Source organism: Dreissena polymorpha, chromosome 2 (assembly GCF_020536995.1).
Source record: "Dreissena polymorpha isolate Duluth1 chromosome 2, UMN_Dpol_1.0, whole genome shotgun sequence".
Classification (NCBI taxonomy): Eukaryota; Metazoa; Mollusca; class Bivalvia; order Myida; family Dreissenidae; genus Dreissena; species Dreissena polymorpha.
In genome coordinates, this window is record NC_068356.1 from 94,732,153 (window position 1) to 94,987,316 (window position 255,164).

General features: G+C 34.9%; 2 protein-coding genes across 5 annotated transcripts; both read left to right on the forward strand.

Moving 5' to 3' along the window:
• The first annotated feature begins 29,939 nt into the window (after nt 1-29,939).
• On the forward strand, nt 29,940-192,950 carry LOC127868113 (BAI1-associated protein 3-like). Of its 4 annotated transcripts, XM_052409723.1 has the most exons (30): nt 29,940-30,354; nt 33,288-34,975; nt 51,052-51,139; nt 74,676-74,730; nt 80,939-81,022; nt 81,620-81,787; nt 111,009-111,075; nt 132,729-132,990; nt 134,482-134,698; nt 142,197-142,400; nt 146,814-146,917; nt 148,336-148,453; nt 162,472-162,687; nt 165,740-165,900; nt 166,720-166,771; nt 168,212-168,247; nt 168,849-168,869; nt 172,203-172,372; nt 173,672-173,795; nt 176,792-176,860; nt 177,561-177,737; nt 178,987-179,202; nt 179,973-180,041; nt 180,339-180,485; nt 181,965-182,078; nt 183,142-183,225; nt 183,605-183,686; nt 185,029-185,191; nt 187,572-187,774; nt 190,095-192,950. In XM_052409723.1, exons 3-30 carry the CDS (start codon nt 51,066-51,068, stop codon nt 190,190-190,192), a joined length of 3,555 nt encoding a protein of 1,184 aa, XP_052265683.1. In that variant the 5' UTR covers nt 29,940-30,354; nt 33,288-34,975; nt 51,052-51,065; the 3' UTR covers nt 190,193-192,950. The 4 variants fall into 4 exon arrangements, with proteins under 4 accessions (XP_052265683.1, XP_052265684.1, XP_052265686.1 ...); XM_052409724.1 differs by lacking the exon at nt 168,849-168,869; XM_052409726.1 differs by lacking the exons at nt 168,212-168,247; nt 168,849-168,869.
• Nucleotides 192,951-203,808: 10,858 nt separating this feature from the next.
• On the forward strand, nt 203,809-239,641 carry LOC127868120 (A disintegrin and metalloproteinase with thrombospondin motifs 13-like). Its single transcript, XM_052409736.1, has 16 exons — nt 203,809-203,868; nt 214,360-214,439; nt 221,036-221,265; nt 221,585-221,674; nt 223,497-223,653; nt 225,546-225,604; nt 226,982-227,064; nt 227,500-227,593; nt 228,483-228,560; nt 228,896-229,053; nt 229,292-229,447; nt 230,403-230,594; nt 237,366-237,498; nt 237,904-238,014; nt 238,331-238,370; nt 239,506-239,641. Exons 2-15 carry the CDS (start codon nt 214,367-214,369, stop codon nt 238,367-238,369), a joined length of 1,653 nt encoding a protein of 550 aa, XP_052265696.1. The 5' UTR covers nt 203,809-203,868; nt 214,360-214,366; the 3' UTR covers nt 238,370; nt 239,506-239,641.
• Nucleotides 239,642-255,164: the final 15,523 nt, after the last annotated feature.

Below are 255,164 nucleotides of genomic sequence, written 5' to 3' on the forward strand. Positions count from 1 at the left end.
CTCTGGACTTGTCCGTCAACTATGAGTTCAAGCAACAGCTGAAGCAGTGTTTCCATGACTGGAACTGTAAGCAGGTTGTGTTCCATCTGGAAAAGAAGGACGGCGATCCATCTTCTTGTGCAAACGTGGACCTGAGGACATCCACATTGAAGCCAAATCACGCTGAGTGGCTCATCTTCACCCATGACAAGATGTCCGAGCGTCGGGACTTGATACAGGCGGGTTTCCGATAAGCTGGACTGACCATTAGTGCTTAAATACTATTAATCTGCACGTGTTTGTGGGTATAATGGTGCTTGAGAAGAACTATTCTGGGATAAAGTTCATGCGTGTAAATGCATATGTATGTGCAATGAATAATATATTTAACTGTAAGTACCAATATGACTTGTATTTTTGTTTAATGCTATGCATTTCATTTATTAACCATGATGAATTAAACGTATATTTACGATGATGAATAAAAAAGAAAAACTCACACGACTTTAGTGTTTTATGTATGCACTGGATTGCGAACAAATTGATATTTTATATAAACAAACTACTTATTATTCATACTGATTAATCATTAACATCGTAGTTCTTATCATACTAAGTAATCATAAACATCTTAGTTCAAACATATTTAATTTACGTCAAATAAGTGGAAAATAACAACAACATTTACAATTCGGAAATATTTTAATTAGTTGAGATAAAGTGTAATGACATTCGAAAGGTCATAATACACCAAATAGTTTCCCTATATAATTCAATGTAAAAGCGACAACTTTGAGCGAAAATAAATGCAATATTTTGCACATAGAGACCCCCATAACTATACCTTTTCTTAAAGGCCATTCTAAGCGGAATCGATTTATGCAATAAAAAAGATATGTCATGTACAATGCAAGAAAGAACTTGACACAAATCAAAATCGACTGTTTTTGCAACTTTTTTTTTCGGCCGTTTCTTAGTGGAATGTAACCTTTTCTAGTGCAATGGTTTACTATAGTCTTCAAGTGTATCATATTTCAGGGATTCAGTAGTGAACACCTATTCATGCCCTACCATTATATCCGCAAGATAACACCTGAATAATGGTAAAAAGTGTAAAACATGCCTTCCTGTCAACTTTGATATTTTTTTAGAGAGTACAGCCCTACATGAAGCGATCATTTAGTGTATTGTAACCAAAACGACCGATTTCGGATTAAAATGTATCAAAAATCGTTGGTACTTGAATTCGTGGTTGGGCGGAACAACGAAATCCACAAAAATTAATACCACACGAACTTTAATGATTTTACAGTAATTGGTAATCACCACTAATTACCAAAGCACACATTCTGACAAATAGTGTGTTGTATCGCTGCATATTGTGTGAAAATGTTTAATAAAATGAATCAAAGATTATCGCAGCTCCATGGACACTGTATATATCGTAGTGAAGTATGCAGACACATTTATTATCTGCAAGAAATACATGCAATGAAAGAAATTCAAAATTTTGTTATCGATTTTGTTACAATTTCGCACTTCCTCGTACAAGACGATTTATTGAAGCTTCGGTACAAAATAACCCTTTATATCGTTTGGATATTGGCTCACTACATTGATTTTGTGTTATCAGTAATTGAATTCTAAACAGGTTTTAAATAGTTTACTGTAAGTGATGCTTAATCATCTGGTTTGAGAAAACGGTGTTTGCTTCATTGTATTTAAGACAAAGACACTTTAAAGGTGCCTTTTCACGTTTGGGTAAATTGACAAAATTGTAAAAAGTTGTTTCAGATTCGCAAATTTTCGTTTAGATATGATATTTGTGAGGAAACAGTAATACTGAACATTTACCATGCTCTAAAATAGCCATTATTTGCCTCTTTTGGTGATTTAAAAACCTGAAAATTATAAAGCCTTGCAACGCGAAACGAATGAATAATTTGGATAGTTCTGTTGTTGTCGTTATATTTTGTGAAACTACGAGGATTACTTATATAAAGTAAAAAATACATCTGTCATTGTATCAGGAAGGATGGCCGATTGGTCTAAGTGGTAGACTTTTTACGCCAGGACTCTAGGGCTCAGTGGTTCGAGCCCTGATGAGGGTTACTTTTTTTCTTATTGTAATTTTATTCTTGATTTTTTCCTGGAGCTTTTTAGATCCAATAATTACATTTATCAATATAAAGCATTAAATGACAAACTTCAAAATACACCTAATCTGTAAAAAAGCCCCTTTAAAAAATAAAAAGGCAACCGATTCTCATCAGCTTTTCTTTTGTATAGCGTTTCGAAATATGCCTCTTTGGTAAAAGACGATACATATTGCACAAAATAATGGTCAAAGTCGCACCATTATTTTCTATCATAATATAACTTATATGGTGCAAACTAACGTACATGTTTCGGTCGTTGTTATCACTGTTTTTTACTTTTTTATGTTACTAAACCGATATAAACACATTTTTATCGAATTTTAATTGCATTCGCTTTAGGCGAATATGCTGATATTATACTGTATTATATTCGTGAAACATATATTGATTTTCATGGTTTGTCAGCGGTATGAATTTAATGACAAATACCGGATATGAGAAACATCCTTTTGCAACGGCACGACAATATTATGTTGCTTGATTTACCAAATTGGTCGTATAAAACATGTACATCCTCACGTTCATAAGCAAAAAAACGAGATGTGCACGTTGAAAAACTTAATGGCGTTTACCCAAAAGTGTTTGTCTATTGTCTATTGATATTGCATACTAAAATGCATATTTAAATCGCAAAATATAACTCTTATAGTATGTCTTAATATATACATATTTACTTGAATGAATTTACTTTTGTCACGCAAGATAATTAATTTTCATAAAACTTAATACATGTCATAACGATTTAAAATCAAAGCAAACGTTATATAATCAAGTTATGCAGTTTCAAAGCAAAGTCACAACCCAAGATCGTAATTTAAACAGTAATGAAATATAATCAGGCCTGTCGATGGAAGCCAAGTCAGACATTTCCCTCGAGGTACTGTGTCGGGTTACTTTAATTAATTAAATACACTATGCAAGATGGAATATAAAGCATTTAGGTCGCAAACATTCCTATCCTCAAATTACGTGCCTGTACTACGACTACTACAACCCCTACTACTACTACTACTACTACTACTACTACTGCTGCTGCTACTACTACTACTACTACTACTACTACTACTACTACTACTACTACTACTACTACTACTACTACTACTACTACTACTACTACTACTACTACTACTACTACTACTACTACTACTACTACTACTACTACTAATACTACTACTACTACTACTACTTCGTCTTCTTCTTCTTTTGTCCTTTCGATTACCGCTACATTTTGAATCTGGAGTCACGGATAAAACACGTGTGATCTTCTGCAGAACATCCACCTGTCCTTACAGCTTCTCTTGCAGATCACATGTTTCGGCCATACATTTTTCCTCAGTGGTTGATGGTATCTGCATTCCTGAAGGATGTGTTCAGCCGTTTTGGTCGGCTTCTCCTTTAATGCGCTTTGAGACGAATCAATGTGGAATGTCAGGTCGTGTATTAGGTCGTGTCTGCCAAAGTTAGAATTCCACAATAGGTATTGTATATAACGCCTACTCTGCTAATTTTTAAACGTTTTGGCTTTGCTAAATACAATCAACGCTTTTAATGGCATTCATCGAGTTGGTATGAAACAAGAAAAAAGGTTGTGTCGAGCTGCACAGCTCATTTATTGTTTGTGGTACAAACATTATTTTCCTATTTCTTTGTGAAATATAAACACAATTTCTGGGAGCAAAAATAGCGAAACACAAGCTTTATTGGCCTTTCATCATTTACAGCAGATGAAGGTTTTCGAAATTCCTCGTGAAATTAGCTGCACAATTTATTCAGGTCTCGAATCCGGAGAAGCGTTCATATATCATTTGGATATTGGTAGTAAGAACTACTTTAGACGATGTTACTATTGTATCGATAATCGGATCTCATACATAAGGTTTGTATTCGTTTATCTACAGCGGTGTATATGGAACATCTTTTTAAGGTACAAATCACATAGGGCTTGCAGATTTGCATTCTTTTAAATGATGTCGGATAAAAATAATTAAGAGCACAACGGTCTATGCATTAACGAACTTGTGAAGGCGGAAGAATTTACTAACAAACTATTACTGCAATCAAATTTGGTTTGGTATTTAGTGTCTTATTTGCGTTTTAATATTTCCATGAAGAAAACTTCCCGGAATTAATAAAATACGTATGGATCACAAGCTATAACGAACATTACACAATGCATTAATGAAGCATCCTTATCAAAGTTTAACTAATAGTAACTAAGACGTAAGGTTCTAAGATTTCATGAAGAGTAAACGATCAGTGTTATACACTACGTTTCCACGTTTATCAACTCTGCATGTGTCAAAGATCTTGCATAGACAATACAATTGTTAAATTGAACATCCAATAAATAACAGATCGATACTTTGAAAGTTGTCAGTTTCCACTTACCTGATCGATCGCAATTTTTATGCAAACAGGGATACTATAAACACGTTTATCGTTAGTGCATCCACACACAATCGTTGCTTTAACGTTTAGTATGTATGGATTATTGTGAAAATAATAATTAAAACATACCGGCACGCATGTATGTAGTTCATTTTGTTGCTTCAGTTCTGTCAATAAATATATAAAACGTGTACATCGCATGTCTACCAATACGTAAGCAATTGTGTGTCTTAAATATGGTATTTTATTGAATGCAAGTGTGCATGAATTATTTTAATTTACGAAAATAACTAAATTTGTATATTTATTTATTTCTTTATTTATTTATTTTTATTTATATATTTATATATATTTATTTATGTATTGGGAAGGTTGTGTCATTTATTCAGACCAAAACTAATGGCATAACATCTTAGCAGATCAATGTAATCTTATCTAACGATTTACAGCCAATTTACACCATCAAGGTCGAAAAGGAAACTGTATAACATTTATCAATGTAAGCCTTTGAAGACATCTAGAATGTGGCCAGAGGGTAAATACGCCACGGACACTAATCAAAATTGCCATGCCAACTGGAATACCACATTTAATAATGTGTGTCATTGGATAAACTAGCAATCAGACCGCGTTAGCATATCAAAACAAGAAAGGTTATGCGTTTAGCCTGTTTTTTCCGTAAAATTCATAAGCATTTTAAGTAGCAATTGAAATTTGTTCAGAAGAATACGACGACAAATGATCAGAAACCTTTCCTTCAAGCGATTTTGACGTCCATATTCGGTTGCAATGGATGAGAATTGCATACATGTGTAACTACGATTCTCCGTAAGCTCCGTATATATGTTGATAATGGGTGCATTTGTGTGTAGCTAAAATTACAGATTAAGATGTTGATTTGAAGCAGACAGTGCTTCGAAAACGTTGATCTTATTCACGATTTTTTAATGTGTTAAGTTAAATGGACCTTTTCACTTTTTGGTTAATTGACAAATTAAAAGAAAATTGTTTCAGATTCGCAAATTTTCGTTTTAGTTATGATATGTGTGAGGAAACAGTAATACTGAACATTTACCATGCTCTAAAATATCCATTATATGCATCTTTTGACGATGTATAAAACTGAAAATTATAAAGCGTTGGTACGCGAAACGATTGAATAATTTGGAGAGTTCTGTTGTTGTCGTTATATTTTGTGACATTACGAGGATTGCTTATATAATTATAAAACACATCCCTCTTTGTATGAGCACGGATGGCCGAGTGGCCTAAGCGTTGGACTTTTACTCCAGTGGTCAGTGGTTCGAGCCCAGTTGAGGGTTACTTTTTTCTTTAAGTTTATTCTAGTTTTTTACTGGAGCTTTTTAGATCCAATGTTCACATTATCAATATAAAGCATTAATGACAAACTTCAATAAATACCCAAATCTGCGAAATGGTCCATTAAACTCTAGTTCAAACCATTTTATTTAAGCTCCAATACCGGAAATCAATTCCACGATTCTCTTATTGAAATTTACCAAAACGTTAAAAGGTCCCTTTTACTTGCATATAAAGTAATTTTTTGGTAAGGCGACATAAATAAACTTCTGGAATATATCGTACTATTCATATTTCTATTTATCACATGCCATACCCTGTTTCCCATGTAATATAACCATTACGAATATTTTTATCTTACACATGTGTAATATACTTTTTAAGCGTTTTCATTGGCTTAGTTTTCGTTCGATTGACCAATCGCATTTTGTTATTTTGCTGAAATGACGTTGCAACGTCAAATGATGTCACGAAATGTAAACTACATTCGGTATTTATCATTATGATTGCGTAAATATTTGTTTAATTTGCATATGTTTTTATTTCTACAAATAAAAAGCAATATCAAAATCAATAACAATGTAGTGCCAAGTCAATGCAATAATCACGATGTGCGCAAAAGCAGGCCTTGTTTGTATTGGCATTCAAATTTAACCGGCTACTGGCATTGTACAGACACAGAAAACGATAATTACAAATATGATTCTTAAATATGAATGTTGAATGCATTGGTTTCAGGAAATTGGTGCATAAATAATAAAAATTAAAACTATCGCTTTATCAAAATTATAATAAAATATCAGTGAAGATAATTGTGCGGGACTTAAGATCTCTCTGTAAATGGCATTTGCACTTTTTAGGTATCGCCGAAAGATAAGACATTGACGCCATACTATGTAGGAATTTTGGATGATCAATCATATTAAGCCATAATATGCATTCTGTATATCGTATCTGACAAGAATTGACGCATTTTAAATCTCCAGAGACCGTCTTGCCTAGTCTAGCAATGTCAAGCGAGTCTTTAATTTTTATAACGAACAGAGATTTATTCTTGGCATTTACGAAACAGTCAGACGTGGTTAAAAGAACGTCGGAAAATAGTTTCTGAAGTCAAAAGAAATTGATAAGTTCAGTTCACGATTTGTGCACGTAAAATATTAAGATTGGCAAGCACAAATCAAGTTAAGAACCTTTGACCGTTTCTTTTCTTTTAAAACCACAGTAATTTTTTTAAGTAAAGTAGTCTTCTTAAATGTCTGCTTAATACCACTGCACGTTTTTTACATGACGTCATATTCATTTAATTATTTATTGGACGCGACTTGATATGAATGCAAACCATTTCAAATATCACATTTGCATCTCAAATGATCTTTTAATATCGTTTATTATTGATTTACGTCGATTTAATGTGGTATGTTTCCAAAACAAATTATAATTGTGTAGCAATTGTCAACTTGAATTTGATTTGAACTTGTTGAGTTTTTCAATTTGTTAACTAAAACCATTTGCTTGGGTCGCTTTTCATGATATAAATTTTTTTTACCTTCACATGTATAATATTTTGCCGTATGTTTCATTTGTCGTAGTTAACGTGGACACAGAAGGTTGCACATTAAATCCACAGAAAGCCTGCTTTAGATCCTCTACTATATTTGCACAAGAAAATTGCAAATACAAGTTGACATCTGTTTAAATGTGACACGTTTATGCAAGCCATCCGTGCGTTTGAGTTACTTAAAGATTATTTATTTGATGATTTCAACGACTTCGACAAAATATTGAGCTTGAAACAAATGCTTAATAACTTGTCTTTCGTGTTTCGTTAATGTAATTTATTGACTAGGCTGGTTATATGACTAAATTGTTAGATCGAATCTCATAACATGAGTTTGTACTCCAAATTAATTGCAAGTGATTTTGATGTGATGTTGTTGAGTGTACTTGCCATTGATTGTTTAACTACATAGTTAAGTTCTTGAATTTTTTCAATGACTTGTATGTGTTGCACACATATAACAAACAGTATTGAAGAATAACGTTTTGGTACATTTTGTTGGAATGATTTGAATCAAATGCTGATTTAGTTTTAAAGATTAAATATATTATCCGTTTTAAGTATATACAATATTTGGCACTTTATCTTCAAACCGTTAACGTCTTTGAAACATATTTCATTAATTGTCTCCTAGCTATTTTGCAAAGAGCTCTGCCATTCTATAGCTTGGCCTCGTTTTGCCTTCACATTATCTTTCCTACGAAGAATCCGTGCATAATTACTCCGATGGGATCACATCTTGATTGATCGGTTTAGTTATATGATAATTCCATGTCTGTCTCAATGAATAAATTATTATTGGTTGACGATTTCGATGGTTGACATATGCGAGCTGTTGCTTCTCAACTGGGAGTCGTTGCGTATTGATAACCACCATAAGAGGTTGTTATCACCACGCACTATACACCAACCAGAACAACTGACGGCGATTATGAAAAGCATTCATCGGTAAATTCGTATCGCCTCTCCTAGAATTTTCACAATTCTTCCTGTATACAACCACAAAATTGTTTATCAGACTTCGTTTTATTATTCAATCCAATCCAAAGCACCTCTTTATGTATTCATTGCATCTCTTCGCAAAACCAATTTCGGTAATTGTATAGACCGGATATTAAACGATGTTGTTGACAGTAGGACAGTCTTAAACTATGCCCATTTTACAGTTGATTTCTTCGAACTGACGCCTCGTGTAATTAATCTAGCTCAGTTATTTCACGCATATTCATAGATGCATTTAGGCGAACGGCTTACGTATGGATGCTAACAGAAGTGATTTAATTCTACAATCACTAAGCGTTGTCTTGATGACTTTGTGTTTTGCATATAAACGAACAAACTTCATAAACATTATCAGAATATATATTCTTGTTACCATTTACTTGCATACATATAAAGAAATAAGAGCTTTACTGCTAAAAAGCCTCGGCAATATAAATAAGCATTTAGTGCGGCTACGTTCAACTAAACCCGAAAGGCACTAATACTAAAACGGTGGCCATTAACTGCATCAGCAGCAGAACATCCTTAAATAACGCTAGGTCCATATATAATTGCACCAAAAACATTGCAAAAAACTGTCCGAGAGTCAGTGGACTTAACGCACACCAAACAGAGCAAACAAAATGAATAAAACTGTCTAAATTGCCTTGCAACGGTGCAATACCAAGCAGTCTATGTGTTGCAGTACTTTATAATTAGCTCTATAACATGTTCAGAATATGATTGTCATAAGTCGTGTTTCTCATACCACAACCATAAGTCCTACTATTTAAAAACCTGGGAAGACTGAGTAATGACAACATTGAAACCACGTATGTGGATACTTTGTCTGGTTTCAACAAGACACAGAGAGCGTAATCACGTGATAGTCAAGATGGCTGCGTCCATGCAAAGACAGTTTTTTTCGCCGATTTATACCTTTAATTACTTTAATTATTAGCGGGATCGCAAAATTACAGCTCCCGCTACAAGAATCGTCGCGAGTAAAGTCGAGATATACAGCGAATATAATTCTAAATAATCTTTTATCACTTTCTTACTGAGATTGCTGGAAAGTAAGCGGCAAAAAATAAACAAAATTGATCGTCACGTGAGTGCCTCCTCTGGCAATGCCTATAGAAATAATGCAAATCAAAACATATTATCAGGTATGAAATTATACTTACGATTCCCTTTCGCAAAAACATATATATATATATATATATATATATATATATATATATATATATATATATATATATATATATATATATATATATATATATATATATAATAGCATTATGCTTATGAGTTGTTGTTCGTGCGAATTTCTTAAATATTTCATTGCAATGTCATTCATTGTGATAAAAAGTTTTATATTATGCCTTTGTTGCTTTGAACTTAAGGCTAGAACCAAACTGAATTGTGCTAAAACCTTAAATGAAAAAAAAACGTCTTAAATATATCATAATATTTATGTATGAAACTTTTAGTGTATGTCTGAAGGTTAACACTGTTACAGAAGGTTACATCATATTCGACACGAAACCTTATTTTCATCACCTATTTTTTACCTACACAATTTCAAATACAAAGTTAGAGGTGTTTTTTTCCTAAGTATTACTACAAAAATTGTTAATATGTATACAGTTTGTCAGCCACACATCGTCAGTGATTCGTTGATGTAACCGGTTAATTTTTTAGTTTCGTTACCAGTTTATGCTGTCTTTTGTAAACTGTCAAGATTGACAAAACTATGTTAACTGTTTGTCCTACAACTCAAATAATGTTTATCATGACATTAAATTCCACGTTTATATAAAAGTGGTTAAATAGGTGTTTAGCTTATAAAACAACATTGATATGATACATTTTTTAATGAGTCAACCAGTGCGATATACCGTTGAATCGCCTTCGTTGTACTTATTTTAAGAATAACGTTTGGTTATTCGGAAACAAATCTATACATGTATTTTGTTTAAATTAAAGTGATATTATGGGCATCTAACAGTTTATAGGTTTCTATCGCAACCGTTGTTTATTTTTGGTGTTTTCACTTCATATACACTTATATTTATTAATGCAGCATCAACATACGAAAACAATAGCCCGGAAAGAGAAAAATAATGCATTTAAATTTCAACCGTACTTTCGTTTGACAACTGATCATGCATGTACGATGTGAACCTAAATTTAGTTTAAGTGCAGATTCGTTCATTCGACACAAAGGCACAATTTTGTTTTACGGATCATTTCGGCTTAGAGGACTGGGTGAGTCACGTAAGAATATCGAATATATAATATATTTTATTAACAACTGGTAGCAAGATGAGTTGCAGATAATTGGTCAGTAACCACATTCTAACTAACTTTTTTGACCTGCTAATTCTTTTCAGCTCAATTCAACAGTGCAAAATGCCCGAAATATCACTTTAACTTAATGTTAAATTTATACGCATGTGTGGCAACACAGTTGTTTTAAACTCATTTTAGTTTTGCAAAGGATCGTCTTAAATCATCTTTTGATCCATTTATTATCCCATGAGGTCGCTTCTTTCGTTTAAAAAGTCAAGAATAATTCATGCTCTCTTGATTGAATGTTTGTGTAATGTATATGTGCTCTCGGTTGGTATGTGCTCTCGGTTGGTAGTTATTATTTCTCAAAACTGGGATTCACGTGTGCACTCCCAACAAATTCAAATATCGTTTGCCAGGATTTATCAAATAATCAGAATGTAGTTTCAATTTACATGTGTATAAAATATGCACATTGATTTGTTTTGGTGGTGCGCAAATCAGCATGTCATGTTGTCATGGAAACGTGAAAGTAGGTTACATGTCAGAGATAGTTATAAAAAAATAACAGGTCACCCATCTCCCTAAACACTAACTAATTGTATTTGCTATATTAACAAAAAATAATTGAAAACTATATTCTGAATTTTGCTATTACTTAAATGTACTCAGGCAGGGTTAGTTGACACTCGGAGTTCGGATAGAGGGTCGAATGGTGAATATGCACGTTATTTTCATTTTTTTGTAATAAAAAATGAGTTTGCTATGGGTGAAAACTTACTTTTAATAAAACTCTCAAAGTACTTTAGCTAGGTGGTTGAAGCTTGATGTGTATATAGAAACACATATCATGAGTATGCACGTATGGCATCTGTGTTTACTGAACTTGTGGTTGCTATGTTTTCAGTAATAATAAATAAAAACAATAATCTGAATCCCCAGTTTTAACAAAAACAGAACTGAAGATTTTTATGAAGTTCTTATCCCGACCCGTTGAGAAATCTTTTTTTTTCTTAAAAAGGCAATATCAAATTCTCAAGGCGCCTGTTTACGGACAATAAACCCGGGGCGGAGAATATACTGCATGTGACAGTCTTGTATTGTGTGTTGCTTCGTCAACATATATGCAAATATTATGAAACAGTCGATATTGTTAAATTAAGTTAGAGTGTCTCCACTATCATTCTGCTCTTTATTAGCTATTGTGAAAGCTTCCCATATAATATAATTCACAGATATGTATGCAATTTAACAAATACATCTATCATATATTTTTAGTGATTGATTCGATAAAGATGAACGATCGGTACTACCCTGTTCATGATTTACATTTGTGGAGCAGTTTATGTATAAATATATATATATATATCGCAATATAGGAACGGTAAAAAAAATCAGAATGCATTAGGCTTAAAGCCTATGAGTACACATACATATAACACACAATCTAGTCAACAATGGTGCATATGCATGTATGTAAACTATTTCATTCATGCGATGTTCGGCGTCGTAAGAGAACAGATCGATGTACGTTTATGATAAATGTCCTGTGTTCCACCAAGGATGTGCTTTGATAATTATTTACACTGCATTAACGACCATACTTTCTGCAAGTGTAGGTCGAAATACTTGCTTCGTTTGTTTGAAATGACGCCCAGATGACATGAATTCCAAAGGTCGATTTTATTAATTTAAGATATCCCTTTAATCTATTGGTTTTACGATACACGATACACATGCAACGTATTTCCGTTAATTAGTTCCACCACTACAGTGTTTCTGAGAAAGAATATCGCCTAGTCAATCCGTTTACGCAACATTTTTTATAGATGGACAAAGAGAACTTTTATGTCTGCCCCGAACAAGGGATAATGCTATGTTGATCCATTTGTTGTTTGGGTTTCCGAGAACTGCCAATTAATTCTTATGCGCGGACTTCGTCGAATAATAATGAATTCTTATAGTGCGTTGAAATCAAAGAATCATCAAGACGTCATACGATTTGTTTAAAAATGTTAAGGTCAAATGAGGGAAATTAACGATATACCTCATTAAAGAGAGGATGTAGTTTAATATTTCAAAGGTCAACTGGGGGAAATGAGCGATTTACCTTAGTCAAAAGAGAATATATTTAAGTATTTCTCTTGCAATGTTCGATCGAATAAGGTTCGCACAAAGCTTTGCCTATTGAGTTATGGTGAGACAAAAAAGTCACAACCATGCAAATGAATACTATGGCAACCAGTTTATACTGCTTTTATATAGGAAATTATTTTTTTTTATAAATAATGTGTATTTGAATGTCAGACAGGCACCTCGAATATGATATAATTTAGCTTACAGCATTTAAATTTAAAACACTCATTTTCAAACGAACTGAAAGAGACAAAAAATTACGCATTTCCTTGCTCAATCCAAAAGTGATATCTGATTTTACGACAACGTTGAATCTCACATTATTTAGAGAGATATTTCAATGCAGTACCGTTTTAAAAGCACATGAGGTACCGATTTCAGTTGTTTTTCGAATTGAATAAATTCATTTTGAGGTTTATGCGTTAACTTTGCGAGTTTAAGATTAATCTTAAATGTTCAGACACAGTTAGTTTAATATTGTTTATAAAGCACGGTGGCATTCAATTTACGTCTCGTGAAACCATGAAGAAGAACCGAAATAATTAAATGAATGTTCACGAGAAACATTATTTATTGTTCTGTCAAGGTATTAGAGATGAATGTAGTGACTGCATGTGTCAAGGTACCCCGATAGCCCCAATGACTTGTCTAAAAGCATATGGCACACTCATTAACGCTTCTGAAGTTTCTATGAGCGTGCGTCCATGGTTGTTCTGTCACATACGTTTATTGAACTGTTCAAATGAGAGAGTCATTAGTAAAACCACTCATTACCAAAGCACACAACATGACAGCTATTTTGTTGTTTCGCTGTGAAGTGTGTGAAAATAATTAATAAAAATGAATAAAAGATTACCTCAGCTCCATGTACAGTGAATATATCTTATTGAATTATGCAGACACATTCATTATCTGCAAAAAATACATGCAATAACATAAATATCAAATTATGTTATTAAGGACAAGGGACGTTAAGGGGTGTTATTTGCCTAAAAAAAATATTCATATTTGTTAAAGTTAATTATTGCATCCATTAAAGATCACATTTTGAAGAATACGACATGCGCTTTACGTTTTCATAGTTATTGCATCGTACATCGCATAGATGACGTCACATTGAACGTTTCAAACACGCGCGTTTCTTCGAATAACACGAATTTCGAGCATTTTTAATGTTTATCACTATTTTATGACAACAGCGCACACCAACTTGATTCTTTAAAAAAATAAAATGCAATACATTTTCGTTATTTGTTCGTCGATATCTTTTTATTTTTGGTAAACGAGTGCGCTGTATGTGGACAATACATGTATTTTCTTCTAAATCGATATTTGATTGAACAGTTAATAATTTATCACCATGAACGGTTGTTTCAATGCAATATTGCGTAAGCAAACAAGTTGCTTTTTAACATCTTAACTTAGAAAAAGGTAGTGTTCCGTATAATTCACGGGAGACCATTCCATTAACTTATTTAGGCATGTAATAACGATTTAAAATCAAAGCAAACGTTATATAATCAACTTATGCAGTTTCAAAGCAAAGTCACAACCCAAGGTCGTAATTTAAACAGTAATGAAATATAATCAGGCCTGTCGATGGAAGCCAAGTCAGACCTTTTCCTCGAGGTACTGTGTCGGGTTACTTTAAATAATTAAATACACTATGCAAAATGGAGTATAAAACATTTAGGCTGCAAACATTCGAATCCTTAAATTTCTACTACTACTACTACTACTACTACTACTACTACTACTACTACTACTACTACTACTACTACTACTACTACTACTTCTACTACTACTACTACTACTACTACTACTACTACTACTACTACTACTACTACTACTACTATACTACTACTACTACTACTACTACTACTACTACTACTACTACTACTACTACTACTACTACTACTACTACTACTACTACTACTACTACTACTACTACTACTACTACTACTACTACTACTATTACTATTACTACTACTTCTACTTCTACTTCTACTACTACTACTACTACTACTACTACTACTACTAGTACTACTACTACTACTACTACTACTACTACTACTACTACTACTACTACTACTACTTCTACTACTACTTCTACTTCTACTACTACTTCTACTTCTACTACTACCTCTACTACTACTTCTACTACTACTTCTACTACTTCGTCTCTTCTTTTGTCCTTTCGATTACCGCTACTTTTTGAATCTGGAGTCACGGATAAAACACGTGTGATCTTCTGTAGAACATCCACCTGTCCTTACAGCTTCTCTTGCAGATAACATGTTTCGGCCATACATTTTCCCTCAGTGGTTGATGGTATCTGCATTCCTGAAGGATGTGTTCAACCGTTTTGGTCGGCTTCTCTTTTAATGCGCTTTGAGACGAATCAATGTGAAATGTCAGGTCGTGGATCAGGTCGTGTCTGCCAAAGTTAGAACTCGACAATGGGTATTGTTTATAACGCCTACTCTGCTAATTTTACTCTTTAACCCTTTTAATGGCATTTATTGTGTTGGTATGAAACAAGAAAAAAGGCTTTGTCGAACTGTACATGTCATTCATTGTTTCAACAGTTGTTTGTGGTATAAACATTATTTTCCTATTTCTTTGTGAAATATAAACACAATTTCTGGGAGCAAAAATAGCAAAACACAAGCTTTATTGGCCCTTTCATCGTTTACAGCAGATGAAGATTTTCGAACTTCCTCGTGAAATTAGCTGCACAATTTATTCAGGTCTCGCATCCGGAGAAGCGTCCATATATCACTTTGGATATTAGTAGTAAGAACTACTTTAGACGATGTTACTATTGCATCGGCAATCGGATCTCATACATAAGGTTTGTATTCGTTTTCTACAGCGATGTATATGGAACATCTTTTTAAGGTACAAATCACATGGGCTTGCAAGTTTGCATACATTAAAATGATGTCGGATAAAAAATAATTAGGAGCTCAACGGTCTATGCATTAACGAACTTGTGAAGGCGGAAGAATTTACTAACAAAATATTACTGCAATCAAATTTGGTTTGGTATTTAGTGTCTTATTTGCGTTTTAATATTTACATAAAGAAATCGTCCCGGATTGATAAAATACGTATGGATCACAAACTATAACGAACATAACCCAATGCTTTAATAAAGCATCCTTATCAAAGTTTAACTGATAGTAACTAAGAAGTAAAGTGCTAAGATTTCATGAAGGGTAAACGATGAGTATTATACACTTCTTTACCGGGCATATTGCATATGAAGTCAATCTTTTGTAAGGCGACATAAATAAACGTCTAGAATGTATCTTACTATGCATACTTCTATGTCTGTCTCAGGGTTACAAGCGGCAACAGAATGTTACAAAATAACTCATCCCGAATCCTGCTGTTCAACACCTGTATTGTAACCACAATTTGCAAAAACAAATTAAGAGTTGTTTTGAATATTTCCAAAATCTTGCAACTAAGATTATCTGTGTCATCATCTTATTGTTCGTGAAGAGGAAACCAGTTTCGAAGTTGGTCAGCAACACTTCCTTCGTGATACGTTAATTTTAACGAAAATGGTTCTGTTCTCATAAAGTATTGCTCGCCGTGTTGAGACCATCATGTTAAGGTTGTAAGTCGATATACATGTTTATTTTTCGGCTGCATTATGATACGTTGGTGCCAGGTAATATACTAATTTATCATTTGATATTGATATGAACCGTCTATTGATGCGAGTGGAGAGCAAAATAAATGATGAAGTGCATCAAAACCTCCAGCTTTCATTTTCCATGGTCAGTAACCAAATTTGACAAAAATGAAATAATTCAACGTAAAACGTAACATATAACACTTCTTTTGCCAGGATTCACGAGGGAATCAGAGGGTAGTTTCAATATATATTCGTATAAGAGTATTCACAATCTAGTTTTTGTGGTGCTAAGCTCGGCTTTACTTGTCAATGAAACGTATTCGTAGGTTACATGTCAGAAATAGTAATACAAATGACAAGTATCCTATCTCCCTTAACACTTGCGTCATTTCCAAATAGGTAAACCCAATTATTGTACAAACAAGTGTTTGTTTTAAATGTCGATTTGCCTATGCAGGTATTATTTTCTCCCCCTTATGTACAGTGTTGTTGTTGTGTTGTTTGTTGTTGTGTTTTTTTTAAGTTGTTATTATACAATTTTGCCAATCTGTGATTAAGTTCTTGTAGACTGATTATGGAAATGGAGGTTAGGTGATAAATGATGATAATTTGAGAATGACAAATTTATACAGCGTGATACACGTGCAATGATTGAATAACATAGAATGGTTTCTGTTGTTTACCTTAAATATTGTAAAAACAAGTGGATCACTTATATAAAGAATAAAACACTCTCATTTTGCATTAGTCCGCATGACCGATCGGCTGTTGCACTAACCCTTTCAACAAAAGGACACTGTTTAATGGCCCAAAAAGGACATTATTATCTTTTTTCTATTACATTCTTGATATTGTAATGGAGCTTTATCGATGTATAAGGCATTCAATGACAAACTTCAAATAAATTATCAATCTGTACATAAGTCCCTTTCGTTTAGGTTGAAGAAGTACTTATTTAGAACGCATAAACTCGATGGTCAAGCTCATGTTTTTCTAAAAATCTTTAAAACTCTATCGCAAAAGTCTTGCAACATGTCAGATGTTGCGGTGGATATACTGACTGTGACAGTTTATGGTAATTATAATGTGTGCAAGTCAGAGTTTATTTACATGACCCGCAGCGTGATTTGATTTATATGCGGACCTGCCCATATGACCTTTCAGGATGACGATTTCAATTTGTTGTGCCAAAAAAGGACATGTTTACCACGTCGGTCCGGGTCTTCGCAGCATATATAATTTTGAGAAAAGGACAAATGATACCTAAATGTTCACTAGTAGTCTCTTTCACACCTCTGGCTCATAAGATAAGTAATCCAGAGGTCAAAAGATAACGGAGCCATAAACTATTATTTTTAATAAAGAATAGCCTTGCTTTGTTATGTAGTAATTAAGATGACAAATGTGTGATTGGTATTTTGGTTTGCTGTGAGGAAATATGTGTTATAAACATATTATATTGTTATTATTTTTCCGAACGAAGTTAGTTAAATAGGCACATGGACCATTAACGGATGGACTAACAAAAACTGCTTACCGAGAAAGGAAATACTTTTCAGATTAAATGCGGATATAATATGCCTGACAGAAACAAAGCTAAGAAAAAATGAAGTTCTTCATTTAGAAAATTACTCGACTTACTTATTCAACCGAGAATCAGTGAAACAAAAAGCTACGTGTAGTTCGGGTGGGGTTGCTATACTCCTGAAAGATACCTTTATGAATGATTACTATGCTGACGTGTTTAAACAAGTCTTTTGAATGTATTCTCAGTTTAAAACTAATAGATAAAATATCGTCTAATGAAACCATCGTAACTGTGTGCTACTTACCTCCGGAAGGCTCAGAGCGGGGCCAACATGTTGATGAATTTTTTGACCACCATATAAGCCGTGTATATCTGAATTCTAATGCAGATTGTCTTGTGTTCTGTGAAGATATTAATAGTAGAATTTCGGACTCAAACGACACCATGAATAACGTAGACAGCATACCTCATAGAAGAGCAATTGATCTTACAAAAAATAAACATGGCGAGTCATTTCTGGAATTCCTACGCGAGACAAAACGGTGTGTACAAAATGGACGAATTACACCAGCAAGTGACAATTATACCTCTATCTCAACAAAGGGCAAGGCGGTTGTGGATTATGTATTTACCCCACACTCAAGCATTGGCTTGTTTAAAACATTTGAAGTACACACTGTTAAGGAAATGTGTGTGAAGTTCTCTATAAAACCGTAATGCTCCATGCCTGACCATTCGGTAATCTATTGTCAACTTGAACGCAAATTAAACATGCCTGCGAACGCCAGGAGTCAAACTATGCATGAAAAGAACGATAATCCGATTAGCGGCAAACGGTTTAAATATGAATCGATTCCGCCTGAATTCATAGACAGTAACAGATTAGCAATTATGATAGATCAAATACAATGCTGCATTGATAATCAAAATGATGTGGACTCATTATACCGTTCTTTATGAAACCTATATTACAACGAACTTATCGAAAAGGTGGACTATAAGTGCACATCAAAAACGCTGAAAAAATCATTTCGAAATGAATCAAAACCGTGGTGGGATAACACTCTCGACGACCTATTCAAACAAGTGAGTGAACGTGAACGTGACCTTTTGAACTGCTCTGGAACTAAACGCGAGAAACACAGACATAGGCAGTTATATAAGGACAAACAAAAGCAGCTTGATAGGGAGATCAAAAAGCGCAAACGACAATACGAACGACATCAGCAAACTGAACTCGAGGAGATCTGCACAGAGAATCCCAAAGAATTTTAGCGTCACATAAAATCACTGGGCCCAAAACAAAGCTCCACAATTCCCATGGAGACACTTGACGAAAACTGCGACATTGTATATGACAGAACAAGTGTACTTAAAAGGTGGGAGATTGATTTTAAAAACCTTTTTAACAAAGTAAAGGCCTGTGAAGGATAAAACTTTGACGAACAATTTTATAATGATGTCAAACAATGCAAAAACCGATCTGGAAAAAAACTGTATTGAGAACCAGGAGGACAACTCGTGTTCAATTTTTAACGCTAACATTTCCATTGCTGAAAAAAGAAAGGCTGTTCTGAATTGTAAAAATGGCAAGGAATGTGGTGCAGACCTACTTCCATATGAAGTGTTTAAGAATGAATTTGACAAATGTTTTATCACCGGGATAACGCCCTCGTTATGGTCCATCGCCCATCCATTAAGCCAACACCGAAAAGCAGCACAAGCGACCGCCGTATACCGCTCAACTACCGTGGAATAAGCCTACTTCCGGCGGTAAGCAAAATTTTCTCAAGTGTTTTTAACAGCCGACTGACAAAATATCTGGACTCGAACGATATAATAGTAGATGAACAAAACAGTTTCGGGAAACTGCGCTCCTGTACAGGCCATCTATTTACACTATGTTCTATCATCCGAAATAGAAAATCGCAAGGCTTACCGACATATGCGTGCTTTATCGACATGATATAGGCCTTCGACCTGGTTGACAGAGACTGCTTGCTGGCAAAACTATTATCCGTCGGCGTCCACGGGACTATTCTATAATATACTGCGACATATGTATAGCACTTCTCGTGCAAGGATTGATATTAATGGACACCTAACGGACTACTTTGACATAGAATGCTCCGTAGAACAGGTAAATAAAATTTCGCCTACCCTATTCGGATTATACATAAACGATTTAGCTATAAAATTGAAGTGCATTAACTTGGGGATCATGATTAACGGTTAAAATATATGCATACTTCTTTACGCGGACGACATTGTTAACCTGAGTGAAAACGAGGAAAATTGACAGAACATGCTGAATAAAGTGAGTGACTGGTGTAAAAACTGGCGCATGAAATTTAATCCGACAAAAACGACGATCGTGCAATTTAGAAAACAAAGCCAAAATAAAACTGATTACCTCTTTAAAATAGGAAACGATATCATTAATGTTGCACCGAGTTATAAATACTTGAGCTGTATATTGACCGATACGCTTGACTTAACAGGAGACAGCATCTATATTAGCGGAATCGGCTGGTAGCGCACTTGGTGGCTTGTTAAACAAGGCTTAGGCATTAGATGGACTTACATTTAACGTCTTCACAAAACTCTACGACACCAGTGTAATCCCGGTGATGGACTACAGCTCTGGGGTCTGGGGTTATAAAATATACGCACAATGTGATACGATACAGAACAGGGCCATCCGGTCGTTTCTAGGCGTCCATAAACATGCGTCGAACTAGGCGATAAATGGCGATACTGGATGACAAGCGCCCACAATGCGACATCTCCTGAACATGCTCCGCCTATGGGACCGTCTCGTCGAAATGCCAGATGACAGAATTACGAAGAAAGTATTTTTGTGGGATTACGCACACAGCCACGGATGGTGTTCGGACGTGAAACGAGTTTTTGAACAATTAAATTTACTTGACCTGCACACTACTAAATCCATGAGCAACCTGTCGCTGGACAATTTGCTGTGCCATGCTAAAGAGACATTAACACCTATATATGCTGACCAATGGCAACAAGATCTCGTATCCCAACCCAAGCTCAGGACTTAATTAAACACGAACTTGGATGTGAAAATTATGTGTCTATGCAACTACCAAAGCATATGAGATCTTACATTGCTCAAATAAGAACAGGTACCTTACCGCTGCGGATTGAAACCGGGCGGTTTAGAAACTTAAAGATCGAAGAAAGACTATGCCTTTTGTGTAAAGAACCCAATAAGGTCGAAACAGAATGCCATTTCTTATTTGAATGTCCTTTCTACCTTTTTTAAAGATTATCATTTTATAACTATATCAAATATTAAACCAAACATAACTACCATCCCGTAAAGCGAGAGGCTATCATGTATGCTGACTAATAAACGACTTATTTATAAATCTGCATTGTTTATTCAAGATTGCTATATGAAACGATCGGAAGCATATATGTATCCGATATAAATTAAAACAAACCATTATGTAAATTATATAACCTATGTAAATAATATTAGTTATTTCTACATGATCTTGCAATACTAAGATTTTAAGTACACCTGTTTATAATGAACTGAAGTTATTGGTATAAACTATTCATGTTTATACTTTAAACAATTTAACTTTGTTTATTATCGTGATCTTTCCTGCACTAGTTTGATGTGATTTTATGACTTCATCGATAACATGTCAACTCAGTGACTCGTAAGCCATTTATATGGCTGGGTAGTACAATGTTTGTACATATATTTGTTTATAATAATATTGATCGTATTATTGCTGTAAATACCAATAATTATTTATGAACTATGCGTCACTTTAATAAAATATACAACTACTAGGCATATGATGGACGCCTGGTACGTGTTGTTTGCAGTGCAAAACAAACATATAAACTTTTGAGCCGCGCTCTGTGAAAATGAGGTTTAATGTTTGTGCGTAAAGTGTTCCGCTTTTAGGATATTTTTCGTTTCAAGGAAGTCTCTTCGTAGCAAACATAACATTTAGGCGGAAAGTGTCGTCCCTGATTAACCTGTGCGGACTGCACCGGCGTAGCTGGGATAACACTATACGCACATGCATTAATTCCCCTTTGCACAGTGCGCAGCTCATATTCAACATGGATGCATTAGAAAAAAAATACTTAAACTTAAGCTGAGTGTTCCCCATATCATTCAGCTGTATAAGCTATTGTGAAAACATGGTTTCGATAGAGATCAAAGTACTTTAACTACTACCTTGCGTAGGATTTACATGTGTGGAGAAGTTTATGTCCCTGCGCATTAATTTAATGTACGTGTGCATTTATATATGTGCAATATTGGAATTAAGCAATTCAAGGTCAATCAATCGCAGTATAGCAACGGTAAATATGCATGCATGCAAACTCTTTAATGTATGCCGAGCTCGGCTTCGTAAGAGAAACTATCGATATGATTGTTATGCATGAAGCAAAAGCAACTTTGTACGGTAATGATTAATGTCATGTTCTCCTCAAATCACATGCTTCGATAATTATTCACACCGTATTAACGACCATACATGTACATTCTACAAGCAAATGTAGCATTACTCGTCTCCTTTGTTTGGAATGACGCCCTAAATGACATGGATTTCAAATTTCGATTAAATCAAGTAACTCTATCACATAATCAATCTTTTTTACGATACACAATACACATTCAACCTATTTCCGTTCATTAGTTTCGCCTCTTTCTCGTTTCTCAGAAGAATAATCGCCTAGTAAAACCGTTTAGACCACAGTGTACAGATGGAGATATCGCAATTCTGCGTCTGCCCCCAACAATATTAAAAGCTTTGTGGGCCCATTTGATTTTCCGGCGTAATTGAACTGTCGAATAGTTTAGTGGCCAAATTAGGAATCTTTAACAAAGAGTCCGTTAAAAAATGAATCGCGAAGACGTTATAAACATGTGAAGGCCAACTAAAGGAAATTACGAAGTAACTGCTATCAAAAAGAGGATATAATTTCAGATTTCAAATGTCAACTGATGAAAATTAGCAATTTGCTTCGGTCTAAAAGAGGATTACTGCTATATTGCTCTTGCAATTCTCCATATAATCAGAATCGCACACAGCGTCTACTTTGCATCAGCGATGAAATAAATACTGTGGAAATTAGTTCGTATTCGTTCTCTAAAAGGATCACAATAATAATTTGATTTTTTTTTAATGTTAGACAGGTAAATCGAATGTTGTAACTTTTTGCTAGCAAAATTTGAATATTAAGCAAGTATTTTCAAAAGAAAAAAACACGAACTTTTTATAATAGGGGCAAAACTATGCATTTCCTTGCACATTCCAATTTTGTTATCTTATTTTACGAAAACTCTCAATCTAATTTTTCTCTTTTCAATACTTATTATGCATACTTGGTGATATATCTTTTCGTTTGTAAGTTTGATGTGCATATGTGTACATATTTATCATGTCTGACAATAATAAATCAATACGGCAAGGTTCTAAGAGCAATTGAATAAATGCATTCTGAGGTCTTTAAGTTAACAAGGACATTTCTAGATTTGTATTGCAAGTTCATACAGAGTTAGTGTAATATTGTTCTTTAAGGTGTTATGTCATGAATGCCTTCACGAGGTGACAGAATGATAAAGAACCTAAGTAATACCTTTTCTATATATTGCACTGGGTGGTCATGAAAAGGTCATAGACCGGACGGACTCGTATGTCGTGAAGGAAAAAAAACGACCACAATATTGTCGATTGAAAAGGGGCATTATATAAAATGCCATTGATAGGTCTCAAAAGGTGTTTAACCGATCGTATCTCTCGATAGGCCATTTTAAAACCAACTCGACTGATACACGGTATCATAACACAATACTTGTGTATTTTTTCGTTTATTATATACTTTTTCAACGTATTATTGTTGTTTAACAGTTACAACAAATCGGCAACTGATGTTAAGTATTCAACGTAGTTTATGAATACGGATTCTTGTTATTGATTGTTGTATACGACGAGCTTTGATTACAGACTAGTGATATGTATATAATAAAAGAAACCATAGGTTATTTCAACATTAAATTTTATTGTTCCTATGTAATGACACACTTTAATTAATGGTCTTTAATAAGAGATCAGACAATATTTGGTTCTTGTTATGTGTGTATGTTTTGTTCTTATATTTCTGTACAGAGCTCTAAACCCCATTCACTATAGTACGTTTTAAATATTTTGCATGAAAAATAATAGCTTGAGTACATATCGGGGTTTGTATTATGCATCGCATGTATTCAGATTATTTCTCTGATTATCCTGTCGTGCAAGAAATGCCTTGTTGTCTATTCATATCTCGCATAGTTTGCCATCAGGTACATTAGCCGGAATGTTACTATTGATACGACTGGGCGTCGTGGTTATTTGTAACCAGGATTTTACAACGTTTTTCAATTGCGATTAAAACGAAATCGTATGAGTGATGGTTGGTACTCACAAAAGCTGTCATTGGGAAATATGTACTACACTGCATAAATTAGTATCATTTAAGTCTCAACTGAATACGGAAAGTGTGATAACGTCTATATAACATATCGAAACCAACGCATTATACTTACATGATTGTGCAACGCGTTAAAATCACCGACAAGGAAACTGCCGTAAATGTGTTCATGCCAATCATTGAAAAAAGCAATTTTGGAAAATGAGGAGGTCGGATATGTAAAAGATGCGTCCTTTAATGAGAAAATCTATAATGATAGCATGATGCCGTTTTATTTCGGACAATTTAGCTGGTTCATTGAATTATGCTGTACAGGTCCAAGTGTATTCGTCCAATTGTATTCTGCTGTTTTCTGCTTCTATGGCAGAAGTTTGTTGTTGTTGTTGTTTGTATTGATTTTGAATTATTCAATTTATACTGCAGAGGTCTATTTTAACGATTTAAATGGGTCATGTTATACATTGCACAACCTTAATGAGTGTGTTACATGTTGCACTTAAGGAAGACATAGATATAAAACCATTGCGAAATCTGAGCCTGTCTACAATATAAATAATATGATGTTAGGTTCCTTTATCAAATAAATTGAGGAAACGTTCATGAGAAACGTGTTTCACTGTTTAGGGATGCATTTCATGATTAAATTTTGAAAAACATTTATACTTCGAAAAAGTGTCACGCTTAAAGGTTAATCATTATTTACCAGGGGCACCGCGTTGCACACATGAAATGAATGGCTCAAACGACCGGAATTCGATCGTCACATATTTTCATTAGATATTCAACAATATGCGTTTGTTGCCAACAGTAAATTTCAGTAATACTGTTTATTAATTTATTCGACACATTCATATCAATTCGGATGTCGGATACGGGATTGTAATGATTGAACAAATAAACTGAACATGTTATAGTGCCCCATTACTTGTTGAAAGGCAATTTTCCACTCAAGGGAATTAATCTTTGTTCAATTATTTATTGAATAACAATTAAACATCTAGTAAAAACAAACAATTTAATCAACTAATGTGGTTTTTCAAGCAATTTCAAAACCCAATGTCGTGAATGAGCATTAATGCATTATTAACCATGGCTGTCCAATGTCCCTCGAGGTACCGTGTCAGGTAATTATAATTAATTAAATGTTCTATGACTACTGGAATATGAATAATGTAAGCCTGACTCTTCTATGTCGTTAAATTACGTTGAAAAAAAAACACAAATAAAGAAACGGTATTCGAACAAAATAGAAGACATACTGATCGAGGTTGCAATATTGTTTTTTATTTCCTTTTCTACTACTACTACTGCTCCTGTTTCTTCTTCTTCTTTTTCTTCATCTTTGACTTCTCGATGCCTGCTAAACTTGGATCCGAAGGTAAGGGTGAGGTGAAACGGGTGTTCTTCTGTAGAGCATTTCACCTGCGTCCGATCTTAATACCATGGTTCATTCAAAACTTTCTTTGTGTAGCAGGCCAGTATGAAAGCCGTAAATTCAATTCATTCATTTTGACATATGTATGCCGTCTATTCGGTATTGTTATGAAGTCTGCTTTACGCTTTTTTATCAATTATATATGGGCCGTGCTCTGTGAAAAGGGGGTTTAATGCATTTGCGTAAAGTATCGTCCCAGATTAGCCTGTACAGGCTATTCAGGGACGACACTTTTCGCTTTTATGATTTTTTCGTTTGAAGATAGTCTCTTCTTAGCAATAATCCAGTTAAGGCGGAAAGTGTCGTCCCTGATTAGCCTGTGCAAACTGCACATGCATTAAATCTCATTTCAACAGAGCACGGCTCATATAATGAAGACAAATATTAATGCTCGCACTTGCATTTAATTAACGCCAATTTTATGACAATAACCGGAAATTAATATTGTTTGTAACAGCATGACAGAGTGTAATCCTATGTTATCGATGAGCACCGCTTGTCAAGACGTTTCCTAAAAGGTCATATCGATATGGATTTGTTGCAGGCTATACAAAAACATCTGAATATTCTTATTTGAAAACGAATTCGATGTGAACGTGTATGCTTGGTGTATCGAGACACAATCGATACTTCAACGTTTTTTATTATTGTTATACATAAACATTTGCAATTTAAAATTACAGCTAATAATAACAAATGCACGCGTGTACTTCACCGTGCTTCTTTAGTTCTAAACACAAATCCACAATAATGGTGTCTTACATGTCTGCAAACACTTGGAAAAGTGTGTTTCATATATATTTTCTTCTTATATATGTTCTTGTATTCAATAATTTGATGCCTACATTGCATAGGAAAATGGCTTAGTTTGGTCACAGAACATTTGTTTTCGTGTTTATTGAAATAAGGTTGTAAATATAATTGATGATTGCAATCTTCCCAAAGGTAAATGTCACATTTGTATCATTTATTCAGGCAACAACCTATGGCGAAACATTTTAGCAGATCAATATAGTCTAATATTACGATTTACAGCCAATTTACACCACTCAATGTCGTTTTGGAAACTGTACAATATTTCTCAATGTTAGCCTTTGAAGACATCTAGAATGTGGCCAGAGGGTAAACAAAAGGATAAGTCGACTCATTATCAGAAACTATTTCTTGGAGCGATTTTTCGAACATTTTTGAATGAAATAGATGACATTTTCACGATTTTACATTTACGATGCTGTGTGTTTTATTTTGGTTAACGTTTCCATGCGTTTGTCGTAAAATCATATTTATGAACATGCGAACCCGTCACTAAAATTTGCACTTTATGGGTTATATTTAAACTAATGCAGCGGTAACGTTCACGTTATTCACAATCGGGCATGTATGAAGTTTAACTTATTTCATACCTATTAATATTTTATCGAATACCGGAGCATGATTCTCTGATATATGGTCCAGCGTTTGTGTGTTAATTTCAAAACAGTTTGAACAGTTTACATACATATGTAACTAAACATTGTAATGTATTGTTAAATTCCATCTTACCCTTTATTAATTCATTATTTATTTGTGTACACAATTAGGAACTGATCGAAAATTTCATCCAACCCCACGTATGTAGCTTTAACAGGGTGAAGGATCAACGGGGTTCACAGCTGTTTAAACACGGGCTGGACAGAATGTAAACACACTGTTAAGAACTTCACTCTGCAAATATATCAAGAGTTTGTTATACATTTGCAAAAATCGTTAGGGCATAAAGGACCATTGTTCTTGCAGTGGGTGCCGATATCTTAAGATTTAAGAATAAATCCTTTGAAAACATTTAAAATCGGTGCCAAAATGTCACGTTGCGTGCAGCATAACCGTGTAAATGAATGCGGTACACTTCCAAAGTTTGACCAAGACCACAGACTTATTAAATAAAGTAATTATTATGTACTTCACATTGCCATAAGCAGCATAAAAAATGTCTTTTGTGTCCTACTTGAAATTCTTAAGAAAAATTGTTAAAAAAAGTTATTTGAAAAACAAAATCTGCACTTACCGAAGTGTTTACATCCATTAACGTTTTATTGTAAACTCCACAAAGCCACGTGATCCTGGACCCTGTTTATAGGCATAATGATTGGATTTGTCACCTTTTACGAGAAAATATGGGCAACGATACGGAACTGAATGACGCAACTTAATTGACGCTGCCGGAACGAGTATCTTTGTAAAGAATAAAGTTGTATGTTTCCACTAACTCGTCCGTACCTTACTTATGGTTGGTACTTCAGACTGAGTTTTGGATCAGTATTTTAGATGCTGAAAACATACTTTATATTTTGGCTTTATCAGACAAAACGATGCCTAATTTGTGTAAAAAAAATCATTTTATTAACATATACATAATTGTCTTTCCGTTGATGAATTTCTACAATCATACCATTCACTGTTGCTGTTAATGTTTGTATCGTTTGTCACATTCACGTCCGAATGGGGCGATATTTGTCTTTCGATATTGTTAAAGTGTTTCAATGCAGTACTCGTCTGTTAAATAAAGTTCAATGTTTGCCTACGCAAAAACATTTTATTTCTTTTTATACTCCAACTTCAATCCAACAAGCACCAGCGACTTTTATTACACCGTTGAACTTCACTATCGATAAATAAAACTATCCTATAACATTATGATCCGACAGCTATGTTTCGTAAATACAAAATTAATCAAAACAAATAACTTTATTTCTAGTGCACATGGCGTACCTTCAAATCCCGAGCAAGAAAGGGCGGGCTCACCACCGGAAGAACGAGGGCGGTGACGCGGACGCAGGCGACAAGGCCACGTGCAGGGTGCTTAACGTCGCCCCGGACCCAAACGGTTCCCGGTATAAACCTCTGCCCGAAGAGCACCAGAATCTCAAGTAAGTTTTGCCATCCCCGATTTTCTTACTGACTAAGCCACAAGACATCGACCATTTTTTCAGCTTGGTCTGCGTCATAAGTTTATATTTAAAATTGCCGTTTTAACATCGATTTTATAGGAATTGATGTTTCTCAGTTTTACTTATATGTTTAGTTTCTATAAATGATGGTCTTATAAGTGTGGTTTAGGGTAAGATATGTTCAAACGCGATGAAGTTAGGTACGGCTCCTGTTCAAATGATGTGTAAAACAACATTGATTATCAGACAAATTAATTGAAAACGTATGCTGGTGTGCTAAAACCTGCGAGGTGTGGATATGGGTGGGTGTCGCTTTTTTCTTTGGTCAGTTAGACCACTCGAACTGTTTAAGTTTATTTGGTATCTAGCTGGTTTTTACCCATTTTCTCATTTATATGATTAACGACTAACGCATTATCTATGTTCACGGTTTTATATATGAAAAGATGGTTGCACCAATGAGAGTTAACATATACGACTGCATTTCTATATATAACATACTGCGATGACAATTTCATTATTTTGAACAAACATAATATTATGCATATTCACAAATGTCAAACTATGTACAATGAGTAACTTTACAGATTTACTCTGTTACAAACGTACGCATGAGGTTGAATATTTTAGGAAGCAGTTACTAGATTTTGCCACCGTGTTCATAGAACAGACCAAACAGAATGTTTACAACAAACAAATAAACTGTATATATATATATATATATATATATATATATATATATATATATATATATATATATATATATATATATATATATATAGGTAATGCCAAAATTGTAACGACTCTTAAAGCAATTGAACGAATCTATAGCAGATATGCGATGTTATCACATGTTTTCTTTGCCGCTCAAATATAGTAGTTCCAACACAGAAAAACGATTGTTTTATAATTAAATAATATTCGTTTTATTAGCGCGTACTTCAAATGCATTGTCGGTACTTATGTGTGTTCCCCCTGTCGCATGCGAGGTTCCATGTGATTTAATATTAATGACGTAAAATGACGTCTATGACGTTTTGTCATAACGACGAAAGTGAACAATGCAAACAAAAATTGAAATTAATGCAGCAGAAGAGGACCATCGACATACAGTCAGCATTTTTGGCGTCCAACGGAAAAATGATGAACTAACCGAGTATTTAAATACGTAGTGTTGGTACTAATTTATCTGTTCACATGTCGCGTGTGAGGTTCAACTTGAGTTGACGTCTATGACGTCTATAATGTATATGACGTCGTTGTTCATAACAACGTTAGTGAACATAAAGTCGATGAAAACTGCAAACATGATAAATTGCCGCAAGAAGTGAAAAAATGCAAGCAGAAATCGAAATAGACGCCGCGGGAGAAGGCAATATAGAAGTGGACATCAAATCAGAATTTTTGGCGGCCGAACGGGAAAAGAATGAACTAACTGTGTCAACAAAGGCCCGCCTGCGCGACGATATTGAACCAGATTATTTGAAAAAATGGGATGATATGGTTAAAGAGTTCCAATTAGAAGGTAAGCGTTTTATAAATTGTGTATGTGTTTTTAAAATAATGCTGGAGATTTTCCTTTTGTAACATCACGGTCTAGATTTATTATTTGTATCAATAATCTTATGGTAGATAACCAGCTTCCAATATAGACCATTGTATGACAATTAAGTCAATATGTGTACTTTCTATTTAATACCACAATCAGTACCATATATAAGGCATGTATACCTTATAGGTGTACGCTATTTTCTTGTCCAAGGGCTTTTAATATTCGTCGTTCTCTTTTGAATTCCGATTTATACCGAATACATTTTAAACAATGAAATTATACAATCTAATACGTGATATTACAAACTCAAAATTAAATTGTTCATAATTATATTGAGGTGTTTTTTTTTCAGTTAAAAATAGCGAAAACAGTTGTTTGTTTTCGTTATTTTTATTAAATGCATATAATAACGATTTTTTACTTTATTTTTTATCCTCATAACATTTGGTGGTTCTGTGAACAAACATAGAATTTTTGGTAATAATGTAACTTTAGAAGATCATTCGACTCATGGAAAGGATATTGTTACTCCGTTCTTAAAGGGGATTTTTGTTTACAGGCTTCTTATTTTTGAAAAAAAAGTCATTTGTGTATTTAGTTATAGCATTATATTAAATAATAATTGCAAGGATAGATAAAATATTGCCTCTGGACGCAAAACCCTACTCTGTATGATTGCGCCATTCAGGCTTTTGAAATACATTTAACATTTTAACGCCGTTTTAACAATACGTTTATTTGACAAATTTATATATATATATAATAAAAGTAAAAACACGTGTCTGGGATTTTAAATATATATTGATTAAGCCAACGCGTTTCGCATAGCTCATCAGGGCATAATACAATATATAACAACGTCAAAATGTCATGGAGATAACGTCATATCAATTATGACGTCATAACGTCAATAACTATTAAATGAAATTTAATTTGGGTTTAAATACATGTATAAAATGTTGTTCTTTTGCTAACCTAGCTGAAATATTGTTCGAAAATAGCTTATAAAATGGAAATATTTTAAATTTTGGTTCATTATGTGAACATTCATCTAAATATTTACTTAAAGGCATCTGTCTTGTTGAGGGGTCTCGCATTTGTTGTTCATGGACAGATCGCCTATTTCTAAGTTTATCGCCAGTTTGGCCTATATAATATTGTTTGCATCCATTGCATACTAATACATAAATCACATTTTGTATATCACATGACATATTAGTTTTTATTTTGAACATTTTGCCATTAAAATCAAAAGAATTCCCTTCAATAATATAACCACACAGGGCGCATCTAGGGTCATTACATTTGGATACTCTTGGTTCTTGAGATGAAAAGTAAGATTTGGTTAACAGACGTTTTAAATTCGGTGGCTGTCGCTTACATTTTATTATCTTCTGATTTGAAATTATTTTATTCATAACCGGGTCTGTTTGTAAAATGTCAATGTTGTTTTTTAATACGCCAAACAGTTCTTTATTTTTTGGATTTTGTGTTGAAATAAATGGAATTATATTACTCTTGTCTTTTTGTGTTGATTTTGAAAGTAATTCATGTTTAGTGATGGAAAGTGCTTTTTTAATACCTGTATTTATAATAGATTGTGGATATTTTCTTTGAATAAGGGAATGCTTAAGTTCATTTAAACGTTTTAGTTTAAGTTTATCATTCGAAACTATGGTGCAGATCCGTTTCGCTAAAGTGAAAGGAATATTTATCTTTGTGTGTTTATTATGACACGAGGTAAAATTAAGATATTGTTTAGAATCAGTTTCTTTGTAATATATATCAGAATTAATTTCAGTATTGTTTTTTATAATCAATATATATGGATGCAAACAATATTATATAGGCCAAACTGGCGATAAACTTAGAAATAGGCGATCTGTCCATGAACAACAAATGCGAGACCCCTCAACAAGACAGATGCCTTTAAGTAAACATTTAGATGAATGTTCACATAATGAACCAAAATTTAAAATATTTCCATTTTATAAGCTATTTTCGAACAATATTTAAGCTAGGTTAGCAAAAGAACAACATTTTATACATGTATTTAAACCCAAATTAAATTTCATTTAATATTTATTGACGTGATGACGTCATAATTGATATGACGTTATCTCCATGACATTTTGACGTTGTAATATATTGTATTATGCCCTGATGAGCTATGCGAAACGCGTTGGCTAATTCAATATATATTTAAAATCCCAGACACGTGTTTTTACTTTTATTATATAATATTCACAATCTGGATTATTACATTTTACTTATATAACTATATATATATATAGGTAATGACAAAATTGTAACGACTCTTAAAGCAATTGAACGAATTTTACAAATAATCACTGAAAAGCATTGCACACGCTTAAACAAATATTGATATTAAGGATGATTAACTTAACGAGCTGATATGTTGTATCATTTTTCTTAGTCATTTGTTTTGTTTCACGTGTTTGATTATAATGGATACACTATTGTTAGAATTAACGACGTTTTTATATCATTTTCTTAAACCAAAATCAAATCCTTTCCGAGTGTGAATCTTATTCCGAGATTAAGTGTCGATATGCTATTTAGACCATAAGATACTTATAAGATTGTCTAGAAGCAGTAAAGACGACAAAAGCCGACTTTCGCTTTACTAATCAACACATTAACGTTCCAAAATTATGTTTTTCTAGCGTAGACGCATTACGTTATCTTTGCCATTGTATATGGATTCAACAATGTACTACCCTGTCAGAAAAAGATGTATCTTATAAACAAGAGTTTCGAGTTTGAAAAGCTGGTTTTAACTCATTATATGGATGTAAACAACGTTTAAGTATGTGATTATTTGGCCAACTAATACAATTCCGTTCCAGCATTAACTGACTTACATGTATCCACTGTTTTTTCAGCTTGGCAAAGTGTGAGCCATCTCCCGTTGTCACAGTTCCGACACTCAGAGTACACGTACTGGGGATGCGATGGTCCTTTCCTTATCGACGATGACGTCACTTCCTTGGAAACGTCATCGTCACAACTTAATGCCTTCCAGCGACGCCCGACACTTGCTTCTTCGCCATATGTACATAAGAATAAGCCGGCGAGCGTTGACGGGGGCCATTTTAGTTTAACATTAGATGCATTATTGATGGAGTCGCTTGGAAGCCCATCGCCATCTCTTCTTCATACCGCGTCGCCTGCCCCTAGCAAAGGAAGCGATGTTTCCTTGGAAGGCCTGCTTTACTGCACTATACATGAGGGGAGGTTCGTCCAGCTGAACATTTCTAGCAGCTCCGATATGGATCGTCGTCTGTTTGTTGACACTTTCGGTAACGCAGTTACTGATGAAGGCATCTTTTGCCACGATTCATTTAAGAAACGGAAGGGCGGATTTGGATCCCGAATGCTTAGGCGACTTTTCGGATGCGCGGATAATCCCGCTACTGTGTGATAACTGTTATATATTGTTTTGATACACAGGTGGTTAGCGTGTGGCTATGATGTGTATTAGTGAAAACATCATTTTGATTGATAAATTATCAAATTATAACGATAAATCAACTTTTCTGGGGGAAAAATCACAATCAAATGTATATATAACAAGGTATCCAACTCAAGATCAGGATGCATCGCTTTTAACAGCCATATCTTCATCAATTGTGCAGCGATTTCCATTAACCCGGTCTTATTCATTGCAGAAATTTATTTCCTTTCTGGAAATGTACGTATCTTGTATATTTCTACAAATTCTAGGTCGAAACTTAAGAAATAGCACGATACACCATTCGCGTTACCTACTTAACAACGGTCAGACCCGATTTATGAATGAAATATTTGCAGGGAAAACACCATTTACTCCGTCAAGATTTCAGTCTTAGATCGGGTCTGATCGACAACGAGTAGGTCACACGAGTTGTGTATCATGTTATTTCTTAAAAATTGACCATCCATTTGTAGAAATCTTGCAAGATATGTACATTTCCAGAAACGAAATTCATTTCTGCGTTGAATAAGGCCGAGTTCGTGAAAATCGCCGCACAACTGATTATCTATAAGTCTTTGATAAAGGGATCAAGATTTATATCATAGTTATTTTAAGTTTGTGCGTTTATTTTGTCACGTTTTTTTATTCAATAAGAAAATAATCGATTCAGCAAAGAACGTTGATAGATATTTTGATAAAATAACATTCAGTAAAACTTTAAACGAAACATGGAATAAAAATTTAACCAATATATTATAAAAAGAGCATACAGTTATATACTTAATGCTTTCCATAGATGCATAGCCCTTATCTTAAGAGAACTTATACAAGCAACAACGCACTGGAAGATTAAATTCAGGAGTCTAAATGAAAACGACCGCAAATGATTGGTAGGACCTGCGATAGTCTTGAATTCACCAATCAGAAGGGGGAACAACGCCGGTTTGCTACTTTCTGCATTTGCTTACATTAGTCCCTCTTGCTATACGATTTTTTATGTTCGAAGAAGGGAAATCACTCTGAATCATTTGTTATCACATTTCAATGAGATTATCTCCCTGTTTAATAAATTTGCCACTTTTAGGCCGCCTCGCAAATTGCAGAATTTATTATTTGGTGTGTGCTATTTATTTGTCGATTTCGTTTTTCCTTTTTTGATTGTAGAACATTTATCACAAACAATGTGTGAATATTTGAGTAGACTCTAGTTCATCCAATTTTATTAAACAAGATCTCCATAGATACAGAGTTACCGTAAAACTTTGCCAGTCATATGGTAGCCAGTTTTTTCGGCATAGCTGTTTAACCAATCTCTTTCACGACGGTATGTGAGAGCAAGGAACGACAACTCTGCGTTAAGATTGCTGTTTAACGTCACTTTTGACCTAACCTGACCTTTGTATGTGTCTAAAAAAATTCAAATAAAATTTCCCGCGACTACCAGGGTTCTCAAAAACCGCCGGTCCTGACGGGCAAATTTTTCTGATGACCGACAAGTGATTTAAGATAATCAGTCCTACTCACTGACACTTTCGGATGAAAAATGGTTTCAAATGTGGCCGGTTGACTCATATGTTTTAATTTCACTTCCATTCTTCTTTTGGTTTTCTGTTTTGTATCTATAGGTTTATGACCAGCAATATGTAAAAATGTAAAATAAGCAGCGAAAACTCCGCGTAACATCCCATACTGCGTGTGATGCATCTAAGAACTGCACAGAAAAAGACATTCGCTATCTTTTATCTCATTCATTGAACTTTTTACCTTTCACCAAATCTTGTTGTTAGATTCTAATAAAGCAACAATGATAGAAATCTCAACCTTTAATAGCAATACAAAAGTTATGGGTTGGAACAAAACATACTGTAGGGTCGGTCGGGTTATAGAGTAAACAAGTAACTTTTTCATGTATGCCCAAATCATCCTGAAAAGACCATAAGTGCAATGGCTCATACGCGCCCATACAAGCAGACAGTCATGCTAAATTCAGAAGGACATTTTCTTGTTTTACAACTTTTATAAAACTAGATCTGATCATGCCTGCAGTTGCAATAATTCAACTTGTAGCTTTATAGCCCAATGGGCTGCTTAGAGTTGCAATGCGCTCTCTTTTGTTGATGGGTGCAAAATGTTATCAACAACGCAAGGGTTAAGGAACGCAGAAACTGCAAGAACTTATTAAAGTTTACCTATTTAAACCACAAACTCACCCAAATGGTACCATTAAAGCAAGAAATAATTGATTTTATTGACTTAGGTTTTGTTTTGTAAGCTGTGTCCGCCATTTTGGAAAATTGACCCAATATTGGTTAGGTCGCAATACACCAATATTTTGCACGACTGGTTATTTGTTCCAGCCTAAAAAGTCGATAACGATGTGGTATTCGATACAGAATACACTGTTTCCAATTTAAACATAAACATGTTAGCGAGAAAAGTGTGTTGAAACATTGTCATGTTTTTATACGGTGCATGCAAAGGATAACATCTGTAGGTTGCCATTCAGGTTAATTTAACATGTTTACAGCGATTTTCCTCCTTCTTTATATTGTACCGGTAAACGGTACTTTCCCAATCAAGCAAAAATTCCAAAATTCCCAAATCGGCATCTGAAAAAATCCCAATCGACGTCCGAATTTTTTCTCAAAACGACCGAAATTTTCGTAACAAAACCCAACTTTCAGCGAGCGAACAAAGAAAATCGTATAGTTGTGTGTAACCACGCGCTCGATTAATTTCGGGTTTTATTATTCAGCGCGTGCAATCAATAGTGTCGTTACTGTTTCCGGTTCTTTTGTCAGGCAGCCAGCGTACTGTTTTATGTCGGTTTGTAACCTTGCCTCTGTGGAAAGGGTGTTCAGTCTAATGAACAATCTTTGCACAAACAATCGGGACCGTCTATCACACGACACATTGACAGCACTTATGATGCTGTGCAGAGAGGGATGCCAGCAACTGATAGATGATCAAACATCAAAGAGTGTTGAAATTTTCAAAAAAATGAAAGACAGAGACATTGCTTAACAAGAGATTAAAACAACTTGTAATTGATTTTGTGTGTTCTTTATAATATTTTGTTATTTATTTCAACTTAATTACTTAATGGTCATTAAGGCATGCCTGCAAATGATTCTTTTAATGGGTATGTTCAATTAAGTATGAACTGTATGATGTATTCAATAAGACCTAAACTTCACGACGCGATTTTCCCAATTTAAGGATTTCACGACTCGATTTTTTCCCAATTTTGAGGTTTTCACGACTCAATTTTTCCCAATTGGACCGGTACGGGTACTTTTCCCAATTGGACAAGGAAAATCGCTGGTTTATGAAGTTTATTCGTTATATTCCTCAATTTGTCTCAAACAACGTCTGTTTAGTCAAGCGCACGGATTTGCTGCGCTGAACTGCAACCATGTTCATGAAGGGGTGCATATGGACTAGCTGCCAGAGCCGCCATAGCAAAAATTATCAAAGGCTCTGGGAGTCCGTTTATATGGACTAATCATGCCTGATGTAAGTTATTGCACCAATGAACTACAACAAATCAAAAATGTTTGACATTTACAATTTGTTGAATTGTTCACTTTCACAACATTATTCACATAATACTTATAGGTCTGCTTCATATCCAGTGATCATTTATATTAGGTAAATAAATTTAAAATGTCTACACTTAGGGACTTGTTTATTGATTTTCGTATTTTATTACTGAATGATATTTTTAAATCTACGTTTTTAAAGTACAGAATTGTATAATCTATAATTATTAAAAAATCAATTTTGAAAAAGGTTGACCATTAAACAAAAAAATTACTTACAATTTTAATAGATCTCTGTTTATGTGTAAGATTGGTTTTTTTAGTCTGCATTACTTTATTTTGCTCTTTTAATTCTATATCATACATGCCATACGTCCCGGATTGTCCGGGACAGTCCCGGAAATGAAGAACTTGTCCCGCTGTCCCGAAAATCTGTCAAATGTCCCGGAAATTACAAAATCCATTTATACATGTACCTTATCTTAGGCTTAACTGCACCTCGAATCTGTGTATATCTGCAGCGTCTCCATGACAATGCCTAACCGAATAGGCAGACTACGCTACGTGTCAAAATCGATCAATTAACAGGGGTCCTGTTATCATATCGATTGTCTCACGTTCGCGGTCAAACCGAAAAGGCGGCATTGTTAAATGTGGTTGTTAATTGACTTTAATCTACTACGTCATTATTTCCCGCTGCGTAAGGGCAAAGGATAGTTGTTCACACATCTGCATGAAGTCCAACATCGCCGAGTAAAAATTAAAAGCAGTTTATGTTCGCACGTTTAACCGACAAAGAAGTTGAGTAAAAAAGTAAGCATATAAAAACGTCATCCTCACTAGGTTTATTATCGTCTTGTTCTAAACCCCCAGCAAACATAACGTTAAAAATGATAAGTGAGTTTGAATTGCGTTCACAATATAAATGTTATACATGAATAAAGGCGTATCAACAACTACGCGTTACACACGGGTCTTAATAACAATAACGCAGTGACGTCACCATCTATGTTTAGAACGCTTACACTGAAAACACGTGGCTTGTATCTAGTAACGGAAGTAGTAATGTTTAATTTGACGTTATTAGATCAAGCGTATTTCGGATAGGCTTTCGAACTTTTGCAATTAACGATGCAAAACCAAAAAACCTACCAAAAATGCATATGTCTATAAATATCGCTACATTTTATACATGTCCCGGAAAATCGGCAAAAGTCCCGGACAATTTAACTCAATGTCCCGGAATTGGTCTGAAAAATTATGGCATGTATGTCTATATTAATGATACATGCATTTTCCAAATTACCTATGAATCACATAAAGCTTCAAAATTAAAATAAATTCCATTTATCAAATAAATAACTCCATTTTTTCATCATAATTCATTGATAATTGAAAAATAATGTACACCCTTTGTTTGGTAAACTAAATGTCATTTTTATGTCCCCCACTATATTATTTTTGCCCTGTCTGTTGGTTGGTTGGTCTGTTGGTTGGTTGGTTTGCGCCAACTTTAACATTTTGCAATAACTTTTGCTATATTGAATATAGCAACTTCATATTTGGCATGCATCTGTATCTCATGGAGCTGCACATTTTGAGTAGTGAAAGGTCAAGGTCATCCTTCAAGGTCAGAGGTCAAATATATGTGGCCAAAATCGCTCATTTTATGAATATTTTTGCAATATTGAAGATAGCAACTTGATATTTGGCATGCATGTGTATCTCATGGAGCTGCACCTTTTGAGTGGTAAAAGGTCAAGGTCAAGGTCATCCTTCAAAGTCAGAGGTCAAATATATGTGGCCCAAAATGCTTATTTTATGAATACTTTTGAAATATTGAAGATAGCAACTTGATATTTGGCATGCATGTGTATCTCATAGAGCTGCACAATTTGAGTGGTGAAAGGTCAAGGTTATCCTTCAAGGTCAGAGGTCAAATATATGTGGCCTGAATTGCTTATTTTATGAATACTTTTGCAATATTGAAGATAGCAACTTGATATTTGGCATGCATGTGTATCTCATGGAGCTGCACATTTTGAGTGGTGAAAGGTCAAGGTCATCCTTCAAGGTTAAATATATGGGTCAAAATTGCTCATGTAATGTCACTTCTGCAATATTGAAGCTAGCAATTTTATATTTGAAATGCATGTGTATCTCATGGAGCTGCACATTTTTAGTGGTGAAGGGACAAGGTCAAGGTCATCTTTCAAGGTCAAACGTCATATAGGGGGACATTTTGTTTCACAAACGCGTCTTGTTGCTAATATATTTATTGATATTGTATTTTTTATTCAATGGACATTACGCTGGAAGAGACTTCCTCAAGGCAATCACATGTTGTATAACTTACAAAGAATAATACTTAAAAGTAGTAATGTTTTCAAAATATTGACATTCCTTTTGGCAAATACCGGTAATTGTTAGTTTTTCATTGATCCTTTCTGCAGTTTTTTAAATCAACAATACTTGCTATACTTATAATGCATACTTCACATTTCTTTTATATTACCATTTATTACAGTTCACATGCCCGCATCAGTTGGTTACCGGTAATTGTTTATCTAAAGGCTAAATTAATACAACTTGAATTATGGAAATCCAGAGTGAACTGAATGTTTAGGGGTGTTTAGGTAAAATATCAAAGTGAATTATTTGTGGAGAAATGCTTGCACTAAAAAGGTTGGTTTAATCATAAATGTAAACAATGTCTAAAGGTGTATAACGTCAACAATGAGTTTGTGTACAATTTAGTGTTTGCATGAACTTGCCATGAAGAAAAGGGGAAAAAATGAAACATATAAATATTTTTTTAATTTTAAATTTTATTTGCTGATTTTGGTATATAAGTTTCTGAAAACAGCAAGATTTTGATTATTTCTTTGTTGATGTTTTTAACTGTTTCTTTACTGGCAGAAAAATGGAAACTCAGAACTTGCAGGCTAAGACAACTTGCTTTCTTATTAACCCATTAATGCCTAGTGGACTCTCCCACCCTTCTAAATTGGATCAATTTATTTCCAAAAGTAGGGGTGTCTGGTATATTTATTTCTATATTTAGAATATTTCTTACAGAAATTTCTTTAAGCAAACAGCGCAGACCCAGATGAGACGCCGCATTATGCAGCGTCTCATCTGGGTCTACGCTGTTTGCAATGTCCCTTTTTCAGGACGCTAGGCATGAATGGGTTAAAAATGTGTCAAAATGAATATAGTGGACTTAACATGATTATATTTATTTGTATTGGCTGTGTCAAAGATTATTGTGTTTTATGAATTGCAAACATGCATAATGTGCTTGTTTTGTTATCATAAAGTGAGCATCATCATGGCATGCACCATCATCAGCAGCAACAGAAACTATAACAGAAGCAGTAGCAAAAATGCATAATAATCATAATGTGATATTAACCCTTAGCATGCTGGGAAATTTGTCGTCTGCTAAAATGTCGTCTGCTGAATTTCTAAAATTGGCATTTTTTTCGATTTTTTTTCCAAGAATACTATTAGAATAGCAAACAGTTTGTGGCGTCTCATCAGGATCCAAACTGTTTGCAAAGGCCTTCAAAATCCGGTTCCCGCACTGAAAGGGTTAACATAATTAGCAACAGCAACTTTCATAGATTGCGTAAAGGAGATTGTTGTCCAAGGAATAACTCAGCAAGTTTAAATCATGATAATACGTTGTATCATGAAACTTTGTTAAAATGTTTTCAACAGTTTTGAAATAAAGCAAACATACTCAGTGTTGTCACGTTATTTATTTACGTGACATCATTCGATGTTTCATCTAATTGTCAGCCATTTCCTTATATTGACTTTCGACATTTAGGGAGATTAAAAAAATGCAAAAATGATGGGATAAATAATAAAGATTACCAGGTAAGTTTTTAGTGCAGATAAGTTTAGATAGAAAACCTAGACCACTTGCCAAGGCTTTGTGGTAGGTTTTTTATGCCTCGCTGAATAAACTTCTGTGTATTCAACACATCTATAAGTCTTCTCTGTAAGTTAATTTTCTTAGAGGGCCGAGTAGGCGTAACAATGTCATGTGTTCTACAGAAGTAATCAATGATTGCCAATCAGTGCTTATTGAATTTGGTAACCACCAATAATTAGCTGTTCATTTATAATGCATCAGTTGTTGGCAAATTGCATAAAGGATATTTGGGCAAGTGACAGAGTTAAATGACAGGCTTTCATTCTGATACAAGGGTTGTTCCAGATATAGTAGATATGTAATAACTATTTATATGAGGGTTGTTCCAGATTAAGTAGATAATAACTACATACGAAATCAGATAGAATATAATATGTGGCAAAATTAATCCTGATATCCTTATGGAATAGTATCCTCATTGAAATTTATTTGATTGTTTAATTTATAAGCACCTATATCCAATTGTCCAAGTTTGTAAATGCCTGAAAAAAAATCATTTATTGTCACAAAGCTTACTATCTTTTGCACCATCTATGCATCCTTGAAGCAGTCATTATTTCAATAACATTATTTTGATTTCATAAGGTTTTTAACATAAATGTTTTTCATTTCAAAATAGTACATACATGCGATATTTGACTCAAGCGAAAATGGGATGATGACATTTGCAATTTTAGCTGTACACTTTGAGAACCCAATTGGTGCAAAAAGGTACCATGTGCCTATGAATTGCAATGTCATATGGTACCTTTTTGCACCAAGATCATTCATATAAATGACTACACTGACCAATCATGGATTGCATGATTTCAAATTAAACTGCATGTTAACTCGTAAAAAATAATCTGTTCTGCAAAAAAGGCATGTAAACAATTAATCCTTTCCCACTCAGAAGCAAAGTGAAAATGACTATGTGCAAACAGCATAAAACCAGAACAGCCTTGGAGTAAATCGCAGTCTTTCAGGTTTTATGCTGTTTGCTGCTCATCAGTATCTAAGGTTTGGAGATGAAGCCATACCAACTTGAATCCAGTAAGAAAGGTCATAAATTAACTATAACTTTCTAAGGGACTGCAAATGCGTGAAAATAAGAATCTAAGTGGTAAAGGGATCAGGAAATTATGCATGTCATCCATGCAGAAAGCATGAAAAGTTTTGCTCATTTATTTCCAAATAACAATTTTGTAGTGCATAGGATAAAGACATCTTAACTTTTGTATAAAGTTTGATTGGGTGTCGTACACAATTATGTATCCTTAGCCCCAATGATTCAAATTCAATATTTCTGTTTAATCAAAGACACTCTGAAATTAAACTGATAACGTAAAAGTTCAGATTTGTCAGTATTTAACTCACAGTGGCATACTGTACACATCATCACATTCTTATGAAAAGTGGGATGTGCCTTTTAGTTTATGTAGAAATGAAATGAATAAGAGATGGCACAGACGTGGGATCAATAAACTATTCGCAGGTGTTTTCATAAGAATCCATTAAGGGATGGTCACTTTTAAGTTAATCATTGCCTTTGATTTTTGTGATTGACCTGATGGAAACAAACTGCATCTCAGCAGGGTGCAAACTGACCCTTTCCTTGCCAAAGACGCTGATACCATCATGTATGCTAATTATCATAAAAATGACAACAGCTTAACTATCACATTATTGACTAATACATGGCAGTTTTCTGCATAAAACTATAATGGGACTTTGAGGTTGTACCAATTTTTATTCTCATGCTGAATAAAATATTTTCTACTAAAATCCAATTTTTTAGCTCACGTGATTGCTCAGGTGAGGTTTTGTGACCGGTCTTTGTCCGTCGTCCGTCTGTCCACATTTGTTCGTAAACACTCATACAGCCATATTTATTGTCAGATCTTCATGAAACTTGCTCAGAAGATTTGTCCCAATGATATCTCAATCGAGTTCGAAACTGGGTCATGCTGGGTCCAAAACTAGGTAACTAGGTAAAAAAAAACAAAAAAAACCTTGTAAACACTGTAGAAGTCACATTTCATGCCCAAACTTCATGTAACTTTGTCAAAATATTTGCCCTTATGATATGTTGGTTGAGTTCAAAAGTGGTTCCGTTCCGTTGAAAAACATGGCCGCCAGTGAGCGGGGTAGTTTTCCTTATTTGGCTATAGAGAAACCTTGTTAACACTCTAGAAGTCACAATTTTTGCCCAATCATCATGAAAGTTGGTCAAAACATTGGTTTTATTGATATCTCGAAGGAGTTCCAAAATGGTCCAGATCGGTGAAAAAACATGGCCGCCAGTGGGCGGGGCATTTTTCTCTATATGTATAGAGTGAAAACATGTGAGCACTCTAGAAGTCACATTTTTGGCCCATTCTTCATGAAGTTTGGTCAAAATGTTTGCCTTAATGATATGTTGGTTGAGATCAAAAGTGGTTCTGGTCCGTTGAAAAACATGGCCGCCAGTGGGCGGGGCAGTTTTCCTTATTTTGCTTTAGAGAAACCTTGTAAACACTCTAGAAGTCACAAATTTTGCCCAATCATCATGAAAGTTGGTCAAAACATTGGTTTTATTGATATCTCAAACGTGATTGAAAATGGTCCAGATCGATGAAAAAACATGGACGCCAGTGGGCGGTGCATTTTTCTCTATATGTACCGGTATATAGTGAAAACATGTGAACACTCTAGAAGTCACATTTTTGGCCCAATTTTAATGAAATTTTGTCAGAACATTTGTTTCCTTGATACAAAAGCTGAGTTTGAAAATGGTTGTGGTCAGTTGAATAACATGGCTGCTGGGGGGGGGGGGGGACAGTGTTCTTATACCATTATAGTAAAAAAAGCTTGTGAACACTCTAGAAGTCACATTATTTGTCCAATCATCATAAAACTTGGAGAAAAGATTGTTTTATATTTATCTCAGATGAGTTCGCAAATGGTCCCGATCGGTCATGAAACATGGCTGCCAGGGGGGTGGGGCAGTTTTCCTTATGTGACTAGAGAGAAACCTTGTGATCGAACACTATAGAAGTCACATTTTTTGCCTAATCATTGTGATACTTAGTCAATACATTATACTATACAAAATCCATGTAAACACTCTAGAGGTCACAATTTTGTTTCAGAATTTATGAATCTTGGTCATATTTATTTTTGTAAGCAAAGTTTGATGTTTGGTTAGAGGGGTCAACTCAAAATATAGGAAACCAGGTCAAATCTTACAAAAATAAAAACACTCCATGCGCCAGAGTTTTGGTTCAATAATGATGAAACTTGACCAGGATGTTTGTATGGACAATATATAGGTAAAGTTTGACATTTGGTAAAGATTGAATGAACCAACTCCTCTCAGGTGAGCGAACTAGGGCCCGCTTGTTTATTGGCATATTGGACATGAAATTTGGCAAGTTTTTTTTTATATTCCAGTATTTTTTCTCATCCCTAATTATAATAAAATAATATTGTCCCATTTAGTGATTAGACAATGCAAAGATATGTATATTATTATTATTTTTGAGCATGTATTGAATTCTTGATTGGCCTAAACTCATTACAGAAGCCTATTATACAGAGAAACTAGTACATACCTCAAAATCTAAAAAACATAGTATGACTAAAATTGTCCTAAGAGATGGTTTTCTGTCATGACATGTCACTGTTTTTCTCACATTCATGAATAATTTAAACAAACAGCCATCTTGAGATTGCCCCACGACATTTTTGTCCTTGATCATTATTGTAATGTCCTACTGCTGATGGCAGCTGTATTTCTGTAATGACCACAAATACGGGAATGCTGGGAAATATGTAACAAACATGGGTGAAACATCAAAAAATATAGTACTGTTCTACTTTCACTTTTATTTCAAACTGGCTGTAACAAAATTTCATTTGCAAAATTTGCAATATCGTTTATCAATAAAACCTTTAAATGCATGAACCTATCATGTTCTATCATCAAACCATATTTGCATTCTTTACTGAAAAATAAATAATACAGTTGATATTACTGTTTGAATCTTAATTGTACATGACTGTACATCAAACTGTTTTTGAAGGTCCCAATAACTATGAACAAAAATATCTTTTAACCCTTTCCCACTCAGAAGCAAAGTAAAAATAGCTATGTGCCTTCAGCATAAAACCAGAACAGCCTGCAAGTAATTCGCGGTCTAGCTGTTCATGTTTATTGCTGTTTGCTGTTCATCAGTATCTAAAGGTTGGAAATGCAGCCTTACTAATAATATTGGTAATCATCACGCTGATGCTTAATAAATTGGTCAATATGATGGAATAATTCTTGTTAAATTAATCAAAAATAGTATTTATCATGGAGTTGTTGAAAATACATTAATGATTAAGAATCTATGATTGACATACCATAATTTTATATCACTGAATATCTTCATCTAATATATTTCTGTTCAAAATAAAATTACAGTTCATGTGTAAATGGGATAAGGTTTATATTATGTAAGGATCCTTTAAATTATTTTAGTACACAGAATGCAGTATGGTAATAATTACTAGATATGAGCACATAGCCTTTAAGTACAAAAGCTCTGGCGCTGTTAATATAAAGGGGCACACTCAAACTGTATTGATGGCAAGAGTTGGGTGTAAAACTGTTTTATGGGCCAAGACTTTTTAAACGAGATTAAACTGTTTTATGCTGAACACGTAACATCCTTGCAAAATGCTCTTTCGCATCCCTTTTCATCTCAGTGCGTGGAAGCATTTGTTCTGAAAGTATTTATGAACTGGGAAGCATAACTCGGCATAATGTTGTGATATTCACCAACTTTCAAGATTCTATTCGCCAGTAATTTGTGCCTTTATATTAATATTTATTTTGTATTGTCATCAAACGCTTCTAGTTTTTGTTTAATTTGTAGAATTAATGCTTAGCTCAGACAATTACATCAAGAAAAAGTTACAATTCACATATATTAACATGATTGTCATTTGATGACTATAGCCACCTGCAAAAAATAATAATTTTACAGATGGGGTAGAATTCTTCAAAGGGTTCCATTCTGGAGGCAACAAGATTTACCACATTGCTACAATCAATGGTGTTTATTTTCTGTTAAAAGTAGATAACAAAAAAAAAAATTGAATTGTCATTTCAGAATTGACGGCAATATATATTTTGAACAGTTCAATGTTTTATATTGCTCTGACTCTTCGATCGGGAAAGAAAAAACTGTTCCCAAAATGTCAATGAAATATAATTATATGATTGCCACATCTACTGATTTTCCAGATGCTTGATGTCACCATACATTTGCAGTTATAACATGAACTCAAACTATGTGTTCCTTAAGTTCATCATTGGTTCATGAACCACAACAAGTCTAATTCATGAACTTGTTCCTGAACAGTTCATGAGCAACAAATGTCCACTTTTGTTAAGAAGTTCTTGCACTGATCAATTTATGAACATGCATATGGACCGGTTCTTGAATAAGACCTGTCAAGGTTCCAGATCCAATAATGAATCTTAAGTTCATGAACTCATGCACTTAAAGGGACCTTTTCACAGATTTTTGCATGTATTGAAGTTTGTAATTTAATGTTTTTAATTGATATAATTAAACATTGGAACTAAATAGCTCCAGTAAAAAACAAGAATTACGTTTTAAAAATAATAAAAAAGTCATCCTCAACTAGGCCTGAACCACTGACCTTTGGAGTAAAGTCTAGCATCTAAACAACTTGGCCATCAGTGCTCATACAGTCTCAGAGCTGCGTCATTCCGTGTTTGTACTGCTTTATAATTTTCAGGTCTTTAAATTGTTTAAAGATGCATATAATGGATAGTTTAGACTGGCATGGAAAACATCCGTTATTACTGTTAATTAGCAAGTATCATAAGTACAAAAAAAAATGAAACTGAAACATTTTTTTTCAGTTTTGTCAGTTTACCAAAACGTGAAAAGTTCCCTTTAAGTTTATGAACAAAGCAACCATGTGTTGGTCATGAACATTTCACTAAAGTTTTGCAGTGGAGCTGCAAGTTATGAAAAATTCAATTTTGATACTAATATAATAGTCTTTTCTATCAAGAATTACGTGTGGGGATACTAAAGAGGGATATGCAGCGAGCATATGTGACTCTCATGGGCAACATTGGAAAACGAAACATTGACTCACTGCAGCTTACTATCTGGAGTCATTCTTGCCTTGTTGGTCAAAGTGTTATTGGTATCATAGTTGTTTGTACCAGTTGACTTGACATAATGTGATGGTAGAATGAACACATGTTGAACCAGGCAGGATCAATGAAACTCACATTGTGACAGGTTTATCATGTGGAAAATTGAGTTTTCCTAAGTTTGCTGGCAGAGAATTAATCTTGCTTGGAGTAAATGTGTTCTTAAATTTTATCAACGATTATGTCTTGATATAATAGTTATGATATAAATAAAATTATTTTTATTTATGTTAGTGTAAATATTTTTTTTTAAAGAAATTATTGTTTGATGAATTTGAAATCTCCAAAGGGAATAGAAAGATTTGAATGATGCATGGAGTTAATAATTCTTGTGGTTAAAGATCTGCTTCTGTGTCTCCAATAAAATGAAACGTTATATAGTGGAACTGTTGCACAAATAATTCAATTAAAAGTCTTGTTATTTGTGTGCTTTCAATTGTCTGAGGATCTTTTATGTAATCCTTGTAATACATACATTAACCTTTGCATCAAACTGGCATTTGCCTGGTATATACTGCCCAGGAATTGCATTGACAGTTGCATAACATAATGCAGATCTGACATACAAATTATTTCTGGATTACTTTCAATTGGATTGCAGCATGAACTTGAGAGGGTAAACTGATTCTTTTGTTCTTCAAATATAGAATTTAATTTTGTAAGACTTGAAGCCCCAATATACTTTTTTTAAACATGGCAGAGGTGCTTTAGTACACTATATAGCAGGGTATAATTACCCTTACATGGACAGTTTTATGCAATGTGTAATTGTAAGTAATACAAAATTATTTATCAATTACAAGAACAATGTAAACGGTGTTCGTAAACCTCAAACATTTTAAGGCTAAATTTTTCCTAATTAATAATAATGCAAATATCCTGAAATCAAAATGATTTAGTTTGGAAAATTATCAGCTTTGCCCAAAATTGATAATTCCCTCAATTTTGATTGGCTTAAATACACAAAACTCTTTAAATAAATCATTCCAATTATGAGTTTGGTTTAAATAAAAAGAAATGTGCAATTGAATCTACATAATTATGTTTCTACAAATATCATTTTATTGTGTCTTGGAATTCAGTAACCTTTTGTGTATGCCAACTGAATGCAAATGTCCAATACAAATGTAACAAAATGCAAACAGTAGTTCTGTTAATGTATAGTCTCTCAATTTAAAAGATGGTTGGAATCACTTGGATGGTTTCAGTTGGTTTGTTCCTCTGCATAAAATGCTTTAAATTTGTGTAGTAAAGTACTTTTTAAGTTCTCATGCAATTTAATTGAAACTTGAAAAATGCCATTACCCTTAAGTGCGGATGTTCAAGACACTTCATCAGTCCATTGATGCACATTTTCTGCGTTATTTTCCCTTGTTTCATGACTGACAAAGTTGTGCAGGGGTACTAGTAAAGCTTGTGCCAAAGATCTAATTTTGGTGTATTGTATGAATGAACCCTTTGCCACTTAGATTCGTTTTTTGACACATTTGTAGTACTTCAGAGAGTTGCATTTAATGAAAGACCTTTCTTACTAGATTCAAGTTTTAAAGGCTCAATTTCAAACCCTTAGATACTGATGAGCAGCAAACTGCATAAAACCTGAACAGACTGCGAATCTTGCAGGTAAATTGTTCTGGTTGTATGCTGGTTGCAAAAGCGATTTTCACTATGCTTCTTATTGGGGAAAAGGGTTAACCCTTACAGTGCTGGAACCGAATTTTGAAGGCCTTTGCAAACAGTTTGGATCCAGATGAGACGCCACAAAACGTGGCGTCTCATCTGGATCCAAACTGTTTGCTATTCTGATAGTATTCTTTGAAAAAAATCGAAGAAAATGTTAATTTTAGAAATTCAGCAGACAACATTTTAGCAGATGACAAATTACCCAGCATGCAAAGGGTTAAATAATGTTTAAATATTACATCAATGGGAATAATAATAGCCAATAAAGAACTGATTTGTACTACAGTATTCATCAGGTTTACTGCTTGGGTTAAATTGTCACAGTAAGTACATAATTTAGTGTTTCCTTATGGACTTGTCTCAGAAATTCTATAAAATATTCAAAGGTTCTACACAATGATTGCCTTCTATGTAAGTCAGGTCCTGCGCATCAATTCTCTTCACATTGAATTTTTCATGCATAATTTACTCTATATTGATCAAAATTTTTCAGAATCAATAATGAAGTGTGTCACATTATTAGAATAGCCATCATAAACCTATGATATTGTCCTATTTGTGTCTTTATATAACAATGTAACATTTGAATTAAATGTTCATGTCAATAAACAAGTTGTCAAGAGACCTAACAAACAATACATGTACACCCCCCCCCCTTCCCCCTAAAACAAATTTCTATTATTTATTAAAAATAAATTGACAAAACAATGAATCTGTAAGTCCAAAGAAAAGAACATTATTAAAAGTAGGCCATAGTTATTTGTTAACTTAGCTGAAAAAAATGGGTAAAAAATTTAGCAAAAGCCAAAGAGTATATATACTTTCATTAAAAATTTTAGACCTTTTTATTTAGGTGAACATAACTAAAAATGCTATTGGCTTGCCTGGTAGCTTATTGAAAGCTTTATGTGTGGTGGAAGATGAAGAAATAAGGTTGTAATATTCCTTAAAAGGGGCTTTTTCACGTTTTGGTAAATTGACAAAATAAAAAAAAATTGTTTCAGATTCGCATATTTTTTTTGAAGTTATGATATTTGTAAGGAAACAGTAATACTGAACATTTAACATGCTCTTAAATATCCATCATATGCATCTTTTGACGATTTAAAAATCTGAAAATTATAAAGCGTTGCAACGTGAAACGATTGAATAATTTGGAGAATTCTGTTGTTGGCGTTATATTTTGTAACACTACGAAGATTGCCTATATAAAGTATAAAATACATCACTCAAACTATGAGCACGGACGGCCAAGTGGTCTAAGCGTTTTACTCCAGGGGTCAGAGGTTCGAGCCAAGTTGAGGGTTACTTGTTTTTATTTCTTCAATTACATTCTTGTTTTTTACTGGAGCTTTTTAGATAAATTGTTTACATTTATCAATATAAAGCATTTACTGTAATGTAAAACTTCAATACATGGCAAAATCTGTAAAAAGGTCCGTTTAAAGCTTAACAGCAATTACAAGAATACTCGGCAAGGGCAAAAGGCATAAAACATACAAAACAGAAATATTGGTGCAGAGAGCAATAATAAAATTGTGATTTGTGAATGGCTTTAAACCTATTTATTGCAGCTTGATTGTATCAAATGTCTAAGGCTTATTGAAATAATATTGAGTCCCTCTCCTGGGTAGAACCAGTACTGAGTCTATTTTTGGGGAGATCATAAAGAAAGCTGCAACAGTTAGCATTGAATTGTAACCTCCCAGTTGTTAGGCAAACACTATATCAACTACACTACAGCCCCCTTAATAATGTTAATTGTTATAAAAAAAAGAAAAGTTTATGTTGATTTTAATTTTTTAAATGTTTATATTTTCAGAGTGCAAGAATCTGATGGAAACTTCTTTGAGAACTTCACAGCGTTGTCATGGAGGCAGGAAAATAAGCGATTGCGAGCAACAAACGAGGTAATCTTGACAAACATTTGAAAGATCCGCTTTTTAGTATGGTGTGGGTGATTGGCATTTAGAGTTGTTGACATTGTTAGGCATGGATGATATTTGGCTGAAATTTGCTGATCATGTTTTTTACAGCGCAAAAGGTGTTACTTTATAAGTTTAACGCCAATCATTATGCAAATTGATGACATAAATGTTTCATCCAGATCATTTCATTAAGAAATCATATTTTTATGCATACTACACAGTCATGAATGTCATTGTTATTGCATCACTATTTTCTAGGGATGGGAACGAATACTGAAAATAAAATTTGAATATTTGTTTGTCATTATTGGAATATATTTGAATATTCGATTTTTAAACCTTATTTTAAAATGTCCGAACTTATTGCTGTCCGGAGCAACGTACTATTTTATATTGCCACTAATACCAATATAAATCGTATCATATGTGCAGCTTTGAAAAACTTGATAAGAGTTATAACATTTTATAAAAAAAAAATATTGAATATTATGTTCTTTGTAAATAAATGCTGTTTATTTTCATTTCAGGAAAACACATTACCGTTATTCTAATTTATTTTTATACTTCTAATTGATTTGGATTACTTCCCATCGATAATATTTATGCTTTTCTTTCGCAATTCCGGAATTAAGAACAATGACGATTTAATTGGTTAATATTTGACTGAGTAAATTCTGATTAAATAAACATTGATCTAATATTATGAATAAATCATTCAAAACAAACAAATTGCCATACGCCCTGATCTTGGTGGGACGGTCCCGCTTCTGGGATATTTGGCCCAGCGTCCTGATATGAGACAATTATGTCCCGACATAAGTAAAACACGACGTACATTCTATAAATTTACAATAAATTTCAGTAGTCAAGGTCTGTCTTGCCAAAACTAACTATCACTAATCCCTTTATTGCCCCTTATTACCATTTATGTCTAGTAGACGAGTGCACCAGTGTAGTGTTTGATACCTTATCAGCGATTTATCGGCAAATTATTGGCTATCAGGCATTCACACAATGGTCAGTTTTATGATATGGGTCGCTTATTGCTATTGAAAAATGTGTCGCACTGCAATAAAAGCCAACTGCGGCCCAATCAAGTCAAAAGATTCTGTGTACCACCTGAGGATAAAAGACCTGTCAAAACACAGATATTGTGTAACAAACAAATTGAATGTTTATCGATACACAATGCTGTTTCACATAAATAAATTAAATTTCAGTAAATTCGTGATTGGTCCTTATACCCTACTGTTTGCCAATTATCATCTCGTTCATTGATTGCAGCTGATATCAAAACAATGACTTATATTGGAAAGTCGTCTGCACTAAACCCTAATTGTGACTTTGTACATGTACTTATAACTTTTGTAGAAGTATCTTTGCATACAAATAGAATATTCAAATATGAATTTTGGATTCGAATATTCGATCGGTCGATTTTCTAATATTCTGATATTCAGTCCCATTACTATTTTCTATCCTGATAACTGTAGTGACTACTAAAATGGCTGGATAAAAGTCTTTATTCAGATAGGTCTAAATAAATCTTAAAGTCATAAATCACTCAACAAATGTTTAGATTATTGAAATAGTGACAGGTCATATAAAATGAAATGTCTTTATTTGAAAATCTAGCCTGCCATAAACAATGTAGATCCAATCTTACAAAACATTGCTTTTGAAAAATTAAAGCTTCCTAAAAATCCTTGATATTGGCACAAATGTTGTCTACTGACAAGGCATCAACTGGGGCAAACGTTTTATTGGAGCAGCATCTTGTTTGACATATTATTAACCCTTTGCATGCTGGGAAATTTGTCATCTGCTAAAATGTTGTCTGATGAATTTCTAAAATTAGCATTTTCTTCGATTTTTTTCAAAGAATATTATCAGAATAGCAAACAGTTTGGATCCTGATGAGACGCCACATTCTGTGGCGTCTCATCAGGATCCAAACTGTTTGCAAAGACCTTCAAAATTCGGTTCCCGCACTGAAAGGGTTAACATTAATTGATTCCTCAGTAAAAAAAACATTAATATACATTCATTCATTCATTTATTGTCCACAGTTAGTTATTCAGTCAGGCTGTTCCACTTGCTTAGATTTGTATTATGTTACACGGAATTGAAAATAAAAAGAATGTTCAGCTCATTTACTTCAAGCATTATTATATAACATAAGGATCACATAATATCATAAATAAATCATGATCAAGCATAACAAGTCTTTATTTCACGAGTTTTGCCAGTCTTGCTCTCCCAATTAAAAAAAAAATTCCCCTGCATGTTGGTCCAGATTTGTTTTTTGTTTTCCAGATTTAGGCAGATATTAAAATATTTTTTATTTCTCTAAAATATGCATTCCTTATTTACAGCATTATAGACTTATTAAGTTAATGCTTTCCTAACCCAATTATCCATGAAAATATTATATTCATTTCACAGCAGGTCGACTTAAAATTTGCTTGGGAAATGACCATTTCATCCGTTAGTAGTTGCAGAACACTGTTTTGGTTGTGTTCTGAGAAAACTGGGCATAATGCATGTGCCTAAAGTGTCGTCCCAGATTAGCCAGTGCAGTCTGCACAGGCTTATCAAGGACAACACTTTCCACTTTTAAAACATTTTTCGTTTTAATGAAGTCTCTTCTTAGCAAAAATCCAATTAAGGTGGAAAGTTTTGTCCCTGATTAGCCTGTGCAGGGACAACACTTTATGCACATGCATTATGCCCAGTTTTCTCAGAATGTGCCTCATTTTGTTATAGGACTGAAGAAAATCTTGTTATGAGATGCTTATGCTCTACAAATTACAAAGATGATTGAGTGTTACATAAACAAATCAATGCCAATAATGAATATCATTGATGTCAAAGGGTTAGTTTACATCCAATCTCCTGAAAGAGTGTTTACTTTGCAGAATCATCCCACAGCACTATCTATTGTCCTGTGGGAATTTCGCAGTAATGGAGTATTAATTGAAAATCGAATATTGAGTTCATAAACAGTTGATGAAGAGGAATTCTTTTTCACCTTACACTGATTTGGAATTTTTTAACCCAGCAAACAATTTATATTGGAGTCTTTTTGTTTGCTGGTCAGGCCACATAAAACATGATACATTTTTATTTAGCAAACTTTTTCAAAATTTATTCAAGAAATTAAATTGAAACTAAACAAAATTCATCACCATGCTAAAACCTTTCATGCTCAGATGTGCATTTTGACACTCTTGTAGCCCCATAGAAATTCATACTAAAATAAAGACCCTTCTTACTAGATTTAAATTATAAAGATTTCAATTTTAAACTTAATGACAATTTACGTTCACCTTTATGTATTATAAAAATATATTTTTTTGATTTAAATATTAATATTTTATAGATTGCATTGACAATCTTGGGCTTACATAGACAAAATAAAGTCCTTTTTCTGAATTCTCTTAAACTTCAGAACAACATCAAATACAGAATTTCCAAAGAACTTAGCTCTCCTCTCTTTTAAGTGCAGATTGACCCATGGTCAACTGTGTCGTAAGGTGGACAACATATCCATTACTCTAGCGTCACTGTTATTTAATTGGGCAATACAAACTTTGGCCCCCTGAGTTTTTGTTTTACTTTAAAATCCTTCTTCTCCTATTCATACTGTTATAAAATAAGCTGAATTTTATAGAGGATATTTGTTGGTTTCGGTGGATTATCGATTTTAATTCACGAGTGATCATAGAAAATAGCCACTAGTGAAAATATTTATTTTCTTTGATGACGAGTGAATTAAAATCGAAATTCCATCAAATCCAAATTTTATTAATTTTTTTATGCTTTTGTTCACAGTTTATATACATTGATAAAGTGTTTACTTAAGGATTTCGCTGGGATAATGACGTCATTTCGTCAAAAAAATGACGTCATTTCACAGTAAACAATGAAAATTATCGATAATTTTCACTGATAGTTTTCATTGTTTGAAACAGTGAAATTATCAGTTTTAATTCAATGATATTTAAGAAATAATCAACGGGTTACCGTTGGTTATTGCGGTAATAACCAACCATATGGAGTTCCTATGCGTAGGAATTAAACCTCGAGGGTGTAGCCCGAGTGGTTTGATAACAAGCATTGGAACGACATACCGTTGGTTATTCCGGCAATAACCAACGGTTACCCGTCAATTATTTCAATTCTAACACGATTTCATTTATAAGTTATCCGCAATTTAAAGTTTATAAATAAGAATTATATTAACCGAATGTCCTCCACTTTTCCGCGAAAACGTGACGTCACCACAACAAATAAAATCAAATGATGTCATCTTCATTTATAAATAGTGCGCGGACAATCAAAGTGATGTCACTTTAAACAACTGTTGGTATATCGGGGTAATAACCAACAGTAGTTTTCCTTCTTTGTATATAGGAAACAAGTCACGTGCCATGGTAGATTCTCTATAAACCACCGGAAAGCATAAAATAAAAGTAAATAAATCTCACGATATGTGCAATACAGCTAAACAAGAAAGCTACAGGAAAATCTTCCATTCCTTAGAAACATCTGGTTATTGTTTTTCTTATATTTCTTGGTAAACTACATGTATGTATGTTCCATTATCCAAATTGATTGTTTTTAAAGCCAAAATCATTTGACAATATCTCGGCAATACAGAAAATCGATAACTTCATGTTATATTGACGTTATATTACATGTATATATCAGAGTTCTCTAAGCATTTAACCCTTTCAGTGGGGGAACCGAATTTTGAAGGCCTTTGCAAACAGTTAGGATCCAGATGAGACGCCACAGAACGTGGTGCTCATCAGGATCCAAACTGTTTGCTATTCTGATAGTATTCTTTGAAAAAAAGCGAAGAAAATGCTTATTTTATAAATTCAGCAGACGACATTTTAGCAGAAGACAAATTTCCCAGTATGCAAAGGGTTAATGTTCAGCAATTCTAGAAGATGTAATGTGATAGTATTAAGTGAGTTAAGTGAGGTTCCTTTTAGATGGCAATAGATATTGATAAAGTTGCTTTTGCTTATCAGTTTTTTGTTTTCTTTTATTTTCATATTTTTGTGTACTATTTAAATACTTTTACCATTTATTCCATCAATTTTTTATGTAATAGATAAACAATTTACATAAATTGCCCATGGTAAAAAGTTAAAATCTTCTGTGAAATCAATGCAATAATTAATCATAAATCACAAGACAATTTTTTTAGCATTATGCAGCGATTGTCTAAGCAAAGAATGAAGTTTATTTACAAATGAACAAATAATGGACATAAAGATGAAAAATATACTAAATGTTGCTGTAAACCATCAGAAATTATCATTTCTCATTTCTGGCACTTCCTTATTTGACCTGTTAGTTTTCCCAGTGCAGTAGTGAGGGGTGGGGGCTCAAGGTAAACAAAGTCCATAAATGTATTATCCATTTATTTGTAGATGTGGACTTATATTGTCAATTGACTGGAAGACCTATACAATGACAATACTAATGATTTTACAAAAAGAACCAAATATGTAATTCTATGAAATGTGAATGAAACGAATATCAATTAATTTCAAAATACAATACAATAACAAGTTCAAATAATATAAACAATATTTTAACCCTTTCCCACTCAGAAGCCAGGTGTAACTCGCAGTCTGTTTAGGTTTTATGCTGTTTGCTGCTTATCAGTATCTAAAGGTTGGAAGTGAAACCTTGAAAATGTGAATCTAGTAAGAAAGTTCTTTAACTAAATTTAACTTTCTGACGGACTACAAATGCGTCAAAATACGTATCTAAGTTGTAAAGTGATAAATCACCAGATTGACCTTGAGAGTGAATTTGCATTCATCAAACAATCTTGGCAAATGCTAGTTTAGTCAGTAAATTTCTTTCAAGTTTGTAAACACAGGTTTTCAATTGCTGACCAAGGAGAATGTTGCATCGGGGGAAGCCTCGATGGGTAAAATAATAAATGAACATTAGACAGAATGCCCACAAACATTAAATTGATATTGTATTAAAAGGAAAAAAATTGATTGAACTGAACTACACGCACTAAAAAGATGAAAATAATACGGAGATTGTAAAAGTTACGATTATTTATCACGCAAAGCTTTACTTCCTCTCATGATAGTGTAATTGAAGTCACAATCTCAGAAATGCACATGTGGTTGTGAGATGTGGGGACTGATCAGATTTTATAATGATTAAAAATCCTTGGCGGTTATGTCTGCCATAATTGGATCATAACATCAATAGGAAATGAAATTATACCAGTAATATGAGACAAAGAATGAAACATGGTACAAATTAATGCACGGCTATATTAGTAAAAAGATTATGCCTATAAGCGATTTTGCCTGTAAGACCTCGAGTTGTCTATAACGGTTTGAATTAAACCTTTCCAAATGTCATATAATGATGATTAATATTTTTTGGTGCATTTGATCATATTCTCAATTTTTATGCCCCCCTTCGAAGAAGAGGGGGTATATTGTTTTACACATGTTGGTCCGTCCACGGAGTGGTTTCCAGACGATAACTCAAGAACACAAGCACGCTAAGGATTATGACACTTCATAGGTACATTGATCATGACTCACAGATGACCCCTATTGATTTTCAGGTCACTAGCTCAAAGGTCTAGGTCACTTTGACTAGAACCAGTAAAATGGTTTCCGGATGATAACTCAAGAACGCTTACGCCTAGGATCATGAAACTTCCTAGGTACATTGATCATGACTTGCAGATGACCCCTATTGATTTTCAGGTCACTAGGTCAAAGGTCAAGGTCACGGTGACTCTACACAGAAAAAAGGTTACCGGATGATAACTCAAGAACGCTTAAGCCTAGGATCATGAAACTTCCTAGGTACATTGATCATGACTCGCAGATGACCCCTATAGATTTTTAGGTCACTAGGTCAAAGGTCAAGGTCACGGTGACTCGAACCAGTAAAAAGGTTTCCAGATGATAACTCAAGAACGCTTACTCCGAGGATCATGAAACTTCAAAGGTACATTGATCATGACCCGCAGATGACACCTTTTGATTTTCAGGTCACTAGCTGAAAGGTCTAGGTCACTTTGACTAGAACCAGTAAAACACATGATAACTCAAGAACGCTTACGCCTAGGATCATGAAACTTCATAGGTACATTGATCATGGCTTGCAGATGACCCCTATAGATTTTCAGGTCACTAGGTCAAAGGTCAAGGTCACAGTAACTCAATCCAGTAAAATGGTTTCTAGCTGATAACTCAAGAATAATTAGGCCAAGGATCATGAAACTTCATAGGTACATTGATCATGACTCACAGATGACCCCTATTGCTTTTCAGGTCACTAGGTCAAAGGTCAAGGTCGCGGTGACTTGACACAGTAAAAAGGTTTCAGGATGATAACTCAAGAAAGCTAATGCCTAGGATCATGAAACATTATAGGTACATTGATCATGACTCACAGATGACCCCTATCGATTTTCAGGTCACTAGGTCAAAGGTCAAGGTCACAGTGACAAAAAACGTATTCACACAATGGCTAACACTACAACTGACAGCCCATATGGGGGGGGGGGGGGGCATGCATGTTTTATTGTTTTTTAGGTCATGATTTTCATGCTCCCAAATGTTGTAAACAAAATAAAGCATGTAAACATGTGTTTAAAAAAAAAAGCAACATGGTTCATTTATTCTAACCTTTTTTGTGACATAATTCTATGTTGTAAGAGCATTGTGAATTTACTTTTCACTAAATTGTATTTATTTAAACATTTGTTGTTTACATGTATTTTCTTGTATCACTGTGCATTTGATCTTTTATAGATCAAGGAATCGTGGTCAATAAAATACCAACTAAATCTTTGAAGTGTGAAAAAGATCATTACATACCATCTCTTTTATCAGATTTTAATTGACAAAGCCAGTCGTCACAGTTGTATACACAGTTTTGCCTGACATTAATAGCTTTGTCTTTCCAATTTATAGCAAAATACTATAGTGATACTTGCAATAAATAATCAAGAACGATATTGACTTTTGCGTTTAATTTCTGATCATTTTTCATTGTAGTTGAAAAAGTAATTTGAAATCAATGATAGTTATTAGCTGAACACAACAATCCACTTCATTAATGTCCTTCTCCCTGTCCAAATGGCCCTGCTCAGTGTGGCATCTGGTCTTGGTAAGATAATGAATTGAAAGTTTGTCGAGAATTGAGAATTTCAGATAGTTGCCAATAAATACTAATATTCAAACGCCAATCTTTTTTAATCACAATTTCAGTACATGATATATTTAACCCTTTACCACTTAGATACGTATTTTGATGCATATATAGTCACATCAAAAGTTAAATTCAATTAAATACCTTTATTACTAAATTCAAGTGTTTAAGGCGTCAGTTCCAACCCTTAGATACTGATGAGCAGCAAACAGCATAAAACCTGAACAGACTGCGAGTTACTCGCAGGCTGTTCTGGTTTTATGCTGGTTGCAAAGGCCATTTTCACTTTGCTTCGTATATGTGAGAGGGTTAATATTTCATGATTTATAAAATATATAACACATGCTATATTGAAAACATGCCAATCCAGCAATAATACGACAGAGTATGCTTAATTGCCCTTAAGAGCAACCTGCGTTTTTCAAATTATAGCTGACCACTGTGCTTCTGTCAGTATTACAGCCCAGCTCCTTAAGGTAGCGCACCCATAATGGGCATCATTCCAAATATAATCTAATGTATTATTTTCTTAATCAGCATCATTTCACTGAACTACATGCACATTTTTTGGTAGGTTTTCCATGCTTTAAAAAAAAATATACTGATTTTCCCAAAACCACCCCCAAGGTCGGCCTTTGTCCAGTTTATTTGCACCCCTGGGGTATATGAAAGTTCTATAATTCATCCTTCTATAATTCATCCAGATTTCCAAATGTGGTCATGCAGTTGGTGTGTACAGCTACAGTAAAGGTCATAAAAGTTTAAACAAGATGAAATATTATTCTTTTACAGACATTTATTGTCCCCTAACGGTGAGACCGAGGGGACTTATGGTTTTCACACTGTGTGTCGGTGAGTATAATGTCAGTCAGTCAGTCAGTCAGTCAGTCAGTCACACTTTTCTGGATCCTGCGATTACTTTAAAAGTTCTTAATATTTGTTCATGAAACATGGATAGATGGCAATATGGAGATTATGCACGTCATTTCAATTTGTTCCTATGTCAAAAATTCTGGTTGCTATGGCAACAAAAAAAAAAAATAATTTAAAAAAAAATCTGACAATGGGGAAGTTTCACTGGTAGGGGACCATATTGCTTGACGATAGTCTTGTTTTTAGCTCGGCTGTTTTCGGAGAAAAACCCAATGAATTGTCATAGCCAGCTCCTCGTGTCGTGTCCGTCGTCGTGTCGTCCGCCGTCCGCTTCGTGCTAAAACCTTAATATTTTGTCAAGGTTTTTAACATTGGCTCTCAAATCAAAGTGCTTCCACCTACAACTTTGAAACTTCATATGTAGCTGCACCTTGATGAGTTCTACGCCCACCCATATTTGGATCACTAGGTCAAAGGTCAAGGTCATTGTGACCTGTAAAAAAAATGAATAAATTCTGACAACCTTTTTTTTCTTCAAAAGAAACCCGCAGCCGAGCATGGCACCCGTTATGCGGTGCTCTTGTTTATAACTTGTTATCTATGGATGAGCGCCATGAAATGTAAGTGGTTTCAGCCAAATAGAAATTGGGTTGGTTAAAAACAAAGTGCCATAAAATTCAAAAAAGTATCATTTAAGTAATACATGTATTTTGAACTTAGTTTTTTATAGATACACGATATACAGCAAAAATACCAAGAAATAGACAGATTTAACGTTTACTTTTTAAAATAAAAATGCAACATGCATGATTCGTATTTTCAGCAGTATATCACTCAATTTAGCCGTAACTTTGTTTTGATTGTAACAATTGAAGAATGTGCATAAAAATTGCATTATATTTAACAATAAACATAGCTTATATGCTATATTAAATCAAATTTATGTTAGAAAAGAAATTAAACGCGTCGCCAAAAAGTATGAGATGTCAGCAGGATTCCAACCTGCGCGGGAAGATCCCAAAAGATTTCTAGTCCATCACTCGGCAACGATAACTTCACATTAGAAAGGCTTAAATAAGATATCCATAAGTAAACAGGTATAAAGGCTCTTCGAATTTTGAAGAAATCGCGAAATCGTAATTTTCAGATGTTATTTGAATCAAAGTCAATATTTATTGTGAAAATACTGTGTTATAAAGGAATTACGTAAACATATATTTGTGTACTATTTAAATACTTTTACCATTTATTCCATCAATTTTTGATGTAATAGATAAACAATTTACATAAATTGTCCATGTTAAAAATTTAAAATCTGTGAAATCAAGGCAATAATAAATCATAAATCACCAAGACATTTTTTTTAGCATTATGCAGCGATTGTCTAAGCAAAGAATGAAGTTTATTTACAAATGAACAAATAATGGACATAAAGATGAAAATTATACTAAATGTTGCTGTAAACCATCAGAAATTATCATTTCTCATTTCTGGCACTTTATTTATTTGACCTGTTCGTTTTCCCAGTGCAGTAGTGAGGGGTGGGGGCTCAAGGTAAACAAAGTCCATAAATGTATTATCCATTTATTTGTAGATGTGGACTAATATTGTCAATTGACTGGAAGACCTATACAATGACAATACTAATGATTTTACAAAAAGAACGAAATATGTAATTCTATGAAATGTGAATGAAACGAATATCAATTAATTTCAAAATACAATACAATTACAGGTTCAAATAATATAAACAATATTTTAACCCTTTCCCACTCAGAAGCCAGGTGTAACTCGCAGTCTGTTCAGGTTTTATGCTGTTTGCTGCTTATCAGTATCTAAAGGTTGGAAGTGAAACCTTGAAAATGTGAATCTAGTAAGAAAGTTCTTTAACTAAATTTAACTTTCTGACGGACTACAAATGCGTCAAAATACGTATCTAAGTTGTAAAGAGATAAATCACCAGATTGACCTTGAGAGTGGATTTGCATTCATCAAACAATATTGGCAAATGCTAGTGTAGTCAGTAAATTTCTTTCAAGTTTGTAAACACAGGTTTTCAATTACTGACCAAGAAGAATGTTGCAGCGGAAGCCTCGATGGGTAAAATAATAAATATACATTAGACAGAATGCCCACAAACATTAAATTGATATTGTATTAAAAGGAAAAAAATTGATTGACCTGAACTATACACGCTAAAAAGATGAAAATAATACGGAGATTGTAAAAGTTACGATTATTTATCACGCAAAGCTTTTCTTCCTCTCATGGTAGTGTAATTGAAGTCACAATCTCAGAAATGCACATGTGGTTGTGAGACGTGGGGACTGATCAGATTTTGTAATGATTAAAAATCCTTGGCTGCCATAATTGGATCATAACATCAATAGGAAATGAAATTATACCAGTAATATGAGACAAAGAATGAAACATGGTACAAATTAATGCACGGCTATATTAGTAAAAAGATTATGCCTGTAAGTGATTTTGCCTGTAAGACCTTCAGTTGTCTATAACGGTTTGAATTAAACCTTTCCAAATGTCATATAATGATGATTAATATTTTTGGTGCATTTGATCATATTATCAATTTTTATGCCCCCCTTCGAAGAAGAGGGGGTATATTGTTTTACACATGTCAGTCCGTTTGTCGGTCCGTCCACCGAATGGTTTCCGGATGATAACTCAAGAACACAAGCACGCTTAGGATTATGACACTTCATAGGTACATTGATCATGACTCACAGACTATTGATTTAGGTCACTAGCTCAAAGGTCAAGGTCACGGTGACTAGAACCAGTAAAATGGTTTCCGGATGATAACTCAAGAACGCTTACGCCTAGGATCATGAAACTTCTTAGGTACATTGATCATGACTTGCAGATGACCCCTATTGATTTTCGGGGTACTAGGTCAAAGGTCAAGGTCACGGTGACTCTACACAGAAAAATGGTTTCCGGATAATAACTCAAGAACGCTTAAGCCTAGGATCATGAAACTTCATAGGTACATTGATCATGATTCGCAGATGACCCCTATACATCTTTAGGTCACTAGGTCAATGGTCAAGGTCACGGTGACTCGAACCAGTAAAAAGGTTTCCGGATGATATCTCAAGAACGCTTACTCCTAGGATCATGAAACTTCAAAGGTACATTGATCATGACCCGCAGATGACACCTTTTGATTTTCAGGTCACTAGGTGAAAGGTCAAAGTCGTGGTGACTCGAACCAGTAAAACGCATGATAACTCAAGAACGCTTACGCCTAGGATCATGAAACTTCATAGGTACATTGATCATGGCTTGCAGATGACCCCTATTGATTTTCAGGTCTCTAGGTCAAAGGTCAAGGTCACAGTAACTCAATCCAGTAAAATGGTTTCCAGCTGATAACTCAAGAATAATTAGGCCAAGGATCATGAAACTTCATAGGTACATTGATCATGACTCACAGATGACCCCTATACATCTTTAGGTCACTAGGTCAACGGTCAAGGTCACGGTGACTCGAACCAGTAAAAAGGTTTCCGGATGATAACTCAAGAACGCTTACTCCTAGGATCATGAAACTTCAAAGGCACATTGATCATGACCCGCAGATGACACCTTTTGGTTTTCAGGTCACTAGGTGAAAGGTCAAAGTCGTGGTGACTCGAACCAGTAAAACGCATGATAACTCAAGAACGCTTACGCCTAGGATCATGAAACTTCATAGGTACATTGATCATGGCTTGCAGATGACCCCTATTGATTTTCAGGTCACTAGGTCAAAGGTCAAGGTCACAGTAACTCAATCCAGTAAAATGGTTTCCAGCTGATAACTCAAGAATAATTAGGCCAAGGATCATGAAACTTCATAGGTACATTGATCATGACTCGCAGATGACCCCTATTGCTTTTCAGATCACTAGGTCAAAGGTCAAGGTCGCGGTGACTTGACACAGTAAAAAGGTTTCCGGATGATAACTCAAGAAAGCTAACGCCTAGGATCATGAAACATTATAGGTACATTGATCATGACTCACAGATGACCCCTATCGATTTTCAGGTCACTAGGTCAAAGGTCAAGGTCACAGTGACAAAAATCGTATTCACACAATGGCTGCCACTAAAACTGACAGCCCATATGGGGGGCATGCATGTTTATTGTTTTTTTGGTCATGATTTTCATGCTCCCAAATGTTGTAAACAAAATAAAGCATGTAAACATGTGTGGCAAAAAAAAGCAACATGGTTCATTTATTCTAACCTTTTTTGTGACATAATTCTATGTTGTAAGAGCATTGTGAATTTACTTTTCACTAAATTGTATTTATTTAAACATTTGTTGTTGACATGTATTTTCTTGTATCACTGTGCATTTGATCTTTTATAGATCAAGGAATCGTGGTCAATAAAATACCAACTAAATCTTTGAAGTGTGAAAAAGATCATTACATACCATCTCTTTTATCAGATTTTAATTGACAAAGCCAGTCGTCACAGTTGTATACACAGTTTTGCCTGACATTAATAGCTTTGTCTTTCCAATTTATAGCAAAATACTATAGTGATACTTGCAATAAATAATCAAGAACGATATTGACTTTTGCGTTTAATTTCTGATCATTTTTCATTGTAGTTGAAAAAGTAATTTGAAATCAATGATAGTTATTAGCTGAACACAACAATCCACTTCATTAATGTCCTTCTCCCTGTCCAAATGGCCCTGCTCAGTGTGGCATCTGGTCTTGGTAAGATAATGAATTGAAAGTTTGTCGAGAATTGAGAATTTCAGATAGTTGCCAATAAATACTAATATTCAAACGCCAATCTTTTTTAATCACAATTTCAGTACATGATATATTTAACCCTTTACCACTTAGATACGTATTTTGATGCATATATAGTCACATCAAAAGTTAAATTCAATTAAATACCTTTATTACTAAATTCAAGTGTTTAAGGCTTCAGTTCCAACCCTTAGATACGGATGAGCAGCAAACAGCATAAAACCTGAACAGACTGCGAGTTACTCGCAGGCTGTTCTGGTTTTATGCTGGTTGCAAAGGCCATTTTCACTTTGCTTCTTATATGGGAGAGGGTTAATATTTCATGATTTATAAAATATATAACACATGCTATATTGAAAACATGCCAATCCAGCAATAATACGACAGAGTATGCTTAATTGCCCTTAAGAGCAACCTGCGTTTTTCAAATTATAGCTGACCACTGTGCTTCTGTCAGTATTACAGCCCAGCTCCTTAAGGTAGCGCACCCGTAATGGGCATCATTCCAAATATAATCTAATGTATTATTTTCTTAATCAGCATCATTTCACTGAACTACATGCACATTTTTTGGTAGGTTTTCCATGCTTTAAAAAAAAATATACTGATTTTCCCAAAACAACCCCCAAGGTCGGCTTTTGTCCAGTTTATTTGCACCCCTGGGGTATATGAAAGTTCTATAATTCATCCAGATTTCCAAATGTGGTCATGCAGTTGGTGTGTACAGCTACAGTAAAGGTCATAAAAGTTTAAACAAGATGAAATAAGTATTCTTTTACAGACATTTATTGTCCCCTACCGGTGAGACCGAGGAGACTTATGGTTTGCACTCTGTGTGTCGGTGAGTATAATGTCAGTCAGTCAGTCAGTCAGTCAGTCAGTCAGTCAGTCAGTCAGTCAGTCAGTCAGTCAGTCAGTCAGTCAGTCAGTCAGTCAGTCAGTCTGTCAGTCAGTCAGTCAGTCAGTCAGTCAGTCAGTCAGTCACACTTTTCTGGATCCTGCGATTACTTTAAAAGTTCTTAATATTTGTTCATGAAACATGGATAGATGGCAATATGGAGATTATGCACGTCATATCAATTTGTTCCTATGTCAAAAATTCTGGTTGCTATGGCAACAAAGAAAAAAAATAATTTAAAAAAAAATCTGACAATGGGGAAGTTTCACGGGTAGGGGACCATATTGCTTGACGATAGTCTTGTTTTTAGCTGGGCTGTTTTCGGAGAAAAACCCAATGAATTGTCATAGCCAGCTCCTAGTGTCGTGTCCGTCGTCGTGTCGTCCGTCGTCGTGTCGTCCGCGTCGTGCTAAAACCTTAATATTTTGTCAAGGTTTTTATACGCCCGTCTATGACGGGACGTATTATGGTATACCCCGCGTCTGTCCGTCCGTCCGTCCGTCTGTCCGTCCGTCCGTCTGTTCGTCCGTCCATCCGTCTGTTAATGTCGTACGCTACGTCAAATATCCTTCGATGGATTTTTTTCAAATTTTAACACAATCTTAATATTGATAAACCCTGATCCCCTTTCGTTTTTGACGGAATTCTGAATTGTCGTTCCAGAGTTATGGGACTTTGTTCGTCAAAATTTCGTGATTTCATTGAATGTCCTACTGTAGCTCAAATATCCTTCGATGGATTTTTTTCAAATTTCAACACAATCTTAATATTGATAAACCCTGATCCCCTTTCGTTTTTGACGGAATTCTGAATTGTCGTTCCAGAGTTATGGGACTTTGTTCGTCAAAATTTCGTGATTTCATTGAATGTCCTACCGTAGCTCAAATATCCTTCGATGGATTTTTTTCAAATTTCAACACAATCTTAATATTGATGGTATGAATGTCAAGGAGACGGCGCTCCATGCTCATGTACTTATAAAATAAACCATGTATTCAAATACAAATAAACTGAAGTAAAAAAATGATTCAAAGGGTTATTTATTACCTTACTACTTCATTGGCGAACGACGGGCGTATCATGCGCTCATGGCGCAGCTCCTCAGTTAACATTGGCTCTCAAATCAAAGTGCTTCCACCTACAACTTTTAAACTTCATATGTAGCTGCACCTTGATGAGTTCTATGCCCACCCATATTTGGATCATTAGGTCAAAGGTCAAGGTCATTGTGACCTGTAAAAAAAAAAGAATATATTTTGACAACCTTTTTTTTCTTCAAAAGAAACCCGCAGCCGAGCATGGCACCAGTTATGCGGTGCTCTTGTTTATAACTTGTTATCTATGGATGAGCGCCATGAAATATAAGTGGTTTCAGCCAAATAGAAATTGGGTTGGTTAAAAACACAGTGCCATAAAATTCAAAATAGTATCATTTAAGTAATATTTTGAACTTAGTTTTTTATAGATACACAATATACAGCAAAAAAAAAAGAAATTGACAGATTTAACGTTTACTTTTTAAAATAAAAATAAAAATGCAACATGCATGATTCGTATTTTCAGCAGTATATCACTCAATTTAGCCGTAACGTTGTTTTGATTGTAACAATTGAATAATGTGCATAAAAATTGCATTATATTTAACAATAAACATAGCTTATATGCTATATTAAATCAAATTACATTAGAAAAGAAATAAAATGCGTCGCCAAAAAGTATGAGATGTCAGCAGGATTCAAACCTGCGCGGGAAGATCCCAAAAGATTTCTAGTCTATCACTTGGCAACGATAACTTCACATTAGAAAGGCTTAAATAAGATATCCATAAGTAAACAGGTATAAAGGCTCTTCGAATTATGAAGAAATGGCGAAATCGTAATTTTCAGATGATATTCAAATCAAAGTCAATATTTATTGTGAAAATACTGTGTTATAAAGGAATTAAGTAAACATATATTTGTGTTCTATTTAAATACTTTTACCATTTATTCCATCAATTTTTGATGTAATAGATAAACAATTTACATAAATTGTCCATGTTAAAAATTTAAAATCTTCTGTGAAATCAAGGCAATAATAAATCATAAATCACCAAGACATTTTTTTTAAGCATTATGCAGCGATTGTCTAAGCAAAGAATGAAGTTTATTTACAAATGAACAAATAATGGACATAAAGATGAAAAATATACTAAATGTTGCTGTAAACCATCAGAAATTATCATTTCTCATTTCTGGCACTTTATTAATTTGACCTGTTCGTTTTCCCAGTGCAGTAGTGAGGGGTGGGGGCTCAAGGTAAACAAAGTCCATAAATGTATTATCCATTTATTTGTAGATGTGGACTAATATTGTCAATTGACTGGAAGACCTATTCAATGACAATACTAATGATTTTACAAAAAGAACCAAATATGTAAAACTATGAAATGTGAATGAAACGAATATCAATTAATTTCAAAATACAAGACAATAACAGGTTCAAATAATATAAACAATATTTTAACCCTTTCCCACTCAGAAGCCAGGTGTAACTCGCAGTCTGTTTAGGTTTTATGCTGTTTGCTGCTTATCAGTATCTAAAGGTTGGAAGTGAAACCTTGAAAATGTGAATCTAGTAAGAAAGTTCTTTAACTAAATTTAACTTTCTGACGGACTACAAATGCGTCAAAATACGTATCTAAGTTGTAAAGGGATATATCACCAGGTTGACCTTGATAGTGGATTTGCATTTATCAAACGGTCTTGGCAAATGCTAGCGTAGTCAGTTAATTTCTTTCAAGTTTGTAAACAAAGGTTTTCAATCGCTGACCAAGGCGAATGTTGCATCGGAAGCCTCGATGGGTAAAATAATAAATATACATTAGACAGAGAACAGAATGCCCACAAACATTAAATTGATATTGTATTAAAAGGAAAAAAATTGATTGACCTGAACTACACGCACAAAAAAGACGAAAATAATACGGAGATTGAAAAAGTTACGATTATTTATCACACATATTTTTTCTTCCTCTCATGATAGTATAATTGAAGTCACGATCTCAGAAATGCACATGTGTTTGTGAGATGTGGGGACTGATCAGATTCCGTAATGATTAAAAATCCTTGGCAGTTATGTCTGCCATAATTGGATCATAACATCAATAGGAAATGAAATTATACCAGTAATATGAGACAAAGAATGAAACATGGTACAAATTAATGCACGGCTATATTAGTAAAAAGATTATGCCTGTAAGCGATTTTGCCTGTAAGACCTTCAGTTGTCTATAACGTTTTTTAATTAAACCTTTCCAAATGTTATATATTGATGATTAATATTTTTGGTGCATTTGATCATATTATCAATTTTTATGCCCCCCTTCGAAGAAGAGGGGCTATATTGTTATACACATGTCGGTCCGTCCGTCGGTCCCTCCACTGAATGGTTTCCTGATGATAACTCAAGAACACAAGTACGCCTAGGATCATGAAACTTCATAGGTACATTGATCATGACTCACAGATGACCCTTATTGATTTTCAGGTCACTAGCTCAAAGGTCAAGGTCACGGTGACTAGAACCAGCAAAATGGTTTCCGGATGATAACTTAAGAACGCTTACGCCTAGGATCATGAAACTTCCTAGGTACATTGATCATGACTTGCAGATGACCCCTATTGATTTTCAGGTCACTAGGTCAAAGGTCAAGGGCACGGTGACTCTACACAGAAAAATGGTTTTAGGATGATAACTCATTTATTAGATTGCTTAAGCCTAGGATCATGAAACTTCATAGGTAAATTGATCATGACTCGCAGATGACCCCTATTGATTTTTAGGTTACTAGGTCAAAGGTCAAGGTCACGGTGACTTGAACCAGTAAAAAGGTTTCCGGATGATAAATCAAGAAAGCTTACGCCTAGGATAATGAAATTTCATAGGAACATTGATCGTGACTCGCAGATGACACCTTTTGATTTTCAGGTCACTAGGTCAAATGTCAAAGGTAAAAGTCACGGTGACTTGAACCAGCAAAACGGATGATAAATCAAGAACGCTTACGCCTAGGATCATGAAACTTCATAGGTACATTGATCATGACTTGCAGATGACCCCTATTGCTTTTCAGGTCACTAGGTCAAAGGTCAAGGTCGCGGTGACTTGACACAGAAAAATGGTTTCTGGATGATAACTAAAGAAAGCTAACGCCTAGGATCATGAAACGTCATAGGTACATTGATCATGACTCACAGATGACCCCTATTAATTTTCAGGTCACTAGGACAAAGGTCAAGGTCACAGTGACAAAAAACGTATTCACACAATGGCTGCCACTACAACTGACAGCCCATATGGGGGGCATGCATGTTTTATATTTATTTAGGTCATGATTTTCATGCTCCCAAATGTTGTAAACAAAATAAAGCATGTTAACATGTGTTGCAAAAAAAAGCAAAATGGTTCATTTATTCAAACCTTTTTTGTGACATAATTCTATGTTGTAAGAGCATTGTGAATTTACTTTTCACTAAATTGTATTTATTTAAACATTTGTTGTTGACATGTATTTTCTTGTATCACTGTGCATTTAATCTTTTATAGATCAAGGAATCGTGGTCAATAAAATACCATCTAAATCTTTAAAGTGTGAAAAAGATCATTACATACAATCTCTTATATCAGATTTTAATTGACAAAGCCAGTCGTCACAGTTGTATACACATTTTTGCCTGACATTAATAGCTTTGTCTTTCCAATTTATAGCAAAATACTAAAGTGATACTTGCAATAAATAATCAAGAAAAAAAATGACTTTTGCGTTTAATTTCTGATCATTTTTCATTGTAGTTGAAAAAGTAATTTGAAATCAATGATAGTTATTAGCTGAACACAACAATCCACTTCATTAATGTCCTTCTCCCTGTCCAAATGGCCCTGCTCAGTGTGGCATCTGGTCTTGGTAAGAGAATGAATTGAAAGTTTGTTGAGAATTGAGAATTAAATCTGATCGTAGCCAATTAAATACTAATATTCAAACGCCCATCTTTTTTAAACACAATTTCAGTTCATGATATGTTTAACCCTTTACCACTTAGATATGTATTTTGATGCATTTATAGTCCCATCTAAAGTTAAATTCAATTAAATACCTTTATACTAAATTCAAGTGTTTAAGGCTTCAGTTCCAACCCTTAGATACTGATACGCAGCAAACAGCATAAAACCTGAACAGACTGTGAGTTACTCGCAGGCTGTTCTGGTTTTATTCTGGTTGCAAAGGCCATTTTCGCTTTGCATTTTATATGTGAAAGGGTTAATATTTCATGATTTATAAAATATATAACACATGCTATATTGAAAACATACCAATCCAGCAATAATACGACATAGTATGCTTAATTGCCCTTTTGATCAAAGAGCAATCTGCGCTTTTCAAATTATAGCCAACCACTGTGCTTCTGTCAGTATTATAGCCCAGCTCCTTAAGGTAGCGCACCGTAATGGGCATCTTTCCAAATATAAGCTTTCCATGCTTAAAAAAAATATACTGATTTTCCCAAAACCACCCCCACCCTCGGCTTTTGTCCAGTTTATTTGCACCCCTGGGGTATATGAAAGTTCCATAATTCATCCAGATTTCCAAATATGGTCATGCAGTTGGTGTATACAGATACAGTAAAGGTCATAAAAGTTTAAACAAGATGAAATAAGTATTCTTTTACAGACATTTATTGTCCCCTACCGGTGAGACCGAGGGGACTTATGGTTTGCGCTCTGTGTGTCCGTCAGTATATTGTTAGTCAGTCAGTCAGTTTGTCACACTTTTCTGGATCCTGCGATAACTTTAAAAGTCCTTAATATTTGTTCATGAAACATGGATAGATGGCAATATGGAGATTATGCACGTCATTTCAATTTGTTCCTATGTCAAAAATTCTGGTTGCTATGGCAACAAAGAAAAAAATAATAATTAAAAAAAAAATCTGACAATGGGGAAGTTTCACGGGTAGGGGACCATATTGCTTGACGATAGTCTTGTTTTTAGCTCGGCTGTTTACGGAGAAAACCCGAGGTATTGTCATTGCCAGCTGGTCATGTCGTGTCCGTCGTCGTGTCGTCCGCCGTCCGCATCGTGTTAAAACCTTAACATTTTTTCAAAGTTTTGAACATTGGCTCTCAAATCAAAGTACTTCCTCCTACAACTTCATATGTAGCTGCACCCTGATGAGTTCTACACGCCCACCCATATTTGGATCACTAGGTCAAAGGTCAAGGTCACTGTGACCTGTAAAAAAAAACAAAAAAACATTCTGACAAGCTTTTATTTCTTTTTAAAAAAACGCAGCGAGCATGGCACCCGTTATGCGGTGCTCTTGTTTATAACTTGTTATCTATATGGATGAGCGCCATGAAATGTAACTGGTTTCAGCCAAATAGAAATTGGGTTGGTTAAAAACAAAGTGCCATAAAATTCAAAATAGTGTCATTTAAGTAATATTTTGAACTTAGTTTTTTATAGATACACAATATACAGCAGAAATACCAAGAAATTGACAGATTTAACGTTTACTTTTTAAAATAAAAATAAAAATGCAACATGCATGATTCGTATTTTCAGCAGTATATCACTCAATTTAGCCATAACGTTGTTTTGATTGTAACAATTGAAGAATGTGTATAAAAATTGCATTATATTTAACAATAAAAATAGCTTATATGCTATATTAAATCAAATTATGTTAGAAAAGAAATAAAACGCATCGCCAAAAAGTATGCTATGTCGGCAGGATTCGAACCTGCGCAGGAAGATCCCAAAAGATTTCTAGTCTATCGCCTTAACCTGTGACTCGGCCACGATAACTTCACATTAGAAAGGCTTAAATTAGATATTCACAAGTAAACAGGTAAAAAGGCTCTTTGATTTTTGAAGAAATTGCGAAATCGTAATTTTCAGATGATATTTGAATCAAAGTCAATATTTACTGTGTTATAAAGGAATTACGTAAACATATATCAAAATTCAAAGTTTGAAAAAAATAAAATTCATCTCTCGGAAATAACCAATCATTGAAGATCGGCAATGATCGTAAAATAAATCGTGTGAAATCATTGCGGGTGCGCTACCTTAAAAGTTTAATAATGAAGTTTTGATGACATGTTAAATAACCAGACATGTTAAATATTGTTTATAAGCAATTAACTTTTCGATTCACAATAACAATATGGTATTTTCCTAATTACTTTCTATCACTAAGCTTGGTTCTAATCAAATGCAATCAATACTTGATTTGATGCTGTCAGGAGATAATGAAAGAAGCCTTTCTATTCCTTTCTATGCATTAAAGATGGCGTTTTTATTTCACCTGTGGACTTGACATATATGAATATGAGATTTCATAGCAAACTTTTAGACTATAAAATATGTGACAGTATTGACCCCAAAACAGTATTTTGTGTAATTTGGAAACATAATGCTTCTTCTTTGCGTTAATAAGAACTCTAAAACTTCAAAAAATATTTGTCAAAATGACAATTTTCCAACTTGTTCTTACATATTTCAAACATAAAAGAGTCTTGAGGGAGAAAAATAATAATGATGTAGACTCAAACTAAATATATGCATATGTTTATGTAAGATCATCATTTGAAAGGGTAAAACTTATTAAGTGTTACACACATTAAATGATTGAATAATATGAAGAGTTTCAGTGACAACACATGGATCCAAGCACTTATATCAAGCATTAAATGCAACTTAAAATGTAACTGTCCAGTTAAAAGTCAAGTGGCTTGATCGAGCAATAGCATTTTAATCCGAAGGTCACAGGTTGAAGCCTCGATTTTTTAACCAGGTTTTCAGAAGGAAAAAACTGGTTATTAGATTGGCAAATGTCTGCGGGCGGGCGGAGCAAGCTTGTCCAGGCCATAACTTTGTCGTTCATAGTGAGATTTTAAAATAATTTAGTACATTTGTTTAGACAGTGTGTCGCGTGATCAATTACGTCGATATCTCCAAGATCAAGGTCACACTTTGAGTTCAAAAGTCAAAAATGGCCAAAATGAGCTTGTCCGGGCCATAATTATGTCATTCATTGTAAGATTTTAAAATCATTTGGGGCATTTGTTTACTATCATTGGACAGTGTGTCGCGCAAAAGAATTACATGATATATCCAAGTTCAAGGTCACACTTTGAGGTCAAAGGTCAAAAATGGCCATATCTGAGCTTGTCCGGGCCATAACTATGTGGTTTATTGTGAGATTTTTAAATCATTTGGCTCTTTTATTCACCATCATTGGACGGTGTGTCGCGAGAAAGAATTACGTAGATACTACAAGGTCAAGGTCATAGTTTTAGTTCAAAGGTCAAAAATGGCAATAAATGATCTTGTCTGGACCATAACTATGTCATTCATTGTGAGATTTTAAAATGACTCTGTACATTAATTTTGTTCAAAGTCATTGGACGGCGTGTTATGGGAAAAATTCAAGAGTTCAAAGGTCAAAATGGCTGTAAATAATATTGGCATATAAATTCTTAAAAAATTGCCATAAATTACATTCTCTTGTTTTGTGATGACAGCATGCAAAATAGTCTGTGTCAACGCGGCACGTGGGGGTATACGTCACGTCTGTGACAAAGCTCTAGTTCATGAATATAATTATAAAAAATGGCTATTATTTATGTATGCAAACACCAAAATAGCTTCGAACTCTTTCTTAACTGAATGTTTTTAGACAACAATTTTAATATTTTGTTCTAGTTCTTCCAGTGATCAAGCATCCGATGAAGAAGAAATTAGCTCAATAACCGAGGGGGTATACTCTCATTATAAAAGTTAAACAGTTAAATTGTTATTTGGTTAGTTCTTCATCTGAATACAAAGTGTGCATGCCACCTCTTTTTTTAGATGCATTAATAAATTAGCAAATGCAACTTCCTAGGTCAGCGCTCAATCTAAGGCCCGAATGATTTTAAATTTCATGGATAATTTGACAGGGTGATTAGGTTTTATATGTTTTTTTCAACATATTTCGCAATATATTTCGCTTAAAAATTATCTGTTAAATTTCAAAACATCTGGGCCTGAGTGCCACCTCGAAAGTAGGATTGGCTCATTTATTAATGCATCTCCAAAAAGAGGTGGAGCGCGTGAGTAACGTCTGTGAATGTTGGGCTACTGCCATCAGTCACTGTCTGTAGATTCTTTTAAACAATTTTTTAAACAACAATAAACTTCGGATCTCAAAGGCCAGAGAGAAAAAAACTGACATGTGTGCAGAAATTTTATAGTTAGTGTTTTGTAACCAGCAAAATAAAAGTCAAGCAGTATATTTTTATGCCCCCCTTCGAAGAAGAGGGGGTATATTGCTTTGCTCATGTCGGTCGGTCGGTCCGTCCACCAGGTGGTTGTCAGACAATAACTCAAGAACGCTTGGGCCTAGGATCATGAAACTTCATAGGTACATTGATCATGACTTGCAGATGACCCCTATTGATTTTGAGGTCACTAGGTCAAAGGTCAAGGTCACGGTGACCCGAAATAGTAAAATGGTTTTTGGATGATAACTCAAGAACGCTTATGCCTAGGATCATGAAACTTGATAGGTAGATTGATCATGACTAGCAGATGACCCCTATTGATTTTCAGGTCACTAGGTCAAAGGTCAAGGTCATGGTGACCCGAAATAGTAAAATGGTTTCCGGATGATAACTCAAGAACGCTTATGCCTAGGATCATGAAACTTGATAGGTACATTGATCATGACTGGCAGATGACCCCTATTGATTTTGAGGTCACTAGATCAAAGGTCAAGGTCACTGTGACCCGAAATAGAAAAATGGTTTCCGGATGATAACTCAAGAACGCTTATGCCTAGGATCATGAAACTTGATAGGTACATTGATCACGACTGGCAGATGACCCCTATAGATTTTCAGGTCACTAGGTCAAAGGTCAAGGTCACAGTGACTCAAAATAGTAAAATGGTTTCCTGATGATAACTCAAGAAAGCTTATGGCTAGGATCATGAAACTTCATAAGTACATTGATCATGACTCGCAGAAGACCCCTATTGATTTTCAGGTCACTAGGTCAAAGGTCAAGGTCACAGTGACAAAAACATATTTACAAAATGGCTGTCACTACAACTGAGAGCCCATATGGGGGGCATGCATGTTTTACAAACAGCCCTTGTTTTTTTTAATCTCCCATCTTCATCTTCACCAGTTTTGACAGAAATTACCATTATTACAGTATACGGTAATAGTTCCAGCATTTTTACAGTATACGGTAATAGATCCAGAATTATTACAGTATATGGTAATAGTTCCAGCATTATTACAGTATAAGGTAATAGTTCCAGCATTATTACAGTATATGGTAATAGTTCCAGCATTATTACAGTATATGGTAATAGTTCCAGCATTATTACAGTATATGGTAATAGTTCCAGCATTATTACAGTATATGGTAATAGTTCCAGCATTATTACAGTATATGGTAATAGTTCCAGCATTATTACAGTATATGGTAATAGTTCCAGCATTATTACAGTATATGGTAATAGTTCCAGCATTAATACAGTATACGTTAATAGTTCCAGCATTATTACAGTATATGGTAATAGTTCCAGCATTATTACAGTATACGGTAATAGTTCCAGCATTATTACAGTATATGGTAATAGTTCAAGCATTATTACTGTATATGGTAATAGTTCCAGCATTATTACAGTATACGTTAATAGTTCCAGCATTATTACAGTATATGGTAATAGTTCCAGCATTATTACAGTATATGGTAATAGTTCCAGCATTAATACAGTATACGGTAATAGTTCCAGCATTATTACAGTATACGTTAATAGTTCCAGCATTATTACAGTATACGGTAATAGTTCCAGCATTATTACAGTATACGGTAATAGTTCCAGCATTATTACAGTGTATGGTAATAGTTCCAGCATTATTACAGTATATGGTAATAGTTCCAGCATTATTACAGTATATGGTAATAGTTCCAGCATTATTACAGTATATGGTAATAGTTCCAGCAATATTACAGTATATGGTAATAGTTCCAGCATTATTACAGTATACGGTAATAGTTCCAGCATTATTACAGTATACGGTAATAGTTCCAGCATTATTACAGTATACCGTAATAGTTCCAGCATTATTACAGTATACGGTAATAGTTCCAGCATTATTACAGTATACGGTAATAGTTCAAGCATTATTACAGTATATGGTAATAGTTCCAGCAATATTACAGTATACGGTAATAGTTCCAGCATTATTACAGTATATGGTAATAGTTCCAGCATTATTACAGTATATGGTAATAGTTCCAGCATTATTACAGTATATGGTAATAGTTCCAGCATTGTTACAGTATACGGTAATAGTTCCAGCATTATTACAGTATATGGTAATAGTTCCAGCATTATTACAGTATATGGTAATAGTTCCAGCATTAATACAGTATACGTTAATAGTTCCAGCATTATTACAGTATATGGTAATAGTTCCAGCATTATTACAGTATACGGTAATAGTTCCAGCATTATTACAGTATATGGTAATAGTTCCAGCATTATTACAGTATACGGTAATAGTTCCAGCATTATTACAGTATATGGTAATAGTTCCAGCATTATTACAGTATATGGTAATAGTTCCAGCATTAATACAGTATATGGTAATAGTTTCAGCATTAATACAGTATATGGTAATAGTTCCAGCATTATTACAGTATACAGTCTTTTGAACAAGCCATATGGGGATATGAGCCAGAGGAATATTTCATTATTTGTGACAGATTTTGGTACCTTCTGGAACAAAAATGTCAGGGCCTATGTCAGTGGTTGGAAAGGTAGCTGATTTATGGTAAAAAAGCACAAATGGTTGACTGTGGGTGTGTGGAAAGTGGATTGATCCAAAAGCATGAACCTATATATCAGTATTCTGTGGGTTATACAGATAAATGTTGCAATTACAACAGCCTGTCTTATACAAACCTTCATCTTGTGATACGTTTTAGCAGCCTTTCAAGACAATTGTTTTAATAAGGATCCATGAACAAGAAAAAATATTTTGCATGGGATATCAATTAAAAAAATTTGCTTGTTTTCAGACATTTTCTAGTGGAATTTAACCCTTTTCATTGCAATGTTTTACTATGGTCTCTAACTAAATCATATTTTTATAGTGATCGGCTGTCCGTCTGTCTGTCCATCTGTCTGTCTGTCCATCTTTCCGTAACACTTTGCGTTAAGGATTCGAAAAATGCTCATAACTTCTACCGGTATATGGACAAGGCCTTTCCATACGCAAAATTTTTTTTACCCCTGTGACCTTGACCTTGAACTTAGGGTCGAAAAATGCTCATAACTTCTATGTCCCTTGAAATATAACCTTCATATTTTATGCATGTGTATATGGACAAAGCCTTTCCATAGGCAAATTTTTTTTTACCCCTGTGACCTTGAACTTGAACTTAGGGTCCGCGTTTAGGTTTCAAAAACTGCGTTTAGGTTTTGAAAAATGCTCATAACTTCTATGTCCCTTGAGACATAACCTTCATATTTGGTATGCATGTGTATATGGACAAGGCCTTTCCATACGCTCAAAAAAATTTACCCCTGTGACCTTGAACTTGAACTAAGGGTCCGCGTTTAGGTTTTGAAATATGCATTTAGGTTTCGAAAAATGCTTATAACTTCTATGTCCCTTGAGATATAACCTTTAAATTTGGTATGCATGTGTATATAAACAAGGCCTTTCCATACGCACAACAAAATTTACCCCTGTGACCTTGAACTTGAACTTAGAGTCTGCATTTAGGTTTCAAAATCTGCATTTAGGTTTTGAAAAATGCTCATAACTTCTATGTCCCTTGAGATATAACCTTCATATTTGGTATGCATGTGTATATGGACAAGGCCTTTCCATAAGCACATAAATTTTGACCCCTGTGACCTTGACCTTGAACTTAGGGTCCGCGTTTGGGTTTCAAAATCTGCGTTTTGGTTTCGAAAAAAGCTCATAACTTCTATCAAGCGTTTATAGGGGGCATAAGTCATCCTATGGTGACAGCTCTTGTTCAGACATTTAGAAGTGAACGTCTTTGCTTACCATATAATTAAATATCTTCAAAAGATAAAAGCATGACATCTGTCTAAAGTGTAAAACATGCCTTGAAATAGGTTCATTATTTAGAGAGTGTAACAGCCCTATACACCTACATGATATGATTATTTAATATAATGTAACCTTACACTGGGTATAATGTTACAATCAATGAATCTTATCATTTCTAGGATTGCGTATAGAATTGAGTGTGAAATGATCGATAATCTGCTTTACATCCCTGTATGAGAGATATGATTGTTAAACATTTTACCCGCAACTATTTATCATTTTTCAATTGTCATACATAATTAATTGATGATGTTCAATGAGACATAAAAGAGGAGCCTTCATACATTTTTAATACTGTTTGAAGCAAAGTCTGAAAGGGTATATAAATGCAAGGACAATGTTTTACAACTGTACTGCATTTAATTCTGATAAGGGTGTTAGTAATTAATAAGTACTGTACTGCATTAATTCTGATAAGGGTGTTAGTAATTAATAAGTTTGAGATACTATTAAAAAAAAAATCTTCAATTAAAAGACCCTCAAACAAAAAAGTATAATATGATGCTTAAATTTGTTATTTTGATGTGATGTTTTATATTCATTATTGTAAGGGTGTCACGATACGCTCACGATACGATACGTATCGCAGTACAGTGTGTACGATACAATATAATTGCAATACTTATTGTCAGATGGAAATAACATACAAACCATTTTATACCATTTGTCAATTTTATTTAAAGACCTCTACATATGTGTCATACAATATACAAAATACCATTATAATGTCATGAAAGTACAGGAATTGACAATTAGTTATTATTATTTACAAATCTAAAACTTTTATTAAACATGAACACAAAAGTATGAATATGTTTAAAAAATACCGACTGCTTTATGTTTCTTTTACTTCGATAGATTATTTAACTTAAAAATAAAACGCGTTTACCAGCTAGTTGAACTGGCTATCTTTGCTTGTGCCGTAAAAAACTCCCAGGCAAGCGCAATTCTTAGAACCAGTAAAATATTGCACCTTGCTTCGTGACGTAGTCCACACAGCACATTTTTGAGTGGTTGAAATTTAATTTTAATGGTTTTAAAGAATTTATGAAATTCTCAGCGGAATCACAAAATTACAGCTCCTGCTTAGGAAATTCGTAGCGACTAAAGTCGTGATATAAAGCAAATGTTTATACAAAATAAACGCCTAGCATTTTCTTACTGATAACACAAAAGGCTTCCATATTTTTTATTTGAAGCTTGCTGGAGGTGATTTCAATTCAAATTCCACCATTTTTCTGGGCCAATTACAGTTACTTCCCTTGAAATGCGTGATTGAATATGCCTTACCGTACCGTACGGACTCGGAGGCGTATCGTGAACCGTACAGAGGGAGACTATTACAATATACCGTCCCATGGAGTACCGTTACACCCTTACATTATTGTTTGTTGTTTTTCTTTTCCTATCATATCACATTTTCATATCAGCCCCCAACGGTTCTTAGATGTATGCAAATTCCCATGCAACTTTTGTCAGATACATATCTGTAATAACTTATGTATTTAAATTTGGTTAAACATCTGCATTTTGTGATTCAGTTGTTATTTGGTATGTATGAGATGCCCTATCTTTGGATATCGCTGCAGGAAATTCACATGGAATATATTGTCATACAAAAAAAAAACAAGCTTTTTTTATCTCGTTAAATCTATGCTACCAGAATGCATCCAGCTTTGAAATTTTGGCTATTGCTATAAGGAAGACTGATTTTTTATGTGTTAACTTATTTTTTGAAATATTTTATTAAATATTCCTTGATTTTTAGTGTTTATAGGGATTTAATACATATTTAAAAAAAAATTGTTTCTTTGTTTTCAGGATGACAGAGATACCACAAAACCTCCGCCATTGGAGGTCCAGTTTGCCCCAAAACACAATCTGCCACAGCTCTCGAAAAAGGAGGTAAGAAATGTCATATATTTAGTTGTGAATGTAAGACCCAAAACTTAACTACACTGTACTTAAGATTCTTAATAAAGTACAGGCAAATGGCGGGATAACTACAAATTTGCCAATTGCTTTAAAAAAAAATTCCAATTGAAAGTTCCCCCCTCCCCTCAATTATTTTTTTATAAAATGCAACATTTATTTAGTTTTGTTTAATGCAGCTCTATGGCTTGAACCTAAGTAAATATACTATTGACAACTTTCTAACATGTAGTTATCAATTTTAAAGTATATTTGTGAGCAAAACATCAAATATACCAATTTCCCAAAGTGAATACTTCGCTGTAGGTATTAAACCCTCTACAAATCTATGTACCTCATAGGTCGCCGTGGTGTAGTGGACATGATAACCGCCTAGCGACCGGGAGGTCACAGGTTTGATCCCCGCTGTGGGAGCGTTCTTTAGATCTCCCCAATAGACACCAAGTACTGGTTCTAGTCCCAGGAAACGGACTCGAGAGCGTTTATATAAGCCATAGGCTTCTGATGCAATCAAGCTTAAATAAATAGGTTTAAACTAAATCTATGTACCTCCTTCATATGTCTTTCCAGTTTGAACTCCTCTACGTGGAGGTGCTGTACACAATCAAGCACAAGATAGGGATCACCATAGGGGGCCACCTGTCCTTCATTCAGGACCTCTACCTGTACGCCCAGGAGGCCTTCAATGTCTCGCCAGAGGACCACGCCAGGCTTATGGCCAAAGCCACCAAAGAAAAGGTTAGTTTTACATTATTTAGTGGCACACTGGAAACAAGGCTTAATGCATGTGAGTAATATTGTACCAGACTCGCCTGTGCAGTTCTCACAAGATATTCAGGGACGACTTTCCCGCCATATGGTATTTTCCATTGAGGAAAGTCTCTGTTTAGCTAAAATCCATTTTTCGCTGAAAGTGTCGTCCCTGGTAAGCAGTCTGCTCAGTCTAATCTTAAACAACACTTTACACACATGCAAGTCCCATTTTCACTGAAAGTGTTGTCCCTGGTAAGCAGTTTGCTCAGTCTAATATTAAACAACTCTTTCCACACATGCAAGTCCCATTTTCGCTGAAAGTGTCGTCCCTGGTAAGCAGTCTGCTCAGTCTAATCTTAAACAACACTTTACACACATGCAAGTCCCATTTTCGCTGAAAGTGTCGTTCCTTAGGTAAGCAGTCTGCTCAGTGTAATTTTAAACAACACTATACCCACATGCAAGTCCCATTTTCACTGAAAGTGTCGTCCCTGGTAAGCAGTCTGCTCAGTCTAATCTTAACAACACTTTACCCACATGCAAGTCCCATTTTCCCTGAAAGTGTCATCCCTGGTAAGCAGTCTGCTCAGTCTAATATTAAACAACACTTTACACACATGCAAGTCCCATTTTCGCTGAAGGTGTCGTCCCTGGTAAGCAGTCTGCTCAGTCTAATCTTAAACAACACTTTACCCACATGCAAGTCCCATTTTCCCTGAAAGTGTCGTCCCTGGTAAGCAGTCTGCTCAGTCTAATCTTAAACAACTCTTTACGCACATGCATGTCTCATTTTCACTGAAAGTGTCATCCCTGGTAAGCAGTCTGCTCAGTCTAATCTTTAACAACACTTTACCCACATGCAAGTCCCATTTTCACTGAAAGTGTCGTCCCTGGTAAGCAGTCTGCTCAGTCTAATCTTAAACAACACTTTACACACATGCAAGTCCCATTTTCGCTGAAGGTGTCGTGTCTGGTAAGCAGTCTGCTCAGTCTAATCTTAAACAACACTTTACCCACATGCAAGTCCCATTTTCCCTGAAAGTGTCGTCCCTGGTAAGCAGTCTGCTCAGTCTAATCTTAAACAACACTTTACACATATGCATGTCCCATTTTCGCTGAAAGTGTTGTCCCTGGTAAGCAGTCGTCCCATTTTCACTGAAAGTGTCGTCCCTGGTAAGCAGTCTGCTCAGTCTAATCTTAAACAACAATTTACGCACATGTAAGTCCCATTTTCGCTGAAAGTGTCGTCCCTGGTAAGCAGTCTGCTCAGTCTAATCAAAAACAACACTTTACCCACATGCAAGTCCCATTTTCGTTGAAAGTGTCGTCCCTTAGGTAAGCAGTCTGCTCAGTCTAATCTTAACAACACTTTGCCCACATGCAAGTCCCATTTTCACTGAAAGTGTCATCCCTGGTAAGCAGTCTGCTCAGTCTAATCTTAAACAAATCTTTCCACACTTGCAAGTCCCATTTTCACTGAAAGAGTCGTCCCTGGTAAGCAGTCTGCTCAGTCTAATCTTATACAACACTTTACGCACATGCAAGTCCCATTTTCACTGTAAGTGTTGTCCCTGGTAAGCTGTCTGCTCAGTCTAATCTTAAACAACACTTTACCCACATGCAAGTCCCATTTGTGCTGAAAGTGTCGTCCCTGGTAAGCAGTCTGCTCAGTCTAATCTTAAACAACTCTTTACGAACATGCAAGTCCCATTTTTGCTGAAAGTGTCGTCCCTGGTCAGCAGTCTGCTCAGTCTAATCTTAAACAACACTTTACGCACATGCAAGTCCCATTTTCGCTAAAAGTGTCGTCCCTGGTAAGCAGTCTGCTCAGTCTAATCTTAAACAACACTTTACCCACATGCAAGTCCCATTTTCACTGAAAGTGTCGTCCCTGGTAAGCAGTCTGCTCAGTCTAATCTTCAACAACACTTTACACACATGCAAGTCCCATTTTCGCTAAAAGTGTCGTCCCTGGTAAGCAGTCTGCTCAGTCTAATCTTATACAACACTTTACACACATGCAAGTCCCATTTTCACTGAAAGTGTCATCCCTGGTAAGCAGTCTGCTCAGTCTAATCTTAAACAACACTTTACACACATGCAAGTCCAATTTCCACTGAAAGTGTCGTCCCTGGTAAGCAGTCTGCTCAGTCTAATCTTATACAACACTTTACACACATGCAAGTCCAATTTTCACTGAAAGTGTCGTCCCTGGTAAGCAGTCTGCTCAGTCTAATCTTAAACAACACTTTACACACATGCAAGTCCCATTTTCGCTGAAAGTGTCGTCCCTGGTAAGCAGTCTGCTCAGTCTAATCTTAAACAACACTTTACACACATGCAAGTCCCATTTTTGCTGAAAGTGTCGTTCCTTAGGTAAGCAGTCTGCTCAGTGTAATTTTAAACAACACTTTACCCACATGCAAGTCCCATTTTCACTGAAAGTGTCGTCCCTGGTAAGCAGTCTGCTCAGTCTAATCTTAACAACACTTTACCCACATGCAAGTCCCATTTTCCCTGAAAGTGTCATCCCTGGTAAGCAGTCTGCTCAGTCTAATATTAAACAACACTTTACACACATGCAAGTCCCATTTTCGCTGAAGGTGTCGTCCCTGGTAAGCAGTCTGCTCAGTCTAATCTTAAACAACACTTTACCCACATGCAAGTCCCATTTTCCCTGAAAGTGTCGTCCCTGGTAAGCAGTCTGCTCAGTCTAATCTTAAACAACTCTTTACGCACATGCATGTCTCATTTTCACTGAAAGTGTCATCCCTGGTAAGCAGTCTGCTCAGTCTAATCTTTAACAACACTTTACCCACATGCAAGTCCCATTTTCACTGAAAGTGTCGTCCCTGGTAAGCAGTCTGCTCAGTCTAATCTTAAACAACACTTTACACACATGCAAGTCCCATTTTCGCTGAAGGTGTCGTCCCTGGTAAGCAGTCTGCTCAGTCTAATCTTAAACAACACTTTACCCACATGCAAGTCCCATTTTCCCTGAAAGTGTCGTCCCTGGTAAGCAGTCTGCTCAGTCTAATCTTAAACAACACTTTACACATATGCATGTCCCATTTTCGCTGAAAGTGTTGTCCCTGGTAAGCAGTCGTCCCATTTTCGCTGAAAGTGTCGTCCCTGGTAAGCAGTCTGCTCAGTCTAATCTTAAACAACAATTTACGCACATGTAAGTCCCATTTTCGCTGAAAGTGTCGTCCCTGGTAAGCAGTCTGCTCAGTCTAATCAAAAACAACACTTTACCTACATGCAAGTCCCATTTTCGTTGAAAGTGTCGTCCCTTAGGTAAGCAGTCTGCTCAGTCTAATCTTAACAACACTTTACCCACATGCAAGTCCCATTTTCACTGAAAGTGTCATCCCTGGTAAGCAGTCTGCTCAGTCTAATCTTAAACAAATCTTTCCACACTTGCAAGTCCCATTTTCACTGAAAGAGTCGTCCCTGGTAAGCAGTCTGCTCAGTCTAATCTTATACAACACTTTACGCACATGCAAGTCCCATTTTCACTGTAAGTGTTGTCCCTGGTAAGCTGTCTGCTCAGTCTAATCTTAAACAACACTTTACCCACATGCAAGTCCCATTTGTGCTGAAAGTGTCGTCCCTGGTAAGCAGTCTGCTCAGTCTAATCTTAAACAACTCTTTACGAACATGCAAGTCCCATTTTTGCTGAAAGTGTCGTCCCTGGTCAGCAGTCTGCTCAGTCTAATCTTAAACAACACTTTACGCACATGCAAGTCCCATTTTCGCTAAAAGTGTCGTCCCTGGTAAGCAGTCTGCTCAGTCTAATCTTAAACAACACTTTACCCACATGCAAGTCCCATTTTCACTGAAAGTGTCGTCCCTGGTAAGCAGTCTGCTCAGTCTAATCTTCAACAACACTTTACACACATGCAAGTCCCATTTTCGCTAAAAGTGTCGTCCCTGGTAAGCAGTCTGCTCAGTCTAATCTTATACAACACTTTACTCACATGCAAGTCCCATTTTCGCTGAAAGTGTCATCCCTGGTAAGCAGTCTGCTCAGTCTAATCTTAAACAACACTTTACACACATGCAAGTCCAATTTCCACTGAAAGTGTCGTCCCTGGTAAGCAGTCTGCTCAGTCTAATCTTATACAACACTTTACACACATGCAAGTCCAATTTTCACTGAAAGTGTCGTCCCTGGTAAGCAGTCTGCTCAGTCTAATCTTAAACAACACTTTACACACATGCAAGTCCCATTTTCGCTGAAAGTGTCGTCCCTGGTAAGCAGTCTGCTCAGTCTAATCTTAAACAACACTTTACACACATGCAAGTCCCATTTTCGCTGAAAGTGTCGTCCCTGGTAAGCAGTCTGCTCAGTCTAATCTTATACAACACTTTACACACATGCAAGTCCCATTTTCACTGAAAGTGTCATCCCTGGTAAGCAGTCTGCTCAGTCTAATCTTAAACAACACTTTACACACATGCAAGTCCAATTTCCACTGAAAGTGTCGTCCCTGGTAAGCAGTCTGCTCCGTCTAATCTTAATCAACACTTTATGCACAGGCAAGTCCCATTTTCGCTGAAAGTGTCGTCCCTGGTAAGCAGTCTGCTCAGTCTAATCTTAAACAACACTTTACACACATGCAAGTCCAATTTCCACTGAAAGTGTCGTCCCTGGTAAGCAGTCTGCTCCGTCTAATCTTAAACAACACTTTATGCACAGGCAAGTCCCATTTTCGCTGAAAGTGTCATCTCTGGTAAGCAGTCTGCTCAGTCTAATCTTAAACAAATCTTTCCACACTTGCAAGTCCTATTTTCGCTGAAAGTGTCGTCCCTGGTAAGCAGTCTGCTCAGTCTAATCTTAAACAACACTTTACACACATGCAAGTCCCATTTTCACTGAAAGTGTCGTCCCTGGTAAGCAGTCTGCTCAGTCTAATGTAAAACAACACTTTACCCACATGCAAGTCCCATTTTCGCTTAAAGTGTCGTCCCTGGTAAGCAGTCTGCTCAGTCTAATCTTAAACAACACTTTACCCACATGCAAGTCCCATTTTCACTGAAAGTGTCATCCCTGGTAAGAAGTCTGCTCAGTCTAATCTTAAACAACACTTTACCCACATGCAAGTCCCATTTTCACTGAAAGTGTCATCCCTGGTAAGCAGTCTGCTCAGTCTAATCTTAAACAACACTTTACACATATGCATGTCCCATTTTCGCTGAAAGTGTCGTCCCTGGTAAGCAGTCGTCCAATTTTCGCTGAAAATGTCGTCCCTGGTAAGCAGTCTGCTCAGTCTAATCTTAAACAACGCTTTACACATATGCATGTCCCATTTTCGCTGAAAGTGTCGTCCCTGGTAAGCAGTCGTCCCATTTTCGCTGAAAGTGTCGTCCCTGGTAAGCAGTCTGCTCAGTCTAATCTTATACAACACTTTACACACATGTAAGTCCCATTTTCGCTGAAAGTGTCGTCCCTGGTAAGCAGTCTGCTCAGTCTAATCTTAAACAACACTTTATGCACAGGCAAGTACCATTTTTGCTGAAAGTGTCATCCCTGGTAAGCAGTCTGCTCAGTCTAATCTTAAACAAATCTTTCCACACTTGCAAGTCCTATTTTCGCTGAAAGTGTCGTCCCTGGTAAGCAGTCTGCTCCGTCTAATCTTAAACAACACTTTATGCACAGGCAAGTCCTATTTTCGCTGAAAGTGTCATCCCTGGTAAGCTGTCTGCTCAGTCTAATCTTAAACAACACTTTACCCACATGCAAGTCCCATTTTCGCTGAAAGTGTCGTCCCTGGTAAGCAGTCTGCTCAGTCTAATCTTAAACCACACTTTACACACATGCAAGTCCCATTTTCCCTGAAAGTGTCATCCCTGGTAAGCAGTCTGCTCAGTCTAATCTTAAACCACACTTTACACACATGCAAGTCCCATTTTCCCTGAAAGTGTCGTCCCTGGTAAGCAGTCTGCTCAGTCTAATCTTAAACCACACTTTACACACATGCAAGTCTCATTTTCGCTGAAAGTGTCGTCCCTGGTAAGCAGTCTAATCTTAAACAACACTTAACACACATGCAAGTCCCATTTTCACTGAAAGTGTCGTCCCTGGTAAGCAGTCTGCTCAGTCTAATGTAAAACAACACTTTACCCACATGCAAGTCTCATTTTCGCTTAAAGTGTTGTCCCTGGTAAGCAGTCTGCTCAGTCTAATCTTAAACAACACTTTACCCACATGCATGTCTCATTTTCACTGAAAGTGTCGTCCCTGGTAAGCAGTCTGCTCAGTCTAATCTTAAACAACACTTTACACACATGCAAGTCCCATTTTCCCTGAAAGTGTCGTCCCTGGTAAGCAGTCTGCTCAGTCTAATCTTTAACAACACTTTACACACATGCAAGTCCCATTTTCGCTGAAAGTGTCGTCCCTGGTAAGCAGTCTGCTCAGTCTAATCTTAAACAACACTTTACCCACAGGCAAGTCCCATTTTCGCTGAAAGTGTCGTCCCTGGTAAGCAGTCTGCTCAGTCTAATCTTAAACAACACTTTACACACATGCAAGTCCCATTTTCACTGAAAGTGTCGTCCCTGGTAAGCAGTCTGCTCAGTCTAATCTTTAACAACAATTTTCACACATGCAAGTCCCATTTTCGCTGAAAGTGTCGTCCCTGGTAAGCAGTCTGCTCAGTCTAATCTTAAACAACACTTTACACACATGCAAATCCCATTTTCACTGAAAGTGTCGTCCCTTACGTAAGCAGTCTGCTCAGTCTAATCTTAAACAACAATATACCCACATGCAAGTCCCATTTTCACTGAAAGTGTCGTCCCTGGTAAGCAGTCTGCTCAGTCTAATCTTAAACAACACTTTACCAACATGCAAGTCCCATTTTCACTGAAAGTGTCGTCCCTGGTAAGCAGTCTGCTCAGTCTAATCTTAAACAACACTTTACGCATATGCAAGTCCCATTTTCGCTGAAAGTGTAGTCCCTGGTAAGCAGTCATCCCATTTTCGCTGAAAGTGTCGTCTCTGGTAAGCAGTCTGCTCAGTCTAATCTTAAACAACACTTTACCCACATGCAAGTCCCATTTTCACTGAAAGTGTCGTCTCTGGTAAGCAGTCTGCTCAGTCTAATCTTAAACAACACTTTACACACATGCAAGTCCCATTTTCGCTGAAAGTGTCGTCCCTGGTAAGCAGTCTGCTCAGTCTAATCTTAAACAACACTTTACCCACATGCATGTCCCATTTTCACTGAAAGTGTCGTCCCTGGTAAGCAGTCGTCCCATTTTCGCTGAAAGTGTCGTCTCTGGTAAGCAGTCTGCTCAGTCTAATCTTAAACAACACTTTACCCACATGCAAGTCCCATTTTCACTGAAAGTGTCGTCTCTGGTAAGCAGTCTGCTCAGTCTAATCTTAAACAACACTTTACACACATGCAAGTCCCATTTTCGCTGAAAGTGTCGTCCCTGGTAAGCAGTCTGCTCAGTCTAATCTTAAACAACACTTTACCCACATGCAAGTCCCATTTTCACTGAAAGTGTCGTCCCTTGTAAGCAGTCTGCTCAGTCTAATCTTAATCAACACTTTACACACATGCAAGTCCCATTTTCACTGAAAGTGTCATCCCTGGTAAGAAGTCTGCTCAGTCTAATCTTAATCAACACTTTACCCACATGCAAGTCCCATTTTCACTGAAAGAGTCATCCCTGGTAAGAAGTCTGCTCAGTTTAATCTTAAACAACACTTTACGCACATGCAAGTCCCATTTTTGGTGAAAGTGTCGTTCCTGGTAAGCAGTCTGCTCAGTCTAATCTTAAACAACTCTTTACGAACATGCAAGTCCCATTTTTGCTGAAAGTGTCGTCCCTGGTAAGCAGTCTGCTCAGTCTAATCTTAAACAACACTTTACGCACATGCAAGTGCCATTTTCACTGAAAGTGTCGTCCCTGGTAAGCAGTCTACTTGGTCTAATCTTAAACAACACTTTACGCACATGCAAGTCCCATTTTCGCTGAAAGTGTCATCCCTGGTAAGCAGTCTGCACAGTCTAATCTTAAACAACACTTTATGCACATGCAAGTGCCATTTTCCCTGAAAGTGTCGTCCCTGGTCAGCAGTCTGCTCAGTCTAATCTTAAACAACACTTTACCCACATGCAAGTCCCATTTTCACTGAAAGTGTCGTCCCTGGTAAGCAGTCTGCTCAGTCTAATCTTAAACAACACTTTACACATATGCATGTCCCATTTTCGCTGAAAGTGTCAACCCTGGTAAGCAATCTGCTCTGTCTAATCTTAAACAACACTTTACACACATGCAAGTCCCATTTTCGCTGAAAGTGTCGTCTCTGGTAAGCAGTCTGCTCAGTCTAATCTTAAACAACACTTTACACACATGCAAGTCCCATTTTCCCTGAAAGTGTCATCCCTGGTAAGCAGTCTGCTCAGTCTAATCTTAAACAACACTTTACACACATGCAAGTCCAATTTTCACTGAAAGTGTCGTCCCTGGTAAGCAGTCTGCTCAGTCTAATCTTAAACAACACTTTACACACATGCAAGTCCCATTTTCGCTGAAAGTGTCGTCCCTGGTAAGCAGTCTGCTCAGTCTAATCTTAAACAACACTTTACCCACATGCAAGTCCCATTTTCGCTGAAAGTGTTGTCTCTGGTAAGCAGTCTGCTCAGTCTAATCTCAAACAACACTTTACCCACATGCAAGTCCCATTTTCGCTGAAAGTGTCATCCCTGGTAAGCAGTCTGCTCAGTCTAATCTAAAACAACTCTTTACCCACATGCATGTCCCATTTTCACTGAAAGTGTTGTCCCTGGTAAGCAGTCTGCTCAGTCTAATATTAAACAACTCTTTACCCACATGCAAGTCCCATTTTCCCTGAAAGTGTCGTCCCTTGTAAGCAGTCTGCTCAGTCTAATATTAAACAACTCTTTACCCACATGCAAGTCCCATTTTCGCTGAAAGTGTCGTCCCTTGTAAGCAGTCTGCTCAGTCTAATCTTAAACAACACTTTACACACATGCAAGTCCCATTTTCCCTGAAAGTGTCATCCCTGGTAAGCAGTCTGCTCAGTCTAATCTAAAACAACTCTTTACCCACATGCATGTCCCATTTTCACTGAAAGTGTTGTCCCTGGTAAGCAGTCTGCTCAGTCTAATATTAAACAACTCTTTACCCACATGCAAGTCCCATTTTCCCTGAAAGTGTCGTCCCTTGTAAGCAGTCTGCTCAGTCTAATCTTAAACAACACTTTACCCACATGCAAGTCCCATTTTTGGTGAAAGTGTCATCCCTGGTAAGCAGTCTGCTCAGTCTTATCTAAAACAACTCTTTACCCACATGCAAGTCCCATTTTCCCTGAAAGTGTCATCCCTGGTAAGCAGTCTGCTCAGTCTAATCTTAAACAACACTTTACCCACATGCAAGTCCCATTTTCCCTGAAAGTGTCGTCCCTGGTAAGCAGTCTGCTCAGTCTAATCTTAAACAACACTTTACACATATGCAAGTCCCATTTTTGCTGAAAGTGTCGTCCCTGGTAAGCAGTCTGCTCAGTCTAATCTTAAACAACACTTTACACACATGCAAGTCCAATTTTTGCTGACAGTGTCGTCCCTGGTAAGCAGTCTGCTCAGTCTAATCTTAAACAACACTTTACCCACATGCAAGTCCCAATTTCGCTGAAAGTGTCGTCCCTTGTAAGCAGTCTGCTCAGTCTAATCTTAAACAACTCTTTGCCCACATGCAAGTCCCAATTTCGCTGAAAGTGTCGTCCCTTGTAAGCAGTCTGCTCAGTCTAATCTTAAACAACTCTTTACGCACATGCAAGTCCTATTTTCACTGAAAGTGTCATCCCTGGTTAGCAGTCTGCTCAGTCTAATCTTAAACAACTCTTTACCCACATGCATGTCTCATTTTATCCCAAAGTGAGGCTCATTTGTTTTATCTGGATTGCAATTGAAATCCATGGGCCTACAGAGACATTCTCAAGTATTCTTCCTGGGTAGAATCAGTTCTGTTGTCTTTGGCAAGTTCCAGAGATTGCTGCCCTAGTAAGAATTAAATCATAGCCAAGAACTTCTTGGTTGAAAAGCAGACAATGCAGATGTTGCATCACAGCAAAGTCATCAAGGTTTTCAAGTTTTAAAGGCTTCATTTCCAACCCTTAGTTACTGATGAACAGCAAACAGCATAAAACCATCGGGCTGTTCTGGTTTTATGCTGGTTGTAAAAGCCATTTTAACTTTGCTCCTTAATGGGTACGGTTTATAAGAAAAATTCCATAACAGTGGAAAATATCCATGATGAGACTTTTTTTGACTTCACAGACTTAAAGGGATCTTTTCACGCTTTGGTAAATTGACAAAATTGAAAAAAGTTGTTTCAGATTCGCAAATTTTCGTTTTAGTTATGATATTTGTGAGGAAACAGTAATACTGAACATTTACCATGCTCTAATATAGCCATTATATGCATCTTTTGACGATTATAAAACCTAAAAATTATAAAGCGTTGCAACGCGAAACGATTGAATAATTTGGAGAGTTCTGTTTTTGTCGTTAAATTGTGTATTACTACGAAGATTGCTTATATAAGGTATAAAATGCAAAGCGTATGTGTACTCGGCGGAATAGCTCAGTAGGCTAGAGCGTTTTTACTTCAGAACTCTGGCAGGACTCCAGGGGTTACTGGTTCGAAACCTGCTCCGGGCAATGTTCTTTTCCTTTTTTTAATTTTATTCTTGATTTTTTACTGGAGCTTTTACGATCTAATGTTTACATTTATCAATATAAAGCATTTAATCAATAAGTTAAAAAATGCCAAAATCTGTGAAAAGGCCCCTTTAAGTGGGACAACACTTTACGCACCTTAATATATCCCTATTGTTCTAGAACGTGGCTCAATGATAGTTTACCCATCAAAACCACATGTTATGACATATTATACTTGTATTTCATAACAAGTGTATCATAGCATGTTTATCAAAATCATGATTGAATATGAATCTGGGTCATGTGGGCTTAGAAACTAGGTCACAGGGTCACATGCTTTCACATGACATGTTTTTCTTCAGAAGGCTTGGGATAAGGTTTCAGAGCTTTCAAATAAGTGAGAAAAAAATGTGTGAAAACCGAATTCGCGGATTATTTCTATTATGTAACTACATGTAATCATTTATTTGTGTTAAAGATAGTGATGAGGAATATGAACTTGATGCGCATGATCAAAACTGTTATGTACGGGCCCTCCAATATGTGAACATGAATGCGATCCTGAAAAAAATCAAATATCTATAAATAATTAAAGAAAGTGATGTTCACTACGTTTAGCGCAATTTCTGCCATCCACCACACTCCCACTATGGACAAATTTTCGTGAGCGTGGAAAATCACTGCAATCTGTAGGTGTTTCCATCATGATAGATCAAGTTGATAGTGGCTGAACACAGCGGGCGTTATCCGGATATCGATCTCACGGTGGACCACCGCGATTGCGGTGGACCATCGTGGCCTCGGTGGTTTGCGGTGAAATACAGGTAAATGTTAATGAACATGTATATTTCGATATTGCAGATCGTATAATTTTTACTGATAAGTTCTAGAATGTTTTGTTACATTTGTATGTACATTTGTTTACATTGTAAGTTGATTGTCAACAATCGTCATTATTTTATATTGTTTACCCTCGTTCCAAAATCATTTGACATGTCGTACACCGAGCATGATGTACTTTATGTTTTTTTCTACAGATTCTGCGTGAAGATTTACTTGTTGTTTTACTTAAAGTATTGTTTGTTTTTGTTAAAATTTCCGACATAAGTGAAAAGATGCGTTCACATACCATCTGTTCTGTTATGTGTTAAAGGATGTAAACAACATATTGTCCATTTTATTCGATATAGTAAATTCATGTAGATATCAAATTCTCCTTTTTATTTGATATAGTAAATGGATGTAGACATCACATTCTCCATCATTATTTCATATGAAAACAAGCGTTTTATTCGTATTGTAAATACGACACATGTACAATAAATAGACATACATATACATGTATAAAAAAATCATATTTATAACATTATCAGTATTTAAATGCATATTTATAATATTATCATAAAAACTAATCAGTGTTCTTACTATATGATCTTTTCGCATGACTGTGATATTAAATATTTTGGAATTTAATACTTACTGTGGATGTCTCGAATTTGTACATGTACTTTTCGATATTGCAGACCGTACATTTGTATAATGTTGTTGCTGCACATGTATTTCACTGCGAACCACCTAGACCGTGGTTACATCAATTTCTCACTGACAATGCAATTTGCCATGGCGAAATCATCGTGTTCAAAGGTGAATCGCGGTAGGATAGTAATTGTCCACTTTGGGCTGAATCACGGTGATGAGTGGTGGATGGCAGAAATCTCGTTAGAATAAGCGCAATCATGTAGTGCTCAAATGTTTGGCGTGTATAGGCATGTATAGGCATGTAAAAGTTGTCACTTGATCTGAACTGGTTTTATTTTGGCTTTTCAAATGGCGAGCTATTGTTTTTGTAAAGCAACATTTTAAACAAAGTTAAATTCAAGAATGTATTGCTGTTTAATCAGTTTTAGTTGTCATCCATTGTCGGATCACAACTAAATGGATTGTATTCGTGAAATTGTTTGACAATTCCAGCCTTTAGTGGCAAACTATATATATTGTATACAATAGACTTTCAGTCAGCAGATACACCATTTAATCATCCAGTGAAAATTGTAAAATGTTTCTTTTCTAAATTGATTTAGAAACTCGTTTGCTCTCACGTGTTGACAATTAGATGCTTGTTTTGTGACATTTACAAGATGGAAGAGCTATTGGATTGTGTTTGAGTGATTGAAAGGTTGTACATTTTGTTGAATTTTCAAATGTTTGCATCTCCCCTGGGATGATTCAAAAGTGAAAAGTTTTTTCCTCGTGAGAAAGATCACGGTTTTAATTTTGATTTTGAACTTTCTTGGCTCCTTAACATTGCCTTGTTCATGATAAACATGTTGCCTTTTTGTTGAAAATCTTCGATGTATTGTCTGTAGTGGAAATTAAGGAACTTTGCCATCTTTAAAACATTGTCAATTATGTTTAAAAACCTTGCTTGACCTTAAAGTAAGTAACAGACACATTAGTTATGAGTCAGATATGTGAAATATTTATGATTGACTGGGATTCATCAAATGAAAACTGCTATTGACCTGTAATCAACAAAATCCAGTGGCCATGATTCATTCCCAATCAAAGAAAATCTTTTAAAAAAAGTAGACCAATTCTGTGGAAAATCATTAAAATATAATGTATTGGAGATAAACATAGCACTTGAAGCCTCTATATGCATTGGTAGAGCTAGACTTCAAATTGCTGTGGCGCAGTGGATATGGTGTCCGCCTAGAGATCAGGAGGTCAGAGGTTGGATGCCCACTGTTGGAGCATTCTTTATAATTATATCTCCCCCATAGAAACCAAGACAGTACTGGTTCTAGTTTCAGGAAACTTTAACCATAGTCAAACTTGATTCAAGGTTTACATTTAATTGGGGTAAGTACGTGTTGACCATGATGGAGTAACCGTGATTGGACTATGATTTGACTCATGGTTACCACAGTTGGGCCATAATCAAATTATGACAACCACAGTCAAACGATTGTCTAATCATAGTGATGACATTATAGCGATTATGTACGCGTGCCATAGGTCTTTTTTGTGCACACAATAGCTATGACATGTGCGCATTTGCATGTCACAGCTTTTGTAATCTCAGGTTATAAATATTTCAACCATGTCACTACCATTTTGTTGCATTTTTAGCTCACATGAGCACATAGTGCTCATGGTGAGCTTTTGTGATCGCCTTTTGTCCGTTGTGCATTGTCAACATTTTGCCTTGTGAACACTCTAGAGGCCACATTTATTGTCTGATCCTCATTTAATTTAGTCAGAACATTTGTCCCATTGATACCTCGACTGAGTTCGAAATTGGGTCATGCTGGGTCAAAAACTAGGTCACTAGGTCCAAAAAAAGAAAAACCTTGTGAACACCGTAGTCACATTTGATGCCCAATCTTCATGTAACTTTGTCAAAATGTTTGTCTAAATGATATGTTGGTTGAGTTAAAAAATGGTTTGGGTCTGTTAAAAAACATGGCCACCAGGGGGTGGGGCAGTATTCCTTATATGGCTATAGAGAAACCTTGTGAACACTCTAGAAGTCACAATTTTTGCCCAATCATCATGAAACATGGTCAAAACATTGGTTTCATTGATATCTCGTACGAGTTCGAAAATGGTCAAGATTGGTGAAAAAACATGGCCGACAGGGGGCAGGGCAGTTTTCCTTATATGGCTATAGTAAAACCTTGTTAACACTCTAGAGGCCACATTTATTGTCCAATCTTCATGAAATTTGGTCAGAAAATTGTTCTGTATGATATCTTGGATGAGTTTGAAAATGGTTATGTTTGCTTGCAAAACATGGCTGCCAAGGAGCGGGGCATTTTTCCTTATATGGCTATATGGCTATAGTAAAACCTTGTGAATACTCTAGGTGCCACATATTTATTGTCGTATCTTCATGAAATTTGGTCCAAAGATTGGTCTCAATTATATCTTGGATGAGTTTGAAAATGGTTACGTTTGCTTGAAAAACATGACTGCCAAGGGTGGGGCATTTTTCCTGATATGGCTATAGTAAAATCTTGTTAACACTCTTGAGGCCACATTTATTGTTCGATTCTTCATGAAATTTGGTCAGAAGACTTATTCCAATAATATCTTGGATGAGTTAAAAAAATGATGCCAGTTGATTGAAAAACAAGGCGGCCAGGGGGCGGGGCATTTTTCCTAATATGGCTATAGTAAAACCTTGTTAACACTGTAGAGGCCACATTAATTTTCCGATCTTCATGAAACTTGGTCAGAAGATTTGTCCTAATGATATCTTGGATGAGTTCGAAAATGGTATCGGTTGCTTAAAATACATTGCCACCAGGGGGCAGGGCATTTTTCCTAATATGGCTACATGTATATACATGTGTATCATGCTTTTGTATAGTCTCATTTATAAGACGCGCAAAGAATTTAGAGATACTTTTTATATGGGCTAAATTCTTTGGAACATCTCATCGTTGAAGGACCTTTTTTTGTGTTGTAAACCAGAAAGTTTAAATTTTCATCAATTTGCGTAAATTGCAAAATAACATTACCAACTCATTCAAAACTGTATTTAACGCTGTTTATTCTTCTGCATTTAAACCAGATGCTTTACATCGAGGTCGTGTTATCGTTTTATACCTACACAGCGAGCGAATTGAGAGATATTGAAAAATTGAATAGTGGTTGGATTTAAATTGATCAGGCGTGCAAAATTAAAAGTGTCATTACATAATTTTTATGGAACATTATCGAGAAATGAATTATCTACACAGGTATGTAAATATTATTGCAATCAATTGATATTAAGTGTCTTATATCGGGGCTTGAATGTTGGGCACAAGATCCTTGCGCAACAATATAGACAAAGAAGAAAAATTCCCACCATTAATAGAATGGTTCAGCCGTTGGACGCTTTAAATATTACTAATATAAAAAGCAGCTTAATATTTTAGAGCGTCAACAAGTTGGACTAGCTTTTGTAAAACCTTGTTAACACTCTAGAGGCCACATTTATTGTCCGATCATCATGAAACTTGGTCAGATGATTTGCCCCAATGATATCTTGGATAAGATTGAAAATGGTTCCTGTTGGTGGAAAAACATGGTCGCCAAGGGGGCGTGGCATTTTTCCTTTTATAGCTATAGTTAAACCTTGTTAACACTCTAGAAGCTGTATTTATTGTACGATCATCATGAAACTTTGTCAGAAGATTTGTCCCATTTAAATTTTGGACAAGTTCAAAAATGGTTCCAGTTGCTTGAAAAACATGGCCACCAGTGGGCGGGGCATTTTTCCTTATATGTATTTATGAATCTTCTTGAAACTTTGTCAGTATATTTGTTAATATGATATCTTAGATGTGTATGAAAATGGTTCTGGTCTGTTGAAAAATGTGGCTGCCAGGGTGTTCACTAGTCATGAAAGTTGGTAAGAACATTTTATTCTAATGACATCTTGGGCTGCACAGAACAGGTCAGTTCCTTTGAATCTCAGGTGAGCGACTTTGGGCCTTTCAGGCCCTCTTGTCTAGATTTGTGGGGAGGTTTTAACGCAGCAAAATCTTTAAGTTGTACCATAAATCCAGATGCATCTCATGCTTTTGAACAGTTATTTTACCTTACAGTCATTAGGCACGTCATTTCATTTTAATCCTACGCCAAGAATTCTGGTTGCTATGGCAACAAATATATATAAAAAATATGACAATAGTGGAGTTTCACCGGTAGGGGACCATAATGCTTGGCAATCTCTTGTTTGATATCGAGCTATACATTTGGTTTGGCTTAATGAGTGCTGACAGGTCATTGATATGCTTCTGTATTTATTGTCCACTATACAAAACATAATATTTATAGTCCACAGAAAAGTGCACAACAGAATCCCCCTGGAAGTGAGGTTTTGGCAAGAAACAGATATTTACTGTGTTTATTGTTCTTGTGAAGAGTCTGAATATTCACATTTGAGGTCTTCATAGCATGTCTGGTTAATAAATAATGTATCTCTTTCTGTTTGTAATGGACAATTGGTTGGCAACCAAAGTGAAAGTTGAATGTCAAACTGACCTAAAAATGCTAAGTCGAAAAAACAGTTTCATGTACTTTCCCTGCTATAAAAGAAACTTGCTGCTTTAGCAAATACACTAACGATTATTAAGGTCTGACTTTGTTTTCCAATTTATGACTCTTACAGTGTCTCTTTGGACAGTTATTCTTTCCAATACACTTATATGTTACTTTATCTTGTTTTTACATTTGAGTAAGACCTTAAGGTTTGTTTTGTTAGTGATAGCTTAATAGCCCAGCCTTGCTTGTTCAATATGCCATTGATAGGAAAAAAAGTGTCAGTATTATATAACTTGAACAATTAAATCTCTGCAACTCAAAAAGACCATAGCTCTTTCAGTGCTGGAACCGAATTTTGAAGGCCTTTGCAAACAGTTTGGATCCAAATGAGACGCCACAGTACGTGGCGTCTCATCAGGATCCAAACTGTTTGCTATTCTGATAGTATTCTTTGAAAAAAATCTAAGAAAATGCTAATTTTAGAAATTCCGCAGACGACATTTTAGCAGACAACAAATTTCCCAGCATGCAAAGGGTAAGACTCCAGGCTGTTGTCCACAAGGGATGAACAAATATTCTTGTTGCCAGCATGTCGCAAATAACAGCTGATAATCTATTTTGAGAGTTGTAAAATGGAATGATGAGCATGTTAAATAGGAACTCAAATTGACAGATCTATAATTAACTTGTCAATTTTTTAAAGGCGCTTGTCTAGCCAAAATTGCTAGAATAATTCCTGTAAATCTTACTAAATTCTTTGTTATTCCACCGGTAGGTTGAAATATAGTCTGTCCATTTCTCCTTCCGGCGTTCCATTTTTATGCCCCTTTTCAAAGAAGAGGGGGTGGGGGTATATTGTTTTGCACATGTCGGTCCGTCCGTATGTCCGTCCGTCCACCAGATGGTTTCTGGATGATAACTCAAGAATGCTTACACCTAGGATCATGAAATTTCATAGGTACATTGATCATGACTGGCAGATGACCCCTATTGATTTTGAGGTCACTAGGTCAAAGATCAAGGTCACAGTGACTCGTTCTTGGATGCAGTTTAGGACCACATTTGCAGATTATATTATGTACTGGTGTCATGGGGTCTCCGTCCCCACCAGATGGTTTCCGAATGATAACTCAAGAACGCTTACGCCTAGGATCATGAAACTTCATAGGTACATTGATTATGATTGGCAGATGACCCCTATAGATTTTGAGGTCACTAGGTCAAAGGTCACAGTGACTCGTTCCTGGATGCAGTTTAGGATCACATTTGCAGATTATATTATGTACCGGTGTCGTGAGGTCTCCGTCCCCACCAGTTGGTTTCCAGATGATAACTCAAGAACGCTTACGTCTAGGTTCATGAAACTTTATAGGTACATTAATCATGACTGGCAGATGACCCCTATTGATTTTCAGATCACTAGGTCAAGGTCACAGTGACTTAAAATAGTAAAATGGTTTCTGGATGATAACTCAACAATACTTACGCCTAGGATCATGAAACTTCATAGGTACATCGATCATGACTGGCAGATGACCCCTATTGATTTTCAGGTCACTAGGTCAAAGGTCAAGGTCACAGTGACTTGAAACAGTAAAATGGTTTCCAGATGATAACTCAAGAATGCTTACGCCTAGGATCATAAAACTGCATAGGGATATTGATCATGACTTGCAGATGACTCCTTTAGGTCACTAGGTCAAAGGTCAAGGTCACAGTGACTCGAAAGAGTAAAAATGGTTTCCAGATGATAACTCAAGAATGCGTACGCCTAGGATCATGAAACTTCATAGGTAAATTGATTATGACTGGCAGATGACCCCTATTGATTTTCAGATCACTGGGTCAAAGGTCACAGTGACATAAAACATAATCACACAATGGCTGCTACTACAACTGACAGCCCATTTTGGGGGCATGCATGTTTTACAAACAGCCCTTGTTCAGAGTTTAAAAAAAAATGCTTTCAGATATTTGGCTGATTTTTGTTATGTGAGTCAACCTTTATGACTAACTAATGAACTGTGAGTTTCATTCTGGTCCAGTGATTTTTGGCAAAGTTATGGGCCTTGGACTTGGCAATGTTCTTTATAATAACCGTTTTCCGGAAAAAAATTATGACACACTTTAAAATATTAACCTGGTTTTTGATATGTGAGTCAATCAAAATGACTTACAGATATAGTGTGAGTTTCGTTGTGGTCCTCAGATTTTTGTAGGAGTTATGGGCCATGGATTTTTTCTGTATAACAACTGTTTTCCGGAGTTTTTTTACAAAACGCTTTCAGATATTAAGCTGATTTTTGGTGAGTGAGTCTTCCACGATGACTTACAGAATGAAGTGTGAGTTCTATTGATTTTTCACGAAGTTAAACAGGCCTCGGAATTCTCTTCAAAATAACACGTCTGGATTTTTCTCCAAAATGTGTTTGGATAGGCTTGTAAATTTGTCAAATATCAATGGACTGTAACTTGTTTTCAATTGCAATATAGCTGCTGTTTTACTTTTAAGTGCAGTAGGGGGCATTATGTTTCGCAAACACAGCTCTTGTTCCTAATTCTTTAAGTTTTCATTTCATAAAGTTTGATACTAGAAAAAGAATTAACAGTTGAATGATAATGTTAGATTACATGTTCGTTTCAAAACCAATAGCTTACTAGAATTCATGTAACCATCTTTATCTTCTGAATCAAAGTGATAAATGTTACCCTTGTCGTGATAAATTCTATTTCAAACGATGGAAATCTTACCACAGTATGCATGACGTTCTAAAAAACATGTGGTTGCCTCAAAATATGTTATTTGGCATTTAATAAAGCACACGCTTAGCGACCTCATGATGCGACTTCACTGCCTTCACACTGCATTCTTAGATGTATTCACAGGTTCCCTACATCATTCTCATGGAGGGCAACATTTTGCACACCTGCACGCTTATGGCAAAAACTCGTGTATATGCAGATCATTTGACTTGTAAAAGCCACCCTTTTCAGATACGTCCTTTGTGCAGTGTCCTTCTGGCTTCAATGGTCATGGCGCTTTAGAAGACCTCACGGCAATGCAAACACCATCCCACAGGGTTCTCTGCAACACCGCCACGCAAATGCTTAACTCTGGCGGTGTCTTGAACTTGCGAAATGATATGTTAACATAATACAAAACAATGTGTCATGGCTTAGTGGCAATGGCAGTGTTGGTGGCAATTATACAATATAGACCTTCTGAATAATTTTTAGATGCGTGGGGAGCCTTGTGCGATTGCCAAAACGGTGTGAGGTTAGGGTTTAAGCAGACCACATATTCAGCAACAATTTTGTACAGGATGTTTAGCAAATTTCCCAATTTTGTCTGAAGAAATATTTATACTTCTTGTAAAAGTGAACATAATTTACTTGTCCCACTGGACTAGCTAGTTCTTAGCAAAGCAATTTCAGAACAAATAATGGGTTGTCTGAGACTGTTAAACAACCAATTACTGTCAGCCCTGTGATATAGGATATTACTATTTTATAGGATATACTTAATAGTTTTATAGTGATTGGTACTTTAATATTTCATTTTAGGTGTGAAAGTGGAGATGTATTTCCAAGCTACAAAATATATAATGATCTATTAGGGTGTGGGTGTCTCAAAAGATATTATTCATGCAAATATTGGCCTTTCTGTTTATTCCCTGAATTAAATAATGTTCAGTTGTCTGAAAGAAAATATTTTACTTTTGTTGTTATTGTAATTTATGGAAAGGAACCATTAATTGAGAAAACAAATAGGTGTCAACGTAGTTATTCTTTAGAAGCACTGAAAATTGTATATGACATATGTTTATTAGTGAATTAACAAACCATGATATTCTAGAAAATTAAGATATTTTGTGAGGCAAAAAGAAAATAACCCAAAATTTAATGATGTATGCTGCAAAAAAATCCAAAAGAATCTGCATTTCTGTTTGATTGAAGGTTAAACATTTAAATAACAATTAATTAAGTGCAAAGTAAATTTAACACAGGAAAAAGCAAATATTTCATTGAATTGTCATATAATATTCCGTTTTTGCTATGTACCATTTAAGTTAGAACATACAAATTCTTTAGTTTATCATATTGTTTTAAAATTGTGGCAGTGCAAGCAAATGGACTTTGTTATATAGCGAGTAACTTAATTTCCTTTTTTTCCCTTATAATGTTATAATAATGACAAAGACAAAAAAGCATTGTTGAAAATATAGATTACCTTGGTAATGATGTATGGTCTTGTATGAGGAACATTTTATTAAAACACATAATCACAAGACTTACATTCAACTGTCAAATAAACCTGAAAGGGTGATAAATTATAATGCCAATTGAATATAAATGTGAAGAGTTATTCATATTGCTTAAAACCTACCAAGCAAAGTAAAAAGTATGTCATCTTCTTATGCTTCTTGTTTGATAGAAGTTGTTTTTGAGAAAGCTTGGGTAATATGGACATGTTAAAGTTCAGTTACCCTGACTGGTAAAATGAAGTGAAAATAGGCTATGAACATTGTTTTCCTGTAAAATACCCAAAAAATTTCCTTAGATGTCCATTTATATCTTCATGTTAAGTCGTTTCTGTTTTATTTAAATTATTATTGTAAAAAAAAAAAATATCAATCAACAATAACTGTTTCTCAATAAAAGTAAATTTCACATGTATGGATCATTATTATAATCCCAAATAAGTTTGATAAAGAGGATATATTTGTTGGATTAAGTGGAATATGATATTAATCTACTTGTGATCATATAAAATAATATTTTCACGATCACAAGTGAATTAAAATCGATTTTCCACCCAAATCAACCAATTTGAGATTTATTTTATGCTTACGATTGATTATTTTTGTATTTTTGCCATTTGACAATCAAATTCCTTCCTAGGTGCCCAGAAATGTCATTACATGTATGTTCACTGGAAGCTAATTTGTATATTGTTATAAACGTTTATTGCAGAGTAGTCACCCTTGGTAAGATTGGGGGTCACAACGGGGAAACCAAACAATTTTATCTAAAAAAAAGTTGCGCATAAACAATTTAAATTATTGATAATTTTCACTGTTAATTTTTTTACTGTTTGAAATAGTGAAGACGGTAATCAGTTTTAATTCACAGATATTTCTCTATAAACCACCGGAAAGCATAAAATAAATGTCGTTATTTAATCAAGGACGAATGAAATGTACACATTGAAAGCCAAGAACAAAGTCACAGATGGCTTGAGATAATTTACTGTAATGACTGCGCCATAGCAGATAACTTGTACTTTGTGGTATATTCAATCATCTCACAATATTCCTTAAAGACATATCCTGACATATGTTAGTAATGTTTTTTGTGATGTTTAGTTGCAATGATGCTACTGATCAGAATTGCACAACAGATAAACTTCAATTAAAGGAGCCGAAAACAAAAGCAGACATGGTATTGACAAGTTCTGCAAACAAAATTTGATTACGGGGGCAATGAGTTTTTTCTGATCGAGCAATACCATGAGTGTGTTACTGAGGCTTGACTTGATATCTCATGTGGTTTGGTGTGTTTTGGCAGCATTTGAACATCCCAAAAGTGGTGTAATTTTGGGAGATCACTAACCATTCCCTCAAAATCCAGCTAAAGAAAGACTAGTTCAATTACATGAAGTATGGCCTTGATACTTTTATATCTCCCAGAAGGACAAGAGCCTGTAATTCCGAGGAGTATATAATGATTCTGAGAAATAGAAGCATGCAATAAAGAGTGAGATGTTACAGTAAACAATGCTTTAAATTGCTTTAGTTCTCCAGTAGTTAACTATGTGATGTTGTTTTTTATCAGGAACTAATCAGCCTTATTAAGAAAAAAAACTTCTATCCCAAAAAGCATTTTTGATGAAAAGACAATCAAGCAATATTGAAATGTTAGTCCTTGGACCATTGATTTAATCAAAGCGCTGAAGGCACTGAACATGTTCGCTATTGCATAATTTAACACGCAATTCATTTTTCAACATCAATCGCAAGTTTGAAATAAACACACGCCATTCAACTTTATAAAGTGTGTGTCATAGCGCACCGGTCGAGTTTTGTGTGCACTTTTTATCATCCTTATTATTTCATAGAAATAACTAAGACAAAATAAAAAACAGCATGCTTTTTGGAAGTTCTGAAAGCATAGAAAGTATGATGAAAATGGTAATGAGAACTTAATATAAAGAAAATATGCAGTTACCATCATATTAAAGGAATATTTTTTCTAATATGAAATGACTATCTCACCAAGAAAATAAATTAATAATGAAAGTTCCGTGTACAAAACTTTTGATTTTTTACACCATATACAAATTCAAAATATACAATAATCTTTGTATCTTGTATATGGAGGAATAAAAGTATATAAACATTGCTGTTTATGCTTTACATGTTACCCGAGCAGTTCACACGGTGTCAACAACGCTTACATAAACATAGGTATAGAGGACTAATGCGCTTTTAGGCGAAGCTGTTTCAGTTTTCATCTTAGTGACGTTTACATAACGCCAACAGACACGCATGAATATTTTCGAATATTTAATAAGCTGATTCGAGATACAACCTCTGAATTTTTGCTACATCACTGCGTACCGTAGGTTTCCACGTATAGCGCGCACCCGTGTATAGCGCGCAGGCTGTTTTTTAAATGCAAAAATGGAGAAAAAAATATTTCAAGACAATAAAACCACCAAATCGGACCGAAAATGGCCGCCATTTTACTATTACACAGTCCAATAATCCGGGGCATTGGAAAGCTTAATTAAGCATTCAAAATAGGAAGCGTCATTATGATTAGGAGCAGGGGTTGCATAGCACTATACTTTTCTGACAATTTTATAATTTTCTTGCAAAAGATTAACAGTCCACGTGCATTTCGTGAAAAACGTGAGAAAATAAGAATTAGTGTACATCGTGTGATTTTTCCTCGGGGAAAGCGTGGGCATTACCGGTAAATTTGAATTACGCATAGAAGACAGGGATACAATTGTTGAGGTATGCGGGCGAAGGACGATGTCAATATCTCTCTGTGTTGTAGTTCAGGCGATTGCTAACGATAGTTTGAAACACCACAGTTGAACGTTGAATATTTATACACACAAAATGCAATTGCATATTGTCACAAGTCGTGGCACATATTACTCAATATCATCTGCCAATTACGAAGTGCAAAATGATCCCCTTTCACACCTACCGTTACCCGTAAAAAGACCTCGTTCGCACCTACCTTTGCCTGCTCTCGACAACAATCCCCATCGTAATTCATCGAAAAGGAAGTGTTAAAACACAAACAAAGAAATGTCCGCAAGTTTATTCAAACAAATTTATTTTGACAAAACTTCTTCTACAGCGTTCATACCTACCAGTAGCGACTTATGGTTGTTTCGACAATGGCCCCTCAGTCAGTAAGATTATAGGGTGGTGGTTTTCTGGAAAAAAAACATGGCGGCCATTTTGATTATTTACGATTACACAACATATTTTTACCAATTTAGCAGCCAGGATAGCGTTGTATCAATGTATAACGCGCATCAACTTTTTAATTTGATTTTTGGAGGTAAAAAACTGCGCGCTATACGTGGAAACCTACGGTATGTGCTCAATTCAAAGGATGTAGCACTGTTCAGTGTAAGGAATTCCGGACTAAACTCTGTATGCTCAGACGACACAAATTGTGGCCCTGTTACAATTACGCGTTACAATCCATCTCGCAGAATTTCACTTTCACCTCCAAGATGAGAAAACAATCATTAGCGAAATAGTATAGTGTCACGATAAGAGAAAATCGTTTAATTATGATACCACAATGTTTGCCGTACATGGTCAGCACGTCTGGAAATCATTCCTTTATGTGTGGATAGGCTGCCATTATTAACAAGTTTGCTATTTTGAAATCAATTTTGTATCAAAAAGCATTGTTCGTAAATGTGGCATTTTCAATTCGCAATGAGATTTGTAATGACCTTCGTCATGCGAAAATGGGTCTTATTCCATATGCGCCTATCATATAAATAGCCCATTCAGCTATCCCTCCTTCTGGTAAGGAGAAACATAACATATTGAGTGATTTTAAAGCAAACAGCATCGCCTATGGCCTGACTGCGCAAGAGCACATCTTGGGTTTAACAAACGCTTGCCGAAGACCCATTTTTGCATGACGGCGCTATTGATGTGTGATTTAAATGTGTCGAAAGAAAACTGTGTTTAAATCAAATATAAACATACAATATATTTCGATAGTGAAGAAAGATACTCATAACAAGGCATATGAGGACACATATGAAGTGCTCTCCCGTACTATATTTTTTATTTACTTTTACAATGCTAACACACATTTCATGCGGTGAATATGCAGCTTACAAGTGAAAAACACAACACAATAGTTTAACTTTTGATAAATTGTATTTAATTATTAAGAAAAGTAAATTGCTAACTTTATTTCAAAATCAGCGTATACGCCGACTACATTTTTAAAAGACATTTATTGTTATAAATATATTTAATATAATATATTTAGTTGTTTTCGGTTTTAGCGATTATAAAGCATTTTCGAGGTTGCCTATAGTATGCCTGTAGTAATTGATGAACTCATATCCAACTGTCTATGTATTGAGAACTGTTAATATAAACAAGCTAAACCTTCTACTAACCTTCTACGTACTATTGCGTTGCTAGCACCCGTAAATACAAAAGATCGCCGCTATCTGTTGAGAACCAAAGAATGTTTTCCAGAAATACCCGCTGTAAAAGCATGAACGAGGTTATGAAACAGCTAATTCGTATTATTATTATAAATTGTTTCTTATATTCGGGTTTAGCGATTATGAAACATTTTTTTGTTTTTGTCTATCGTATCGCTGAAGTTATTGTTGAACTTATGTTCAACGTTATATAAATTGAGAATATAAATAAGCGTCAACTTTTTCCCAAATCTCTCAATTTACGACCTGTACTACGTCATTGAGTTGTATGTGAGAGCGTAACCTATCGCGTTGTTATCGCCCGTAAACTTTCCTTTGTTTATCGACAGGCGCATCTATTAATTAATAGCCTCATATCATGAATGCCAAAACACCTGCGAAAAAGAACCACGTGACCAAATAGGACGCTAAATGCAAATACCATGTGACTACGACTTTTATTATGTAAGAACGCTCCGCAATTCCTTTGAAGCCGGGGCCTTGTGATTGCTTTTACGTAAAGAATTGACCTCTAACTGAAGTAAGCAAAGGAAACGCAGCACCTAATTGACCCATTCCTTCTATGTGCGAAGGCAGATTGAATTTTACTAATGTATGGTTTTCCTATTATAACACACATTATAATGCGGTAAATATGCTACTAAAAAGTAAAAAACACTATAACTAAACTTTTGTTTTGAATTAAGTTATTTGGAAACCAAAATTCCAAACCTTATTTCAAAACAGTAAGACTTTAGTTTTTAGAGAATATTCTTGTTATATTTAAATGTTTTTCAACAGTTTCATCGATAATGAAACATTTTTTATGTTGTCTATCGTATCCCTGTAATAATTGTTGAACTCGTGGTCAACATATTATTAAGACCTGTGAATATAAACAAGCGTAACCTTATACTAGTGCGCTATTCTCACTCGGACTCCCCTTTGTTTATCGCCAGCCTCAGATTTATGAGTGAGATGAGGGAAAATACTACGTCACGCAGACGCAGCAGAAAGTGGACTATTTTAATCATTCAAAAACAATCTCCTCCGCGACACTTACAATACGATCATTGTTTTTTTATTCTTTTCTATAAAACACCATTCGAAACTAACGCATTTAACACGATATTAATATAATGTTTCCATTTGTGAATAAACATAATTGGAGAACTCAAACCTCTTGCATAAATTATACAACTCTTTCTTCGTGCCTAGTAAGCGGAAATTGTCATACCTAGGCCGTACCGACCTGAATTTAACACTAAGCACTTTAGACGGTCGCTAAAGTGACCATCTAAAAATGGACCAGTTTCTATGAAAAAGAAAACAGTCTGATTTTGCCCCCCTTCGAGAAGAGGGGGTATATTGTTTTGCACATGTTGGTCCACTCATTGTTTTTTATCAGTAACTTATCAGCCTTATAAAGAATACAAACTTCTATCCCAAAAAGTATTTTTGATGAAAAGAAAATCAAGCAATATTGAAATGTTAGTCCACTGACCATTGATTTAAAATTGGACCTGAGTTTCTATGAAACACAAAACATTTACTAAGTCTTCTTATGCTCCCCTTCGAAGAAGAGGGGGTGTATTGTTTTGCACATGTCTGTCTGTCAGTCCGTCTGTCGGTCGGTCTGTCTTACAGATGGTTTCCGGATTATAACTCTAGAGCGCTTAGGCCTAGGCTCATGAAACTTCATTAGTACATTGATCATGATTGGCAGATGACCCCTATTGATTTTCATGTCACTAGGTCACAGGTCAAGGTCACAGTGACTCGAAATAGTGAAATCATTTCCGGATGATAACTCAAGAATGCTTGCCCCTAGGATCATGAAACTTCATAGGTACATTGGTCATGACCGGCAGATGACCCCTATTGATTTTCAGGTCACTAGGTCAAAGGTCAAGGTCACAATGACTCGAAATAGTGAAATGGTTTCCAGATGATAACTCAAGAATGCTTATGCCTAGGATCATGAAACTTCATAGGTACATTGATCATGACTGGCAGATGACCCCAATATATTTTCAGGTCACTAGGTCAAAAATCAAGGTCACAGTGACTCAAAACAGTAAAATGCAGTAAAATGGTTTCCTGGTGATAACTCAAGAATAATTAGGCCTAGGATCATGAAACTTCATTGGTACATTGATCATGACTGGCAGATGACCCCTATTGATTTTCAGGTCACTGGATCAAAGGTCAAGGTCACAGTGACAAAAAATGTATTCACACAATGGCTGCCACTACAACTGACAGCCCATGGGGGGCATGCATGTTTTACAAACAGCCCATGTTGAAGTTTTTAAAATGCTATAATTACATCATATAAAATGCCTTAATTAAAAATTTCAGAGTAAATTGCATAATGATGTTTATATAAAAGACAATTTTGTCGGATCTTATTTGAATGACAGTTCCATCGGGTAGCACTGATGGTTCTCGTGTTATCAAGTGGGCAATCATATGAGACATGTCATGCAAAAATGGGTCTTATGCTATATGCTGCCAGCTTAGCTTCAGACCAGCCTGCGCAATCATCTCTCTGAACTGTCTTAAAAATAAGACCGCAGATCCTAGCATGAACTTGTGGCAGTCTTGGTAGCTCTTATCAAATTTTGCAAATGGGCAGACCCATTTTTGCATGACGGGTGTTATATATGTCAAGTTTAGGCTAGAACTGGTGAGGACATATTCATTTCTCTATGAATGCTTGAGGACAGATTATTACTGGAGACGGAAAACATTAATTTATATGCTAAACCATTGTGATAGAAATTCAGAAAAAGATTTATTGAGAAACAATGTTTTGTATGCATCATCAATATTATTTAAGGTGAATAAATGCTCGTGTCAACTGCAAGGGTATATTTGTTTACAGTTAACCCTTTCCCTCATAAGAAGCAAAGTGAAAATGGCTTTTGCAAACAGCATAAAACCAGTTACTCGCAGGCTGTTCAGGTTTTATACTGATTGCTGCTCATCAGTATTTAAGGGTAAAAAATGAAACCTTTAAAACTTGATTCTAGTAAGAAAGGTATTCAATTAAATATATCTTTCTAAGGAAACACAAATGGGTCAATATATGTATCTAAGTGGTAAAGGATTCATGTGCAAAACTGGAAAATTGGTTTTATCACAATCACCATAATAGATGTTCAAACCCGCCTAGTTTAGACTACAGGAGAAACAAGCAATAGATCAGTTTGATTACCAAGAAAAAAGCATTTTATTGAGACATTTGATCTTAAAAAGCAACATTAGTTTGTGTTGTTAATTTTACAGCAAATTTATAGAAGTTGGAAAGACCAAGAAGCTGCTATAATTCTGTCTCAGTAATTAAAAGTTTTTGCTTGCAGTAAGAGGGCACTGAGGTAAAACTCTTAAGGCCAAACAATGAAAGGTTCTTTATTGAATCATTACATTTTCTAAATACAATGTACTAGAAAATAGATTATATCCTAAAATGTCTTTAGATACCAGTGCATGCGTATTCCTTAGTAATTTTGCTGAGAATCTTCATACATTCATTGTTACGATTACAATTCCTTTGCAGGGTTAAATTCTTGTGAATGTTTATTTTAGATTTGAATATTTTTAACAAAATAAACGTAGTTACGCACCCTCACATGAATTTAAGGATAAATTGGGTCTGGATGTGAAATCCAACCAACTAATCCAACAAGCAAATCCAAAAAAAAGTGTGTATTCTTTTATGAAATCTTAATAAATTACTTTTCCTTCCTTTCAGCCTCCAATTGTGATCCTCAAAGCCACAGTTCTTAAAGCAAAGAATCTTGAGGCTAAGGATGCCGACGGTAAGTCTAAAATGGGGTAAAAAAACTTAATATATTGTCATTTAAGATTGATATATTTTTATTCCTTGTTTGAAAAAGCTTGGGACAGATATTTTGTTTTTTGCCTGTTCATCTTTAACATGGTCTGTAGGCCATTCTGTTTCAATTACCTATCTATGGAACTCTTTGAGTACCACGATTGTGCTAATTTGTATGGTAACTATTGAGGAAAGAAAGTGAAAAATTTATAGGTCAAGGTCTTTGATAGGCTGCAAATGCATGTTTTATCAACATTCTCTTGATTGTTTTGGCATTTTGTTTTAGATCCAATACAAATGTTCTGTTTCAATTTTATTTTTGTCATTTACTTTGGATGCAAATTAATACAGCAGTATTCATATTGGACAATGGCCTCTTTAAAAATGAGCTTAATCAAAATACACTTATATTTATGCCCCCCTTTGAAGAAGAGGGGGTATATTGTTTTGCTCATGTCGGTCTGTATGTCCGTCCGTCCGTCCACCAGATGGTTTCCGGATGATAACTCAAGAACGCTTCGGCCTAGGATCATGAAACTTCATAGGTACATTGATCATAATTCGCAGATGACCCCTATTGATTTTCAGGTCACTAGGTCAAAGGTCAAGGTCACGGTGACCCGAAATAGTAAAATGGTTTCTGGTTGATAACTCAAGAACAATTATGCCTAGGATCATGTAACTTCATATGTACATTGATCATGCCTCGCAAATGACCCCTATTGATTTCAGGTCACAAGGTCAAAGGTCAAGGTCACGGTGACCAGAAATAGTAAAAAATGGTTTCCGGATAATAACTCAAGAACCCTTATGCCTAGGATCATGAAACTTTTTAGGTACATTGATCGTGACTCGAAGATGACCCCAAATAATTTTCAGGTTACTAGGTCAAAGGTCAAGGTCACGGTGACTCAACTTAGAAAAATGGTTTCCGGATGATAACTCAAGAAATGCTTACGTCTAGGATCATAAAATTTCATAGGTACATTGATCATGACTCGAAGATGACCCCTGTTGACTTTCAGGTCATTAGGTCAAAGGTCAAGTTCACGGCGACTTGACACAGTAAAATGGTTTCTGTATGATAACACAAGAAAGCTTAAGTCTAGGATCATGAAACTTCATCATTGATCATGACTCGCAGATGAACCCTATTGATTTTCAGGTCACTAGGTCAAAGGTCAAGGTCACAGTGACAAAAAACATAATCACACAATGGCTGCCACTACAACTGACAGCCCATGTGGGGGGCATGCATGTTTTACAAACAGCCCTTGTTTTATCATATTTCGACATAAAGTTGTTCAAATTATAGTATATATAAGTAAGTGAAATGTATGTATATTTTATAATTGAAATCTGCTTAAACATATCACAGTTCATTGGCAAAATATTGCACACAATATTGATGTTTTTCTCGTATTCCCCGTATTCACCAAACAATTCTTATACTTGAGTCTAAAAATAAAGAATTTTCTTTAAATTGATATATTCAATAATTGCTTGAATTTTGAGTCAAGCTTGGCATTTAAAACATCTCTATCTATTTAATTCTTCATGTAGAACATTTTGTTAATGACATAATCATTTGTAGAGGCCTGTTTCAATTCAAACACTGAATGCATTTTTCTTGGTTCCAAGTCTTTATTCCTAAGTGTAAGAATGTGTTGGTGAATACGGGCCCTTGTTTACTCAATCCTTTCTCATTAGTTTGATGTTTTTCACACTCAAACTTGTCATGAAAATTAATGTTTGATAAATTACAGATACAAAGCTGGGGTGACATTTTTCTGGATATAAAAGTGATGTTATTGTAAATATTACCCTGATGTTAACATAAATATAGACTGGTTATTTTTAGCTCATCTATTTTTTGAAAAAAAATTATGAGCTATTGACATTACCTTGGCGTTGGCGTCGGTGCCGGCGTCCGGTTAAGTTTTTTGCGTTTAGGTCCACTTTTATCATAAAGTATCAATGCTATTGCATTAAAATTTGGTACACTTACTTACTATCATGAGGGGACTGGGCAGGCAAAGTTAGATAACTCTGGCTTGCATTTTGACAGAATACGGTGCCCTTTTTATACTTATAAAATTGAAAATTTTGGTTAAGTTTCGTGTTTAGGTCCATTTTCAAAGCTATTGCTTTCATACTTGCAACACTTACTAACTATCATAAGGGGACTGTGCAGGCAAAGTTACGAAACTCTGACTGGCATTTTGACAGAATTAGGAGCCCTTTTTATACTTAGAAAATTGAAAATTTTGTTAAGTTTTGTGTTGAGGTCCACTTTTTTTCCTAATGTATCAAAGCTATTGCCTCCATACTTGCAACACTTACTAACTATCGTAAGGGGACTGTGCAGGCAAAGTTATGTAACTCTGACTGGCATTTTGACGGAATTATGGGCCCTTTATACTTGAAAATTTGGTTAAGTTTTGTGTTTTGGTCCACTTTACCCCTAAAGTATCATAGATATTGCTTTCATACTTGGAACCTTCGCAAACTATCATAAGGGGACAGTAAAGGACAAGTTGCACAACTCTGGTTGTCATTTTTACAGAATTATGGCCCTTTTTTGACATATTAAATTTGAAAATATGGTTACATTTTGTGTTAAGATCCATGTTACTTCTAGTGTATCAAGGCTATTGCTTTTAAACTTCAAATACTTTTCATGCTGTCATGAGGGTACTGTACCTGGCAAGTTGAATTTTACCTTGGCCTTTGAATGACCTTGACTCTCAAGGTCAAATTATTAAATTTTGGTAAAATTGCCATAACTTCTTTATTTATGATTAGATTCGATTGATACTTTGACAAAACAACTCTTACCTAACATACCACAATAGACTCCACCCAAACCATCCCCCACGCCCCCCGAATCCCCCCTACCCCGAATCCCCCCCCATTATTTTTTTTTAATTAAAGATCATCTAATAAATTACCACCACACCCTCACACTATACCCCCCCCCCCACCCCCCACCCAAAAAAATATGTTTTATGCCCCCAGTAGAGTGGCATATAGCAGTTGAAATGTCTGTCAGTATGTCAGTCAGTCTGTCTGTCCGAAATGACTTTAACATTGGCTATAACTTTTTCTTTTTTGAAGATAGCAACTTGATATTTGGCATGCATGTGTATCTCATGGAGCTGCACATTTTGAGTGGTGAAAGGTCAAGGTCATTCTTCAAGGTCAAATGTCAAATTTATGGTGTCTGTCTGTCCGAAAACTTTAACATTGGCAATAACTTTTTCAGTATTGAAGATAGCAACTTGATATTTGGCATGCATGTGTATCTCATGGAGCTGAACATTTTGAGTGGTGAAAGGTGAAGGTCAACGTCATCCATCAAGGTCAAATGTCATATATATGGCGTCTGTCCATCTGAAAACTTTAACATTGGCCATAACTTGTTTAATATTGAAGATAGCAACTTCATATTTGGCATGCATGTGTATCTCATGAAGCTGCACATTTTTAGTGGTGGAAGTTCAAGGTCAAGGTCATCCTTCAAGGTCAAGGTCATCCTTCAAGGTCTAAGTCAAAAAAATAAATAAAAAATTTCAAAGCGGCGTTCTTATGAAGCTGCACATTTTGAGTGGTGGAAGTTCAAGGTCAAGGTCATCCTTCAAGGTAAAGGTCATCTTTCAAGGTCAAAGGTCAAAAAAAAATATTTCAAAGCAGCGTTCTCATAAAGCTGCACATTTTGAGTGTTTAAAGTTCAAGGTCAAGGTCATCCTTCAAGGTCAAAAGTATAAAAAAAAAGCGGCGCAATAGGGGGCATTGTGTTTCTGACCAACACATCTCTTGTTTTTTTCAGACATGGTTTAAAAAACACTAATATTTATTTTTATTATTTTATTTTTAAAATACCGTCCAACCATCCCGTCCAAGAATTCCCCCCCCCCAAAAAAAAAATACTATTTTTTGTTGCATTTTTTTTGTGCATTTTTGGAAGATGATTTAATAAATGACCACACCCCCATAATACAACCCTCTCCACTCCACCCCTCTCTCCTTTGTGATTGAAATTGAGATAGGTCCCTACACCTTTAAAAAGAAAAATAGATGAGCAGTCTGCACCGGCAAGGCGATGCTCTTGTTATTATTATGGTAACCACATTATACAGTATCAAACAGTGACATTTTATAAACATGTTGCTACCAAACAAACACCTGTGATGAAATCAAAGTGCTGACTTATCCCATTGAGTATGAGTATTTCAGATTTATAATTTGCCTTTAGCAAAATTAAACTTGCTAATTGGAGCAGGCAAGTGGAATTTAACACCCCTGCAAAATAATGAAGTAACTTTGCCAACCAAGCATTCAACATTTTCCTTGCACTCATTGTTTGGTACATGAATAGCATATGTTCCAAGATTCCATTGGCATAAGCTTATGCATTGATAGATGCAAAGGAATGCAAAAGATTGATTTTACATCATTTTCAAATTGATTTTGATGTTTAATAACATGAGCATCATTGTTAACAGACACAGCTTCCACAGCTTCTCAATACTTTTCGCCCATAAACTCAGGTAGATGGACAAAGAACTGGTGACTATAGTAGTGGTAGATGCATTCATCTCAATTTCAATAGCTTTAGATTCTTTTCCAGAGTTCAAATGGATTGATCAAATTGAAGTCTGGAGGGTGTCGAATTAGTTGATTGTCATGGAATGTTATTAATTATTTTTTATTAAAGGCAAATTCCAGTAAATGGCATTCTTGATAACACAAATTTAACACTAGTGTTAAAAGTGATAACTTACCAAACAGAATCAATTTTTGTTCAACAAATAATTATCGGAAATAGCTAAAAGACTTTCTTGAGAAACACCTCATTAGTGGCTAAAAAAAGGGGCATAAGTCAAACACCTAGCTGTGTCCTTGTCCATTATTAAATTATATTAGCTCTTTTTCATTCACATACAATCTAAAACGAGTTCTCATTTCTTACCATATTTTTTAATTAAGTTCTGGACATGTGTAAGTTTGGCAAGTTAAATACTTATAAATTTCCTGAATAAGTGTAACAAATCATTATATAGTAGTAATGTTTTAAACATATTTCTTTTAGCTTGATTCCATTGAAAGCCTCAGGCTTATTGAATCGCTCTCGAATCTGTTTCCTGGGCCTAGAACCAGTAGGGGGTGTCTTTGTGGGAGGTCTAAGGCACGCTCCCATGGTTGGGATCGAACCTGTGACCTCCCGGTTGCTAGGTGGACACCTTATCCATTACACCATGGCGACCTTTCATGGTATAATGTCACTGTGGTATGTAAGACATTGAGTGTCAGATCTTTTTCTTCATGGCACACTTGTAAACATGGGATGACATCACTTGACATTGTAATGTCATGTAAAAATGTTTGCTTAGTAGTTATTGCATCTTTTTAATATCTGTCCTAGCATGATGAAAGACAGAAAGCAAAGTTTGGCCAAAAGTCAGTGTCACGGTATTTTTAAATTAATAAAAATTGCAGGACATTTAATTACTCAAACTTCCATACTTTCCAAGCAATATTGACTACGAATGACCAGTGTTATTATCAGGCCCCTGGTAACAAGTCAAAATTCCAGTGGTTATTTTAATTTATTAACATTCATTTGACATTTCAAAAATTATGTTAGTCCAACCAGTCGAACAGACATGTATATGATAACAAAGAATAAATTTATGAATTGGAATGAGGAGAATTTAGTTCCATTAAGAGAACCACAATTATGATAAGCTTTTTGCTTGGGCTTATGATTAAAAACTGTATTTTCTTAAAGCTTTTTATTTTGCAACTGATGAAATTGTTATGCCCACAATGTAGTAGGAGACATTTAGCATTGCACTTATCTTACTGTTTTCTTAAACTATTTCGTGAGTCTTGCTCAAACTTTTTTAGTTGAAGGACTTAATGTGGTGATGATCTGAAAGAAAGGCATTTTTGCAAAATCATGTCCCTTGGCCTATTTTTTTCAACAGAGAATATGTAGTTCCACATTTTGTGTATTAGCTCTTCCAGTGCGGGAACCGAATTTTGAAGGCCTTTGCAAACAGTTTGGATCCAGATGAGACGCCACAGAACGTGGCGTCTCATCAGGATCCAAACTGTTTGCTATTCTGATAGTATTCTTTGAAAAAAATGGATGAAAATGCTAATTTTAGAAATTCAGCAGACGACATTTTTACAGACGACAAATTTCCCAGCATGCAAAGGGTTAGACTTCCCTTTAACTTAACTACTGGGTGAATCTATTTAAATCTTTGACAGTTAAACAACCTCATTATGTGTGACTGTCAAGAAAAATAATGCCACAAGTTTTAGCTGAATTATGACCCTTTGTTTTTTTTCCACCATAGAATATATAGTGGCCTTGTCTTTTTTTTAATGTATTGTGTGCATATTTCAAAGTTAAGTGAGGAATAATGAATGGTTGTCAAAGTTTCATAATATTATTTCAGTTCACAAGAATGATAAATGTAGCATATTTCTTAATTTTAAATTCAATAATCATATTTCGTCTTTGAGTGCGGATAAGGTTTCACATTTATCTACTTTAAAAAACAGGTAATCATCTTGGTTCTTAAATGAATGAACACAAGTTGTTTAAAGGATTTATACATGTAAATTTTGACATTTTAGAACAATAAAACATTTATTTATGTTAAATACTAATAAAAATATGCAGTGCATTTCCTAATAATTTGTTTTCTTCAATAAATATTTTTTCCAAAAAAGAAGAGTTTGTCGATGTAAAAAATTCTAAGAAAGTAATTGGATGCAAAAAGCCTTGCAATAACAAAATTCACTTGCTGTCATCTAAAGGGCTTGCCATTTTGATACAAGGTCTATATTTCATGCCACACGGATGTCATTGGAGTGTCCTTTCTGTCCATTAAAATGTCCTTGTTGCTTGATTTAGTGTCTTTGAGTATTGCGTTTTATTGCAACAGTCTCCTCACATCATCCACAGAATCATGTTTTGAGGGGGTTTATTTCCTATTTGTTTGATTTTCTTGAAAAACTGGAAAGCATTGCATACATAAGATCACTCAAGCATTGAGAGCAATCCCTTAGGAAGAGTGTTAATATTGTTTACTTGTGGACATCAATAATAGACAAAAAAGGCATTTACAAAACAAAATTGATTTTAAATCAAAAACATGTGTTTGATTTTATCAGATAATCAAACAGTGAAACATCCATGTTTGCTGCATAAGAATTGTTAAAATAATTGACATAAATTTACATAATCACGCATGGAAATTGTTTTTTAAATTAAAACAGATGTCATTATTGGAAAATCAATGTAAAGAACATATCAGTTTTGTTGTTTTATACAGAGTTTTATTTCTTTCAGATTCTGTATGAATACTACCCTTCTCGAAAAAGTGCACTAAATGCGTATTTAATGCGCATTAAATGCACATTAAATGCGCATTTAATGCGCATGTTATTGGCACCGTATTTTTTGCTTAACAAGTGCATTTTAATCTGTTAAAAAAAAACACTTTTTACTAGTGTGTTTATACATTGAAGTGTATTTTTTTCCACGAAATAATACACTTAAGTGCGTTTATTATGATAATAAGTGCGCTTAAGTTTATTTTTAAGTGCATTTATACACTTGAGTGTATTTTAAGACATACAAATAATACACTTCATGGTCAAAGTAAATTTTTTAAAGCGCATTAATACACTTGAGTGCATTTCCAGTCATTCAAATAATACACATTACAGAATTAAAAGCAAATTATTTAAGCGCATTAATACACTTGAGTGCATTTCCAGTCATACAAATAATACACTTATCAGTAACTAAAGTAATCTTTCAAGTGCATCAATACACTTGAGTGTATTTTAACTCATACAAATAATACACTTCATGGAGTATTCAAAGTGAATTTTTTAAGCGCATTAATACACTTGAGTGCATTTCCAGACTTACAAATAAAACACTTCATTGAGTATTCAAAGTGAATTTTTGTAAGCGCATTAATACACTTGAGTGCATTTCCACTGATACAAATAATACACCTTACAAAATTGAAAGTGAATTTTTTTAAGCGCATTAATACACTTGAGTGCATTCCCGGTCATACAAATAATACACCTAACAATATTAAACGTGAATTTTTAAGCGCATTAATACACTTGAGTGCATTTTCAGTCATACAAATGATACACTTTTTGAAGTGTTGGAAGTGAATTTTTTAAGCGCATTATACGCTCAAGTGTACTTTTCATCACTTCAAATTAATATGCTTAAAAATTAACCAAATTAAAAAAAAAATCCCAGCATTTTGAAGTAAGCATTCATTCTTTAAATGAAAGGTTAGTGTAAACACATACATAAAAAACAAAAAGTACAATTCAATAGATAAATAAACACTTTTATTAGAATGTTAAACCTTAAAAAACAAAAACAAATATTACATATCTACATAAAAGAGAGGATTCAAACGGGCTATTGCCTATCTGGAATTGACAATTGAAAATATCAAGCTCATACCAGTGATTTTTCTCCCCTCTGATTACCGGTAACTGATTAACAGCCAAATACAGGTGGTTTCCACTTCAAAAATATTAAAGTTTTCCCCTCCTTAAGCTGAAATGTTTTCCCTATCATTTACTAGATTTTTATATATTACATAAATTCCAAATCCCTTTTTAATATGGACAAAAGCAGCACATTTAATTCAATCATATTCTGGATCCTAATATATGATAAATGAACAGTATTCATGAAATTTATATAAATCTATACCTTATTTTTAAGATCTTCCTTTTTTGTTCATTATTGCGCTAAAACATGCCCTTCTGAGAGCCAGTACGTACAGGTTGTTTTGAATTTCCAAAGAAAATCACTGCATACATGCTGACAATATTTAGCAGCTTAGCCCCTGTCACTATATTTGTTGTTATACACTGTTCCTTACAAAGAATGCATTCATAAGCAACCCTTTATAGAGCACCTCACCAGCTGATCAGGTCTGGATACTACTGTCATGGTCTGCGAGGCGCTTCTCGTGCATGATCTCATTTGAGATCAGGTCCTGAAAGATATTTTATAATGTAAGTGTTAAATATTGCTGTTATGGTAATCTTGTTCAACAGTTGCTATAAATATCATAAATTTAAATCAAAACAAGTTTGTTGGCTTGTTGTTTTTGTTTGTTTATTTTTGCAATTTTAATCTCGTGATCACATGTGACTTAACGCTTTTCATAAATAATTTAAAGAAATTACGTTTGATAAAAAATACTGTTAATAAATGTACTAATATATGTGGTCTCCTTTGGCTGTGTGGACTGGTCGGAAGTGTGACGTCTTTGAATTGCAATAACCTTTATTATATAGTTTTACCTCTCAACAAATCCATCTTTTCTTGGTCAAGGACAAGCTACAGGGCACGGTTTCCCACTCCTGTTCCCCTCAGGTTGGCCTGCTCGTGCAGGGTAAAACCTGGTATACATGTCCATACATCAGGTAGTCCCCTTTTTGCTCCCTTTTTTGGCAGGCGATGATGCACATTCTGTCAAATCGATCTTCCGATCAATGTAAATTTCACCCTGGAGTTTAACCTTCAAATATAAAATATTAAAGTTCTGATTAAATATGGGGGAAAGAAATCTGTTCATTAATGACAAGAAATAGGTATAAATAAATTTTAAGATGACAATAACCATAAAATACAGCCATAATAATTCAAATGGTGTTTTTTTCCTTAAAATTGCATTACATTTACTCATCCAGTTACATTTCCCGGTATCCGGAGAAGTGCCCCCCCGGAGAACTGCCCCCCGGAGAACTGCCCCCTTATTTTAAAGGTGGCGGAGAGGTGCCCCCCCATCAAATCGGTAGGGGCGGAGAACTGCCCCCCTGTCAGAATTTAGTAGGCGGATATCTGCCCCCCCATCAAATCTGTAGGGGCGGAGAACTGCCCCCCGGTGTCATATTAGTTATTTGTTACGTAGTGAAAACAATACTTACGGGTAATTTTACGTTATCGCCGTACACATTTTATCCGGTAACAATTTAATTTCAGTACAAGTATATTACCATTTATCGAACTGAATAACACAAATTGTCTAGAGGCATGTGATAATACTGTTTAAGGCCCTTGGTACGCATCTGCACCACTCACTATACATGAATGCCTTGTAAATGTCGTGTTTTAATAAGAGCGCGAAACATAGTCGAGATCCACACAGGAAACGCGTGCGTGTTAATACTGGCAATGTGTTGCAACTAATTATAGACGTGCAACTCGGTACTTATGGAGGAAAAGTTACATCGGAATTAATTTACATTATAAAGATAGTATTGACCCATGGAAAAAACGTTAATTGACATATAAAAAAGTAAATTAATAGGCAAGGCAAAGGCAATAATTTAGCTGACTTGAAGAAAAAAGTGAAGTGAAGTTGAATTTATAAGCAATTTATTTATGTTGTTTAGTTAATTCATGTCTTCTAGCACCTTATCCGTCGGTAGCATCGCCAGACCGTCGAGTCGTCCGCAGTTTGCATTTTGAGCAGATCATGTCGACATGCCAAACAAACAAAATCGGTAACAGTTGCTTTAATTAGCAGCTAATAAGGCAGGCAGAGAACTTGTTACCGTTAACGATAAGTACCGCGATCTTTTAATCTTTTAATTGGTAGACCGGACCGACCTTAATTGTTAAGAACTTGTTAGCTCTGAATAAAGCCGCATACGGGTTTATTATATTGAACCGTCCAAATCCGTAATTGGCGAAAACAAACAAATAAATTATTGTTTTCAGCTGGCATAAGGATGGATTAAATTGCATGCTAATTGTTTGTTTTTATTACGGGGAAAATATCAAATAATTCAGCCGCGAAAACTTTTTATTAGCAAAAAGTTATTTGTTTTTCTTTGTTCACATTGACGAAAATCACGTGATTATCAAGTTGGCGACGTGACGACGTCCATGCCGAGGTAGGTATTTTATGCCGTTTTATAACTTTTATTACTTGTACAACTTTATATTACTTTTGAAATTTCACTCAATTTCCATACATAATAGCAAGAAAGTTACTGGCGTTATTGTCATTATAATACTCGCTTTATATATCACCGCTATTTCTTTAATTAGGGGGCACTTCTCCGGGTCATTAATTCTGACAGGGGGGCAGTTCTCCGCCCCTTATTAATCAGCAGGGGGCAGTTCTCCGCCCTATACAAAAACAGTGAGGGGGCAGTTCTCCGCCCAGTGAAAAATCTTTGGGGGGGCAGTTCTCCGGGGGGGCACTTCTCCTAGAACCACATTTCCCAGTGACAATACATAAATATGATAATGATCATAATAAATTTAATTAAAAAGAGATGCAGAAATGAAAATACAAACCTGTTACAGCTGTTCTTCAGCATTCCAAAAAAACAAAACGGCAGTTGTTGATCACTTTAACCACCCACTTTGAATCTTCTTTGCAACAAACTTATTGTTGATTTACACATTGTAGTAAATACACATTGTTTTCATCACACAGTAGTTCATGTGCTGAAAGAATTTCAAGACATTTGACACTAGAATTGATGTTGCTGAATTATACCTAAAAATTTAGCTCAATGTAAGTTGCTGAAACCAAATTGTTTACAAAAATAAATTCCTGTGCTCCAAATAACTTGCTGTGCTCCAACCAATCAAAAGTGGTGTGTTTTCAAATAGATGTTCCCAGAACCAATCAAAATTCTATAAACACCCCTTTGTTTTGGCTAAATGGAGCACTGATAGGGATTAGTGTTTATGATGCTAATTGATCTCTTATCTGATCCTGATCTTATCTGATATTTATTGAATAATACACAGCACACTTAGCATATTATATTTAATTGTGAATATTTCAATATAACATACTGAATGGTGTTAGGAAATAAATATAATATTATAAATAGTATTTAAATTGTCTTTTAAAATGTTTGTTAATAGTAAATGTGGTAGACATAAATTGAATTGGGGTTAAATATCAGTGTAAAAAAGTTCAAATACTTGTTTTTTATGCTGTGGAGATATAATTGATTCTGGCAAGCCCACATAATTTTTTTGACACTTTCAATATTTTTAATTATTTACCCACAGCCTGATTTAGTTGTACTTTTCCCTTTAAAAGCTGCTCAACTGATTCACATATTTTATGAACAGACAAATTGTAATAATAAGACCATAAACATTATGTGAAGATAAAAAAGAATTCAGTACAATCCTCCTATTAAACACTATATCTCTGTCCTTTAACTTCAGTTAGTTGCTATAGTGTTGCTCTTTTTTATGAAGATGCACTAAAACTACACTTGTACAGAAAGAATATTTTTTTTGCAAATCAGAAGATACACTTATATGCACAAAAAATGCACTTCATTAAAAAAATGCACTTATTGCATAAAAAGATGCACTTTGTCTACAGAAGATACACTTTAAGTACAGTAAAATACACTTAAAGATAATGAAAATACCGAAAAAATGCACTTTAGTGCACTTAATTATGAAAAAAATGCAGAAAAAATACACTTTTCGGTAAAAATGCAAAAAAAATACACTTTTTAAAGCGTATTTTGTTAAAAAGTGTATTTTATTTTGAGAAGGGTATGTCTTCAACCAGTGAGAACATTTGCATAAACAATGTTAATAAAATCGATACATGTACGCACAATTCACTTTGTAGTGGAATTTCATAGTTTAAAGATATTGTCGATAAAGATTTATTTAATTTAGTTGCCCTATAAAAAAGAATGTGGCTGCAAATGTTTTTTTAATGATACACCACACTTGTAAGAGATAAGATGGTGCAAATTTGTCAAAAAATAACCCACTTTCATACCAAAACACACTTAAACCAACATAAAACTGTGTTTTTTCTGAGTTTTTCTTAGCGGAAGTTGGCTTTTGCTAATAAAAGTGAGTTTTATGTGCGCTAAACTGTGCTTAACTGAGTTTAAAGTTGGTTATTTTAAAAAGATGTGTGTTTAAGCGAGTTTTTTTCTGTAAGAAGTCGGTTTTTTGTGTGTCAAAAGTGAGCCTTTTTATTTATGAGTTGGTTTATGTGTGTTTAAGTGTGTCTTTTTGTTTTATAAGCGAGTCTTTTACAACAGAAGTTGGTCTTTTTATAAACAGAAGTGGGTTTAAGCGAGTTTAAATTGGTCTTTTGGAAATAAGTTGAGAGCTGCAACGAGGCTTAAAGACTCACTTTAACACACTTTTCAACAAGTTGGTCTTTTGTTTATTAATATAACTCATCAATGAAACAATAATTCTTCAACTGGGTCTTTGTTTGATGTTTATAGCCATAAATAATACAAGTCAATTGTAAAGGGGCTTTTTTACAGCTTGTTTGCCATTGTCCCTATTGTACATTTGTGTGCTCCCCATAATTTTTAGGGAATATTGGATGAAAATGGCTCTTTCAGAACATCACAGGTTCACAGATGGACAACAAGTATCACTGACAAAAGTATAACAATGGTCAAGCTTAGTTTTATACATGAAAATGAAAGAGTTTGTGTTTCACTTTGAATTTTTTCTTTATGTTTGTTTTTATTATAAACAATATCTTATGATTGTGTTATGTCTTAATTATTTTTTTTAAAACAATCTTATATGATTGTTTATATTTGTTTAAAACAGTATTTACTTATTAAATCTGCATATTTAAATAATTATGGTATTGGAAACATTATTTTGGAAATAATCTATTTATTTTTGTACATAAGTTATGCAAGATTTTGATATTTTCATATGATACCATCATATCCTTTTTCTTAATTTGCAATAAAATAATAAAATGCCAAACATGACCTGTGTTACATAAACTGTCAACAAAATAACAAGACAATACCTAAAAACACCCTTATTTCACACCACTAACAATAAACAGATAACAATCTGTCAGGCATTCAGAGCTAAACAGAGTACTGATTATCTAGGGGTAGATAAGGCTACTGATGGGGTTTGCCTAGAGATAAGACTGTGTGGAATGAGATATGAGGCTTTTGATTGGCTAGGAAGAAAACAACAACTTTTGAAAAACAAGCTGGTGTCAGCAATTGAATATTGAGCTAAATTTAATTCAGCAACATTAATATAAAGAAGTGAAAGACTTATAATGGTAGTGTAAAATGTCTTGAAATTCTGTCAGCATGAAGTATTGTGTGATGAAAACAATGTGTTTTTACTGCAATGTGGAAATCAACAATAAGTTGGTTGGAAAGGAGGTTGAACTGCATGTTGTTTTTTTTGGAATACTGAAGAACAGTCTTAACAGGTTTGTATTGTCATTTCTTCATTCCTTTTTTTATTTAGTTTATTGAATTAATTTTGATCATTATCATATTTATGTTTTGTCACTAGGAAATGTAAATGGATAAGTTATTGTATTGCAATTTAAAGGAAAAACAACACAATTTGAAGCAAAAATAGATAAAGTTACACATGAAAAAGTGTAAATGTTGTGTACAGTGAATAATTATGGTTTTGTTTCATGGTTATTGTTATCTTAAATTTTATTTATAGCTATTTCTGGTTATTACTGATCAGATTTCTTTCCCTCATACTTAATTAGAACTTAAATATTTTAATTTTGAAGGTTAAACTCTTGCCACAAGGCAAAATTGACATTGATGGGAAGATCCTTTGGATGAATGTGCATCATCGCCTGCCTGATGTATGGACTTTTATACCTGGTTTTTACCCTGCACAAGCTGGCAAACTTGAGGGGAACAAGAGTGGGAAAACCTCGTCCAGTCCTTGACCAAGAAAGCTCGATTTGTTGAGAGGTAAACTATACAGGTTATTGCATTTACAACAAGATAACCATAACAGCAATATTTCATAGTTAAGTGGAACGAAAACATAACCAATCAACATGTTTGAAGAATGCCTTGCCCTTTTGAAAGTGATATGGTATTAATCCATTGCAGATCAACTGGCGTAAGAGATGCTCAAGAGGAGAAGGACACAAGCAGCATCATTGGTACATGTAGCTCCAGCGCCTGCTTTCCAGGTCTCTCTACCAGCTGCTTTCCAGGTCCCTCCACCCGCCAAGATCAGGTCTAGGTCCCTGCACTGGCTGCTGTCCAGGTCCCCTAGCATTCAAGGTCTCTCCAGTGGCTGCTGTGCAGGTCCCAACACCGTATGCCGTCAAGGTCCCTCCATACGCTGAAATCAAGGTTCCTCGTTCCACTGCGGTTCAGGTACCTCCAACAGCTGAGATCCGGTTACCAGACAACTCGCCCCAAAGCCAACTCGCCCCAGGACAAGTCGCCCCGAAAATCTGGACAAGTCGCCCCAAATATATTGGACAACTCGCCCCAATCGAAAGACAACTCGCCCCAAATAAAAGACAACTCGCCCCAAATTAAATGACAGCGTGCAACGAAATATTTTGTCATATATATAATACTCTTTGTGAAAAAAAATGTATTAAATAACATTTTTGACTTTAAAAGGAATGCTGAATACACAAAACGAATAATACATGGGGAAAAAAATAAAAATAGAAATGTGTTATATTCATAATTTTATTCATAATTTATAACAAATACAGACTCACGATACTAACATTTGTTTTTATTGAAAACATACAAAGCATCAATTTTAGCATATTAAATGAAATAAATAACACAGATTTATGAATGAAAAGACAATTCAAAATATTATCAAACATTTCCATTTATTAACTCATTTTAAAAATAATTTTAAAACACAGTTTGTAATGAGCCCAATATGGGATGAATATTTTATAACAATTGACCTTTCGACAGCCGATTGATTGACAGGCTTATTAACCAATCAGATTACTGCATAGATTAGGCCCGTTTCTATCCGCCATTTTGTCCGTCAAACTCGCCGTTGTTCGTCACATAAGCTTATACGTAATGCTGTGTTTTAAACAAAGAAAATGGTTAAAAGGTGCTGTTATGGCACTTGTTATTCAGACACAATGTATCCAGAACGGTTAAAAGATGGAACTACGTTTTTTCCGTTCCATTAACCGGGTACTAATCTTAAAAAATGCAAACGTTGGATTCGTCTTTGTAGTCGTCTCAACGAACAGCTTAATCTCAACATATTAAGCTATCGCCCGAAAGCAAAACACCTCGACGTTTGTTCTAAGGTCGTCATAATAAGATACTACGCGAAAATAGAATATCTAAGTTTTGCACCGGACACGCTATAGAAAACGAGTATCACTTTTTACTTGTTTTTCCTCTATATAGAGAAATTAGAAAGGAACATTTAAAACCATATTTTCAAAGGTGGCTAACGTTAAATAAATTTGACATTCTAATGCAGTCGGCTAATAAAAAAATATTCTAAACTTTGCTAACTAGATTATTAATGCTAATGAAATGCGTAATAATAAAGACAATCAGTTATAATTTTTAATAATATCACATAAAATAGAGCATTTTTATTTCTTTCGGTTTAAATCTTCCGAATTTAATGTAGCTACTTGTATATCGTTAAAAGTTAAGAAACTATTTTAAAATGCGCATGTAATTATCAATAGTTGCCAATAAATGTCATTTTACACCATATGTGGGCTTTCTACTAATCCGTTATCAAAACAGATGCCGCAAACTGTGAATGACCCTTGACACTTTGATAGCCAGTCTGATTAGCGAGTTTTTTTTTGTACATGAAAATTCTTTCAACTTCTTATATTTTAAACATTGCAAAAAATAGTTTAAGAGGAAATTAATAATATATTGTGTATGTTACTTTTTTGACGACATTGACTATGTTACACGATTATAACAATGCTCATGGGTCATTTTGACCAAACGCATTATAGATATGTGTTATATCGGATTTCAATATAACGTTCTTTGTCTTCTTATATAATAAATTTACTTACCTTTGCCACATTTGCAATATTGCCATCGGTTGCAAAATTAACGGCTTTTAATTAAAAAACTGAAACATCTATTACTCAATGAAAAGTATTGTGACAAACGACAATGCATACTGTATGTGATAATTTGCGATAATTGGCCGACTTTGACTATAGATTAACGACTTTTAAGTAGACTTATAAAAAAGTTATGACTATTTCATAGATATGATAATTATATTCAGCATAACTATTCAATGATAATAAAAATAGTGTATGGCCTTTCTGGTATACCATGAGGCGTTTTTGGTTCACTGATGCGGACTTTTTGGGAAGCCTTTTTGGTAAACGGCCTTTCTGGTACTATATCTTTGAGGGGAGCTAAACACCTATTTGATACATTACATTTAACACATTTTAAATAAAACATGATAGCAATAGAAACATTTCATGTAATTTGGACCGAAATCTTTGTGAATATCTTCCAACGTACCGATTCGCGTAGCCAGTTTTATGACGGACTTCGGCGGAGTGACCTCCCTTGAAATCGGGGGGCGTGGCTTCACTCTCGCTGTCGAAAGGTCAATTATACACATGTGTAAACGTATCTTTAAATGACACATTTTTATTTATATGTTATACATGTTATTAGAGTTAAGCAGTCAAAAGTATATTTTAAAATGCCAATATGGGTGTAAGACTCGCGTTTCTGACTTGTATGTTTACATCTCGGTTACACCATATGTATGACACCTACTGTTTGATGTTATCTATTACAGTAATTGATAGAAAACACTTATTGATTAACACGTCTGTAATTCTCAATTAAAGGTAAAGTGTGGCAATCGTTATTGTTGTAGACAACATCGGCTCATGTTTGTATCTCGGGTACGCCCTATTTATGACACATATTGATTGATGTTATAATTTACACTAATTGACAATAATTGGTAATAAACACTACCGGGATTAATAGAAGATCTATCAATATACAAAGATTCGTGCCAAATCTGAAATTTATACTTTATTAGAACATTTTAATACAGAAAAAGATTTAATTCAAGCACGTACACAGTATATTTAAATAAGAATCCTTAAATGTTAAATGTTCTTTTTATAGGAAAGCTTAATTGTTATTTATCAGTAGTAATAATAATTAACTTAATATATAATTGTTTATTAAAAGTTAGATCTCATATATTAAACTCGCATCGAATATGTTAAGAACATTCTCCGTAAGTAAACTAAATTCTATGAATCATATTTCCTTGACATGCTTTCTAATTGAAATATGTATAATGTTTATATGGCTATGTACTGATTGTATTCGACAATCAAATTGTGTGTCTGTCTGTCTTAACGATTTTTTTTATTATTCCGTTATCAGTTTAAAAATGATGGTATTAAGATGTTACTAAACAGTAAATACCCAACGCGCGGTCCAGCGCAGATTAATGCATCTGTCCGCTCGATAAATAATGTTATACACTAGGTATTCTGTGCATTTATAAACGCGTAAAATTCCTAGCAATACAGGTAAAGTCATTATTTTATGTGGATATCACAGTACAGTTAATAAATTTCTATATCTTCTAATCACAGCATACGAAATTTTATAATTCCGAAGTAATCTTATTTACTGAAATATGATCTACGGTAGCGGTAGCTAGAATGGTATTATAATGGGGTACTATTAAGTTCGCAGTAATATGTTCTTTAAATAGAGATAGTTTAATTAGAGGCGATAATAAAGTGTGAAGGTGGATATTAAGAAATAAGATCCATATTCGCATGACACTGGCAGTATACACGCATTTTCAATAAGAAGAGGCCAGCATAGAGTACGATATTTACAATAACGATTATTATGAAAAAAAGATTAATAAACATTATTGGTGGTAGTATTCGTCTTATTTGATAATATGTTTGTTCTGTTTCAATTTAAAGTTTAGCATATCCCGACAAACGAACCTTTTTGTCAACAGCGATATCTCAATAACCAATAGCGTCAGAATTACCACAACAATTTTAAAAATATGTCACGCACATACACTTAACAAACAATACGATATTTCTTTATTTAGTGTCGAGTTTTCACGCCTTTTTTGACAAATAATATATATATAATATTCAATCATTTCAGCAGATAGTAATGTTCAATACTAAGGATTTATACAAACGTTTAAAATATATTTGTACTGACAAGTAAAAAAAAACTGTAAACACATTCAATATTACACCATGAGCAATAGTTTAAAGCGGTATACATCACCCAAATAACTCAAAGATAACGGTCCAGTGACTTCTGACATTTATCTGAAAGGTTTTATGATCGTTATCAGGTCGTAAAACACATCTGTTATGTGTCACCGGATTAACGGACATTGGTTGATTACCCGATAATATGCAAGTATCCAACAATTTAGATTCATTATTTATGGGGAAACAAAAGCTGCCTGACCTAAAGAATGTAAGACAACAAATAATTATATTATAAGTTTACTTACCAGAATCACAGCCTATGTGTTGCCATCGCTCGCAGGCATCGCAAGAAACAGCACGTTGCCTCTGCCCAACTGTCTTTCCACAATGTATACAATTTGCCACTTCTGCCATTGCAGAAACACAAAACTAACTAACACTAGAAAATTATTGTATCCGACATCAAATAAGCACATATATGTTTGAACACATGGCAGATGCACTGAAACCCACACAACTATATAGCAATCGTATTCCAAGTCACAAATAGTATTGTCCGACACAAACAAAACACATACTTTGGGCTCATTCAGATACCCTCTTTATATATAGTCAGCCCTTATAATTACTTTGCGAACAGCATTGTTGTCTGGTTAAGCGTGTTACCTTATTTATTCTTTAATCACGCCAAACTGTCATACCGTTTGTCTTATTAATAAATCTTTGACCAGAAAATGAAAGCATGCCGGCTTAATTAATTTTCGTCAATTCACACGTTTTCAAAACATAACTAACACAAAGACATTCCATTATTCTTTAATTAAACCAAACTATCATACAAAATGTCTCATTAAACAATCTTTGAACAGAAAATGAAAGCATGCCGTCAAAATAAACGTTTAACATTTCACACGATTTCAAAACAAGACGAACTAAATGGGGCTTATTTTAATAAACACAATCATAAAAAAGCTAATAACAATTTATTACTAAAAGCAATCCGGTATGTAAACAATTATTGAATTACAAAGTTTTACAATATGAAATGAAAAAAAAAACCATCATACAACTACATTTCCTAAAAACAATAATCACGAATAATAATACATTAAACTTAACAAATTTTATATGAACACAATTTCTATAATACTATATATAAGAAACAAAATTGGGGCGAGTTGTCTTTCGATTGGGGCGAGTTGTCCAACATATTTGGGGCGACTTGTCCAGATTTTCGGGGCGACTTGTCCTGGGGCGAGTTGGCTTTGGGGCGAGTTGTCTGGCTCCCCTGAGATCCAGGTCTCTGCAGCAGCTGCGGTCTAAATACTCCACCCGCAGTGGTCCACTGCGGTCAACCTTTTGCTTTAAAATCTTCCATAAATGTCTATTATTGTACAATGTATTGTAAAAATAAACTGTTTGTATTAATTTGCGGTGTACTATTTTTGTAATATAAACATAATTTTCGTACACATTGTGTTTTTTTCCCTTTTAACCACATGGGGCTTATAATGAACTGTTGTAATAGCTTCACAAAAACCATTTTTTCTAGAATATATCAGTCCAAAATTATTTTTTTTCAAACTGCAAAATCCCACAAAAGGCTCACAAAAAACATACTTTCTTAAAAAAAACTCACTTAAACACTGTTAAAACCCACAAAAATCAACTTACCCAAACCCACAAATTGCTTTTGTTTTCTTCACAGATAAAATACTGTTAATAACTAGGTTTAAAGCGAGTTAAAAGCATGTTTTCACTGTGAAAAAAACTAAGAAAGGCGTGCTTTCAGCTCACTTTTTGCTCACTTAAAAACCGTGTTAAGCCTGCTTATAGCTCACATAAAAACACACTTTTTACCCACTTAAAACCAACTCCACAGACAGAAGTTGGTCTAAGCATGTTTAAAAAACCTCAAAAAACCAACTTGTAGAAAATCATACTCACTTTAAACCCACTTGAGATGGTTAAAAAACCCACTATGTTGGTTTAAAGCGAGTTAAACCAAGATTTAACTCAGAAAAAACCAAGTCGGTAAGCTAAAAAACCCAGTCGGTAAGCTAAAAGCGTGTCTGAAAAACCCGCTTTTAGCACAGTGCAAATACCGCAGAGTTAAACACAACTCACTTTAAACCCACTTAAGACGGTTAAAAAACCCACTATGTTGGCTTTAAGCGAGTTAAACCAAGATTCAACTCAGATAAAACCAAGTCGGTAAGCAAAAAGTGTGTTTAAAAGACTCGCTTTTAGCTCGGTGCCAATACCGCAGGGTTAAACCCAGTTTAAAACTGGGTTATAACCGGATTTTGCTCACTTTTTTGACAAGGGTGCAGTAATAAATTTCTGATTTAATATTCATAGTTAACACACTCCTTCATCCCCCTTGGGAGGTGGTAAATCCCTCAAATATAGAATTTCTATCACTTAGGCTCTGGCTGTATTTGTCTCTACAACAATTGACCTACTTTGTTGCTCTTCTGAATGACTGTGGCTGCCTCTTCATTTATGTCACAATACACCTGGCCTCTTCATTTATGTCACACATTGTACCCAACCTCTTTATTTCCAGGGTTCAGTGACCCCTATTGCATGTTGGGTATCATGCCAGTGCGTGGACTCCAGGGCGTGGAAAGCTCCGAAAGCGGCAGCCTGTTGTCGTCCGATGATGAAAACAGCCCAAAAGTCAAGGACAAGAATTCGGGCGCATTCAAGCGGTTCTCGGTGAAAAAGAAATCGTCTGCAGTGCGTGACTTGTTGCCAGCGAAATATATTCAGACTACTAGTGTAATACCCAATTCCCTTAACCCTGTGTGGAATGAGAAATTTCGATTGTGAGTAACTTTTGACATTTATTGCCTCTTCATACATTTATTGTCCTTTACTGGTTTCATAGGAGGGGACATATGGTTTTCGCTCTGTGTGTCCGTCTGTCCGTCAGTCCTTCAGTCTGTCACACTTTTCTGGATCCTGCGATAACTTTAAAAGTTCTTGATATTTTTTCATGAAACTTGCAACATGGATAGATGGCAATATGGACATTATGCACATCATTTCATTTTGTTCCTATGTCAAAAATTCTGGATGCTATGGCAACAAAACCAAAACAAAATTAAAAAATTCTGACAATGGTGGAATTTCTGACAATGGTGGAGCTGGTAGGGGACCATATTGCTTGACAATAGCCTTGTTAATATTGCTTGGTTTCAAGCTTAGTTGTTGGCATACACTGCACTTTTAGCCTGAAAACGAAAATGGCATAAATAAGAAACACTGATTGATTTGTGTGACCTGGAAAGATAAATTGGTGAAGGTTTAGAACCTAGCTATTTTAGACTATTTGATTCCACAAAGATCTGTCATAGTTGATAATCAAGACAAAAATGCCTAACATCTCTTGAGTTTTAAAAGGATGCCAAACATAGATTGTGTCAATAGAATAAATGTATGCGGATGTTATGTTTGAATACAAGTATGACATTCAGCTATTTATCTTGATAATTTTTAACCAGATCTAAATAATAATGCATTTTGACCCTGCATAACTTTACTCGTTCTAGTTTTCTTACTTCCTGACATTGCCTTTTCAGTGAATTTTATATCTGCTTCAATGACCTTGATATCTGTTCTAGTTACTGCAATATCTATTTGAGTGACCTTTGTTTCTATTTCAATGAGCTTGATATCAGCTTAGTGACCTTTATATTTATTCCAGTTACCTTAATATCTATTTCAGTGACCTTGACTATTATTAGGAAAGACCTCTGATGCAGTATCTATTCTAGTTACCTTGAACTCTTTTTGACTGAACTTGATATCTATTTATTTACCTTGAACTCTTTTTGACTCCCCTTTATATCTATTGTTGTGACCTTGAACTCTCTTTGACTGACCTTGATATCTTTTAATTACCTTCAACTCTTTGACTCCCCTTTATATCTATTTTTGTGACCTTGAACTCTTTTTGACTGATCTTGATATCTATTTTAGTTACCTTGAACTCTTTTTGACTCCCTTTTATATCTTTTTTTGTGATCTTGAACTCTTTTTGACTGACCTCAATATCTATTTTAGTGACCTTGAACTCTTTTTGACTGACCTTGATATCTATTCTAGTTACCTTGAACTCTTTTTGACGGACCTTGATATCTATTTTAGTTACCTTGAACTCTTTTTGACTGACCTCAATATCTATTTTAGTTACCTTGAACTCTTTTTGACTGACCTTGATATCTATTTTAGTGACCTTGAACTCTTTTGACTGACCTCAATATCTATTTTAGTGACCTTGAACTCTTTTTGACTGACCTTGATATCTATTTTAGTGACCTTGAGGATGTCAACACTGACCGACTCCACCTGGACATCTGGGACCATGACGATGAGTTCTCCGTAATCGAGGCCGCGAAGAAACTCAATGAGGTGCAAGGAATCAAGGGGCTGGGGCGCTACTTCAAGCAGGTTGCACAGTCTGCGCGCACCAGCCGTACCAGCGGGAATAGCATCGACGATTTTCTGGGTTGCCTCAATGTTCCTCTTGCTGTAAGTGGGTTAGAATTTGGTTAATATGAGGTGTATACTTTTCATCTGTATTTGAGATGTGGGTAACTTCAAGACAAATTTAAGGCAATTGCATTTGACCTGTTATACATTTTCTTAAAAAAATATGCAATTACTTGGATGTTTTCAATAAAGCAATTCTTCTAGAAATGAGCTTCAAACTATTTGGATGTATTTTAGTGCTGAATAAAAGAACACAGGTGGCCTTAAATCCAGTCCAATCTTGTAAACCATTATACATTCTGTAATGTCATCACATCACATACTGTGGGTGAACTGGCTGTTTAAATTGTGTTTCCATGAATATATATGAGCCAGCTAGTGACTATTGAAACTAAAAAACTTTTAGAACTCTTCATACTAAGTCTGGATAGCTATTATTGTTTGCTCATTAAATAGTCAATATGACAAAAGCAAATGAATATCAGAAAATAAATCGGCACAATGTTCACTGACTGTATATAATATTATAATGCTTCAGTTTATTGGTTGAATTTCCGTTTAGAATTCAACACAGCACCAATGAGGAGTCTCATCATAAAATGATTTTCTGCTTTTTTTAATATCCCATGTTCTCTTTAGAAACTTTACGTACTTAAGTGACGGATGATGTTTTTGTGTGAACGTGGCTTCTGATGAGGAATGCAATCAGTTTATTAATAATTCTAGGTAATAATATGAGACAAATGGAATGGTGACGATAATAATTGCCTTTATTTAGTTTTATTTGCATGGCATATTTAGAAATAAAGAATTGTATGATTTATTGTGTTGATAGATTTGTTTTGAAGCTTTTAACTTATATATTTGAAGTGAGAGGAATTTCAGCTTTGAAAATATGCACATAGGAAATTATGAGAGCAAATAAGTTCTGTTTATTTATCCAGTAATTATTTGTGCATTTTATATTGTCAATGTTGAATGTGCATTTGATAGTGTGGTTTTATTGAACATAAAAAAGAAATTGAGGCGCCTGATTTTAAAGTACCAAGATTCTATTGGTATTGCGTTGCATTCTAACATATGTACTTTCACATTTTGCTAAGACATTCAACCTAAAAGAAAGCAATATCTCATTATTATCAGTGTCATAGCAGATAATTATAGTTCCTGATGAAATGACAAGCCATTTTCAAAGCCTACTCAAGAAGGCTTATAAAGTTGCCTGCTATAGTCTTACCAATTCCTCACACATAAAGTCTCATTTCTTTCAGCAGGATGTACCAACTCTAATTTCCATTGAATATGGCAAAAAAATGGATGTAAAAAGTAAAAGGATAAGACAAGATTTTTTATAAGTTTTTATATCTGTTTCCTTGAAGTGATCAGATAACATTTAATCAGATAGTAAGCCTGCATAATAATTGTTTTGGCCCAAGTGGGAAAAGTATCGGTACTGAGTCTGCCAATGGGGAAAAATTAGTGTGAAAAAAATTGCGAATTATGGGTCTTTTTATTTGCTTGGTATAAATTGCTGAAACCAATTCAAGTATTCATTTACATGCATTTTGGCTTGAAATGTTCAGTTCAAGTGCTCATTTTATTTGTTCACAGTGGCACAAAAATGACAAAATTTGCCTTTCTTTCCAGAATTTTTTAGTTTTCCCTTAATTGGAAATATACCTTTTTACAGGGTACAAAGAAGCACAAAAATCGCTTCTTAAGAAATGGTAAAAAGTAGTCTTATAGATTCTGCAAATGATTAGAATCTAGATTCACTTGTTTGAATCTCATTTCTTTAAAGCTTACTTTATCATAAAAAAATAGTTTTAAACCTTATTGATCTAATATAACAAGTTAAAAAACAATAATAATCCTATCGAAAATCTTGTTTAGCCAGGCCAGCCAAGTAAGTTGGTAGAGTGTCAGACTACAAATCTTAGAACCTTAAGTTTGATCCCCTGTCTGGGGATTGTGCATGAAATCCCTTCTATGGCCATTCTCCCTCTATCTCTGATTTAAGTCTGTCCTTTTCCTGACCATTTTGGGAAAAAATGGAATTTCCTGAATGGGAATTATTTCCCACTTATTTGGGAAAAACTATTTTAAAATAAATCTTGATTATAATTAAAATTAGAAGAACAGAAGCAATTAAATTATATTTATAATTTGTTAGATGTAATTAAAATAAAATAGAGATATAATAAGCATTATAATCTCACTATTTTCTAAAAAAATTCATTTTTAGCTCATCTATTTTTTGAAAAAAAAATTATGAGCTATTGTCATCACCTTGGCGTCGGCGTCTGCGTCGGCGTCGGCGTCCGGTTAAGTTTTGCGTTTAGGTCCACTTTTCTCAGAAAGTATCAATGCTATTGCATTCAAACTTGGTACACTTACTTACTATCATGAGGGGACTGGGCAGGCAAAGTAAGATAACTCTGGCGTGCATTTTGACAGAATTATGTGCCCTTTTTATACTTAGAAAATTGAAAATTTTGGTTAAGTTTTGCGTTTAGGTCCACTTTTTTCAAAAAGTATCAATGCTATTGCATTCAAACTTGGTACACTTACTTACTATCATGAGGGGACTGGGCAGGCAAAGTAAGATAACTATGGCGTGCATTTTGACAGAATTATGTGCCCTTTTTATACTTAGAAAATTGGGGAAAAAAAATTGAAAATTTTGGTAAAGTTTTGTGTTTAGGTCCATTTTATTCCTTAAGTATCAAAGCTATTGCTTTCATACTTGCAACACTTACTAATTATCATAAGGGGACTGTGCAGGCAAAGTATTGTAACTCTGACTGGCATTTTGACAGAATTATGTGCCCTTTTTATACTTGGAAAATTGAAAATTTGGTTATGTTTTGTGTTTAGGTCCACTTTATTCCTACAGTATCAAAGCTATTGCTTTCATACTTGCAACACTTATTAACTATCGTAAGAGGACTGTGAAAGCAAAGTTATGTAACTCTGACTGGCATTTAGACGGAATTATGGGCCCTTTATACTTAGAAAATTGAAAGTTTGGTTAAGTTTTGTGTTTTGGTCCACTTTACCCCTAAAGTATCATAGATATTGCTTTCATACTTGGAACACTCGCAAACTATCATAAGGGTACAGTAAAAGGACAAGTTGCATAACTCTGGATGTCATTTTTATGGAATTATGGCCCTTTTTTGACTTAGTAACTTTGAATATATGGTTAAATTTTGTGTTTCGATCCACTTTACTTCTTAAGTATCAAGGCTATTGCTTTCAAACTTCAAATACTTTCATGCTATCATGAGGTTACTGTACCTGGCAAGTTGAATTTTACCTTGACCTTTGAATGACCTTGACTCTCAAGGTCAATTTTTGCTAAAATTGCAATAACTTCTATATTTATGATTAGATTTGATTGATACTTTGACAAAACTACTCTTACCCGACATACCACAATAGACTCCACCCAAACCATCGCCCGAGCCCCCCCCTTCCCCCCCCCCCCCAAATGCCCCCCCCCCCCTATATTTTTTTTAGCTCATCTATTTTTTGAAAAAAAATTATGAGCTATTGTCATCACCTTGGCGTCGGCGTCGGCGTTGGCGTTGGCGTCGGCGTCCGGTTAAGTTTTGCGTTTAGGTCCACTTTTCTCAGAAAGTATCAATGCTATTGCATTCAAACTTGGTACACTTACTTACTATCATGAGGGGACTGGGCAGGCAAAGTTAGATAACTCTGGCGTGCATTTTGACAGAATTATGTGCCCTTTTTATACTTAAAAAATTGAAAATTTTGGTTAAGTTTTGCGTTTTGTTCCACTTTTCTCAGTAAGTATCAATGCTATTGCATTCAAACTTGGTACACTTACTTACTATCATGAGGGGACTGGGCAGGCAAAGTTAGATAACTCTGGCATGCATTTTGACAGAATTATGTGCCCTTTTATACTTAGAAAATTGACAATTTTGGTTAAGTTTTGTGTTTAGGTCCATTTTATTCCTTAAGCATCAAAGCTATTGCTTTCATACTTGCAACACTTACTAACTATCATAAGGGGACTGTGCAGGCAAAGTAATGTAACTCTGACTGGCATTTTGACAGAATTATGTGCCCTTTTTATACTTAGAAAATTGAAAATTTGATTAAGTTTTGTGTTTAGGTCCACTTTATTCCTACAGTATCAAAGCTATTGCTTTCATACTTGCAAGATTTATGAACTATCATAAGGGGACGGTGCAGGCAAAGTTATGTAACTCTGACTGGCATTTGGACGGAATTATGGGCCCTTTATACTTAGAAAATTGAAAATTTGGTTAAGATTTATGTTTTGGTCCACTTTACCCCTAAATTATCATAGATATTGCTTTCATACTTGGAACACTCACAAACTATCATAAGGGTACAGTAAAAGGACAAGTTGCATAACTCTGGTTGTCATTGTTACGGAATTATGGCCCTTTTTTGACTTAGTAACTTTTAATATATGGTTAAATTTTGTGTTTCGATCCACTCGAAGTATCAAGGCTATTGCTTTCAAACTTCAAATACTTACATGCTATCATGAGGTTACTGTACCTGGCAACTTGAATTTTACTTTGACCTTTGAATGACCTTGACTCTCAAGGTCAAATTATTAAATTTTGCTAAAATTGCCATAACTTCTTTATTTATGATTAGATTTGATTGATACTTTGATGAAACTACTCTTACCTGACATACCACAATAGACTTCATTCACCAAACATCCCCCGTGCCCTCCCTCCCCCCCCCCTCCCCCCTCCACCCCCCCCTAATTTTTTTTTTTTTTTTTTTTTAAGATCAGCTCACAAATGACCACCACACCCTCACAACACTATAACCCCACCCCCCACCCCACCCCCCCCCAATTTGTTTTTTGATTTTTTTTTTTTTTTTTTTTTTTTTTAAGATCATCTCCAATTCTCACCACAAACACCCTCACACTATAAAACCACCCCCCCCATTTTTTTTTAAAAACGGTAATGTTTGAAATAACCGTCCAAGCACCATTGCACCCAAACCCCCCCCCCCCCCCCCCCCCCCCCCCCGTTTTTTGTTTTTTTTTGTTTTTTTTTTTTCGCTTGTTTGGAAGATAATGTAATAAATGTCCACAACCCCACACTATACACCCCTCTTCACTCCACTCCTCCCTCCTTTGTGATTGAAAATGAGAGTCCCTTCACCTTTTAAAAAGAAAATAGATGAGCGGTCTGCACCCGCAAGGCGGTGCTCTTGTTTTTTTTTAACATCATCTCACAAATGACCACCACACCCTCACACTATACCCCACCCCACCCCCTCCCCATTTTTTTTTTTCAAACGGTTTAAAAAAACTAAACTATTTATTTTGATTATTTATGTTTGAAATAGAGTCCAACCATCGCACCAAGAATCCCCCCCCACGCCCCCTCCCCCCACGCGAATCCCCCCCCCCCCCCCCTAATTTTTTTTTTTTTTTTTTTTTTTTAAGATCATCTCACAAATTACCACCACACCCTCACCACTATACCCCCCACCTCACCCCCCCCCCCCATTTTTTTTTTAAACGGTTACAAAACACAAATATTTATTTTTATTATTTTATGTTTGAAATACCGTCCAACCATCGCACCCAAGAATCCCCCCCCCCCCCCCCCCCCATTTTGTTTTTCCTTTTTTTCGCATTTTTGGAAGATAATGTAATAAATGTCCACACCCCCACACAATACACCCCTCTTCACTCCACCCCTCCCTCCTTTGTGATTGAAAATGAGAGTCCCTTCACCTTTAAAAAGAAAATAGATGAGCGGTCTGCACCCGCAAGGCGGTGCTCTTGTTTCAATTTATTTTTTGGGGTAAAAGTGGGATTTTTTTTACAAATTCAGTTCAGGAATGGGTCCGTGAAATGGACCCGTAGATACGCCAGGAAAAGGCCTGTAAGTGGGGAAGTTGTGAGTTACTGGCATAAGTATGTGCAATTCTTACTGGTAAACCTTGCAATAAGCATGAACAATGTGAGTTGGTTAACTGACCACCATTATATGACCAAACAAACACACATGCTTCTTCATTTAATAGTCGGTTGGTCTTAAAACTTGCAGATATAAGGATTAGAGGAAGGGACTTTAAATTTTGGCTACACACCACTTGCAATCACTGCAACCAAATTATATTATTCTCTTGATCCGCTTTTTAATCAATTTAGGATTCAATCAATAATATATTCTGATTAAAGTGTAAGCTTTTATTGGTCATCATACCAGCTAGTTTATATTCTATTAATGCTTCGTTCCCACTGATATGCAATCCAACATGTTTTCGCCTGAAATCAAAGACAACTATGTGCCACCAATTGTGCAATTCATATTGAATTGAAGATTTATCTAAACAGACATCTAGTGTTTCCCTACCTTTCAATATTTCAGGGTTATAAGCAATTTGATTCATCCTTACTTGTGAATCTGAAAAAAATGTTTCATTCCAATCAATATTATACAGTATAAAAGTGAAGCATCCCTTTATATATTAGATCTCACAATGTAGCTGCTATGCAAATTGAACTTGAGATTTATCCAGAAAAGTGCAGTTGTCACATAAATTCAGATTACATGAAACTTAAACCCTTTAGAAAACGCAAAACAGCAAATTGATAAAAATGAAAGAGGCTTCTTGTAAAAACTAATCAAGATTTTCTCTGCCTTACGATGTATGGAAACGCGAAGTTTTTTTCAGAGACTGCTTGCTGACAGTTGAAGATAGCAGTAACAATATCTTAGGGTGTGTGTGTGTTGGTCCAAGCTTCTACATACTGATTCTTTGTAAGTGATTGTCCAAAAAAAATTGTATTACTCATCTTATAATTTGCCTTCTTGGTGCAAAAAGGTACCACGTGACATTGAAACTAGAAGGCACATGGTACCGTTTTGCTCCAATGGTGCAAAGTATGTTAACCATTATGAGGTGATGTATCTGGTACCCTCTCCTACCTCAAATGTCAAGGTCACACTTAGAGGTCATAAAACAGCCTGTCTGGCCTTAGACTTTGCCAAACTTCATGCAATTTTTTTTTTTAAACTGGACAGAAATTACCACCATCTTAAGAGGAGGAATGTTGTGGGTAAAATTTGTCTTCCTGCCTCAGAAGCATTGAAGTTGAACCACATGTAAATCAAAAGGTTAAATTTGCCCATAAAACGGCTTGTCAAGACTGTGACTTTGTCAATCATTCATCATGATTTTAAAATTACTAACCACAAATAAAAACCATGGACAAAATATGTATGGCATGAAACAACTCTCTGGCTACCTCAAAGGTCAAGGTCACTCTTAGAGGTCATTTCGGTCAAACTTGACTATCATGAAAACAATCAAAACAGCTAGTCCGGACTGTAACTTGTACCACTCATATCCCTTCCTCAAAGGTCAAGGTCACATTTAGAGGTGAACATTCGTATTCGGCCATAAAACAGGAATGTTGACTCAAAGGTTCTGCCCATTTTCAAGGCAACACCCCTTTACAGGACCATTTTGAACACATATTTTGGCCCACTTTCAGGACATCCCATCGTCTGGCCATGAGAAATGGTATAAGTTGGAGGGCCGCTCGGCCAAGTCCAGCGTGGACGGCGAGATCAAACTGAGGCTGGCCTTGGGGACCAGGGAGGATCGTGGCATCGCCGAGGATGACAACTGGACAGACGTACGCCAGCATGAGGATCTGATGTGCATTTTCATAGATCATGAGGTGCGCAAATGCAAGGTTGGTGAACTTTTTTTAATCCTCTGCCAGTCTTAATTTTTAAATTGTCGGCAAATGCAAAGTTCTGTAAAATCACTTCAATTTGCGAGTTACAGAATATGTGCAAATTTAATTGCAGGAATTTTTGTGCAGGCAAAAAATTTCACATTGTCAACATTGAAACAGAAAAAGCATTGATTTGTGGATATAACGCCTGATCTGGCAAATCTTCAGTGAATTGTCCAATTGCTAAGGTTGTTTATTGGAATAAACATCTTCACATGTTAGTAATGGATTGAGCTCCTAATTGGCTGGGTTCCACATCAAACAGGGAAAGCATAATAAGACTTACCCACAGGTATTTTTTAATCACATCCTGTAACCTGATCACTGTTTTCTTTATTGAATACTGTCTTAAAAAATTAAATCGTTCCAAATGGGACATACACAAATCTTGTCAAAACAAACTGTCAACACTTCTGCCTTTTTGCTGTTCAAAGTTTGTTTCCCAATTTTAAAACGTCCATGCTTTTATTCACAAAAAGTGATGTTATACTTTTTGAAATATTTGCACCCATTCCTAACGTCCCCATGGCAAACACATGCAATAAATGATGTAATGAATTTGAATTTTCAAAAAAGTATTCTTAATGGCAGACCTAGGAAAAGTGCAAAAAATTACTCTTTCTGGAAACAAGTGTCTACAAATAAATGAATATGAATTTTCATGAACACAAAACTGCAAGGCAAGCTGTGAATTCAGACGTTTCACTTTTCAATTTTATCGTCTCACCACATAACGCTTTAAAAGGTCGGTCCATTTTTCCACATATATTTAAAATTCTTGCAAATGATGGTTTCATTCTTTCATATTTTTAGAATGAAATCAATGTCTTTTACAGTTACAGAAAAATAAAAAAGTAAAAACAAATTTCAGCAATCATTTAAAGTCATAGTTTAAAGAATAAGCCATTTCAAATAGTTCATGGCAAATGTCTGAGTTTTCTCTGCTTCCAACTTGTCATGTTGAAATAATATATTTGCAATATCTCCACTGCATTCCTTTCTAGGAAAGAAATGATCAGAAAATAATGAACACAGACAAGTGCATATTAACACTCAATCCCTGGAGGCCTATCCAATTGTATGAGAATTTCTTGTTGCACTGTCATTTCAGACTAAATTATGACCCACTTAGATGTTACCCTACACATTTACTTGCATGTTAAGGTTATATTATAGTGACATGTTTTTTTTAAAGACCTTAACCCTTTCAGTGCCGGAACCGAATTTTGAAGGCCTTTGCAAACAGTTTGGATCCAGATGAGACGCCACAAAACGTGGCGTCTCATCAGGATCCAAACTGTTTGCCATTCGGATAGTATTCTTTGAAAAAAATTGAAGAAAATGCTAATTTTAGAAATTCAGCAGAGTGAGCAGACGACATTTTAGCAGAACACACATTTCCCAGCATGCAAAGGGTTAACTAGCTGGAAGCACCTGCAGTTAGAATGTTTATTTCTCAGGTGATACATTAATGTTTAAATAAAACACTTGATTATGATTCATTGTATGTGAATTACATAAAAACACAGGGAAGACGTATGGTAAGGGCTGAGAAAAAACCAGTGTAAATAATGCTTTAAATGACTGCTGCATGATTTAAACATCTGAGGCAAATCCATATACGGACACTGAAAATGATTGTTTACAATAGACATTTTAAATAAACGTTCTATTATGAAATGTGTTGGATTTAATTTAACAGGCATTTTTACCTATTGGTCAAATTGCTGGTTTGCCATTGCCTACAAATGTACATATATCTATCACTGTATGATGGTTAAGTTGCAAAAGGGAACCTGGCCAGAATACATAAAGTAACATAACAAAATCAACGAATATTTTGCCAAATATTTGGTAAAATGAAGTTTACCTATAAACAAATCAGTGTTCCTTTTAACAATAGCCAAAATTTCAACACTATCATTTGTATGTAGTATTTAACGAGATACAAAATGCTGTTTTTTATGTCCCCCACTATAGTAGTGGGGGACATATTGTTTTTGCCCTGTCTGTTTGTTGGTTGGTCTGTTGGTTGGTTGGTTGGTTGGTTGGTTGGTTGGTTGGTTGGTCTGTTGATTGGTTTGCGCCAACTTTAACATTTTGCAATAACTTTTGCTATTTTGAAGATAGCAACTTCATATTTGGCATGCATGTGTATCTCATGAAGCTGCACATTTTGAGTGGTGAACGGTCAAGGTCATCCTTCAAGGTTAGAGGTCAAATATATGTGGCCAAAATCGCTCATTTTATGAATAGAAGATAGCAACTTGATATTTGGCATGCATGTGTATCTCATGGAGCTGCACATTTTGAGTGGTGAAAGGTCAAGGTCATCCTTCAAGGTCAGAGGTAAAAAATATGTGGCCCAAATTGCTTATTTTATGAATACTTTTGCAATATTGAAGATAGCAACTTGATATTTGGCATGCATGTGTATCTCATGGAGCTGCACATTTTGAGTGGTGAAAGGTCAAGGTCATCCTTCAAGGTCAGAGGTCAAATATATGTGGCCCAAATTGCTTATTTTATTAATACTTTTGCGATATTGAAGATAGCAACTTGATATTTGGCATGCATGTGTATCTCATGGAGCTGCACATTTTGAGTGGGGAAAGGTCCAGGTCAAGGTCATCCTTCAAGGTCAAATATATGGGTCAAAATTGCTTATGAAATGTCACTTCTGCAATATTGAAGCTAGCAATTTTATATTTGAAATGCGTGTGTATCTCAAGGAGCTGCACATTTTGAGTGGTGGAGGGTCAAGGTCAAGGCCATCCTTCAAGGTCAAACGTCATATAGGGGGACATTGTGTTTCACAAACACATCTTGTTATTTTTTGTGGCACAATTTATTCCATTCTAATTTCCTGCAACAATATCTATTCATATGACACAAGAACACTTACTTGGTACTTCAACATGTGTTGCATATATTGTCCTGCAGAAAACAAAACGGAGCATTTTGTATCTTATTAAATCTATATGTTACCAGACCACATCTTGCATTGAAACTTTGGCTATTGCTTTAAGGAACATTGATTTTTTTACGTGTTAAGTTTATGTTTTCAAAATATTGTACGAAATATTTGTTGATTAAGACTACATTTTAGTAAACACACTTTCTTTAAACAAAGAATTACATTGGAAAAAAAAAGTGTTGTCCTTGGCTAATCTGATCTGGGACACTTGACTCATATGAATTAAGCATGGTTTTTCAAGAATACGGCTCATATAGTATAGTGCTAGTTGTCCCCCTACCGGTTTCAACGGAGGGGACTTATGGTTTGTGCTCTGTCTGTCTGTCTGTCTGTCTGTCTGTCTGTCTGTCTGTCTGTCTGTCTGTCTGTCTGTCTGTCTGTCTGTCTGTCTGTCTGTCTGTCTGTCTGTCTGTCTGTCACACTTTTCTGGATCCTGCGATAACTTTTAAAGTTCTTAATATTGTTCCATGAAACTTGTAACATGGATAGATGGCAATATGGACATTAAGCACGTCATTTCATTTTTTTCCTACGTCAAAAATTGTGATTGCTATGGCAACCAAAAATTATTTTTTTTAATCTGAAAATGGTGGAATTTCTGACAATGGTGTAGCCGGTAGGGGAACCATAGTGCTTGACAATAGCCTTGTTGTTTATGAATTTTGGTTCCCAAGTTCTTTGTCAAACAAAAATTACGTAACCTGACTGTATGACATTAACGTCACTTTCTGTGTTAATGTGTAGACATGTTTTTAGTCCCCTACCGGTTTTTACCAGAGGGTACTTATAGTTTTCGCTCCATCTGTCAGTCAGGCAGTCTCACACTTTTCTGGATCCTGCGATAACTTTTAAAGTTCTTAATATTTTTTCATGAAACTTGAAACATGGATAGATGGCAATATGGACATTATGCACGTCATTTCATTTCGTTGCTATGTCAAGAATTCTGGTTTCTATGGCAACAAATAGACTAGAAATACTGCTGAAAATGGTGGTTTTCTGGACCCTGCAATAACCTTTAAAGTTCTTATTATTTTTTTCATTAAACTAGAAACATGGATAGATGGCAATATGGACATTATGCACGTCATTTAATTTTGTTCCTACGTCAAAAATTCGTGTTGCTATGGCAACAAATATATTTAAAAAATGTTGAAAATGGTGGAATTTCTGACAATGGTGGAGCCGGTAGTGGACTTATATTGCTTGGCAATAGTCTTGTTTGTACTGATAAAGGTTATGGCTGAAACATGTTTCATTTCTAAGAAATAATATTAATACCACAACGGCCATCACTTCAACTACTGATGCCACTACTACTATTACTACTACTGCCAATAATAATAGTCAAGTGTTTGTACGAGTTTTTTTATTCATTATTGCGTGTCAAGGAGGGTTCGTATCGCTGGAATGGGGAGCTCCCACAGGCGGCTCAGACCATCATCCACCAGCACGCCATTCAAGGGGATGTCACCCCTACACAGCAGGCCGTCTGGTACGTTACTTGTGCATTAAACAGCTATCTCATTTAAAACTAGTCCTACTCTGCATCTAATAGAACAAATAAAGAAATAGAAGTGTTTTAATACAGAAATATTAAGCAATGAAAAAATGGCCTTGGCGTCAACAGTGGCCATCCAGTGGATCCAATTTAATTATGTTGCAACTGAATTCCATGTATTACTACATGTGCTGTCTAGAGGGAAGTGGGAGTATTCTTCACTACTGGGAGAGGTTCTAATATTCAACATATGAAGAGAACCAATAAAATTGTTTTAATACAGAAATATTATGCAATTAAAAAAATGCCCCTGGTGTCAATATTGGCCATGAAAATAATTCAAATTTGTTATGTTGCAACTTGCCACTTATTACTTCATGTGTTGTCTAGACGGGAGAGGGGCTATTCTTCACTACTGGGAGAGGTTTTAGTATTCTGCTTGTGAACACTCTGAAAGTTCCAACAGTGATGACTTAAAATCATCAATGAGCTGTGATCAAGAATGATCTTAAGTCCATCTTAGTTTTTATGTTTGTAACATTTCTAGTATTTCTGAACTAAATATTCACTGTTTTACTTGGGATATGGTTTAGTATAAAATAGTAAATAATGTACATTTTGCATCAATTATACAAAATGAGTTTAATGTTTTGTATCAATTATAACAAAAATAGTTTAATTTTATAGACATATGGAACAATATGTGAAAAATAATTTTAAACTACAGTTTTAAAATAGGGACTTGAGATGTTTTGATAATACAACCAAAGGCATATGGGAAATGCACAAAACCTATGGCCAAGTTGCATTTCTAAGCAGTTGAATGCTTCCTTAATGAGGACAAAATTGGATTTGGAAAAAAGTCTGAAGTTTCTGGAATCAACTTTACAGTTTAATTTATAGTGTCTTTTATATTAAATTTACAAGCACCAAATGAATAAAAACTGTTCTATTCCAAGACAATTTTTGCATATTGTTGTCTGCGTCGTGTCATGTTTTTTTTCTATAAACCCTTGTTGAGTAAAAACTGTTCAATTTATATGCTTTTTATTGATATTTATTTGATTACAATTACATACTCCTTATGGTTTAAATAATCTTTATCCTTGGAAGGTTTTGTTCAGTTTTCGTATTGGCCTTTAAGGCTATTTCACTAAGCATTACACTTTGATATTCCATTTATTAAAAAACTCTCTAGTAATTATCTCACTGATTGTTAAATGTTAGCTTAATGTCACATTAATAAAGGCAGGCTCTTTGGTTTCAGCCGACTCTTAATACAATTTCGCTTGAAATGCTTACATTATAATGATATTCCAACCCAGTAAAAATAGCCAATAATGATTACAAATGGAGTTTGCTGTATAATTCACCACCTCTGGATAAAATGAGGTGATCTTTATCTTTTACAGTCGTTGGATGGCTTACAGTCGCAAGCACCTAGAGTATCCGCTAGACTATCAGGTGCTGTTGACCCTGCTTCAGGAGCTGGACGCAGTGTGGGAACCGACGTCTCTCTCAAGGGAGGAGGTGGGTGGGGTATAGCACAATTAGTCAGCAATTTAAGGAAATATCTTTTTGGAGGAGGGTGGGATGTTTACAATGAGTCGTCAATAGGGAACCGACTGCATTTTTTTAGGAGGAGGTGGATGGGATAATTAGCACAATTAGTCAACAATTTGTGAAAATATCTGTTTTGAGATGGGTGGGATACACTTCAATGAGTCAGTAATTTTAAGCAGATATTGTAGCTGTTGTCAATGAGTAAGCAATTTAAACAATAATTTTGAGAGGTATTGCATATTGAGTTGGCTTTTTTTTATTCTTGGAGATTGGTATGGTGTTGTACAATGAGTCAACACAGAGAGAAAACTTGTTGAAGATGGTTTGGGTGTTGTAAAGTTAATATGTCATCAATATAAATGGTACATGGTCGGATTGCTGTACAAGTCAGGAATTTTTGAAGGCCATTTGAAGATGGGTCAGGTGAGTCACAATGGATAGGCGTTGTTTTTTGTAAGAAATGAGGGGGGGGGGATTTTTTTTTTCATTAGCAAAGAATTACTTCACAAGAAATTCCAAAATTATTAAAAGAGCGTGATAAAGTATAAGTTGTTATTGAATGAGTTTATTTAAGTACATGAATAATCAATCAATTGTATATTAAAGTAATTAATATGAATCTTTTGGGATTTCTTAAAGATTGGATCTCAGGTAATCAAGGGCTTTAGGATGTATGTCGTCTTGTTTCTCCCTGTCATTAATGTTTGAAACCAAAGTATACAAACATCCCTTATAATGGGCTGCTGACTCCTATGTAAACATGTTAACTCCTATATTAACACCCACCTACCCTATTTGTACATTTTGTATTGAAGTCCACATATATTTCTAAACAATAGTTCATGTTAAAGGGGCCTTTTCACAGATTTTGGTATTTATTGAAGTTTATCATTGAATGCTTTATATTGATAAATGTAAACATTGGATCTAAAAAGCTCTAGTAAAAAATCAAGAATAAAATTTAAAAAATGGAAAAAAAAGTAACACTCAACAGGACTCGAACCACTGACCCCTGGAGTCCGGAAGTAAAAGTCTACCATTTAGACCACTCGATCATCTGTGGTTATATAACGAAGGATGTATTTTTAGCTCATCTATTTTTTGAAAAAAAATTATGAGCTATTGTCATCACCTTGGCGTTGGCGTCGGCGTCCGGTTAAGTTTTGCGTTAAGGTCCACTTTTCTCAGAAAGTATTAATACTATTGCATTCAAACTTGGTACACTTACTAACTATCATGAGGGGACTGGGCAGGCAAAGTTAGATAACTCTGGCGTGCATTTTGACAGAATTATGTGCCCTTTTTATACTTAGAAAATTGAAAAATTTGGTTAAGTTTTGCGTTTAGGTCCACTTTTCTCAGAAAGTATCAATGCTATGGCATTCAAACTTGGTACACTTACTAACTATCATGAGGGGACTGGGCAGGCAAAGTTAGATAACTCTGGCGTGCATTTTGACAGAATTAGGAGCCCTTTTTATACTTAGAAAATTGAAAATTTGGTTAAGTTTTGTGTTTTGGTCAACTTTACCCCTAAAGTATCATAGATATTGCTTTCATACTTGGAACATTCGCAAACTATCATTAGGGTACAGTAAAAGGACAAGTTGCATAACTCTGGTTGTCATATTTACGGAATTATGGCCCTTACTTAACTTAATAACTTTGAATATATGGTTAAATTTTGTGTTTCGATCCACTTTACTTCTTAAGTATCAAGGCTATTGCTTTCAAACTTCAAATACTTTCATGCTGTCATGAGGTTACTGTACCTGGCAAGTTGAATGTTACCTTGACCTTTGAATGACCTTGACTCTCAAGGTCAAATTATTAAATTTTGCTAAAATTGCCATAACTTCTTTATTTATGATTAGATTTGATTGATACTTTGACAAAACTACTCTTACCTGACATTCCACAATAGACTCCACCCAAACCATCCCCTGTGCCCCCCCCCCCTCCCCCCCCCCTAATTTTTTTTTTTTTTATATAATCTCACAAATGACCACCACACCCTCACACTATACCCCACCCCACCCCACCCCCCAAATTTTTTTTTAAACGGTGTAAATACACAAATATTTATTTTTATTATTTTATGTTTGAAATACCGTCCAACCATCGCATCCAAGAATCCCCACCCCCCTCCCCCACCCGAATCCCCCCCCCCTATTTTTTTTTTTTTTTTTTTTTTTTTTTTAAGATCATCTCACAAATTACCACCACACCCTCACACTTTACCCCCCCCCCCCCCCCCCCCCCCCCGAATTTTTTTTTTTTTTCGCGTTTTTGGAAGATAATGTAATACATTCCACACCCCCACACTATACACCCCTCTTCACTCCGCCCCCTCCCTCCTTTGTGATTGAAAATGAGAGTCCCTTCACCTTTAAAAAGAAAATAGATGAGCGGTCTGCAGCCGCAAGGCGGTGCTCTTGTTTACCTAATGTAAGCAATCCTTCTAGTTTTACAAAATGTTACGACAACATGGGGACTTACATTTATGCATAAACATTTCACTGAATGATGAATTTTGCAGTTGTTAAATAGCGTTAAAATAGTATGTTAATAAATGCAAACTAGATGCCGAATCAACTAAATGTTAACATTTTGATAACCTAAGATATAAAAAATGCATGTGCTTTTACTATGCTTTGTAATTACTTGTTGGTCATGTTGGATTTTGCTAAAAAAAAACAAAAAAACTTTTACAATATCTTAGGCTCCACCCATGTTTTTGTTGCAGAATTTACCAATTTTGTTTTCTTTCTTTGTCTATAGAAACAAGTTTTGGGTGGTGGAAGAATTAAAGATAATTGCTAGATAGAACAAGGCTTTCACTGGAGGATTTATGTGTCCTGACACATTGCATGTTCTGTATTGGAATTTATGAAATACGAGCTGAATTCATAATACAGTCGAGAAAAAACAGGCCTCTATTTGCATACTTACGAATGAAAATTAGAAATTTAGGGGGAAAATAGATATATTGGGAAATGTGTTCTAACAAAAGTTATTCACAAACTAATGAAGCAAGATTTATATGACTTGGCAGGGTGTATTTAGACTGGAAAACTATTTGTGGATGTTACCCTTATGTTTTTGTCTTTAGTTGTTCAATATATAAATACAATCTTATAAATGATAATTATACAACACTCAGCTTTTATGGTTTAAAGGCTGTCTCTTACTAACTTTTACATATGCTGCTTTGCCTTGTAATAGATACATGTATTAGACACTAAAAGTAATCTATAATGTTTAATTCGCTTTAATTTCATTTAATAAGTAAATAATATTTTACTCAAGGGTAAATGTATAAACTATAAAAAAATGACACAGACAAAATAATCTAATGTGTTGTGTTAGCTACAACAGAGTAGTCATCAATTTTAATTTTGAAAATCAATTAAGAGACAACTTTGTATCATTAAGTACCGGTATGTTTGTTTTTGTTGTTAACTATATTGTTACTTTGTTGTACGTTACAATGTTGGTTATGGCAGACTGTTGCTTATGTAGTTTTCTTGTAATGGCAGCTTCGTCTGTTCGACTTGGTAAGATTCTTTTTAGATCTCTCTATTAAAGCATCAGTCACACATTCCTGATTGTGTAACAACTGTCCTTGATCCAACATCACCAAGAAAATCAAATACCATTTGTTCTCTAGTAAATGCCTCTGCTCTAATTAATGCCTCCCCCCTCCCCCCATCTATAACTAAAGCTTTAGTGTGTTTTTTAACAGTAAGTGCAAATACATGTGTTGTAAGGTAAATAATTGACTGAATTGTATAAATAATGAGCTAATGTCAAATCACAAATGTTTATAATTTCTCAATTGTGGTATATATCAAGCAATTTCATTACTGACCATTATGCCACTATTTTAAAATTTGGAAATGAAGCCTTAAAAACGTGAATCTAGTAAGATAGGTCTTAAATTTAACTTTCTAAGGGACTATAAATGCATAAAAACACCTATCTAAGTGGTAATGGGTCAATAGACTGTTAGCTCAGAATGGCCAATTTTTAACCAGGTTTTCCGAAGGTAAAAACTGGTTATAAGATTGGCGAATGTTGGCGGGTGGGCAGCCCGAGCTGGCTGGCGGACGGAACAAGCTTGTCCCGGCCATAACTTTCTTGTTCAATGTGAGATTTTAAAATCATTTGGCACATTTATTCACCATCATTAGACGGTGTGTCGCGGGAAAGAATTAGGTAGATACATCCAAGGTCAAGGTCACACTTTGAGTTCAAAGGTCAAAAATGGCCATAAATGAGCTTGTCCAGGCCATAACTATGTCATTCATTGGCACATTTTTTCACCATCATTGGACGGTGTGTCCGACGAAAGAATTATGTCAATATCTCCAAGGTAAAGGTTGCCACGACTAAAAATAAATTTATTTAAAAAAAACAAGGGGGTAACTATGAACAATCAGTTCACTTTGAGTTGTCTCCCTTTATCAGACTTTTTTTTTTTCAAATTGAAAACCTGGTTTTGTGACAATTTTGTCCCTTTTTTTAGCTTTGAACCAAGAAATGTGCAGTTAAATGGTCCACCAAATGCTACTGCAATTTACAGTTTAAGTCCATCCCCATTTTGGTGGCAATGCTAAATATGTATAATAGGATCTGATTGCAAATCAGTATGTTATTGGGAACCAAATTCAGGAATGTGTGACGACTGCTTTATGGATCTTTGCACAAGTCACTCAATACAAGGACAGGTTTCATGTTTTAACTTTAAGTACAAAATAGTTGAGCTTGATCGTTTGTCTCTTACTGTTGACTCGTTTAATGTGATTGACATTACATTTTGTGAATTTATTATTTTTAAATTGTAGCTTTAAAAAGTGGAAATAAATGTTTAGAAGGTCCATTTCTTGCAGTAAGATATTACATTTTTTAACCTTTATATGTTTGGAAGTTATGGTCAAAATCAGGAAAAATTGCAGGGCTTGGGCTGCCAAATTAGCCGATAGCTACAAATAAGAAATAAGACATTTTCAATTTCACTTCAAGGTTTTCTTCATAAATACCATTCAAATATTCAAAATAATAAGAATTCAGACATAACAAGGTAAATTTGGCTACAGAAAATTTTGACACAGCGGGAGCCCTTAATTGTTTCTTTTGGCTCGACAACCAATCATGAAGGTGGTGATTAGGGGTTTACCGTGGTCACCTATCAATATAAGGGGCCAAAATAGTTACCAAGGTAACAAAGCATCAATATACGGATGTTAAAAATGAAACCTCAAAATGTTTGCCTGTGCACTATGAATATTCACAGAATGTTTTCTTCAAGCAGAAACACTATACAATATTTGCTGTATTGTTTTAGTACACATGTCCCAAAACACCGGTACAATAATGTTAAAACTATTTCCCTTTAACACATCTTTTTAAAGAAATTTCAGAATTTCAGTACTTGACTGCTTGCGTAATTGTTTCATAACCAGAGTTGCAACTGCTGCAGACGTTGTAATAAATTAAATAAATTTTTTGTTAAGTCACAAAAGTTTCACTTTTTTGCTTCTGCAAAATGTAAAAATATATTTTTCTCTCATTTTTATGTTAATACATGTACATTGTTGTAAATTGAGAGTCCTCTTTACTATATGTATGCTAATTTTGTTCTGAGATTTTTGTTTAATGTTTTTTATGCCCCTCTTAGAAGAAGAGGGGGTTATATAAAAAAGTTTTCGTAAATGTCTGTCTGTCTTTCTGTCCTTAGACAATAAGTTTGACAATTATTTCCGATCTATAACTCCTCAACAAATTGACCGCTTGGCAGATCATGCTTCACATGCGCATCGCATTAGCCTTGGACAGTAGATGACTCCTATTGAAATAGGGGTCACTAGTTTAAAGCCCTGTTCGGGGTGCATATGTCTCCAAAAGCGGAACTCGTATCTTGATAATGTTTCACCATAGCATTGAAGATACTCATTAGATAATGTTGTGGTTATATGATTCAATAAATAGAGCCAGAGCAAAAAGATAGAGGCAAACTTGATAACAATAAATGATAGTAAAAGATTGGTATCATTTAGTTATAACCAGAATACTTATAATTTCCATGCCAACTGTTTTTAGCTCATCCATTTTTTGAAAAAAAATTATGAGCTATTGTCATCACCTTGGCGTATGCGTCGGCGTCGGCGTCCGGTTAAGTTTTGCGTTTAGGTCCACTTTTCTCAGAAAGTATCAATGCTATTGCATACAAACTTGGTACACTTACTTACTCTCATGAGGGGACTGGGCAGGCAAAGTTAGATAACTCTGGCGTGCATTTTGACTGAATTATGTGCCCTTTTTATACCTAGAAAATTGAAAATTTTGGTTAAGTTTTTCGTTCAGGTCCACTTTTTTCAGAAAGTATCAATGCTATTGCATTCAAACTTGGTATGCTTACTTACTATCATGAGGGGACTGGGCAGGCAAAGTTAGATAACTCTGGCGTGCATTTTGACAGAATTATGTGCCCTTTTTATACTTAGAAAATTGAAAATTTTGGTTAAGTTTTGTGTTTAGGTCCATTTTATTCCTAAAGTATCAAAGCTATTGCTTTCATAGTCTTGAAACACTTACTAACTATCATAAGGGGACTGTGCAGGCAAAGTAATGTAACTCTGACTGGCATTTTGTCAGAATTATGTGCCCTTTTTATACTTAGAAAATTGAAAATTTGGTTATGTTTTGTGTTTAGGTCCACTTTATTCCTGCAGTATCAAAGCTATTGCTTTCATACTTGCAACACTTATTAACTATCGTAAGGGGACTGTGCAGGCAAAGTTATGTAACTCTGACTGGCATTTGGACGGAATTATGGGCCCTTTATACTTAGAAAATTGAAAGTTTGGTTAAGTTTTGTGTTTTGGTCCACTTTACCCCTAAAGTATCATAGATATTGCTTTCATACTTGGAACACTCGCAAACTGTCATAAGGGTACAGTAAAAGGACAAGTTGCATAACTCTGGATGTCATTTTTATGGAATTATGGCCCTTTTTTGACTTAGTAACTTTGAATATATGGTTAAATTTTGTGTTTCTATCCACTTTACTTCTTAAGTATCAAGGTTATTGCTTTCAAACTTCAAATACTTTCATGCTGTCATGAGGTTACTGTACCTGGCAAGTTGAATTTTGCCTTGACCTTTGAATGACCTTGACTGTCAAAGTCAAATGATTAAATTTTGCTAAAATTGCCATAACGTCTTTATTTATGATTAGATTTGATTGATACTTTGACAAAACTACTCTTACCTGACATACCACAATAGACTCCACCCAAACCATCGCCCGTGCCTCCCCCCTTTCCCCCCCCCCCTTCCCCCCCCCCCCCACCCCCCGAATTCCCCCCCCCCCTATTTTTTTTTTTTTTTTTTTTTTTAAGATCATTTCACAAATGACCACCACTCCCTCACACTATTCCCCCCCCGCCTAAATTTTTTTTTTTTTAAGATCTCACAAATTACCACCACATCCTCACACTATACACCCCCACCTCAACCCCCCCCCCCCCCCCCCCCCAATTTTTTTTTTTAAACGGTTAAAAAAACACAAATATTTATTTTTAATATTTTATGTTTGAAATACCCTCCAACCATCGCACCCAAGAATCCCCACCCCCACCCCCCCCCCACCCCCCACCCCCCACCCCCCCACCACCCCCCCACCCCGGAATTATTTTTTTCCATTTTTTTGCATTTTTGGAACATAATGTAATAAATGTCCACACCCCCACACAATGCACCCCTCTTTACTCCACCCCTCCCTCCTTTGTGATTGAAAATGAGAGTCCCTTCACCTTTAAAAAGAAAATAGATGAGCGGTCTGCACCCGCAAGGCGGTGCTCTTGTCATGATTATTATATGATATTCATTATATTTTCCACTAAACATTTAAGCAAAATTGAGACAGAAGTTGAAACGACAGTTGCTAAATCCAAATGATAAGGCAACATTTGTCTATTTGTTACATTATGTGCATAAAAAGATTGATTATCTATCTTTAAATACAGCCGGATTCCCCTCGCGGGTATTACTGGCAGGTGCGCGTGTCAATGCAAGATAAAAGTGGTTTAAAAGCATTGAAAGGGAGACTTCAAAGCATGAAAGTGAGGTGAAGAAAACGTGTGATAGTGTTAAACAAGAAGAAACAAATTTATAGGTTAAAAATTGTTAAAAACACTGTTTTGTGCATTCACAGACACTGGGGCGAAGAGTAGGGCTAAGGCAACGCTTAAACCCCTCTAGGTCTGACTGCTGTACAATTGAGGCAGGTAGGCTGTTCCAAAGCATTACGGTGTAAGGAAAAAAGGAATATTTAAAGTAGTTGGCTGATGTGTGGACTTGTCTGAATGAGAGTGGATTCATATGACGAGTCATCCTCGTGGGCCTCTCAAGATATGACGGCGGCGAGATGGCTACCAGGCCGTACACAATCTTATAAAACATGGTCAGTCGGTAGAGGTCACCTCGGTCAGTTAAAGTCTGCCAGCCAAGCTCAGTCTGTATTCTGGTGACACTGCTGTAGAATGAGTAGTTGTTTTTCACCCAGCGGACTGCTCTACGTTGTACTTTGTCTACCTTTTTCGACATCATATTTGGTATGTGGGCTCCAGACAGAGGAAGCGTATTCTACCTGGGGTCTAACTAAGGTCTCATAGGCTACTTTTCTGATGTTTTCATTTTTAGTTTGAATATTCCTGCGGATGAAACCAAGAGATTTATAATCATTTGTTGTAATGTTGGTAATATGTTTGTTCCAAGAAAGATCATCTGAAATAGAAACACCTAAATATTTAGCACTGTCTACGACTTCAAGGATTTGCCCATGTCGCCTGTAATTGAAGATGAATTTATGCTTTTTCTTAGAGATAATAAGGACAACACATTTACTAGGGTCGAACTCCATGTCCCACAGGTTTTCCCAACGTACTAATTTGTCTAAATCATTTTGAAGGGAGGCGCAGTCTTGCAAGTTGTTAATAGCCAAGTATACAGCGGTGTCATCTGCAAACTAACAAACTTGAGAGGAGATAGAGTAATGAAGGTCTTTTATGTATAAAAGAAAGAGTAAGGGACCAAGTACTGAACCTTGTGGCACGCCCGATATTACAGGAACTTCTGATGAACATTCTCCTTCCAGTACAACTGTTTGCGATCTACCTATGAGAAAAGACTTGATCCAGGAGACTGTAGATTTGTTAACTCCATGTTGCTGTAATTTCAAGAGTAATTTAAGGTGGCTGACTTTATCGAAAGCTTTGCTGAAATCTATAAGTATGAGATCTGTTTGATGACCATTTACGAGATTGCGAGCCAGTTCGTCAACAAGTTGGATAAGTTGAGTTTCGCAGGATCGACGTTCCCTGAAACCATGTTGAAGGTCATACAAAATGTTATGTTTGTTAAAATGAGCTGTGAGGTTGGAAGCTACAATATGCTCTAAAACTTTGCAAAGAATACAAGTTAGTGATATGGGTCTATAGTTGACTGGATCTTCTGTATTTCCTTTTTTGAACAGAGGTACGACATTTGCAGTGGTCCAAATCTTCGCTAAGATACCTGTGTCAAGAGATTTCTGAATGAGAAGAGATAGTATAGGTGAGATTTGATGACGAAGATTTTGAAGGACTAGTTGCCTGATGTTGTCTGAACCTGCAGCTTTGTGGGGTTTCAGGTTGAAAAGGAGCTTCAGAACGCTGTTGACCGATTCTGGCATGGTTGGGTATCTGCTACTTGAAGAAGAATGAACATCAGAATTATCCAGGGCTGAAAAGCAAGATTGACATAGAGTAAGAGGGGTCATGGGGCTAAAAACTGATTGAAATTGCTGGTTCAGGATATTGGCTTTGTCTTTATTTGAGGATTTTGTAGTACCTGAAACCTGTAATGTTGAAATACCGCATGCATCTTGTTTGGTGCTCTTGATTAGGCTGAAACGTTTTTTTATGTTAAATTTTGAGCTTGATTCATCTGTTTCTCCATTTTGGTCTTTTGTACCTAAAATATATTCAATGTAATTATTATATGACAATTTTATGGTCTTATTGATTAGGTGTTTTAGATTTAAAAATGTAGATTTAAGTTTGTTGTTTTTCTCTTGCTTCATTTTGATGTAGAGTTTGTCCCTCTTTCTTAATAAACGTTTGATGGGCTGTGTTATCCATGGTAGGGAGACTTTTGGACCTATCCTTTTTGTCGGGACGTAATCTGAAATACCTTTGGATATAGCATTAGAAAATTTCTCCCAGATGACTTCCACTGATGCTGTTGAATGATTGGACAAAATATCATTAGATACATCCTCCATATACTCTTTGAAACCATCCCAGTCTGCTTTCTTATATAAGTGTACTGTTCTAGGTTTTTGACACATTTGTTTTGGTTTAACACTGGCTGTGAAGGAAACAATTTGATGGTCTGAGATACCTGGAAAACAAGAAATAGCATTTATTAGTGTGTGATTTGTAGTGAGAAAAAGATCAAGAATGTTGTCCCCTCTTGTACTATCAGTAACCATTTGAGTCAGTCCAAAATCTGAAAGTAAATCAATGAAATCATCATAAAGGTTAACAAAATTACAATTGGGTTTAATAGATGGAACATGATCTGTACTCCATGATAATTTTGGGTAGTATAAGTCACCTAGGATCAAGAGATTTCCTTTTAATTTACTTACAAGATCTAAAGTTTTTCTAAATTCCACGGCGCTGATGGTGTCTGCTTCTTTAGGTCTGTAATAAGCTGCAATGTATAAAGGTATACATTTTTCAAAAAGCAATTTTACCCATATGATCTCGCAATCTGTTTTTAGTTGTTTTTGCTCGGTGGCGATGATGGAATTTCTGACTAGGTTAAAAACTCCGCCACCTTTGCTTGATCTGTCTTGTCTGAAAGAGGAATAACCTAAACATTGTGGAAAAATTTCACTATCTTTATGATCGTTATGTAGCCACGACTCTGTTCCTACAACAATATCTGGTCTGTGGTGATCAAGTAGAGCTAAACATTCAAGCTTTTTGTTCACTATGGATTGACAATTGACTAGGATAACTTTTAATTTTGGATACTGTTTTTCATAAAAAGTTTGACGAGTTTTTGGCTGGCGTCCTTGTACTTGGTCGTCTTGAGTCGGTTAAGTCAATGCGAAGGTCACTCAAAGTGGAAAAGCTATTTTGCAATTCCAGGGAATCCATGGACAAAGATGAGTTGGTTAAAAAAAATCACAGCATCACAAATTGAGCAAGCCCAGGAGAACGACACGTCACAGGCAACAAGATGATCATATGAAGTCTGACTGATGTCCTGACAGCTGATGTGAAACCAATTTGTACAGGAGTCACATTCAATGGCTGGGTCATTATCTCTTACCTCAGTTCCACAGGAACCACATGCATACTGGGGACCGGGATTCTTTTCAACATCTGGAGACATGGAAATAAGTAGGATACATAAATAACATAATGACATGTTACATGACGGTTTGACAGGTGGGGTAGGACCGCAACGACGCATGCTTTTCAAAAGACAAGCGCAGGCGACTGTTCTGGGTGGACGTAAGCTATTTGCCTGTTTACTCAAAAGAGGACAAACTGTGTCAGCCTCTGCCAGTGGAAACAACCTCAGACAGAAGACTGTAATAAATACTGTAAACAAAATACCTGAAAATATTATGTGCAGGGATATAGTTGTTGTTGTTGTTGAAATGTATGTAAACAAAAATGGCGGGTGTTGATGGTCAAGGTCAAGATTTTACCTGTGTGTTAACACCAAAAAGTAGGGAAAATACGCTCAAATACGGCTAGGTAAAAATACCATAGACCAAGGAACAACCTACAAATGTGTTACCAAACTGATATGAGCACTTAGACTGATCCCTGAATGTCAAAAACAATGTTTTTTAGAAAATTGAAAGAGCGAAGAAAATCAGCTGTTAGTTAGCACGACGCATACGCAAACTTATAAAGACCTTTTTCGGATTTTGGCTGTTGATAGAATCTTGCAAACTATGATTGAAAATGCAGTATAAGAAAATGGGGCTTAATGCATATGCGTTAAGTGTCTTCCCAGATTAGCTTGTACAGTCTGCACAGGCTAAACAGGTAAGACACTTTGCCCTTTTATAGTGATTTTTGGTCACACAGTCTAATCTGGAGGACAATTAATGCACATGCATTAAACCTTGTTTTCCGAGAACCACATGTGTATATGCTTCTGTGGCTATGTTGTCACACTTGCATGTTAATATAGTACTGCACTGTTATACATGCTAGTTTTTGTATTGTGAGTTGAAAACATTTATTGGAAATAATATTAATGAGGAATATATTTTCTTTTTTTCTGGTACATATATTGACAAAATGGTATTACCCGGTATGATACAATGTATTCTGTTTGGTAAAGCTATCACTCTACAATGTTGTTTGGTAAAGCTATCACTCTAAATTGTATTAATGATTAAAATCCAGTAAATTTTGCTTGAATTTAGTTTAGACAATAATCGTGATAAAATACCATTTTAAAACACCTGATGATGCATGCTTTTTAACAAATTCCCCTGTATTAAAATGACAGTTTGGCAAGCAAAGAATGTGGGCAAAAATTAAAAGGGAACTTGTGTGCATGTGTGTGTATGTTTTTGTGTGTGCACTTTGGTTTATCATGTGTGTGGTACATGGTCTTCATGTTGCCCATGAACTGTAGTATCTCAAGGGAGTGTTTTATGTCTGTATATCGAGAACTTTTTTTGTTCATGCCATAATAAAAACTAATGAGATTTCCTCGACCTCGTTTTTACTTTTGATACAAGCTTGAAACATTTACTAATGACACTTTTATTGCCTGCATTGGCTTCTGAATTTTCTTTTGGAGTCTTTTTCCAAGGACAATTAGAGGGACATTCAAAATAATGTTTGATAGAAAGCAGCCACAATGAGTGATTCTATTAGCCCTTTACAAGAATGGAGGCTTGTGGAACTATTGCAGAGCTTTTCTAGATTGCATTAAAGAAAAATATACACTTTGGGAAGATGGCAGATTGTTTACATTATAAGGCGTAGGTGTTTTATGGATGCAATACATTAGGAAGGAATCTAAAAAAGTATCATGTATGCCTAATGCATTTGCATTTAGATGTTCAATGCCTGTTATCACGTTTTACTGATTGTAATGGAGTCTTAGAAACAAAAAGGTATCTGCATGGAAATGATTTTGAATGCACTTGACACTCAAGCACTTTGGAAGGCTTTAAATGACAAAGACTTTTTTTGTACCAACGTCTGCTATCATCTGGCATTCATGTGCATATTCAGTGCACCATTATCCTTTGTATAAGGGGTTATATTTTTAAAAAAGATCAACTTGTCAATCAAATTTTTATTTGACTGTAATACTATCCAATCATCCCTCTTGGGCACCTCATGTTTCGTGGTTAAAAATGAGTAGTTTGACCTAGCAAGCTTTAATATTTCTTTTATTTCTTAAGACCAAGACAAAGTTACAAGACTACCTGTGTGAAACGGACAATCAGAGTAAGAGAAGTTAAAAATTTACCAGTGCAGGGCTTGTAGGCTTTGGCTTGATGTTGGTTACTGTGAATTGAAAAAAATCTTGGAAAAGTAGCTTGGAAGGAGTTAAAATTTGTCCTTGCAAGTCCATGAACCGCTTATTATTAATACTTTACTTAATAAATCTGTTGCTACCAATTATATTTTGATCTTTTAATTCTTTTACTTCCAAATAAATTTTTTGCTTCCAAAATAATCTCTTGCTCCTATATAAATCTTTTGCTTCAAAATAAATATTTTTGTCCCAAATGAGTCTTTTGCCAACTGAATCTTTTGCTTCCAAATGAATTTTGTGCTTCTAAATTAATCTTTTGCTTCCAAATAAATATTTTGCTTCAAAAGAAATCTTTTGCTTCCAAATAAATCTTTTACTTCCAAATAAATCTTTAGCTTCCAATCCAGGAGGAGTGCCTAGCAGAGTCGTTCACGCGGTTTATCGGCCACTGCACAGCGCTGATTCAACGGCAACGCGAGGTGTTTCCGACTACCAATCGTCAGGCCATGGCGCGCCTCGAGGGAATGCTTCGTTGCCTAGCAGCCCTTTATGGGATGGAGGTGTTCAAACGTACGTGTCCCTTCCAACAGGAGCTGCACCCACAGGTCACCAACATTATCAAGGTTAGCTCTTGACTGCTCAAACATATGTATTCCCTTAGAAAATATAATAACATTAAGAACTTTCTTAAAAGATTCAAATATTAAAGGCCTCATTTAAGACCCGAAGATATTGATGAGCTGCAATAAGCATAAAACCTAAACAGTCCGCAAGTTTCTTGCTTCAGAGTGGGAAAGGGTAAGAATATCCGCCAGATGTTAATAAATTTATAGTAAATGATGTAAAATTTCTTATATTATTCATGGTGCTTTGAAAATTTGAGATTCCTATGAACTTGTTAATCATCACAAGTTCTAAGATTGGCAAAATGATTTACCAAAAATCAATAACTACGATTTTGCTCTCAAAGAGCCCAGGAATAAATGTGTTGTTCATTGTTTTTTCTTGATTTTATTAAATACTATTCTAAATGTTATTAATCACTTACAATGCAGTACAATCATTAACTGGGTAATGACATTAACAAAATAACTTGAACAGGTCTTTTAAAGCTCATTTGCTGTGCAGGGATAACAAAGTTAACATATTTTTGTTAAATAACAAGAGTGTACTTGATTAGCTCTCCACATTAAAACTGAGAGGTTTCAGGTTGGATCCTTTCTTAAGAATTGTTCTCAAGAACTCAATCCAAGGTTAAAAAAGTACTGGTTCTACCCAGGAAATGGTCAAAGACGTGTCTCATTTAATCATAGGATTTATATCAATACAAGCTGAAATAGCTTTTAACTCAAGGCATCAATTTGATAGCGTTATATGAGTAATTTGTTACGTTTCATTGTTTGCCATCTGCTCTGAATAAAAAACAATTTTATTAAAATTCTGCAGAAAAGTTAAAGATTCAAGTTAACTGTAATAGTTTCTGTAATTTTTGCTGAAAACTGAAATTGACATTACAAAATAAATTGAGATAAAAAGATGCACTTTATTAATGAGCTACTTAAATTGGAAATAGAAGAAAACCCGAGTTAAAATTTCATGTCTCCATGGTAACAAATGATCTGAAAATCATCAGCATCTCTATATCCGGAAATTGTTGCAGAAACTGTTGCATGGTGTGTATTATATAGTTTCAACTGAAATTATGCATGGATTGATGTCGCAATGCATTAAGTACAGTCTTAATGATGATTACACAGCAAAGTTGTGGGTGTTCAGTTATCACTTATACAATTTTCTGCAGTTTTATATTTATGGTAATAACAGCAAAATGTCTGAAAATAGCCTGCTGCATGATAGTTTTCATGTTTATAATCCATATATCTAGAACCTATCAATAATCTTGACCAGCACAAGTTTGATTTCAGAGTTTTTGATTAAGTGATGTTACTTTCTACTCAAAATCAGAGCTTATTGTCCCCTAACGGTGAAACCGGAGGGGACTTATAGTTTGCACTCCATCTGTCTGTCAGTCTGTCTGTCAGTCAGTCTGTCACACTTTTCTGGATCCTGGGATAACTTTAAAAGTTCTTAATATTTTTTCATGAAACTTGAAACATGGATAGATGGCAATATGGAGATTATGCACGTCATTTCATTTTGTGCCTACGTCAAAAATTCTGGTGGCTATGGCAACAAATATTTTTTTCTTTTTTTAAATGTACTGACAATGGTGGAGTTTCACAGGTAGGGGACCATATTGCTTGGAAATCTCTTGTTATGTATGAATCTTGTTTGGAAAAAAACAACAGTACGATAATTTTTCTCCACACTATTCTTTATGAATGAAAATCTTACACGGCTGTTAAGAATAATACATTTATGTAGTTTCTTATGTGTACTTTTCTGGTTACTTTATATTTAAAATCACTGTGCCCAAATGCAACATGTAAAGATGTGGATGTTAATAATGGAAATAAATATTCAAAATATTTCAATGTCACGTTAAACGATTCCTTATTCTAACTTTTATGACCATCCTTTGCAAAATCATACATCAGACTGCGGAATACCGTTAGGTCATCGTGGTTACACATTAAAATCCAGAGGGTGACAATGCGATAGTGCAATAGAACAATCGGGCGACAATGCAATAGTACAATGCGACAGTGCGATTATATATTAAGTATGATGGCGACAATGGGATCGTACGATAGTACTTCTATCGAGTTGTCGCATTGGCGCCATCGTACTAAATCACACTGTAGCCATCGTATTGTCGTTATCGTACTATCGCGTTGTAGCATTGTCACAATCGAATTTTCGCCATCATTCTATCGCCATCATATTGTCGCATTGTTGTCATTGTATTATCGCATTGTAGCCATAGTACTATTGCATTGTCTACTATTGCCTTCTGGTACACAAACAGTCTTATTGCAGAAACAAAATGGATGATTTTATAAAGATGTACTTGAAAGAGGTTACAGTTGTGCGCATGTGTACCGGAAGGCAATAGACAACAATGCGACAGTACAATGACGACAATGCGACAGTGGGACAAAACAATGGCGACAGTGCGATAATTCCATGACAAAAGTACGATAACGCAATAGTACGATGGTGACAATGCGATGATACGATGGCGACAGTACAATATGAGTTTTAAATTGTCGCCATCGTACTATTGAACTGTTGAAATTGTATTGTCGCATTGTCGCCATTGTGCTATCGCATTGTCGCCATCAAACTATCGCATTGTCACCTTTGTACTATTGCATTGGTGCCCTCTGGATTTTAATGTGTAACCACGATTAGACATATGTTTGTTTGCTAAAGCACTGGATTTGAATTCGAGAAGCTCTGGTTTTATTCTTGTCTGGGCTTGTGTAGCCATTCGTTGGCCAATTTCCCGCTATATCTGATGCAAGTTAAGCAGTTTTCACAGGCTAATCAGGGATGACACTTTTTGCTTCTATTGTATTTTTCATTGGAAAAAAGTCTCTTTGTTGCAAAAATCAAGTTGAGGCAGAAAGTGTCATCCCTGATAAGCCTATACAGACTGCAGTGCACAGGCAGGTGGGATAGGACACTTTAAGCACATGCATTAAACCTGGTTTTCCCATAACAACTCTTAAATATTTAATAGTATAGTTATATTTGTCATGTTTTCTTAAGAAAAGTGCTACAGAGTGGTATGAGAGAACTTCAACGCGCTGTCGGAAACACATGAGCCCTGATACAGAAGAAGACGTTATTAACAGTCTACTGGAACTGACCAATCAGCTCAATGCTGACATGCACCACGCGATAATCTTCTACACCAAGCTTTACGAGCAGTATGTATAGTAAGCCAATAGATAGTAATAATTTATAGCTGCACCTTTTTTCTATTGTTTGTAAGAAAATCTATTGGATTATTCAGCCAATTGTGCTTTTGTTTACAACTGCAAATTATTAAAATGAACCCGTGATTCATTGGCCGAATTACATGTAGTAATCAGTGTAATTGTTTGTGCTAATGAGAAACTATAGCTAAATATGCATGCATTTTTAACCAGGTTTTCCGAAGGAAAAAACTGGTTATTAGATTGGCAATTGCGGGCGGGCTGGCTGGCTGGCTGGCGGGCTGGCTGGCGGGCGGGCGGAACAAACTTGTCCGGGCCATAACTATGTCGTTCATCGTCATATTTTAAAATCATTTGGCACATTTGTTCACCATCATTGGACGGTGTGTCATGCGAAATAATTACGTCGATATCTCCAAGGTCAAGGTCACACTTTGAGTTCAAAGGTCAAAATTGGCAATAAATGAGCTTGTCTGGGCCATAACTATGTCATTCATTGTGAGATTTTACAATTATTTGGCACATTTGTTCACCATCATGGGACGGTGTGTCGCACGAAAGAATCACGTCAATATCTCCAATGTCAAGGTCACCACAACTTAAAATAGATTTATTTTGAAACAAATTTACAAAGGGGGTTAATTTTGTTTGTTCATTTCAAAAGTTCAGTTTGAGTTGTCTCCCTTAATCAGATTTTTTTTCACAATGAAAACCTGGTTTTGTGACAATTTTGTCCCTTGTTAACTATTTGCATAGCTGTTCATGGCATACATATTTGAAACGATAAATATGTCATTCCTGTGCTTTCAGAATTCTTAATGTGCAATACTTTAGGATTACCTACCAAATAGTTGAAAGAATGGTAAGTAAAGATGTGGTGTTATTCTTGAGTTTATAATAAGTGTATCAAAAAGGCTGGTTGTAAAGTGCATAGGTGTTGATATAAACATATTCCTACCCCTGTCATAATTAGATGTATCCAGCATGGATTTAATTGTATGCAAAATAGATTCTTATTATGGGTTTGTATTATGTGGCTTTTACAGTAAAAATATGAAGGTTAAAATTGAAGGTACTATTCTAATAATTGCTTGTTCACTCACTCAGTTATTAGGTCATTATTTTAAGGCTTTTAGTATCGTCTCAGCATCATGTATTTGTATGATCTTTCTTAAAAATTAAAACATAAAATAATTATTTATATATAGACTAATAAATAAAAAGAGTAAAACATATTAATGTTTTACTTGACAAGTATTCATTTCTTAGGAATCATATTAAATGGCCCTTTTGTGAACAATCAGACCAATACAATTTCATGTTGTGTTATTGAGTGTTGAACATGAAACTGGGATTTGTATCCTCCTTCTTCTATGCCTGAACAAGCCTAAATATGGATCATTGTTTCAACATTATGAGGACTGATGGTAAAACTGTTGTGTTTATTTTATAAAAAAAGTTCAGGAGATAAAACAGTTTTAACCCTAAACCTTTATATATAAATATCCATAATTATCATCCCACCTTCTGTTTGCAAAGGCCTTCAAACTTCGGTTCCAGCACTGAAATAGTTAAGTTCTGTCCCATACTAGACTTTGCAGTCTGCACAGGCTGATCAGGGACAACACCTTCTGCTTTATATTATTTTTTGTTACAATGAAGTTTCTTCTAAGCTGAAATATAGTTTAAGGGGAAAGTGTTGTCCATAATAAGCCCGTTCAAATTGCACAGGCTTATCTGAGACAAAACTTTACGCACATGCATTAACCCTTTCCATGCTGGGAAATTTGTTGTCTGCTAAAATGTCATCTGCTGAATTTGTAAAATTAGCATTTTCTTTGATTTTTTTTCAAAGAATACTATCAGAATAGCAAACAGTTTGGATCCTGATGAGACGCCACGTTCTGTGGCGTCTCATCTGGATCCAAACTGTTTGCAAAGGCCTTAAAAATCTGGTTCCAGCGCTGAAAGGGTTAAGAAGGTATTTCCTAGAGCACCATTCTTTTTCAATTGAAGAAACTTTCAATGAGCAAGGAAATGGTTAATAAAACAATTGCTGCCCCTGTTTATTCTGTTAGGTTTTATTGATTGATTCTCCTGGCAAAAATTCAAAACAAACAATCAAAACAAAACTTTATTTTATTTATGAGTACAAAGTTTTGCTAGTAATATTTACTGCAGACAAGAGGATCATATTTACACATGTAGCAAATGTGGGTTCAAACAATGCCCAGCAGCTTATATTATGGTTTATGTTCATTTAATGTTTTTTTAATGTTTGTCAGTCTTGTGTTTTTGTCAGTTGGCGACAGAGGTGTATGCTGCCTTAAAAGATGAGGTCGGTTCATTACAAACGCTTGCTTTTAGTTTGCATTCGTTGTCATTTTTTACTGCTTTAAGTTGAGGCCAGTTTGACAATTGCCATGTTCTTTTAGATGACACTTCCATTGTCACTGCTTATTGTTCTAGTTGTTTTAGTTAATAGAGTTTTGTTTTTTGTTTTAAAGAGTAATAAATATTAAATAAGTTTGAAAAGGTTGGTCGGTGCATGTATATTTTTTTCTTTTCTTAGCTGTTTTTCGCATGTATTCTGTTATGAGAATTGCTTCACTAAATAATACCACTTACTTGTATTAGGCCTACTTATAAGTAAATAAATACTTTAGCTAAGGTGGTAATTTTCCCTAGTTCAAGTACATTCCCAAGTATATACCATATAAGGCACTAACAAAAACAATAATTATACATCAATATTGAAAACAAATTCTTTTTGTCTGACACGTTTAAAAAAGAAAAGGAAATAATGTAGACTTTCTGAGGGAAATATAAAAAAAATCATTCATGATAAAATATTTCCTCCTCTTGAATTATAAAAAATGCTAATGTACTTGTACTTTACATTACATAAGAAATTTATGTTTTATATGCACCTGTTGTAGAATCACACTGTCCATCGATGGGTAGGTTTTTGTTGGGTGTTTTCTGTTTGGCATTTGGAACCAAGTTTCTGTTACTTTCATTTCAAAATGGATTTTCTTTTTTCTTCTTAAAATAATAATGTTTTCATGGTGTTCATAACAACAAAGTATTTTATTGTTTGGCTTTGACTTGTGAAGAAATTATGTTCTTTCAATAACTGAAGAAAAAAAACAGTCATAATTATCCCCACTCTTTTCGGAGAACAGGGCTTTCCACAGGCCGCTTAATGATCACTCGCCAAGGCGCTTGAATTTCGAAATCAGAGTCCTCAAGGTGCTTGAAATTTTCCGATCAGTGTATTTTTCAGTAAAAGAAAGTGGATATTGTAAAAAAAAATCAAGGTTTCTCTATCAGTGTATCAATATTCCCTGTTTTAAAAGAGCACTCGGTACCTACTTCCACAAGTAATCGCCATAATCACTACATGGGGTAATGGATAATCCACTGATAATAGAATAGCATGACGCGCGTATTGATTATTCTAGCCACATTACACAGTCATTTAAATGCTGACAAGGATGTATCAGGTAACTTTCCAGTCGTCAAACTGGGATGTTCATCATCCAATCGGTTACGTGAATGCTTATGAGGGCGGGGTTAACTATCGACCATTATTTTTTATTGACGTTGGGCACGAAGTAAGAGTTTATCGCAGCTTGATTAGCAAGAAGTTGTACTATTTACGTAATATAAAACCGGTAACTAGTACAGTACAGTACATTAAAGACGGTTTCGGGCATCATCATCACACCTTTTTACTGTAAACAAGTGTTACCTATGACTCATAATTAATACGAGAAATTAATTGCAAGTGGTAAACAATTAATTACTTATAGCGAGTAAGTTGTGCAAATAACTCCCGGTTACAATTATGCGACAACAATTTAATTCAAGTACATGTATATTTCATCATGTCCATTTATAGAACTGATTCACCTTGTTTTTTCTGACATTTATTCGACACATAATACGCTTTAACAAATTTTCGTTAAATTAATTACGCACACTTGTAAATGTTTCGTCTGATAATTGATACTTAGAAGACTGATGATGGCAACCGGCCCTAATCCTTGTGGACAACGCGAATTTCATGCATAATTCCGTCAAAACATCTATTCAACTCATAAGGTGTTTAAACAAATTATTGTTTAATTCATAACGCAACTGCTTATATTTGTTGAAATCTCAAATGGGAATAATTAAATTTGTAATCCGGAACCCATTCCCGTAAGTCAATGTTAACACGTTTTTAATCCGAAACACACCTCCAAATGTCAATGTTACCTCAACATTAAAATATTCCTGCTTCAAATTAGCAGTGCAAATTTATTGTGTGTCGAATCTTTTTCTCAATTAAAAAGAGCGCGAAAATTATGCAGCATGTACAACCTCGCGTCATTTGCATACAAAAGCATGCGTGTATTGAGCGTTTTAACAAGCACACAACACGTCAGGGGATTGACACATGTTCAGAGGCAATATTTCATCAAATCTATAAATAGTCACTTAAAATTTATTTGATACTATAAAAACATGGCAAGGTTTGTGTTAAAGAAATAATTGAGAGCTTTTATCGTAAATATTTACCAGAAAGTGATTTATAAAAACGGAATGAACGGGATTATCGGGTAATAAATAGAAACTTGCAAACAAGTAAGTATACAGAAATAGAGTAGGGTTGAAGCGGATGTATTTGGGAATCGTTCGAGTCGGGATTTTACTATATGTGCGGGAAAGTTTTAAAACAATTAAACAATATAAAAAATTATATATATATTTTTAAATGACTGGGGGATTTTCTTGAAGAATCATAGCGCACCAAATGACGTCTTTTAGCGCTGTTTTTCTTTGAGTTATAACGCACCACAGAACGTGAATTGACACGTTAAATTTAAAAAAAAACAACGTCAAGAGGAGACACCCTTCCCGAACCACCCCTATCAGCCCTGGGGCGCCTGACAAAAATCGTGTGGAAAGCACTGGAGAAAAAGTGGGGATTATGTGGTTATCTCCGCCGTCTGTCTGACCGTCCTGGCCACTATCTCCTCCTACACTATTAGCACTAGAACCTTGAAACTTACACACATGGTAGCTATGAGCATATATGTGACGGTGAACTATTTGGAATTTTGATCTGACCCCTGGGTCAAAAGTTATGGGGGCTGGGTTGGGCCAAGTCAGAGATTTTCCTGCGACCGCGATTCGAAAAAGGCTCATAGCTACTGTGTCCCTTCAGATATTGCTTTCATATTTGCTATGCATGTGTATGTGAACAACACCTTTCCATGCGCATACAATTTTTTACCCCTGTGAAATTGACCTTGAACTGTAGGTCAGCGTTGAGGTTACGAAATCTGTGACCGCGATTCGAAAAAGGCTCATAACTACTGTGTCCCTTCAGATATTGCTTTCATATTTGGTACGCATGTGTTTCTGGACAAGACCTTTCCATTGACATAAATTTGTTTACCCCTGTGACCTTGACCTTGAATTTCGGGTCCACGTTTAGATTTTGAAATCTATTATGTGGTTCTCTCCGCTGTCTGTACGTCCATCCTGGTCACTTTCTTCTCCTACACTATTAGCACTAGAACCTTGAAACTTACACACATCATGGCATAGTAGCTATGAGCATATGTGCTACAGTGCACTATTTGAAATTTTGATCTGACCCCTAGGTCAAAAGTTATGGGGGTTGGGATGGGGCCGGGTCTGAGATTTTCACTCATTTCTTTAGGTTATTTTACATTAACTTCTTCATTGCTACACCGATTTACTTCAAATTGATACTGAACATCTCTTATGACAATACTGTCAATCTCAACTATTCATGGCCCCATTACCAACCCTGGGGCGCCCTTGGGTCAAACATGTGGCGTGGGGATACTGCGGCCTCTGCTGAGCCATTTCTAGTTGATATTGACACTTTGTCTAAGAAACTATTTTCTTTAGTTTTGTGAAGTACTCTTTTGAGATTTTTCATAAAAATAAATTCTTTGAAAGTCATTGCTTTGAAAAGAGGCCAAAAAAATATTTCACTGAATACAAATTGTTCCCTTTAACAGGTAGAGCTAAATTCTTCCTTAGGCTTGAATTTGTGTACTATTTTCTTCATAAAAACTATACAAAAATGCTCACTTCACAACAAACCATCTGTCTTGTAATTATTCATTAAAATAAGCCTCATTCAATGTTGAAAGTGCTGTCCGTTATTCCTCTATGTGGACTGCACAGGGACTGCTGTTAAGGCAAACACATTAATCCCAGTTTTCCCAAAACGCGGCTCATTTTGTTAAACTGTTTGTGGCTTTCAGTTTGGGGATGAGGTCTCCACCACATTGAAGGACAGCCTCAGTCGTATCAGCCAGCAGGACAGCGAGATCCCAGAAGCCAACAGCATCGTCATAGAGATGGGCACCCAGCTGTTTGAACTATATCTTGCACTGCAGGAGTTTTGTAAATTCAAAGAACATCTCCCAAACAGGTCAATGTCACTTTCTTTGTGACAGAAATACTGTTAAAAGTGGCAAAATCAAATCTAAAAACAGAAATGTGGTCCAGATTAGCCTGTGCATTCCCCACAGACTAATCAGGGACGACATGGAAATGGAAAATACAATGAATGTGAAACTGTTAAAAGTGGCAAAATCAAATTTAATAACACAAATTTGGTCCAGATTAGCCTGTGCATTCCCCACAGACTAATCAGGGACAACATGGAAATGGAAAATACAATGAATGTGAAACTGTTTTCCCTGAATAGCCTGTGCAAACTGAACAGGCTTATATGGGACAACACTTTAGGCACATGTATTTAACACAGTTTTCCCAAAAAAGGGCTTACTTGTATGTTTTCTTAGATGTTTTTGCCATTTTAAACAGTTTTTGGTCATATCATACAGTCAAATGACTCGTCTCACACTTTTCTGGGTATGGTGCTTCACCAGTTTTAAATTCACATACTTTTGCCAGTAACTGACCACTGGTCTACATATACTTTTGCCAGTAACTGACCACTGGTCTACATGAATAGAGTTCAGGACAGTATGGCAGTCAAAATAATTTCATAACAAAAATCCCTGCAGAAGTAATCTTGTCAAGACGATAATCTAACCCGCAATCCTTGGATTTGTTGTCCAGTTATCTAGTATCTGAGCTAGCCAGCCTAGTTTCAATGGTATTGATAATTTTGTAAGATACTATGGCATTGGTCCCAGGGCCCTCAATCCATTTTAGGGGAAGCGGGTCGCTACCCATAGCAGGGGGAATTTTCGCGGCGTTTCCCTTTTTGGGGGATTTTTAACTTACTCTCTAATTATTACATTTGTACATGTTTGCGCTATATTCATTGCTTATTTCATAATTTAGTATGTTTGACAAGATTAAATTTAAATAGAATTGAGATATAGTAATCATGAGACATCTATCTATAAAAATAAAAAATAAAAAATTTTTTTTTTTTTTTTTTTATTTTTTTTTTAGGCGGAATTTATCTCCCAAAAAGGGAAAAAAGTATACTTTTCAGGGGGGGGGGGGAATGCGGCCGAATTTCGGCCGTGGATTTTACAGATTGAGGGCCCTGTTGGTATCAGCAATTTGTCTTTATGATTTCAACAACATCTAAAAAAAGTTCTTAATGTAAGACAGCTTTAACTTAAGTACTGGTTCAACCCAGGAAACAGACTCGAGAGTGTTTCATTACACCATAGGCTTTAGATGCAATCAATCATAAATAAGTTTTAACTAAATGAGAATAGATTTTAATGTTTTCATTTTGTTACAGTTTGAAAAAGGAATTGGCAATATGTCAGTTCTACAAGTGGTTCACATTTGCTGTACAGAAGTGGCTTCACATCGCCAAAAAGCGTGCCCTTCAGAGGATACACAAGGCTGTGGAACTTGACAAGGTTACAGTACACTATGTACCTGAAATAAGGATATGTAACATTATATGTTAGAGTGACATAAAAAATTAAATGTGCAACACATATTATGCTTTGCAAAATTTGTTTTTTTTAAACAAAGGTACAATCTATGATTTCATTAAAACTTGATTAACTCTTTATGCCTTAAATGAATTATTGTACAAAAATAATTTTAAGCATTTGTATTCTTATTTACCTTTAAGAAGTATTATAGGATGTTAACATTAAACATCTGATATCTTATTTGCTAAAGACTTTCATGTTTTAATATTCAAATATTCAATCAATCCACAACAGAAAGCTTTTTAAAATACAAGAAAAAGTCAAGTATTATTTTATTGCTAGGTGATGAAATATTAAAAAACATCCGGGAAATCATTTCCTATATCTTTCTCACTAGCCTTAAAAGGGAAGACTTTTTTAAATTTCAAATTTATTTGATATATAGTTATGACCCATGTCATGTGAATGTTTATCATAGTAAACCATCAAAAAGAAGTGCACAATTCAATAGCAGTTATGAATATTATAATAGAGAATAATAGGTTAGTGTTGATAGGTCAGGTTTACAGCATTCTAGATAAGCTGCGTATCAGCGTAATATACGCATTAAAAACATCAAGATACGCTCAATTTATCATTTCCGTGCGTATATTTAAGCAAGCCAATCTGGACTTACGCAAATGATGTAAATTCTCTGCGTACAACGCAAACAAAAAATATTAACAGCTGATTGTCTCGCCAAAATGTGAGACTGGTTATCTTAAAAATTAGAGCTCATTTGTGCGCTGGATTGTAGAAATAGTTAGCCAGTCGGTATGTATACTCTGTATCATCTAGATGCATGGTAAATTCAGTATTGATTTTTTTAACAGACAGTCAAGTGCTTAGCGGGCAGGGGATATATTTTTGACCAAATTTCGAGTTCTGAAAGGCCGCAAACAGTCAAATCCATTTCATCAAAACAGAAAATGACACAAGAAAGCCTTTTTGTGTCGGTGTAATAACATAGGCAATATACATTGAAAATACAACCAAAGGCAAGGCTGGCTTCTTCACTTGTTAAACTATGGCCCTTGATCTTTCCCCCCCACCCACCTCATTTTTAATGAAAAATTGAGAAATTTGACCCATTTCATGGCATGCACAGAACATTCAAACAGAATGCAATCCTAGTTTTGGCTACATCACTCATTAATTTCATCCCTGTGCTTTGTTTATTTACCTAGAAAAGTGTCTCCCATACGTTTAGTTTTTTTACAATTTACCTTCAAAAAAATTTGTTCTGTTTCTGCAGCGTGAAATATTGACTTCCGCCAAAAGTGAAAACCTCCTTTTTGAAGATTCAAAATTTTCTTGCTAGGAAGCTGTGGCTTACGTTTTAATGTTTTATTCCAAAATGTTTAGACATTCTTTCTACAACCTTACACAAGAAATACATCTTATAAATACCTAATTGATTTTTAAAGGCCATAGGTAACCTCTACCCTAAAGATATGTAATTTTCAAGCCCCCCCCCCCCTTTCACTGATATATCCCCTGCCACCTTATGTGTTTATTAAATTACATTTAGAGGTCAGCATAGTTTCTTCGAAGCCAAAACAAATTACTTCTCAAAGTAAAATTGATTCTTTTTATACAGCAAAAGTTGTATCGAGTAAAACCATTGTACTGCCAATACTGCATGATTTAATTTCCTCTGTTTTCAAATAAAAAAGGACACACTAAAAAAACAAATGTTGAAAGTTGGCAAAACAGTTTTCCGTGGCTCACAGTGATGGACGATAAGGACGAAGTTCGTCTTAAATGTAAAATCTGCCAACACTACAAGGCTGTTAATGTTTGGGCCACTGACCTAGCAATCAACAATAAATACACATAGTTAATGGTTTATTGTGTTTAACATGATTAAAGTAGTGTGTCTGTACCCCGGCTATATTCTTGTTTTACTTTTAGCAAATTACCCTTCAAGCAAGGAAAAATTTGACCATTTACCCCCATGCTTTGAAAAGTGGGGGTATTTACCCCCACGGGTCAAAAATTATGTATAACGCTGGGTTTATCATGCGAGGCTTAGAAAACAAAAAGCACCAGCCTTGGCGAGAGCTTTTTAGTTTTCGTGCCGAACATGATAAACCTGACCTATAATTAACACTAATCTATTATTCTATTTATCCTACTTTTTATTTAGTTAACCTTTTTATTTAAACAAAATTAGTTTAACTGGATAATTGTGCTGGATTTATGAAGTCATTTTGTCAATAAAATTACGTCATTTTGTGCCGTGATTCATTGCAGAAATTTAATCAACGGGGCTTTACTCAACCGAATTCGCTGTAATAGTGGGATAAAAAAATACAGTTACAAGTCATAAATACTATTCAACACTTTTTATTGAATTAAAAATATTGAACAACATAAATGCCTTTTCTTTAACTATCCTTGCTTTGGGGTTTCTTCAGGGGCTTGCATGGGCCAAGACAATGTCTGGTCAGGGTATTGATTACACACAACAAACATCAGTGCTGGTCATCTTGGAACTAATGTTATTTAAAAATTCAGGGTTGTTTTGATCTGATTTTGTGCTCAGCGTTTCACAGTTTCCAGGCCAAATTTCCAAACGATAAAATTGATATTTTTGGAATAAAAAAAAAACAACAGACAACAAGTTATCCCTATGAGACATCCCTTTCAGTACACTCTTCCACAGTATATCTTCGACAGTTTTGCATTTTTAAGGAGTATGGATCTGTTTTCACCTTTTTTACAAAAAACACATTTGTTACTTTATACTGTGTTTTTTCTTGGGTCAAGGCAACTAAAACCAAGACCTTTTAGTTGTCTTGATTTAAGTAAAAACAAAGTATAATATTGATGTCAATATGTATTGGAACTTTTGTATATAGCTTCTTCTTTGACTTTTCTTGGTCATTAAAAAAAAAAAGTATTCAACTTGTGCATGATTGTGTTTTTTGCAGACAGTGGATATCAAGTCAGGTGTGAAATACAGCACTTCCTCTGTGGATGTCTGCTGTTGTTTCTCTCAGGTGAGACCAATGTCAAGTATATTTCAATATTTAACATGGTAAACTTGTACTGTTGCTCAATGTCTAAAATCTCTGCCCCTGTTGTAAAAACTTGCCAGATCTGGGGATTCACATCATAGGTTTTATCATGACCTTGAGTTAAATAGAAAAATGAAGTTAACTTTTTAATAAAGACTTAAATAGCAAAGTTACTCACTTTTTATATTGACTTTAATAGCAAAATGACTTTCATTTGTTATAAAGACTTAAATAGCAAAATGGCATTCACTTTTTATAAAGACAGAACTAGCAAAATGACTTTCACTTGTTTTAAAGACTTAAATAGCAAAATGACTCATTTTCTATATTGACTAAAATAGCGAAATGACTTCCACTTTTATAAAAACTTAAATAGCAAAAGTGACTCTCACTTTTGATTACTTGACTTTAATAGCAAAATGACTACTTCTTATAAAGACCTAAATAGTACAATGGACTTTCTGTTTTGATATAGACTTAAATAGCAAAATGACTTTCACCTTTTATTAAGATTTAACTAGCAAAATGACTTAAACCACTATAAAGACTTAAATAGGAAAAGCCTTTAACTTTTTATATACACTTGTACTTCAAAAAGGAAGTTTATAAGAAAAAAGCTTTAGTTTATGTGTATACAAAGACAAATCTTGATTCAGACTGCCCTCTTTACCCCTGTGTTCAGATGACTGAATTCTGGCGTAATCTCGACTGGCCGGACCTTATTGACGCTCTGCCAATGGCACGCAAACTAACAGAGGATGTGTGCAACGGGGCGGTGCTTTACGCCGACCTGATGCACGAGAAACTGCGCAGCGCCGGATATTATGATGAGGAGGGACAGTTTGACATCACCGAACAGGTTTGCATCCTTTTCAAACATTCAAATCAAATTTGATAACAGCCCATATTTTCCATAAAAGTTTCTCTATTCAAGCCCCTTGCAGTGTATAATTATGTTGATATTTTTGAATTTTTTGGAATTTCAGTTTGTTTAGTCGGTCAAATAAAGTGAATGATATTTGTTGTACTCACTTTGGGGTTGTTGATTTTTTTATGCCCCCTTTCGAAGAAAAGGGGGCATATAGTGATCGGACTGTCCGTCTGTAAGTCTGTCTGTCCGTCTGTCTGTCTGTCTTTCCGTCACATTTTGCGTTTAGTTTTCGAAAAATGCTCATAACTCTTATGTACCTTGAGATATAACCTTCATATTTGGTATGCATGTGTATATGGACAAGGCCTTTCCATGCGCACAAAAAGTTTTACCCCTGTGACCTTGACCTTGAACTTAGGGTCCGCGTTTAGGTTTCGAAATCTGCATTTAGGTTTTGAAAAATGCTCATAACTTCTATGTCCCTTGCGATATAACCTTCATATTTGGTATGCATGTGTATATGGACAAGGCCTTTCCATACGCACACAAATTTTGACCCCTGTGACCTTGACCTTGAACTTAGGGTCCGCGTTTAGGTTTTGAAATCTGTGTTTAGGTTTCGAAAAAAGCTCATAACTTCTATCAAGCGTTTATAGGGGGCATAAGTCATCCTATGGTGACAGCTCTTGTTCTAAATTATGTTCATGGAATATAGTTATTATACATATTTTCATATGAGTTTGTCATAAAATGATTAAAATGGTTAAAATTAGCTGGTGTTGGATATAGATAATGTTGACCTTTTGAAATTCCATAATGTGTCATAAACATCTGCCTAATAGAAGACCAGCTTTAATGTCCTCTCTGACTTTCTGATGTCCAACTTCTTATTTAACAATGATTTAGATTCTCATCTCCATAGTTGTGCATCACGATCAACAACATAGAGCAAGCTCGCAGGTCCCTGATGTCATTTCTTTCTAATGAACATTTACTCATTATACAATGGATTACTTTATATTTTGTCTTCACAGCTGTTCATCACGATCGACAACATAGCTGAGCAGGTGCGCAGGTGCCTGATGTAATTACTTTCTTGTGTTAATTTTACCATGGTTAAGATTTTCCTTACCACAGCTGTGCATCACAATCTACAATATAGAGCAGGTGCGCAGGTACCTGATGTCATCACTTTCTACTGTCCATTTTATCATGGTTATGATTTTCCTCACCACAGCTGTGCATCACAATCAACAACATAGAGCAGGTGCGCAGGTCCCTGATGCCGATGCCAGAGGTGCTCCAGTTCAACGAGATTCAGACTGCGCTGGATAACCACGCCGCTGCCAGCGGCAAACATCGGCCCAAGCACGACCTCAGCAAGATCCTTGCGCAGGCTGATGGTGACATGGTTAGCAAGATTACAAACGTGGTTGATAGGGTTTCTGACAAGGTGAGCATGTAATTTTTGTTGAGTTTCGACATTATTGTCGTTAAAAATTCTTTATTAAGCTTTGATGATTTGATTTTTAATGTCTGCCATTTTTTGTGATTTTTTTGTGTGTTAAAGGCTACATTTATTGCCTAATCATCATAAAAACTGTGTCAAAAGATTTGTCCCAATGATTCCTTTGCTGAGTTTAAGAATTGCATGGTCATGGGGTGAAAAATATGTCGCTCAGTCAGTTTGAAGAAAAAGATTGTGCAAACTGTAGAAGTCATATTTGATTGAGCAATCGTCATGGCACTTGATTTGAACATTTTGTTCTATTGTGAGTACATATAATTCCTGTTGTTAAAAAAGATGGCTTTACATTTTTTAATCACTCATTGTGAAACTTTCTAGGCATATAAACAAATATGTATATGATATTTGGGCTGATTTTAAAATTATTGTGGTTTGCTTAAATAAAAGGCTGGTTTTGGGGAAAATTTCTGTTTTAAGTCTATTGTGAAACTTGTTTAACACTATCCGCTCCGAACAGTTAAATGAATTCTTTTAACATTTTAAGTGAAACTGCTATATGTTTTATATAAGACACGAGCTATGATTTCAAGCTTTGACATGGGGCCTCAATTTTTCAGATGTCAGACATCAAGGATGTGTTTTTAGTTTACAATGTACCGGTAAACATTTAAATAGGATTTATAGTGCAACTGCTAAACATGCTAAAATCCAAAGAGTTTGCTTTCAAGCTTAGACATGTGACCTAAATGTTTCAGATGCGAGCAGACATAAAGAAAGATGTGTTTCACCTGAACTGGGCCCCAGAGGCTGTGCCTGCGGACGATGTGAGTACATCATGCACTTCTCAATAAACTTGTTTTAGTCTAATTATTTAAGATTTGAGGCGGAGGGGTACAGTTTTAGGATTGTCTCTCGGTCCATCAGTCTGTCCTTCTGACAGGAACTTTTCAGGGATATATCTCAGATACTATACAAGATTTTAACATGAAACTTTATTTAGATTCATCTCCAATTCTCAACTTTCAATGTTATCAGTGCTTTGATTTATTTTTCAGTCCTTAAGCATCCTGATAGTCTAAATAGTATTTTTAATGCCACCAGTGCTTTGATTCATTCGGCAGGCCATAGGAGACCTTCTGGAGTACCTGGACAACAACCTGCTGGTCCTGAACACAAACCTGCTCAAGGCCAACTTTGACCGAATACTCGAGTCCATCTGGATTGAGTGCCTGGAGGAGTTCAAAGAAGCCCTGGACATGGAGGAACCAGTAATTTAGTGTTGTGTAGCACTAAACTAGTGTTTTGTAGCCCTTAACTAGTGTTCTGTTGCCCCTTTCCACCCAACATTTAAAGTATAAACTAATAAGACATTAAGTTGCGCTCTGGGAAAATGGGGCTTAATGCACGTGTAAATTGTTGTCCCAAATTAGCCTGTGCAAATCTGTCAGTCTAATAAGGGATGACACTTACCGCTTTATTTGAATCTTTAGTTTTAAGGCAGTCTCTTTAAAACAAAAATCCAGTCTAGGCAGAAAGTGGCATCCCTGATTAGCCTGTTCATAATGCACAGACTAAACAGGGAAGACACTTTCCAAAAATGCCATTTATTAGCTGGTCTTCCCAAAGGACAGCTTAAGTGTTACATATGAACATATTACAAATAAAAATACAAGACATTGCAATTGAATCTGTTGAATAATAAAGATTTGGTCAATATAATTAAGTGTAAAGTTTGTGCTAGCGTTATAGCTATTGAGTTAACTGTATTAGAAGCAACTGAACTGGTCCAGGACCAATAGCTTAGGAAAAATAGCGTACAAATTTGTCTGATTGATGATAATATAAAGTTTAACTGTAACTTAATCAATATTTATGTCCAATTTAATTAAATTCCCAGATGTTATGACATTGAGTCGACATTTTTATGAGGACTTTTACTTAGGCACTAATTTCGCCATAATTGTCAATTAGAGGACCAATTGCCATAGAAGAGATTTTATTGCCAAGATAATGTTCGAATTAATCGTTGCAAATACAAGAGATAAATCAAAATGCAATTTCATTAATATTGTCCATCACAACTTCAACATCTTATTAGTGAAATGAACCAGTAATTTATCATCAATTTTATGTAGCCATACAATGATTTTGCATTGAATTTGAATGGTTATTTTTCCTGTATTTAAAGAGGAAATTGAAATTAAACATTGAATTTTGGAAAAGAACTGATAATTAACACAATCAGTTTAATTTATAACAAAAAAATCTTTCTGGTCTCATATTTAAGTTTTGCGCATGCGCAATAGTAAGTGGAAATCTCCATCCAAATTGTACATGATACTTGTAAACAAAAGCTGATAACCTCTGTATTTTTAAACAGGTTTAAAAAACATTTAAAACTGTTCAACACTCATTTTAATCGGTTTCGACAATGAATTGTATGCTCAATTGACAAATTGGAAAAGATATTAATCAATTATTGAGTTTTTTCTGGTATTATTTCGCTTCGGCTATTGGTCCTCAACCAGAACAGTAAAGAATTTATACACATTTTTATAATTGTGTTCGAAATGATTTTCTTACAAACTAGTTTTTTGTTAAATAGTTATTTTAGATAAGAATTAAAGCTCTTCTGAATTGATTGAATAATTTTCATTTGAATGTCGAGGTTTAAACAACACTATTTGTTGTTTTCATTAAGTTATTCTTCACTTAAGGTCATTTAATGTTTTCATGTCATTTCCCAGAAGCCGCCAGTGTTCTACCAGCGTATGTACGATGCCATCGGCCTTCTAGTCCAGTTCTTCAACGCCAACGACAAGGGACTTCCCATGCAAAACATTCTCTGTCCACTGTATCAGGTGTGTATTTGAAGTTGAAACATGGGATCAAAATAAGCACATGCCTGGGGAACTATTGATTGCAATATGTAAATCACATAAATTGATTACAATTCATGAACCAATCACATTTATTGCAATTCATAAACCAAACTAATTGAATGATTAAAAATCATAAACCAGTCACATTTATTACAATTAATTAACCAGCAGGGTTCCCAGCCAACCTGGAAATCTGGGAAAACCTGAAAAAAGACTTTCACTTTTTCCAGTCAGGGAAAAGTCAGGGAATTTGGGAAAAGTTCCCAAAATCAGGGAAAAATCAGAGAATTTTGTTTGGTCAGACTTTCCCGACTTGTGTCGAGAAGTCCATACGATTAAAACAGCAATTGGATTCCTCCGCATGCCAATGGTTGCTTTGTAGTATACATGTAGCTTAGTTATGTCTGCAACTGCTATTTATTGAGGGTGTCTAAAACAAGAAATAGGTTGAAATTATAATCCTGGAATTTTTATTTTCCATCAGGGCAAAATCAGGAAATTTAGTTCATACAAAAAGCTGGGAACCCTGACCAGTCACATTTATTACAATTCATTACCAGACTTATACAATTAATTAACCAGTCACATTTATTACAATTCATAACCAGACTTATTGAATGATTATAATTCATAAACCAGGCATATTTATTGCAATTCACAAACCCGTCAAATTCATTGCAATTCAATTCAGTCGCTTTCTTTTTACTAAAAAAATGTTCATTCACAAGAATCTCAACTGGCTTATCATATAATGCGTTTTGATCATAATGGGAAATTTCTTATGGAACTTTGTGGAACTAAAGTTAAATCTTGTCTATAACTAGAAACTTGTTTGCTCTTTTAATTAAGCTTCGTGAGATGCTTTGTCCAATTTATTTAAATTTTTATTGAGAACTTTCCGCAGTTTTAGTTAAAATTTCACAGAACAAATTATGGAAATGAACACATTTTCCAAACATACTATAATCATACAATAGAATTCAAAATGTTTTCCTGGGTTTTTCTTAATCAGACATGTGACTTTTTTGCCTATGTTTTTTAGGAACTAAGAGATGAACTTGGCCTTCACAAATTAGACACGCCGTCACTAATAGAAGCATTTTATGATGGAAAGCTCAAAGAACAGGTAATCTATAACAGTTTGAATGAACAATACATACCTTAATTTATTTCAGATTTTAATTTTAATTAGTGTCCAAAGTCAGAATATTATAGATAAAATGTGTTAGCTCATTTGTCAAAATATGAGCTCAAATTGATTTATCTTTGTACTTTGTACAGTTGTTTACATTTTCATTAAGCAATATTCCCAAAATCTATGACCCAAAAAATAATTATGCTGATTAAAAATCGCATTATGTCGTCATTCACATAAAATTCTGGGGCTTGTTAGCCTCATATATGTCTCAAGCATTTGCACAACATGGCCATGTGTTTTCTAAGTGTTCTATAAAGCTGTTATTATGCCTGGTCAAATGATGCTAAAAAGTGATGTAACTCTTCAGCGAGAGTGGACCAGTACAGAGTTTGGGACCCTCAGTGTTCGAGTATGGTACAAGCGGGACACCAGAACCCTGCTTGTAGAAGGTATGGCATTAAACCGGATATTTCCAGCCACAATTGTTTAAAGAAAACTTTTCATGATTATTTAAAGGAGAAAGGTGATGCTTTTTAAAATCCATAAAAACCTTTTTATTTAGTGCATGTGAAAACGTTTTCACACCTCACTTTGATTTAATTTACGGTGTAATTAGTAAGAACAATTGTGTCAAATTCGGGAATCTTCACACTTTCTGATCTACTCGCTATTTTCATTCAAACCGGAAATGACGTAGAAACATTCATGTAAGTTCATTTGCTCTCAATTTTAAACTGGCTTTATAAGGCTTTGAATGTGATCTTTTGTCCAATTTTAGTAACAAAAATGAATGAAAATGGAAAAGAATAGTGATTATAAAGAGTTTTTCCTTGAAGCGTACACGTATTAGCCAGCTAGAATTTAGTGACTGTAACTCAGATTTTCCTTAATCTAACTCTTATCTTGAATAACGATTGTCATGCATAAAACCAGTTGTAACACACGCTTTCAATACAAATTAATGAAAAACTGTAACAAAATAAGAATATATGTATTGTCAATGTTGATCTTAAGAGCAAAATGGTCAAGCTCCAATATGTTATAACAATGGACGAATTTCTGTGTCATGCGCATTGGGATGAGTCATTGTAAACAATATAGGTTGCGGAAATCACTGAGCAGGTTACCAAAATTGACGATCAACAAAATCTTCATTTTTAAGAAGCAAAATGTTTTTTAATGATGAGTTTAATTGTATAAGAATATTTTTATTTAAAAAAAAAAGCATTTTTTGTTATAAACATGACTGATCACCTTTAATTATTTTTATTGTAAGGGCTAATGTATGGTTAAGTGTAAATCATGTGAAAATATTAAAAATGATGCTGTGCACCAATCCTAAAATCAAGGTGCACTTAACAAGAAAAAAAAAAAATGCATGTACACAAGTGTTAATACTTCAATATCTTTTTTCTGACCATTTGAGCTAGTGTTTTGATTGATTGAAGCATGATTTTCCATGTAAAACAAGATCTGGACATAGTACTAACATACCGTACTTCAGTCGATATTCTTACTGAAATTGGAGGTTTTTCCTAAATGTTCGAGATGAGTTTGAACATCATGCTCAATTTGGTGTTCATAAAAGCTTTTAATACTTTTAAGTGTGACTCATTCCTGAGTTTAAGAAGGAATGTTTTTATATTCTTATAGCTGAGATTTAAGATTGTCCTCAGTACTCAACTGAGTGGAAACTTAGATCTTATCTTCTGGGTATTAGCAAAAATAACATGGTTTTGATCATGTGCCTTGTGTTCCATGATTAAAACGAAATTTCACGTTACATTACAGTTTTACATGCGAAGGATGTGATACCACTAGACGCTAACGGTCTCAGCGACCCGTATGTTGTGGTCTCGTTCTGCCCTGAGCACATGTTCCAGTCGGTGCCCACGCAGACCACTAAAATTGTCAAAAAGACTCTCAACCCAGAGTTTGATGAATCCTTCGAATTGTAAGTTTAAACCTTAATTATGCTTAGATAGGCATTTATTAGGCTAATGACTTTAACCTACTGTCTGTGACAGATGCCTTAAACCTAATTCATTTAGCCTGATTTCTTTAATTTCATCCCTTTAACCTTATCCCTTAAACCTTATCCATTTCACCTGATGGTTTAAACATTTTGCCTATAAACTAACTTGACTTGACTCATGTACCTTAAACCTTATTTCTTATTTATGATAACTTTCACCTACTGTCTATAATGTTGTACCTTTAACATCAAACTTATAACCTGTGTCCTGATGGCTTTAACATGTTATTTTATGACTGCAAACAGCTGCTCAGCCCCTCATTCCAACCCAACCTCTGGTTCAAGTATGGCAGATTCTATCATAAGTATATTTACATAGTACTGGTTCAAGTAGGGCAGATCCTGTCATAAGTATAGGCACATAGTACTGGTTCAAGTAGGGCAGATTCTATCATAAGTATATTTACATAGTACTGGTTCAAGTAGGGCAGATCCTGTCATAACTATATGCACATAGTACTGGTTCAAGTAGGGCAGATCCTGTCATAACTATATTTACATAGTACTGGTTCAAGTAGGGCAGATCCTGTCATAACTATATGCACATAGTACTGGTTCAAGTAGGGCAGATCCTGTCATAACTATATGCACATAGTACTGGTCCAAGTAGGGCAGATTCTGTCCTAAGTATATGCACATAGTACTGGTCCAAGTAGGGCAGATCCTGTCATAACTATATGCACATAGTACTGGTCCAAGTAGGACACATCCTGTCATAACTATATGCACATAGTACTGGTTCAAGTAGGGCACATCCTGTCATAACTATATGCACATAGTACTGGTTCAAGTAGGGCACATCCTGTCATAACTATATGCACATAGTACTGGTCCAAGTAGGGCACATCCTGTCATAACTATATGCACATAGTACTGGTCCAAGTAGGACACATCCTGTCATAACTATATGCACATAGTACTGGTTCAAGTAGGGCACATCCTGTCATAACTATATGCACATAGTACTGGTTCAAGTAGGGCACATCCTGTCATAACTATATGCACATAGTACTGGTCCAAGTAGGACACATCCTGTCATAACTATATGCACATAGTACTGGTTCAAGTAGGGCAGATTCTATCATAACTATATGCACATAGTAATGGTCCAAGTAGGGCAGATCCTGTCATAACTATATGCACATAGTACTGGTCCAAGTAGGGCACATCCTGTCATAAGTATAGGCACATAGTACTGGTTCAAGTAGGGCACATCCTGTCATAACTATATGCACATAGTACTGGTTCAAGTAGGGCAGATTCTGTCCTAAGTATATGCACATAGTACTGGTCCAAGTAGGGCAGATCCTGTCATAACTATATGCACATAGTACTGGTTCAAGTAGGGCAGATCCTGTCATAACTATATGCACATAGTACTGGTCCAAGTAGGGCAGATCCTGTCATAACTATATGCACATAGTACTGGTCCAAGTAGGGCACATCCTGTCATAAGTATAGGCACATAGTACTGGTTCAAGTAGGGCAGATCCTGTCATAACTATATGCACATAGTACTGGTCCAAGTAGGGCACATCCTGTCATAAGTATAGGCACATAGTACTGGTTCAAGTAGGGCAGATCCTGTCATAACTATATGCACATAGTACTGGTCCAAGTAGGGCAGATTCTGTCCTAAGTATATGCACATAGTACTGGTTCAAGTAGGGCAGATCCTGTCATAACTATATGCACATAGTACTGGTCCAAGTAGGGCACATCCTGTCATAAGTATAGGCACATAGTACTGGTTCAAGTAGGGCAGATTCTGTCCTAAGTATATGCACAAAGTACTGGTTCAAGTAGGGCAGATCCTGTCATGCGTATATGTACATAGTACTGGTTCAAGTAAGGCAGATCCTGTCATAAGTAAATGCACATAGTACTGGTTCAAGTAGGGCAGTTTTCAGATCCTGTCATTAGTATGTGCACCTAGTACTGGTAAACAACTCTACCATGGTTACCCTGGAACATTGTTAGTCTGATATGACTTAAATACTGTTGAAAAAAAGAAGTGAAAAATCCATATGAGCTTTGCTGTGTGAAAACAGGGTTAAATGCATAACTATCATCCCTTTTTAAACCTGCTCAGTCCCCACATGTAATCAGATATGACACTTCACTTTTGTATGGGTTTTCTTTCGTTAAACTGAAAATCCAGTCGAGGGGGAAAGTGTGGTCTTATATTAGCCTGTGCAGACTGTACAGGCTTATCTTAGACGACACTTAATGCACATGCATTTAGCACATTTTGCCTGGAATGAGGCTCGCACTAAACAAACACGAATATCCTTTGCAGCAACGTTCCCCTGACCCAATGCCAGAAGAAAGGCGCAGCGCTGGTGTTCACGGTGATGGATCATGACTACGTTTTCCAGAATGACTTTGCGGGCGAGGTGTTCATGGCGCTGTCGGACATTCCCGGTGTGGACGGGGTGGAGGTGTCGGGGTACGAGGCCCTGAGTGTCGTGACCCTGCCTCTCACCCAGCCCTGCAAGAAAAGTAATGGCCTTGATTTGGCTTCTTTCCAAACTTCTTGGCCCTGGTGCTCAAAATTGTAATGGTCAGTTCAGTTAATAGTCTGTAAACTTCAGACCTAAATAAAATTAATTTTAACAAGACTATTGCCAAGCAATATATGTCCCCTACTGGCTCAACCATTGTCAGATTATTAACCAGGTTTTCCGAAGGAAAAAACTGGTTATTAGATTGGCGAATGCGGGCGGGCGGGCTGGCGGGCGGGCGGAACAAGCTTGTCCGGGCCATAACTATGTCGTTCATTGTCAGATTTTAAAATCATTTGGTGCATTTGTTCACCATCATTAGACGGTGTGTCACGCGAAATAATTACGTCGATGTCTCCAAGGTCAAGGTCACACTTTGAGTTCAAAGGTCAAAAATGGCCATAAATGAGCTTGTCCTGGCCATAACTATGTCATTCATTGTGACATTTTAAAATCATTTGGCACATTTGTTCACCATCATGGGACGGTGTGTCGCACGAAAGAATCACGTCAATATCTCCAATGTCAAGGTCGCCACGACTAAAAATAGATTTTTTTTTTAAACAAACTTACAAAGGGGGTTAATTTTGTTTGTTCATTTCAAAAGTTCAGTTTGAGTTTTCTCCCTTTATCAGATTTTTTTTCACAATGAAAACCTGGTTTTGTGACAATTTTGTCCCTTGTTTTTTTTTAATGTGTTGCCATAGCCACCAGAATTTTTGACGTAGGAACAAAAAGAAATGACGTGCATAATGTCCATATTGCCATCTATCCATGTTTCAAGTTTCATGTAAAAATATGAATAACTTTTAAAGTTATCGCAGGATCCAGAAAAGTGTGACAGACAGACAGACACACAGAGCGCAAACCATAAGTGAAACCGGTAGGGGACAATAAGCAATTTTGTCATCAAACATATGCAAATAATTGCTCCAAAAACGAATGGCTTTTAACTTAAGTGGCCAGTCAAGTTTTGAGCAATCAGGCAAAATAAATTTGAATATTGATAGAGTTTTTGTGAACAGACATTTTTGAAAAATGTGAATTACACTTATTTGAATGTTTACACATCATATTTTTCCAATTTACTATTAATCGTCAGAAAAGGTCTGACTCAAAAGTGCGTACAGTAAATATTGCACAGAGGAGTGTGATGTCTTACTCGTCTGACTGACAAAGGTGGCCATTTCTATAAGACTGGGCTTTGTTTACTATATCCCCGAATGATTCCTATGCTATTCATTTCATTAAACGGTACAAACATGCTCTGCTCTAAATAAAGAATGAGTTGAACATGTTAATTTTATATGAAAATCATGTGCCTATCAAAGTGTTTATGTCCCCCAGTCTATACTGGGGGACACATTGTTTTTGCCCTGTCTGTTTGCTGGTTTGTGTCAAACTTTAACATTTGCCATAACTTTTGCAATATTGAAGATAGCAACTTGATATTTGGCATGCATGTGTATCTCATGGAGCTGCACATTTTGAGTGTTGAAAGGTCAAGTTCAAGGTCATCCTTCGAGGTCAAAGGTCAACTATATGGGGGGGGGGACATGGTGTTTCACAAACACATCTTGTTTATAAATTAAAATGCACCTACTGTTTTTATTTTATGCTTTCCGGTGGTTTATAGAGAAATATCAGTGAAATAAAACTGGTATTCCACTGTTTTAAACAGTGAAAAATAACAGTGAAAAATATCGATATTTGTCACTGTTTTACTGTGAAATGACGTCATTTTTTCAACGAAATGACGTCATAAATCCAGCAAAAGTATCCAATTTAACTCATTTTCAATGTAAATATACGGTGAAAACAAGCATAAAATAAAAAGAAAATTTGTTGAATTCGGTGGAATATCGGTTTTAAAGGTCAACTATATGGGGGGGGGGGGGGGACATGGTGTTTCACAAACACATCTTGTTTATAAATTAAAATGCACCTACTGTTTGTATTCTTTAAGCTCCATGTGAGAGGTGTATACAAAATTATAGCCCAATTGGGATAAATTATTTCCAATCACAAGGAGTATTATAATTATTGAAATCTTACATTGGAAAGTAAATTGTTGTATAATAATAATAATATTTATATGAGCCTTGCTTTGAGATAACAGGGTTATTGCATGTGCATAAAGTGTCGTCCCAGATTAGCCTGTGCAGGCTGTACAGGCTATCCAAAGACGACATTTTACGCTTTCATGCAATTTTTTAACCCTTTACCACTTAGATACGAATTTGTAGTCCCTTAGAAAGTTATGCCATAGCCTGACTTCTATGTACTTTTCAGCCAATGTTTCCTTTGTATACTTTCAGAGAGTGGTGCGCTGGCGGTTCTTGCCAAGAGAACCTGGGACAAGACGGCTCAAGATCTGGTCAAGCTTCGGACCAGGGTGCAGGATCAGTCTACTTGAAGGATCACAATTGTTGGTTTCATTAAGCCCCATTCTGAGAAAACTGGGCTAAAAGCATGTGTTAAAGTGTCGTCCCAGATTAGCCTGTGCAGTCTGCACAGGATAATCCTGGAGGACACTTTCCGCCCAAAGTGGATTTTCTCTAAGAAGAGACTTCTTTTAAATAAAAAATACCATAAAAACGGATTGTGTCACTCCTAATAAGCCTGTGCAGAATGCACAGGCTTATCTTTTCTGACATTTTACATACATGCATTAAGCCCAGTTTTTACCAGAACCGGGCTCCATTTGGTCTTTCTTTGGTCGGATATAACCCATATTTCATGAGGAAGTTTCTTTGAAAAAAGTGTCTGTTGTGTTGCTTTGTTTATCAGCTGGGTAAACATTAACATTATTCATATAATTGATCGTCTTGTCATGTAAAGACAATCACCAAAAATTGATTTTTTTTATTTGACTAATGTGTGTGCTTCATGCTTCATTTTGTGATAGATACATAAATACATAAATTATAATTACACAATATTAGTTTTTCTTATTGCATAGACCGCTGAGCATATTTTCATGCTTCTTGGTTATTATAATGTTGAATGCTTTATTTTGTTGCATTAGCAGCAGCGTTCTTAGCATATATAGATATAACACCCTAAGGCTTTAATTAAAACAATGGTATTTATTTGTGTGATGATGAATCCCATGATTGTTAATTATTTTTAAATAATTTGGTCTTTATTGCTTTTTTTTTATTTGGTTTTTTTTTTATTTTTTGCTCAATATGAATTTGTGTGGGTGAATATATTTTTCGAATGGATTTTATGAAAGTTGTGTATTTGAATGTTGTGTAGTGGTGTTGTTGTTTTTTTCAAACTGTGATTTTGAATTGTTTTTTTTTAATTTTACATACTAAAGGATAATATATTGTCAAATAGCAGTTTCTATATTATTTATGACAGAAGCCTTGATTTTTAATGAGAATTAACTATAATATGATATGCATATGGTCCAGAATTGTTCTATAAAAGGAAGTAATATTTGTGTTAATTTGTATTTTGTACCCTGATTTCTAGTCATCCATATAAAGGTATGTGTGTTTTTAATGAGGCAGGTATTTAAAACAAACAGTATAAACAATAGCATAGAATTTGCAGTACAGTAAGATATTACTTAAAATGCATGATAGTGCATAAAAATGATCACTAAGTGTGTGTTTGCACAAGTACTCTTTTTTTTATTTATGACATAATCCTTGATTTTTGATAATTAACTCTAGTATGATATGCTTTAACATGTCATTCATATGGTCCAGAATTGTTCAACATTTATCAATACAAAGAAATGAAGTCATATCTGTGTTTATTTGTTGTTTCGTACCCTGATGTCTAGTTCTCTATTTTCAATGTATTTGTGTATTTAAATGCGCATAATGAGGCAGGTATTAAAGAAAACAGTATAAACAGTAGCATTTCATGTTGCAGTTAGTAAGGGATGGTGCTTAAAAAGGATCACTTAGTGTTTGCACAAGAACTCTTTTTTATGTTACAGGATTCAAATTTATGTTTATTAAATTACATTCAATGATACATACCGGTACTGTGATTATTAATGCATTAGAACAACCACATGACAATGATATTAATACTCTTTTTAGAGGATCATTCGTAAAATCAGTTTTTGCATCAAGGCTGTTATTGTACATGTATATTGAATACACAATGGTTTCACTATAAAGAAGGCTAGAAATCACATTGTTTAATGAAAGCACACACTTTGTTTAGATGTGACATCATTTTTAGAAGTGCCTGTATGTCGCCTATGAATAATGTAAAAGGTTAATAAATGTCATGAACATACAGAAACTTTATGGATTGTGTTTAACAGTTTATATATTTCCATTAATAACAAATTAAATAATTTATATTTGTGAACATTTTGTGACATAATAATTGTCACAAATTGATATGTATGTTTATATGTAAAAATGCTTCTTTTTGCACTAATCCAAGTGAATTGTTAACAAAATAAATGTAAATTTTGTATTGTAAATTTCATTACATAGTTATATATTTAATTGCACTTTTCATAGTCTATTGTATATTTGTTTTAAAAGACATGTTGCATGTATTATATAATAAATTGTCAACAAACATTGAATACATTGAGTAATTCAAACTTGTGGTTTTCAATATTTTTCTCAGTACTTTGTCAGTTATTGTTTATGTTGTGAAATTGTGGTATAAATTTAAGCACTTAATATTTATTTCATTCAATTTATTTGATTCACATGTTCACATATACTTAGTTATAAGTTCTTTTCCAATATTGGTCTCTTCTGAAAACAAATTGTTACGATTTGTGTCATTTGTGTATACCTCCGAAATAGCCATGAGTTATTCCTAGTTTAAATGTGGAGTTGATCATACTATTATTATTTGGTTTATTAATAAGTAAAAAGCAATCGAAAATTTGTTCAATTAGCCAATCGACTTTTTGTCGAGAAAATATACATATTATATAACTTATCTATGCCAATTATAAACAATTATGTAATACTATTTAATTTCAGAAGATTTATCAATTTTAAAGGCTTGTTTTCTTTAATTTTATTTAGTATTTAGAAATTGTCTAGAAATCCAAATATTAAATTGGTGTCACAGTTTTATTTATAGAACACAAATGTACATAGTTTTGTCTTTTATCTTTGTTACATTTAACATTTATGTATTTTATGATCGTTTATGAAATAAAATTCAAATATAAACATTTTGCGTACGTACATTGGTTGCAGAGATCAATGAAAAGTCATTACAACATTTACAGGCCGTCAACTGACTCCTATATTCCTATATTTTCCTATATTTTGGAGAATTTTCCCATATTTTTCCAAATCTATATTTTCTATATTTTCCTATATTTTTTACTTTTTTCCTATATTTTGTTCTGAAAATTTCCTCTTTCTTTTTAAATACTTATAAGAAGTAATACTGCCTTTAGATATTTTAATTTACAGTGTAAAAAGCTGTCCCTTCTCTTCCATAGCATCATGCACCATCTTGCAGGAGTGCTGCTGTACACCATTGTGATATCTATATGTACACCTTTGATGAAGAAAAATACAACCATTTCAAAGGTGAGAACAAACCCTAGCAGATAGTTGTAACAGGTCTTCCCCCCAGGGATGCTCTTCTGAGGGGATATTTAATGCTCTTTCTGATTTCAGATAGAATTGAGCGTATCTACAGGCTTCCAATTCTTTTGAATATTGGAAATTATTAAAATATTTTAGGGCGTTGGAAGTCTTGTAGAATAATTTAGGAGGCTGCTTAAAAAAAAAAAATATTTTCAGTTGAATGGTGATACATTTACTAAGAACTTAAAAGTCGTTCATGCTAACAATATGTGATACACTAACCCTTAGCTTTTGCATGAAGTGTTAAACTTTATGATAATGTGTGTTATATAAACAGTGAAATAATTCATAATCATGCCTGGTGTTCAATTAATTATTTAGATGTTCAATTTCAAATATATTTATATGCAGAAGCTATCAGAAAAATCTTATATTCTGTATGTAAATTGTATCATATAGGATGTTTTGATGTTCTTTTCATGTTATAAAAATGTTTGATGTGTATAGAAATTTTAATGTGCATAAAATACAGAATTTATATTATATACCATGATATGATACTACATGTATGCGATTCATGTTTTCGATTTCAATAATTTCATTATCAATGTGATGATGCACCCTTATCTTGGGTTGTCAAACTATGTTTAATAATGTTTTGTTGATTGTTAACCAGGTTTTCCGAAGGAAAAAACTGGTTATTAGATTGGCGAATGCGGGCGGGCTGGCTGGCTGGCGGGCTGGCTGGCTGGCGGGCTGGCGGAATAAGCTTGTCCGGGCCATAACTATGTCGTTCATTGTCAGATTTTAAAATCATTTGGCACATTTGTTCACCATCATTGGACGGTGTGTCGCGCGAAATAATTACGTCGATATCTCCAAGGTCAAGGTCACACTTTGAGTTCAAAGGTCAAAAATGGCCATAAATGAGCTTGTCCGAGCCATAACTATGTCGTTCATTGTCAGATTTTAAAATCATTTGGCACATTTGTTCACCATCATTGGACGGTGTGTCGCGCGAAATAATTACGTCGATATCTCCAAGGTCAAGGTCACACTTTGAGTTCAAAGGTCAAAAATGGCCATAAATGAGCTTGTCCTGGCCATAACTATGTCATTCATTGTGAGATTTTAAAATCATTTGGCACATTTGTTCACCATCATGGGACGGTGTGTCCCACGAAAGAATCACGTCAATATCTCCAATGTCAAGGTCGCCGCGACTAAAAATAGATTAAAAAAAAAAAAAACTTACAAAGGGGGTTAATTTTTTTGGTCATTTCAAAAGTTCAGTTTTAGTTTTCTCCCTTTATTAGCCGGATTTTTTTCGAAAAAATCTCGGCTTATAGATTGATGTTGTCGGGCGGGCGGGGGGGGCGGGGGGGGCGGGCGGGCGGGGTGGCGGCGTGCTCGAAAATGTTAAAGTTCTTATTTCATGGTATAACTTTGGTATGCTTGGACCTAGAGTCTTCAAACTTGACATGAAGGTTGGCCAGGATTAACAGATGACCACTGGTCATTTCAAGGTCATTCATTTGAAGGTCAAGGTCACTGTGACCTTCAATATAAAAAATGTTAAAGTTGTTATAACTTTGGTATGCTTGGACCTAGAGTCTTGAAACTTGACATGAAGGTTGGCCATAACTAGTTAGTAACCACTGGTCATTTCAAGGTCATTCATTTGAAGGTCAAGGTCACTGTGACCTTGAATGTAAAAATGTTAAAGTTCTTATTTCATGGTATAACTTTGGTATGCTTGGACCTAGAGTCTTCAAACTTGACATGAAGGTTGGCCAGGATTAACAGATGACCACTGGTCATTTCAAGGTCATTCATTTGAAGGTCAAGGTCACTGTGACCTTCAATATAAAAAATGTTAAAGTTGTTATAACTTTGGTATGCTTGGACCTAGAGTCTTGAAACTTGACATGAAGGTTGGCCATAACTAGTTAGTAACCACTGGTCATTTCAAGGTCATTCATTTGAAGGTCAAGGTCACTGTGACCTTGAATGTAAAAATGTTAAAGTTCTTATTTCATGGTATAACTTTGGTATGCTTGGACCTAGAGTCTTCAAACTTGACATGAAGGTTGGCCAGGATTAACAGATGACCACTGGTCATTTCAAGGTCATTCATTTGAAGGTGAAGGTCACTGTGACCTTCAATATAAAAATGTTAAAGTTGTTATAACTTTGGTATGCTTGGACCTAGAGTCTTGAAACTTGACATGAAGGTTGGCCAGAACTAGTAAGTAACCACTGGACATTTCAAGGTCATTCATTTGAAGGTCAAGGTCACTGTGACCTTGAATGTAAAAATGTTAAAGTTGTTATAACTTTGGTATGCTTGGACCTAGAGTCTTGAAACTTGACATGAAGGTTGGCCAGAACTAGTAAGTAACCACTGGACATTTCAAGGTCATTCATTTGAAGGTCAAGGTCACTGTGACCTTGAATGTAAAAATGTTAAAGTTCTTATTTCATGTTATAACTTTGGTATGCTTGTACCTATTGAGATCAAACTTTCCTAATTGTCAATTCAAGTACATATTTGTGACCTTAAATGTTATTGTTGTTCATGTATATGCATGCATTCAAAACATAACACAAGGTTTGCTCATGCCTTGAAAAGTACTTACATTTCATTTTGACCTTTGAACAATATTTCAGTAATTTAAGTATTGCATTGACAAAAACACGAAAGGTACTTTCCTGTCATTTAAATCAAAAATCCGGCTTCAATGCGGTCATCTCCGACCGCGGAACTCTTGTCAGATTTTTTTTTCACAATGAAAACCTGGTTTTGTGACAATTTTGTCCCTTGTTAACTATTTTAATAAAAAAAAATCAGGTGTCCACATTGATGACAACAGTGTGTTGCTGCATCAGCATATCTGCCTTGGTGGTGAATATGACGAGGGGCTGTTTTGTTAAATAAAACATGAATCTAATGATTATTTACGGAAAACAAGTAAGTAAGAAGTTCTCTACAAATCTCTAGAACATTACTTTTTACTAGAATATTCCTATATTTTAACCCTAAAACAAGCCCTAACCTATATTTTGATGCAAAAATTCCTATATTTTTTCCTATATTTTCACCTTAAGTCAGTTGACGGCCTGCAACAAGTTTGCATACTAGAAAGTGGCATGGGCGGTATCCGGACAATCTTTCCCACGGACAATCGTTCCTATATTAATTTGACAGCACGGACAATCGTTTTTACATTAATTTGACAGCACAGACAATCGTTCCTACATTAATTTGACAGCATTGACAATTGTTCCTACATTATTTTGACATCCCCGGCCATTGGTTCCTACTATTGGATTCGAAACCTTATAGCATAGTGGGAAATGGCCTTCAGTGTTCATGTAGTTTGGAATTTAATTTCCGATCAAAATTGAATTTATGACGACAGTGTGCATCTAGTTGTGATGACACTTCGACTGTTCCATAAAACAAAGCAAGCTAAGATTTGTGGGAAATCGCTATCGACGGCCAGATAAACTCATTTCCATAAGTCGGACAATTCGAATATCTATAAAGTATCGTTTCAGTGATATACCATTGTTACTTTAAGAAAACCATGGCAAACCATGTATACACGCCTTTGTAAACAAATAGAGAGAAGTAATGGTTCACTGCCATCATCTGCCAGGTACAAAGGGGCCTTTTCACATATTTTGGCATGTATTGAAGTTTGTCATTAAATTCTTTATATTGAGAAATGTAAACATTGGGGATCTAAAAAGCTTCAGTGAAAAATCAAGAATAAAAAAAAATAACCCTCAACAGGGCTCTAACCAATGACCCATGTAGTAAAAGTCTACCACTTAAACCACTCGGCCATCTGTGCTCATACAATGAGAAATGTATTTTGTACTTTATATTAGCAATCCTGGCAGTTTCACAAAATATAACGACAACAATATAACTCTCAAATTATTCAATCGTTTCGCGTTGCAACGCTTTATAATTTTCAGGTTAAATCGTCAAAAGATGCATATCATTGATATTTTAAGGCATGGTAAATTATCAGTATTACTGTTTCTTCACAAATATCATAACTGTAACAACCAAAATTTGCGAATCTGAAACATTTTTAGCACGACTATTATATATGAAATATATGAAGTGGAGCCATCCTACTCACGTCCGCGTTTCTGTTTCCGTGCCGTTTCCGTTAGCGTGCAAATGTTAAAGTTTTCGTCCTACCCCAATTATTTTCAATGTCCCTTGACATATTGCTTTCATATTTTGCATACTTGTTTACCAACATGACCCCAACCTATAAACAAGAGCAGACAACTCTATCAAGCATTTTGTCATAATTATGGCCCCTTTTCCACTTAGAATATGCAGTAAATGTTAAAGTTTGCGTACAACCCCAAATATTTTCAATGTCCCTTGACATATTGGTTTCATATTTTGCATACTTGTTTACCATCATGACCCCAACCTATAAACAAGAGCATACAACTGTATCAAGCATTTCAACAGAATTATTGCCCCTTTTATACTTAGAATATGCATATTATTGATAAATCTATGTTAAACTTTGCGTACTACCCCAAATATTTCCTATATCCTTTGACATATTGCTTTTATATTTTGCATACTTGTTAACCAACATGACCCCAACCTATAAACAAGAGCAGACAACTCTATCAAGCATTTTGTCATAATTATGGCCCCTTTTCCACTTAGAATATACAGCAAATGTTAAAGTTTGCGTACTACCCCAAATATTCTCAATGTTCTTGACCTTTTTCTTTCATATTTTGCATACGTGTTTACCATCATGACCCCAACCTATAAGCAAGAGCATACAACTGTATCAAGCATTTTGACAGAATTATTGCCCTTTTTATACTTAGAATATGCATATTATTGAAAAATCTATGTTAAACTTTGCGTACTACCCCAAATATTTCCCATATCCTTTGACATAATCGCTTTTATATTTTGCATACTTGTTTACCAACATGACCCCAACCTATAAACAAGAGCAGACCACTGTATCAAGCATTTTGACATAATTATGGCCCCTTTTACACTTAGATAATTGAACATTTTGCTTAAATTGCCATAACTTCTTTATTTATGATCACATTTTATTATTACTTTGACAAAACAACACTTACCTGAATACCACAATGGATTCCACCCAAACAATACCCCACGCCCCTACCCAGAATCCCTTTCCCTCACCCCACCCCCCCCCCCCCAAAAAAAAAGATTTTTTTGTTTAAACATCATCTAATAAATTACCCCACCCCACATTATACCCCCCTCTCTCCCCCCTACCCCCCCCCCCATAAAAAAAATAATTTTTTTCAACATCATCTAATTAATTACCCCACCCCACATTATACCCCCTCTCATCCCCCCTACCCCCCCCCCCCCCCCAACCCCCCCAACCCCCTAATTTTTTTTATTTTTTAACATCATCTAATAAATTACCGCACCCCACATTATACCCCCCTCTCAACCCCCCCCCCCCTACCCCCCCCCCTTAAAGTTTTTTTTTCCTTTTTTTTATCTTTGAAAGATCGTCTAAAAAATGACCACACCCCACATTATACCCCCTCCCCCCAAAAAAAATTTTTTTTATTTTTTTTTTTTTTTGAAAGATCGTCTAATAAATTATTGAATATGAACAATTTCCCCATGATGGCTTACGTTATACTGTCAAGCACTCAAATAGTCGAGCTCTGACAGCTCTTGTTTTTTTATTTTGTCAATTTAACAAAACGTGAAAAGGCCCCTTTAAGACCGAGTTTTTTCAAGTGCATCTTTCATAACTGCCTATCAAACATAAGAGATAGTAAACACGACCGATGACCACTCGACCCTTTGGTCACCTTCCATTTATTCATCAAACATATAAAAAAAAATCTCATTCATCGGCGTCGGCTCGCTTCACATTTTATGGGTGACTGGTCAGTAAAACTTAGGTTCGGTAGTTTACTTTTTAAGTTGGTGCACTTAAATGGACAGGCATTAGTTTATAACATACAGCAATTTATATTTATATTGTGTCACCAACAAGATTTTGGTATTTTCGTATTGCGAGCGTTTCTGTTTTTGGGCGAAGGTGGCTAAAATGACTTTTGACCTGAATATCTTGCTATAATTATATGCATCAGAAACACTGTAAGACATTATATGTAACCTTGCCGAAATATACCAGGCTTCGTTACATCACAATTTTTAACTCACATTTACATACATGTATGGCATCGTTCTGTGTTGTTACTTTTATCCAACTTTATTATACAAACGTATTATATTCTTAATTCTGTTTGCTACATTTTATATTTACCTACTTTTTAGCTCAACTTTTCGAAGAAAAATGAGAGCTATACTACTCCCCCGGCGTCGGCGTTGCCGTTGGTTAAAGTTTTTTATGAAGTCAAATAACTTTAACACTATCAAAGATAATCAACTCAAACTTGGAATATGTCTTTATGGCAACAAGACAATTGTGTATGTCAAGTTGCATAACTATATCAGCATTATTTTTAGAGTTGTGCCCCTTTTTATACTAAGAAAATTGAAAAATTGGTTAAGTTTTGTGTTTACATGTAGGTCCAATTTATTCCTAAAGTATCAAAGCTATTGCTTTTATACTTGCAACACTTACTAACTATCATAAGGGGACTGTGCAGGCAAAGTTATGTTACTCTGACTGGCATTTTGACAGAATTATGGCCCCTTTTATACTTTGAAAATTTGGTTAAGTTTTGTGTTTTGGTCCATTTAACTCCTAAAGTATCATAGCTATTGCTTTTAGAGTTGGAACACTCGCTAACTACATGTATCATAATGGGACTGTACAGGACAAGTTGCATAACTCTGATTGGCATTTTGACGGAATTATGGCCCTTTTTATGCTCACCAAAAAAAATTGGGGGAGAGCTTATAGTCGCCGCTTCGTCTGTCCGTCCGTCCTTCCGTCCGTCCGTCCGTGTGTCCGTCCGTGCACATTTTTTGTCCGGGCTATTTCTCAGCAACTAATGACAGGAATTCAATGAAACTTTATGGGAAGCTTCACTACCAAGAGGAGATGTGCATATTATCAGCGGGTTCTGGTCGGATGATTTTTCACAGAGTTATGGCCCTTTGAAATTTTCCATTAACTGAACATATAGTGCAATTCTTGTCCGGGCTATTTCTCAGCAACTAATGACTGGAATTCAATGAAACTTTATGGGAAGCTTCACTACCAAGAGGAGATGTGCATATTATCAGCGGTTTCTTGTCGGATGATTTTTCACAGAGTTATGACCCTTTGAAATTTTCCATTAACTGTACATATAGTGCAATTCTTGTCCGGGCTATTTCTCAGCAACTAATAACCGGAATTCAATGAAACTTTATGGGAAGCTTCACTACCAAGAGGAGATGTGCATATTATCAGCGGGTTTTGGTCGGATGATTTTTCACAGAGTTATGGCCCTTTGAAATTTTCCATTAACTGTACATATGGTGCAATTCTTGTCCGGGATATTTCTCAGCAACTAATGACCGGAATTCAATGAAACTTTATGGTAAGCTTCACTACCAAGAGGAGATGTGCATATTATCAGCGGGTTCTGGTCGGATGATTTTTCACAGAGTTATGGCCCTTTGAAATTTTATATAAAAAAATTATTGTCCCCCAAACTACTGTGCCCTCAAGACGTTTCCTTTTATCTGAATATATAGAGCAATATTGTGACAAAAAAACCTTTGGGGAGACTTCAAATACTTTCTTACAATCATTAGGATACTGTACCTGGCAAGTTGAATTTGACCTTGACCTTTGAATGACCTTAATCTTTTTGCTTAAATTGCCATCACTTCTGTATTTAGGATCAGATTTGATTCATACTGTGACAAAACAACGCTTACCTGACATACCACAATGGCCTTCACCAAACCATCCCCCAGGCCCCAACCCAGAATCCCCCCCTCAAATTTTCGAAGAAAAGGGGGCATATAATGATTGGACTGTCCGTCTGGCTGTCCGTCTTTCTGTCACACTTTGCGTTTAGGTTTCGAAAAATGCTCATAACTTCTATTTCCCTTGAGATATAAACTTCATATTTAGTATGCATGTGTACATGGACAAGGCCTTTCCATACGCACACAATTTTTTACCCCTGTGACCTTGACCTTGAACTTAGGGTCCGCGTTTAGGTTTCGAAATCTGCGTTTAGGTTTCGAAAAATGCTCATAACTTCTATGTCCCTTGAGATATAACCTTCATATTTGGTATGCATGTGTATACGGACAAGGCCTTTCCATACGCACACTAATTTTGACCCCTGTGACCTTGACCTTGAACTTAGGGTCCGTTTTAGGTTTCGAAATCTGCGTTTAGGTTTTGAAAAATGCTCATAACATCTATGTCCCTTGAGATATAACCTTCATATTTGGTATGCATCTGTATACGGACAAGGCCTTTCCATACGCACACAAATTTTGACCCCTGTGACTTTGACCTTGAACCAAGGGTCCACGTTTAGGTTTCCAAATCTGCGTTTAGGTTTCAAAAAAAGCTCATAACTTCTATCAAGCGTTTATAGGGGGCATTAGTCATCATATGGTGACAGCTCTTGTTTCTGTTTTTTATGCCCCCCGGAAGCAGTTGAACTGTCCGTCAGTCTGTGCATCCATCTGAAAACTTTAACATTGGCCATAACTTTTGCAATATTGAAGATAGCAACTTGATATTTGGCATGGATGTGTATCTCATGGAGCTGCACATTATGAGTGGTGCAAGGTCAAGGTCGTCCTTCAAGGTCAAATGTCAAATATATGGCGTCTGTTCGTCCGCCCGAAAACGTTAACATTGAAGATAGCAACTCGATATTTGGCATGCATGCATATCTAATGGAGCTGCACAATTTGAGTGATAAAAGGTCAATGTCATCCTTCAAGGTCAAAGGTCAAATTTTGCAATATTGGAGAAAGCAACTCGATATTTGGCATGTATGCGTATCTCATGGAGCTGCACATTTTGAGTGGTGAAAGGTCAAGGTCATCCTTTAAGGTCAAAGGTCAAATATCATTGTATTTTCTTTCTTAAAACTTTAACCTTCGTTAAAGTTTGGTCATTATAACTTTTTGAATATTGAATATAGCAACTTGATATTTGGAATGCATGTGTTTCTCATGGCACTGCACATTTTGAGTGGTGAAAGGTCAAGGTCATCCTTCAAGGTCAAAAGTCAAAAAATACAATCCAATGGAAGTAATAAGCTTTAAAGGGGCCTTTAAGTCAATGTCATCCTTCAAGGTCAAGGTAAAAGGTCAAATTTTGCAATATTGAAGAAGGCAACTTGATATTTGGCATGCATGCGTATCTCACTGAGCTGCACAATTTGAGTCGGTCAAGGTCATTCTTCAAGGTCAAAGGTCCAGGTCAAAGGTCAAATTTTGCAATATTGAAGATAGCAACTCGATATTTGGCATGCATGCGTATCTCATGGAGCTGCACATTTTTAGTGGTGAAAGGTCAAGGTCATCCTTCAAGGTCAAAGGTAATATTTTTCAATATTAAAGATAGCAACTCCATATTTGGCATGCATTCGTATCTCATGGACCTGCACATTTTGAGTGGTGAAAGGTCAAGGTCATCCTTCAAGGTCAATTGTCAAATATATGGCTTCAAAGCGTAGCAGTAGAGGCATTTGTTACATGAACACAGCTCTTGTTTTTTTTCTTATTTTTGAAATATCATCTAATAAATGACCACACCCCCACATACTTCCCCCTCTCCCCCCAACCCTACACACACAAATGTTGTTGTTTTTTTAAACATGGTAAAAAAACAAATATTTATTTTTATTATTTAACTTTTAAAAGACTGTCCAACCATTCCACTCAAGCTATTGCTATCAAACTTGAAATATAATCTTTTTCGTTTGTTTTATGTCGGTACAAATGTTCAATAGATAGTGGAAAATAAACCTGAACTCAGAATCGTCTATAATGCTCCACCTTTTTATAACATTAGCGATCATTATGTTTCGATTGTGGTCCTTTTCCAGTTAGAATATGGCTATACTACCTTGACCCTATTGAATATGAACAATTTCCGAATGATAGCTTACGTTATACATTGTACTCTCAAGCACTCGAAAAGTCGAGCGCGCTGTCTTCTGACAGCTATTTTTAGAAAGTATGGTCCAAAATGGTCAGTTGTGGTCTGTATTTTCCATAAATGTCAGTTGAGGTTAGTATTTTGCGAAATGGTCAGTTGTGGTCGATATTTACCCCATCAATTCTTATAATTCTTGGCTCAAGTAGCCAGTTGTTGATTTCCCTGTGCTTAATGGACTGCTGTGATCAAGATTGGCCAACGTTGTAAGATGTGATAAAACTGTACCATTATTACAGAAACATAAATTACGATAAAATTGTATTGAATATTGTATGTTAGTTTCATGGCTGTAGTACATATATCATTATCGTAGTTTATGTATTACTATTTTGCAGACGTACTGGCATATGCCGTAGTTTGTACGAGCATACGGATGAACTGACTTAAGACTGGTATGTTCTTTTTATTTTTTTCAATATCGTTGCCTTCAATTAATGATTAACATAATAGGCAGCGGTAAACTATGTCGCCGATTCACTGACTCGCTGCAGAGTATCAATCTAGTGAAAAATATCTCATCACCGTTTATCAGTGAACTTAGCCTTCTGTTAGTTATTTCCTTTACTTTCATGAATATAAAAGTATTTGGTGAGTAACAGTGTCAAAGATCATCCTCCGTACACAGTAATTTTGTTTCATTAGATTCCCGATCCTTTTGGAATTTGTACTCGTCACCACAGGTGGTTAGCGTGTGGCTATGATATTAATTAGTGAAAACATCATTTTGAATGATAAATAATCATATTATAACAAAAAAATAACTTTTCTGAAAAAAAAATTTTCACTATCAAATATATATATAACAAGGTATGCAACTCAAAATCACCCCAAAACGGGGTGCATCGCTTTGAACAGCCATATCTTCATCAATTGTGCAGCGATTTTCACGATCTCTGTCTTATTCAACGCAGAAATGAATTTCCTTTCTGGAAATGTATATGTCTTGCAATATTTTTACAAATGCTGGGTCAACTTTTAAGAAATAACACGATACACAACACGCATGACCCAGTTGACAGTGATCATGTATTCTTTATGAATGAAATCTCCAGTTGTAAAGACACACCTCCGCATTGGACCAATGAAATCACTCGTATGTTTAAAATGTCAGTTAGTTGAAATGTATGTAAACAAAGGTTTCAAACGGCGCTGGACAGTTAGTCTTGATGCAGAATGTAACGACAAGAACGGTAATAATGTTTTTTCATACGTTTTATTGAATTATGGTATCGAACTACATGAACTTTGTAGGGAAGTTGCCCTTTACTCCGTGAAGATTTCAGTCTTAAAGACAGCATGATCACTGTCAACTGGGTCATGCGTGTTGTGTATCGTGTTATTTCTTAAAAGTTGACCCAGCATTTGTAAAAATATTGCAAGACATATACATTTCCAGAAAGGAAATTCATTTCTGCGTTGAATAAGACCGAGATCGTGAAAATCGCTGCAAAATTTATGAAGATATGGCTGTTCAAAGCGATGCACCCCGTTTTGGGCTGATTTTGAGTTGCATACCTTGTTATATATATATTTGATAGTGAAATATTTTTTTTTTCAGAAAAGTTAATTTTTCGTTATAATATGATTATTTATCATTCAAAATGATGTTTTCACTAATTAATATCATAGCCACACGCTAACCACCTGTGCTCGTCACGGGATTTAATCCTTCAGTACAATTGCCATTCTTTCGCTTTGATCTTTATGTTTCATCTTGACCCTAGGAGCTTAAGGCACGGGTGTTTTGTGCGACAAGTTGTCTCCACATGGTAATCATTTGTGTCAAGTTATTTTAAATCGCAAATACATCATTAACAGTCCGGAAAAAAATATCGGGTGATAAGGACATGCGCGTTTATATGCATGTACATATAGGAGCAGTGATAAATACTGTTAAATGTTTTATTAACTTAGTAGGATTTTATGAATATTCACATTTGCTAAAAGGTAATTCAAAAATGTGTTTTCTTTCCCACAGTATTTTTACCCAAAGAACATATTAAACTTGCAAGAAAATACATACCTTATATTTTGATGACCTGAAGTATTGCTGACTTTAAAACTGATTAATTCAGACACGCATGAATCATTCCTATACGCTTCGAATAAACATGGTAAATGTGTGGTTATTTTAATACATGGGCCGCATTTAAAGATGCTATCGTAATTATATTGACATGCACAGCGCCTAAACGGTTCAAAATACCTGAAATCAACAGAAAAACATATTATTAAACATTCCCTCGTAACAAACCCACCTATCCCGAACCAATTAACATGCCATAAAGTGGAGTGCTTTGCGCAATTTGTGTTTTATAAGCAGATATAATTACTGACTAGTGAGGTTACAGAAAATATAATTAACATTTATTCAACTCAAAGCCGACATTAACCGGATAAATAGGTATCCCAAATCTAGAACACTTTCAAGATGCCTGGTAACAATGATACTATTTTATCATATTGATTAAAATAATGTCCCTGGTAGATTAAAATTACTTGCAAAATATTGTATTGTCCGAAATGGTTAGTTGTGGTCAGTATTTTCTATAAATGTCAGTTGAGGTTTGTATTTTCCGAAATGGTCAGTTGTAGTCGAAATTGACCCCATCAATTCTTATAATTCTTGGCTCAAGTAGCCAGTTGTTGATTTCCCTGTGCTTAATGGACTGCTGCGATCAAGATTGTCCAAGGTTGTAAGATGTGATAAAACTGTACCATTATTACAGAAACATAAATTACGATAAAATTGTATTGAATATTGTATGTTAGTTACATGACTGTAGTACATATATCATTATCATAGTTAATGTATTACTATTTTGCAGACGCACTGGCATATGCCGTAGTTTGTACTAGCATATTGTTTTTACAAATTAGCCAGCCATCGTCAATAGGATTGAAACCATACCCCCTTTAGGCGAAGCTGACCACGATATTGTCATGGTAGCAATAAATACTTCCTTCGAAGATGTAAACCTGCTCCCCGTAAATTTTTCAAATTCTCTAAAGCAAACTTGGACGCAATAAATGGGGATCTTCTTATAATACATAATGAAATTTCAGAGAACACAGTGATAAAGATGTAGAGGTCCTCTGAAATCACTTTAAAGAAAACCTGTTAGAATCAATATCCAAAAATATTCCCTTCAAAATGAGTACATATAAACAAAAATTACCCTGGATTAAAGACTCACTCAGGAAGAAAATGATAGGTATAGGCACAAACTAAATAAGCGTAATAAAGACGAAAGAATGTCTGACCATCTTAGGCGATTCAAATCTGAAATTAAAAATGAACCAAGGAAAGCATACTGGTCTTAAATTGAACATATGATATTTGATATTTCCGTATCAGATCAAGATAAACCAAGTTTTAGCAAACTGCCCAACAACCTATTCTCATATATTAAATCACAAAAACCAGACTCCTCCTCCATTCCTTCACTCCGTGGAAAAGGTATATTGAAATCTGAACCAACATCTAAAGCAAACATTCTTAATGACCAATTCCAAAAATCATTCACTTCTTCTTCTGCCCAAGATATCCCTGATAAAGGTTCAAGTCCACACCCCCTTATGCTTTACATTGAAATCACTACTAATGGTATAGTACACTTGCTAGGCAAAAATAATCCCCATAAAGCTTCTGGCCCAGAGAGTCTAAATGGTGGAGTCCTTAAAGAATGCAAAGATACGGTTGTGTCAATCCTTAATATCATTTATAATATATCCCTAGTATCCGGCAAAATCCCTTATGATTGGAAACTTGCATGCCCTGTATTCAAAAAAGGCGACAGACATACATGTTTAAGATATAGGCATGTATTTGTTGTAAAATCCTTGAAAATGTTATTGCCAGTAATGTGATGACCCACTTGCAAAAAATGACATTCTCTATGACTTGCAATATGGTTTTAGATCTAAACGCTCATGTGAAACTCAGCTAGTTTCTTTCTTTCAAAATCTCTACAAATCCCATGATGAACAAACTAAAACTGATGTTATCATCATGGACTTTGCAAAGGCGTTCGATAAAGTGCCCCATAAACATCGTATTTACAAACTCAAATTTTATGGTATACAATGTAATGCTCTAAATTGGATTACAGATTTTCTTCATGACCGTACTCAGCCAGTCGTCCTGGAGGGCAAATCATCGCAAAAAGTTCCGGTCACATCTGGTGTTCCCCAGGGAACTGTCCTTGGGCCAATCCTGTTCCTTATCTATATTAACGACCTGTCGGACTACTTGCAGCACAGCACATTTCCTGTTTGCAGACGATAGTATTATCTATAGAGAGATAAAGTGCAAACAGGATGCACAGAAGCTGCAAAGTGATCTGGAAGCTGCGGGTAGATGGTAGCAGGATTGGCTCATGTTGTTCCACTCCGATAAATGCAATGTGTTAAGCATCACCCGTCAAGCTAGACCTGTTCCTTCCAATATCAGCTACATAACCAGTATAAGAGTAAAATCATCAACATACGTAGGCGTAACTATCCAAGACAACTTGAAGTGGGATCAACATATAAATTCTATCACCAGTAAATCAAACCAATCACTAGGATTCTTTCGCAGAAATCTCAAGATAAATGCCGTAAAGTAAAGGAACATGAATTTAAAATAAAAGTAAGACCAAAACTCGATTATTCTTCTTCAGTTTGGGATCCCCATAATAGTAATCAAATTAACCAAATTGAAAAGGTGCAAAAAAGAGCAGCTCGTTTGGTTACAAATTATTACCGTACAGGACCAAACTCAAAATCAGTCAAAGAAATTATCAATAAACTAAATTGGCCGTCACTTGAAGTTAGAAGAGCAAGATTTATACTTTTCTATAAAATTGTGAACAACCTAGTAGCTATTCCATGAGCCACAATTAGCAACCTGTTAATCCCCAAATTTTCTTATATGAGTACTATGTACATTTCATTTTCAGATCTGTAGTTTAAGAAGTTACATGTTTGTACAAAACAGATATTAAAATGCTGTATTTAAGCATTTTAAAATGCACTGTTAAACAAATGAGCCGAATATTCAGCACGTGCAACATTTCTGGTGATGAATATTATTCGCGGGCTTCCCCTTCCATAAACATTTGTTATTTTAATTATTTTTTCTAACATGAAAGTCTCTTTAACGCTCAAAATCAACGAAAATTTCGTTAAGTATTTCGTAAAATAAAGTTAACACCTTAACAATCAGTGATCCTTATAGCAATAGCCAAAATTTCAACGCTAGATGTGGTATGATTACATAGATTTTTGTAGATACAAAATGCTCGTTTTTATTTATTTGTGGCCACAATTAATTCCCGCGAATATATCTATACATACGACACACGAACACCATTTTACTGTTCATGTGTCGTATGAATAGATATGCAAAACAATAATAAAAACGAGCATTTTGTATCTACAAACATCTACCAGACCACATCTGACGTTGACATTTCGGCAATTGCCATAAGGAACACTGATTTTTAATTGGTTAAGTTTATTTTACGAACAATTGTACGAAATTTTCGTTGATTTTGAATAGTAATGTTACTTTAATAGATTACTTGACAAAAAACTTAATAATAAATAGAATAGATATCTTAGTTAAAATGTGCATTGATAAATTTGACATAGTGACAATTGAAAAATATTGTTTTCAAGATATTGCGGAGTATATTCACCAAAACATGTTAATAAACTACCTATGTCATTTCATGTAGGAGGTAGAGTTTAAGGCGATGTACTTTAACGCAGGCAATTCGTTAAGTAATAGTACATGGAGATCAAAAGCTTAAAATAAACGTGGTAATAAAGTGGTTATTTCATACACAGTTAAGATGGTATCACTATTTTTATGCTGTTCACAGCGCCTGTTAGGCTACACAACCAATGTGCTCATAATCCTAAAACAGTTTAATACCGTAGAGTGAAGGGTTAAGGAACATAAACATTATAAAACCATCATTCATGATCGTTTGTGAATCTATTTTATAAAGATATTAAATAATCTGTTTGGTAATTATAAACGTTGCGTTCGAAATTATTATACACATAAATTCACGCTTAACCGGATAAAGAAGTATCACAAAATAGAAAACTAAACAAATTGTAATATGGCCACTTACCCATGAAATGTATTGCAAAATGAAGGCATTGTTTAATATGTTTACTTTGATTTAATTGCAAATTTTAACTGTGTATGCATAACAGGTAGAAAGATTTATTTTGTGTAGAAGTGTATTATTATCTCGTGGTTGTGTCAGGCGCGCTCTTAATTTCAAATACATAAAATTCAAGCTTTTTCGTCGAAAGCAGGGGCAACATCTATTTGGGACCGGCCGGGCCATGGTATGTACGAATAGTGTTCACAAATACAATTGCTGACCCTAAATGATAACTGGCTTCGTTGTTCTGATTGCGGGTCCATTGTTTAATTGACATTTTGAAGTCGCAAACGGTTACGTGCCGTGCTTGCATAACAGGCATTGTTTGATTTATTTACATTTAGATTATTGGGTATGCAATTTTAACGAAGTTTGTCACAGTACTACGATACGCACTGAATTAAAAAAATGTCACGAATTAAGTTGCAACGAAATCGTCGTTTTTTAATAATTTTATACTGGCGAATTTTATAGGTTTTTTTTACATTACGTTTTGTGTTACTATAAACATTAGATATTGATTCGAAACATGGACCATCAATCTAGTGTCTAATGAGATTTTTAATTTATTGTGCTTTTGTCTTGTGCTGTGGAGGGTGTAGGCGGATTAGCTGGAGGAAACCCAACCTGTTCTGTACAGTTACCACTTACAAAGCTCACGTGCGTCTGGACTCCGGGTTGCCTCGGTAAGACGAACTTTGAAGAATAGCTGCAATTTCCAGCTTGATTTTGTATTGTGTTTTGGGTTTGGGGGAGCCAGACTATCCTGCTGAAACCCCACTTTTCCGGTTTGGTGACCATCAACCACACTCACATGCTTTGGGAAACTGGGTTTTAACTTGAGTCGCCTAGGCGAGAAGCGCATGCACCAACCATGGTTCGAGATTTAGAAGTTCGGAGTGATCAAGGCTGGAACGAAGGCAGTATGTTGTGGTGCAGGTCCAATGTCGGGCCGATGTGAATACCGATATTTGGCCGATACATAGAAGTAGTCTCGATATCGTGCCAATATAAACATGTTTACTTGGTGTGTTAGACAGTTTGTAACGCCCACCATACACAGCTGTGCAAGACATTATACTATTGTAAAACGTACGTCTTTTACAGATATGCTAGGCACCTTATAAATTACGTCATACAGTGCTGTATTAAAGATTTAAGTTTAAACAAATCGTGAGGAAACTCCAGCTTTTGCAAAGCTTTAACATGGTTCTGTTAAATACTCATCGCTTTCGTACGTATATAATATACAGTCAGCCATATGAACACAAACCGATAAATAAACGTTTCAGTTATTCAGAACGTAACTCTGCTTTATTACAACATAAGTGGATACAATCGCCAGATAAAGTGCTACTTTGCATTAACATAAAATGTCTAATAGCCAATTTACTTCAAACAACAGTTTATCTGATGAATTGTACCTTTAATTTCGTTCCAAAGAAACATTGTATAAATATTTAAACAAATTGCTTGCTTAAAGTCCGACACACCTTTTGCGTTTATATATGGATACGTTTATCGTATGATTTGGAGAACCGAAAATTGTTTCGATGTTTCGAAAGAACATTATTATTTGAACATAAAAGTGCGACATATGTGAACAGAGCGCATGTAAATTTTACATTAATGTCAAACAGTTTATGCACTGTTATAAAGTATTTGCTTTACTTGCATTAACAAGTAACGTGTCTTCTGCACTTTTATTTTAGTTTGTTATTGATCAAAGTTTGCAATGTTCATTACGTTAAGACGGTTATACAAAGTACATTATATTACGGTTGAATGTATCAAATCGTATATTGCTATGTTATTTGTATGATTTTGATTTTGAAAGCATTTGCGATTTTAAAGGTATTCACAAGTCAGCCAGAAAAAAAAAGAAAAACGGTATTTGTTTATTTGTATTTTCTGAACTGTATATCCTCTGATGCAATCATTTATATTGTGAAAAAAATGTTTTATTTTATCGCTACGTTATATCATATGTAGGTTCCAGTGAATTAGATTGTCGTTTTTATAAACTAGCCAACAATAAGATAAATTATTTAGTTTGTTGCTTTATTGTTTGAATAACCTGTCAGATCCTCCTAAATACTGCATGTACAAATGTGACTACATTTTTTAAACAATGAGCATGTTACCCATTACCTATTTTGACGATATATGCACTTCCTGAACCAAAACACAAAACTGGGACTGGCCATAGGAGATTCAAAACATATCAGCACTCCAAATCGGTTATTTAATTGACCGTCTAACAAAGTAAGCCAAGAACTGATCTTTGATTAACTATTTATCTTTAACTTCTAACAATATATCACAAACGAACTGTTTATTTCTCCGTTGCCCAATGGTTAGAGTGCTTCCCCACGGATCAGGAAGTTGGTAATCCCAGTCGCGCACTGGGATAATTGTAATGTAGCCGATTTCCCAACACTTTTTAGACACGCATGATCCGGTTTCGAAATGGTTATATTGGGACGAAAACCAATCTGATAGTTTCCTCAAGATTTGATCATAAGTTTGACGTCTATAGCGGTTAAACTTGGTTTCAAATCTTTAACGTGCTGACCTAGTTTTGTCTGATTAGGTTTCATAAAGATTGAATCATAAATGTGGCATATATAATAGTTATGATGTTTTAATAAGATTTGACCTAGTGACATTGATTGATTTCACATATGTCCCAGATTCAAACACTTCCTAGATATTTTTTAAGTACAAATTCGGGAAATATGTCATCAAGATTGAGAAACAAAGCTCAAAGTTTGGTTAAAATGCAAATGTTGATCACCCCAAGACGAAGACGACGAACATGGATTGATCACAAAAGATGAACGTTAGCTCGTTTTGCTCAGTGTAGCTAATATTATCTAATTTATACTATTAACATTGAAATCAATATCCGGTAATTAATGTATATGAATTGAGACATACAATTTTTAAACTGACCTTTGACAGAGGAGCGTTAACAATTATATGTGACACATCTGATATAGGGATTACACATGAAGTTATCTGAAAGTCATAAAAATACAAAAAAATACAGAGTATAAAAAAGTTATTGTCAAACTTTTATTTTTAACTGTGACATTGACCTTTCATCGAGTGTATTAGTAGGTAAACGCTACGTATTGTTTTGTCGTAGGGATAAACATCCAAAATTATATTATGTACTCACATATCTGAAAATTACACAACGGACCTAAAATATTGTACCTTTAACATTAAAGTGTGACATAAAAATCCTGTGTAATACTACAATCTATTTGTAGAAGTTACAAAGCATAAACACAAATGTATAAATTTTGACCTTGACTTGTAATCTTGACTTTTCATCTATGGGCATGGGTGTTATATGTGTCTGTTTATAGATATCCGAGGCTGTATTCAAAACATTTCAAAAACAAAGGGGAAACTAAAATTCATGAACTTTGACCTTGAATTATGACCTTGTTATTTGACCGACGAGTAAATCGCGATACATTGTTTAATCGTAGAGAATAATTATCCAAAGCTATCATAAAATACTCTCGGGTATGTATAGGTTACAGAGCGGACATATAGTAACAAAATCATATTTTTAGAAGCCTAACTTCCCAAGTACCCACCTACAGCACAGTAAACTTGTAGCCGAAGAATTTATTATTTAAAAAAATGTTTTACGTGTTTTAAGCCCCGCCTAATACATTGTCTGCGTTCAACACTAATCTAGTCTACTTGTATCGACATATTGAAATAACGTGCGCATTTTTCTTATCTAGCCTTACCCAAACACAATTTAAATGAACACTTAGTTTGTAATTGTTGTAAAACATGCAAAAATAGATTATAACTAAAATATGGATGAATGTTGCAAATTGCGTCTTACTTGCCCCTATTAGAAATGTGCGATTGTCACGCGGCTGATTACCGCCTGCTCGTACCTACACACTTCTCAATGTTGCCATGCGCTGTTGCTCGCAAGGTTTAATAGAAATCAGATTAGGCTGTAGTAATTAAATGAAATTATTAAAATCAATGAACAGAAACGATTAGGTAGGTTGATAGAAGCCCAAGAAAAGTATAAAACAAGATACATTGGCTAAGCAATTTAAAGCTTCTGAGGGATTCACAAATCACAAGTGAGAACATTATTTCTTTTTTAATATTTGCTTGCAAAACAATGCAAGCGCTATTTTTTTCTAGTTTAAAAATGATATAAGGGCTACTATAAGTTGAACGCGAATATCGGGAATTTTACATAACTTAGGTGTTCCCAAGGCTTGTGTCGCTTCAATTGATTATGTAACGTTCTTTTTATGAAAGATGATCACGATGATGATGTTGTTGTTGATGATGATGATGATGATGATGATGATGATGATGATGATGATGATGATGATGATAATAATAATAATAACCAAAATAATGCTAATAATACTAATAATACTGTAACTACTGATTCTTCTTCTTTTGCTGCTGCTGCTTCTGATGATGATGGTGATGATACATATCATTATTATTATTATAATTATTTATTATTATTAATATTATCATTATTATTATTATATGCCATATAATTATGTTATTTGCCATATACGGATCAATATCAGTTATTTTATATAAAGAAAAGATTATTTATGTATTTATATTCTACATTTAAGTTAAACTAGAACATAAACAATTCAAAAAGTTAATTCGAATCAATGTTAATTGGTCGTTTGGTTTCAGTTCCAAGATGTTCGTCTACGTTATAAGTTCATCCTTCATCGTGTCACTTGTGGCAGTCTGTTGTCAGACCCGAAGGACCCGTAAGTGATTGATGTAATTTGAAAATAATGCAAATGTTTACAAGTGGAGACTCTACTTTTCAGGCGAATTGGTTGGAAGTAAGCTGTATGATGTATGCATATGTTTATTTTACATGTATAAAGTCTATTGATACTTCATCATATTTAGATAACAGTATAACCTGTAAGAACCATGCAAGATGGTATGATTGTATAATGGTAACTTGTGATTAAAGAGGACAAATATTGTAGATCACCGGGTCAAAAGTCAGTATCACATGCGCTCGTAACATTAAATTCGGTGAACAAAAACGAATAAATTCATGTTGACCAGGTAAAATGTCAGTTCGAGTGGAGGAATACCCTGCCTTACTTGTAAAATTATTTCCAGAATTGTCTTTTTTGCTACAACTTGCAAACAACTAAGATTAATACCACGCTTTTCAAGCCAGTTTTGTTAGGTACGATAACCTGATAACTGCCGCATCTGCGCCGAGAAAGAGTTGTATACTTTATGCCAGAGATTTCAGTTATTTACCTTTATTCAGAAATGGACATGTTATGTGAATATCGTGTTAAATGCTCCGTATATAGAAAACAATCAATGAACATTTTTTTAAGTATACGTGTCGCGGAAGAGAATGTTTATGAATGATTAAAGTAGTCCACTATTTGCTGCGTCTTAATTACGCGGTATTTTTGCGTATTTTTTCTTCTGCTGATCTACAAGTATAGTGGAATATCGAGAGTTCAATACACTATCATGCGTCTGTTGCGTAACCTCGTTGACAGTGCTTGCTAGTACAGCGGGGTAAAATTGTACATGTCTGGGCAACGTTCTTTTGTTGTCAACAGATAGCGGCAATCTCTCCTGTATTTTCAATCGCACGGGTGATAACAACGAAATAGTATAAGGTTAATATTGTTTATATTCATAGTTCTCAATTTATAAAACGCTGAACATGAGTTAACCAATAACTACAGGTATACCATAGACAATGACAAAAATGATTTCTAATCGCTAAAACCAAATATATAAAAAAACTACTTAATATAACAAAAAATCTCTTTTAAAAAGATATGCGGCGTAAATGGTGACTTGGAAGTAAAGTTTGAAATTTACGTTTCGAAATAATTTAATTGAAAATAAAAATGTAACTATCATGTTTGTTTCACTTGTTAGTCGCATATTCACCCATGTTATTATAATCAAACCACATATTAGTGTAAGTAGATAAAAATTATACTACGGGAGTTCACATCATATGTGTCCTCACATAGATTATTATGAGTCTGTTTCTTAAACATCGAAATATATCATATGTTAATATTTGATAAACACGCAGTTTTCTTTCGACACGTTTAAAAAACACTCCAAAAGACGCGTCAGGTGAAAATGGGTCTTAAGGCGATTCGGCCAGCGTAGCTCAAGTCCAACCTGTGCATTTGCGCAGTCTTGTCAGAGGCGTTGCTGTCCGCTATAAAATCACTCAGTGTGTTATAGTCTCGTTATGTATCTCCTGACCACACAGAGAGATGATATGATGGGCGCATATGGCATAAGACCCATTTTCGCATGACGCGGGTCTTTAAAATCTCATTGTGAATTGTAAAAGGCAAATTTTAGCGCAATGCTTTTCGATACAAAATTGAATTCCAAATAGCAAATATAGCAAACTGGCAAATAAGGGTAGCCTATCCAGACGTTCATGAAAACATTTGTGGTTAGATAATTAAACGATTTTCCTCTTATCGCGACAATATACTATTTCGGTAGTGTTTGTTTTATCATCTTGAAAGCAAACTGTGCTTATCGATAGTCAATTATGTCTTCCCCTGACGATTTAGTGACCGATTACAATCCCTGAAATTCTGCGTGATGTATTTTTAAGCGTAATTGTAACTGGGCCACACTTACAGAGTAATCCTGAATTTCTTACTTTGAACAGTGCTACATCCTTTACGCTGTGCACATACACTGTGATGCAGCCAAAGGTCAGAGGAGTTCATTCGAATAAGCCTTTGAAATATTCGAATATATACATTCGTGTCTGCTGGTGTTTTTTGAGGCCAAACTTGGTAAAACAGCTATGCCGAAAAAGCGGATTAGTGTTCTATGCCGATCTCAAGGTCAGGGACTGGTTGACACCGTGTGAACTGCTAGGGTAACAATTAATGCATCAACAACAATGTTCGGGTTAACAGGGCTGTCTGTATGACTACCTAATTCGTGAGTTAAAAGTATTGTTCGCAAATGTATTGTTTTATTTATTTTCATCAATTATCTTATTGTATATTTTGAATTTGTTTATGGTGTCAACAATCAAAAGCTTTGTACAGGGAATTTCCCTCGTGAAATTTTACTATTAGTGCCATAGGTATTCGATATTTTAACAATATTCATTTAATATGAAGGCGGTTGCAAATTTTCTTTCATATTTGGTTCTCATTTCATCATACTTTTTGTGCTTTCAGAACGTTTTAAAAGGGACACTTTGTTGTTATTTTGTCTTAGTTATCTCTACAACATGAAAAGGATGATAAACAGTGCACACAGATCTCTATAGGTGCATTAAGACTTACATTTTATAAAATTAAATGTTCATTTCAAACTTGCGATCTGAAAACTATAACCTAATTTGACAAAATGAGTTGCGTCTAAGATTATGCAATAGTAAACAACTTTGAGGCCTTTGGCGCTTTGATTGTTTAACCCAACCAAGAACGGTGTTTGATACCAAATACTTCGTTTCAATTTTGAAATATTGATTTTCGTTATTTTAATTGAATGTAACTTTGATTAGGGAAATACGTTTCGTGTTTTGTTTTATTACTTGTAAAACAAAACAAAAAACAATATAACATTTTGATTTGGTTTGGTTTTCATATTTTGTTTTTGTTTCGGTTATTAGGAAATCGGAATATGAACTAATATGCGTTGATTTTCGTTTAGTCGAATGCACAACGAAAAGATGGTATATACACTTGCCATTTATAACTCCTGTCACGGATTATGGCGTATCAAGCGACTTGTGGTTTCAACTGCATTTCGAAATGAATTGTAAATTATTATCTTTTTAAAGTAAATTGCCATTAAGTCTTATTCCCAGGGTTGCGAGAGAATTTGCATACTTTACTTGCATATATTAAGTTATGTAGTGTCATTTTAATATTAAGGGCTTTTCATGCGTTGAGGTTTAGTTATTTAACCACGATTTAAAGTGGTATTGGAAATTTATCTTTATATCTTGAGGAAATATATATTTGTGATGAGTTTTCACAAAATTAAATCTTCAAAGCAAGTAGCAATATTTAGCTTAGCAATATCAGATTTTTTTAATTTTATAAAAGTGGTATAAAATATATTTTGCTAAATAAAAGAAAGAACATGAAAATGACTCCCGATGATATATACATAGTCAATGATTTTGTCTATTATTTATGCGTGAAAAAAACACGCATGGGTAATAATACACGCATTATAAAAAATATATATACATATATATAGTATTTGATTTTGTTCTATTATTTATGCGTGAAGAAAACGCATGGGTAATAATACAGTTATTATAAAATCGTCACCATGCGCAATTTAGATCTATAGAAATATTTACTAATTAAATTACAAAATCCGAGTTTTTTAGAACGTACAATACTAGATTTACAAACAAATGCAATAAAATAAACACTTAACGTTAGCCTTACCATGTGTTGAATTTATAAGAAATACATACATTTACCACAATATAGTGTGTACTTGTTTAAGTAATACACGTTTATTACTGCTGACAGGCAAATATTTTCTTTTTGTTAAGCCTCTTCGCCAGCTTCGAAATTGATATTCGTGTCTTATTGATAGATGCCAAACAAAATACTTATTTCATTATATGAATGTCATTACATTAATATTATAAAATAACCTGATGAAAATTTTATAACGGTGGATGAAGTTGTAGACTAGCGGCTGTAGGTACTATTATTCTTAATCTAACACGATTAATCTAAACGATTGTGAAAATTTACATAATAAAATATGCAGCAGTTATCGGTCTATGTTGTACAATTGCTGTATGTTTTTATTAATATTTAAAAGTGGCCTAAAAGGCGTTTAACAACATTAACAACACTACCAATAACACTAGATATAAACATGTTGAACGTTCTAACGTATATAACTGGTTGCATTTCATGTCTTTATGTAAGCATTATGAGTATGAAGTACAGGACTTTCTCGGATAGGCGTGGCAATCATTTTAGCACAAATTACAAAATTAAAGAAAAACATGAGCTTTGCTGGAGCAATTTACATGTAAGCCTCTTTAACTCGAGAAAACAGAGTTCTTTATTAACCCTTTGCATGCTGGGAGATGTGTCGTCTGCTAAAATGTCTTCTGCTGAATTTCTAAAATAAGCATTTTCTTTCATTTTTTTCAAAGAATACTATCAGAATAGCAAACAGTTTGGATCCTGATGAGACGCCACGTTTTGTGGCGTCTCATCTGGATCCAAACTGTTTGCAAAGGCCTTTTAAATTCGGTTCCAGCACTCAAAGGGTTAAATTCTATACGGATAATCCATAGCTATTGTTTCAATATTAGTATTTCAAATTATCCCCGGTCTGACGCTTCTATAACGACCGGCTAATAGCGACAAATCTTTGACTGGATGCTACGATTTTATTTTAAAGAGCTTGGGACTATACGTGCCTAGTAACTGAAAATTGAATTCGTTGAGAGTAAACGAATAAATTTATGCTTAAAAAAACTAGGATGAAAATTATTTTATTTGTTTTTGATGATAGTCATCACATTAATTTTCCATGCTTTTGATGTTTGGTAATGACGCTTTTACATCAATATGTGCTTTATAGTTGTTTTCATGTTGACGTCTCATCGTTCAATTGTTTTTGAGCTTTAATATTTATCATGCTTGTTGACAGTGATGTTGTTTTTTAATAAAACGGTTAAAGCGAAAAAACGGTGATGTAGTTCGTTTTTATTGGTGAACGACATTGACATATTTAAATCAATGAACTCAATTAGAATTGTGGTAACCTATGTCGCGGGTGTTTTTTTCCATAAATGTTAACTAAATCTCACCCATATCTACACGAAGTGTTCAGTTTGAATTTATTTTTATTTATCAATATTATATATTGATAATGATATACTGAATAATGAGCCCCGAAGAAGCAAAATCTAGCGCATGTATAATCAAAAGTTCGCCCCTGTAGACACTGTAAGTGAAATTATATTTATGTTTGTATTTTTCATGGCCGTTTGATTTGTGTAATATAAAAGTATGATATATGATACTATGAAACGTCAGTTCCTGTTACTGCTATTGCATACACTCAAAGAACGAACAGCTGCAGTGCCTTCAGCGCTTTTATTTGTTGTGTTGTCATATTTAAAATAAATCAGAGAGACGAGGTTGCTTATTCTATCACGTGTAATAGGTCCCAAGGTAATTGCCTCCAAGAGTACATGTGCGAAACCCCAATTTTATATATCTACTTATTTTATACTCGAAAGTATGAACGATGTGGAGACAACGATTCCTTTTACATGATCTCCATTTTACATCAGATTAACGTAAACTTAAAAAAAATGGTATTTCATTTGTCACATTGTGTTTCTCGCTTTAAACACCCATGGGTTCCGTACAACTGTGAGGCAGGTCGTTTTGATCTTGCACAAAGAATTGAGTGATGTAAATAAAAAAATGTAACATGTTATTGCAATCAATGGCGATTCTATTGGTATATGTTGAGATGACTTTTTCGCTAACTTCTGTTCAACCGTATTTTTTAAAATATGCTATTTCAATTAGCATTTGTTGTGATTGTTCTGAAGGCTGATAATAATTCTTGACATCTTTTTTATTTATTTATACGTTTAGCACTAGGGAAGAACATAATTTAAAAACATTATATTCAATACTTTTAAAGGAGATATGTAAAGTCAACATTTTTTAAGAGTGTTTTGTTTAATGATATTATTAGATTTTCAGAATTTAACCTATAACGTTAATTGCAGTAAGGAATGAACTTTTTCTTTCACAATGTTTTAAATGTTTTACTTAAAGCATGTTTACTTAAAGCAGAAATAAATATGGTCAAACCTTGTACATATCAACGTTCTGCTTTCTAAAGCCGTATGCAAATCTAATATAAGAGTTATATAACAAAGGACTCATTTTGCAAGATTTCATAATTCCATTATCATACGTTACTTCACATTGACTAAAAATGAGATTCGCTGGTTCAAACAGATATTCTCACCTTTTAATAGTTTTGCCCTAAAACATTCCATAAATTTTGAGTAATGGAAGTGTTATTGTTTTATGGTCTTTTAGATCCACATGTATGTTATCAAACCACTGCTGATTCTGTGTTTTATAAAACCAAATTATGACATTCTGTAAACTTGATGATCTTTTGTATCTCCATTTGAAGAGCATGACCGGTTAATAGTTCTTAAGAATCATACATATTTTAAGTTTGCGAATCTGTTTTTTAAACGTTTTTCTTAAGATATCATGTTTGTAGTGAAGATTTCGTCAGAAAATCTTACGGAATTTTAATGAAACGTTTAAATTGCATCATTGTATTGCAGCTTTGAATCAGGCCGTTTGGCTTGAGGATATCACCCAGAACGCCAAGACTCGCAATCTGGACCTGGGGTTGCCGGAAACTCTTCAGTTCATGCTGAAGCGCAGCGGGCAACAAGATTTGACCTTGAATCTCGTGGAGAACAAGCGACTGAACCAGAACGCTCCGGTCTACGAGGTCCACACAGAGAATAGTCAAAATAAACTGGTCAAAAAAGAAACAGCGCCCATTACTGTAAGTTTGGTGGCATAGGCTAATTCATCTCTATTGTTGGCGTGTTCATTTGATATAGAGAAAAGCTGGCGAAACAATTAACGATGATCGCATCCCAGCAACCCGAACGTTAAATTTGACAGAAACTGTGTTCCCCAGTATTGTGAGTAGAATGATACCGACACAGCTACTAAACGCAATGAAGGTTGTTTGATAAGGTTTGAATACAATGACTAAAGAAAACAATAGGCATTCAAAGTTTGTTCTTCTACATGTAGGTGTTATATTATTTTATTCGAATGTCCACGTTTTTCTCATTTGTGTGCCATCTTGGTTTTAGGATGTGAAGTTCTACCTCGACAAGGAGAATGGTGGGTCGTTCATGGTTGAATGCACCAAGAGATCAAAGGGCGCGTGCCGACGAACACTGGTAAGGAACTGTAAAGTGCATAAGCGCTGGATTTTACAAAGTCATTAGAGAAGTCTTAACTTAAGTTGTATTTACGTGCAAATGATAAATAAGCTGTTCTGGTTGTAAATCAATGTTTACAGCGTAGTTTACATTTGTCCATGATTCAAGCAATATGAACTTAATAAAAGCACTTGAATTTCAAAGATCAAAACACCAAATAGACTTATTACACGGTAATTTTCTGATTTTTTGGCATTGTCTTAACTTTTCGCAAACGAACTTTCAGATTACGATTTCTGTTGAAATGAATGCCGCGACGAAGATCATATACGTACATGTCAATCTACGCAGAGGCATTTTAACTGTTACAATAAAGCTTTGACACTTCTAAAGAAATCGATTATGTTTTAAGCATTAGTGTATTTATAAATTATCGGGTCACCGGAGCATGATTCTGGATGCAGTTGACCGCTTACGCGAAGACATTGCATTCGGCAATTTGTTTAAAGCAAACCAAAAACTACAACATTATCTATTCGCACATGAATGAGGTGCATCTATTCACACATGAATGGGCACATGGGGTGCAGAAGAATACGTTGGAAAGATGTGTTCCCATTCCTCTACAGCTAGTTACGCATATACATAAATGTTAGAATATATGTGCAATAAAGCTATTAACACGTAGGACTGACATGGGCTCAATGTTATTTCTGTTTTTAACCAGGTTTTCCGAAGGATAACACTGGTTATTAGATTGGCGAATGTCGGCGGGCAGGCGGGCGGGTGGGCTGGCGGGCGGGCGGAACAAGCTTGTCCGGGCCATTACTTTGTCGTTCATTGTGAGATATTACAATAATTTGGCACATGTGTTCACCATCATTAGACGGTGTGTCGCGCGAAAAAAATACGTCAATATCTCCAAGGTCAAGGTCACACTTTGAGTTCAAAGCTCAAAAATGGCCATAAATGAGTTTGTCCGGGCCATAACTATAACATTCATTGTGAGATTTTAAAGCGAGATTATACGATTTTTTATATGTGTTAAATTGTAATATATTGATAAAATATGTAACAATAACATAGGAAAGAAAAAATATTCATTAAATACGAATTTCATAATATGCAGCAAAGACAAATTAGCGCCCCGAGCCGATTGTGGCGAACATATTTTCCTACAATAACCGAAGCATTCGTCTTTTTATTAGGACCAGAGTTAGTGTTCGTGTGTCGTATGAATATATATCGTTGCAGGAATTTAAAATGAACCGTTAAACTAATTTTAGATTCACATCGTACATGCATGATATACATGCTGGCGAAGTCGACTGTACAGACATTTTCGATTTCAGGATTAAATATCTGGCTTATTTCGCATTTTTCGACACATGTTCTTCTGAACTTTTATTTTATTTTATATTGAAATACATATATAATAAGTTGTTTACATATTTTATATAAATTCATTAATATTTGACAAAATCGTATATACCCGCTTTAAAATCATTTGGCACATTTGTTCACCTTCATTGGACGGTGTGTCGCGCGAAAGAATTACGTCAATATATCCAAGGTCAAGGTCGCCACGACTAAATATAGATTGATTTTGAACCAATGGGGGTTAACCCCATTGATCAGTAACAATACACATTTTGAGTTGGTCTCCATTTATCATACTTTTTTTTCAAATTAAAATCAAGATCGCCAAGAGTAAAACTAGATTGAATCTTACACAAGGGGGGTAACAATGCACATTTTTAATTGTCTCCCTTTATCAGACTTTTTTTTCTCAAATTGAAAACCTGGTTGTGTGACAATTTTGTCCCTTGTTTATTTGTAGACTGGTAGTTTGGTGATTGACAATTACGCATTCGAAATCAACCCGACGCGGGAAATGTTTGAGTCAAGATCACTGGCCGGCAACAAGCTTAATCCCCATATGCTTTCCAGGGTGGTAAATCGCATTGCTATTTCTAGACGGGGTCACATTAGCGAAGGTAACCTATATACATATGTACTGTCTAGTTAAACCATCCACGTAATATTTATGTCTACAGATTCTTCTGTAACAGTGAGGCAGCTTAAATTAAATGATAACCGTTGCCTTTTTGACGATTATTCTATTAACCCATTTTATGCTTAGCGTCTAGAAAAAAAGATCTTGGCAAACAACGTAGACCCAGATGAGACGCCGCATGATGCGGCATCTCATCAGGGTCTGCGCTGTTTGCTTAAAGGAATTTCTGTAAGAAATATTCTAAATATAGAAATAAATATACTAGACATCCCTAATTTTGGAAATAAATTGATCCAATTTAGAAGGATGGGAGAGTCCACTAGGCATAAATGGGTTAAGCATTTGCTGAATATTTAGTACGTCTAACATCAGAAACTGATAATAATATCTTTGGCACAGATGACCTTTGCCCATAACATAAATACAGTTTAGCTTAACTTTGCAACACTTTACCAAAATTAACCAGATAACCTATTATTGTTACCGGCTCATTGTGCAACTTAAAAATGGTAAAATATATTTTCTTTTAAAAAATGTCATATTTTTTGGCAGGTGTACTCTCTTAAAAACAAAAATGCTATTTAATGGCCTCTTATGTCGGTAACATCAGCAGCAATACTATGTCTGTGATGTAAATGCATAATCAAGCATACATCTTTTTAAATAGATTTGCAAAATTGTGTATGCTTGTTTTTGTATTTTACTGTCCAGCGTAAAAGAATACGGATCAGACATACGCAATTTTACATTTAATAAATGTATTTTTTGTGGCGTCGCGTTCGCGTCTTACCATATTATAAGCACGAATACGATGTGCATGTGTATAAGTCTGAATAAACCGTCTGCCTATCTGTCTGTATGTCTGTGTGGGTGTGTGTCTGTTTGTCTGTCGGTCTGGGTGTCTATGTGTCTGGGTGTGTGTATGTCGGTCTGTCTGTCTGTCTGTCTATGTGTCTGGGATGTCAGTGTGTCTGTCTGTCTGTTTGTCTGCATGTCTGTCTGTCTGTTTGTCTGTCTGTCTGTCTGTCTTTCCTGTCTGTCTGTCTGTCTGTCTGTCTGTCTGTCTGTCTGTCTGTCTGTCTGTCTGTCTGTCTGTCTGTCTGTCTGTCTGTCTGTATGTCTGTCTGTCTGTCTGTCTGTCTGTCTGTCTGTCTGTCTGTCTGTCTGTCTGTCTGTCTGTCTGTCTGTCTGTCTGTCTGTCTGTCTGTCTGTCTGTCCGTCTGTCTGTCTGTCTGTCGTCTGTGAAAGTTTGAAGTTCATATTCAAGTGTTTATTCGAGATAGTTTCAAGTTAATGACTATGATAGTTCAACATGTACATTTATATCCAATTGAATTTTAAGTGTATGTCCGATACAGTTCTAATAGCATATCTAAGAGTTTCATGGATATCTGATTTTCTCAAAGGGTATATCTGACATAGTTCCACTTGCATATCTGATATAGTTCAAAACGAATATCAGAGAACGTTTGAAGTTAATTACAGATGTAGTCAAAATTGTATGTCCGATAAATTACAAGCGATATACGATATGCATGCAGTTTCAGAAACATACATATGAAACACCGATAAAGCTAAAGCAGCACATCTATGACAGTTTCAAACACAGACGGCAATGCGTTCGTGTATGTTTCTGCAATAGTTAAAGATAGAAATCAGAAATAGTTTCACATGCGCACCACTCATCGTATCCAAAACAATTGGCAAATAAGTATAGCAATGATCAATACATGAAACTATTGAACAATATCAACAACATTGCACACGGTATTTCTCAAAGTCTTTAAAGGAAAATAGGACATTAGCGATTTGTTTAAAATTAATTGTAAATGACTGAATAGATTTTAATGTATGTATCTTTGGTGGTTTCAGAGCTTGCCAAAGAATTACGACAACTCCTGATGAAGAGCGAGTTGGATGCCTTTACAGAGGTGATGAAAATGGTTCATTTTATTTAATAATAAAGCATGGCTGCTTATATGAAATCAGGATTTATAGATATTACCAAGTAGTTTTTCATCGTGCTATGTGGGTTCTTATTTATACTGAGCAAGCTTCTACATAATTGTATGTATTGCATAAATGGAAGATAAACAAGTATCATGCAAGTCGCACTGTCCGTCTGTATCTCTGTACATGTACGAGTGTCCGACGTGTCAGGCTGAAAATACCTGTCACAGCTATAAAGTTTACTTTAAAGTAACGTGGCACATATTTTAATTCAAAGGATCTATTCACGGTTTGGTACATTGACAAAATTGAAAACAATCGTTTCATATTTGCAAATTGTCTTCGTAGTTATGTTATTTTCGAGGTAACAATATTGCTGAACAGTTTCCATGCTCTAAAATATTCATTACATGCATCTTTTTACGATTTAAAAACCTGTAAATTATAAATCGTAACAAACGCGAACCGATTGAATAATTTGGAGAGTTCTGTTGTTATCTTTATATTTCGTGACACTACCTGGATTGTTTATGTAAAGTATAGAATTCCATATAATGTATATCAGCACGGAGTGGTTTAAGCATTACACTTTTACTCAAAGGATCAATGGTTCGAGCCCAGGTTTGGATGCCTTTTTTTTCTCTATTTTTTTCTTGTTTTATACTGGTATTTTTTTCCCGCTGTATTAACTTAAAGCTTCTAATGATACATTTCACAACATGCCAAAATCTGTGAACAAGTCCCTTTATCCATCATAAGAGATGTGTTGCGTGTAACGCCCGTCCCCTTACGTAAAATGTCAATGTATTACCAAGATATCAAAAGCCAAAATTTCCATAAACAAGCTTGACAGTGCCTGTCTATGCCATAACTTTGCCATATATTGATGGATTTTTAATCAATAACTTGGCGCAAATGTTACCAATCATAAAACGACGTGTGCTTACCACCCGTCACCTTACCTTAAATGTCAAGGTTACATTGATATATCAAAGGTGCAATTTGGCTTTAAAGAACTGCTCCGGACTGTAACCGTTTGTTTACCATGCACTTAGAAAACCACAACTGACCACCAGCAGGATACGGCTTGTCGCTTGTACAAGTCTCCCAACCTTTAGGACCAACGTCACACTAAAAAGTCAAAAGACCAATTTGGCCATGAAAGCGGTATGCCCTATGAACACGTGTATTGCTTAAATGCGTTTTTTAATGTGCTATCATCATGTGCTATCACGTTTCTTTTTTTGTGAATACCTAATCAATGTACCATAACTAACTGTATCCTCAAAAGTATATTTGAAGAATTTCTACCATTTATAAGGATTATTAAAATGATATATTATGTGTTTCAATAACAGACACTTCATCATCAGGAGAGACAATCAACCAAGACGTACGCCCTGGAAATCCTTGTCGGCGTCGACCCTTCCGTCTGGAAAAAGTATGGAGTATAGGGTCTTGCTAGTAAATTGTTCTTTATTAAGAAAGGTTCTTTGCTATTGAATATGACATGACGTTCCCTAACACATCTGCTCATAAGATTTTAAATAATAATAAAAAAGTTATATTACCAAACAAAAGCTCTACGTTTAAAGGAATGTATGCAATTAATAACTGATTCAGAAATTGTATTTTTGTGGTTTTATGCCATATTTTTACTTCAATGTTACGTTTTTCGTTCAGCTCATTACATTTACTTAGTTTTGTTGCAACGATTGAGTAATATACAGTTGATAAATAATAATTTATTATCCCGATATGCTATTTCGTAAAGCACTTTTCTGGAGCTACGATGCCAATATTGTTTTCACCAAGCATTCATATATTACTGGTATTCGGCGTACCTGTCTAAGCCAGTTTCTGTTTACGATTGCAGGTACTACGCAAAAGCTGTTGACACGGCCACTATGACTAAGGATCAGGCAACTGAGTTGTTCATCCGGAAGCGTTTCTCTCACATCATTAACGGGGTAGGATAGATAGCGCGTGTATGTGTGTTTGTGAATGTGTGCACGGTTGTGTCGTAGAAGAACGTTTGGAGTACATCGGGATCTTCTCCATATGACCTCGCCCTCATGATATTTTATTAAGGTTACGGATGGCGGGAGACGCTCCATTCCAGAAATGATTGACCCATTGACTTTTAGAGCACGGTGGCATGTAAAACACTTCACCTGTGTAAAACGTCTTGTGCGAACGATGATAAATAAGTCGGATATGATGGCGAATCGAACTGTGCTATTCACGGTTCGTGAAGCAAATTCGTTAGCACAGACCCGTGTCTACTAGACTGATAACTTCATTTACATAATTACACAAATTTACTAATGAATGCTCGGGCGAAATGTATTGTCATACTGCCTTGTGATATATGTTACCAGTATTCACATACACTTTATTATCTTTCGTAACATTTCTTTTTAGACAATAATAAATTTGAAACAATGTCAATAATGTTTTTGCTCTGTGCGTTCATGCAAAGTTCAACAACAATTTGCGCCTATCATGAATTAGGATGAACACGAACTTGCGGTCTTTAAAAGCTGGAATATTAATAACCAGACTATAATTAAATTATATGGTATATTAACATATGTTTTCTGATAGGCGCTTTACACGATTGACAGACATGTATACGGGTTTATTTATTTATAGTGAATTAATATATATCCGTTTGCATCCGTTGATCTACTTGACAAAAAGCTGGAATTCGGCATATCTTATTAAATAGTATGCTGTATAATGATAGTGCTGTAATTAAAACACAATATATAACAGATTTTATTGACATTTGTATATTATGTCTGGTAGTGATGTTCGCCTTAACCAAGAGTAAACACAATTCTGGTGCCATTTTAGATGAGTCTTCGCTATGAAAGCATCGACGATCCCGAGTTGAGGATTTACGTGACTATGACTGGAATCATCATTTACAAGGTAGGATTCAAAGGTTGAAGATTTATAATTTTTGTTTTCTTGGCTTTCATCCCCATAATCAGTTTTTTTTTCAATTTAGAAACGTAATATGGCAGCATCAGTAGCATCAGCAACAGAGGCATATGATCCCAAATCCTGGTACAATTGGAAGCTTTGGGATTTCACAGCATGGCATTATTTATTATTTTCAAATTATGAATATCCATAGACGCGATGATTATATACACATTTTTTACTCAATGCTGATATTTTGTTGTGTTTTGTGTGTACTATTGCTAATATTTGATGTATCCATTTAGCTTTTATTTGAACAAGTGTCTGGATGTTTTTTTCAGACGATTGCTGCCAACAATCCGTTACCGAATGCTCAAACAGTGGAGACGGTTGAGGGGAGGGAGGTTGCAGATGGCGAATTCTACGCAACAAAACTTGTCGACTGGCTTGCTGGTCTCTCTGGCACACCCGATAATGATCACGCTATGGTGTTTACCGAGTAGGTCGTGACTTAGCATATCCATTATATGCATTAAATCAAACCAGGCATTGGTAACAAAGCAAACCAGACATGCTCGTAGAAGATACAGATAACTTTTAACTTAGTATAATATGTGTACTAGAAACTGATGAACACATTAACATATAATATTGTGTTTGTTGTAATGTAATCGTTCGTACAAAACAAAAACAACCAGATATGTATTGATTATTGTACCATGTATGAAATCTCGTAGATACGACATATACTCGGTTGACGAAGGAAAGAGATCGTATGTCGTGGTAGGGATGGCTGATATGAACGGCGTGTGTAAAAGTAATCGTGTGTCCATTCAAGAGGACGATGACTACTACACAACGACAAGTGTCGCTGCGCACGAATTAGGACACAAGTAAGTTCATATACTAAAAAAGGTACATGTATGTTCTTATGATCAATACAATGTATACGTGTAGATGTATACCTGTGTATAAGAGAGCATTTTTTTGGAATAAACTGCGCATTTAAAACGTAATCTCTCGTTTGCTGCCACCGGCTTGCTACCGCTGTTTTACAAAGACTCGTATAAAAGGACCTGGTCCTCCTCCCACTTGGCGGCGCACAGGCATTGGTTTGTGGTCACCTTACTAGACAGTTGATGTTTATTCAGGAACTTTAACTCCACTCAATAATTACAAAAACACACACCAATAAATGACTTCAAAATAGTTCAAATACATCAATTGTAACTTAAAGGGGTCTTTTCACGTTTCCGTAAATTGACAAATAAAAAAATGTTTCAGATTCGCAAATTTGCCTTGTAGTGAGGATATTTGTGAGGGAACCGTAATACTGAACATTTACCATGCTCTAAAATATCCATTGTATGCATCTTTTGACGCTTTAAAACCTGAAAATTAGAAAGCGTTGCAACGCGAAACGATTGCATAATTTGGAGAGTTCTGCTGTTGTTGTTATATTTTGTGAAACTACAGGGATAGCTTATATAAAGTATAAAATGTATCATTTATCGTATGAGCAAGGATGGCCGTTTGGTCTTAGCGATAGACTTTTACTCCAGGGGTCAGTGGTTTGAGCCCAGTTGAGGTTTACTTTTTTTTCTTTCTTCAATTTTATTCTTGTTTTTCTTTAATTGAACTTTTTATATACATTGTTTACATTTATCAATATAAAGCATTTAATGACAAACTTCAATACATGCCAAAATCTGTGAAAAAGCCCCTTTAACATTGTGACATTCAGCGTCCAAATATTTGCTATATTGTTATATATATGTAAAAAGGCAGGAATGTGCAACCTTTAAAGCATAGCGCTTTGGTGTTAATGCATGCAGTTTTTGGTTGCAGCCTCGGTTCCGAGCATGACGGCGACCCAAGAGATGCCGTCGCCTCGGCTTGTCCCGCCCACTCAAAGTTCCTCATGGCCCCGTCTGTGTCCTCATTCAGTAGCGGCGATGCGTACACGATGAACCCCTGGCGCTTCTCGACATGCTCCATAAAGCAGTTCAAACATTACATCCAGGCTCTGGGTACTGACAAGTGAGTCTGTAGAGGACCTCATGGTGAAAAGAATGTTACAAACTGAGCGTATTAACCCTTTGCATGCTGGGAAATTTGTCGTCAGCTAAAATGTCGTCTGCTGAATTTCTAAAATTAGCATTTTCTTCGATTTTTTTTCAAAGAATACTATCAGAATAGCAAACAGTTTGGATCCAGATGAGACGTCACGTTCTGTGGCGTCTCATCTGGATCCAAACTGTTTGCAAAGGCCTTCAAAATTCGGTTCCCGCACTGAAAGGGTTAAATACAAGCAAAATGATATCTATTCACCGGACTATCATGTTCGGTAACACACGTTACTGCCAGTTCGGGCCCAAAGCAGGCAGAATCAATTAAATAAGTCACACATTAATTGCGCTTCATAGTTGTTTGATTTTAAGGGAATAACACAATGCCTTATATTGGAAAGGCCAATAGATGTTTAATGATTGAAAGCAATTCGGAAACCAATATCAAATGGAGGATAATTTATTGCGATAGCAAAAATAAAAAAAACTTGTTTTCACTTTTACGAATATCTGCTTATATATTTTGGAAATAGTGTATCGACCTGTGTACTTCCCAATCAACCATTCAAACCAAATCAAACGACGCAGTTGCATTCAGATGCTTTTACGCTGTGTGCAATTAAATCCTGTAAACCATTTGCATCGGCAAATCTGACCTAGGAAAAGACTGCACATATTAAACTTAGCCGATTTATGTTAACATTAAGCGAATTCAACACATCCGGTGGTTAGTCTAGTTCATCTTTTTTTCGGAACTAGATTAACTGACGGCCGGATACAGACTGATTAAAATATGAGATTTACATTCCAAACGTAGATAACTTCTAACAAGTCTCCCTTTATTTAATAAACACGTGAGTATCCGTCAGTCGATCTAAGCACATTTCGTTTTCGTATATTTGGATCGACAAAGAGACGGATGTGAAAAAGTACCTGTGTACATCTGTTATTTTACAGCTTTACCATACAAATCATTTGTTTTTCTTATAGAGCATGTGTCTCTTGATATTAACAATTTTTTGTAATTACAATAGCCATATTTATTTAGTTATTATTGTTATCAACGCTTAATAATTATAACAACATACACACACGCAAAAACCAACACGCAAAAACGCAAAAACATATACACGTACGCATGCCCATAACTCACACGCTCGCGCGCACGCAAAGTAAAACCAGCACACGCACACACTCAAACATGCACACACACATGCACGCACGCGCACACACACGTGCGGATACATACGCGATCACACACACACACACACACACGCACGCACGCACGCACGCACGCACGCACGCACGCACGCACACACACACACACACACACACACACACACACACACACACAACACACACACACACACACACCACACACACACACACACACACACACACACACACACACACACACACACACACACACACACACACACACACACACACACACACACACACACACACACACACACACACACACACACACACACACACACACACACACACACACACACACACACACACACACACACACACACACACACACACACACACACACACACACACACACACACACACACACACACACACACACACACACACACACACACACACACACACACACACACACACACAGTACGTTAGTTGATCGACTCATTTTTAATTTTTGAATATAAATCCACATCACATGGAAACCAGGATATGTACACTTGTAATGCTATATATTAGGTAGAAAACGACTTTCGCTATACAGTGATTTTTTTTTCAAAGAGTCATCATCCATTGAACGGTGTCATATATACGTGTTTTTTTTCAGATCACTACCTACATTTATACGATGTTGACAGAACCGTATTTAATCATCATCCCTTAACATAATATTTGTATTTTGCTTGTACATATAACCTTTTGTGTTGTTTTCTTTTAATCTATGCATGTTTGTTTAGAAGAAAAAATCTTCTTACATATGATAATGTTTAGCAAAACACAATGTTTTTCTTTATGAAATAGCTATTTTTGTAACTTGGATGGTGAATTGTTGTGTACAGTGTACTTATCTGACCTTTATTTCTATTTCACTAAAATATCTTATGAAGAAGAGACAAAAACACTGTCTTTATAATTTAATGCCACCTATTTTTGTCAATGAATGATATAAATATTGCGTCGTTGAACTGTCGCGGTCTATATGGGAGCAAAAACGAAAGGATAAAAAAAAGAAAGAAAAGGACTAGCATATTCATGTTTGCTATAAAATTATTATTATTATTATTACTATAAGCTACCATATAATCTACGGTGTTATACATATATACTTTTTGTATCTCAGATCATTAATTCAATTAGTTTGTGTATTTCCAGTGTAAGGAAATGCGCTGTTTATGTCTCTATTGGAGACCAGTCGTTTATTATTGTTATAATCTCACATTTATGATTATTTTTTTTTACTCCTTCTTTTTTATGGAATACTCATCCTTTTGTATCCCTTATTTTTGTTTTCTAATTTTGTTTGTTTGTGTAGACATCTTACTTCTTATAATAGAAACCAACTGGACACGTTTTCAAATAGAAACTAACTGGACAAGCACACATACATTATCATTTACATCACCCTTTTTTAAATGATCAAGCTATGTACTTTAAATGTAAAAGGGCTAAACAGCAAAGATAAACGCATAAAAATCTTCAAATGGTTAGACGAAAAAAAATATAATGTATGCTTATTACAAGAAAGTCACTTGACACACACTTTAGCGCAAACCTTAAAAAATGAATGGGATGGGGATATCTACCTCAGTGGACAATGTACTAATAAACAAGGCATTGCCTTTCTGATAAAAAGTAACATAGGGATCACAGTTGATAACCTTAACGAAATAATAATTGGCAGACTAGCAAGTATAGATATCAAAATACATGAAACAGAACTTACATTAATCAACGTTTACGGTCCCAACATAGATGATTCCGCATTTTACGAAACATTACAATCCTTTATAATTAGTAACCAAGATAAAAATATTATAATCGGCGGTGATTTCAATACTGTCCTGAACCCATTATTAGATAAAAAGAATGGAAACATTTATACTCATCCTAAAAATAGAAACATTTTAAATAACATAATTGAAAACTACAATATGATAGATATCTGGCGTACAGTATACCCAAACGAAAGCAAATTCACCTGGCACTCAAACACAAAACCAACAATATTTTGTAGATTAGACTATTTTTTAATATCTGAATCTCTTTGCAACATTATTGACACATGTAACATAAAACCAGGATTTATGACTGACCACTCTATAGTTGAACTTAAACTGCACAATATACAACCTGAAAGAGGCCCAGGATACTTTAAAATTAACAACAGCATCTTATTGGATACACAATATCAAACACAATAAAACAGGAAATATTAAATACAGTTCAAAATAATAAAGATGCAAACCCAAACACCTTATGGGAAGTAATTAAAGGAAATATACGTAACACAACAATTAGATACACATCATTTAAACGTAAAGAAACACACAAACTTGAAACTGAAACCATCAAAACCATTGAAACACTTGAAAAACAATTGCATCAAACAAACACAAAGGATACCACCGATATTGAAAATGAAATAACATTAAAAAAACAAATATTAGACGGAATTTATCATACACATCTCAATGGAATAATACTAAGAGCGCGTGCACAGCATGTTGAACACAATGAAAAAAATACAAAATACTTCGCAAACATTGAAAAACGTAGAAGTGAACAAAAAACTGTACACAAAATAGTAGTCAATGGCAAAGATATAACAAACATGACTCAAATACTAGAAGAACAACGTTTATTTTTCGAAGCACTATATAAACGAAAAAATGTTGAAAATAACACCCTTTTTAAAAATACACATCACGCTTTAAACCAAGAGGAAAAACAACTGTGCGACGGATTACTTAATGAATATGAATGTGGATTAGCCCTAAAAGATATGCAAAATAACAAAAGCCCAGGATCTGATGGCATCACAATCGAATTTTATAAAATATTCTGGAATGATATAAAAACACATCTAAGTAATTCACTTAACTATTCATTTAACAACGAAAACTTAACTACGCTACAAAAACAAGGTATTATATCACTCATTCCAAAACCTGGAAAAAACTTAGAATCCTTATCAAACTGGCGCCCGATTAGTTTACTAAATAATGATTATAAAATTGCAACTAAAAGTATAGCAAACAGAATAAAAAAAATATTACCATCAATCATTTCAAAATCTCAATCTGGTTTCATAAAAGGACGTTACATTGGTGAAAACGTTCGTCTTATCCAAGAATGCATAAACTATTTTAACAATTCAAACAATCCTGGTCTTATATTCTTTGCAGATTTTGAAAAGGCATTCGATTCACTCGATCATTCATTTATGTTCTCTTGCTTAGAAAATATGAACTTTGGTGAAAGTCTCATTCAATGGGTTAAATTATTCTATACCGATATTAACAGTATAATCATTAACAATGGCTTCTTTTCAAATAGTTTTAACATCGAACGAGGGGTTCGACAAGGATGTCCACTCTCATCATCGCTATTCATTATTTGCATCGAGTATCTATCACATCACATCCAATCAAATAAACACATAAAAGGCATATCACTAGATCCTGATGAAGATATCAAACAGTCCCTATTTGCTGACGATGCAACTTATTTCTTAAACGACAATTACGATTCTTTCCATAACCTAATAGAGTCACTAACCATCTACGGAATGACATCGGGTCTTAAACTAAACAAAAGTAAATGTACTGTGCTACGAGTAGGTAAATTAAAACAAAGTAATGTCGTATATAAAAAAGAAATGAAATTTAATTGGACATCCGATGAAGCCACAACGTTAGGAATTACTTTCACAAATAATGAAAAGGATACAGTTCTTAAAAACATACTACCTAAATTACAGAATTTCAAAAACTGCTTAAAATCATGGCATCACCGTAAACTTACACTAATCGGAAAAAACACAGTATTGAAAACATTTGCACTTCCTAAACTAATTTATGTATTAACAGTTCTCCCAAATCCACCAAATGATGTTATTAACGATATAAAATCAGCAATATTTAATTTCATATGGGACGGTAAGCCTGATAAAATAAAACGAACTCAGTTAATTCAATCCGTAGAAAATGGAGGTATTCAATTAACGAACATTGACTCATTCTTGAATGCAATCAAATGCAGCTGGGTTAAAAGATACCTAGATAATACCAATACAAGTAATTGGAAATTATTCTACCAGAAAATCCTAAAACAATATGGTGACTCCTTACTCTTTGAATGTAACATCAGCAATACTATCTTACATGAAATTGCAAACAAAAACATATTTCTGTCTGATGTTCTATCAGCATGGAGTGATGTCACTCATAACCTAGAAACCAAAACCAGCAGTAAAACTATTTTATGGAACAATAAAGACATAACTTCAAACAATAAGACGTTTTTCTATAAAGATTGGTTTGAACGAAGCATTAAATATGTCGACCAATTATATGACTACAGAATCAAGGATTTCTACTCTTTTGATGATATATGCTACATATACGGAATACCTTCAAATAATTTTCTGAAGTACTACACACTAATCAAAAGCATACCCATGCATATTAAATCTGAAATCAATACAAATAATACACCATGTACTCAAACAACATTCGTAGAAAACATACTTGGAAGAAAAAACAAACCGAATAAAATATTGTACACACTGCAAATTAAAAAACCTACAGAAAACTCCAAAACCCAAAATAAATGGGAAGCCCTTTTCGGAGAACATGAACTTAATTGGAAACACATATTTACCATGCCATATAAAGCAACTATTGAAAGCACACTGAGAAATTTTCAATATAAATACATCCATAGAATAATAGCTACAAATAAATATCTCTTTAAATGTAAATTATCTAACTCAAATCTGTGTGACTTCTGCGGTGAAAACATCGAAACTATAGAACATCTTTTTTGGGAGTGCAAACACATCCAGCCTATTTGGAATCAATTAGTATCTTTTCTTGAACAACAGCAACTAAACGTTAAACTATCTTTCTTAAATGTAAGTTTCGGAATTTACTCATTGAAATCAATAGACTGTAATAATATTGTGAATTTTATTCTTATATTGATGAAATATTTTATCTTTAACATGAAGTACAAAAAACAAGTACCAAATTTTAATTGTTTTGTCAATAGTCTTAAACTAAAAATCCAGATTGAGAAAGAAATAGCCCTCAGTAATGACACATTACAAATCTTTGAACAAAAATGGAATCGGATTAAATTCTTATAATGTTTGTCCACTTATATACATTTCACTCTAATGTTAGTTTATATTTCTAAAATATTTTTGTATATAATTTTTTCCATCTTATAAGATCATTGTGAATATACAACAAAACACACAAGTCCAGTATGCTTTCTTCCGACTTTATACAACTCATCATTTTTCATAACTATTCTTCTGTTGTTCTTTTTTTTCTCTTTAAAAAAATATATATTAGCATATCTTGTATAACATGTATAAACTTAATTGCTTTGTACAACCACTATGTTGTATGATAATATACATGTATACATTGTATGTATTATATTGAATAAAAAAAAAAAACATTAAGCGAATTCGATAATGATATATCTGGAACACGACTCATAGCTGCACCGTTCTTTCAAGCTGCCTGCTGGACCCAGGAGACTCCACGGACGAGTACAAAATCCACTCAACCAAGCAACCCGGGGAGCTTTACTCGCCCACAGAGCAATGCCAGCTTGAATACGGAGAAAATTCGAAATTGGGATGCGATCAGGTTAGGTATAAAAGAGGATAACGGGGTGATACTGTTTAATAACAACACCGGAAAGGGAGGCTACCTCTTTTAAATTCACTTGTAAAAGTAGCACCATAATATACCTTAACAAAACAACCATCGCCCCTTCCACTGCAAAACCACCACCCCATCGTCATTACAGCAGCCACAACAAGTATAATCGTCAACATATTGGGCGTCAGAATCATCCGCTTAATAAGTAGCATCATCAGCTTCATCGTCAGCATCATAATAATTAGCATCATTATGATCATCAGTATCAGCATTATCATCATCAATAAGATCCTCCTCCTCCTCCTCCTCATCATCATCATCACCATCATCATCATCATCTTCATCAGCATCATCATTATAATTATTACTATTGTTATTATTATTTATTAGTCGGCCACAAACCCGCGGATATGCCTGCACATGACATGCGAGCGTGATGGTAATTGCCTCGATATTGCTGCCGCCCGAGGCACACCGTGCGACGATCCTTCTCTGAACAAGGTAGGAATTCAAGTATATGCTCAGAGCTTTGATTCGATGATATCGAAAGAGAAAGTGAACGCCAATATTTATTCTTTAAAGATACTTGATCATAGTCAAACGTACCAGTACTTTTTCAGTTCTATTTTACTGGAAATTTTCAAGAAATTGTAAATGATAATGAAGTGCAAGATTAAAACTTCTAGTAGTTTAAAAAACGTGTATAAAATAAAACCAAAAGTTATGTTTATAAAGTCGTTACTGATTTGAAGTAGTTCATATATCTAGTTTTTTTTATTTAATTGTTATTTATCTTGATAAATCAATTCTGTTTAAGTGGTGCAAAGAGGGAAAGTGTGTCGCTAAAGGAACGTAAGGTAAGCAAATGACGATTGGATACCTCTTCAAAAATGAAAGGTGGCTACAGTGGATTCATCTGGTCTTTCGTCTGTTTGTAGTTCGTACATCGACATAGAATGTTAAATCCTGCTACATTATTTCCAAGATATTACTCTTTATTTAGTTGTTCGTTCCTGGTCATTTAAAATAAATAATTATATGATTAAATTTAAACTTTATGCATTGAATGATAGTTTAAGGCGCAGTTCCATTGTCCAGAATAAAAACACATTCAAGAAGACTAAATTGAAGCCACCTTGGATTTGTTAAATTAAAATTTTCGCGAAGTCACGCTTTGGCATCAAAAGTAAAAATATAGCTGTTTTTATCACCTCTTGTAGTTAAATGGTTTCAAGCGTTATGTACAGATAAGTTACCGCTTCCAGCGATAGATAATTAATAATTGTTACAGAAATTGCGATTGTTACAGAAAATAATGCATATACGTATGTGTTTTAAGTTATTCTTCTTGCAATTAGGGGTTTGAAAATATTTGACAATGTTTATTTTATAAAGCCGTGCTTGTTCGGGTTATCTCTTTTGGAATTCACGGGAAGCTTCTTTCCTTCAAATAGTTGTTCATACACATAGGATGATCCTCTTCAATGTTTTATCTCAGATTAAGGACAGTATAAACAGCAAAAAGTTATTTCAATATAAAGCTATTTACATGCAATTACTCTACAGATTGCCATGATACCTTACATGCATCTTCATGGCAAAGCGGAAGTTTGTAAACTAGCCAGATGTCTTGTTGTAACAATGCAATATTTTATTAGATTTTTACTGCATTTTGCTTGTTTCTTGTCTCAGCAAATAGTGAACATATGTTATTACATAGTTTTGCAAGCTTCTCTGCAGCTCACAGTTGTGTCTTTTATCAGGATGATCCGCTTCAAGAAAATACTCTCATTTTATAATTGAAACTTGTCTTCATTTCTATGGAACTTTGTAAACAGTGATTGAAGGATTCTAAGAATAAATAACAATATTACAGTTTTTGTCCACCAATTTTATCGAACATGTTCGAACAATCTTTTATTGATAATGACTTGACCTTATTTGAACTTATAATAACTTATAAAAACTTATTATCTTTTCTCTTTCTTTCAGAAAACGGCATTTACTACTAGAAATAATTGCGAAAACCGGCTTTTTGACCACGGATACAACATATTTCTTTATAAGTGTATACTCTGTGTTCGTGTTTTGACATAAATTAAAACTTATATTTTTTCCTAATAAACAAGGCATCTTCTAATGTGTTATTATGAGTTCACTTTTAATTTTGTAGACAACTGTGAACATAAAATATAACCAATGACATGATTGTGTGACGATAAGGTTTGATTGAACAATATTTTCATTTCTTATGATATGCAACGAAATCATAATAATGCGTATGTGATCTCCACACAAATATCGTTTAATGCAAGTCGTTTAGATATAAATTTTAACAAAATGCTATCACTAAAAAAGTGTGGAAAGTGTTTTCAAAAAAAAAACATGCACGTTTTTGTATACTCCAACTTATTATCTATCTTAATAATGGCAAGCACATTGGGTGATACAAAGAGTTCTTTTATTACATTGGCTTGCCAATAGACTTATTAACCACAAATCGAAAATACAGTCGGAGCGGTTAACTGTAAAATTGCGTTGAATTTCCAGGTTGTAGTAGGATGTTGGCAGACGAAATAGATTAGATAATTAACATTGAATTTTCTAATTCTTACAGTTTTTCACTTAGAAACTTTATTTTAAAGAGTTTCTTCTGAGTATTTTTCTAGCACCATTTTAGTGCATTTTTCAACGACCATTTTTAATGCAAAACAATTCTTAGAAAACAAAACAAATATCGTTCGTAAAACAATGTTATGATTTGCAAAAGTATTTTACGTTTGCTATATAGAGGTGGTGATCACGTGATAGTCAAGATGGCGACGTCTATGCCGAGGCAGGTTTATCGCCGTTTAAACCCTTTATTACTTGTATTAATTTTCTAAAAGCAGCTCACTTTCAAGCCATATCAGCAAGAAAGAAACTAGTGCTTATTTCGACTTAGTATTTGCTCTATATCTCGACTTTGCTCGGCGCGAAATTTCTTAGCTGAATGACCTTATTACAGCAAATTTTCGTTAAGAACATTTGCGGGGACAATTTGCGGGGAGTTAAGTCGAGATATAAAGGGTATTTTAATACGAAATAAACGCTAATTGCCTTTTTACTGAAATGGATTGAAATTGAGCGTCATTTAACAAAAGCAATTAATAATATAAGACGACGAAAAATAACTGCCACGGCATGGACATGGCCATATCGATTATCACGTGATTACTCCCTCTGCTATAGATATTATGTTTCACCGCGACAAATGAAAGTGAAAGTAGTGTTTGCCTTTTTTAAACGAACAAAAAGTTCACATTCTTTAAATTAGGTCATGTGTTACTAAAAAGTAACAATAGTGCGTCAAATATTAGAACTATGCAATTTGATGTCACTTTATTACGTAACTTGAAGATTGACAGTAGAAGTGATCATGGACAAAATGTCAAAAAATCAAATAATACTGGGGTATTTAGTGAAAAGTCAATACAAACTGTTACAATTTATTATAAATCCACAATTGTCAATCGAATGGTAATTGAATGAACTTGAAAATAGATTTATGGAATAATCATCACGCAAGATTGAAAGTGGTTTTCTTTAGTCTTAAACCAAACAATTCAAGCAATATGTAAAACAAGAAAGACATAAATAATTAAGCCAGTTTTATGGAAAACTAAGCTTCATCCATGTGCGCAAAATATTGCCAAAGATTAGCCTGTGCAGTCCCACATGCTAATAAAGGATGACGCTTTCTGCTTTTATGGAATTATGTTTTTCAAAAGAAGTCTTTTATGAACAAAAATACAGTCTCAGTAGAAAGTTTTTTCCCCTGATAAGCTGGAGCGGACTTAACAGGCTAATCTCCAACTATACTTTACATGCATTAAATCTGGTTTCCACAGAGACCGTCTCCGTTGAATTAACCAATTACCATAACATTGATAGAAACTAAAGCTACACATTTATCTTACAAAACATTCAAAATCATTATTTATTTCCTATATTTATGCACAAACAAGTGTAACACGAGTACATGTATAATGAAAACAGTAACTTTACTTTAGTGTCATACTTTTTAACAAACGAATTTCACTTCACTCAGTAAGTACAAATAAATATTACAGTTGACTCCTTGGATCATATCTCCTTAAAGGTTAATACAAATATTGCTACATACTCATATATCTTGTTGTTATTTCGTCTGAACTCGAATTTTATAGACGAATTTTCAAATTTGAAGTGTTTGATCAGTACTGATCACAATTTTCACATCTTTCGTTTTAATGGCTTGAATGTGCTTCAAGTCCCATACAAAAGTACAGATTAGGGGCACTTCATTTTTTTTTAATTTTGCAAACTTGTCAGTTGATCAAACTTAAATTGGTTTCATTTTAAATGGTATACACGAGTACATAGACAATTAGTACACAAGATTGTGTTTTGTAGAAACAGGAATTATCAACATTTGAGCATAAACCATTCGTAACAATTACATGCACTTAAAGCCACATACATACTCAAAATCAACGAATATTTCTTAAAATAAAGTTAACCTACACAAAACCAGTGTTCCTACCAATTTCAACGCTATATGTGGTATGGTAACAAAGATATAACGATGTACAAAAATATTGTGTTAATTTTATGTCAATATATATTCCAACATGAGATTGGCTACGTACTGCTTCAGAAGCACAACGAAGTTCTCATGAGGTGCCCAAACCCAATCTTGCGTTTGCTCGTAAATGTTTGGCACATGGAATAAATTGTGAATCATCAATACCACACAAAATAACATCCTTAACAAAACTAAAGAATAAATATAGGATCTGGCACGAGTTGTCATATCATACCATATTTTATTAAACGAGTTCAGGAATTTTGCTAGTAAGCGAGCCTTTGGTGAGCTTACTAATGAATTTCCTGGACGAGTTTAATAAAATATGGTATGAAATGACAACACATGTCAGATCTTTTTTATCACATGCGTTTAAATGAGAAAATTAAATAAATATTTACGCAAACAAAATGATAAATCCCGAATGTTGTTTACATTTCGTGACGTCATTTGACGTTCTAACGTCATTTCAGCAAAATAACAAAATGCGATTGGTCAATAAGCGAAAACTAAGCCAATGGAAACACTTAAAAAGTATATTACACATGTGTAAGATAAAAATATTCGTAATGGTTATATTACATGGGAAACACGGTATGGCATGTGATAAATAAAAGTATTGTGTAATCTTTCTGTGGTGTAAACATGTTTTTTTAATATTCATATTCACTGTTGTAAACGGCATGTAAGAATTGAATTGAAAGAGCCTTGGAATGCATGTTTCGTAACTTTGCCCTGATTCTTACATGCAATTGTATTAAGTAAAATTTGCTGGTCAAAGATAAATTTATATTGCCAGTATTGTGTTTGCTTGTTTTTTGTATAAACTGTTCAAATATTAAATAAATATTTGGTACATGTTAAATAACATTCAGTAAAAAGAACACAGTTAAGGCACTATGAATTCTCTTATATTGAAGATTTAAATCAGTTGCAGACAGTTGTAAGCACATAATATAAGGAGCATTGGGCTCGAACTTTGGATGGCCTGAAGTTTTCTTGTCGATCCCTGCATCTTTAAGCCATAGCAAGTTGACTGTACATTCCCACACATTTGTAAATATTCATGTAAAAGGGTAAAACCAAAGTGTCTGAGTAATACATAAGATATGTAAGTATTCACAGCTAGCAAAAATCTACATTTATGTAGTTACTTTTTTCCCATTATTTGTTGGACTTATCAACATCAAACAAAAATTAACAACAACAAATGTAGATCAAAGTAAAGCAATAAAAAAATGCAATTTAAATTACAGAACATTATAAAATCTTATACTATTTAATGTAAATCTGCAAAAAGAACTTTCTTCAAAAAGAAAGTCAACAACAATTTTTATTGAAACAATAGGTCCTTTAGGTGGAGTCCAAAAAAGTGAAGGTTATTTATGAAACATAAATATTCGATTTTTAGGCATATTGTTATTTTCAAGCATGGCTTATATATCATTAAAACAAAATTAATTTTCATAAATATTTGACGAAAAATTGACTTTTAGAGTGTTAAAAGGCTTTATTTCATTTGACCATTTGACCGAATTCAATCTAAGACAAGATTTCATTTCGGCATATGTTTTTCAAAAATGTATCTTTAAGAGTGTAACAGGGCTTTATTACTGCCATATAAGAAAAGTTGTCCCCCAGAGTTTCACGAAGATTGGACAAAAAATGTGGCACCAAGATTGTTAACAAGGGAAATGACGACGCACAACACATAATTAATGATGTAAAAAAGGCAGTCATAAAAGTTCACAATGAGCACATTGTTCTCAGATGAGCTAATAAAATACACATTTTAATATAGGATTTGCTTTATTGTCGCTATGATGTGAGAAACGTTATATTGTTTGGGTTCTAAATAACCAAGGCACAATTACATATGATATAAAGGCAATAAATATTTTATGTAAGTTTTTTCACTGGCATAGAAACAAGAGCTGTCAGAGGACAGCGAGCTCGACTATTCGAGTGCTTGACAGTATAATGTAAGCCATCACGGGGAAATTGTTCATATTCAATTAGGTCAAGGTAATATAGTCATATTCTAAGTGGAAGAGGGCTATAATTCAAACATATTGATCGCTTATGTTTTAAAGAAGTTGTATTTTATAGATGATTCTGAGTTCAGGTATATTTTTCCACATCTATTGAACATTTGTAAAGATTTAAAACAAACTAATAAGATTTGAGTTCAAGTTTGATAGCAATAGCTTGGGCGGGATGGTTGGACGGTCCTTTAAAAATAAAATAAATAAATATTTGTGGGTTTTTTTAGCCATGTTTCAAAGAAAAAAAATGGTGGGGGTGGGTGGACAGGGGGTATAATGTGGGGTGTGATCATTTATTAGATGATCTTTCAAAAATAAAAAAAAGGAAAACAAATATTTATATTATTAATTTTTTTTTTGGGGGGGGGGGATTCTTGGGTGGAGCGTGGGGAATGGTTTGGGTGGAGTCAATTGTGGTACGTCAGGTAAGTGTTGTTTTGTCAAAGTGTGATTCAAATCTGATCATAATTAAAGAAATTATAGCAATTTCATTAAAATTTATTAATTTGACCTTGAGAGTCAATGTCATTCAAAGGTCAACGTCAAATTCAACTTGCCAGGTACAGTACCCTCATGATAGTGAGAAAGTTTTCGAAGTTTGAAAGCAATAGCCTTGATACTTTAGGAATAAAGTGAACCTAAACTCAAAACTTAACAAAATTTTCAGTTTTCTAAGTATAAAAAGGGAACATAATTCTTACAAAATGCTTGATACAGTTTTCTGCTCTTGCTTATTGATTGGGGTCATGTTGGTAAAGAAGTGTGCAAAATATAGAAGCAATATAACAAGGTACATAGAAAATATTTGAGGTGGTACGCAAACTTTAACATAGATTTATCAATAATATGCATATTTTAAGTGAAAAAAGGGCCATAATTCTTACAAAGAGATTCAAATTGCATGCACTGCCTCATATCATAAAGAACAATTTCTTTCACTTGCGGACAAGTTTGTGTCTGTGTACAGATGGAGAGACATACATGGTGGTTACAGTATACACCCATTTACTTTGAAATTGATGGTTTTAATATCATAATTCAGCACCAGTTTAACTCACAAAATCATAATAATTAGTTAATTTACCAGATAATTATACCAATAGCAAAATAAATCAGCACTGCTCTGAGAAAACAGGGTTAAATGCATGTGCTTAAAATGTCATTCGAGATAAGCCTGTTCAGTTCGCTTATAGGCTTATCCGGGATGACACATTCTTCCTAAAATGGATTTTTATCAAAAAGAATCTTGATTAAAACAAAAAAAAATCATAAAAGTGGAAAGTGTTGTCCCTGATTAGCCTATGCAGACTGCACAGGCTTATCTGGGATTACACTTTATGCACATGCATTAATCCTCATTTTTATAGAGCCAGGCTTTAATATAAATTTGGCAACAAAGAAGATCCTACCTCCCTATAACCACAGCCCAGCACTATGGCCCCAAAGTTGAAGTGATCATGGCTGCCTGCGTCTGTAGGTTGACCCCCCACTGAGTCATGGGTGCCGTTGTTGATGATTACGTGCTTCAGGTTCTCTGGCCCATGCTGACCTATAGTCGCCATTCCTGATAAATCCAAATTCCATGTTTAAAACAAGCGATGTGTTTGTGAAACACTATGTCCCCATATATATGACCTTTGACATTGAAGGATGACCTTGACCTTTCACCACTCAAAATGTAAAGCTCAATAAGATATACATGCATGCCAAATATCAAGTTGCTAGCTTCAATATTGCAAAAGTGTACATTAAATGAGCGATTTTGACCTATTTAGTTGACCTTTGACCTTGAAGGATGACCTTGACCTTGACCTTTTACCGCTCAAAATGTGCAGCTCCATGAGATACACATGCATGCCAAATATGAAATTGCTATCTTCAATATTGCAAAAGCTATGGCAAATGTTAAAGTTGGGGCAAACAAAAAAACAAACAAACAAACCAACGGACAGGGAAAAAACAATATGTCCCCCACTATAGTGGTGGGGGGGGGGGGGCATAAAAATACGTCTCAAGTTTGTCTATACAATCCAATTCAATCAACCAAATACAGTGTAACAAACACAATACCTGTTACCATCAACATCAATTTGCATATTTTTGTAGCTTATTCAATCAAAAGTATTTACTAATGAAACCACCAAATTGTAGATGGCTTTATAGGGGACAGTGTAGCTCCTGACCAGACTGCCCGCTTGCCCATATGAACCAACGCACTTGTTATCTGGATTAGTTGGTTTAAAAGTACCATGTTCACACACAATAATGCCAGCAACTGACAACTGCTCTCATTTAAAACAAGAGCACCGCATAACGGGTGCCAACGCTCGACTGCGGGTGCAGTTTTTTATAAATGAAAGCTGGTCAGAATTATTTATTTTGTTAGAGGTCACAGCAGTGTCCTTGACCTTTGACCTAGTGACCCTCATATGGGTGTGGTGTGTAGAACTCATCAAGGTGCATTTACATATGAAGTTTCAAAGTTGTAGCTGGAAGCACTTTGATTTTAGAGCAAAATGTAAATGTGTTAACACGGCGGACAGCGGACGACGAGCTGGCTATGACAATATCTCGGGTTGTCTCCGAAAACAGACGAGCTAATAAAGGCATGAGAATAGCCATAGAAATGATTTCATTATCAATCCCAACAAATGTAATGAAGTTGTACCAGGGAGCGAATTTACAACCCTCGACTTTATATTCCAGAGCTCTACTTACTTAGCTTGCCAATTTTCAAACTTGAAAAATATACCATGGGACAATTTTCATGACAATTGGTTCAGAACTCTGACTTCTAGAGCATAAACAAAATGTTTTGATGACACACAAGTAACAACACAAAACTAACAACAGAAAATGCCAATTTCAAAAGCTCACCATAAGTATGTTATGCTCATGTGAGCCAAAATAATCACATGTTCTTACAATCTTAATATGTACATGTACATATAGTAAACTCTTGTACATGGTATAGTTTCAAGTAAATCCTGAAATAATGCTTGCTAACATTTACAATCAACCAGGTTTATACACACTTGTAGCAAGCTCAACCATGATGATTGATTTGGCAACGCATGCTTATCAGCAGGTACATGTATAACCAAGTACAATTAGTTTTTAGTATGGAAGTATCCAATGTAAAAATGTTTTTTAACAGTCTTATTCTTAAATAATGCTGTGAATAAGAGTTAAAAGGTAAAAATATTTGCAATAATTTTTGGACACATCATTTTGAATTTTTAAGTTTTTGTATGATTTGTAACTTTATATGACAGGAAAAAATAAATAAAATACCATACAAAAGTATAGGGTCGGGAAATGGCTTGAGACCAGTTTGTAAATCTGCATTATCTTACCTGGAATGGAGGTGGACTGCTGTGCAAACCTCGCACGAGGCTCTGGCAGAATGACCCCAGTCTGGGAAACAATACTAGACCTCGTTGCAACGACATTTCTTAGTTTGACGGTGTTACTATTTTCTTACAGAAGGCTTCAAAGTCACAATAGATATGTAACAGTGTAACAGAATGTTCTGCCTTTCAAACTGTACAATTGAGTCAGTGAATATTTTCAATTTTGTACATGAGCTCTTACAATATCTGTGAACTTTTACATCCTCTGGGAAAGTGTATGCCTGTGAAAATTTAAAATCAAATTATCAAGAAATTTACAATCATAGCTACAGGTGAAAATTAACATTTATGTGAACATTTATACTCATAACATTGTATGAGACATTTATATCATTTATATGAGGGATGAATGAGGGATGAATGTTCTAAGTTTGTATATACGGGTGAACATCTGTTCACACTATTAGTGTAAGGTGAAATGATCAATCATATCAGTGAAAATGTAAAATAATTTTGGGAAAATTAAATATTGTGCATGCAAATTTATATCCTGTGAAATATTACATTATTTGTCTGGAATTCACTGAAATGTCACTGAATTGTGCATAATTCAGGATCATATTCATTTTATTACCACAACTGCATTGGGTTAATTCTTACAGAAAAAATCATTGTTCAATACAACAAAAGAATGTCTCGTGTCACTTACAAGTACCTTCTTGCACTGAGTATTGACTTGTAGCATAGTTATGATTATTTCTATTGAGCCAGCCATGGCTGGTAGTTTTAACATATTAAGGGACTGGTATTAAAAAAAATAATTGATTGCCCAAGTTAGAAAAAGGGATCATAAAACTCCACATTCTGTTTACACCCGCTAATCGTGTATTTAACCATCTAAGCCTAGTGGACTCTCCCATCCTTCTAAATTGGATCAATTTATTTCCAAAATAAGGGATGTCTAGTATATTTATTTTTATATTTAGAATATTTCTTGCAGAAATTCCTTTAAGCAAACAGCGCAGACCCTGATGAGACGCCGCATCATGCGGCGTCTCATCTGGGTCTACGCTGTTTGCCAAGGCCTTTTTTCTAGACGCTAGGCATAAATGGGTTAAAGCTAGCAAAAATCAATAATAAACAAATAAGAATCCTACATAATACATTTATATTATATGTGTCTCTGAAGCAATATTAAGCGACAGTAAGTCATATTTAAGGCCGACATAGCTCTTTTTCAAGTACATCTTTCATAACTGCTTATCAAACATAAGGCATAGTTAACACAACCAGGGGCGGGTCAAGGATTTTTGGTTGGGGGGGGGGGGGGGGCGGGATATTGAAGGATTTGCTGGCTGTTCAGGTGGCCGCTAGGCTACCTGGTGGGTGCAGGGCAAAGCAGTGCTTGGTGGTCCCCCCCCCCCCCCCCGGAAGCTCCACGGTTTTAGTGATTTTGAAGGCTTTGACAACCACTTCTCGAGCATGTCACGCCTTATGCCCGCCTTATGGAAGTGGCTGCAGGTACGGATCCGTGCCTCTAGAATCTGGTTCTAGAGGTACGGATTCGTACCTCTAGCCAATCCACTGGGGTTTTGCTACAGGTACGGACCTCCCGTTTCCACATATTGAGTGCCATTTTTCATAGTTAAATTGTTCCAAAATTATGTAAGATCCATAACAACAAAGTATTTAACTTAATTTTAAATCAAATGCAATTTATCCGCTCGCGATAATAACCCAGGAACACCGGTTATGGTATATAGTATAATCTATTACTGCTACTGTAGTGAAAGCCTTGTCGTCTCACGGATGGGAGCGTTCAGTTATAATCTGACATAGTGACCATATGAGGTGAAACATACGGTAATAATTATAAACACGGCTCACACCCATTTTTCTGCGGTCACTTTCCTACTAAATGCTCTCAGCACCGCCACGTGAAACAAACACACGCAAAGTGAAGCCCCGGGAAATTGTCTGGAAAAAACTTCACACTCTATGAAGTCTTTGTCAGACATGACCATTTTTACGTTCTCCCAGGCAGGATTTTGGTCCTTGAACTAGGGAAGGGTATTTAGGTAAAAATTACATCCTTCTTTGTGACTGTGTCATGATTCTTGATGGTACTTTCAATTTGTATGTAGACACCTTTTCATGCTTGCTGACACTTACATCTTGCCTGATGCCCAATGTCTATTTATATTCTGCTTAATGGTATCATGCATGTGTACAGATGCAACATTCTTGTTCGTTAATTGCATGCTGCATATGTGTATGTTGGTTTGTGCAGAGAGACTTGTGCAATAGGCGCAGTGCATAATGGAATCAAATATTGATGCGTTGAATAAATTAACGCGATGGCAAGATGTGAGTTTCACTCAAGCACAAAGCAACATACAATCATGCATGATACAATGATGTCAATTGACAGTCGTTCCGAAATGCTACGGACGACTACGGAAATTTACGGCGTATAACGGAAATGTTATGTAATAGGAGAAGTTGCGCCCCTTTGTAAGATATTTGCTACTGAACCGAAATTAACCGCGTGTTTGTAGACGTAACTTTTTTTGGTTAATGACTAACCATATTTTTTGTACAGTAATTTACCTTCAATGACCAAAGAAATTCTATGGATATATTTCAATATATTCTACTAATGCATGTATGCAGAGCTCCAGATAAGACGCTTAAAGTCGTAAAAAAATGAATTAAATTTAGTAAAAAAAGTAGACTTAAATTATGTGCGTACTGTTACACATTGGAAAAATAAAATAAGAACTCTAAATGTGTGATCATGCGTAAAACGCAATATCAATGCATATAATGTAAACATTTTATCAATGAGTTCCCACTCGTCTAGGCCCTCATTACATTTATGAAATCAACAGCACTTTAACGTTATTATGAATAACAGACCATCTTTAAAACAGTCGAAAAGTCGAACGTTTTCCATTATCTGGTCCTTTTATCGCAAAAGGTCTGCTGTAACCCGGCAATTGTCATGAGCTCTTCTTAGACTATAAACCTAAATGCGGATGTGCCAAAAATTATACTTACCTGAAAAAAGGAATTAATAATAGACTTTAAGGCTGGATTTTTTATAGAGTGTAAACCAAGATTCTGTTGAAAAATTTATCTGGAACCCTGCATGTATGTTGAGAGGAAATCCATTACATAATTTCAAATTTACTATAGTACTTTTATATTGCACCACATAAAATGCTATAAAACTATAATATTGAAGTGCACATATAAACTTTATTATAGATAAGTAGGTATTTCGTGTCAATCTCTTTCACATATGAAAGAGCTGTTGGTCATGCTGCTTTAAGTACATATAAATGCATGACACAATTTAGATTAAGCAAAATAAAACACTAGGTATTTGCCAAGATTCATAAGAGTCAAATATATACGAGCAGTAAGAGCGTAATCGTGCGCAGCGAGACTTACTCGTGTAGAATTGAAACTCTAATTGCTTTCTTTCGAAATAATTTCATGTGTCCGATCATATATTCAATATGCCTGGTGGTTTTTTTAATGCGGAGTAATGCTCCGTTTTAGATCCATAATTAATGAATGCCTCAATATTTTCAAAAATTAATACCGGATTTATGTTCACCGACATTTTTTCATACAGATTGGATATAAATATTATAGAGCTTAACAAAAAAATACATTAAGCCCTGTTCTCCCGGCACACGCGCTGGACACACAGGGGTTAGCGTATGGCTATGATAATAATTAGTAAAAACATCTTTTTAAATGATAAATAATCATATTATAACGAAAAATCAACTTTTCTATAAAAATAATTCACTATCGTTTTATATATAACAAGGTATCCAACTCGAAATCATCCAAAAACGGAATGCATCGTTTTGAACAGCCATTACTAAATCAATTTTGCAGCGATTTTCATGGACCCGGTCTTATTCAACGCAGAAATGAATTTCCTTTCAGGAAATGTATATATCTTGTTATATTTCTACACACGCTGGGTCAAATTTTAAGAAATAACGCTATACACAATTCGCTTGACCCAGTTGTGATCGATCAGACCGTATTTATGAATGAAATCTCCAGTTGTTAAGACACACCTCCGCATTGGACCAATGAAATCACTCGTGTGTTTAAAATGTCAGTAAGTTGAAATGTATGTAAACAAAGGTTTCAAAATGCGCTGGACAGTTAATTTTGATGCATAATGGAACGGCAAGCACGGTAAGAATGTTTTTTCATACGTTTTATTGAATTATGGTATCGAGGTTCGTGAACTTTGCAGGGAAAATGCCCTTTACTCCGTGAAGATTTCAGTCATGAATACGGTCTGATCGATCACAACTGGGTCACGCGAGTTGTGTATCGTGTTATTTCTTTAAAGTTGACCCAGTATTTGTAAACATATTGCAAGACATATACATTTCCAGAAAGGAAATTTATTTCTGCGTTGAATAAGACCAAGATCGTGAAAATCGCTGCAAAATTGATGAAGTAATGGCTGTTTAAAACGATGCACCCCGTTTTCGGATGATTTCGAGTTGGATACCTTGTTATATATATATTTGATAGTGAAATCTATTTTTTTTAGAAAAGTTGATTTTTCGTTATAATATGATTATTTATCATTCCAAAAGATGTTTTCACTTATTATTATCATAGCCACACGCTTACCACCTGTGGCTGGACATACACCTTTAAAAAAAACGCTATACAAATTCAAGTTCCCAGTCAGCAAAACTATATCGGGCCATCATCGGACCGATGTATTGTATATATCGGATAGATATCGTAAACAACATCTAACCGATATCGCTTTGTCCATCGGTTTCAAGTCGGTCCGATATCTTGTCGGTTATCTATCGGTTCTATATCGAACAGTTATCATTTTAGTCGTCTATCCGTCATTGGTACGACATTTTTTGGACATCGGTCCGATATCGCATCAGTACTAAAAGGGATATCTAACCGATATCATTCTGAATATTGGGTTAACATCGGTCCATTATCGGTTCGGTATTGTTTACTACTGCTATAAATATATACTAGCTGGTCTCTGGAATTAACTAGAATATTATAAAACCACAACAAAATAGTAAAGAAAGATATACAGAATTTATTTTAACAAATGCACAATACATTCAACTCCTATTCCTAAACTACAGTTAGGCATGCTTATAATACTGATCATTCAGCAACAAAAAATAAGGTTTTGTATATGGCAGGTATATAAAACAAGGACTGTATATCAGATTGTTTACAACTAAAGAGCATGCTTTTAAAAAAAAACTTTCACAACAATATCAGATTTAAGGTTGAAAAACATCTTTAAAGAGTTACAGAAAATAACAAACAAGAGCTGTCAGCTGGACAGAACTATCATCTTTTAGAAAAATTGCACTTAAAATGCAAATTCATAGTATATAACAAAAGTAACAATATTCAGCATCCTTAAGGTAGAAATTGTAAGTAACAACTCTTTACAATTTTGGTCAAACTATTTTACAGATATATGTGTTCTTGCCTTAAGATAGGAGCTTTAATGAGGAACAAGTACAGACAATAAAAGATTCGAGGCAATATTTGGAAAGTTTTGAAAGTAACTTTTGTGGGATCTTAACTTGTAACTTTTGTGGGATCTTAAATTGAAAACAGTAATATTGATATCGTCACTAATAAAACACTAGATATGTATCCTTTTCAAGGGATGAGTTTAAAAGGTACCAAAATTTGCAAGTCACAGCAATATTTGAAACTGATCAGAAAACAAGGTGTTGTACAATAAAACTTCATCGAGATTACATGCTAGAAGTAAAACAGGAACATAATTAAAACAAATTGTTGATAGATAATAATTGGTACGGATAATCAGAAACTATTTCCAAGAACTCAGCAAAAGTCTTGACACAGTTATATACTCTTGCCAAAAAAAGGGTAAGGGTGTTAAACAACTATATATCTAAAGCAATACCTTAAATGACAACAAAAAATAAGTTGAGTGGTATAAAAACCTTAAACAAGCCTTCCTTTATTTTTTTAATATGAAAACTTAAACATTGTGAAACTATAGTGCAAATGCAGTTGTTGTTCTGGAAATACAGCACAAAAATACATAAAGTTGCATGGACGGCATGCAATCAACACTGACACGGTATGCAATCAACACTGACATGGTATGCAATCAACACTAACATGGTATGCAATCAACACTAACATGGTATGCAATCAACACTAACATGGTATGCAATCAACACTGACATTGACGGTTAACTACAATCATACAAATATCATGAGCTTAAAGTAAAATTATTTGGCACCAACAAGAGGTGACTATACATTTATGATAAAACATCAAACTGAAGAATGGTTAGGTTGTAAAGTAATTTTGCACATTTCATAATTAATACACACAATATAAAAAGAATAAAAATAAATCTCAACTTCAATGACCAGAATTTTAAGAAGAGCACAAACCTCAAACAAGAGGGCCATGATGGCCCTGAATCGCTCACCTGACTAACCAAATACAATCCCAACCCAGATTTCATCAAGATACACATTCTCACCAAATTTAATAAAGATTAGATGAAAACTGTGACCTCTATTGTCTGACTGACTAATGGGGTTGTTTACCCTCGGGATTGCCCGAGCACGCTGCTTAACATAAAACTCTGCATTAAAAGGTCGAAAACGGCCATAAAATGGACAGCCCGATTTTACCGGGCTGTACCATTGATAAAAATAGAAAACTTTGCAGTGTTGGTGCGGTGCTTTAATAAAAATCTAGTAATTTAAAAAAAATAGCTTTACTTATAATTAAATTAGATGGGATATTAATGCAATACTCATTATAAACTGCATATTGGCTGAGCCTAACGCTGTTAAAAAACGGCGTTTGTATTGGTTAATAGGCTTATATATCGATGGCGCTAATTGGCCGAATTTTCTTATTAAAAATTACAAGTAGGTCAATCCGTTTTAAAATAGAAATTTTCCCACGGCGGACGACCTTGACATTGCACTTTACAGAATGTTAACAATAAGAATTTCTATGCAGAAAATATAGGAATGAAAGAAAAAGGATAATTACATCCAAAAGAACTTGGATTTTAAAGAAATTCATGACTTGTTTTATAGTAATAAATTACTATGTTTATGTTATGTTGTTATACTTCTTCTTATTATTATTATTTTTAATATGATATTGTTATTGGATGTTTTTTAAAGGAAAGAGAGAGAGAGAATGGCCCAATTTTTATAAGTAAAGATGGTGAAAACACATACTGTTGTATGTGGCATCATCATTACTAGACCCACTGTTCAGTATATACTGCAATGGGTTTGTTGGAGTATTTAGACTTTGTGATCTGTGATTTTATTGTTAAAATTAACATAATAATACTTTTAATTCTATGTTTCTAGGGGCAAGAAGGATTACACGAATGTGTGATATGTATAAAATAAGCAAAAATTATTAATATTTTAGGTTTTTTCAGATTACAAAGTGGTTTAACATTGCCACTATATATCCACATACATAATAAACCTATAGATAGGTGTAACTTGTTGTTTGAGTTAAATGTTATGCTAGGAACTCTAAGCGATGGGAAGATATAAAGATTTATAAACCTTAATTAAAAGGGA

Excerpts from the sequence above, each read along its gene's own strand:
- LOC127868113 (XM_052409723.1), top strand. The coding sequence starts at position 51,066 with ATGGAAACTTCTTTGAGAACTTCACAGCGTTGTCATGGAGGCAGGAAA. Across the intron at positions 134,699-142,196 it reads GCCTCAATGTTCCTCTTGCT|GACATCCCATCGTCTGGCCA; the intron begins GTAAGTGGGTTA and ends GCCCACTTTCAG. Across the intron at positions 148,454-162,471 it reads CGTCTCTCTCAAGGGAGGAG|GAGGAGTGCCTAGCAGAGTC; the intron begins GTGGGTGGGGTA and ends CTTCCAATCCAG.
- LOC127868120 (XM_052409736.1), top strand. The coding sequence starts at position 214,367 with ATGTTCGTCTACGTTATAAGTTCATCCTTCATCGTGTCACTTGTGGCA. Across the intron at positions 229,448-230,402 it reads GCGCACGAATTAGGACACAA|CCTCGGTTCCGAGCATGACG; the intron begins GTAAGTTCATAT and ends TTTTGGTTGCAG. Across the intron at positions 237,499-237,903 it reads CGAAATTGGGATGCGATCAG|TCGGCCACAAACCCGCGGAT; the intron begins GTTAGGTATAAA and ends ATTATTTATTAG.